At 43.5% G+C, this 244,377-nt stretch overlaps 5 protein-coding genes across 15 annotated transcripts; 3 read left to right on the forward strand and 2 right to left on the reverse strand.

Moving 5' to 3' along the window:
• Window positions 1-6,783: 6,783 nt before the first annotated feature.
• Window positions 6,784-17,081, forward strand: TDRD6 (tudor domain containing 6). The gene is made up of 3 exons (XM_066252562.1): window positions 6,784-12,832; window positions 15,182-15,300; window positions 16,962-17,081. The coding sequence occupies exons 1-3, from the start codon at window positions 6,784-6,786 to the stop codon at window positions 17,079-17,081; spliced, it is 6,288 nt and encodes a 2,095-aa protein (XP_066108659.1).
• A 5,197-nt stretch (window positions 17,082-22,278) lies between these two features.
• LOC136318919 (platelet-activating factor acetylhydrolase-like) lies at window positions 22,279-124,807 on the reverse strand. 7 transcript variants are annotated; one of them, XR_010728140.1, is made up of 13 exons: window positions 124,143-124,352; window positions 103,519-103,661; window positions 97,639-97,760; window positions 96,554-96,698; window positions 94,968-95,061; window positions 93,073-93,141; window positions 92,270-92,399; window positions 90,374-90,478; window positions 89,194-89,285; window positions 87,891-88,061; window positions 84,147-84,295; window positions 83,014-83,685; window positions 22,279-23,262 (listed from the first exon to the last, which is right to left on the reverse strand). XR_010728140.1 is itself a non-coding variant. In XM_066252058.1 (12 exons), the coding sequence occupies exons 2-12, from the start codon at window positions 103,625-103,627 to the stop codon at window positions 83,549-83,551; spliced, it is 1,323 nt and encodes a 440-aa protein (XP_066108155.1). In that variant the 5' UTR covers window positions 103,628-103,661; window positions 124,617-124,807; the 3' UTR covers window positions 81,616-83,548. The 7 variants fall into 7 exon arrangements, 6 of the variants coding, with proteins under 6 accessions (XP_066108155.1, XP_066108136.1, XP_066108120.1 ...); XM_066252058.1 differs by lacking the exons at window positions 22,279-23,262; window positions 124,143-124,352 and adding an exon at window positions 124,617-124,807 and having other exon boundaries at window positions 81,616-83,685; XM_066252039.1 differs by lacking the exon at window positions 22,279-23,262 and having other exon boundaries at window positions 81,616-83,685; window positions 103,519-103,658.
• LOC136318937 (platelet-activating factor acetylhydrolase-like) lies at window positions 23,780-56,931 on the reverse strand. Of its 5 annotated transcripts, none has more exons than XM_066252104.1 (12): window positions 56,792-56,931; window positions 44,382-44,524; window positions 41,904-42,025; window positions 40,956-41,103; window positions 38,971-39,064; window positions 37,099-37,167; window positions 36,299-36,425; window positions 35,047-35,151; window positions 33,900-33,991; window positions 28,784-28,954; window positions 24,389-24,537; window positions 23,780-23,941 (listed from the first exon to the last, which is right to left on the reverse strand). In XM_066252104.1, the coding sequence occupies exons 2-12, from the start codon at window positions 44,488-44,490 to the stop codon at window positions 23,850-23,852; spliced, it is 1,278 nt and encodes a 425-aa protein (XP_066108201.1). In that variant the 5' UTR covers window positions 44,491-44,524; window positions 56,792-56,931; the 3' UTR covers window positions 23,780-23,849. The 5 variants fall into 5 exon arrangements, with proteins under 5 accessions (XP_066108201.1, XP_066108192.1, XP_066108184.1 ...); XM_066252095.1 differs by lacking the exon at window positions 56,792-56,931 and adding an exon at window positions 56,333-56,483 and having other exon boundaries at window positions 44,382-44,521; XM_066252087.1 differs by lacking the exon at window positions 56,792-56,931 and adding an exon at window positions 56,333-56,481.
• Window positions 124,808-142,256: 17,449 nt separating the features above from the next.
• Window positions 142,257-155,493, forward strand: ANKRD66 (ankyrin repeat domain 66). The gene is made up of 4 exons (XM_066252960.1): window positions 142,257-142,329; window positions 149,025-149,199; window positions 151,392-151,620; window positions 154,454-155,493. Exons 2-4 carry the CDS (start codon window positions 149,037-149,039, stop codon window positions 154,656-154,658), a joined length of 597 nt encoding a protein of 198 aa, XP_066109057.1. The 5' UTR covers window positions 142,257-142,329; window positions 149,025-149,036; the 3' UTR covers window positions 154,659-155,493.
• Window positions 155,494-188,310: 32,817 nt separating this feature from the next.
• Window positions 188,311-223,488, forward strand: MEP1A (meprin A subunit alpha). Its single transcript, XM_066252134.1, has 14 exons — window positions 188,311-188,428; window positions 188,515-188,539; window positions 188,630-188,680; window positions 192,553-192,593; window positions 194,033-194,108; window positions 198,154-198,271; window positions 202,485-202,660; window positions 207,685-207,906; window positions 208,695-208,844; window positions 211,818-212,033; window positions 215,598-216,071; window positions 216,776-216,949; window positions 217,582-217,885; window positions 222,668-223,488. Exons 1-14 carry the CDS (start codon window positions 188,360-188,362, stop codon window positions 222,834-222,836), a joined length of 2,265 nt encoding a protein of 754 aa, XP_066108231.1. The 5' UTR covers window positions 188,311-188,359; the 3' UTR covers window positions 222,837-223,488.
• The last annotated feature ends 20,889 nt before the right edge of the window (window positions 223,489-244,377 follow it).

Here is a 244,377-nt window from a genome sequence, read left to right on the forward strand (position 1 = left end):
GAGAAACTGGCTTAATCTAGGATAAGCTAGTCAGACCTGAGCTAGTTATATTAGCAAAAAGGATGCTTCTACCTTATCACTCTACATTTATTAATTCATAATAAATCCAGTTCTGCTATTAATCCAGTTCTCCCTGTTAATCTAGTTCTGCTCTGATGGAAAAGGATGGATAACTATTAATTACAATGATGAACATGCTCACTGGCTGAGGACGGAAAAGGAAAATAAATGGGAATTACGTTAAACGTGGGAGATTTGGTTCCTTCTCTTTTGAGTTTTTTTTTTTTTTTCTGAAGCTGGAAACAGGGAGACAGTCAGACAGTCTCCTGCATGCGCCCGACCGGGATCCACCCGGCACGCCCACCAGGGGGCGATGCTCTGCCCCTCCGGGGGCGTCGCTCTGTTGTGACCAGAGCCACTCTAGCGCCTGGGGCAGAGGCCAAGGAGCCATCCCCAGTGCCCGGGCCATCTTTGCTCCAATGGAGCCTCGGCTGCGGGAGGGGAAGAGAGAGACAGAGAGGAAGGAGAGGGGGAGGGGTGGAGAAGCAGATGGGTGCTTCTCCTGTGTGCCCTGGCCGGGAATCGAACCTGGGACTTCTGCACGCCAGGCCGACGCTCTACCACTGAGCCAACCGGCCAGGGCCTTGGTTCCTTCTCTTTTGATACCACATTCTAGTTTGATTTCTGTTACATCCTAGGAGACAGGCCACAGCAGACACAAAGTGAATTTTATAAGTTTTATTGCAGACCTGCACAGGGACTGCAGGCAACCCATGCAAGGGAGCACTGCAGCCCCCCAAACCTGCGCAGGGATGCAGGTAACCCACACAAGGGAACACTGCAGCCCCCCAAACCTGCGCAGGGACTGCAGGCAACCCACGCCTCCGAAGAGACTGGAGCACTGCAGCCCCCCAAACCTGCGCAGGGACTGCAAGTAACCCACACAGGGGAACACTGCAGCCCCCCAAACCTGCGCAGGGACTGCAGGCAACCCACGCCTCCGAAGAGACTGGAGCACTGCAGCCCCCCAAACCTGCACAAGGACTGCAAGTAACCCACACAGGGGAACACTGCAGCCCCCCAAACCTGCGCAGGGACTGCAGGCAACCCACGCAAGGGAGCACTGCAGCCTCGAGCTTCTAAAATGGCTCCTTTTTATAGGGTGGCTATCTAGGATGAGCAAGCATCATACAGAAGCTGATGTGGCTGTTAGTCATTGGCTAGGGAGGTCGTGCGCAGTTACAGGGGGTGTATTACTCAGTGGAGAATTTCAAATATAAACTTCTGATAAGGGTCTCTGACTCAATGCAGGATGTTGCTGAACTCTTTGTTCTCAGCGTCACAGGGACCTTGTACACTCTTGGCAGCCCCAGCATGTCAGTACTCCCTGAATCTAACAATTTCCATGATACTATTCCCACCTGTCTCTTATATTTTTAATTACTATGATTTGGTCTCTATTGGCTATTTCTTTACTGCCAAGTCCTTCAATCTTGGTTCTCAAGGTTCTATTGTTGGTCTCTTCTCAATTTTAAACACTCTCCCTCGGCAGAGCCTTGCATTTCTGTGATCTCAGCCAGTACATGGAGGCTGGTAATACTTAAACATGTAAAAGGCACCCAATAAATAGCATGAGACCATCATCTCTGTTTCTGGCCCTTACTTACTTCTCAAGCTTTGGTCGTGTTTTCTCAATTGCCAGTTATCTATCTACACCAGGCTGGCCCGCAGTCCTTGTGAGCTCAAATTTCCCAGTATTAAATCATTGTGTTTTGTACTACCCCCTCCCTGCCCTTTAAAATCTGCTCTTCTTCCAGGATTCTCGGTTGCACTACAGCCAACACTGCAGCCAGGTAACGTTGGGACATCTTTCCATATCATCTCATTTGTTTTCTGTACTTCTTGTCCAAAATGCTTAAATCTGTTTATAAAAAAAAAAAAGAAAGCACCACTTCACTTCATTTCTCTGGGATAAATGCCCAAGATTGCAACTGCAGGGTCACATGGCAAGCACATACTCAGTTTTTAAAAAGTGGCTACCCTATTTTACATTCTCACCAGCAACCTGAGCGATCCAGTTTCTCTCCACATTGGCGTCAGTGTTGACGCTCTCACTATGTTCCCATCGTCCTCAGAGGTCTGTAACAATGTGATTGTGGTTCTCGTTTTCCCTAATGGCTAATATATCGAACATCATCTTATGGTCTTCTCTGCCCCTGTCTGTCCTCTTCAGTGAAGTGTCGCTTTGTATCTGGTGACCATTTCAAATTGGATATTTTCTTCCTGTTGAGTGTGGAAAGTATTTTACATGTTACAGATGCAAGTCCTTTGTCAGACATGTAATTTGCAGATAATTTATCTTAGATTGTCTTCTTCTTCTCCATAGAAGGTATTTTTCAATTGAATACTTTAAAAAAATATATTTATTGAGCAGTAATTTCCTAAGTAAGCATCTTTTAAACAGGGATAGCTAGTGGTGTGGAAACTCTAGATGGTAAAGTATATATACTAAGGTTCTGTTGTGAGTTCTCTCTTCAAGGAGAGGCCTAAGATAGCATGGAATAAAATGTCATCTGTTTCACCTAATTTTCCTTTATCTTGCTTTCATAAAAATCATTGAACTAACTCACAGTATATGATCCCAATACCTCACAGACACATTCTATCCCTCGCTTTATGTTTTTCTCTTAAATATTCATATTAAACATTTTCACCATTTCCGAAGCCAAGGGTCTCTGAAGCCTAATAGCAGGGAAGTTGTTGGTCTTTTCCTATGGGACTCAACACATTTTTCTTAATAAAGAATGGGAAATACATAGCCAAAGCTTACTTTTTGCTTAAACTGCAATGGTCTGATTTATTTATTTATTTATTTATTTAAGTTTCCTGCCCAGAAGCAGAGGAAGATAAAGCAAAGTTAAATACCCTACCCCAGACACAGAACAGGTGGGACATTGGAAATAAGCGGGAGGAAGGAGGAAAGGGCGCTGATCAACCTCACATGACCACATGATACACCCTGGCATCCAGGATGAAAGGCCTGGAGCCATGGAAGGAGTCAGGGGACAAGTTACTTAGAAAACAGAAGCCACTTACTGTATCGGCAACCCTGCGGTCTCTATAATAGTTTCGTTATACTCCTTAAATTGAAAAGGAAGATTAATTGAAATCTCCATTATTCTGTATGAGAATCAAAACAATCCCAAATGATAGTAAGACCATTTTATAATATATAATAAACTCCTTCTTTCCACCAAAGAGGACATAGTGCCAGACTATCTGATTATTCTTTTGTTAAACATTTATTGTCTGCTGATGATAAGTCCAGCTTGTGCTAGGCATTGAGAATCTAAAAATAGATGAAAAGACTTCCTGCTTTCAGGAAGGTCACATTCTGGGAGAAAGGAGAAACAGTAAACAATCGTAAGACATGCTGGGTAATATAATAGAGGTATGTAAAAGGAGGAGATAGTAGAGCCATGCGGAAGACATATTTTAGCTACATAGATATCTTTAAATCAAATGTTTTTCTTAGATCGTGATAGAAAGAGTAGGGTAAATTTGGAAAATGGAATTGAATTTTCAAGAATGAATTTATAGGTAAAAGTCTAGCTTTCAGAGGAATCAAATACATTCTTTCATTTCTTCATTCCGCGAGTATTTATTACCCCAGTCCCAGGCTAGATTGCAGAAAGGCAAGAAACAGTTCTTGCCAGAAGGAGCATTTCAGCTGGTGGGATGTGAATTGCCACACGGAATGCATAGTAAACCCAGGGGGCTGGGACGTGGCGGTCACAGTAAACCCAGGGGGCTGCGACATGGTGGTCATAGTAAACCCAGGGGGCCGCGACATGGTGGTCATAGTAAACCCAGGGGGCCGGGACGTGCTGGTCATAGCAAACCCAGGGGGCTGGGGCATGGTGGTCATAGCAAACCCAGGGGCTGGGACTTGGTGGTCATAGTAAACCCAAGGGGCCGGGACGTGGTGGTCATAGCAAACCCAGGGGGCCGGGACGTGCTGGTCATAGCAAACCCAGGGGGCCGGGACGTGCTGGTCATAGCAAACCCAGGGGGCCGGGACGTGGCGGTCATAGTAAACCCAGGGGGCCGGGACGTGCTGGTCATAGTAAACCCAGGGGGCCGGGACGTGCTGGTCATAGTAAACCCAGGGGGCCGGGACGTGCTGGTCATAGTAAACCCAGGGGGCCGGGACGTGATGGTCATAGCAAACCCAGGGGGCCGGGACGTGGTGGTCATAGCAAACCCAGGGGGCTGGGGCGTGGTGGTCATAGCAAACCCAGGGGCTGGGACTTGGTGGTCATAGTAAACCCAAGGGGCCGGGACGTGGTGGTCATAGCAAACCCAGGGGGCCGGGACGTGCTGGTCATAGCAAACCCAGGGGGCCGGGACGTGCTGGTCATAGTAAACCCAGGGGGCCGGGACGTGGCGGTCATAGTAAACCCAGGGGGCCGGGACGTGGCGGTCATAGTAAACCCAGGGGGCTGGGACGTGGCGGTCATAGTAAACCCAGGGGGCTGGGACGTGGCGGTCATAGTAAACCCGGGGGGCCGGGACGTGGCGGTCACAGTAAACCCGGGGGGCTGGGACGTGGTGGTCATAGTAAACCCAGCACGTGGTAGTCTCTAAGCAGGAGACTGAAGAAGACACAGGGTCAGGGTTGTATTAAACTTTTTGAAATCGGGGCACATTTAAAATCCTACAAATAATTGTAGGCACACTATATACAAATTTCTGAGAAATATGTTATAATAATTAAGTCAAATATTAAGGAAAAAATATAAAGTCCAAGCATGATTTTATGGTAATTAAACAAAATAAATATGACAAAATTAAATTTATTCTGACATTAAAAGATTTTTATGTTACTTTTTTGAGTTATGCTTTCTAGAATTTATAATAAAGAGGGGTTAAAAAATAAAAAAAAGACAAAAAATTATTTTTTTACATATATAGATACATTCTTAGTAAGATTTAGTAAATTCGGCAGATCCAGGCACGAATGTGTTAAGTTTTTTCATTCTTGTGTATGAGAAAGATGAGCCTGATGTGTCCTAGCGATTTCTTCAATGTTTGGGCATAGATTTGAAAGACAAACTTTCATTTCCTTGTCGATTTATTGAAGAATTCCTCTCTTTTTACTCTTAATTGTGTTGAAGGTAGGAAATCTTAATTCACATAAATAGGATGTTAAAAATTGTAGTAAAATGTTCAAAGCTTTTTTAGATATTGCCACATTTTTTTTCTTTTATAAAAATCCAAAAGGTTTCAAGAGACAATTCCTTATGTTTAATCATCAATCCAACCCCCCCCCCCCCATATGTATCATCTTAACTTTACACCAAAGGATAGAAGGAACTTGTCTCCAGTCTTTTCAGGGAACATGGGGGGTTGTAAACAATCCAGCACCACAGCTTAACAGCCGTTTGCAACCTAATCAGGCAAGTGAGGTGGGGGGTTGGGCAGATTGTCAGCTTACAGCCAATTCACCACACCTCTGTCCCCCAAAAATCTAAACTCAAAAAAACCTTGTTGGTTTTTTGGTCCCCAACTGGCACATATTTCTCTGGAATACCATAGGGCGCACCTGGACATCTTCTAGGGTGCACCAGTGCGCCCTGGCGCACACTTTGAGAACCGCTGTATAAAGCACTGCCTTCATTGTATCTGTACTGTATCTGATGGCTCTTCACAATGTGAAGGAGTAAAGTGAAAAAGTGTGAAAAACTCCGATGAATGTGTTTCACTTTGCAAATGACTAGTAATCTAACACAGCCATACATCTGGGACCTGGTCACAGTGCCTGCCCTCGCCCATTCCACCCCCTCCTCTTTGACAGCTGGAGTCTTCCAAGGGCTCCCTCGGGAAGATTTGGGTGGGGGACAAAGAACAAGAGTCCATTCATCAAGAATTTGAAATCACGTTTCTTTCATTCCTCTTGACCTCCTTTTAGGAGCCCAGTTGTGTTAGCTCTGGGAGTAAATGAAGAACAAATGCCTGAAAAGTTAGAACGTTATAGATAGTAAGTAAGGCCAAGAAAACAGCAGAGGAACGCCTACCGGCCATCACTGGGAAGGAAGCATTCAAGTCTCCCTGTAGCCTCACACTTGATTTTTAACCCTTCTAACAATTCAAGGGATCAACCGGGGTTCATAGAAGAGAGGCGTCAGCAACTGGCTCCAGGTTACAGCAAGTCCTGTCCCCCCGCGGGGCACCAGGCATTGGCACTTCTTAGACTGGGAGCACGTGGGGTCCTCTGAGAGTTCGGGCCCTAACGCCAGGAATGTGCCGTTGGCTGTCATTTCTCCGCCATTTCCCCACGGGCGGGCAAGCACCGAGTGGGACAGTCCGAGAGGAAGCCCCTTTCTGGCCTGGCCCTCCCCACAGACCTCGGCCCGACCTACAGTCTCCTCCAGAGTGGAAGGAGCTCTAAGGGGAGGCAGGTTGTGTCCCCTCCCGCCACCTCCTGGCCCACTGAATGGCCATCCAAGTTCCTTCGGCCATCACGCCACCCCCAGCCTTCTCTGGCGGGTGATATGTCACCGCCCGTCCAGAAGCGGCGCCACGCGCGCTGCGAATACCTGCGCAGCCGCGATACCCGGGGGCTCGGGCGTGGGCGGTTGGTCACGCAGCGGGGGCTGAGCAGTTGGCGTGAGTCCGGAGGCTCGGCCATTGGCGCGTCCCTTTGGGATTCTTCCCAGTCCTCTGTCCTGAGCCTGTGGAGTCCCCGCCCGGACAGCTCAGGGGCCGCGCCGCGCCATGGAGATGTGCTCGACGCCCGGGCTGCCGACTCCAGGGGCCTCGCTGGTCCTGCGGGTGTCCTTCGTGGACGTGCGTTCCGAGGCGATCCCTGTGCAGGTTTGGGGGCTGGTGGGCGAGCGGCAAGAAGAGTACCTGCGGCTGAGCAGGGAGATCCAGGAGGCGGGGGCCACGCACGGCCCGTGGGTGCCCGGCGGCACCGCGGCCTCGCCCGGCGAGCTGTGCCTGGTGCAGGTGGGACTCCTGTGGCACCGGGGCCGCGTGGTCAGCCGGCAGGGCCAGCAGAGCCGCGTCTTCCTGCTGGACGAGGGCCGCACCGTCACGGCCGGCGCCGGCTCGCTGGTGCCCGGGTGCCGCGAGTTCTTCCACCTGCCCTCGGAGGTGCTGGGCTGCGTGCTGGCCGGCCTGGTGCCCCTGGGCGGCGGCGGCACGGGCGGCGGGGGCGAGTCCCAGCACTGGCCGGCCAGCGCCTTGGCCTTCCTCAGCAACCTGCAGGGCAAGAAGTTGCACGGGCGGGTCCTGGACGTCCTTCTCCCGTACCGCCTGGTCTTCCTGGAGGTGCCGGCTCTGTTGCAGCAGATGGAGGAGCTCGGCCTGGCCCGGCAGGTACCCCACGTTCTCTTCCGCTCGCTGCTCAAACGCTATCTCCCCGCCACCCCTGCCTGCATGGGCCCCGGGGCTCTGGTCTTGCAACGAGTCCCGCTCAAGCAAGAACAGCCTGGCCTGGATTACTTCTACCCGCAGCTGCAGCTGGGCGTGACGGAGCCGGTGGTGGTGACTCAAGTGTGCCATCCCCACCGCATTCACTGTCAGCTGCGCAGCTTCTCGCAGGAGATCCACCGCCTCTCCGAGAGCATGGCCCACGTGTACCGGGGTTCCGCGGGGAAGAGGGACAAGAACTGCAGCAGTGCCACCTGGGAGGAGCGGGAGGAGAGCCCAGACAAGCCGGGCTCTCCATGTGCAGCCTGTGGGTTGGACGGACATTGGTACAGGGCACTCTTGCTTGAGACTTTTCGGCCGCAGCACTGTGCGCAGGTGCTTCACGTAGACTTGGGCAGGAAGGAGTTAGTGAGCTGCAGCAGCCTGCACTACTTGCTGCCTGAATATTTTCGAATGCCTGTGGTGACCTACCCCTGTGCTTTATATGGTCTCTGGGACGGTGGCAGGGGCTGGTCTCGGTCCCAAGTCGGTGACCTGAAGGCACTGATACTGGGCCAGGCAGTGAACGCAAAGATTGAATTTTACTGTCCCTTTGAGCATGTGTATTATGTCACCCTGTATGGAGAAGATGGGGTTAATCTTAACTCTGTATTCGGAGTGCAGGCCTGTTGCCTGGCTGACAGATTCCTTCAGAGCCAGGGAACAGAGGAAGAGGAGGAGGAGGAAAAGGAAGAGTGGGAAGAAGATGAGGACCAGGAGGAAGAGAAGAAGGAGGAGGAGGAAGAGGAAGCTCTTGGCCGTCAGTTTCCTGCTGAAGAAGCAGATGAAGAGTTTTCCCTCCCAGCCTTGAGATGTATCAACTTAAAGAGGAATGCCTTCTATGACGCCCAGGTAGAGTTTGTTAAAACTCCTTCTGAGTTTTGGATCCGGCTGAGGAAGCACATTGGGACCTTCAGCAGGTTGACGAAGAGAATGTGCAGTTTCTATTCCTCGGCCAGTAAGCTGGACGGGGTAGTTTTGGAACCGAAACCTGATGATCTCTGCTGTGTCAAATGGAAAGAAAACGGTTATTATCGGGCTGTGATCACCAGATTAGATGACAAGAGTGTGGATGTATCCTTGGTTGATCGAGGCAATTCAGAGAATGTGCACTGGTATGACGTGAGGATGCTGCTTCCCCAGTTTAGACGGCTGCCGGCGTTGGCTCTGAGATGCACTTTGGCGGATGTTTGGCCTTTGGCCGAAACTTGGAGCCAGGAGACAATTTCCTTTTTTAAAAAGACTGTGCTCCACAAAGAATTAGTTATCCATGTTCTTGGTAAGCAGGATAATCAATATGTTATTGAGATTCTTGATGAATCAAGAACCGAGGAAAAAAACATTAGTAAGGTGATTGCTCAGGCTGGATATGCCAAGTATCAGGAATTTGAAACAAAGGAAAATATTCCTGGATGTGCCCACTCCCCAGGGCATGTTTCAGGCCATCTTAGTGCTGAGAATAACAAAATATCTTCTGCCAAGGAGGAAGCAGTAGAACAGAAAGCCAAGAGAGATAACAAAACTACATCAGTTTCAGAAGCTCTGACTGACACAACCATTGTTACAGATATTTCAACTGAACTAGTTGTGCAGGAAAAAGAGAAAACAGAGTCTGTTTATTCTCCCTTGATACAGAATACCTTGGAAATTAAACCAGGCTCTTCTTGTAAGGGAGAGATAAAAGTTGGAAGTACAATAGAAGTCAAAGTGTCTCATATTATAAACCCTGGCTATTTCTGGTGCCAGCTGACCAGGAACATGGAAGGATTTAAAACTCTAATGTGTGATATTCAGGACTATTGTAACAATACCCCTACCCCTTACCGGGGAACCTCCCTTGCTTGTCTGGCAAAGCGAAGAATAAATGGGAAATGGTCCAGAGCTCTGATCAGGGGGCCACCGTCCTCTGAGAATGTCAAAGTAGTATTTGTAGATTATGGAGACAAAGCAATGGAATCTGTGAAGAATATTTGTTCAGTTAGTGAAGAGTTTCTCAAAGTTAAGGCTCAGGCTTTTAGGTGCAGTCTTTATAATTTAATTGAACCAACTGGTCAGAACCCTTTTAGATGGCATGAAGAGGCCATACAAGTTTTCAGTGAATTTGTGGCTAATGCGTGGGATGCCAACCGAGAATTAAAATGCACAATATTTGCTATTGCATCAATAGGTGATGAGGGACTGTTTTATATCGTGGATTTGTTAACGCCCTTTCAGAGCGCAAGCCATATGTTGGTAGAAAAGGGACTTGCAAGATCAACAAAACTTCCGAAGCCCCTGGGGTTCCCTGTTCAGCTACGTTCTTACTACTACTCGACACATGACGTGGAAGTTGGAAGTGAAGAATCAGTGTATATCACACATGTTGACAACCCTTGGACATTTTATTGCCAGTTGGGGAAAAATGCCCATGTTTTGGAACACTTGTCATATTGTATTGCACAATTAAACAAAACTTTGCTGAACGTAAAAAATCCTCCCTTGATCCCTGGAGCCATGTGCCTTGCCAAGTATACTGATAGAAATTGGTATAGGGGGATAGTGATCGAAAAAGACCCAAATAAAGTCTTCTTTGTTGATTTTGGGAACACTCACGTGGTAACAAATGATGATCTGCTTTCAATTCCTAGCGATGCCTGTGATGCCTTATTTCTGCCCATGCAAGCCGTTAGGTGTTCTTTATCTGATATCCCTGACCATATACCAGAAGAAGTTACAACATGGTTTCAGGAGACTGTTTTAGATAAGTCACTGAAGGCCATGGTCGTAACAAGGGATCCAGATGGAACGCTAATTATAGAACTCTATGATGACCATATTCAAATTAATGCTAATATTAATGAGAAGTTAGTGCTACTTGGTTATAAATGTGGGGAAAGGAAAAAAGAAGAGAGTGAAGTACTCTTCGCAACAGAAATTCTTGATATAAAAAAGGAAACTATGAACATGTCACCTACAGGACATACAAGTAAATCAGTAGAGAACAAATTATACAATATGGGGACTTTGGCCAAATCATATAAACCTAAGATCAGCTCAGTATGTAAGGAACTCAAACTTTCACCAAGTCCAACAAAGACAAACTTAGTGACTCCACGTCAGGACTCTGTGGGAAATAAAAACAGTGAAGTGTCTTTATTAACAACAGAAAAGAAAGAAGAAGGATTTGTTGAGGCATCCCCTTTGAAAGTCACAAAACTAGAAGCCACTCCTTTAGAGAGAAAAGCAGGAGATTCATATAATAAAGACTTGCCTCTAAAAATTGCCGAGCTTCCTCAGAAGACTATAATGCCTGGTTTTAAAACAACTGTCTATGTTTCTCATATAAATGACCCGTCAGACTTTTATGTTCAACTAACAGAAGATGAAGCTGAACTTAATCATCTCTCAGAGAGATTAAATGATGTTAAGACAAGGCCCCAAAGTTATGCAGGTCCACCTTTGCAAAGAGGCGATGTAATATGTGCCGCTTTTCCAGAAGACAACCTATGGTATCGTGCGGTGGTCAAGGAACAACAACCATGTGACTTTCTTTCCGTACAATTTATAGATTACGGCAATGTTTCTGTGATTCACGCTAACAAGGTAGGTAAACTTGACCTGGTGAATGCACTGTTACCAAGATTATGCATTCACTGCTCCTTAAGGGGACTTTGGGTTCCTGAGGTTTTAAACTCTAAAGAAATGATGCATTACTTTTCCCAAAGGACAGATGAGGCTCAAATAAGATGTGAATTTGTTAAATTTCAAGACAGGTGGGAAGTTACTCTTGCTGATGAACATGGGTGCATAGCAGAGGATATGATTAGCAGGTACAGTGTCAGTGAGAAATTCGAAATTGGACTTTCTACCCAAATGGTTAATGGTGCCTTTTCAAAGTCTGCCAACAAAGCAGACATTGACACGTCAATGTTTCTTAACTGGTATAATCCAACGATGAAAATGGTCAGAGCTTATGCCACTGTGATAGATGGACCTGAATATTTTTGGTGTCAGTTTGCCGATACTGAGCAACTTCAGTATTTAGAAGTAAAAGTACAAACTGCTGGAAAACAAGTAATGGAGCAGAGAAGGTGTATCTCCTGTCCTCGTATTGGCGATCCATGCATAACGCGATACAGAGAAGATGGGCATTATTATAGGGCCCTTATCACAAACATCTCTGAAGATTATTTTGTATCCGTCAGGCTTGTGGACTTTGGAAACACCGAAGACTGTGTGGACCCAGAAGCGCTCTGGACCATTCCTTCTGAACTTCTGCTGGTCCCTATGCAAGCCTTTCCCTGCTGCCTCTCGGGGTTTAACATTTCAGAGGGTGTGTGCCCTCCAGAGGGAAATGACTATTTTTATGAAATAGTAACAGAAGATGTGTTAGAGATGACAATTTTAGAAATCAAAAAGGACGTTTGTGATATTCCTTTAGCAATTGTTGACTTGAAAAGCAAAGGCAGAAGTATTAATGAGGAAATGAAAAAATATTCTAAGATGAGTATTAGTAACAGTGATCTGCCCTCTGGAAACAGTGGCCCATGGATGGACGGAGCTCTCGGCTTCCCCGGTCCTGATGTCAGACTGAAGACACCGAGCAGTAAAGCCGGACGGCGGGAAAGACTGTTCGCGGAGCTACAGGCAGATGAGCTCTCTGAAAGAATTGAAAAGCACTTCCTCATGATGGAAACCAAAGCAGCTAAATTCTATGACTCTGACACTGATGACATTCTCGAAGCCTTTGAAAAGACCTGCAAAGATAAAATTGGCACTGAGGTCCCGGAAGTCGAATGCCAGCTGGTTGACCACACAGGGCTGGATGATAAATACCTCATCAGGGGATTTAACAAGTTATTTCCATGTGCCGGTGGGACAGAAGAGCTATTAGAAGAACTGAATTCACTCGAGGTGCTGCGGTCTCCCGATGAGGAATCAAAAGAATTCGTGGAACTAGAATCCATGGAGTTGCAGCATTCTCTAGTCGGCGATGAAGAGAGAGAAGAGCCGCTGCCCCACCGCTGTGACACAGACAGCACGCCGGAGCCATGTCCGGGGCCGCCTCCCCTCACCTGTGAAGCCGGGCAAGGGCCCGAGCTGGAATTACCTACAGCCCGGCTGTGCCTAGAATACGTGGGTGCTGAGGACACGAGAAAGTCAGGTTGTGTGGACCATTTCAATGACCAGCACAGGCTGCCGCTGCCTCTAGATGGAGAGAGTTATGACCCCAAACCGCAGACTGAAACGGACCCTTCTCAAGAGGAATTGATGGGATACGGCAACAAGGATGCCGTTTTCTCGCCGGTGCCTTTGTTCCCTGAAGAAGAATCCAGAGATGGAAGGAAACACAGCACTTTACCAGATCACGTCTCAGGTGTGTGAATGTTTTTTCTTTCATTTAGGTTTAAGGTAGTGTCTTTCAAAATGACTTATTTGTCTTAAAGAAAGGAATAATTCTTACTTAAATTAGTTTGTTTTTTTGGGGGGGAGGGTGGTGGTGGTAAGATTAAGACCTGAAAGGAGCATCAGATTTGGAGGGTATTTTAAATATAGAGAAATTAAATTGTAAAATGATATTGTATGTGCTGGGTGAGATGCTGAATTACTTTGTATTTAAAGATACCTTAAAATGTGTCTCCAGGCCCTGGCCGGTTGGCTCAGCGGTAGAGCGTCGGTCTGGCGTGCAGAAATCCCGGGTTCGATTCCCGGCCAGGGCACACAGGAGAGGCGCCCATTTGCTTCTCCACCCCTCCCCCTCTCCTTCCTCTCTGTCTCTCTCTTCCCCTCTCGCAGTGAGGCTCCATTGGAGCAAGGATGGCCCGGGCGCTGGGGATGGCTCTGTGGCCTCTGCCTCAGGCGCTATAGTGGCTCTGGACACAACAGAGCAATGCCCCAGAGGGGCAGGGCATCGCCCCCTGGTGGGCGTGCTGGGTGGATCCTGGTCAGGCGCATGCGGGAGTCTGTCTGACTGCCTCCCCGTTTCCAGCTTCGGAAAAATGAAAAAAAAAAATGTGTCTCCAAAAATCACATTAAAGTGTAAACAAAACATCTTTAAAATAAAGCAATTGTTTTTTGGTAAGTTAAAAAAAAAAAAAAGCAATAAAAAAAACATAGTGTTCCTTTGCCAAGCACTGCTGTAAGCATGAATTTATGATAGTGATCATTTTAGCAAAATTTTCAAATTTAACTGTTTTGCTTCAGGCACGTCCCTTGCCATTCATTTAGAATCCCTTAAACAAAAACTACACTTAGGAAGCCTGTTTTAACTAAATAAGTTAACAGCCAGCAGTAAATATTGGAGAGCATTCATTGTCATCGACTTTTCTGTAAATTATTATTACTGCTATTTTCTAGGCCGCATAGTAAGACTTAAAAGACAAAATGGCTAACTTTTACCTTTTTCTTATAATCAAATGTTAGACTTTTTAATAATTTTATATTATTAAATTTGAGCCATTGCAAAAAATAGAGAACGCAGTAGTCAAAGGAGCATGAGTATCACTGTAAACGCACCACCAAAAACATGACCGCAGGTGATGCGGTGGGGCACTTCCTTCCTGTTGTCTTTCTCCCTGTGTGTGTGCTTATTTACAGCGAGTTTAAACTAGAGAGCCCACGCCTACCGTGTTCAGTGCTATGTGTTAAACTCTTAAATACGCTCTCAATATATTTTAACTTCCTAGTATATCATTCTGTGGATATATGATCATTTGTTTATCTCAGGGGTAGTCAACCTTTTTATACCTACTTCCCACTTTTGTATCTCTGTTAGTAGTAAAATTTTCTAACTGCCCACCGGTTCCACAGTAATGGTGATTTATAAAGCAGAGTTACAGCAAGTTAAAGCATATAATAATAGTTACTTACCAAGTACTTTATGTCAGATTTTCGCTAAGTTTGGCAGAATAAATCTTTATAAAACAACTTACTATAGTTAAATCGATCTTTTTATTTATACTTTGGTTGCTCCGCTACCGCCCACCATGAATGCTGGAACGCCCACTAGTGGGCAGTAGGGACCAGGTTGACTACCACTGGTTTAACTATTAGACTATATTTTTAGAGCTTATTGTTATGTTTTATAATAGTAAGTAATAGCTTTGTGATAAGGTTGTTCATTTGCAATAAGCTGGTTTGCTTATAGAAATGGCTGTTGTAACCAAAGACCATATCACACGTGGCTTTTGGTAGTAATTGTTTTTTGTTTGTTTGTTCACTGAATTTATTGGGATGACACTGGTTCACAAAACCCTACAGGTTTCAAGTGTACAACTCAACAGAACATCATCTACACAGTGCATCCCGCACCCTCTGCCCCGAGCAACGTCTCTTTCCGTCCCCATTTTCCCCTTTGCCCACCTCCACCTAGCCCACCCCCCTTCCCTCTGGTGAACACCACATTGTTGTCTGTGTTTATGTATTATGTGTGTCTGTTTTTGTAATTTTTAATGTTAGAATCAGACTCACATCCTTAAAAAACACAACCCGTGGCAGGCTTTTCTGTTTGTTTTTGAGGACAGTGGTAAGGAATTCTATGGGGAGGGGACCCTGGAAGAATTTAAAAAGGAAGTGAGGAAAGACGGCAGACTTAGACCACGTTGTACCGAACATGATACTGATTATACAGGAACAGCAAAGCAGGCTAGGAAAATGCTTTGCTTGTGCATCTAACATTCAGGAATTAAGAGGGTTGCACTGAGTCTTATTCTATTCAACCTGGCAGCTCAACCAGAGAGAACCTGCACTCTGAAAGGACTTACTGTTGGATCCAAATGTGTTGTGCGGTCAGGACACACGCGGTCTAAATGTGAGATTTTGGAAATAGCTGAAGAAGGCACAAGGGTGAGTCAAGATGAAGTCCTTTATCTCAAAAATGTACTCGCAGACTGTGAAGGAAATTTTATCAGATGCGAAAGTGCAATTGAACAGATGTTCACTGTTCATCCTCCTTCATATTTTGATGCAGTGCAAAATTCATTTTAAAAGTTTATGGATAAGTGTCCTAGCCAGAAATTGTCCTCAGCTCTTTGACCTCCCTTCCCCCTGAAATCCTGTCAGTCACCAAGTTCCGCACTTTCCACTTCTTAACCTGTTTCAGCTTTTTATGTCTAATGCCACTGCCTTGGATGAGTCCCTCATTTCACAACCAGATCACTCTAATAACCTTCTGTTTGGTTTACTTCTAGTCTTCCTTCAGCTGAGTCTCTACACTGTCAGGGTGAAGTTTGTCACATGCAAATCTGACTACATCAGTCCCGTGTGGAAACTTCTAAGGGGCTTGCAGTTGATTCTCCTGTGATTTGAAAACCACTTGTATGAGAATCAACTGCTGTGTTACTTCAGTTGTAGATTTCTGGGCTGTGCCCTGGCTGGCTGACTCAGAACTCCTCAGAGAAGGATCAGGACTGTGCTTTCTTCTTCTCCTTCTGCTTCTCCTTCTCCTTCTCCTTCTCCTTCCTTCCTTCTCCTCCTTCCTTCTTCCTCCCTGTTCCTCTTCCTTCTATTTTCTTCTTCTTCCTTCTTTTTCCTTTTCTTCTCCTCTCCTTCTCCTCCCTCCCTCCCCCTCCTCCCACTCTCCCTCCCCCTTCCTCTTTCTCCTCCCTCTTTTTTTTAATTAAAATAACTGTATTGATTAATTTAGAGAGAGAGGAAGGGGGGGAGAGAGAGAGAGCAAGAGAGAGACATCAATTTGTTGTTCACTTATTTATGCATTCATTGGTTGATTCTTGTATGTGCCCTGACTGGGAATCAAATCTGCAACCTTGGAGTACTGGGATGACGCTCTAACCAACTGAGCTACCCAGCCAGGGCAAGACTGTGCATTCTTATACCATTAAAATTTGAGACCCACTGGTCTAGAATAGAAAAGTCAAGCGTGACGTGGTCCTCCAGGGTTAAGGGTCACTGTACTTCTCTCCAGCCTTAGGTCTTTCTCCTTTGTGTTTTGTACCTTATATCAGGTGAACATCAAACGGCTTGGTTTCTTACACATATATTATTCTGCTTGGCTTCTTTTATGTTTTTAATAATGCAGTTCTATTTATTCTGTCCCCTTCCCAAACTGGTTAATTTCCACTTAATTTTAAAAGATTTGCTTTAGCCGTTGCCTCCTCCAGGAAGCATTCACTTGCATTAATTTCTAAATCTTTCCATCACTTCCCCCAGCCCCAGCACAACAGCTGTATACTCACTTTATATTTCTATAGCTCTGCTGAAGTCTGTGCTTCCTATACTGTATTGTAATGAGCTGCTTAGCGGTCTGTTTTGCCACCAAATTCTGAACTTCGTGAGATGTGGATTTTATCTATCTTTGATCTCTAGGCATGCTCAATGTATGTTTTTTGAACTGAAGTACCATTGAGTTGCAACATAAGGTTGAAATTTAATAAAATCATTTTCATTGCCTTTTCAGGTATGTCATTTTAAAAGGATTGATATGGTACAAAAATCAGTTACAGTTTTTGGAAACTACCAACTTTTATGAAAATTTTTTCCTTTGGTAGGTTTTGAATCTTTCAAATAGTGTGGAGGAGATGGTGAAGCCCGAGAATGTCTGGGATGGTAAACCCCAATTGGACACCAGTTCATCCGAGGTATGGAATTATACAAATAATAATCACTGAGAGCATTGTCCTTCATTTTGAAAGGTGACAAACTATTTCTAAAGACCTTGTCTTTAGGAATAATGGAGAGAAAAAAATTCTAATATTGTAATAATAATAATGAAAAACAGCAATAACAATCAATGTTTCTGGGTTTTATGATACATATCCCTTTGGATAAGCTAGTTATTAATGTTTCACTCCTTAATTTTCATTTTGGGACTAAAAATATGAAAATTGGCCCTGGCCAGTTGGCTCAGCTGTAGAGCGTCAGCCCGGCGGGTGAAAGTCCTGGATTCGATTCCTGGTCAAGGCACACAGGAGAAGCACCCATCTGCTTCTCCACCCTTCCCCTTCTCCACTCTCTGTGCCTCTCTCTTCCCCTCCCACAGCCAAGGCTCTATTGGAGCAAAGTTGGCCCAGGTGCTGAGGATGGCTCCATGGCCTCTGCCTCAGGTGCTAGAATGGCTCCCACCACAATGGAGCAACACCCCAGATGGGCAGAGCATTGCCTCCTGGTGGGCCTGCCGGGTGCGTCCCAGTTGGGCGCATGCAGGAGTCTGTCTGACTGCCTCCCTGCTTCTAACTTCAAAAAAATACCAAAAAAAAAAAGAAAGAAAATTGTTTGGTGCCCATGACCTTCATATTGTTGCAGAAACTCTGGGAAAATAGCAAAGTTAGAAAGGAGAGAGTATCACCTATCATACATCCACACAAAGATAAACAGGTTGGTCAATGTGGGTTTCTTTTATACTTTTTCTGATTTTATTAGAATATAAGTATATCACCTACATATTTTAAACACAGTTGATTTCATTCTACATACAGTTTTATATATTGTTTTTCATTTAAGATTATAAGGTAGTCAGTTTCCCATGTCATTATGATATGTCTGGGCATTTGAGTTTATCCTGTTGGGAGTTTGTTGAACTTCACGCTTCAAAATCTGTGTGTGTGATAGTTACAATGTCTGGTCATCTCGGAGTTTGCATCTACTGATTGTCCTGAGAAATGATTAGCCTTTCTCCATTTTTTGTGTGTTGAATAATTTTGTACTGTATCCTAAATGTTTTGAATATCATGCACCAAACACTAAAGTTGTGGGCATTTGGGAGCTAAAAATTAGAAAGGGTTACTTTATTCCCTGTGTCAAATGCTCCAGTGGACATGGTTCAGAGAAATGAGTCGTTGAAGAATAGAAAATGAACTTGAGGTGGTTCTTCACTGTAAAATCAGATTGTCATACTTTTTAGAGGATTACTTTCTGTCGTTTACCGTTTTCATTATTTTGTGCCTATAATGAAGATCTGGTTGTAATCCCACGGTTCCTTCTGTTAGGCTGCAGTCCAAACGGTGGGAGAAGATCGTTCCTCGATGTCATTGGATGACACCACCATTAAAGGTAACTTTTGTTTGTAAAACAGATTGCCAAATCTTAAAGGTGCCATTGCCCTGAATCCTCAAACAATAATGGTTTATCAATTTCCTTGGAGATTGGTAGTAGGAAAAAAACAAAACAAAACACCAGCTAAAAATGTTACTGTATTTCCCCATGTATAAGACGCACCTTAATTTTGGAGCCTGAAATTTGAAAGAAAATGTATGACATAGAGTTATTGAACTCGTTTTATTCATCATAAAATTCATACAACTCCTCATCACTGTCAAAACTCCCACCCATTATCTTGTCCTCATCTGTGTCTGATGACGAATCACTGTCTTCAGATATTGCCTCATCCTCAGTTCCATCTATGGCATTTGAAATGCTACACTTCTACAACCACTGTATAAGACGCACCAGGGGTCCCCAAACTACGGCCCGCGGGCCACATGTGGCCCCCTGAGGCCATTTATCCGGCCCCTGCCGCACTTCCAGAAGGGGCACCTCTTTCATTGGTGGTCAGTGAGAGGAGCATAGTTCCCATTGAAATACTGGTCAGTTTGTTGATTTAAATTTACTTGTTCTTTATTTTAAATATTGTATTTGTTCCTGTTTTCTTTTTTTACTTTAAAATAAGATATGTGCAGTGTGCATAGGGATTTGTTCATAGTTTTTTTTTTTATAGTCCAGCTCTCCAATGGTCTGAGGGACAGTGAACTGGCCCTCTGTGTAAAAAGTTTGGGGACTCCTGTTCTAGACCCCAAATTTTTCAAAAAAAGATGTGTCTTATATATGGGAAAATACAGTAAATGTGCTTAAAGGGATAAATAACCATGAGGAGGATTTCTTGAAATATCATGGGAAATTTGTTTCTTGATTGAATTAACCTTGAAAGTTAGATTTATGAATCATACACTAAAGGATTTTCTCAGTGTTAATTAGCTCCTATGTTCAAATGAGTGTTAATTAGCTCATATGTTCAAATGATGTATGTTAAATGATCTCTTGGAATTTCATTCAGGACTTTCAGCTTTACAAACATGATACCATAGTTTACATACACAATAGAGTTCCTGGTTATTGCATGATCATGTTCCTAAGTAGTGCACTGGTTCTCAGAATTGAACAAATTGGGAATGAAATCAGCTCTTGGTGACTTTATGTGAAAAATACACACTAATCAAAGAGAACAGTGGACTAACTGCTATCGGCCTTTTTAACATCATTCTAGCAAAATATAAAATATTGCCAATTTTGTAATATTTTAGAGAAACTTTGATAATAGGTAGTGTATAAGAACCAAAATACAAAAAAAAAAAAAAAAAAAGAAGATAACATTTTTGTAGGAATAATTCTCTGTAGTAATTAGAATACTCCCCTGTGTCCCTCACCCCGTTCTTAGAGAACATTAAATTTGTGAGCCCTGGCCCAGAGCTGTTGGTTAGACTCGGCCCGAAGCTCAGAGGCTGCCGGTTTGACCCCTGGTCAGGGCACATTCAGGAACGATCAGTGTTCCTCTCTCTTTCTCTTTCTATCTCACCCCCCCCCTTCTTCTTCTCTGGCTAAAATCAATAAATAAAAAAGTTTTTTGTTTTTTTTTTAAGAAATTTGTTGTGTAACACCCATGTCAATCATTTTCTTGTTTTTACGTATTTCTCAAATTGAGGTTTTTCTCTTGCTGTTTTAGAAACTGGGTCTGGAGAAGAGAGAGATATACTTGTGGATCCATAGATGTGGCCGTTCAGTCAGAGACTGCTCTGCAGCAAGTGGCCTGCGTCCGGACCACAGAGCACTGAGCACAGTGACAGCATGATCACAGGGCAGTGTCCGTTTCTGAAAACTTGGATATGTGTTGTAAACAAAAAAAAGCTCTCAGTTGATTGTACAGTGTATGTACTGTCGTATTGTTGAATGTTTATGGATTGGGGATCTTTATTTTGCTAAACAATTTGCTAACATATTAAGTTACATTTTTTAAAAAAATATTTTTGTTTCTTTTAAATATACTGTTTAATTTTTATATAGGTTTATGACAGGCATAGTATATGACCCACTTAGGACAATGGTTTTGTAACTCCTTTAGGATTTTTGTTTTATTGTTTTATTTCCGAAGTTTTGTCTTGTCTGTCTAGTTAACATTTGACTAAGAGCCTGTTTAAATTTGGAAGTATTCTTATATGACACAATATTTGAATAAAGTTTACCCTTAAAGGTGTAGCAGTCTCATTTAATTAAAAAGAAAACAGTCCCTGGCCAGTTAGCTCAGTCAGTTAGATCATCGTCCTAAAACACCAAGGTTGTGGGATTGATCCCTGATCAGGGCACATAGGGGAAGCAACCAATGACTGTTGCAACTAAGTTGCAACTAAGCACAACTAAGTCAGAAAACAAATAAGTGCTTCTCTCCCCTCACCCTCAAATCAATAAAAAGAAAGAAAAAAAATAGGCCTGACCGGGGGTGGCACAGGGGATAGTGTTGCCCTGGGATGCTGAGGTCCCAGGTTTGAAACCTCGAGGTTGCCAGCTTGAGCACGGTCCCATCTGGCTTGAGCATGGGATCATCAACATGATCCCATGGGTGCTGGCTTGAATCGAAAGCTCTCATAGTTGGACCCAAGGTCGCTGACTTGAACAAGGGGTCACTGGCTCACCTGGAGTCCCCTGGTCAAGGCACGTATGAGAAAGCAATCAATAAACAACTGAAGTGTTGCAACTTCGAGTTGATGTGTCTAATCTCTCTCCCTTCCTGTCTCTCTCATTAATAATAATAATAATAATAATAATAAATAGAATTCTGGAATATCTGTAGTAATGGAACCACAATTCTACAATAGGAAGAAACAGCAATATTAAATGTTAGCTCCATGTTTAGTCATTCAGCTGGTACTTTAAATGCATTTTCTTATTTAATCCTCAACTCTAAGATGCATCTTAATATTATCCAGATTCTATAGGTGACAAAATTGAAACTTTTTAGAGAGGTTAAGTAACTTGGCCAAGGTCAAAGAGCTAGAGATTTGATCAGACTGGACCTATCTAACATCAAAGTCCATGTTTTTAAAACATTGTTTTCCAATAGTTGGTGGTATGCAAAGTACAGCTCCTAGGCTAGGGACACAGATCTCATCTTAGTTATGTATTACTTACTATACATGTGACTTAGGCAGCTTACACACTAGAATGCCCTGGAGGCTTGATCTTCCTCATCTGTAAAATGTGGATAACAAAACCTTTCTTGCAGTGTTTTTGAGATTAGAAATAATCATGGTAAGTGCCTGAAAAGGAGTAGGCATTCAATAAACATTTCCTTCCTTTCCTTGAACAATGCTCAGAATGTGCACTAGGCTAGGTGCTTCTTCTTTCAACCACAGCTCATGGGATCCTGTCAGCATTACCTTCTTTCTGCAGAGGAGGTGCCGCCAAGACAAGGTGCTGAAGAGGTGCTATTGAACGGGGCACCCGCACGTGCAGGGACTATCCATTTCTAAAATGAGGTTCGGTACGTGAGAGCGGGGAAGAGGAGATGTATGTGTAGGAAAAGTGATCAGACCAGTGAGAACTGCGAACCTTAAACACTGGGTGCGATGCGATTTCAACAAGCAGAAAGGAGATGGTTTTGCATTAAACATAGCTGAGGTAGATACGCATATTGCTTGTTCCTGAGATAATAATTAGACGAGTTTGACTCCACATGTAGAAAACACAGTTAAGAATTACTGGGAGAAAAAGAGAAGGTACTTTAGGGCCAGATTATGGAAAGCCTTCCATTTCATGTTGCGGAGTTTAACTCTTTAAAAGTTTTTAATCTGAATGGCTATAGGATAGGAGAAAGTAAATTTCTCAACATGAGTGATTTTTGCATGTTAAACATTAAAATAGGCCTGAAGGGCCATTGCAAAACATTCAGTTACTTTATTAACTGGGCAGAAGAGACAGAAATGGAGCAGTTATAGTGCACTGAGCTTGCTTACCAAGTGCTGATTACCCTGTTCACACAGGCTTAATTCAACTTCATTACAGAGAAGAGCAACAAGGCCACACTTAGACCACAGTATACTTATCTAATCACTGGCATCAGTTTTCTGCCATTGTCCTTGACTCTTGGATATATAAGTGCATAACTTTTTAAGGTATCTTTTCTCCCCCTCCATTTACTGTGATATTGTACTTGCAGTACAACCTACAGAATTAAAAACATTCAGTAAATAAAACTAAATGGAAAATAAAGCAGTTAAAAGTAATTCTGAATGTTTCCTTGTTGTCCAAGCCTCTGGGTGAAGAGCTAATTTAAAGTGTTCCATAGCTGGAACTTCTGCCCTGTCTTATGCACCTTTCTTTAATAAGTAGAATCCACCAGAAATAAACCATTTAAGTAAATGCACACAAATTACCCACTTTCTCTCATCTGCTTTAATCTGCTGTCCTTGCCCTGTCTTCAATTGTCTTTCCCTTGTAAACACCCCATTTAGTCATCACATTCAAGTCATATAGTATCGGCCCTGGCCGGTTGGCTCAGTGGTAGAGTGTCAGCCTGGCGTGTGGATGTCTGGGTTCAATTCCTGGTCAGGGCACATGGGAGAAGCGCCCATCTGCTGCTCCACCCCTCTCCTCTCACTTCTCTCTCCCCCATCCTTACAGCCATGGCTCAATTGGAGTGAGTTGGCACCGGGCACTGAGGGTGGCTCCACGGCTTCCTCCTCAGATGCTAAGAAGAGGTCGATTGCTGAGCAATGGAGCAAGAACCCAGATGGGCAGAATATCTCCCCCTAGTGGGATTTCTGGGTAGATACCGGTCAGGAGCATGTGGGAGTCTGTTTCTGCCTCCCCTCTTTTCGCTGAACAAATTCTATAGTGTTGCTAAACCAGTGGTAAAGCCATGAATTTATTCTCTGCTTAGTGTGGTTTTTTTTTTTACATGACCAAAGAGCAAAAGGAAATGCTGCCAAAATCAACCTAACTACCATGTGGCCAAAACCCAATTCTGTTGCTCATGACAGAGAAATGAGGCAAGAAAATCTATTATATTTAAGGGAGTTTTATGTCCTAGCATGTTTTCATTAGTGTTGTGCCTGTTTTAATATCCTTGTTCATGAAAGTAAAGTAATGTAAAAAAAACAGTTATTAACCGGATACTAAAAAAGGGCCATTTTAGTAAAAGGTAAAATTATGGCTGGTATGATGTTTACATCCTGCAGTTTTTCTTTACATTTAAAAGAAAAAAAATTTTTAATCCAAGCTTCAGTCACTATGACGGTATAGCTTACAGTTTAAAATAAGACTTCATTGAGAAAATGCATTAAAACATACCATACACACACTTTCAGACACTTCTTTAAAATAAGACTTAAAAAATCACTTTTAATCTAATTCTGTTTCTCTATTCCTGTAGAGTTGTGTAGAGTCACATGTTAGGGGGTTGTGTCAATATTAGTCCCTGGGATAAGATGATCGTCTTCTCCTTCAACCAAATAATCCCACTTATCAAAATCCTTCTGAAGTCCTGTAAAATAGAAACGTGAATAAACATTCAACTTTCGAGAGCATCTAACAGTGGAGTGCCACTAGGTGGCACCATAGCATCATGAAATGAATTCCATCAGCTGTGTGATGATCAGGGAGGACAGGGTGCCCTGTGCCCAGGTGCCCTGTGGCTACTGCAGCGGCTGCCTCTGAGTGAGAAGGGACTGAGGCACACGCGCAGCATCCTTGGAGTGGACGTCCACCCCAGTCTTCTTCAGAAGACCGTTAGCTTTAACAAGTAGACCTACTGCCTAATATCTAGTATACAAAACTAAATTTCTCCCATTTTTGTTTCAAACTGACTTTCTGCTATGTTAAATTGTAAACCACTGGAAACAGTTCACATGAGGTTAGTGCAGTATTAAGACAGACAGTTTCATCCTAAGAATCAAACGGTTTATGTCTTGAAAAATTATTAGTCTCTTACCTAAATGCTTTTGTAAGAATGCTAATGAAGCTTTGTTGGTAAGACCAATAACCACAATTGAATCTATATCTCCTTTTAAGGTGAGCATGTACCGAGATATTTTATTAGTTGTAAAAGTGAAGTCAGCAAAATTCAGATGGACTGAACCCCTGAAAGATAAATGAGACATTGTTTGTTAAGATTATATTTGTAGTTAGGGTGCAGAAATGACACTGGCCTGGATTGACTTATTTACTGAAAACTGAGGTCACAAAACTTACTGATTTCATCTCTTTAGATAAGAATTTGAGGGTCACAGACTGTTCATTTAGGGATCTTAGAGTATATATTTATCTTTCCTTCTAGATAGACAATTCAAAGATTATTGTTTTGCATGGCATCTTGTCTTTAGAAGAAACGAGTCCAGCTTTGTAGGGGACTAGAATACTCCCAACTGGAGCAGATGGAATGTGTTATACGTTGAAACAGAGCCAGAAGCCTGCTCCCTTATCAACAGCATTTAACATGATAGTTATTTGATGTTAGTTGTTGGTCAAAGAAGTTTGTAAATATGATGTATATGTTTGCTCGCTTATAGTTTGCATTGGGTGTGGGGGACAGGCTGTAAGCAGGCAGGGTCCTTATAGCCTAAGACTTAGTTTTAAGACTAAGCTTTTCCCCACACCCTTGATTGTTGCATAATAAGGGGTGGTGCGCTCTTATCTTATGCCTCAGATAAGTAACTTTGTATTAGAAACTTTCTTGTTTGTATATTGGATTAAAGGTTTTGATTTCTACACTATAAAATGGGGCAGACTGGGAGCTTGCTCTCTCTCAGTTCCTGAGATTAGCATTAGAGAGGAGAACAGAGAAAGGCCACATGGAGGAGAGGAGAAGCAGCCAAGATAGCGGAGTGCTGAGGGAGAAGCTAGTTAATGCAGAGTTTGTGCAGAGAGAAAAAGGTGGGGAACAGAGGTGAATGAGGCTGGTGAGGTAGAACCTTTGATTCTAGGAAACTCAGATAAGTCAGTGGCTTTGGGAGCCCTGAATGGAAAGGGAAGTGTTTTCCCACTGTGTGTATTTCTTGCCTGCCGAGTACAAGCTAGGATTAAAGGTAATGGCCCACCAGTTCTTGGCTCCATTGTTTCATTAACATCTGTCCGAATCAAATGCGAACCTGCATGGGCCAGGCGGCTCTGATGGTGGCTGTGGCTACTGGCTTTACATTAATCAAAAACAATTTGGGTTTTGTAGATTAAGTAGATGAGAAAAACACTTTTTCTTGGATTATTTAAACTGTAAGCACCTTAGGAAAACCACTCTGCCTCAATTTAAATTCAGCAATAGCTGACCAACAAGTAGAATGACCTTTTTTCTATTTCTTATTCAATTTTTCTTTCATTTTCTATTTCTTCAAGGACATTCTGACATTTTATTGTCTTGCAAATTTTCTTCTTTGTTCCCTGACACTGCATCCATCCTGTTTCCCTATACTTTGTTTTTTACTGGATCTTCACCTAAAAGTCAAAACTTCTTTTATTATTTATTTATTTGTTTATTTATTGAGAGAGAAAGAAACAGGAAGGGAGAGAGTGAGAATCATCAACTCCTAGTTGTGGCACTGTACTTGTCCTTGATTGCTTCTTATACCTGCCTTGACTGAGGGGCTCCAGCTGAGCCACTGACCCTTTGTTTCAGCCAGCGACCCTGCATTCAAGCTAGTGAGCCCATGCTCAAGCTGGCAACCACGGGGTTTCAAACCTGGGACCCTAGCGACCTAGGTCGATGATTTATCCACTGTGCCATCTTCAGTCAGGCTAAATGTTAGCATTTATCAAGGTTCTAGCCTCAGACCAATTCTTTCCTCACTGTGTGTTCTCAACTACTCCAAAGGTTTCATGCATAACATACAAAGTCCACACATTTCCAATTTGCGGCCAGACATCTCTACCTAGATTTCCTAGTCTCAAGCTAAGCAATATCAAGGTCAAGATACATCATTATCAGCCTCACTTGGTGCAATTTTTTTTTTTTTTAACTTGGCTGCTGATTATAAGCAAAGCACCATCCTCTCAGTCACCTCTCCTCAAAACAGCCCCTTGGCCCCAGTGTACTCTTCCTCTCATTCCAATCAGAACCTGAGAGTCAGACTCACAAAGAAGGTAGATAAGGGTCAGGAGAGAGCCGAGAGCAGCCGCCTGGATGCTACTAACAGTAGAGGAACGGCCCAGGGGAAGGAGAGGGTGGGGGAGAAGGGAGCAGTCTGAATGGCAGGGGAAGCAGGAAAGAGTATGGCTGGGGTAGCCAGAGGAAGAGAAATAAAGGCCGTCACCAGTATCAAATGGCTGCACAGAGAGAAAGCATGACACTGCAAATTAGGCTGCCGGGCCTTCCACAGCCTCCAGAGGGCCAGCTTCAGCACACGGTGGGCGTTCAGGAAGCCAGACCACTGGGTTCAAGGGTCACTGGGAGTAAGGACATGAAATATTAAATACAAGCTATTCTTTCCAGGCTCCTAGCAGAGAAGAGAAGATAAAGGGAGAGAGACTAGTAAGGATGTAGGGTGGAGGAACGGTTAGGTGTTCTGTGGTATTTTTCTTTTAGAGTTAGACTTGCACATATCAATAGAAATAAGCTAGAAAATAAAATAAAATAAAATAAAATCAATAAGCTAAATTGAAATCTTCGCCTTATCTAGATCTTTCCTCACCCTCTCTCTATTGTCTCAATCCTTCAAAACCTAATTCAACTCTCATCTCTTTCAAGTAGTCTTTTCTGACCACCTCAGTTAGAAAAAAAAAAACAACCCTCAAATGATCTGCAGGTGTTTACTGCACATACTGTATGTCAGTCAAATAAGTTTGTAAATATGATATATATGTTTGCTTGCTTATAGTTTGCATTGGGTGTGGGGAACAGGCTGTAGGCAGGCAGGGTCATTATAGCCTAAGGCTTAGTTTTAAGACTAAGCCTTTCCCACCCTAAGTGTCTTTGTATCAGAGACTTCCTTGCTTGCATATTGGATTAAAGGTTTTGATTTCTACAATATAAAATGGGGCAGACCAGGAGCTTGCTCTCTCTCGGTTCCTGAGATTAGTATTAAATAGAAGAGCAGAGAAAGGTCACATGGAGGAGAGGAGAAGCAGCCAAGATGGTGGAGTGCTGAGAGAGAAGCCAGTTTGTGCAGAGAGAAGGAGATGGGGAAGAGAGGTGAATGAGACTGGTGAGGTAGAAACCTTTGATTCTAGGGAACTCAGATAAGTCAGTGGCTTTGGGAGCCCTGAATGGAAAGGGAAGTGTTTTCCCACTTGTGTATTTCTTACCCGCTGGGTGCAAGCTAGGATTAAAGCTAATGGCCAACCAATTCTTGGCTCCTTTGTTTCATTACCGTCTGTCTGAATCAAATGCGAACCTGCATGGGCCAGGTGGCTACTGGCTTTACACTGTATATTTCTTTCCTGAGTCTCTTTAAAGGTATGAGCACTGTCTTTGCTTTGTACCATCCCGTTGTGAGTTCAAAACCATATTGGGATTTTTTTTCACGTCCACTTATAATCATATTGCCAACAATCCACATGACCCCACTGTAGTTTTGGGAAGTTAATTAATTCATATTCTTTCTGAATAGGTAATCATGTTGCCCATATCAACAGATAACCTGACTTTTTTCTAAAGAGTTCTTACTCCTAGCCTGATGATGGAAAACTTCTCCCTACCCCAGCACCCGAAATGTGTGAGTCTGCTCTCATGTTTCCATGAAAGTGGCATGGATCCTCGTGCAAGTTTTAAGTATTGTCTAGTGCAAATGTAAGTTACCTGTATAGGAGCTACAGATAGTAACACTACTCAAACATTTGCATTTTTTTTTCTGAAGCTGGAAACGGGGAGAGACAGTCAGACAGACTCCCGCATGCGCCCGACCGAGATCCACCCGGCACGCCCACCAGGGGAGCTGCTCTGCCCACCAGGGGGCGATGCTCTGCCCCTCCAGGGCGTCGCTCTGCTGCAACCAGAGCCACTCTAGCGCCTGGGGCAGAGGCCAAGGAGCCATCCCCAGCGCCCGGGCCATCTTTGCTCCAATGGAGCCTTGGCTGCGGGAGGGGAAGAGAAAGACAGGGAGGAAGGAGGGGGGGTAGAGAAGCAAATGGGCGCTTCTCCTATGTGCCCTGGCCGGGAATCGAACCCGGGTCCCCCGCACGCCAGGCCGACGCTCTACCGCTGAGCCAACCGGCCAGGGCCTCAAACATTTGCATTTTAAAAAGAGTAAGCTTTAAAGCACTTGGAACCTGAGATTCTCTAATATTTTCGCTTATCGAACGTCTAAACAACAACTTTAGTGATACTTAAATGGCTGATCTCTGTTGCTGTTTACCCAAGTTTCAAATTTCTGTTTTAAATGATGACAGTTACTGTTACCTGATTGTAATCATTTTTCTTTCTTTCCCAGGTAGGTAGTATTTTTTCATTTTTATGATATTCTCAGGAAATTGGAAGTGTTCAGAGTTGATAAAAAAGAGGGGCTGAGAAAAGTTGGAATAGACGTCATCATCCAGTGGCAGCATCCACGGGTCCAGGGCAATGCCGCATCTGCAGGTGTTTGGTGACAATAAAAAACAGCTGGTTATGCTCTAACCAGCATACAGGACTTCTGGGCATTAGGATTAATAGACACATACCCCGCTGGTTTGTTATGGGTTATGTGACTGGTCTAATATTCATATCAGAAGGGTATATGATTAGCTTTATAAGGTAGCAGATGTGGAATTATACAATTCTTTTCTTTAGCTTTATAAGGTAGCAGATGTGGAATTATAAAATTCTTTTCTTTTGGAGGCATTTACAAACTGTGACTTTTAGAACAGTACGTAATCTTTTAATTTTTTATTCCTTTAAATATTATTTTCAAAAATAAATATTTGAAAAGTAATAATTTCTTAAAAATTGTGGATGTCTGAAGCAATTCAGTTCATGCAGTATTACTCCTATGTTTCCAGAGCAACTGGATACTCCACAGTCTATTTATTATTCCCTTTTCTAGAGTAACAGTTGGACTCATTGCTTTATATTTAGAGGTGCTTTATCTGAAAAAGTGGGCACTGGAGAGATATACATGGGGCACATCATCCAAAACTAAAACTAACCTTCTTTTTAAAAGTCAGTTGATTCTATGTTTGTTGGCCTTTTGGGGACCATTTTATGTGCCTAATGGACTAAAGAAGAGAATCTCCTTACAATCAAACAGATTTTAAGAAATGTGAGATGAAGTTTTACAAATGGTCCTCTTCTTTCTGTATGGTGGGCTCTACAAGAACTCATCCATCTGTGATGAGGTGATTCAAGAAAAAAAATATTTCTACAAGTTAACAGACTGACTCCCACCCAAGTAACTATGTAATTTCAGACCATGCTGCAAATGAAAGATTAAAAAAAATAATTAAAAACACCTAGCCTATGAGCACCTAAATATATAAAGCAGACTTTGATGCATATAAATGGCGAGATCAACAGCAATACTATAATAGTAGGGGATTTTAATACCCCACTAACATCACTAGATACATATTCAAGAAAGAAAAATAACAAAGAAACAGCAGACTTAAAGGACACACTAGATCAACTGGATTTAATAGACATCTTCATAACCTTCCACCCTAAAGCAGCAGAATATACATTCTTTTCAAGTGCTCATGGTACATTCTCTAGGATAGACCACATGTTAGGGCACAAAAATTTAAGAAGATCAAAATCATATCAAGCATTTTTTCTGATCACAATGGCATGAAACTAGAAATCAACCACAACAGAAAAACTGAAAAATACTCAAACACTTGGAAACTAAATTGCATGTTATTAAATAACGAATGGGTTAACAATGAGATCAAGTAAGAAATAAAAGAATTCCTAGAAACAAATGATAATGAGCATACAACAACTCAAAATTTATGGGACACAGCAAAAGCAGTCCTGAGAGAGAAGTTCATAGCATTACAGGCATTCCTTAAGAAGCTTGAAAAAGCTCCAATAAACAATTTAACCCTGCATCTAAAAGAATTAGAAAAAGAACAGCAAGTAAAGCCCAGAGGTAGTAGAAAGAAAGAAATAATAAAGATCAGAGTGGAAATAAATGACATAGAGGCTAAAGAAACAATACAGAGGATCAATGAAACCAGCAGCTGGTTCTTTGAACAGGTAAACAAGATCAATGAATCTTTAACTAGACTCACCAAGAAAAAAAGAGAGAGGACTCAAATAAATAAAATTAGAAATGAGAGGAGAGAAATAACAACTGGCACAACAGAAATACAAAGGATTGTATGAAAATACTATGAGAGACTATATGCCAAAAATTAGACTACCTAGATGAAATGGACAAATCCTTGAAACATAATCTGTTAAAAATCAATCTGGAAGACTCAGAAAACCTAAACTGACCGATTACAACAAATGAGATTGAAACAGTTATCAAAAACAACAACAACAACAACAAAAAAAACCCCAACAAACAAAAGCCCGGGACCCGATGGCTTCACAAGTGAATTCTACCAAATATTCAAAGAAGAACTAACTCCTATCCTTCTCAAGCTATTTCAAAAAATTCAAGAGGAAGGAAGACTTCCAAGCTCCTTTTATGAGGCGAGCATAATTCTGATTCCAAAACCAGGCTAAAACAACACAAAGAAAGAAAATTATAGGCCAATATTCGTAATGAATTTAGATGCTAAATCCTCAACAAAGTATTAGCAAACCAGATCCAGCAATATACGAAAAAAATCATACACTATAATCAAGTGGGATTATTCTGGGGAAGAAATGCTAATACAATATTTGCAAATCAATCAATGTGATTCATCACATAAACAAAAGTAAGGAGAAAAACCACATGATAATTTCAATAGATGTAGAAAAAGCATTTGATAAAATTCAGCACCCATTCATGATCAAAACTTTCAGCAAAGTAAGAATACAGGGAACATACCTCAACATGATAAAAGCCATCTATGACAAACCCACAGCCAACATCATACTCAATGGGCAAAAATTAAAAGCAATCCCCTTAAGATCAGGAACAAGGCAGGGGTGCCCCCTTTTACCATTCTTATTCAACATAGTTCTGGAAGTCTTAGCCACAGCAATCAGACAAGAAGAAGAAATAAAAGGCATCCAAATTAGAAAAGAAGTAAAACTATCATTATTTGCAGATGATATAATATTGCATATAGAAAAACCTAAAGTCTCAGTCAAAAAACTACTGTATCTGATAAATGAATTCAGCAAGGTGGCAGAATATAAAATTAATACTCAGAAATTAGAGGCATTTTTATACATTAACAATGAACTGTCAGAAAGAGAAATTAAGGAAACAATCCTCTTCACTAGTACAAAAAAAAAGTAAAGTACCTAGCAGTGAATTTAACCAAGGAGATTAAAGACTTGTACTCGGAAAATTATAAAACATTGATAAAAGAAATCAAGAAAGATACAAACAAGTGGAAGCATATACCGTGCTCATGGTTAAGAAGAATAAACATCATTAAATTGTCTATATTACCCAAAGCAATTTATAAATTCAATGCAATACCAATTAAAATTCTAATGACATACTTCAAAGATATAGAACACATGTTCCAAAAATTTATATGGAACCAGAAAAGAACACAAATAGCCTCAGCAATCTTGAAAAGGAAGAATAAAGAGGGAGGTATCACACTTTCTGATATCAAGTTAAGTTATATTACAAGTCCATTGTACACAAAACAGCTTGGTACTGGCATAAGAACAGGCATATAGATCAATGGAACAGAACAGAGAGCCCAGAAATAAACACACACCTTAATGGACAACTGATATTTGACAAAGGAGGTAAGAGCATACAATGGAGTAAAGACAGCCTCTTTAATAAATGGTGTAGGGAAAATTGGACAGCTACCTGCAAAAAAATAAAACTAGACCACCAACTTACACCATTCACAAAAATAAATTCGAAATGGATAAAAGACTTAAATGTAAGCCGTAAAACCATAAACATCTTAGAAGAAAACATAGGCAGTAAGCTCTCTGACATCTATTGCAGCAATATATTTGCTGATTTATCTCCACGGACAAGGTAAATAAAGACAAGATAAAGAAATGGGACTTTATCAAACTAAAAATCTTTTGCACAGGTAAAGACAATAAGAACAGAATAAAAAGATAAACTACACAATGGGAGAACATATTTGACAATACATCTGATAAGGGGTTAATAACCAATATTTAAAGACTTGTAAAACTCAACACTGGGAAGATAAAAATCTAATAAAAAATGGACAAAAGAATTAAATAGACACTTCTCCAAAGAAGACATACAGATGGCCAATAGGCATATGAAAAAATGCTCAACATCACTAATCATTAGAGAAATGCAAATTAAAACCACAATGAGATATCAACCCACACCAGTCAGAATGGCGCTCATCAACAAAACAACACAGAATAAGTGCTGGCGAGGATGTGGAGTAAAGGGAACCCTCCTGCACTGCTGGTGGGAATGCAGACTGGTGCAGCCACTGTGGAAAACAGTATGGGATTCCTCAAAAAATTAAAAATTGAACTGCCTTTTGACCCAGCTATCCCACTTTTAGGAATATATCCCAAGAACATCATAACATTGTTTCAAATGGAGAAATGCACCCCCATGTTTATGGCAGCTTTGTTTACAATCGTGATTATCTGGAAACAGCCCAAGTGTCATTCAGTGGACAAGTAGATTAAAAAGCAGTGGTACATATATACAATGGAATACTATGGGGCCATGAAAAAGAAGGAAATCTTACCTTTTGTGACAACATGGATGGACCTGGAAACTATTATGCTAACTGAAATAAGCCAAGCAGAGAAAGAAAAATACCATATGACCTCACTCATTTGAGGAATCCAATGAACAATGAACAATGAGGAACAGAATTGAGACAGAGGAGGGACAAAGGGACCAGAGGAAAAGGGGACAGAGGGGAGGGGGATGATAGGAGGGGATACACCTGAAGGGGAGAGGTAGGCACTATGGGGAGGGGGGCAAGGGAGATGTTGAGGGGAATACGAAGGAGGGGGGATGCATTCGGGCAACACTAGAATCTATGTAAACACAATAAATTAAAATCAATTAAAAAATAAAAAATAAATAAAATACATAAAATAAAATACCTTGCCTTATTAGGGAAGTCTAGACTACAAGATGGCAATATTATTATCACAATCTTTATGACACAGATCAAATGTGTCCATTAGGATACATTTCCAAATGAAAATGATAAGCCCTCAAACAAAAAAGAATGATGAGGGGAAATTTATAGGGGCGGGGAAAGTTTTTAATGGCAATAAAGGTCAGTGGTTTCTTCCTAGGAGAAGTCACATAGTACTCAATGGGGGCCAAAGAATAGACTTGTAAGCCTCAAAGGATCCCTTCCTTACTAAGAGTTTGATCGGGTTGTACTTCACATGGGTGTCACTCCCCTGCTTCCAATGACTGTGTTCTCTCTGTGCCTCATTTTCTTACCTGAATCGCCGGTCATCATTAAGAGCCTGAATAACTGTGGCTCCACCAAAAGAATGTCCCATGACTGCTATTTTATTCCTATCGATAGAGCCCTATGTGAAAAAGCAAATGAACTCATAACTATCTCACAGGTTGTTAGAAGAACAGACTAAGTGATTTTGTGAATCATACAATTATTACTCAATTCGTTATGTACCTTGATTTCTTATAAAAAGAAATATACTCATATATAATACACACAATAAACATTACATTCACACACAGATATATGTTAAACATTTGTAAAAGCTCAGAAGTGAACTTAATGGTCTTCATAGTCACCCACACTTGAAACATCAACATCGGTGCTGACTTGTCCCTCTCCTCAGTAAATATTTATTAGTTAGTTCACTCCATGAGTATTTATTGAGCACCTGCCCTGTACCAAGCACTGAATTCATTGTCAGAGAACTCAGAGTCTACTGGGGAAGAAAGAGATACAGGTGCATGATGCAAGTACAATGGAGTGGGACCAAAGAGTAGATATGATAGACAGCACAGCCCATCTAGGGCTGGGCCGTGGGGTCCAAGAAAGCTTCCCTTGGAGGAGGTGATGCCTGCCTTGAGTAGAAAACTAAGTACACTCAGTCAGGGTGAGGGGTGAGTCAGGCCAAGGGGACAACATACACAAAGGCATGGAGACAGGAGAGAGAGGGGCCCACTGAGGAACAACAAACACTCTTCTGTCTGGACACAGACCATCATCTACGCTTAACCTCCCTGCACTCCACCTTCCAGCCCACTTCGGAGTTTTTCTTTATGCTCTTTACTTGGTCCGATATTTTTCCCCTCCAAATTTTGTATCTAAAACGTTCAAACCAACTCTCCAGGATCAAGCTCAAAAACAGGCAGAAGCCACCCAAGTAATTACAATACCTCTCCTGGAGGTATGAGGTTGAACCCCGTGAAGCTGCTGTTTCTGTAGACTGACTGTTGGCAACTTTGTAGCACACAGAATTCAACCACATGCATCCCTCCTTGCCGTAATACCTGACCTGTAATTTCTTTTGCTGCCCTTGACCAGGTCGTGCCTTGTATTGCGGCAGGAAAGCAGACAGTGAAGAACAGTAAAGAGCTACGGGACAAGGGAAAGGCTTTGATAGCTCACCTTCACAGGCTGCACATCAAACTCTAAATCCAGTACGTTCTTCACTGGCTTTCCAGAGAGGATCACATCCAGAGCTTGGGAACACTCCTTTGCTCTTTGCCGCACCTAGCGTTTTTATTAGAAAAGGAAATGAGAAAGTGGAAGTTGTAATACTCATGTTAAAGTCTGTGTAGAGCCTGCATGTGCCTATAAACTGGAAATGTCTAAGCAGCGAGTCATTAGAAGACAACCTTGCCTAACGACATAGGCACCAGCTTTGCAGGGTTCCAATCCCAGCTCTACTGTCACCCACCATGTGACCTCAGATGATTTACTTAACCTCTCTGAGCTTTTATTATTGTGCACTGCCTACCTCAGTGAAATGTGGGTGAGATTAAGTGCAATAACTTGTTGCCAATTTTCAACCTTTTTCCTCTCATTGAACATAAAACAACTCAAATTCTGCGTTTCACTAATAAATATAGTTTTTGCTGATCTGACAGAAAAAAAAGTGTGATTTTGATTCATTAACTCTGATAACCATTGTGTTGGCTGTTGATATATATATATATATATATATATATATATATATTTTTTTTTTTTTTTTTTTTAATTTGACAATCTAAGTAAAAAGAGATCTGTGCCCCTGACTAGATGTTTAGATACTTCATGTTTTAAAATTTCTGGTGGCACCTGGCATGCAGTTTGAAAATTGCTGACTTATGTAAAGCACCCACTAGAAAGCTGTCACAGGGTAGAAGTCAGTGTGCCTTATTTCATTTAATGTCCCCAATGGTCCTGAGGGAAAGGTACAGTTATAATTCATTATTTTGTGACAGAGACAACATGGAAACTAAACAGAGACAGCAAGTAACTTTTCCAAAATCAATCCACTGCCAAGTTATAGAGCCAGATTTCACATGTAGAAAGTACGATTCTAAGGCCTAGACTCTTAATACTATCGCATACCCACTCTCAGAAAAGCAGTCTTTCTTATGGGACTAGGAATTTATGTTGAGAGTATTAAAATGTAAAGTTCTAATGCAAAAGAATTCTGAACCTTGGCTGTCATCACCCAGAGTTTTTGCTTGTCTTTGTTTTTGCTATAAACCCACGCATTTCATTAAGGGGACTTTATTACTCAGAATCTTCTGGCAGATCCTTCGGGAATGGAAAGTCGGAGCGCAGCTTGCCGTGGGTAAAGTTAAATTAGCAAATGCCACCATGGTGCCTACGCGCGTCAGTCACCACCCACCTCTCAGGTCTGAGGTACCTGCGCATTTCGTAGCGACTTCTCCTCCTCTCCTTGTTCTCGGGTTTTGAAGTAGAGCCAAGACTTATTCCCTTGCTCTGCGGCAGCCTGGTCGTTGAAGTAGTAAGTCGCAGCAGCGGATCCATCTCTACAACACACAGGGATCCAGTTACTCACACTTCCCCTCTCCCCCGAGCTCCTCATCCCCAGCCTGGACTCCGCGGCTCTCTGAGCTTCTGACTTCTCTTTCTTCCTCCACGCTGTGCTTTTCTGTTTTTGTTTTCTCTTTTTATCAAAGTGGGACTTCTAAGAAAAAGACCTCTTTGTGATAAACTCAGCCCATTCTATCGTCACAATTCCGAGGCCACATTGAAAACTCACTCCTGGAATCAAACGCAGCGATGTCACCCCCAAGCCGTGTGGCTTTGTTGGCCTCCTTCTCCTCCTTAAGACAGTGATCAAGGTAACCTTCTCCTGGGCATGTATGAAGATCACGTAATGATGTGTGAATATGGCACACAATAAACCCTCTAGAAGTGGAGCTGCTTTTAAAATTTTTATTGATTGAATGGAGTGACACTGGTTAATAAAATTATAAAGGTTTTAGGGGTACAATTTTACATTACATCATCTGTATATTGTATTGTGTGTTCACCTCCCCAAGTCTCCCTCCATCACCTTTGGCCTCCCCTCTATCTTCCTAAATTTTTGACAATCTAACTCAGTCTCCCTTTTTCGTCATCTTGTAATCATAGTCAGCAATCCAACATTTTTTATACCTTTCGGAAAGTTAGAGCTCAAGTCCATACCAGGTGACATACCTGTGTTCTACAGCAGCAACTATAAACCCGTGAGATGCCAGGTCCATGCCAATAGCAGAATACACAGTCCTTCAAAGAGAATAGCATTAGACTATACCAATGATTACAAGGTAGGGTTCACTAATATACTGGCTCATATGGAGGCCATTACACACCTGCAGTTGTGCCCTGGGGTAAAATAAAGAGCTGGGTTCTCAGAGGAGGCACTTTTGCCCCTCAGGAGATGTATTGACAATGTCTGTCACCATTTGCATCATCAGGAGTTAGGAGAGGGTGCTCTGACATCTGGTGGGTAGGGATGCTGCTAAACGTGCTACACGCACAGGGCTACCTACACTCCTCAAGAGTCACCCAGTGCAAAGCACCCCTGGGGCCAAGGCTAAGGAACGCTGGGCAATGACTATGAATATTGCCTTTGAGAGTTCTGAGTTTCAATCATGGCTCTGCCACTTACCACTTACATGACTTTAGGTAATTACATTGCTGAATTTTTGTCCTCACCTGTAAAGTGGAACTAATAAAGGCTTTGCTGTGGGAGAGTTATAAGGTTTTAATATGATAACATATGTAGGAAGGCAGAGCAGAGTGGTGCTTAAGAGAACATGACCTGCAGTCTGACCACTGTGTTAAAACCCTGGTTCCCCCTTGTTCTACTGTCTACCCTGGGTAAGTCACCTATCTTGCCTCTGCCTTGCTTTCTTTTCCTCTGTAGAAGGGTGATGCTATAATAGTATGCTACCTAGTAGGATTATTGTAAGGATTAGTAAGTTAATATATTTTCTGTGCTTATGATCATGTCTATAACAGGTTTACTACTAAAAATGTCAGCTGTTGTTTAAATGATCAGACAAGGTGCAATGTTTTAAAACCACAGGCAAAGCCATTGCATTTGTAACCCTCTTCCAGGTCTTCATTCTGCACGATCTTCTCATATCATGTATTTGGTATAAAATCTCCATAACAATAAAGAAGTAGGTAGGACCTATGTCTTCTACTCCTGAAGATGCAGGACCCACTCAGTAAGGGACAATAATCTTGTACAAGGATCAGCAAACCTTTCCTGTAAAAGGTCCGACACTATATGTGTTTAGTTCTGTTGGCCATACATATTGGTTACAACTATTCAACTCTTGTTTTAACACAAAATTAGCCACAATGTGAGAAACAAGTGAACAGGACCATGTTCCAATATAACTTTATTTACAGAAATGAGCAGTAGACAGGATTTGGCTCTTGTAATTCTAATTTGCCAAACACTGGTCTAGTGGGAATCAAATCACTCTCTAGACTACAATTAAAGATCCAAAAATAATTTCTTCTTGTAGTTGCTGCCCAACTCTTTTCTAGCTAAACGCCACCTTTTATCTTCTGCAAGTTGCATAACCCTCTGAGGTAGAGGAGGGAAAGATGGTAAGATGTGAGAAGACAGTGGAAAGGGGGTGGCGATCATGACAATATGTCCCCCAGATGCCTTGCTGTACGGACTGTACTTGACTGAAGAACCTCACGCAGCTCCCACTCCTCAGATTCATCGCCAAGTAAAAGCTAAGCTTCCCGGGGGCCGCTCCCCCTGACTGGCACAGTGTGGGTCTATGCAGGCCCTTCCTGTGCGATACAGGGCTCCTGTGAGGAACCCCTGAGGGTCAAGCACCCCCCATCAGCCTGGCCCAATCTTGCTGAGAACTGGGCTGCAGGCAGCGCCTCTTCATACCCAGTGTTCTTCGTTCCTCATCTTCTTCCCCAGTGTCCACCTGCATCATCTCCCCACCTCTTCCTGACCCTTCTCCTCTCTCCTTCACAGGCATTTCTCCTCAGAAATGGCTTTCTAGGTTATCCCTCAAGGCTAAAGTTGTTCAACCTCTCAAACATTACCGGAAGCCTCCAAGACCATGAGAAAAGATGATTAGTGGGTATTTTTCATCAGTCCTCACAGGGGAATTCCAGCTAGCCGGAATTGTCACGGAACCTGGACAATGATAGAAGATGATAATTAGTGTTTTTAGCTTGAACATTGCTGGTTAATTTTACCTACATCTCCAAAGTATAAAGTCCTGACCCATAGAATTTATGCATTAATAGTATTATAAATTCATTAAAACTTCTCCTATGAGACACTCTCCAACCAAGGACCTGAACCACATGTTCTGTCCTAAGACCACAGGATCATTACTTCTCACTTGTCTCTGCCAGCTCTGAGTTTTCGGTGAGATATTTTCCTTCTTACAGGTGGATTCAGAAAGGCTATTCCTTACTACCAACCCCATGGCAAAACTTCAAAGAGAATGGTTCTGAAAACAAACTAAACCTCAGGAACATTCCAGGGAAAGCCAGAATCTTCCAATAGGAGACTCCTCTTATTTTAACTAGGTCACAATCAAGAGAAAGGTGGAGGGACCATTGACTTCATAGTCAGATGTGGCTTGGGACACCCTGTGCCACTCTCTAGCTATTGACCTAGGGTCAGTTAAGAGAATGCTCCATTTTCCATAACAGGAAGGAAATGCTATCTACCTCATAGGATTTTTGTGAGAATTCTATTTAAGTAGGTATCATACATAAAGCACTTAATGCAGTCACTTAGTAAGGGGCACAGAAATGGAAGATGCTGTCTTCTCTCGTTTCACTTCTTAATTGTTACTGTCTTCATTTTCATCAATTATCTGTGTTTCATTTTCTTATGTATAAAATAGTGATGTGATGGTGAAGACTGAATGTGATGATTGCTATGGAAGTGGCTTATAAGTAAGTTAAGAACCGTAAAGATTTATAGTTAAAAAAAACCCACAACAAACTAAACTCTAAGATGTTTAAAATAAATGCCAAAAACTATAGGTAGTGTTGAGGGCAAAATCTGAAGATATGGTTAACACCAGCCTGAGGCAGTGTCTGGTCAAACAGATGAGGAAGGAAAAGTCTGTATTTGTGAAATGTAGACAAATTATGTGAGAATGCACATCGGTCTGTCTTAGGGGGAGAGGCTGGTCCCTTGGGGGTGAGTAATGGGAACGAGAACAGTCTCCTCAGGTATGGTAAGGACATTAGCTTTCACTCCTTTGTTTTGGTTTTGGAGAATCATCCTGGCTTGTGCTTCCTGTCTCATTTGCCTGACATTAGAAGCCATTTAGCACAGAGCACAGGGGACAGCATCCCATCAACGCCACTGCTGTTTTCACCAAGTCATCGCTCCAGTGAAGAAAAACTAAACGCCAGCCCCTGAGAGAGGTACGAGCCAGGGTGAGGTCTGATACTTCTGTTCCCTCCGCCATCTTGTCACATTCAGAACAGGCAAAACCGAAAGCCCTTGATTCGCTGCTAGTTACCTGGTCTCTGGCCTTTTAAAAGATACTCACTTTGTCTTATTACTAGAAGTTTAGACTGGTAAAAATCTACTTTGCTTCTTAACTACCTAAAACTCTTGCTGTCTTCAAAACTTTCTTATATTCTAGAGCAGGGGTAATTAACCTTTTTATACCTACCACCCAGTTTTGTATCTCTGTTAGGAGTAAAATTTTCTAACCGCCCACTGGTTCCACAAAAATGGTGATTTATAAAGTAGGGTAGTAACTTTACTTTAAAAAATTTATAAAGCAGAGTTACAGCAAGTGAAAGCATATAATAATAATTACTTACCAAGTACTTTATGTTTGATTTTAGCTAAGTTTGGCAGAATAAATCTTTATAAAGCTACTTACTATAGTTAAATCTATCCTTTTACAATATTTATATATATATATCAATACTTCGGTTGCTCCACTACCGCCCACCATGAAAGCTGGAACGCCCACTAGTGGGCGGTAGGGACCAGGTTGACTACCACTGGTCTAGAGCGTACTAAGAAGGATCAGCAGAAATCTTACCAAAGACCATGCTCAGAATTTGGCTCATAAGCCAGTATGTTGTTCCAAGTAATTTACTAAGACCAAAAAAATACTCTTTGTTTGGGATCCAAATAGTGTCAGGGTGGTCAGCGTCCTTGGATGGGTAGTACAAACGCAGGAAGGTGCTCTGTGGGAAAGAAAGGCACGTGCTTTCAGTCCAGCCGCCTCTCAGACATATTCCAACAGCTACTTTAGAGGCACCCAAACGCCTCTGCTGTGCATGAAGGGTCCAGAGAGCTCTCTACGCTTCTGTCATGGTTGAAAACAGTCAGAAGAGAAGTGGAGTAACACTAAGAATTCTGAGTGAAAAGTGAGCCTGGTTTCAGCCATTAAGGAAGGGAACCACAGCATGCAGTTAATTTAATCAGATGATAGCAATGAGCTGGGGAATGATTGAATAGAAAAAGGCTTCCCATGAAACAATACAAATGGCAAAATGAGTCATTCTTGGGTGAGGCCAAGATCTAGTTTTTTTGTTTTTTGTGATTTTTTAAAAAATTTCATTTATTAAGTGAGTGTGAGCTATGCAAGACAGAGAGACAGACTCAGGCATGTGCTCCAACCAGAATCTACCCGGCAAGCCCCTACCGGGTGAAGCTCCATTTCTCAGCAACCAAGCTATTTTAGCGCTTGAGGTGAGGAGCCATCCTCAGCCCCCAGGGCCAGTTTGCTTGAACCATATGAGCCATGGCTGTGGGAGGGGAAGAGAGAGAGAAATAGAGAGAAAAAAAGAAGGAGAAGTGGAGAAGAAGATGGTCAGTTTTCTTATGTGCCCTGACTGGTAATCGAACCCAGGACTTCCACACACTGGGCCAACACTCTACCACGGAGCCAAGCACTCAGGGCCAAGGTCAAGTTAAAAAACTCCTAAGGAGTCATTACAACAGTGAATATTATAATATGTGATAAGTGGTATTAAAGCCTCACCTTGTTCTCATATTGAGACATCAAGTCCGTACAGCCAACAGAATAAGGCCCACTTCCTCGGGGGATATTAGTTTGGCCAAAGACTGCAGCAAACATCAGGGCTTTTATTTTATTTAACTGTTCTGAAAAACAGGTAAACATTATCTTACCTGTCATTCCTTACTCCTCAGACTCTGTTATGTAAAGAAATTCCAGTATGTTCCTGCTTCACAGTGTCTGGCCTCCTTCGTGTCTTTACTTCCTAGTAATACACACAGCAATGACTGCGGGCCTGTGGGAGGTAAGGGCTGAGCAGGGAAAGGATGCAGACACAGCCCTCCCCCGGGACACGGAGGGCTCTCCCCTCCTCACAGCCCTCCCCCGGGACACCGAGGGCTCTCCCCTCCTCACAGCCCTCCCCCGGGACACCGAGGGCTCTCCCCTCCTCACAGCTCTCCCCCGGGACACGGAGGGCTCTCCCCTCCTCACAGCCCTCCCCTGGGACACAAGGGCTCTCCCCTCCTCACAGCTCTCCCCCGGGACACGAGGGCTCTCCCCTCCTCACAGCCCTCCCCCGGGACACGAGGGCTCTCCCCTCCTCACAGCTCTCCCCCGGGACACGGAGGGCTCTCCCCTCCTCACAGCCTCCCCCGGGACACGGAGGGCTCTCCCCTCCTCACAGCCTCCCCCGGGACACGGAGGGCTCTCCCCTCCTAACATGTTCAGCATGCTCTTACCTCCGGCGCCAATCCAGGGCGCATTGAAAACCACTTTCCAAATCTGCTTCGCTTAAACATGAACTTTATCTCGCATTTCTGATTCGTGCTTACACCTTCCCGCTGCGTATCTCCACCTGATGTCCTTCCCATGAGAACATCAAAGCCGGCGGTCCAAAGAGAAACTACATGACCATCTCCCAACTCCCCCTCCTCATCCTCCAACCAGAAACCTGGGGACCATCCTACACTCCTACCTCTTTCTCACCAGCTCCCAATATACCTGGAGCCTCTTGCTCACCTGCCTCACTTCTCCCTTCACAGTCCTTGACCAGCCTGTTGCCTTCTCTCCTCACTATTCTATTCATCTTGGAACCTGGCCTTTTTAAGTGCATAGTTCACCGGGCTCCTAGAGTGGTTTGTAACACAAAGCTCACCAGGGAATTCTTCTTCTTTTTTTTTGTATTTTTCTGAAGCTGGAAATGGGGAGGCAGTCAGACTCCCGCATGTGCCCAACTGGGATCCACCCAGCATGCCCACCAGGGGGCGATGCTCTGCCCATCTGGGGTGTCGCTCTGTCGCGACCAGAGCCACTCTAGCGCCTGGGGCAGAGGCCAAGGAGCCATCCCCAGCGCCCGGGCCATCTTTTGCTCCAATGGAGCCTTGGCTGCAAGAGGGGAAGAGAGAGACAGAGAGGAAGGAGAGGGGGAGGGGTGGAGAAGCAGATGGGCGCCTCTCCTGTGTGCCCTGGCTGGGAATCGAACCCGGGACTTCCACACGCCAGGCCGACACTCTACTGCTGAGCCAACTGGCCAGGGCCACCAGGCCAATTCTTTGTAGGATCCTTCAATGGCTTCCTATCACCATGTGGTTTGTCCTGGAGGGGAAATGTACTGAAATCTTTCTGGAAGGCAGTTTGTATGTGGTATTTAAATCTACATATACCTTCCTAAGTTATTTCCATTGCCCCTTGGGACACAGCTGTGGCCTATATCCTTCCAGCGTTCTGGGGTTAAAACATGCTCGTAGGCACACAGGTGAAACCCCCAGTTCCTGGCACTGTGAGAAGGACCTTCCATGGTCTGGAGTTCCACCCTTCTCCTGGGTCTAGGGGTCAGTGATCCTATTTTGGATTCCAACTGTCCCTCTTGTTAGCTGTGGTGCTCTGGACTAATTGATTTCTCCCCTCTCTTATCCTCACTTGTAAAATGGGGGGTAAAAGCATGTGACTAGCCTACAGGACAGTTGTGAGGATGCTCATTCTTACGTCCAGTACCTAGCACAGAGCACAACACATAACAGGAGACAACTGATACCATCTCTGCCTTCCCTAGCGGTGGTTAACTCTGGGCGCCCAAACTCAACCCCCTGCCGGAGTCTTAGTGGATCTCAGGGAAAGCATACCATTGTCCCCTTGGGCAGGTTCAAACCCCAAGGCATGTCCTTAGAGATGTCTTAAAAACACACATAACTTTATGTGTAAGGCTAACATTTTAGGGTCGATTTAGAATGACAAAGGGATCTTTCTCTTCCATTTAAGACTGTCCACTGGGCCATGCTTTGTGGTGTGATAGGAGCCATCAAGTCCAGAAGACAGCAGGTGAAGACACACCTGCTTGCGTTGTGCTGTGCCCCGCCCACTGGCCCGCTCCCCTGCCCGGGAGAACAGAGGGCCGCCATCAGCACCTCCTCCTGGAACTTGCGCAGAGGCCAACGTCTCTGATGTCTCTCTAAATCTGGCAACAGGTAATTTGCTCAAGCCTGAAATAAAGGAATTTCTTACCTGATGGTTTAATATGGGCAACAGGACTGAGGTCCTGCCAGGTCAAAGGTTGGGCCAGGGCGAGGCAGCTGCAGAAGCAGAAGAGCGCGTGCCATTTGGGCGACAGCATCTTGGGAGCTGATCAGTGGGTTCAGCTTAACCTACTTCAGGGCAGGTTGGTAAAAAGAAAATAAAAGCATGCAATAAATAGGATTTAAATAGGTTAACATATCAGTGTTATTAGATACTAGTAACATGATTTTAGCTTCTATAAGGACATTTGGAAAACATGGCATATGCATTTTCTGGGCTGGGATAGCTTCTAGCATGACAAAATCCTTGGTGATCTGTTTGTAGAGCATGAATAATGCTTGTAGACTCTTATGTTAGGTTTTTAGCCACCCATTCTCTAACTTTGTAGCAGTCTTGTTCAATTATAAAGAAGAGCATCAACATGCAATGATTATAATAATCACGTATCGTAATCATAATAATATCGACAGGCATGCTTAGCACCTAGTAAACATATGATAAGTTTTGGCTAATATTTCCATCTTAATCATAGAATGATTATATTGCTATAGTCGTGGTTGTTTTTGGTGTTGACAACGTTAAATTTTTGGTCATCTCTATAACCCTGCTCCAGTGAAGCCTTCCCAAGGCAGAGGTCAGGTCTTCCTTACTGTCCCAAATCCTAACAGAAGACCTGGCATGCTGGAGGTGTTGGTCCCTCCCCTCTCTCCACCTTCCCAGCACCTCAAAATGCTCTGCCTCCCCCCACTGCCTCTGGGGTGCTTTGTGGATGGAAAGAAATGCCAGGACTGTCCCCAGCTGATGGCAAGACAGCTGTGCCAAAGCAGTGGACAACCATCACCAAAGTGTCCCTGAGGTCAGGCAGGGAGGTCCACTATTGGCCGGCTCCTCGGGAGCACGGAAGGAGGGGACACCTCCCTCCTCACTGAGCAGAGGCCCCCCTGTCCGGGCAGTCAGGGGCCTGTCGCAGAGCAGAAGGCTGCCTCCTCTCTGCCAGCAGCCTGCTGTCCAGGCCTCCACTCAGCCGCTTCCTGCCTCTCCTGCAGTGAATGCTCTGTTGCTGGCATTGCTTCAGCCAGTAGCCTGTGAGCTCCTGCAGGGCAGGGAAGGGTCTCAGGTGCCTTTTCATTACTACTACTTAAGAAAGGGTTCAGCATATAACAAGCTAGCAAATGCTTCTTGAAGGAGGGTAAAGGATCCTGTCTTCTTTTTGGTGGGGGCTATCAGGTTGCCCAGAAACCCATTTCCAGATGATTCCACTCCAAGCTGTGACTTCTCAGTATGCCACCGGGGAGGGTGGTGGTCCAGTGCCTGCGCTTTAGTGCCTGGAGCCCAAAGCTTGGTTCTGAACGCCAGCCTTGCCACCAGCCCTGTGACCTTCTGAAACTACGGAAATGTTCTGTGCCTTATTTCCTGACCTGCAAAGTGAGGCAGAGTGAGAGTGATATCACCCAGGGCTAAATGATAAATATATGCAGAAGTGTGTTGCATGTAGTTAAATATAAACAGTAGCATATACTCGTCTTGCATTCTTAGCCTCACACATTGCTTATTGGTAAGTAGTTGCTCAATACATGTTAACAAATAAAAGTAAGGTGTCAATCAAGATGGTGAGATAGAAACAGAAAGGCTTTTTCTTTGCCCACTGAAGGCACTTGTTCATTGCCTGCTTTGTCCTTGGTGGCTCTCCTGAATAGATCTGATGGGTTTCACTTCAGGCTGTCACTTCCTTCAGCATTATTTAAGCACTACAATTAGCACTTTGCCTGCATTCCCTGGGGGACTTTGTGTTCACTGCCATTCTTCTCTTCAGGCTGTTAATGTCCTGGTAGTGCTGGGGGCATGCCTCACGGTTTACCCCCAGGGCCTGCTGCTCTGCAACTCACCCAAGCTCCTCTCTGACAGCTCCTTACCCTCTGCTGCCAGAGGTGCCCCTGTGCTCACAAGCCTTTCCTCAGTAACTCCCAGAATAGAGCCTGTTCTATTTATTTATTTATTTATTTGTTTGTTTGTTTGTTTTGTGAGAAGACAGGAGATAGTGAGACAGACGCCTACATACACCCCGACTGGGATTCACTTGGAAATACCCCATTCTTTTAACCAAGGTCTCCTGGAGGTATCAAGGCATTTATATCCAAATAGGGTTAAAAATATATAGATAAATATAAAACCAGAATGTTCTCAGTGGTTATTATTTGAGTCGTAGGATTATAGGTTATTTTATTTTATCTTATATTTCACTGTAGTAAACTCAGACTCCGCTATTAATTTTTTTTAATTTAGAAATTAAATTTAATGGGAGACATTGGTCCATAGGATACACAAGTTTCAGATCTCCATATTATTATTTTATTTTTTTTAATGGCTACTTTTTAAATTTGTCAATAATGAACATGGTCACTTGGGTAGGTAAAAGGGAAAAGAAACAAAACGCTAGCTCTTTTCCTGGACAACGAAATGTAAACAGATGGCTCCGTGTCAGAAAAAGCGAGATCCTGAGATATGGCAGGTCCACTTCAGGGCCAGTGCTGGACCTGAGGATGGGCGTGGGAGAGAGGGTGTCAGGCATCCCGCACTCACCCTGCGTCTCATTCTGCAACTAATCTTGTGGGGCTCTTCTGCTCTGACGCCCTTGCTAGTTTCAGAGCCAGAAGCATCTGCCCCTTCCCACAATGACCACAGCAATGTTTGTTCCTCTCTTAGGGCGCTTACTTTTTTGCACAATACATTCTCCCACAACAGCCTGTACGCCAGCCTATACATCTGATGACATATCCATCCAGTCCAGCATTTACAAAGCACCATCCATGTGCCACGTAGTGGGTGCTGAATGCATTGCTGGTTTCTACAATAAGCATACTCAACCCCACGTAGGGAAACAGGGAAGCCCGGGCTCCAAAGCTGTGGGGACAGTTCAGTCTCAATGAATTTACTTAGAAACATTTCAATCACAAAATCTGGAAATGAACTAGTCTAATCAATATATATGAGAGTTTTATGTTGGCCTAGTGTGGGCTTGATCTTGAATTATGCGTAGAGCATGGGCATACTGCACTATTTGTAGCAACTGTACCTTCTAAAGGTCTTAATTCTGGTCGGGCGAACTACCGAGGAGGCACGGACAGAGGCTCCGGTTTTATTTAATGGCATCTGGAGTTCGAGATGATTTGACAGTAGTGACTTTAATGCGAGCACAAAGAATGATCAATTCCGGGGTGGATGGCGCTAGCAGGCATGGAAAACCTTTCTAGAAGGTCACACTGGAGGTGACTCTCAAAGGAGGAGGAGCATTAGCTGACTGAGTTGCCCTGATGGGAAGAAGAAGGAAGACATGTCACACAAAGGAACGTGGTCTGGAGCCTCAGGCTGTTCGCTGAACCAGGGGTGCGCCCAGTCTGTATTTCCGCTAGACTTGTGCCCTGATGACTTCACTGCGGCCCCTTGCTCCAATCCATAGCACACCTCTGCCCATGACGTTCAAGTCCTCTGCCCTAAATCACCCACATCCACTCTCCTCCACCCTGTTCTCCTCTTTCTGGAGATCTGAAATCAGCTTCCTCAGAGGAGAACGGAGAATACCAGGATTACATTTCCCCAGAAGTCCCTCCCTTTGCCTTCAATTCAGTATGGATCACAGGTTACCCTGTGTCTTTATAACCAGGGCCTGGCTAAGGCTTCAACCTCACCCTTCCTCAGTCAAGAGGATCTTGGCTCAGTCAAGGGCAACAACAGCTTCCCTGGGTGTCTCCTCAGCGCCCATAAGCCCCGCTCACTCCACATTATCACTCTGCAATTAATACATGGGTCGCCTTTTAACATTTAATATATTTTCTTGTCTATTTTCTTTCCCCAAATATACTGCACACAAAAATTAGGGGACATTCTAAATATGAAGCTATAAAATATTCCCTAACTTTGTGAGCATAATTAGAGGATATTTCAAAATGAATATGAAGTGATAAAATATCCCCTTATTTCCGTGAGCAGTGTAAATTGACACTGCTCCTGAAAACAACCTGATACCTTAGATTTCTCACTGTTCTACTCTACCTGGCCGACCTTTGACAATCCATTCGTCTAGTTTCAGATTCATTTCTCCAGCTTTATACTCTGCTTTCTCGTCTTGTGTGATTTCATTATAAGTAACTACCAATCCTCTATGCAAATATTATGCAATTTAGGGGACTATGACCCAACATTTCCCATGTTACGAAAATGAACACAGTGCTTCTCGCTTTTCTGAACAAAGGACTACTACGTATGGCCACAAGTCTCTGTCTTCCCTCGACACTGGAGTCTTTCACCCTCAGATGGTCACTGAGATCTCTGTGAGAATGACCACAAAGGATATCGCATCTGAACACCGGCAATAATTCATATGAAGTGTTTTAACTCCCAACATCTTTTTCCATAGAAAAGTGCCTTTTATTCAACCTGGGGATATGAGTCAGCTAGAAATGTATTTATATTTGAGAACTAAGACCCTGAAAAGCCTAACACTTATTTTGGACACTTAAAACTGGAGAATCCAAGGTGACCACACAAAAACCCTTGATACAACAGTCTTCATCATCATAATGCATGAAAACACATTATCGCCACGACCAGCCAATACAACATTTTCTAACTGGTCACACAGAGCAGTAATTGTTAACCCAAAATCCAGAACACAGGACTCATCTATTCTCACTCTCTATCTTTTTTTTAATTTTTCTATTACAGTTTATATTCAGTATTATTTTGTATTAGTTTCAAGAATACAACAGGTTGGTGTGTTTATGTTTAATACTTAGTAAAATATTACACAGAGGTTTAAGAGAATTATCTGCAATCCCATGAAAGAAAAGGGAAGAGGAGGAGAAAAGAAGAGCAAGAAAACCAAAATAAAGAAATAACAAACATTTACAAAGTTTATCTTCTTTAGAGAGCTTTTTACAGTCAGAAACTAGTGGTATTTTTTATCCTCCCTTCTACTTTTCTCTTTTTCAAAATTTCAAAACAATGAAAATAACTACTTTTTAAAAATTGACGATTTTAAATACAAAAGACAGAAAATCATTTTCTTCGTCTTTGGCTCCTTGACCACTAGATAAAATATCATCCTGGCAGATGAAGACCTTTAAATGAGAGCTCAGAGAACACATCCTATTTCAATCCATTTAGAAGTAGGTATCTTTCTGCCTTCCTTCTGTGGTCTTCGTATCTACCAATAAACCAGTTTCCTATTTGTGCTCTTTAAATCTCAGCTGAGATCTCCATCCATACTACCACAACCTCTGCTCATCCTGTTGTCCCCATTAGTCTGTCACTGGGAAATCCTCATCAGGCCTCAGTTCCCTTTTGAAATAAACGATGAACCAAGACAGTTGCTAAAATGTCCATTCTCAAGTCCAGAATTTTGGTCAAGAGCTAATAATATAATGTCCAAGTACAACTCTGCCTTGCCAACACATCAGGGTAGGTGCCTTCACTCTTCTGTTCTTGGTAAAGAGAAGGAAAACGCTCTTTCACAAGGATCAGAGCTCTCTGTCAAAAATCTTCTTAATTAACTTCTGGAATGGGAGTATAGGGCAGGCAGAATAATTACACTACTCCCTACCCCCGCCCCCCCGCCAAAAGTCCACATTGTAAACCCCAGTACCTGTGAATATGTTAGGTTATATGGCAAGGGGAAACTAAACTTGCTAATTAGTTGAATTTAGGGAGATTATCCTGGAATAGCCTTGATCAGGCAGGAGTAGGTTTTCCCAAACCCCAGTACTGATACAGCTTGGTTGATGCAAACTCTACATATTGTTGCATTGTGCTGTCTTTGTGACTCAAGGTTGAGTCAAAAAGCCTGAGAACTGCAAATTTACCTACAATTGACTTGGTGCAAAAAGGTTCCTTTCTAACTGACAACATTCATTTGTGTCTCGTTTATTTTACCTTCAGTTCATTGTGGGTATAAAGCAAGGTCCATTTTAGTGCAGTTGAAAAGAATGCATATTTGGGTCTGCTATTTCTGTTTACTATATTTTGCTTATTTAATATCTAAATGCTATTGTTTTTAAAACCTTAGGGTGGCTTTGTTCCAGCATGTCAATTACAAAGAACTAAGGTTTCACTTACTAGTGTCTAGCCATTTCCTCTCCCACTAAGTGGGAGTTTTTCCCCCCTGAAATAAGTTTTAGAAATTCCTAGAAGACCCTGGCCGGTTGGCTCAGCGGTAGAGCGTCGGCCTAGCGTGCGGAGGACCCGGGTTCGATTCCCGGCCAGGGCACATAGGAGAAGCGCCCATTTGCTTCTCCACCCCTCCGCCGCGCCTTCCTCTCTGTCTCTCTCTTCCCCTCCCGCAGCCAAGGCTCCATTGGAGCAAAGATGGCCCGGGCGCTGGGGATGGCTCTGTGGCCTCTGCCCCAGGCGCTAGAGTGGCTCTGGTCGCAACATGGCGACACCCAGGAGGGTCGCAACATGGCGACGCCCAGGATGGGCAGAGCATCCCCCCTGGTGGACAGAGCGTCGCCCCATGGTGGGCGTGCCGGGTGGATCCCGGTCGGGCGCATGCGGGAGTCTGTCTGACTGTCTCTCCCTGTTTCCAGCTTCAGAAAAATGCAAAAAAAAAAAAAAAAAAAAAAAAAAAAAAAAAAAAAAAAAAAAAAAAAAAAGAAATTCCTAGAAGAGGGGTTGGTTCATATCTTAATACTGGTAAACAGCAACTTTGGGACTGGATTTACTTGATTGCATAAAAATTGCATTGTTACAGAGCTATTGATAGAAAAAAATTAAGTGTGAAAAATGACACTAGTTTCATGCTGAGTACAAATAACAGTTAAGAGCATGTGAAGATGTGATCATTTGTGATGTTACTTGTAAAACAAAGTATGTACAAATATCTTTTGAAGTGTTGAAAGGAAAATAATACTTCATATTCTTTAACATAATACTTTTTGTAAGTGTTGATTATATTCTTTTCTTTTTCTATGTTTTGTTTTGTAGTCTTAAGAAGTGTTTCAAATATATCAGAATATATAAGAATAAATGCCCTACATGTTGTGATGCTGAATTTTATATAAAACTGTGTACATGCATTAAATGCTGTCTGTTGAAAAAAAAATCACAAAGGTCCTTAAAAGTGGAAGAGTCAGTAGATGAGGAAGTCAGTGGTGAGATTTGAGAAATACTCAATCCACAAATCCTGGTTTTGAAGACAGAAGATTGAGACTATAAACCATAGAAGATAATATGGGTGGCTCTAGAAGCTGGAAAAGGTAGGGACACAGATTCTCCCTTAGAGTCTCCAGAAATGAAGGCAGCCCTGAGTCACCTGGATTTTAGCCCAGTGAGGCCATTTCAGACATGTGACCCACAGAACCCTAAGATTGTAAATCTGTGTTGCTTTAAACCAATAAAACTTGTGATAAATTGTTATAGCAGCAATAGAAAACTAACACAGAGCATAGAAAGTGACAGAATGAGACCAGAGACCAAATAAGAGACCAATTTACTTTCACCTAAAGTCAAAGAAGGTGACTTAAAAAATCTTACAATTGACTGAATACCAAACCAAATGATTAAGAAGATGAAATCTCTGCTTTGGATATTTTAATTCCGGGGTAGTCACCCTTTTATACCTATTGCCCACTTTTGTATCTCTGTTAGGAGTAAAATTTTCTAACCACCCACCGGTTCCACAGTAATGGTGATTTATAAAGTAGGGAAGTAACTTTACTTTATAAAATTTATAAAGCAGTTACAGCAAGTTAAAGCATATAATAATTACTTACCAAGTACTTTATATTGGATTTTTGGTAAGTTTGGCAGAATAAGTCTTTATAAAACTACTTAGTAGAGTTAAACCTATATTTTATTTATATATACTTTGGTTGCTCTGCTACCGCCCACCATGAAAGCTAGAACGCCTACTTGTGGGCGGTAGGGACCAGGTTGACTACCACTGTTTTAAATAATGGAAGGAGATTGTCAATCATCCAGCCTGATTTCTAAACAATTTATTACTACTACTTTATTATTGTAGCATATTTTGTTATTTTATGTGTTACATATTTGTTGTTTAAAAATTCAAAAAAGTACAAAAAGCTGTAACTCTGACAGCCCAAGTTTCTATAACTTGATACGCATTATCTCCCCTGATCAGAAGCAGTTTCGTATTATGGAAACTCCTGAACTCCTGCCCATATTACATGTAAATGACCACAGACAGTTTTCTATAACAATATTTTTAAAGCAACTATATTATCCTAGCTTGATAAGGAAACAGTTCTTCGTTCTGAAACAGGCAATCGGGAGGCAGATGTCAGTCAATACAAGGAAGAGCTTTAATCAGACCATTCACGATGGATACCTCACAATGGAGAGAGAGTTCTCTGGCATGACAAGGATTCAAACTGCTAACTGGTCCCCTGCCAGGGGTGCTGAAAAAGGGATGGGCGCCTGTGTTGGGCTGAAGTCTGAGGTTCGATCTTTACTGAAGAAATAGGATTCCTTTTAAAAGCATCAACAAAATGTCCTTATTTCATACTTGTTAACAATGAAACTAAGGAAGAGAAAAAATACCTACTCTATTATAATAATATTATTTTCTCTCTACCATATGAGCTAAGGGAATCAAAATTTAGTCTGGACATCATCTCAGATATAAAGCATTTAAGTGACTTCTGCAAAAGCATGTTGATGCCTCTGATCTTGGGAAGCAGACACAACTCTTATGAAATCCTTTCACAACCTAAGAACAGTGATGAAGATCAAGAAAAAAAAAAAGAAGTAGTTTCCTATTGAGGAAGTAGTTTAACAAAACAGCCATTTATAAGTACAAGGATTGAGCCATTCCGATTAAAATAAAATTGATGCATTCTACTCATCGGCATCCAGTTTGCAAATGTTCTGATGTCTGGTGCCCTGCCCAGCTTCAAGGCCATAGACGATAAGGAATTTCTAAGGTCACTGAGCAGTTTGATGCCATACTTGGAGGCACACTGGGACCTTCCACACCAGTTCAATGACATATTATGGAACTGTGGGGGCTTTAGGGGCTTTAATAAATGAAAGTGTAGTCAAGGAAACAATAACTCAACAATAACTAGACTGGTTGAGGGAACAAGGCAGCAAGTCACATGAGGAGCAATTGAAGGAACCAGGGATGTGACTGGGGGGTTGAAGAGGGGGATCCAGATAGTACATGACAGTTACAGATTCATAAAAAAGGGATCTGTTCTACTTGGATCCAGATTGCAGAATGTGGTCAGAAGGAGCTCTACAACAAGTACCATCTTCTCTTTATTAGGAAAACAGTTTAAGCACAGGTGTGGGGACTCGCAGAGAGGATCAGAGAAGGGATTCCTGAACCAAATGAGAGTGAAAGTGAAACAGACACGCCAGCTAACCCTAAGCTGAGCTTAAGGTCAGTATTCTGTAAGAGCCAGCCAGGCAATTTATATGAGTTAACCACGATCTGTGTAACAGAAAAACCAGTGGTGGGGACTGTGACAAATGGGAGCATCTAACAGGAGTCACACCACTCTTCAATGGATTGCTATCACGTAGTAATGACAGCTGCATGTTACCAAATCCTATAGTACATTTTTTTGCAGAAAAGCTAGGAAACTATATGTGTCTGTAAAATCTACTGATCTATACAGGGTAGCAGCTAATTCAACATTTCAAAACAAATAACTCAAACAGAATAGGTCAGCGGCCTCCAGGAAGAACTTGAACCTCTTCCTTCAAAATGCACCAATCACCCACAATCCTAAGAGCCTGGATGGGCAAGAAGGCAGAAAAGAAACCGTACAGATTGGAATTATTGTCACATTTTCTCTACAATTTGATTCACCAAACTGGCCACTCGATGCGGAAATTCTGATGCACTGACTGATAAATAATGAGTGAGGTCTGGCAAGTGATGACCCCGAGAGACCAGTGAGTGAGTCGCTCAGCGCCAACCTTCCCCGCACACTGTGGGATTGAGGAAGGGCCTCCATTCGCTTGTCAACAGAACATCTGGTGACTTGCATGTCAGAATGAGGCAGGAACAGAGAAAGAGGGTTGCTTCACTGTGGCAGTTAGTGGCCCTGTTGCTGACATCATCTCTCCCCTAGTTGGTAAACAACACTGAAACTCTTCTCTGGGCCTCTACAATCTAGTCAGTGATCAACTAGGGAACATTCCAGAGCTTCTTCTGAGAGCGAATGCTTCACTGAGGGAGGGAAACAGTCCAATTCAACCCTGGTTCACAGCCCTCTCCAGAAAGCCTGTTGTTCCACATACAGGTGTTCAATTATCAGAAGATCTTCTCCCAGCGGAGATCTGTGCACAGCCCTATCTGGAACAAAGGTGACGCTGCTAATGCTTTTCTGCATTTTTTCCAACTCCCAGCTTCAAATACTCTATTTGGATTTTACCTGATCACTTTGAACCTCAAACATTAGCCGGCTCTCAGTTTGGCATTAATATCACGGCATTCTATGATGCTGTGTTCTACAGGTAGCTCTCAGTTAACGGTTCCCAACACTCTGAACAGAGCAGAACATTATCTTTAATGTATAACAAGTTATATTTACTAAACAAATAAGATAAAAATACATTAAAATTTATTATTAAAATTGTAGGAATGATGAACCGGGAATTCAAAGTAACACAATATTAGCAAATCATGTCACTAGCTTATTTGTTTTTACAAGATGGAGCTGTGCCACCCGGTTAGGTAGATGGGAAAACGAGCGAGAAACATCAGCTTCCCACTCTACCTCCAAAAATAGCTTCTGTCCACCTGCTGCTTCCACCCTGCACCAGACTGCTTCCAGTAAACCAGAGCTGGTCTCCTCTCCTCTCCTCTTCCGCCCCTTCATCCATTCCTCACACAGCACCCAGTGCTGCCTCTGAAAACACGAAACTACCTTGTCCCGCCTCTGCTTCTGGTTTTTATTGCACTTGAGGCCCAGAAGGCTAATTTCAGCCTAGGAGGCTGTGCATGACCTCACCTCCAGGTGTGTCTGACCTTTACAAACAAGCCCCTCTAGCCCTGGCTGGTTGGCTCAGTGGTAGAGCGTCGGCCTGGCGTGCAGAAGTCCCGGGTTCGATTCCCGGCCAGGGCACACAGGAGAAGCGCCCATCTGCTTCTCCACCCCTCCCCCTCTCCTTCCTCTCTGTCTCTCTCTTCCCCTCCCGCAGCCAAGGCTCCATTGGAGCAAAGATGGCCCAGGCGCTGGGGATGGCTCCTTGGCCTCTGCACCAGCCACTAGTGTGGCTCTGGTCGCAACAGAGCGACGCCCCGGAGGGGCAGAGCATCGCCCCCTGGTGGGCAGAGCGTCGCCCCCTGGTGGGCATGCCGGGTGGATCCCGGTCGGGCGCATGCGGGAGTCTGACTAGCTCTCCCTGTTTCCAGCTTCAGAAAAATACAAAAAAAAAAAAAAAAAGCCCCTCCAGCGGGTAGCACAGCGGGGATCGCACGGGGCAGGCGGGCAGGAAGGGGCGGGGAGGCTCTGGGATGGGAGGAGTAAGGAGCAGAGCGGAGGCATTGCTTCGTTTCTGCAGTTCTGGTCCTAACACAGCCACCCAGAACTGGGCTGATGCAGGAGCGAGACTCTCAAAAGGGAGCGTTTTGTCTGGTTTGTTTTGTCCCAGCAAGAGATCTATAGATAAGAAAAGTCCCGGGGTTCCGAGTTCCCCTCGCCCGATTCTCCCTCTCGGCACCGAATTCTTGGGGAGAGGTTCTGGAGAACTGGGTTTCAATTTCGTCCCGCTGAGCGCAAACACCCTAGCGCTGTCCCCGAGGGCGGCGGGGACCGAGAGCCCAGCGCAGGCCAGGGGGCGGGTACCATCCCAGCCACGCCGCCACCCCCACCCGAGCGCGCGGTCGCTCCAGGTCCCCCGCTCCAGCGCGGCGCCGGTCCAGCCTGAGCCCCGCCGGCCCCGCACCTGTCCCCTGGGTCCCTCCTCACCCGGCGCTGCGCTGAGCAGCTCTCACGAACCAGGGACTCTGAGCGCGATTCGAGGCGCCCGGACGCGACCCGAGCGTGTCAAACCCGACCGTCTTCTCACTGCCGGCTCTTGGGGATCTGCCAGCAGCTGTTACCTTGGCCCCGGGGCAGCGGGACAGCTCAGAAGTGCCTATGGCTTTGGCCTCGATCCGCCCCGCGCGGTCTTATCGCCTTCCTGTCACTCTCTTCCCCCGAAGGCAGGAGGACTCCCACAAGCCGAATCAGCTTAGCACGCGAAGGTCCTCCTTCCCCAGGCCTGGGGTCCCACAATCTGTACCTGCGGGTTACCTTATCCCGCCCTAGGATGGACCCAGACAGCGCCTGGGCCGGTGCTGTGCCCACTACTCCCTTCCATTTCTCAGACTCCATCTGATTCCTATCAGATCCGTTCCCTCTTTAATTCGCCCACATCAAGCCAACCTTGCTTGTTTCGCTGGATTCCCTCTGTTTGCATCTGTAGTCTGCCATACCCGGCGCATTCCGCATTTCAGTGTATTGTAGGGTGGACACCAATTCAAAAACTGTGCAGACTATGCTGTAGATTGGAAGGCCTGTCACCCTGTGGTTTCATTTCTCCGTGGAAATACAATGCAAGGCAACCAGGAAGAGCGAGCATGACTTGGGGGGAAATGGTGTATGAAGGGCTTATCTCATAGCTTATTTTATTCCAATTATTTGAGGGTTAACTGAAATTTCCTCCTTCATTTCCCAATACTTTCTCTTCAGTCCAAGTTCTCTTTTATTTAATTTATTGATTTTTAAAGAGGGGTGGGGGGAAGGCGGGGAGGGAGAGCGGGAAGCATCAACTCATAGTTGCTTCTTCTATGTGCCTTGACCTGGCAATTCAGGGGTTTTGAACTGGTGACCTCAGCATTCCAGGTCCACACTTTATGCACTGTGCCACCACAGGTCAGGTGGTCCACTATTCGTTCAAAGTTTCAATTAGAGACTCAAGGAATGTAGTTTGAAATTTATATCTGGTGTTATTAACGTTGGTATTTTTTTATTTTTATTTTTATTTTTATTTATTTTTTGTCCTGATAGTGTGCCTATTATTTTATATTAATTTTAATTTGGTGACATTGATAAATCAGGGTACATATGTTCAGAGAAAACATCTCCAGGTTATTTTGACATTTGATTATGTTGCATACCCATCACCCAAAGTCAAATTGTCTTCCACCACCTTCTATTTTTCTTTGTGCCCCTCCCCCCTTAACTATCACACTCTTGTCCATGTCTCTGAGTCTCATTTTTTGTCCCACTTATGTATGGAATCATATAGTTCTTAGTTTTTTTCTGATTTACTTATTTCACTCAGTATAATGTTATCAAGGTCCATCCATGTTGTTGTAAATGATTCCATGTCATCATTTCTTATGGCTGAGTAGTATTCCATAGTGTATATGTGCCACATCTTCTTTGTCCAGTCCTCTATTGAAGGGCTTTTTTGTTGTTTCCGTGTCTTGGCCACGGTGAACAATGCTGCAATAAACATGGAGCTGCATGTGTCTTTACGTACCAATGTTTCTGAGTTTTGGGGGTATATACCCAGTAGCGGGATTGCTGGGTCATATGGTAGTTCTATTTTTAATTTTTTGAGGAACCACCATACTTTCTTCCATAATGGTTGTACTACTTTATATTCCCACCAACAGTGGATGAGGGTTCCTTTTTCTCCACAGCCTCTCCAACACTTGCTATTACCTGTCTTGTTGATAAGTTAATCTAACAGATGTGAGGTGGTATCTCATTGTAGTTTTGATTTGCATTTTTCTAATAGTTAATGAAGATAAGCATCTTTTCATATATCTGTTGGCCATTTGTATTTCTTCCTGGGAGAAGTGTCTGTTCATGTCCTCTTCCCATTTTTTTATTGGATTGTTTGTTTATTGTTGAGTTTTATAAGTTCTTTGTATATTTTGGATATTAGACCCTTATCTGAGCTGTTGTTTGAAAATATCATCTCCCATTTAGTTAGCTGTCTGTTTGTTTTGTTGTCTGTTTCTCTTTCTGTGCAAAAGCTTCTTAGTTTGATGCAGTCTCATTTTTTGCCTTCACTTCCCTTGCCTTTGGAGTCAAATTCATAAAGTGCTCTTTATAACCAAGGTCCATGAGTTTAGTACCTATGTTTTCTTCTATGTAATTTACTGTTTCAGGTCTTATATTTAGGTCTTTGCTCCATTTTGAATTAATTTTAGTACAAGGGGACAAACTGTAGTCAGGTTGCATTCTTTTGCATGTGGATTTCCAGTTTTCTCAGAACCATTTGTTTAAGAGGCTTTTTTTTTCTCCATTGTATGTTGTTGCCCCCTTTATCAAAAATTATTATGTGGTTTTATTTCTGGGTTTTCTATTCTGTTTCATTGGCTGAGTGTCTATTTTTCTGCCAATACCATGCTGTTTTGATTCTCGTGGTTCTATAATATAATTTGAAGTCAGATATTGTAATGCCCCCAGCTTTGTACTTTTTCCTTAGGATTTCTTTGGCTATTTGCTGTTTTTTATAGTTCCATATAAATCTGATGACTTTTTTGTTCCATTTCTTTAAAAAATGCCATTAGAATTTTGATAGGAATTACATTAAATTTGTATATCGCTTTGGGTAATATAGTCATTTTGACTATATTTATTCTTCCTCTCCAGGAACAAGGAATATTTTTCCATTTCATTGTATCTTTTTAGATTTCACTTAACAATGCTTTGTAGTTTTCATTATATAGGTCCTTTACATTCTTTGTTATGTTTATTCCTAGGTATTTTTTTGTTTTTGCAACCATAACGGGGATTGTTGTTTTGACTTGTTTTTTGATGTTTTATTGTTGGCATATGGGAAGGCAATGGATTTTTGTATATTAATTTTGTATCCTGCGACCTTACTGTATTGGTTTATTGTTTCTAGTAGTCTCTCTGTGGAGTCTTTGGGGTTTTCAATGTATAGGATCATATCATCTGCAAAAAGTGAAACCTTTACTTCTTCTTTTCCAATATGAATATCTTTTATTTCTTTTTCTTGTCTGAGTGTTCTGGCTAGAACTTCCAGCACTACATTAAATAAGAGTGGAGAGAGTGAACAACCTTGTCTTGTTACTGATTTTAGGGGAAAAGTCCTCAGTTTTATGCCATTATAATGATGTTAGTTGATGGTTTAGCATAAATGGCCTAAATTATGTTGAGATATTTTCCTTCTATACCCATTTTGTTGAGTATTTTAAACATAAAATTATGTTGTATTTTATCAAATGCCTTTTCTGTAGCTATTGATAGGATCATGTGGTTTTTGTTCTTTGTTTTGTTGATATGGTGTATTATGTTAACCGTTTTACATATATTGAACCATCCTTGTGATTCTGGAATGAATCCCACTTGATCATGATGTATTATTATTATTATTTTTTTACAGAGGCAGAGATAGACAGGGACAGACAGACAGGAATGGAGAGAGATAAGAAGCATCAATCATCAGTTTCTCGTTGCGCGTTGCGACTTCTTAGTTGTTCATTGATTGCTTTCTCACATGTGCCTTGACGGCGGGCCTTCAGCAGACTGAGTAACCCCCTGCTGGAGCCAGCGACCTTGGGTCCAAGCTGGTGAGCTCTTTGCTCAAGCCAGATGAGCCCGCGCTCAAGCTGGCGACCTCGGGGTCTCGAACCTGGGTCCTTCCGCATCCCAGTCCCATGCTCTATCCACTGCGCCACCACCTGGTCAGGCTGATGTATTATTTTTTTAATGTGTTGTTATATTCAATTTGTTAGTATTTTATTTATTATTTTAGCATCTGTATTCATTAGAAATATTGGTCTGTAGTTTTCTTTTTTTGTGTTGTCCTTGACAAGTTTTGGTATGAGGGTTATGTTGGCCTCATAAAATGTGTTTGGAAGTATTGCTTCTTCTTCAATTTTTTGAAAGACTTTGAGTAGAATAGGAACCAAGTCTTCTTTGAATATTTGATAGAATTCACTAGTATAGCTGTCTGGCCCTCGACTTTTATTTTTGGGGAGGTTTTTGATAGTTGTTTCTATTTCCTCCCTGCTTATGGGTCTGTTTAGGCTTTCTGCTTCATCATGATTCAGTCTAGGAAGATTGTATTGTTCTAGGAATTTATCCATTCCTTCTAGATTGTTATATTTGGTGGCATATAGTTTTTCATAGTATTCTACAATAATTCTTTGTATATCTATGATATCTGTGGTGATTTCTTCTCTTTCATTTTGGATTTTGTTTATTTGAGTCCTTTCTCTTTTTTCCTTAGAGAGTCTTGCCAAGGGTTTGTCAATTTTGTTGATTTTTTCAAAGAACCAGCTGTTTGTTTTATTTTTTCTATTTTTTTCTGTTCTCTATTTTGTTTATTCCTGCTCTGATTTTTATTATTTTCTTTCTTCTGCTGGTTTTGGGTTGTCTTTGTTCTTCTTTTTCTAGTTCCTTAGGTGTGAAATTAAGTGGTTTACTTGGGCTCTCTCTTGTTTGTTCATGTAGGCCTGTAGTGATATGAACTTCCCTCTTATTACTGCTTTTGCTGCATCCCAGAGATTCTGATATGTTCTATTGTTATTTTCGTTTCTCTGTATGTAACTTTTGATCTCTGCTTTTATTTCTTCCTTGACCCACTAATTTTTAATAATATATTGATTAGTTTCCACATTTTTGTAGGTTTGTTTACCTCTGTTTTGCAGTTGAATTCTAGTTTCAAGGCTTTATGATCAGAGAATATGCTTGGTATAATCTCAATCTTTCTGAATTTGTTGATGTTATTTTTGTGGCCCAACATATGGTTAATTCTTAAGAATGTTCTGTGTACACTAGAGAAAAATGTATACTCTGGCACTATGGAATGTAGATGTCTATCATATTCAATTGTTCTAGTGTTTTGTTTAAGGCCAATATTTCTTTATTGAGTTTCTGTTGGGATGAATGATCTAGAGCCATCAGCAGTGTATTGAGGTCTCCAAGTATAATTGTATTTTTGTTGGTTTTTGTTTTTAGGTCACTCAGTAGTTGTCTTATATATTTTGGTGCTCCTTGGTTTGGTGCATCTATATTAAGAAGTGTTATGTCTTCTTGATTCAATGTCCCATTTATCATTATAAAATGACTGTTTTTTATCTCTGATTACCTTTGCTGTCTTGTAGTCAGCATTGTTAGATATGAATATTGCTACACCTACTTTTTTTTGGATGTTATTTGCTTGGAGTATTGTTTTCTAGCCTTTCACTTTGAATTTGTTTTTATCCTTGTAGCTTAGATGTGTTTCATGTAGGCAGCATACAGTTGGATTTTCTTTTTAAATCCATTCTGCTACTCTGTGCCTTTTTATTGGTGAGTTTAATCCATTTACATTTAGTGTAATTATTGATACTTGAGGGTTTCCTATTGGCATTTTATATATTGCTTTCTGTTAGTTTTGTATCTTGTTTGATTCTTCTCTTTTGTTTTTTTATCATTTGTTTTTGTTTGGTTGTAATCCATACTTCTTTCCTCTGTTACTTCTTTTTTCAAGTCATGTGCTTCTGTAGTGGTTTTTTTCAGGGGTGGTTACCATTAAGTAATGGAAAGGATACCTATCATATTTGTTGTAGTACATTATCTCATGAGTGCTTCTGCACTCCATCCTTCTTTGCTACTGTTAATCTTCATCCTCTCCCCTTTTTTGTTTTTGTTGTCACAGATTAAATTTGATTTTATTATGTTCTTGATGGAGACTTTACTTGTGGTTTTGTTTTGTTTTGGTCTTTGTATCTGGTTGGAAAACCTCCTTTAGTATTTCCTGAAGTGGGAGTTTTCTGGTGATAAATTCCCTCATCTTTTCTGTATCTGTGAATGTTTTTATTTCTCCTTCATATTTGAAGGATAGCTTTGATGAGTATAGTATTCTTGGCTGGAAGTTCCTCTCTTTCAGAAGTTTAAATATTGGGGTCCACTCTCTTGTAGCTTGTAGAGTTTCTGCTGAGAAATCTGATGATAATCTAATTGTCCTTCCTTTATATGTTGTATTCTTCTTTTTCCTGGCTGCCTTGAGAAGTTTTTCTTTGTCATTGTTTTGTGCCAATTTCATTATGATGTGCCTTAGAGTAGGTTTGTTAGGGTTAAGATAACTTGGTGTTCTGTTTGCTTCTTGAATTTGAGGCTTTGGTTCTTTCCACAGGCTTGGGAAGTTCTCGTCTATTATTTGTTTGAATATGCTCTCCATTTCGTTTTCTCTCTCTTCTCCTTCTGATATACCTATTATTCTTATGTTGCTCTTCTTGATGGAGTCAGATAATTCCTGTAGGCTTTCTCATTCTTTTAAATTCATGAGTCTCTCTCCTCTTCTCTTTGTTGTGCCTCTAGTTGCCTGTCTTCTATGTCACTAATTCTCTCCTCTATCTGGCCTGTTTTATTAGCTAAGCTTGTTACCTTGTTTTTCAGTTCATGAATTGAAGTTGTTGTTGTTGTTTTTTTTTTATCTCTGTTGGATTCGTTTTCATAGTTTCAATTTCCTTGGTGATATATTCTTTCTGTTTGTTGAATTTTTTTTTGAGCTCCCTAAATTGCCTTTCTATGCTTTCTTGTATATCCCTGAGTATTTTTAGGATTTCTGTTTTAAATTCTCTGTAATTTAACTCCAAGGTTTCCAAGCTATTGAAATTTTTTTCTATAGATTTTTTTCTCACTTATCTGTGCTACATCTCTGTCTTTTGTATCCATAATATTTGATTTATCTTCCCTTAATGGCATTTAAGGTTGTTTTTGTTACTATCACTAATAAGAATTGATAAAGAGTAAAATAAAAAATTAAAAAATAATTTTTTGAGAAAATACAGTGAAAAACTGAATACTATATTATGCTAAATGGAACAAAAACTCCATAGAACAGAGAGCCTGAGTTGGGGAGAAGTGACAAAGAGGCAAAAAATGAGGTAAGGACACACAAAATGCTACTAGGATAAAATTTGAATCAAGAATAAAATAATTTGTTTGTAAATTATGGTCAAATGAGAGATATAGTGAAAGAGAAAAGAAGAAAAAATACTGTAAAAAATAAAAATTCTATTGTATTAAGTGGAACAAAAACTACATAGAATGGAGAGCTGAAGTTGGTTGGAATGCTAATGAGATTAAAAGCATAGTAAAAAGCACACAAAATGCCACAAAGAAAAAAAAAATTGAATCCAAAATAAAATAATTTGTTTGTGAGTGAGGATCAAATAGAGGAAAAGTGAAAGAGACTAGAAGAAACCAAAAGAGGGGAGAAGTAAAAAATAAAAGGAGAGAGTTAAGGTTTTCAGAATATAACTCTCATAGAAAAAAAAAAGAATGGAAAATGTAACACCTATGGGTAATGAAGTTCAAAATGCAAGGAAAAGAAAAACCCAGAAAGAGGATAAAAAGACCAAGGTGGAAGAAAAAGAAGATAAAAAATGAAAGAAAAAAAGATTGGAGAAATTTACAAAGACTGTGGATCTTTCCTGATTTTGAGAGGTTATCTTCTTCCCTTTTCTTTCTCTCTTTTTTTGGCCAGTGGTACTGTACCCCAGGTTCTGCCCCTGTGGCAATCTTAGGTAGAGATTTGCAGTTGATGTGTTGCTATGACGATAACATAAACTAGGCCTCAGTCCCGTTGGTAGTCAGGGCTTGTTAGCATTTGCAGGTTCCAACAATGAAAGAGTCCATTTTCCTGGAGCCTGTCCTCCAGTCTCTACTTGCTGAACCAGCAGCTTGGGGACCCAGCTGTGGAGTTGCCCCTGCCACTGCCTGGAGAGCAAGAGTCTCTAAGAACTGCCAAATCCTCCCTCCATCCCCACTCAGTGCAGGGTTCTGGGTAAGGCTTTACCAGCCAGAGTCGCCAGCGTAATCAGGCAAGCTGAAAGTCAGTTGCTCCTTAGGTGTCTTTCTATGAGCCTCCAGGCATGTCTAGTATGCCATAGCACTCCATGGGACCACTCTCTCCAGTTTTTTTGCACTTTGAAACCTGTAAAGGCTGGCAGGAGAATGCCCCAGTCACTGCCTGCAGAACAAGAGGTCTTAAAAGCTGCCAAATCCCTCCTCCAGGTCCTTTTAAAGCACAGCCCTGGGTATGAAAGCTCTGCTGACCAGAGCCACCAGCTTAAGCAGGCAGGGGGGTGAGCTGACTTCTGGTCAGGCTCCTTTCTAAGGTTCCATGGGTGTGTCTGATTAAATTTGCCTTAGCCCTCTGTGGGACAGCTCTCCACAGGCTTTTCCCTTGTTAGGAAGGGCTACAGCCTAGCCTGTCCAACCTCTGCAGTATTCTCTGAGGTTTGTTCCATAGAAATGTGTTTTTTACCCTGTACTGGCTGGCAGGAAGTTGCCCAAGCCACTGCCTACAGAGCAAGAGGCCCTAAAAACTATCAAGTCTCTCCTCCAGGTTCTCTTATATCACAGACTTGGGAAAGAAGACCTTGTCAGCCAGAGCCGCTGCCAGCATAAGCTAGCCGGGCAGTGAGCAGACTGCGGGTTAGGCTCCTTTCAACTATCCAAACTGCGGGTCTGCTCTCTAGAGGCTGTCTGCAACCTGCCTGCGAGCCCTTCCTCCCAGCACTTCTTATTTTTCTTCCCCAGGAATGTGCTTTGTTAGCTTCTATGGCTGGTGGAGGTGCCCTGCTGGCCTAGAGAGGTCCGGGCGCAGGGAAGCCATTTCGCGCACTCCCCACGCGCTGTTATTCCGGGAACAGGATTACACAGAGACTCTGGTCACAGCCCATGCAGAAGGCCACTGCTGACAGTCTCCGACCCAGCCCCTCCATCCAGAATCATGCAAACCCACACCCAATGCTCCAGGAGGAACCACTTATACACCGTCTGTGCTTGTGGAACGGGAAACCAGTAGTAAACAAAGCACAGGCAAGCCACTTGCCCACCTCGGCCGGGGTTTGCTGTGGTGTTAGCTCCTCATGGGCTGAGCCGTGGGATCACTGTCTCCTCAACTTGAACGTCTCTGCTCCAGCCAGCTTACTGTCTCCGCTCTAGCCCACCCTTCCTCTCAGTACCAAGTGAAAGCAGACCTTTCTCAGGTCAGTGCAGAAAGCGGAATACTCCATTCTCCATCCTATTTCCTTCAGATTGGTTTATACAGTGCGTCCATAAAGTCATGGTGCACTTTTGACCTGTCACAGGAAAGCAGCAAAAGACAATAGAAATGTGAAATTTGCACCAAATAAAAGGAAACTCTCCCAGTTTCATACCTATTCAGTGCAGTTCGATGTGGGCTCATGCACAGATTTTTTAGGGCTCCTTAGGTAGCTATCCCGTATAGCCTCTACAGACTCGTCATTGACTGATGGCTTACCAGAACAGGGTTTCTCCACCAAACTGCCGGTTTCTTTCAACTGCTTATCCCACCAAGTAATGTTATTCCTATGTGGTGGTGCTTCGTTATGAATGCGCCGATATTCACGTTGCACATTGGTCACGGATTTGAATTTAGCAAGCCACAGAACACACTGAACTTTCCTCTGTACCATACACATCGCGACTGGCATGGCCGTGGGCTGCTCTGCTGTATACACGGTGTTACATCATCATCTGCTCATGTGCACATGCTGCCACATCATCCTACAGAAACTGGGAGGGTTTTCCTTTTATTTGGTGCAGATTTCACATTTCTATCGTCTTCTGTTGCTTTCCTGTGACCGGTCAAAAGTGCACCACGACTGTACGGACACACTGTATATTCAGCCACCTTTTTGCCCAATCATACCTCTGTTTGGTGTATGCGTATTTCAGATGCTCTTGGGATTGCTTTTCTGTCTCTAGTTGTTGGATTTGTTAAAATATCAGGGAGAGGTATCGGGAGCCCCCCTCACAGCGCCACTTCTCTGAAGTCACTCATGTTTGTATTTTTTAAATTGTAATTTTTGAGGGATTTTTGTGGACAGGAAATGGAACTGTAAATAAAATTGATTTTATTTTTATTCTGAGGACTCAACAGGAAGAAGGCATGGGTAATAGCTCTTTTCACCCACTTATCAATTAATGCTTTTGAGGAGCCCTGAGGAGCCACTGAGCTACTTCACCCGCAGGTGTTGTAAGGTACCAAAAACTACAGAATTAATATTAATATTTTAAGAGGCTTGAAGAACATTTTATTAATTTGGGTTAAGGTGTGCAGAGAAATTGTGAGAGTAGTCTCTGTACTGTGTGATTGGCATAACCAGGATGGCCCCTGGCATAGTATTGTAAATGCAAAGGGGAGGAAAACATGGATCTCCAGACATTCCACCACCCCTGTGGGGAAAGGGGTGAATGGCTAGGCAGGTGCAGGGAGAGAAAAGCCAAAATAAACCTTTTCTTATAGCAATGAGCCATTTGCGAGTATTTGTCCCCATGGAAACTACCTCTCCTATGTAAATGCATGTGGTTAATACGTGTGACTCTGGACAGAGAGATAGCGGATGAACACTAGAAAATATAGGAATGCCTTTTAATATGTAGAGACATCTTTCTACCATTGTGTTGATTTGTAAATTTTGTTTTCTCCAAAATGATGTATGGCGTGCAAATTGAACATGGTCCTATCATGTTAAAGGACCTATGACTATAACCAATAGTGGTAAAGGGCTCCTAATTACAATTTTTGCTTCTGTACTTCCCACTTACAAAACTATAAAAACTAGGTAAAACAAAGGGCCAGCGTGCTCTCCCTCAGATTTCTGTCGGAGTTGCTGCCGTTTGGCCAAGCTAGACAATAAAGCTTTTGATGTGTAATCGATTGACCTTGTTCATGTCTTCAATGTTTTGGGTCCCCCCCCCCCGGATTGGGCTTAACATCTTGGGGGCTCATCCAGGATCGAGGGACTGCCGTCGGTCTGCACACCGGAGCTTTCTTGTTCAAACCCGGGTAAGTAGAACAAGGCCGCGACTGTTTGCCACGTGAACCCTGGCTGACAAGCCAGGAAGGGGCCGGTGGCCATCTCCCCTCGGATGCGAGGTTAGGAGATTTGGGAGGGCATCCCGCTTTTAGGGAACCCCGTTTGAGTTTAGATATTCCGAGCTCAAGGGAAGTGTGGCGCTTATTTGTCTATCTGTTTTTGCTGTTTTTCTATCTGTTTTTGTCACTGCATTCGTCTTGGTTCTATTATCCCCACAGCCAGACATGGGTGGCAGAAGCAGCAAAGGTCCACAGTGCCCCCTTGAATGTATGATTTCTCATTTTAAACTGGCTTATGTTTCACAGGAGGATGTGTACGGGGAGAAATTCTCCAAGGGTCGCCTTCGCACATTGTGTGAACACGAATGGCCCACATTTGGGGTAAGCTGGCCCACCGAGGGGTCGTTTGATTCAGTCCTGGCCCGGAGGGTATGGTCAGTAATAACAGGCAGGCCCGGGCATCCGGACCAATTCCCCTACATTGATGTTTGGGGCGCTCTCTGTGCGCAACCCCCTCCGTGGATGCAGAAATGCTCCCTGAAAGGAAGTAGTAGGCTGTTAGTAACTAGAGTGGCCAGGCCCAGAGAAGAACCCAGGCCGGCAGTCCTGCCGAGCGCACCAGAAGATGAGCTCCTTTTGCAGCCCCCTCCATATCGGGAGCCTCCACCACAGGAAGAAACCCCAAATCCCCCAAATGAGCCGGAGAGGGAACCTCCCCTGAGGAGAACAGGGAGCCTCGTCCCGAGCCCCTCCTTTCCCCTGCGCACACTAGGCAGGGCACCCCTTATCAAGGGGAGGACAGGGACAGTGAGGCAAGCCCTGCCAGGAGGCAGGAGTCCACCCTCCTGCCCCTCAGAGAGGCCCCCAGGGGTGCTTTCGTGTATGTGCCTTTCACCACTTCTGACCTGTACAACTGGAAGCACCAAAACCCTTCTTTTGACGAGAAACGCCAAGCATTAACTGCCCTTCTTGCGTCTATTTTTCACACACATAGACCAACATGGGACGATTGCCAGCAGTTGTTGCAGGTCCTGTTCACAGCGGAGCAGCGGGAGCGTATCCGTGCCGAAGCAAGACGCGCTTTCCTGGCGGGCCAGGAAGCCCCAGATACCCCGGCGGGGCGGGCAGCCCTAGAAGCGGCACTCCCCACTGAGAGACCTAACTGGGACCCTAACGACAGAGGAGGTAGGGATGCGCTCACAACTTACCGCCAGTATCTCCTGGTTCGGAGCCGGCGGCAGCTCGCAAACCCACAAACTACCAGAGTAAGTGAAGTAAGGCAGGGACCGCAGGAATCCCCTGCCGCATTCTTAGAGCGGCTGCTAGAGGCATACCGCACCTGAACTCCCATTGATCCCGATGCGGAACCCAATAGGCATGCGATTAACCTAGCATTTGTTACCCAGTCGGCCCCAGACATTAGAAAAAAGTTACAGAAATTAGAGGGATTTGATGGGGAAACTAGGGAAAAATTAGTAAGCATAGCCACTCGGGTGTATAACAATAGGGACACTGAAGCAATAAAAGCAGTGAAAGAGAGAAGCCGGTCCCTAGTGATGGCCCTACAAGAACAAGGGATTGTAACAAAGCAGGGCAGCAGAAAGCAGCGTAGCCGCTGGAAAATGCATAGCCACCGAGAGCCCCTAGGAAAGGATCAATGTGCCTACTGCCGCGAGCACGGCCACTTCAAGCGGGATTGCCCCAAGTTGAAAGGGCAGCCAGGGACAAAAACCCAAAGCCCTTCTGTTTGCGGAAGAGGACCGACGGGGCCGGGGCTCAATTCCGCTAAACCCCTTGAGCCCATGGTCACAGTCCAAGTAGGGGGAAAACCCGTATCCTTCCTTGTGGACACGGGGGCGGAACACTCTGTCCTGAAAGAACCCCTGGGGCCCCTCTCCAAGAACACAATCTCCGGGCAAGGGGCTACAGGGAAAGCCGAAAGATATCCCTGGACCACGGCCCGGACGGTGGACCTGGGACGAGGGTTAGTCACTCATTTATTCATAGTAATGCCCAACTGCCCCTACCCCCTGATGGGACGAGACCTACTGTGGAAAGTGAGTGCCTCCATCACGTTCCAAGGGGGTACAGGAGCCATCGCTTTCAACAAACTGGAGACAATTGCATTCACCCTGCTGCTGGTGGAGGAGCACCGCCTGAATGAACCGGTAACGGGACCTCAGGCAGACGGGCAGTGGAGGACTCAATTCCCCAAAGTGTGGGCGGACGATAACCTGCCTGGGCTAGCGAACCACCACCCGCCCGTCATCGTGGCTCTAAAAACCCAGGCGGTACCGGTGCGAGTACACCAATACCCGATTAGGCCTGAGGCCAGGCGGGGGATAGCCGTCCATATCCGCCGACTGAAAGGGGTGAGGATTTTAACTGAATGCCAATCCACCTGGAATGCTCCGCTGCTGCCGGTTCGTAAAGGGGACACAAATGACTACAGGCCAGTCCAGGATCTTAGGGAAGTAAATGCCCGGACAGAAACTATCCACCCGGTGGTGCCAAACCCGTACACCCTCCTGGGACAGTTGTCACCCGTTTTAGCGTGGTTCTTGGTCCTAGATTTAAAGGATGCTTTCTTCACCATAGCCCTGGCTCCGCAGAGCCGGGCCCTGTTCGCCTTTGACTGGGCAGATCCTGACACGGGTGACTCCGATCAATTAACATGGACCTGATTGCCCCAAGGGTTCAAGAATTCTTCGACTTTGTTTGGAGAGGCACTGGTGAGAGACTTGGTCCCGGTCCGGGTGGCACACCCTAAAGCAATTGTCCTCCAGTATGTGGATGGCCTGCTGATAGCACCAAGCCTAGAGGAATGCACGGTGGCTACAGAGGGGCTACCGCAGGCCCTACAGGACCGGGGATATAGGGTCTCTTGGAAAAAGCCCAGATTTGCCAGAAAACTGTCCGATATTTAGGATAGGTAATCAGCCAAGGGACGCGGGCGTTAGCTGAGTCAAGGACTCGAGTCATCCAGGCCCTCCAGGTCCCTGTGAGCAAGCGACAGCTTCGGGAATTCCTGGGCGCAGTGGGGTACTGCAGAATCTGGATTCTTGGTTTTGCTCACATAGCAAAACCTCTGTACGAAGCCACGAAAGGGGATGGGCCTCTCCGGTGGACCCCGGAGTGTGCCCAGGCTTTTAAGGATCTGAAAACGGCTCTGGTTAGTACCCCCCCCCCACTTTGTCTCTGCCTAACTTAGAAAAGCCTTGCAATCTTTATGTGACTGAAAAAGGAGGGCCCGCTGTTGGCATGCTTACCCCAAAGCTAGGACCCTGGAGGCATCCGTAGCCTACCTCTCAAAAATGCTCGACCCTGTCGCAAGAGGTTGGCCAACCTGCTTGCAGCATCTAGTGGCGGCGGCAGCCCTGGCGCGAGAGGCGGACAAGTTAACCTTAGGGAAGAGCCTTACAATCATCACTTCCCATTCGCTGGCACCAATTCTCACCCAGGCGTCAGGGAAATGGCTCTCGAATTCCCGTCTCATTCATTATCAGGGCTTGCTCCTAGAAATGCCCCGGATCACCTTCGAGACTGTAGGAGGACTGAATCCAGCTACGTTGCTGCCAGAAGGAACAGTGAACCAACCAGAACATGACTGCATAGAGGTATGAACGGGGCACAGGGAACCAGAGAGGACCTTAAAGATGAGGCTATCCCTGGGGGAAAGGACATTTATATGGATGGCAGCAGCTTTGTCTGGGAGGGCCATCGACTGGCAGGAGTGGCTGTGGTCTCAGGAGATGGGACAATCCTCTGGAGCTCAGCCCTACCTCAGGGTACCTCAGCCCAGAAGGCAGAATTAATTTCCCTGACCAAGGCCTTAGAACTATCATGAGGCAAGGTAGCCAACATCTACATGGACAGCCGATATGCCTTCGCCACAGCCCATGTCCATGGACAAATTTACCAGAACAGAGGGCTTCTCACCTCAGCAGGAAATCAAGAATAAAGAGGAAATCCTCAGCCTGTTAGAAGCCCTCTGGTTCCCAAAGTGAGTGGCAATCATCCATTGCCCTGGGCATCGCAAAGGGGACTACCCTCAAACTCGCGGAAACAGGTATGCAGACTCCGCCACCAGGGAGGTCACCGCTCAAATTCTCCCCCTCGCCGTAGAACCCACCATCCAGGAAAAGCCAGCTTACTCCAAAGAAGAACAAGAGACATACCAACGAGAGGGTTGGACTTTCTCAAGCGGATGGTGGAAGAACTCCCAAGGTAAGGTAGCCTTACCACAGCCCCTAGGTGCAAAGCTTCTCGAGGAAATCCACAGAGCAACGCACCTAAGTGGAAAGAAGCTGCAAACCCTGGTGTCACCCTGGTTCCAGATTCCACATGTACGCAGACTGGCCGAACAAGTTGCTCGCCAATGTCAGGCCTGCCTATAGGTCAATGCTGGCAGAGACCCTGGGACGTCTGGAATCAGGTATCGGGGAACAACCCCGGGGGAACACTGGGAAGTGGACTTTATTGAGATGAAGCCCAGCAAATACGGGTACCGCTACCTACTAGTGCTTGTAGACACTTTTACAGGATGGCCAGAAGCCTACCCAACTCGGAGAGAGAATGCATCCACAGTAGCAAAGGCAGTAGCAAAGGCACTGCTACAGGAAATAATCTCCAGATTTGGCCTTCCCTTTTTCCTGGGGTCCGACAATGGCCCAGCCTTCACGGCCAAAATATCAAAAGTCTTTGCTAAGGTGTTAGGAATAGATTGGAAATTACACTGTGCATATAGGCCTCAGAGTTCAGGACAGGTAGAGAGTTGTAATAGGACCATAAAGGAAATGGTCACAAAAATTCATCTGGAGACTGGCTTAGGTTGGGTGGAAGTGCTTCCCTACGCCCTCCTGAGGGCTCGGTGCACCCTGGGGACACATGGGTTTTCTCCTTACCAAATCCTCTTTGGCAGGGACCCCTCCAATTGTCCCTCATATAGGCCTAGAGCTAACTCCAGCACTCACTAAATCACAACTTATTTCTCACTTGAAGGCCTTTGAAGAAGCCCTACAGGAAATCCATGACAAGGTGAGGCGAGCCTGCCCCCTAGGGGCCGCCTCCCGGAGCCTTTGTAATCCCGGGGATCTTGTCCTCATCCGCAGGTATACAGCTTCGAGCCTTGAACCTCGGTGGAAGGGCCCATTCCCGGTGGTTCTCAGTGCCCCCACGGCTGTAAAGGTTGCTGGCCACGCAGCGTGGATTCATCGAGCTCACATCAAGTCAGTTCCTGATCAAACTGACACAGCTAAATGGAGGGCTCAATCAGACCCCCAAAATCCACTCAAGGTCAGATTTATTCGTGTCGCACCTACCACATCTGGGTCCTAGCCCTGCTGGTAGCAACAATGACAGGGAGCCCTCATCTCCCCGTCAGACGAGTATGGGAACTAGTAAATCCGGGTACTAACCAGGTTGTGAGCTCCATCACCAAGGTGGCTCCAACTGGCCCACTTTTGGTTTTGACTTTTGTTCTCTAGAAGGGGGCAGAATCAGCGAGAAGTTCCAATTTGTTGACTGTGTTGTTGGCTGGAGCTGTACACCTAACACTTGTGGGCAGGAGAGGCTACAGTGCCACTCCTTCTACATTTGCCCTGGGTATGGGTCCCCCTTCCGCAAGCTAGCCTGCGGAGGACCCGAGCAGTATTACTGTTATACTCCCAAATGCGCCACAATTGAGACTACCCCCTCCTCCACCATAATTCATCAACTCGCTGCATAATGATCTGTCGGGGAGCCACCAACTCTGACTGTAAGAACGGCTGCAATCCCTTACTCTTAGCATTTCTACAGAGGGGCAACAACTCTCATGGGCCACACCAAAAACATGGGGTCTCTGAGTATGGCCTGAGAACACGTGGAGAACCACGGGTAGGAAAGGGCATCATTACGGATTCACCTCTAGCATCCCTATGACAGAAACGCCTTATGCGCCCCCTATAGCAATTGGACCGAACTCTGGCTTGTACCCAGTGCAGCCAAAGTCCCACCCGAAAATAGGAACTCAACCTATTACAGGGCCATCAGCGGGGCCAAAAACAGCAATCCTTCCTTCCCCAGGACCCCTAGCTCCCCTGTCCATTACCCACCTGGCATATGAGGCTCTTAATAACTCCCTGCCGAATCTCACCAGTGACTGTTGGCTATGCCTGTCTAGCAGCCCCCATACTATGAAGGGGTAGGCCTCAATGCCTCCATCAGTACCAGCTCCGTTGCAGACGGCTGCCAAGGGAACCCTGCCCGCCTCACCCTGCCTTTAGTCCGGGGACAGGGTACTTGAATCGGCTCTGAAACTGCCAAATTCTTGGAGACTTTTTGCCCCAGCCGGCACCCCCTCCAGGAAGGTAACTCAACCTACTCTCTAGCCCCTACAGGGGCCTGGTGGGCCTGCCCGTAGGGTTTAATCTCCTGCTTGAACCCCCTCATCCTCAGAATCTTGAAGGAGGCTTGTGTTCTGGTCCATATCTTTCCCCGAGTAACCTACCTATCAGAGGAGGACCTAGAGGCTCTCTATGACCAGCCACACTCTGACTCCCCTCACCGAAGAAAAAGGGCTATAGGCCCCGCAGCGGTAGCTTTGGCCAGCCTGTTAGGGGCCGCCTTACCAGGAACAGGTATCTCCGCCCTAGTTGTCCAGGACTCCGGTTTCAAGGCTCTTCAGGAACTCATGGACCAGGACATCGCCGCCCTTGAGAGCTCAATCCGAGTTCTCGAGACATCCTTGGGCTCCCTGGCAGAAGTTGCACTGCAGAACCGAAGGGGACTCGACCTGCTGTTCCTGCCCAGGGAGGACTGTGTGCAGCTCTCCAGGAGCAACGCTGTTTCTTCGCCAACCATTCCGGAGTCATCGCCAATCTCTGGACCTCCTCAGAGACCGCCTGCAGAAACGCCATTCGGACAGAGAAGCACATGGACTCTGTGTCCCCAGGTTTACCTGGCCCTCATGGGCCACTACATTGCTCTCCTCCCTTGCAGGTCCCATTCTGGTGCTCCTTGCCGTGCTCCTGATCGGCCCCTGTGTTCTACGCACGGTGGCCACCCTGGTCAAACACCAGCTAGGAGCCACCAACCTCCTGGTCCTTCGACCCACGCTTCAGCCCACCTACCAGCCTCTCCCTTTGGTAGATACCGCGTCTTATCCTCCCATTCAGAGGGGGGAATGAGGAGCTCTGAGGAGCCGCTGCACCACTTCACCCACAGGTGTTGTAAGGTACCAAAAACTACAGAATTAATATTAATATTTTAAGAGGCTTGAAGGACATTTATTAATTTGGGTTAAGGTGTGCAGAGAAATTGTGAGAGTAGTCTCTGTACTGTGTGATTGGCATAACCAGGATGGCCCTTGGCATAGTATTGTAAATACAAAGGGAAGGAAAACATGGATTCCCAGACATTCCACCACACCTGTGGGGAAAGGGGTGAATGGCTAGCCAGGTACAGGAAGAGAAAAGCCAAAATAAACCTTTTCTTATAGCAATGAGCCATTTGCGGGCATTTGTCCCCACGGAAACTACCTCTCCTATGTAAATGCATGTGGTTAACATGTGTGATTCTGGACAGAGAGATGGCAGATAAACACTAGAAAATAGAGGAATGCCTTTTAATATGTAAAGAGACATCTTTCTACCATTGTGTTGATTTGTAAATTTTGTTTTCTCCAAAATGATGTATGGCGTGCAAATTGAAATGGTCCTATCATGTTAAAGGACATATGACTATAACCAATAGTGGTAAAGGGCTCCTAATTACAATTTTTGCTTCTGTACTTCCCATTTACAAAACTATAAAAACTAGGTAAAACAAAAGGACAGCGCACTCTCCCTCAGATTTCTGTCGGAATTGCTGCCGTTTGGCCAAGCTAGACAATAAAGCTTTGGTGTGTAATCAACGGACCTTGTTCGTGTCTTCTATGTTTCGGGTCCCCCCGGATTGGGCTTAACACTTTGACTTTGGGTAAATTCTGCTTCTCAGTTTCCTCATCGCTAACACGGAGAGAGTCAAAGTACATTAGTCGGAGGCACCTTGTGAGGATGAGATGGAGATGCATGTGAAACACTTAGGGTGATCTTGGCTCATGGAAAACATTCAACACTGTTATGGAATGTTAATACCTATAAAGAAGCAGTGACTTATATATACCTAAAGGATAAAAAATTTAATACAGTAAAACCATATTAGCCTAATGACATTTTCCTGTACTACCTTAGATGATCTCTTGTAAAACAAGTTGCCCAGACTATTAATTTAAAACGGTATGCATAATCTAAAAGACTACCCACTTTTGTAGAATAAGAACGTGTGAAAAGAAAGCCTTCACCAAGACAGTGGCTTTCAAGAATGAGTACGAGTTCCTCTGGGATGAAGAGAGGAAGAGACTGCCACAGAATGTGGAACTGCCTGAGCAAAGGCACAGGGACCTACAAGTGAGCCCCATACCTTGGGCATGTCAAGTTCTCCATGTGGCAGGAGCGTCGCATATAGAGATAAGATGGGGCAGAAGGTCAGGATATACAGGTGAGCTGTGACTACGGCAGTCTTCTGAGTAAGACAGTAGTTTGTCCCGTGAGCTTCTTGAGGACAAGAACTACAGCATTTTTATTAGCTGGCATCCAGGTAGGAACCTAGCACGCAGTAGTTGCCCAATAAAGATTTCCTGAATGAATGAAAAATATCTTCAGGGCAGTGAGGTGCCATCAAAAATTTTAAGCAGAGAAGTTGTGTTTCTTATTTTTGGAAGATAATTTTGTACTGAAAAAAGATGAATTGAGATTGGAGAAACCAAACGCAGGAATGGATCAGGAGGCTGTTAGGAGGAAGGTGATGATGTAACACAGGATAGTGACTAGGAATTGAGATCGGCACATCTACTCCAAAGATGTTAGCAAAGCAGACATGGGTGTCAGGATCAATAAAAGGAAGGAGTCCAAAATGGTCCTGAGATTTCTAGCTGGGGAAACCAAGTAGGAGATGGACCATTAATTGAGAAAGAGAAATAAGGACAAGAAACAGGTTGGAGAAGTGAGCTAATAAATGCAATTCTGTTTATATTGAGAGTGAAAGAGCTGAGGATAGCATTTTAAAAATTGTGAGTTTGAAATAATTAATGGCTATAAAATCTACTTGGTGAACTTAGACAAGTAGTTTTCAATGAAATGGATCATGATAAATTTTAAAGTGTTTCATACATGGTAAAGTTAAGTGTTGTTTCCTAGGTCTTTCATTTGCATATATATAGGTATGTATGTAACTGATGTAAAATATATTTTCACCATATGTCAAAAAAATATTTGAGCCTGACCAGGTGGACAGTGCAGTGGATAGAGCCTCAAACTGAGATGCTGAGGACCCAGGTTCAAATCCCTGAGGTCACCAGCTTGAGCATGTGGTCAGTGGCTTGAGTGTGGGACTATAGACATGACCCCATGGTTGCTGGCTTGAGCCCAAAGGTCGCTGGTTTGAGCAAGGGGTCACTGGCTTGGCTAGAGCCCCAGCTCAAGGAACATATGAGAAAGCAATCAATGAACAACTAAAGTGTCACAACAATGAGTTGAAGCGTCTCATCTTTCTCCCTTCCTGTCTGTCTGTCTGTTTGTCTCTCTTTGTTTCTGTCTCTCTCTCTCTCTCTCACAGTTAAAAAATATATATTTGAGGCCTTGGCCGGTTGGCTCAGCGGTAGAGTGTCAGCCTAGCGTGCGGGGGACCCAGTTCGATTCCCGGCCAGGGCACATAGGAGAAGCGCCCATTTGCTTCTCCACCCCCCCCCTCCTTCCTCTCTGTCTCTCTCTTCCCCTCCCACAGCCGAGGCTCCATTGGAGCAAAGATGGCCCGGGCGCTGGGGATGGCTCCTTGGCCTCTGCCCCAGGCGCTAGAGTGGCTCTGGTCGCGGCAGAGCGATGCCCCAGAGGGGTAGAGCATCGCCCCCCTGGTGGGCAGAGCATCGCCCCTGGTGGGCGTGCCGGGTGGATCCTGGTCAGGCGCATGCGGGAGTCTTTCTGTCTCTCCCCGTTTCCAGCTTCAGAAAAATACAAAAAAAAATATATATATATATATAATATATATATTTTTATATATATATTATAATATATATAATTATTTATATATATATTATAATATATATAAATATAATATATTATATATATAATATATCTCATATATATATATATGAGATCCTCTGCCCTTGGATACCAGGTGGAACAAGTGGTGTGTGGTGTAGCCTTATACCTGCTTGAGAGCCACCTGTGCACACTTCGTCCCAGCTCTATTCACACTGACAGCTAGAAATTGATCATTGTGAGTACTTTATGCCACAAAAATCAGCCCTTTTCGAAAATGGGACCTTTTCCCCTGCAGTGAGCTAGTACATCTCTGGGTGTGATTATCTCATGGGCAGTTAGTTATGAAGGTCTGAAGTTCAGTATAGAGACCTGGGCAGAAGTTATTTAAAAGTGAAAATGCCCAGAGTGCATGAAGTTGGCCATTCAGAGCTTCAGGGAGAGCAGAGTAGATGTCAGAATTCTAAAGAACATCACATCCGGGGAGAGAAGGAGGAAGAGGAGCAAGTGAATGATCGTGAAAGGTTGGTCAAAGTGATGATGGAGGATAGGAGAAGGAAGCTGTACAGAAGTCAAGGGGGAAGAGGAATTAAGTAGAATGCGTGAAGGACGAGAGAAAGGGCTATAGGATTTAGCATTTAAGAAAGCAAAAAACCAATTTTAATTTGTAATCCCCCTAATCAATTTCAGTATGATTGAAGGATAAAGGCAGGGAGTCCGTAAAGAGTAGAGATGAGGATAAAAACTCTAAGGATAGATTACTTTGAAGACATTTTATGGAGAAGGAAAGGAAAGAGACATGGCTGCCACTTGAGTGAGAAAAAGCAGGGAAGTGTGAAAATCTGGGGGGTGGTCATGAGATGTGCCTGAGGATGTCTGAAGCCCCTGAGCCCCATGGTGGCTGGAGTTCGCTCATTAGTAGTAGAGTCAGTCTCTCTGGTGATGTGATACCCGGGAGATGTTTGCCAGTCCGGACACAGGACCAGAGAGGAGGGTTACCTACGCTTGGGGATGAAGACAGTAGATTAGCTAAAGGCAAAACAGAGACAGGAACTGATAGTAATTTGAAAAGATAGATATATTTTTCTAGTTGAGATGTCACACATTTGTATTGTTACTGAACAAAAAAACAAAAAAGAAATAAAGATAAAAATGGAAAGTGGGTGTGTTGTATGACCCCGGCCTCATAAGGCAAATAACTATTCAATAGCATGGTACGTATCTTCCCGACACTTCTCCAGACGAAAGTATGATAATTAAAAGGGCTGAGTCAGGCAGACCTGGGCTTGCAGCCAGTATGAGTTTACTACCTCGAAGGCCTTGGGGAATTATATAGCATTTTAAAACCTAGTTTCCTTATCTGTAAAAGAGAAAAAATAATAGCATCTATGTCACAGGGTTGCAGTGAAGAGTAAAAGGATCATGCATGTAAACTGCTTAAAACAATATTTGGTAAGCAGAGTGAACACTTCAGACAGACACATACACACACAAACAGACATATATATGTATACACAATCACACCTATGGGAGAGAGAAGTCATAAAAATACACATACATACATAAGATGAATAACCTGAAGAATAAGATAAGAGGAAGACCTGAAAAATATTGGTGATCTGAGTGGGTTGGAAGACCCTACCCTGGGCAGAGTGACAGAATTGGGAGGGTAGAGGGTAAAATGTCATGATCAGAGAGTGGCATTTGAAGTACAGGACTTCAGAGGTGAAGTCTTCCAGAAGACAGTGGGTCCCACAGGGTCATGCCTCTACGTTTCTAAAGTGGAGAGAAGGTAAAGAATCTTCTAGTCAATATTATAGTCAATTCCAAAATTCATTATTCAGTGCCAGGCTTAGCCTTCATTCCTCTTTGGAATGAAGTCTTTGTGCCTTTTGGAAACTTGGTTTACAAGAAACTCTGCAGATGTCGCAATCTACTTGACTGTGTGCATTCAGTACGTTGGCTCTTAAGCTCTGGCCTGTCAAACCAGTCTCGAGGATGCTCCTTCTTGCTCAAGCATTGATAACATCTCTGCTAACCTCAGTCAAGAGGTAGGAGGTTTTGTGCTACGTCCAGGACTCCCAGGTTTGTCTCAGGGGCTCCATGATTCATAGTCACCTGGCTCCTTAATCCAGTCATTCAGTTGTTGATTTCACCTGCACAATGTCATCAATTCCCTCTTCCCCTTCCTACCATTACCATGCCAATCAAGGTCCTCAAAAACTCTACCCTTGACATCTACACAATGTGCTTCTGGTCAGACGAGTTATGCATGCTCATTATAGGAAAAATTCAGTTTAGCTAATACAAATTCCATGTGCAGCCTTTTAAACTCTTCTCCATATAAACAGGTGCATGCATATATGCTAAAATTTTGTTCAGTTTGATAAAATTCTATTCTAATTTAGCAATATAATACAAGTTTTTGCCAAGCCAATAAGCACACATGTGCAGTATCAGTTTAAATGGCTCTACATTTTTGCTTATTAGTAAAAACTTAGGTTTATTTATTAGAAGTTTGGTTATTTACTTTTTTTTAGGTTTTAAAAAATAGCACTTCAACGAATATCGTTGCTGTTAAATCTTTGTGGATATTTTAAATTACTTCTTTGTGATAAACCTCTAGAAATGGACTTTATCAGTACAAGTATATGCATTTTTATTGCCTTCTTAATCTTTTTCTCTCCACCTTTTTCTCTCACCTATCTTCTCTCACCTGCTTCCCACCCCAGGGACCAGCGGTGTCATCTCCTTTCTTTCTCACTTTACCCAGGCCGGTCCCCTCCCTCCGCCCGGACTGCCTTCCCTAGCTCCTCGGAGGCCTGGCTTCTCCTATGCCAGGTCTCAGCTCACATGTTCCCACTTCAGGGCATCCGTGTTCACCCTCCTCTCCCATTATTCTCCGACCTCGCATGTTGTCTGTTCACAGCACGTACAGACGCTGTAATTTCACGTGTATCCATTTATGTCTTTTCTTTTGTCTGTCTTTCTCTCTGAACTTTAAGCTCAAAGAAGAGAGGAACAATGAGTGCCTTGTTCTCCACAGAGCCTGGTGTCTGGCAGATATAAAGCATTCAATAAATACAGGTGGGGAGAAAAGTAGAAAGAAAATAAGAATATGTGTGGGAGAGCCTGACCAGGCAGTGGTACAGTGGATAGAGCGTCGAACTGGGACACGAAGGACCCAGGTTCGAAACTTCAACGTCACTGGCTTGAGCACAGATTCACCAGCTTAAGCATGGGGTCACTGGCTTGAGCGTGGGATCATAGACATGACCTCATGCTCACTGGCGTGAACCCAAGGTCGCTGGCTTGAGCAAGGACTCACTGGCTCAGTGGAGTCCCCTGGTCAAGGCACATATGAGAAAGCAATCAATGATCAACTAAAGTGCTGCAACTTAACTTGATGCTTCTCATCTCTATCCCTTTCTATCTCTTGCTGTCTAATAATAATAATAATAATAATAGAATTTTAGAATATCTGTAGTAATGGAACCACAATTCTACCATTGGGGGTAACAGCAATATTAAATGTTAGCTCCATGTTTAGGCATTCAGCTGGTACTTTAAATGCATTTTCTTAATCTTCAACTCTATGGTGCATAGTAATATTATCTATATTTTATAGGTGAAAAAACAAACTTTTCAGAGAGGTTAAGTAACTTGGCCAAGGTCAAAGAGCTAGAGATTTGATCAGACTGGACCCATCTAACATCAAAGTCCGTACTTTTAAAACATTGTTTTCCAATAGTTGGTGGTATGCAAAGTACAGCTCCTAGCCTAGGGACACAGATCTCATCTTAGTTATGTATTACTTACTATACATGTGACTTAGGCAGCTTACACACTAGAATGCCCTGGAGGCTTGATCTTCCTCATCTGTAAAATGTGGATAACAAAACCTTTCTTGCAGTGTTTTTGAGATTAGAAATAATCATGGTAAGTGCCTGAAAAGGAGTAGGCATTCAATAAACATTTCCTTCCTTTCCTTGAACAGTGCTCAGAGTGTGCACTAGGCTAGGTGCTTCTTCTTTCAACCTCAGCTCACGGGATCCTGTCAGCATTACCTTCTTTCTGCAGAGGAGGTGCCGCCAAGACAAGGTGCTGAAGAGGTGCTATTGAACGGGGCACCCACACGTGCAGGGACTATCCATTTCTAAAATGAGGTTCGGTACGTGAGAGCGGGGAAGAGGAGATGTATGTGTAGGAAAAGTGATCAGACCAGTGAGAACTGCGAACCTTAAACACTGGGTGCGATTTCAACAAGGAGAAAGGAGATTTTTTTTTTAAAAAAAATTATTTATTTATTTATTCATCTTACAGAGGAGAGGGAGAGACAGAGAGAGAGAGAAGCAGGGAGGAGCTGGAAGCATCAACTCCCATATGTGCCTTGACCAGGCAAGCCCAGGGTTTCGAACCGGCGACCTCAGCATTTCCAGGTCGATACTTTATCCACCGCGCCACCACAGGTCAGGCAGGAGATGGTTTTGCATTAAACGTAGTTGAGGTAGTAAATTTCTCATAATGAGTTATTTTTGCACGTTCAACATTAAAATAGGCCTGAAGGGCCATTTCAGAACAGTTACCTTATTAACTGGGCAGAAGAGACAGTAATGGAGCACTTATAGTGCATTGAGCTTGCTTACCAAGTGCTGATTACCCTGTTCACACAGGCTTAATTCACTTAATTACAGAGAAGAGCAACAAGGCCACACTTAGACCACAGTATACTTAACTAATCTGTGGCATCACTTTTCTGTCCCTTGGAAACTTAAAAAACATTTTCCTTGATTCCTGATATATAAGTGCATACTTTTTCAGAGTATCTTTTCCCGTTCCATTTACTGTGGTATTGTACTTGCAGTACAACCTACAGAATTAAAAACATTCAGTAAATAAAACTACAGTGGTACTTTGAGATATGAACAGACCAACATACAAACTTTTTAAGATATGAGCTGCTACTCGGTCTGTATTTTTGTTCGAGATCCAAGCAAAATTCTGAGATACGAGTCGTGATTCGGAGGCTGCCGCTAGTTGGCACGTTGGTGCATGGGTCCAGTATCGGCAGCTTGATATACGAGTTGACTGACTTACGACCTTGGTTACAGAACGAATTAAATTTGTATCTCAAGGTAACACTGTAATTAGAAAATAAAGCAGTTAAAAGTAACTCTGAATGTTTCCTTGTTGTCCAAGCCTCTGGGTGAATAGCTAATTTAAAATGTTAAATAACTGAAACTTCTGCCCTGTCTTATGCACTTTTCTTTAATAAGTAGAATCCACCAGAAATAAACCATTTAAGTAAATGCAAACAAATTACCCACTTTCTCTCATCTGCTTTAATCTGCTGTCCTTGCTCTGTCTTCAATTGTCTTTCCCTTGTAAACACTCCATTTAGTCATTCAAATCGTATAGTATTGGCCCTGGCCAGTTGGCTCAATGGTAGCGTGTCAGCCTGCCTTTGGATGTCTGGGTTCTATTCCTGGTCAGGGCACATAGGAGAAGTGCCCAACTGCTGCTCCACCCCTCTCCTCTCACTTCTCTCTCCCCCATCCTTACAGCCATGGCTCAATTGGAGTGAGTTAGCCCTGGGCTCTGAGGATGGCTCCATGACCTTGGCCTCAGGTGCTAAGAAGAGGTCGATTGCTGAGCAATGGAGCAACACCTCAGATAGGCAGCGTATCACCCCCTAGTGGGATGGCTGGGTCTGTTTCTGCCTTCCCTCCTCTGGCTGAACAAATTCTAGTGTCGTTAAACCAGTGGTAAAGCCATGAATTTATTATCTGCTTAATGTAGTTTTTTTTTACATGACCAAAGAGCAAAAGGAAATGCTGCCAAAATCAACTTAGACTACTATGTGGCCAAAACCCAACTCTGTTGCTCATGACAGAGAAATGAGGCAAGAAAATCTATTATATTTAAGGGAGTGTTATGTCATTGCATGTTTTCATTGGCATTGTGCCCATTTTAATATCATTGTTCATTAAAGTAATTTAGAAAACAGTTATTAAACGGACACTAAAAAAGGACCATTTTAGTAAAAAGTAGAATTATGGCTGGTATGAATTTTATATCCTGCAGTCTTTCTTTACGTTTAAAAGAAAAGAAGATTTTAAATCCAAACTTTAATCACTATTATGGTATAGTTTACAGTTTAAAATAAGACTTCATTTGAGAAAATGCATTAAAATCATACCATACACACACTTTCAGACACTTCTTTAAAATAAGACTTAAAAAACCACTTTTAATCTAATTCTGTTTCTCTATTCCTGTAGAGTTGTGTAGAGTCACGTGTTGGTGGGTTGTGTCAATATTAGTCCCTGGGATAAGATGATCGTCTTCTCCTTCAACCAAACAATCCCACTTATCAAAATCCTTCTGAAGTCCTGTAAAATAGAAACGTGAATAAACATTCAACTTTCGAGAGCATCTAACAGTGGAGTGCCACTAGGTGGCACCATAGCATCATGAAATGAATTCCATCAGCTGTGTGATGATCAGGGAGACAGGGTGCCCTGTGCCCGGGTGCCCTGTGCCCAGCCGCCCAGTGGCTACTGCAGCGGCTGCATCTGAGTGAGAAGGGACTGAGGCACACACGCAGCATCCTTGGAGTGGACGCCCACCCCAGTCTTCTTCAGAAGACCGTTAGCTTTAACAAGTAGACCTACGGCCTAATATCTAGTATACAAAATTAAATTTCTCCCATTTTTGTTTCAAACTGACTTTCTGCTATGTTAAGTTATAAACCACTGGAAACAGTTCACATGAGGTTAGTGCAGTAGTAAGACACACAGTTTCATCCTAAGAATCAAATGGTTTATGTCTTGAAAAACTATTAGTTTCTTACCTAAATGCTTTTGTAAGAATGCCAATGAAGCTTTGTTAGTAAGATCTATAGCCACATATGAATCTATTTCTCCTCTTAAGGTGAGTATGTATCCAGATATTTTACCAGTTGCAAAAGTGAAGTCAGCAAAATTCTGATGGACTGAACCCCTGAAAAATAAATGAGACATTGTTTGATAAGATTATATTTGTAGTTAGGGTGCAGAAATGACACTGGCCTGGATGACTTATTTACTGAAAACCGAGGTCACAAAACTTACTGATTTCATCTCTCTAGAGATGAATTTGAGGGTCACAGACTGTTCATTTAGGGATCCTAGAGTATATATTTATCTTCCCTTCTAGATAAACAATTCAAAGATTATTGTTTTGCATGGCATCTTGTCTTTAGAAGAAATGAGTCCAGCTTTGTAGGGGACTAGAATACTCCCAACTGGAGCAGATGGAATGTGTTATACGTTGAACCAGAGCCAGAAGCTTGCTCCGTTACCACCACCATGTACCTTGACAGCTATTTCATGTTAATCAAAACAATTTGGGTTTTGTAGATTAAGTCGATGAGAAAAACACTTTTTCTTATATTACTTATACTGTAAGCACCTTAGAAAAACCACTCTGCCTCACTTTAAATTTAGCAATAGCTGACCATCAAGTAGAATGACCTTGTTTGCTGTTCATTTTCTATTTCCTCCAGGATGCTTTGACATTTGATTGTCTTGCGAATTTTCCTCTTTCTTTCCCTGACATTGCATCAGTCTTATTTCCCTAAGGTCTGTTCTTTACTGGCTCTTCACCTAAATGTAGGCACTTCTTTTATTATTTGTTTATTTGTTTGTTTGTTTATTTATTTAGAAACCAGAAGGGAGAGGAGAAGCATCAACTCATAGTTGCAGCATTTTAGTTGTTCATTGATTGTTTTTGCATATGTACCTTGATCCAGAGGCTCCAGCTGAGCCACTGACCACTTGTTCAAGCTGGCAACCTTGGGCTTCAAGCCAGCGACCACGGGATCATGTTAATGGTCCCACAGTTAAGCCAGTGACACTGCACACAATCTAGTAAACCTGTGCTCAAGCTGGCCACCTCGGGGTTTTGAACCTGGGACCTCAGCTTCCCAGGTTGATGCTCTATCCATTGAGCCTAAATGTAAGTCAGGCTAAATGTAAGCAGTTACCAAAGTTTTATTCTCTGACCAATTTTTTTCTCACTGTATGGTCTCAACTACTCCAAAGGTTTCATGCATAACATACAAAGTCCACACATTTCCAATTTGCGGCCAGACATCTCTACCCAGATTTTCCAGTCTCAAGCTAAAAAATATCGAGGTCAAGATACATTTTTTTCAGCCCCACTTGGTGCAATTCCTTTTTTTTTTTTTTTTTTTTCACTTGGCTGCTGATTATAAAGCAAAGCACCATCCTCTCAGTCACCTCTCCTCAAAACAGCCCCTTGGCCCCAGCGTACTCTTCCTCTCATTCCAATCAGAACCTGAGAGTCAGACTCACAAAGAAGGTAGATAAGGGTCAGGAGAGAGCCGAGAGCAGCCGCCTGGATGCTACTAACAGTAGAGGAACGGCCCAGGGGAAGGAGAGGGTGGGGGAGAAGGGAGCAGTCTGAATGGCAGGGGAAGCAAGAAAGAGTACGGCTGGGGTAGCCAGAGGAGGAGAAATAAAGGCCATCACCAATATCAAATGGCTGCACAGAGAAAGCATGACACTGCAAATTAGGCTGCTGGGCCTTTCACAGCCTCCGGAGGGCCAGCTTCAGCACACGGTGGGCGTTCAGGAAGCCAGACCACTGGGTTCAAGGGTCAGTGGAAGTAAGGACATTGTAAAGCCCGTATCTAAGGCCAGGGCAACCATCACAGCAGCCTCCTGGCCCATGCAGGTTCGCATTGGATTCGGACAGTCGGTAAAGAAACAATGGAGCCACAAACTGGTGGGCCATAGTCTTTAATTCTAGCTTGTACCCAGCGTGCAAGTAAAAATACACACTGGGCTCCAAAACCCACTCACATTCAGTGCTCACAAAGCTACTGACTTATCCGAGTTTCCTAGAATCAAAGGTTTCTAGCTCACCAGCCTTATTCTCCTCAGTTCCCCATCTCCTTCCTTATCCCAGATACAAACTCTACACAAACTGGCATCTCACTCAGCAGTCCGCCATCTTGGCTGCTTCTCCTGGCCACATGGCCTCCTTCTGCTCTCTGCTCTGCTCCCTCTGCTCTCTCATGCTAATCATCCCAGGAACCAAGAGCGCAAGCTCCTGCTCCGTCCCCATTTTATATTGTAGCTTCACAACCTCTAATCCAATATACAAAATAGGGAAGTCTCTAATAAAAAGTCACTTCTCTGTGGCATGATTGGATTGTACCACCCCACATCAAAAAGGGTGGGAAAGGCTTAATCCCAAAACCAAGCCCCAGGCTACAAGGATTCTCAACACACATTAATATCACCTGGGTGACGGCCTCACATGGGCAGCGCCTATTTTTAACAAAGTGAGCATAATACATTTTATCTGCCCAACAGACATGAAATATTTAAATACAAGTTCTTCTTTCCAGGCTCCTAGCAGAGAAGAGAAGATAAAGGGAGAGAGACTAGTAAGGATGTAGGGTGGAGGAATGGTTAGGTGTTCTGTGGTATTTCTGCTTTAGAGTTAAATTTGTACAAATAAGCTAAACTGACATTCTTACCTTATCTAGATTTTTCCTTGCCATCGCTCTAAATGGTCTCAATCTTTCAAAACCCAATTCTACCCCCATCTCTTCCAAGCAGCCTTTTCTGACCACCTCAGCTGGAAGACCTCTCCCCGAATGATCCTAAAGTATTTATTACCCATACTGTATATCTCTCTCCTGTGTCTCTTCAAAGGGGCGAGCGCTCTGTTTGCTTTGTAACATCCTATTGTGAGTTCAAAACCTTATTGGGATTTCTTTTTCATGTCCACGTATAAACATATTGCCAACACGAACATGATCCCACTGTAGTTTTGGGAAGTAAATAAATTCATATTCTTTCCAAATAGGTAAACTCGTTGCCCATATCAGCAGATGATCTCTTTTTTTTTCTCTAAAGAGTGCTTAGTTCTAGCACTGCCTTTGGTAGCTCGCCTGACCAGGCGGTGGCACAGTGGCTAGAGTATCGAACTCTGATGCAGAGGACACAGGTTTGAAACCACTAGGTTGCCAGCTTGAGCCCAAGTTGATCTGGCTTGAGCACGGGATCCTGGCTTTAGCAAGGGTTCATTCGGTCTGCTGTCGCCCCTTGTCCAAGGAACATATGGGAAAGCAGTAAATGAACAACTCAGGTGCCACAACAAAGAATTGATACTTCTCCTCTCTCTCCCTGTCTCTCTGTTCCTATCTGTTCCTCTTTCTGTCACACACACAAAAAAGTTCTTACCACTAGCCTGATGATGGAATACTTCTCCCTACCCCAGCACCCAAAATGTGCGAGTCTGGTCTTGCGTTTTCATGAAAGTGGCATGGATCCTTGTGCACGTTTTAAGTATTCATCTAGAGCAAAATTTAATTATCTATATAGGAGCTACAGATAGTAACACTACTCAAACATTTGCATTTTAGAAGAGTAGGCCTAAAAAGCACTTGGAACCTGAGATTCTCTAATATTCTTGCTTATCAAAAGTCTAAACCACAAACTTAATGATCCTTTCATCGCTGACCTCTGTTGCTGTTTATCCAAGTTCCAAGTTTCTGTTTTAAATGATGACAGTCAGTTACCTGATTGTAATCATTTTTCTTTCTTTCCCAGGTAGGTAGCATTTTTTCATTTTTATGATATTCTCAGGAAATTGGAAGTGTTCAGAGTTGATAAAAAAGAGGGGCTGAGAAAACTTGGAATAGATGTCATCATCCAGTGGCAGCATCCACGCGTCCAGGGCAATGCCGCATCTGCAGGTGTTTGGTGACAATAAAAAACGGCTGGTTACGCGTGGTGAGCATATCATATAAGACTTCTGGGCACTAGGAATAATAGACACACACCATGCTGGCTGGTTATGGGTTATGTCACTGGTCTAATATTCATGTCAGAAGGGGATATGACTATAAGGTAGCAGATGTGGAATTATGTAATCCTTTCCTTTTAGAGGCATTTACAAACTGTGACCTTTAGAAGAGTATATAATTTCTTAAAATTTTTATTTCTTTTTATATTATTTTCAAAATAAATGTTTGAGAAGTAGTAATTTCTTAAAAATTGTGGATGTCTGAAACAATTCAGTCCATGCACTATTACTCCCATTTCCAGACCAGCCAGATACTCCATCGTCTATTTATTATTCCCTTTTCTAGAGTAACAGTTGGACTCATTGCTTTATATTCAGAGGTGCTTTACTTGCAGAAGTGGGCACTGGAGAAATATATATGTGGGGCACATCATCCGAAAATATAACTAATTTTCTTTTTAAAAGTCAGTTGATCTTATGTTTGTTGACCTTTGGGGCACCGTTTTATGTGCCTAATGGACTGAAGAAGAGAATCCCATAAAATGAAACAGATTTTAAGAAACGTAAGATGAAGTTTCAAATGGTCCTCCCCTTTCTATAGGGGTAAGCTCTACAAGAACTCATCACTCTGTAATGCGGTGATTCAAGAAAGAAAAAAGTAACTATGTAAATTCAGACATGGTTCCAAGTGAAAGATAAAAGAAAAAATTAATTAAAAATACCCTGCTTATTAGGGAAATCTAGACTACAAGATGGCAATATTATTATCACAATCTTTATAACACAGATCAAATGTGTACATAAGGATACATTTCCAAGTGAAAATGTTAAGCCCTCAAGCAAATAAGAATGGTGAGGGGAAATTTACAGGGGCAGGGAGAGTTTTTAATGGCAATAAAGGTCAATGGTTTCTTCCTACGAGAATTCACGTAGTACTCAATGGAGGCAAAAGAATAAACTTGTAAGCTTCAAAGGATCCCTTCCTTACTAAGAGTTTGATCGGGTTGTACTTCACATGAGTGTCACTCCCCTGGTTCCAATAATGACTGTGTTCTCTCTGTGCCTCATTCTCTTACCTGAATCGCCGGTCATCATTAAGAGCCTGAATAACTGTGGCTCCACCAAAAGAATGTCCCATGACTGCTATTTTATTCCTATCGATAGAGTCCTATGTGAAAAAGCAAATGAACTCATAACTATCTCACAGGTTGTTAGAAGAACAGACTAAGTGATTTTGTGAATCATACAATTATTACTCAATTCATGGGCATGGTTATGTACCTTGATTTCTTATAAAAAGAAATATATACATATGCAAATATACACATATATAATATACACAGTAAACATTATATACAAATAAATACACACAGAGATATGTTAAACATTTGTAAAAGCTCAGAAGTGACCTTAATGGTCTTCATAGTCACCCGCACTTGAAACATCAACATCGGTGCTGACTTGTCCCTCTCCTCAGTAAATATTTATTAGTTAGTTCACTCCATGAGTATTTATTGAGCACCTGCCCTGTACCAGGCACTGAATTCATTGTCAGAGAACTCAGAGTCCACTGGGGAAGAAAGAGATACAGGTGCATGATGCAAGTACAATGGAGTGGGACCAAAGAGTAGATATGATAGACAGCACAGCCCATCTAGGGCTGGGCCGTGGGGTCCAAGAAAGCTTCCCTTGGAGGAGGTGATGCCTGCCTTGAGTAGAAAACTAAGTACACTCAGTCAGGGTGAGGGGTGAGTCAGGCCAAGGGGACAACATACACAAAGGCATGGAGACAGGAGAGAGAGGGGCCCACTGAGGAACAACAAACACTCTTCTGTCTGGACACAGACCATCATCTACGCTTAACCTCCCTGCACTCCACCTTCCAGCCCACTTCGGAGTCTTTCTTTATGCTCTTTACTTGGTCCGATATTCTTCCTCTCCAAATTTTGTATCTAAAACGTTCAAACCAACTCTCCAGGATCAAGCTCAAAAACAGGCAGAAGCCACCCAAGTAATTACAATACCTCTCCTGGAGGTATGAGGTTGAACCCCGTGAAGCTGCTGTTTCTGTAGACTGACTGTTGGCAACTTTGAAGCACACAGAATTCAACCACATGCATCCCTCCTTGCCGTAATACCTGACCTGTAATTTCTTTTGCTGCCCTTGACCAGGTCGTGCCTTGTATTGCGGCAGGAAAGCAGACAGTGAAGAACAGTAAAGAGCTACGGGACAAGGGAAAGGCTTTGATAGCTCACCTTCACAGGCTGCACATCAAACTCTAAATCCAGTACGTTCTTCACTGGCTTTCCAGAGAGGATCACATCCAGAGCTTGGGAACACTCCTTTGCTCTTTGCCGCACCTAGCGTTTTTATTAGAAGGGGAAATGAGAAAGTGAAAGTTGTAATACTCATGTGAAAGTCTGTGTAGAGCCTGCATGTGCCTTTAAACGGGAAATGTCTAAGCAGCGAGTCATTAGAAGACAACCTTGCCTAACGACGAGGCACCAGCTTTGCAGGGTTCCAATCCCAGCTCTACTGTCACCCACCATGTGACCTCAGATGATTTACTTAACCTCTCTGAGCTTTTATTATTGTGCACTGCCTACCTCAGTGAAATGTGGGTGAGATTAAATGCAATAACTTGTTGCCAATTTTCAACCTTTCTCATCTCATCGCACATAAACTAATTACTCAAATTCTGCTGCTCACCAAAAGATATATTTTCTGCTGATCTGACAGATAAAAAATTAGGTTTAATTTTGATTCATTCATATTGGATGGCTCTTTTGTTGGCTGTTGTCATTTTTTTTTTTAATTTGACAATCTAAGTAAAAAGAGGACCATGCTCTTGACTAAATGTTTAGGTACTTCATGTATTAAAATTATTGTGGTCTGACCAGGCGGTGGCGCAGTGGATAGAATGTCGGACTGGGATGCGAAGGACCCAGGTTTGAGACCCTAAGGTTGCCAGCTTGAATGTGGGCTCATCTGGTTTGAGCAAAAAGCTCACCAGCGTGGAGCCAAGGTCGATGGCTCAAGCAAGGGGTTACTCGGTCTGCTGAAGGCCCATGGTCAAGGCACATGTGAGAAAGCAATCAATGAACAACTAAGGTGTTGCAACAAAAAAAACTAATGATTGATGCTTCTCATCTCTCTCTGTTCCTGTCTGTCTGTCCCTATCTATCCCTCTCTCTGACTCTCTCTCTCTGTCTCTGGAAAAAAAAAAAATTCTGGTGGCACATGGCATGCTGTTGAAAATTGCTGACTTGTGTAAAGAACCTACTAGAAAGCTGTCACAGGTGGAAGCCACTGTGTCTTATTTCATTTAATGTCCCCAACAGGCCTGTGGGATGGTACTGTCGTTATTTTATTTTATTTTTTACAGAGACAACATGGAAATTAAACAAAGACAGCAAGTAACTTGTCCAAAGTCACCCCCCTACAAAGTGATAGAGCCAGAATTCACATGTAGAAAGTACGATTCTAAGGCCTAGACTCTTAATACTATTTCATACCCACTGAAAAGCAGTCTTTCTTATGGGACTAGAAATTTATCTTGCTATTTTTTAAATAAGAAGTTCTTTTTTTTCCTTTTTTTTATTTATTTCATTTATTTATTTTTTATAGAGGCAGAGAGAGAGAACCAGACAGGAACAGAGAGAGATGAGAATCATCAATCATTAGTTTTTTGTTGTGACGCCTTAGTTGTTCATTGATTGCTTTCTCACATGTGCCTTGAACGTGGGGCTACAGCCCACCGAGTAACCCCTTGCTCAAGCCAGCGACCTTGGGTCCAAGCTGGTGAGCTTTGCTCAAACCAGAAAAGCCTGCGCTCAAGCTGGCAAACTCGGGGTCTCGAACCTGGGTCCTCCACATCCCAGTCTGACGCTCTATACACTGCATCAGGCTAAAATAAGTTCTAATGCAAAAGAGTTTTGAACCTTCACTGTTATCACCCAGAATTTTTCCTTGTCTTTGTTTTCGCTATGAACCCACGCATTTCATTAAGGGGACTTTATTACTCAGAATCTTCTGGCAGATCCTTCGGGAATGGGAATTTGGAGCTCAAGGAGCATAGCTTGACATGGGTAAAATTAAATTAGCAAATGCCACCATGGTCAGTCACCACCCACCTCTCAGGTCCGAGGTACCTGTGCATTTCGTAGCGACTTCTCCTCCTCCCCCCGTTGTTTCACGGTTTTCAGGTAGAGCCAAGATTTGTACCCTAGTTCTGCGGCAGCCTGGTCGTTGAAGTAGTAAGTCGCAGAGGCGGACCCATCTCTACAACACACACGGATCCAGTTACTCACAATCCCCCCCCCCCCCCAGCTCCTCATCCCCAGCCTGGACTCCGCTGCTCTCTGAGCTTCTGACTTCTCTTTCTTCCTCCACACTGTGTTTTTGTGTTTTTGTTTTCTCTTTTTATCGAAGTGAGACTTCTAAGAAAAAGACCGCTTTGTGATAAACTCAGCCCATTCTATCGTCACAATTTTGAGGCCACGTTGAAAACTCACTCCTGGAATCAAATGCAGTGATGTCACCCCCAAGCTGTGTGGCTTTGTCGGCCTCCTTCTCCTCCTTAAGACAGTGATTATGGTAACCTTCTCCTGGGCGTGTTATGAAGATCACGTAATGGTGTGTGAATATGGCACACAATAAACCCTCTAGAAGTGGAGCTGCTTTTAAAATTTTTATTAATTAAAGGGGTGACACTGGTTAGTAAAATTATAAAGGTTTTAGGGGTACAATTCTACATTACATCATATGTCTATTGTATTGTGTGTCCACCTCCCCAAGTCAAGTCTCCCTCCATCACCTTTGATCTCCTTTCTGCCCTCCAAAACTTTTGACAACCTAACTCAGTCTTCTTTGTCATGTCGTAATCATAGTCGACAATCCAACATTTTTCATAAACATTTCAGGAAGTTAGAGCCCAACTCTATGGGCGACATACCTGTGTTCTACGGTAGCAACTATAAACCCATGAGATGCAAACTCCATGCCAATAGCAGAATAAATAGTCCTTCAAACAAAGAGAATAGCATTAGACTATACCAGTCAATGATTACAAGGTAGGGTTCACTAATATACTGGCTCACACTGAGGCCGTTACACACCTGCACTCGTGCCCTGGGGTAAAACAAAGAGCTGGGTTCTCAGAGGAGGCACTTTTGCCCCTCAGGAGATGTATTGACAATGTCTGTCACCATTTGCATCATCAGGAGTTAGGAGAGGGTGCTCCGACATCTGATGGGTAGGGACGCTGCTAAATGTGCTACATGCACAGGGCTACCTACACTCCACAAGAGTCACCCAGTGCAAAGCACCCCTGGGGCCAAGGCTAAGGAACGCTGGGCAATGACTATGAATATTGCCTTTGAGAGTTCTGAGTTTCAATCATGGCTCTACCACTTACCACTTACATGACTTTAGGTAATTACATTGCTGAATTTTTGTCCTCACCTGTAAAGTGGAACTAATAAAGGCTTTGCTGTGGGAGAGTTATAAGGTTTTAATATGATAACATATGTAGGAAGGCAGAGCAGAGTGGTGCTTAAGAGAACAGGACCTGCAGTCTGACCACTGTGTTAAAACCCTGGTTCCCCCTTGTTCTACTGTCTACCTTGGGTAAGCCACCTATCTTGCCTCTGCCTTGCTTTCTTTTCCTCTGTAGAAGGGTGATGCTATAACAGTATGCTACCTAGTAGGATTATTGTAAGGATTAGTAAGGTAATACATTTTCAGTGCTTTTAATCATGTATAAACCAGGGTCAGTACTATACATGTCAGCTGTTGTTTAAATGATCAGACAGGGTGCAATGTTTAAAAACCACAGGCAAAGCCACTGCATTTGTAACCCTCTTCCAGGTCTTCATCCTGCACAATCTTCTTATATCATGTATTTGGTATAAAGTCTCCATAAGAATAAAGAGGTAGGTAGGACCTATCTTTTCTACTCCTGAAGATGCAGGATCCAGGATCCACTCAGTAAGGGACAGTAATCTAGTACAAGGATCAGCAAACCTTTCCTGTAAAAGGTCCGACACTATATGTGTCTAGTTCTGTCGGCCATACATATTGGTCACAACTACTCAACTCTTGTTATAACACAAAAGTAGCCACAATGTGAGAAACAAATGAACAGGACCATGTTCCCATATAACTTTATTTATAGGAATGGACAGCAGGCTGGATTTGGCTCTTGGAATTCTAATTTGCCAAACACTGGTCTAGTGGGAATCAAATCACTCGCTAGACTACAATTAAAGAACCGAAAATAGTTTTTTGTTATAGTTGCTACCCTACCCTTTTCTAGCTAAATGCCATCTTTTATACAATATTTTCTGTAAGCTGCATAAACCTCTGAGGTAGACTGAGGGAAAGATGGGAAGATGTGAGAAGACAGTGGAAAGGGGGTGGCGATCATGACAATATGTCCCCCAGATGCCTTGCTGTATGGACTGTACTTGACTGAAGAACCTCACGCAGCTCCCACTCCTCAGATCCACCAGCAAGTGAAAGCTAAGCTTCCCGGGGGCCGCTCCCCCTGACTGGCACAGTGTGGGTCTATGCAGGCCCTTCCTGTGCGATACAGGGCTCCTGTGAGGAACCCCTGAGGGTCAAGCACCCCCCATCAGCCTGGCCCAATCTTGCTGAGAACTGGGCTGCAGGCAGCGCCTCTTCATACCCAGTGTTCTTCGTTCCTCATCTTCTTCCCCAGTGTCCACCTGCATCATCTCCCCACCTCTTCCTGACCCTTCTCCTCTCTCCTTCACAGGCATTTCTCCTCAGAAATGGCTTTCTAGGTTATCCCTCAAGGCTAAAGTTGTTCAACCTCTCAAACTTTACCGGAATGCTCCAAGACCATGAGAAAAGATGATTAGTGGGTATTTTTCATCAGTCCTCACAGGGGAATTCCAGCTAGCCGGAATTGTCAAAGAACCTGGACAATGACGGAAGATGATAATTAGTGTTTTCAGCTTGAATATTGCTGGTTAATTTCACCTACATCTCCTTAGTATAAAGTCCTGACCCATAGAATTTATGCATTAATAGTATTATAAATTCATTAAAACTTCTCCTATGAGACACTCTCCAACCAAGGACCTGAACCACGTGTTCTGTCCTAAGACCACAGGATCATTACTTCTCACTTGTCTCTGCCAGCTCTGAGCTTTCGGTGAGACATTTTCCTTCTTACAGGTGGAGTCAGGAAGGCTGTTCCTTACTACCAACCCCAGGTTTTGGCAAAACTTCAGAGAATAGTTCTGAAAACAAACTAAACCTCAGGAACATTCCATGGAAAGCCAGAATCTTCCAATAGGAGACTCCTCTTATTTTAACTAGGTCACAATCAAGAGAAAGGTGGAGGGACCATTGACTTCATAGTCAGATGTGGCTTGGGACACCCTGTGCCACTCTCTAGCTATTGACCTTGGGTCAGTTAAGAGAATGCTCTAAGCTGCAGATTCATTTTCCATAACAGGAAGGAAATGCTATCTACCTCATAGGATTTTTGTGAGAATTCTATTTAAGTAGGTATCATACATAAAGCACTTAATGCAGTGACTTAGTAAGGGGCACAGAAATGGAAGATGCTGTCTTGTCTCATTTCACTTCTTAAATGTCACTGTCTTCATTTTCATCAATTATCAGTGTTTCATTTTCTCATCTATAAAATGGTGATGTGATCATGAAGACTGAATGTGATGATTGCTATGGAAGTGGCTTATAAGTTATTTAAGAACCGTAAAGATTTGTAGTTAAAAAACAAACAAACCAAACTCCAAGATGTTTAAAATATATGCCAAAAACTATAGGTAGTGTTGAGGGTGAAATCTGAAGATATGGTTATCACCAGCCCGAGGCAGTGTCTGGTCAAACAGATGAGGAAGGAAAAGTCTCTATTTGTGAAATGTAGACAAATTACGTGAGAATGCACATTGGACTGTCTTAGGGGGAGAGGCTGGTCCCTTGGGGGTGAGTAATGGGAATGAGAACAGTCTCCTCAAGTATGGTAAGGACATTCTGGATTTGGAGAATCACCGTGGCTTGTGCTTCCTGTCTCGTTCGCCTGACATTAGAAGCCATTTAGCACAGAGCACAGAGGACAGCATCCCATCAATGCTGCTGCTGTTCTCACCACATCATCACTCCCCACCATATGTAAGAAGAAAAATTAAATGCCAGCCCCTGAGAGAGGTACGAGCCAGGGTGAGGTCTGATACTTCTGTTCCCTCCGCCCATCTTATCACATTCGGAACCAGGCAAATCGAGAGCCCTTGATTTGCTGCTAGTTACCAGGTCTTTGGCCTTTTAAAAGATACTCACTTTGTCTTATTACTAGAAGTTTAGACTGGTAAAAATCTACTTTGCTGTCTTCAAAAGTTTCTTATACTCTAGAACGTACAAAGAAGGATCAGTGGAAATCTTACCAAAGAGTAAGTTCAGAATTTTGCCCATAAGCCAGTGTGTTCCAAGAAATTTACTAAGACCAAAAAAATACTCTTTGTTTGGGATCCAAATAGTGTCAGGGTGGTCAGCGTCCTTGGCTGGGTAGTACAAACGCAGGAAGGTGCTCTGTGGGAAAGAAAGGCACATGCTTTCAGTCCAGCCGCCTCTCAGACATATTCCAACAGCTACTTTAGAGGCACCCAAACGCCTCTGCTGTTCATGAAAGGTCCAGAGAGCTCTCTACGCTTCTGTCATGGTTGAACACAGTCAGAAGAGAAGTGGAGTAACACTAAGCTTTCTGATTGAAAAGTGAGCCTGGTTTCAGCCATTTAAGGAAGGGAAGAACATTGTGCAGTTATCGATAAGTTAATCAGATGACAGCAATAAGCTAGGGAATGACTCAATAGCAAAAGGCTTCCTATGAAATAATACAAATGGCAAAATGACTCATTTTTGGGGGAGGGCAAGGTCAAGTTTTAAAACCTCTAAGGATTCATCACAACAGTGAATATTACAATAAAAGCAGTGGTGAGATTCAGGTGTTTTGCACTGATTCAGTAGAACCGAGACCTAATTTTTTGTTGAGTTAGGCGACTGGTTAAAATGGCATTGTCATCAGGGTTCTCTCTAGGTGGGCCCCTGGGCAACCGCCCAATGTGGAAATCACAAATTTACATTCCTTACTCTTTTTTAACATTCATCTGTGCAACAGTGTATTCTAAGTGCCCGTAGTGATGCTCATTCCATCCATAGGTGAAAAAAATTGCAAGTGAGGACGCTAATCAAGAAGCAATATGGATACATCTTAAATAACAGTTTTATTGTGTTTTGTCAGTTATTATGTAATATTTTTTCATTAATATTTTAAAACTGTTTCGTACAACATAATCTAGTTTTGTGTACCTCTTTTATTGTTCTTATTTAAGTACTGAATGCATGAAATAATAAACTACCTTTCATAATATCGTTTCTTTACACTTAAAACAGTCATTAGGGCAGAGAATCAGTTGTTAAATTATTTAAATCCCACCACTGGAAATAAAGATAAGTGGTATTCTAGCCTCACCTTGTTAGTATATTGAGACATCAAGTCCGTACAGCCGACAGAATAAGGTCCACTTCCTCGGGGGATTTTAGTTTGGCCAAAGACTACAGCAGATAATATGGCTTGTAATTTATTGATCCGTTCTGAAAAACAGGTAAACGTCATCTCACCTGTCATTCCTTACTCCTCAGACTCTGTTATGTAAAGAAATTCCAGTATGTTCCTGCTTCACAATGTCCGGCCTCCTTCGTGTCTTTACTTCCTAGTAATACACACAGCAATGACTGCGGGCCTGCGGGAGGTAAGGGCTGAGCAGGGAAAGGATGCAGACACAGCCTCCCCCGGGACACCGAGGGCTCTCCCCTCCTCACAGCCTCCCCCGGGACACGGAGGGCTCTCCCCTCCTCACAGCCCTCCCCCGGGACACGGAGGGCTCTCCCCTCCTCACAGCCTCCCCCGGGACACGGAGGGCTCTCCCCTCCTCACAGCCTCCCCCGGGACACCGAGGGCTCTCCCCTCCTCACAGCCTCCCCCGGGACACGGAGGGCTCTCCCCTCCTAACATGTTCAGCATGCTCTTACCTCCGGCGCCAATCCAGGGCGCATTGAAAACCACTTTCCAAATCTGCTTCGCCTAAACATGAACTTTATCTCACATTTCTGATTCGTGCTTACACCTTCCCGCTGCGTATCTCCACCTGATGTCCTTCCCATGAGAACATCAAAGCCGGCGGTCCAAAGAGAAACTACATGACCATCTCCCAACTCCCCCTCCTCATCCTCCAACCAGAAACCTGGGGACCATCTTACTCTCCTACCTCTTTCTCACCAGCTCCCAATATACCTGGAGCCTCTTGCTCACCTGCCTCACTTCTCCCTTCACAGTCCTTGACCAGCCAGTTGCCTTCTCTCCTCACTATTCTATTCACCTTGGAACCTGGCCTTTTTAAGTGCATAGTTCACCGGGCTCTTGGAGCGATTTGTAACACAAAGCTCACCAGGCAATTCTTTGTAGAATCCTTCAATGGCTTCCTATTACCACGTGGTTTGTCCTGGAGGGAAATGTACTGGAATCTTTCTGGAAGGCAGTTTGTATATGGTATTTAAATCTACATATACCTTCCGGAGTTATTCCCATTGCCCCTTGGGGCACAGCTGTGGCCTATCCTTCCAGCGTTCTGGGGTTAAAACATGCTCGTAGGCACACAGGTGAATCCCCCAGTTCCTGGCACTGGGAGAAGGACCCTCCTGGAGCTCCACCCTTCTGCTTTCTTTCTCTCCCTCCTTTCCCTGTGCCCCAGGGCTCCTGAACTACACACTGGGCAGTCTGCTGCCTCTGCCCCCAGGTAAATAAACGTTAGTTCCTGGGTTTGCAATCCCCATAGGAAAATCCTATCAGCCTTTACCATCTGGATCAGATGTCAGATCTCAGAAGTCTTCCCCGATTCCCAGGACTTAACCATTTTATCCTCAGTATTAAATCAAATTTCCTGGGTATATTTTTATCATTCTTCCTGTCATATTATATTAAAGTGGGAGTTCGCACACTCAGTCTCCCATGGTACGCCAGCTCTTAAGAGCGGTTTGTGTGTCCTCAGATCTGCATGGTCAGCGCTCAGTAAATATCTGTGGAAATGAGGTGAAGTGAGCTTTCAATTGCCGCTGCTCAGTCACTTCCATTGGATGCCTCATGGCATGCATTCTTTTTTTTTTTTTTTTTTTTTTTTGTATTTTTCTGAAGCTGGAAAGGGGGAGAAACAGTCAGACAGACTCCCGCATGCACCTGACCGGGATCCACCCGGCACGCCCACCAGGGGCGATGCTCTGCCCACCAGGGGGCGATGCTCTGCCCCTCCGGGGCGTCGCTCTGCCGCAACCAGAGTCACTCTAGCGCCTGGGGCAGAGGCCAAGGAGCCATCCCCAGCGCCCGGGCCATCTCTGCTCCAATGGAGCCTTGGCTGCGAGAGGGGAAGAGAGAGACAGAGAGGAAGGAGGGGGTGTGGAGAAGCAAATGGGCGCTTCTCCCATGTGCCCTGGCCGGGAATCGAACCCGGGTCCCCCGCACGCCAGGCCGATGCTCTACCGCTGAGCCAACCGGCCAGGGTCATCATGGCATGCATTCTTGTCTGCACCCACTACTGAAACTTTATCTCTCATTTCAAGACCCTTAAACACCTGCAGTTTCATCTCATCTGTTCTCCTTCTTTCTAAATCCCAATCACGACCACATTTAATTTCAAGATGGCAGTCTGGCTTTAGCTCAGCGATTCCTTCAAGTCAAGTACCCTCATTATTTTTAAGATGGTGAGTCCGAATATCAGTATATCCAGGCTTTTACCTTTCTGGATCCAGCTTGCCCACTCCTTTCCTTCTGCTGGACTGTGAGTTGATTACTCGGCTAGACAGACACCTCAGGCTTTCCCTCACACTCGGCCTCTGCCACAAAGACACCTAGAACGATGTCAGGAATGGCACCTGCATTGCTATTATAGGGAATCACCCAGAAACACTTTGAGTCCTAAGAAGAAGCCCATTTATACGCTGCACCTTGGTGACTAATGTGGGAAGCACCTGGCAGAGATGAGCCTTTCGGCACACAAGGCCTTACTACTCAGAATTGGTCCCTGGACCAGCATCGCTGGCATCACCTGGGAGCTTGGAAATGCAGGGCCTCGGGCCTCATCCCAGCTCTACTGAGCCAGAAAAGCTGTGCCTATTAAAGTTTAAAGGAGCACTGGGCTAAGGTCCCAGGCCACCGCCCCAGGGAAGGTAGGGCTGAGAGGAATGGAGCCTGGGTCTAGGAGTCAGTGATCCTATTTTGGATTCCAACTGTCCCTCTTTTTTTTTTTTTTTTTTTTGTATTTTTTCGAAGCTGGAAATGGGGAGGCAGTCAGACAGACTCCCACATGCACCCGACCGGGATCCACCCGGCATGCCCACCAAGGGGCGATGCTCTGCCCATCTTGGGGCGTCGCTCTGCCGCAATCAGAGCCATTCTAGCACCTGAGGCAGAGGCCACAGAGCCATCCTCAGCGCCTGGGCAAACTTTGCTCCAGTGGAGCCTTGGCTGCCAGAGGGGAAAAGAGAGACAGAGAGGAAGGAGAGGGGGAGGGGTGGAGAAGCAGATGGGTGCTTCTCCTGTGTGTGCTGGCCGGGAATCAAACCTGGGACTCCTGCACGCCAGCCGACACTCTACCACTGAGCCAACCAGCCAGGGCCCCAACTGTCCCTCTTGTTAGCTGTGGTGCTCTGGACTAATTGATTTCCTCCCCTCTCTCATCCTCACTTGTAAAGTGAGGGGTAAAAGCCTGTGACTAGCCTACAGGACAGTTGTGAGGATGCTGATTCTTACGTCCAGTACCTAGCACAGAACACAACACATAACAGGAGACAACTGATACCATCTCTGCCTTCCCTAGTGGTGATTAACTGGGCGCCCAAACTCAACCCCCTGCCGGAGTCTTAGTGGATCTCAGGGAAAGCATACCATTGTCCCCTTGGGCAGGTTCAAACCCCAAGGCATGTCCTTAGAGATGTCTTAAGAACACACATAACTTTACCTGTCAGGCTAACATTTTAGGGTCGATTTAGAATGACAAAGGGATCTTTCTCTTCCATTTGAGACAGTCCACTAAGACTGTGTGATGTAATAGGGAGCCATCAGGTCCAGAGGACAGCAGGAGAAGTCGCACCAGCCTGTGCTGTTCTGGGCCCCTGCCCACAGGCAGCCATGGTGTGACTCTGCCTGGGCTGAGGGAAGGACTCCGGCTCACAGAGATGGTGAGGAGCCCCAGAGAACCACAGCTGGCTCGGAGCACCACCTCTGGAATTGGGAGTTCAGTCTAGAGCCATGGGAGGTTTTCAGGTTACACAAGATTCCCTGTGAGATCTCAGTTCTACCTGTACCCGGGAATCGTTTCCAATCTTCTAGGAGTGCCCTGGCTCTCTGTAACCTGTTCTGTCCCCAGACGTCCTCACGCAGCATTCAGGAGCCACAGGTCAAGGGGCAGCTACAGGCTCGCTTATCCCAGGACACTGGGTCTCCGGGAAGGTTTTAGGAAACTTCGAACTGGCCCCAGATTTGGCTACAGGTCTAAGGGCCCTGCGGCTAGCCAATGCCAGCAGCCTAATCTGGTCACAATCCTGGATTTCTTGTTTCCTAACCATCTATGCGGACTCATCATGAAGAAATAGGCAGGGAAGGGGATTTTCAGGTTGAATGGACACTCTGTAGATGACATCATTTTGGCAGTTCAGAATTTATGTGACTTCTTATTTTTTTAACTTTACTGTATAAAAGCATTGAAACTCTTGGTATGTTATTCATTCTATTTTTCATATCTGGTGAAATTCACTTGTCAAGTACTCCTGATTTTCATTCCTGGGTTTGGAGATGGACAATATACATGCTAGGAACACTGCATTCTCTTATGTGGCTTTATGTCCTCTGTTAGCAAATAGGATATCTCTAGCCCATACTTCTAAACCTTTTGCCTACATAACTGTATCTCCTATGTATTTGTTTAGCAAGAAGAATATAAATAATCATCTTTTATTTAATAAGCCATTTCTAATAAATTGAAAAATATATGTGCATTCATTTTTGGAGCATTGAGAATGTGTGGAGCATTGGGTTCAAAGCTGGAACACAGAAATGAATAAGCACTGTTTCCAGGTTCTGCTGGTCCAACGACAGCTTTCCGATGGTTTTCAAACATGAGGGGATAGAACGCATGTTTTGAATTTGCCACCCTGTACCAATAAAAGGTACACGATGTTAATGTCTCCGAGGCGATAATCTGGTCATCATGCAAGATGTTACTTGTTTTCAATCCATGGTAATGGGAAAGGTAATGGGAAAGCTAATTAGGCTGTAAACTCCTTGAACTTGACGACAAACTCTTAAACTTAGTCACCAGTGTATCACTGATGCTTCTGCTCCCTGGTGTGCTGTCGAATAGATGGACCTGTGAGATATTGTGCCATTTCCTATGCAAATGTAGATATAAGATGGAGTCCTACTCCTACTGACGCATTCATTTCCCCAACTATGAAGTAGGGAAAAATTGATCTACAAGGTGCTGGGTTATGAAAGGTCTTTTGTACACGCTCCAGCAATGAGTCACCCATCAAGCCTGAAAGACTAGATCCAGAGGCACCGTATCTATCCAGGTGCACAGGTCTGTGGGTACGGACATTATGACACCATTCAAAAGCCACCTACCTACACGGCTCACCTGAGGACACTAGCTAATGAACTTCACGCATCACAACCCCCTGGGATTAACAGGAACTCACAGAGCTCCAGAGGCGTTCTCTTTGCAACGAAGGTCCTTCTTAGGAATGGTAGATGTATCTGCCTGGAGATGGCTGTCCCCCTCTGTCCGCCCCTCCTGGGTTTGTCTGTGCCTTCCTCTCCTCTCCTTCCCTCCACCATTCCATCGAACATGCAGTCCCTTCTCTTCTGGGCTCCTTAGCACCTACACCTCCCTATCATTGGGTGGGAAAGATTGTTGCCCTCTGGATCTCCACACCCGAAACTGCCATCTTCATGCATCACTGGGACCAGGACTACACCTGTTGAGCACAATGCCATCAGCAGGTTTCGAGGCTCCTTCTGGGGGAGTGGGAGGAGGGAGAGGGTGGTGAGGGAATGAACTTCTCCATGGAGGCTGCAAGCCGAGCCTCCAGTCTGTCCAGTTCTGTCCTGCAGTCATCATATTTGAAGCAGATGGGAGCTTGGAACGAGGAGAAAGTGAGGCCCTCTCCCCTGCCCCAGGAGAACAGAAGGCCTCCATCAGCATCTGCCTCATGAAACTTGCTCAAAGGCCAATGTCTCCGACGTCTCTTTGAGTCTGGCAACAAGTCAGTTGCTCAAGCCTGGAATGAAGGTAACTCTTACCTGAAGGTTTAATATGGGCAACAGGACTGAGGTCTTGACAGTTCAAAGGTCGGGCCAGGGCGAGGCAGCTGCAGAGGCAGAAGAGCGCGTGCCATTTGGGCGACAGCATCTTGGGAGCTGATCAGTGGGTTCAGCTTAACCTACTTCAGGGCAGGTTGGTAAAAAGAAAATAAAAACATGCAATAAATAGGATTTAAATAGGTTGACATATCAGTGTTATTAGATACTAGTAACATGATTTTAGCTTCTATAAGGACATTTGGAAACATGGCATATGCATTTTCTGGGCTGGGATAGCTTCTAGCATGACAAAATCCTTGGTGATCTGTTTGTAGAGCATGAATAATGCTTGTAGACTGTTGTGTTAGGTTTTTAGCCACCCTTTCACTAACTTTGTAGCAGTCTTGTTCAATTATAAAGAAGAGCATCAACATGCAATGATTATAATCATCTATCATAATCATAATACTATCCACAGGCATGCCTAGCACATAGTAAACATTCAATAAGTTTTGGTGAATATTTCCATCATAACTATAGAATGGTTATATTGCTACAGTCATGGTTGTTTTTGGTGTTGACAATGTTATATTTTTGGTTATCTCTCTATTCCTACCACACTGAAACCTTCCCAAAGGCAGAGGTCAGGTCTTCCTTACTGTCCCCAGTGCCTGATAGAAGGCCTGTCATGCCATTGGTGTTGAATAAATGTTTGTGGAATCCATGAGTAAATGTCTGTGGTCCAACCGATAGGTCCAGGTTCATGGTACTTACAAAGGGTGTTACGACTGGGTTCATGTTAACATCTTATTAGCAAAAACTATCCCGTATCGTGCAGCACCTCTCCCCTTTAAAAGATTCCCTCAACGTGTTGGGGTGATAGAAACGATCCAAGCCATCGCCGTATCACACTTGACCTTTAGCAATAACCTCTGACAGCTCTCTCTGCTTTTACCCTCATCCCTATGAACACGTCACTCCTCTGCTCAAAACCCCCAGACGAGTTTACCACACGGAGCAGAAGCCACAGACCTAAAGTCACCGAGCAGGTCCCACAGTCTGTACTCACTGGACCCCAGCCCCGCTCGCATTCCCACTGCAACCACTGCTCTGCAGCAAATACATCAGGCACTCCCTGCCCACCACAGGGTCGTCACATGTCCCTTCTTCCGGGAAGGCCCTGTGGCCTGATCCTCCAGTGACTGGCTCCCTTGCCCCTAGGTTTTTGCTTCCACGTTTCTTTTTTTTTTTTTTTGTATTTTTCTGAAGCTGGAAACGGGGAGAGACAGTCAGACAGACTCCCGCATGCACCCGACCGGGATCCACCCGGCACGCCCACCAGGGGGGACGCTCTGCCCACCAGGGGGCGATGCTCTGCCCATCCTGGGCGTCACCATATTGCGACCAGAGCCACTCTAGCGCCTGGGGCAGAGGCCAAGGAGCCATCCCCAGCGCCCGGGCCATCTTTGCTCCAATGGAGCCTTGGCTGCGGGAGGGGAAGAGAGAGACAGAGAGGAAGGGGGGGGGGGTGGAGAAGCAAATGGGCGCTTCTCCTATGTGCCCTGGCGGGAATCGAACCCGGGTCCCCCGCAAGCCAGGCCGATGCTCTACCGCTGAGCCAACCAGCCAGGGCCGCTTCCACGTTTCTTTCTCCGTGAGACTTTCTTGATCAATTTACAATTACAATCCAACCTCCTTCTCCACAGCACTAGTTCCTGCCCTCCCCCCAGCCCCAGGCTTTCTTTATTTGTCTTTATAATGTTTATCACCAAGTGCTATGCTACTCTATACATTATTGTGAACTGGTTATCTGTCTCTATTGGAAAGTCAGATCTGTGACTGTAGGGAATTCTGACTGGTTCTCCCCCTGCTGTGTTAGCAGGACCTAGAAGAGCACTCGGCGCAGGGTAGGCACTGATACACTGCATGGTGAGTGAACACATTCTGAACCCTAGTAGTTTCTAACACACCTGGTTACTAGCACAAACTGAGCCAAGTTGAAGGATGCGTGTGAGTGTTGGTCCCACCCCACTGTTGACACCAATGGGGTACTAACTAGTTGGCATAGTTATTCTGCAGGAAGACAGAAACAGAGAGTGGTGGCACACATGATTAGTGCTCCTGAGTATCAACGTGCTCCCTGACACTTCCTGGCTTTCCTGCGGCTGGACACAGTCTTGGGGCTGATTTCTGACAGACGGGAGTTTGAATGGAAGTGGTCTAGGACAGTGGTCCCAAACCCCCAGGCTGCGGACTGGTACCGGTCCACGGGCCATTTGGTGCTGGTCCACAGAGAAAGAATAAATAACTTACGTTATTTCCGTTTTATTTATATTTAAGTCTGAACAATGTTTTATTTTTTTTTAAATGACCAGATTCCCTCTGTTACATCCGTCTAAGACTCACTCTTGACGCTTGTCTCAGTCACGTGATACATTTATCCATCCCACCTTAAAGGCCGGTCCGTGAAAATATTTTCTGACATTAATCCAGTCCGTGGCCCAAAAACGGTTGGGGACCACTGGTCTAGGACATGTACGAGTCTTCTTCATCCCTTCTTGTCCCTGATACAGCAAACTTAGAAGCCACATGTGGTTCTCAAGAGGGAGGAAGCCTGGCTTCCTGTCACTGAACAGGGAAGAGCCCCTGCTAATTCACAGGGTCTTTCAGGAGCAGGAAATAAATCTCTGTCGAGTGAAGCCACTGAAATCTCCATGTTACACTGTTACCGCATTATCGCAGCCCAGCCTGGCTTATTCTGACTGAGAGCTGGTCTGCCGCCATTCAGTCACCAGGTATTAATTAGCCGAGACTGCATACCCTCTGCTAAGTCAACAACGGTGGACATACTTGAGAATGTGACACAATCCCTGCTCTGTAAGAGCTGATACCAGGTTTTCTGAGATAAGACTAGTCCATTCAAAATGATATGGTGCAAATTCTCAGGGCAACAGGAGTCCAGAGGAAAGCCTTCAGAGGAGATAGGGCTGTAGCAAGGTCCGCTCTTATCACACGGGTTACAAAAATCTAGAGAGGAGGCTGGGAAAACTGTCACTGGAACTGTAAGCTCCTTGGGCTACTTGTAGAATGACTGTCCTTATTTTAGATATTATATATACGATCAGAAAAAGATTGCATAGTATGACTCTAAATTATAATTTTGGTTGTTATGTTTTATCTTGTTTAAGTATTACTTTTAATTTTATATATGATTATATATTATTTCAAATCATGGTAATGCTTGTTAATACATGATGACTTCAAAAATCCAAACATGGCAGAATAATGTAAATAAAAAATTGAATTGTCTCTTCAGTTAGATTATTTCTGTATGTATTTCTATTCTTGAATACTGCACTTACATGTAATATGCACACACACATACATACACATATATAAATGTACAGTTTAAAAATGTATTTATAAAATTTCATACTATATATTCCATATACATTTTTAATTTGATATTACATTGTAGATAACTTTTCATATGAATACATAGTGCTGGAATATGTCTTTTTATTTTAAAATGGCATGAATTGCTCCAGTAAAGTCTGTTTACTATTTGAATAATAAAACTGTTGACATCCGAAGGCTTCTTATGCCCCAAGCATTTTGCATAGTTTCTGGCACATTATCTTATTCAATCGTGACTAAAACAATCTGTGAGGGGATTTAATTATCCCCATTCTATTGAGGATATTCAGGCAAGGACAGTTTAATTAATTTGTCCTAATCAGATAACTAGCAGGTGCTGGAGGCAAAGCTTGAACCCAGAATGTCTCAGTCTCTGCTTTAACCACAACATACCAACTTTGTGTAGAATCAGTTCCTATTCAGTCAAAAACTATAACATTCCAAGTTAGTAAATAGAACAATACTTCCATGATGCTAAGGTGTTTGGGAACTTCTTGGATTGAGAAGATGACTCAACAAATAGTTAGAAATTGCCCTCCAAAGAGATGAGACTCTGTCTCATTGTTTTTGCTCTGATATGTGTTTGGAGCAACACGCTACAGAGCTGCACAGTACTGTGTATGATGAACCCAAGGAAATAGCTACTGATGTCTCAAGCACAGAGAAGTTGAACTAAAGTCAGGCTGTGTGCAGCCTGGCTTCCACCACCACCCTTCATTCCTGTTGTCACCACTTGGTTCTTCATCATAGTTAACATCATCCACAGAAAGTATTTATAGGGTCATGAGCAGAGAGCTTTAGAAAAGTCATCCCTGATGCTTACGGTCTATAATGGAATAGGGGAGTGTCTTTATCCCATTTGGAAAATTACTGGGGATGAAAACGAGAACAAAGGAAGGCAAAGTGCAATACATAAGGAGATGAACAGTGACTTTTTAGGGACAATTTCACTGACCCAAAGAAGGTTAGGTTGCCCACAGCCCCTTGCTAGTGATCACATCTCCCCTGACAATAACCCCAGGAAGAATTAAAGACAGCCAGTTGCTGGCAGGCCTTCCCAAGTCCTCCAAGCAGGACGGGGGTGCTCTGCTCTCCCCATGTTTCCCTGTGGCATTCATGACCATCATCTTTGGTCCTCCGAATGGAGCAGGACACAACGAAGGCCAGATGAAACAGCAGGCGAGAGCTCCCGTCCTGACCACACCCACGCTGCAAAGTGCTCTTGGGGGACCTTTGAATGTACTGATCCCTGAGCCCCACCTCAGGCCTACTGTTTCCGAACCTCCAGGAGGCAGGTCTGGCCATCTGCTTTTCAGCTTCCTAACAGTTTTGACAGGGCCAGTCCCAGGGTGTAGTGTTTAGAAACTACTGCAATGGAACAACATACACTAATTGTTGAGAGTTTTTCATCATCCTATCACACGTGCTATCTTTGCTCATCCTCTCAATCACTTAATGACTGGCTGACTCATTCATTCATTCAGTTGTTTCCCTTTACTGGATTTTAAGAGGGCCTATGTGTCAGTCACTATGTTTGGACTAGAAATATACAGTGTGTCCGTAAAGTCATGGTGCACTCTTGACCGGTCATAGGAAAGCAACAAAAGACGATAGAAATGTGAAATCTGCACCAAATAAAAGGAAAACCCTCCCAGTTTCTGTAGGATGATGTGGCAGCATGTGCGCATGCGCAGATGATGACGTAACACTGCGTATACAGCGGAGCAGCCCCCGGCCGTGCCAGTCGAGATGTGGACAGTACAGAGGAAAGTTCAGTGTGTTCTGTGGCTCACTAAATTCGAATCCATGACCAAAGTGCAACGTGAATATCGGTGCGTTTATAACGAAGCGCCATCACATAGGAATAACATTACTTGGTGGGATAAGCAGTTGAAGGAAACTGGCAGTTTGGTGGAGAAACCCCGTTCTGGTAGGCCATCAGTCAGTGACGAGTCTGTCGAGGCTATACGGGATAGCTACCTAAGGAGCCCTAAAAAATCTGTGTGTGAGCCCACATCGAACTGCACTGAATAGGTATGAAACTGGGAGAGTTTTCCTTTTATTTGGTGCAGATTTCACATTTCTATCGTCTTTTGTTGCTTTCCTGTGACTGGTCAAAAGTGCACCATGACTTTACGGACACACTGTATATATATTTGGCATGCTTAGAGTATTTTATTTAATTAAAAAAATTTAGCCTGACCTGTGGTGGCACAGTGGATAAAGCGTTGACCTGGAATGCTGAGGTCACCAGTTCAAAATCCTGGGCTTGCCTGGTCAAGGCACATAAGGGAGTTGATGCTTCCTGCTCCTTCTCTCTCTCTCTCTCTCTCTCTCTCTCTCTCTCTCTCACACACACACACACACACTCTAACTCTCCTAAAATGAATAAATAAATTTAAAAAAATTTTTTTCAGTTACAGTTGACATACAATATTATATTAGTTTCAGGTATATAACACAATGGTTACACATTTACATAAAGGACGCGATCACCCCGAAAAGTCTAGTACACGCCGACACCGTACACAGTTGTTACCACGTCATTGGCTGTGTTCCCTGTGCTGTACTTTACCTCCCCGGGACTGTTCTGTAACTACCACTCTGTATTTCTCTATCCTTTCACCATCCACCCATCTGGCAAACATCAGTTTGTTCTCTGTATCTACAAGTTTCTTTCTCTTCTGTTTGTTCACTTAATTTGTTTTTGGGATTTCACATATAAATGAAATCACGGTATTTGTCTTTCCTTGTCTGAGTTATTCAAAATAGAGGTGATTATTGTCTTCAGAATCCCTCAGGAAAGAGACTTTTGAATAACCATAATGAAAACCATAACAGATCATTTATAAGCCTTAGTAAACATGAAGGTCTAGTGGGCATAAAAGAACGGAAGCAAACCTGAGCACCCCCATTTTTCAGTTTGGGGACTGAAGATCAATGAAGCACAGGAAGGCCTACTGACTTGCCAGGGTCACACACTGGGCCTCTGTGTGGGCAGGACCATGGCGGGTCTTCCTCCTTCCATCCCAGTGTACTGAGCGAGAGAAGCACCCAGACTGGGTCCCTCCCCTCTCTCCACCTTCCCAGCACCTCAAAATGCTTTGCCTCCCCCCACTGCCTCTGGGGTGCTTTGTGGATGGAAAGGAATGCCAGGACTGTCCCCAGCTGATAGCAAGACAGCTGTGCCAAAGCAGTGGACAACCATCACCAAAGTGTCCCTGAGGTCAGGCAGGGAGGTCCACTATTGGCCGGCTCCTCGGGAGCACGGAAGGAGGGGACACCTCCCTCCTCACTGAGCAGAGGCCCCCCTGTCCGGGCAGTCAGGGGCCTGTCGCAGAGCAGAAGGCTGCCTCCTCTCTGCCAGCAGCCTGCTGTCCAGGCCTCCACTCAGCCGCTTCCTGCCTCTCCTGCAATGAATGCTCTGTTGCTGGCATTGCTTCAGCCAGTAGCCTGTGAGCTCCTGCAGGGCAGGGATGGGTCTCAGGTGCCTTCTCATTACTACTGCTTAAGAAAGGGCTCAGCATATAACAAGCTAGTAAATGCTTCTTGAAGGAGGGTAAAGGATCCTGTCTTCTTTTTGGTGAGGGCTATCAGGTTTCCCAGAAACCCATTTCCAGATGATTCCACTCCAAGCTGTGACTTCTCAGTATGCCACCGGGGAGGGTGGTGGTCCAGTGCCTGCGCTTTAGTGCCTGGAGCCCAAAGCTTGGTTCTGAATGCCAGCCTTGCCACCAGCCCTGTGACCTTCTGAAACTACGGAAATGTTCTGTGCCTTATTTCCTGACCTGCAAAGTGAGGCAGAGTGAGAGTGATATCACCCAGGGCTAAATGATAAATATATGCAGAAGTGTGTTGCATGTAGTTAAATATAAACAGTAGCATATACTCGTCTTGCATTCCTAGCCTCACACATTGCTTATTGGTAAGTAGTTGCTCAATACATGTTAACAAATAAAAGTAAGGTGTCAATCAAGATGGTGAGATAGAAACAGAAAGACTTTTTCTTTGCCCACTGAAGGCACTTGTTCATTGCCTGCTTTGTCCTTGGTGGCTCTCCTGAATAGATCTGATGGGTTTCACTTCAGGCCTTCTCTTCCTTAACCATTAAGCACTAAATTAGCACTTTGCCTGCATTCCCTGGGGGACTTGGTGTTCACTGCCCTTCCCTCTTCAGGCTGTTAGTGTCCTGGTAGTGCTGGGGGCATGCCTCCTGGTTTACCCCCAGGGCCTGCTGCTCTGCAACTCACCCAAGCTCCTTGCCCCAGTCTACCCTAGGCTGCCAAGCTCCTTCCTCTGAGCTCACAAGCCTTTCCTCAGTGACTCTCAGACAAGAGCCTGCTCTTTTTCTAAGTGAGAGGAGGGGAGACAGTGAGACAGACCCCAGCATGCACCCCGACTGGAATTCATCCATTCTTTTAATCAAGGTCTCTTGTAGGTATCAAGGCCCAGAAAATTCACTCTAAAGCAAAGAATCACATGCTATCGGGGAGAAATGTTGTGAAGAAAAGAGGGCTTTGAATGTCCTCCAAGTCAGATTCCAGGAGCAGGAACGTGTGACAAGCTTCAGGCCCAGTGAGGGTGTGCTCTGTCATCAATGCAGAGTGTAAATGACTCAGAGTGCGGCTTGAGGAGTAGCTGCTGTGTCTGAGGGGGGAGGGGGCAGGTAACAGACAACACAGGGTGGCTGGAGAGGGAGGGAGGGCTTCAGAGTAGATAGCTCTGTTCTCGGAATGCTGCCTGTCCTCATAATCTCAAACCAAAACGTGGCGACAGTTCTGAAAGAAATTTCTAACTTTGGGAACCACTGGCCTAGTGCCAAGGACAGTTCTGAACGAGAAGTCCTTCTGAAACTAAATTACTGATGCTATGGCAAAGGCTAGAGAAGTTATCAGACTTAGATGTCAGCCTTTTGAGTACATTTTGAGCATTTTTTTCTATCAGTTTGACATTTTCTAAAAACTCAAGTGAGAACTCCTTGGACCAGGAAGGGGACTTGATGAAGCATGCTTCTGGAAGAATCAATAAAATCTCCTGATTTACATATCGCAGGCATCTGAGGAGAGACCCAGGGACTGCTTCCAGTGCCTTGACTTGTTGATTTTGGTTTGGCTTTGCCTTAATACCATCAGAAACTTTTAAAGATAAGCAAAGAAGCATTTTGACAGCAACTCAGACCTTCTGAATCCAAACCTTGGTTGCTGGTTTAGTTCAGTTGTTGGAGAAGACAGACCTTGTTGTCTCCGAGGGGACAGACCTCCTTCTTGTCGACCCTCAGGCTGGACCCGGTCCCCTGTCTGCCTCCCCTCACATTTCTGCCCAAAGGCACGTGCGTTCTGCTCGCCTTCCTCACGGCAGAAGCTGCCAACAGACGGGACCTTGAGAGAGCTCCGTGTTGTTGGGACCATCTGGACAGTCTGTGGGAGGGAACCCAGTGAAGGCCGCTTCGGAAACTTTTAGATTCTTGTGGGCGGGGGCTGAAACCTAATCATTTTGTGGCTGTCCAAGACAAACCTCGTATGTCAGCGCCCTGCTTATCAAACTGCCACCTGCCACCTGCCACCCGGAGTGGGCGGCCTCGCTCTTGGGTCTCCTCCCGCCCTCTGCCAGTGTGGGGCCCAGGTTCAGATTCTACCTGGGAAGCTGCTGACGATGCAAACTAACAGAAAATTTAAGAGGGGATAGGAGGGTATGAGATGGGTACTAAACCTACCAGGGCAGTCACTTTGTAAGTTATATAAATATCTAGGAAAATATATAAGTGTACACCTGAAATGAATACAGGATTGGGCAAAAGTACATTTACAGTTGTTAACATGGAAAATAATATAAGTAAATAATAATACAATAAACTTGTTTTACAAACTCACAATGGTAAACCTACATACTTTTGCTCTACCTCGTGTAAGATTGTATTTCAACTGTAGTTGAAAAATAAAATATTCAATCAATAAATAAATACAAACAAATATAAAGGTGATCAGGGATAAATAACTTTTTTATTGACCACCTACTATGTGCAGGCACGGTCTAGCTACGTGCTTTATGTAATGTCTAGATGTCACAGTAAGGAATAGAGTGGAGCAGGTATTATTACCTTCATTTACAGTTAGAAACACTGAAGTTTTGAAAGATAGGCTGACTCCTGGCAACTGACAGGTGTCAAAGGCCTGATCCACAATCCCAGCCCTCTGGGGTAAATGAGAAAACCCAGCAGTTGGTATGCTCTTATTTTTATTTAAATATATACATTTATACACAAATAGGATTAAAAAATATATAGATGAATGTAAAACCAGAATGTTCTCAGTGGTTATTATTTAAATGGTAAGATTATAGGTTATTTTATTTTTTACTGTACTACATTCAGACTCTGCTATTATTTTCTTTTATTTAGAAATTAAATTTAATGGTGTGACAATGGCCCATAAGAACACACAGGTTTCAGATCAACATTATATTTTTTATATTTTAACAGCTACTTTTAAAATTTGTCAATAAAGAACATGAGTCACTTCAGTTGGTAAAAAGGAAAAGAAACAAAACGCTAGCTCTTTTCCTGGACAACGAAATGTAAACAGATGGCTCCGTGTCAGAAAAAGCGAGATCCTGAGATATGGCAGGTCCACTTCTGGACCAATGCTGGACCTGAGGATGGGCGTGGGAGAGAGGGTGTCAGGCATCCCGCACTCACCCTGCGTCTCATTCTGCAACTAATCTCGTGGGGCTCTTCTGCTCTGACGCCCTTGCTAGTTTCAGAGCCAGAAGCATCTGCCCCTTCCCACAATGACCACAGCAATGTTTGTTCCTCTCTTAGGGCGCTTACTTTTTTGCACAATACATTCTCCCACAACAGCCTGTACGCCAGCCTATACATCTGATGACATATCCATCCAGTCCAGCATTTACGAAGCACCATCCATGTGCCACGTAGCGGGTGCTGAATGTATTGCTGGATTCTACAATAAGCACACTCAGCCCCACGTAGGGAAACAGGGAAGCCCGGCTCCAAAGCGGTGGGAACAGTTCAGTCTCAATGAATTTACTTAGAAATACTTCAACCACAAACTCTGGAAATGAACTAGTCTAATCAATATATATGAGCGTTTTATGTTGGCCTAGTGTGGACTTGATCTTGAATTACACATAGAGCATGGGCATACTGCAGTATTTGTAGCACCTGTACCTTCTAAAGGTCTTAATTCTGGTTGGGCGAACTACCGAGGAGGCACGGACAGAGGCTCCGGTTTTATTTAATGGCATCTGGAGTTCGAGATGATTTGACAGATGTGACTTTAATGCGAGCACAAAGAATGATCAATTCCAGGGTGGATGGTGCTGGCAGGCATGGAAAACCTTTCTAGACGGTCACACTGGAGGTGACTCTCAAAGGAGGAGGAGCATTAGCTGACTGAGTTGCCCTAATGGGAAGAAGAAGGAAGACATTTCACACAAAGGAACGTGGTCTGGAGCCTCAGGCTGTTCGCTGAACCAGGGATGCGCCCAGTCTGTATTTCCGCTAGACTTGTGCCCTGGTGACTTCACTGCGGCCCCTTGCTCCACTCCTTAGTGCACCTCTGCCCATGACGTTCAAGTCCTCTGCCCTAAATCACCCACACCCACTCTCCTCCACCCTGTTCTCCTCTTTCTGGGGATCTGAAATCAACCTCCTCAGAGGAGAACAGAGAATACCCGAACTACATTCCCTCCGGAAGTCCCTCTCTTTGCCTTCAATTCAGTTTTGGATCACAGGTTACCCTGTGTCTTTATAACCATCTCCAGTCCCCAGGTCTTCAGCTTCACTCACCCTTCCTCAGTCCAGGGGAACATTAGCTTCCCCGGGTGCCTCCTCAGCGCCCATAAACCCCGTTCACTCCACATTATTACTCTGCAATTAATACATGGGTTGCATTTTAAGATTTAAAATATTTTTCTATTTTCTTTCCCCAAATAGATTGAAGCTGCTCCTGAAAAAGATCCAATATTTTAGATTTCTCACCATTCTACGCTGTACCTGCCGGCCCTTGACAATCCATTCGTCTGGTTTCAGATTCATTTCTCCAGCTCTATTTCTTACATACTCTGCTTTCTTGTCTTGTGTGATTTCATTATAAGTAACTACCAATCCTCTATGCAAGTATTATACACTTTAGGGGACTATGACCCAACATTTCCCATGTCACGAAAATGAACACAGTGCTTTTCACTTTTCTGAACAAAGGACTACTAAGTATGGCCACAAGTCTCTGTCTTCCCTCGACACTGGAGTCTTTCACCCTCAGATGGTCACTGAGATCTCTGTGAGAATGACCACAAAGGATACTGCATCTGATCACCAGCAATAATTCATAAGAAGTCTTTTAACTCTCAATGTTCCTTTTCCATAGAAAAGTGCCTTTTATTTAACTGAGGGATATGAGTCAGCTAGAAATGTATTTATATTTGAGAACTAAGACCCTGAAATGCCTAACATTTATTTTGGACATTTAATACTGGAGAATCCAAGGTGACCACAAGAAAACCATTAATATAGCAATCTTCATTAACATAATGGATGAAAACCCATTATCGCCATAACCAGCCTATAAAAAATTCTCTAACTGGCCTGACCTGTGGTGGCGCAGTGGGATAAAGCGTCAATCTGGAACACTGAGGTCGCCAGTTCAAAACCCTGGACTTGCCTGGTTAAGGCATATATGGGAAGTTGATGCTTCCTGTTCCTCCTCCTTCTCTCTCTCTCTCTCCTCTTTGAAAATTGAATAAATAAAGTCTTTAAAAAAAAAAATTCTCTAACTGGCCACACAGAGCAGTAATTGGTAACCCAAAGTCCAGAACACAGGACTCACCTATTCTCTTTCTGTCATTTAAAAAAAAAATTTTAATTCCAGTTTATATTCAATATTATTTTGTATTAGTTTCAGGAATACAGCAAGTTGGTAGTGTTTATGTTTAATATTTAGTAAAATGTTACACAGAGTTTTAAGAGAATTATCCACAATCCCAGATACATGAAAGAAAAGGAAGAGAAAGAGACAAGAAAAGCAAGAACCAAAATAAAGAAATAACAAATATTTACAAAGTTTATCTTCTTTAGAGAGTTTTGTATAGTTAAAAACTAAAGGAATTGTTTATCCTCCTTTCTACGTTTCTCTTCCAAAACTTTAAATCAGTGAGAATATCTACTCTTTAAAAAATGACAATTTTTAAATCATAAAGCCTGAAAATCATTTTCTTCGTCTTTGGCTCCTTGACCACTAGATAAAAAATCATCATGGCAGATCAACAAGACCTTTAAATGAGAGCTCAGAGAACACATTCTATTTCAATCCATTTAAAAGTAGGTACCTTTTGCCTTCCTTCTGTGGACTTCGTATCTACCAATAAACCAGTTTCCTATTTGTGCTCTTTAAATCTCAGCTGAGATCTCCATCCATACTACCACGACCTCTGCTCATCCTGTTGTCCCCATTAGTCTGTCACTGGGAAATCCTCATCAGGCCTCCGTTCCCTTTTGAAATAAATGATGAACCAAGACAGTTGCTAAAATGTCCATTCTCAAGTCCAGAATTTCTGTCAAGAGCTAATAATACAATGTCCTGAACTCCGTCCAGGCAACTCATTAGGGTGTGTGCCTCCACTCCTCTGTTCTTGGTAAAGGGAAGGAAAACGCTCTTGCTCAAGGATCAGTGCTTTCTGTCAAATTCTTCTTGATTAACTTCTGGAATGGGAGTATATGGTAGAATAATGACACTACTCCTCATCCCCACCCCCCACGAAAAGGTCAACATCCTAAACCCCAGTACCTGTGAATATGTTAGGTTACATGGCAAGGGGAAACTAAACTTGCTAATTAGTTGAATTTAGGGAGATTATCCTGGAATAGCCTTGATCAGGCAGGAGTAGGTTTTCCCAAACCCCAGTACTGATACAGCTTGGTTGATGCAAACTCTACATATTGTTGTTTTGTGCTGTCTTTGTGACTCAAGGTTGAATCAAAAGCCTGCAAACTGCAAATTTGCTTTCAGTTGACTTGGAGCAAAAAGGTTCCTTTGTATCTAACAACATTCATCTGTGTCTCGTTTATTTTACCTTCAGTTTTAGACCAGGGAACATTAGTCTTTCATTGTGGGTATAAAGCAAGGTCCATTTTAGTGTAGTTGAAGAGAATGCGTATTTAGTTCTACCATTTCTGTTTACTATATTTTGCTTTTTATTCAACATCTAAATGCAATTGTTTTTAAAACCTTAGGGTGGCTTTGTTCCAGCATGTCAATTACAAAGAACTAAGGTTTCACTACTGGTGTCTAGCCATTTCCTCTCCCACTAAGTGAGAGTTCTTTCCCCTCTGAAATAAGTTTTAGAAAATCCTAAAAGAGGTGTTGGTTTATGTCTTAATACTGGTAAACAGCAACTTTGGCACTGGATTTACTTGATTGCATTAAAATTGCATTGCTACAGAGATAGAAAAAAATTGTGAAAAATGACACTAGTCTCATGCTGAGTACAAATAACAGTTAAGAGCATGTGAAGATAGGATCATTTGTGATGTTACTTGTAAAAAAAAGTATGTATAAATATCTTTTGAAGTGTTGAAAAGAAAATAGTACTTCATATTTTTTTTTTTTGTATTTTTCTGAAGCTGGAAACGGGGAGGCAGTCAGACAGACTCCCGCATGCGCCCAACCTGGATCTACCCGGCACGCCCACCAGGAGGCGATGCTTTGCCCACCAGGGGGCGATGCTCTGTTGTGACCAGAGCCATTCTAGCACCTGAGGCAGAGGCCATGGAGCCATCCCCAGTGCCCGGGCCATCTTTGCTCCAATGGAGCCTTGGCTGCGGGAGGGGAAGAGAGAGACAGAGAGGAAGGAGAGGGGGAGGAGTGGAGAAGCAGATGGGCGCTTCTTCTGTGTGCCCTGGCCAGGAATCGAACCTGGGACTCCTGCACACCAGGCCGACGCTCTACCACTGAGCCAACCGGCCAGGGCACTTCATATTCTTATATCACTTTTCATAAGTGTTGATTATATTCTTGTTTCTTTTTCTATGTTCTGTTTTGTAGCCTTTAGAAGTGTTTCAAATATATCTGAATATATAAGAATAAATGCCCTACATGTTGTGATGTTGAATAATATATAAAACTGTGTGCATATATTAAATACTGTCTGTTGAAAAAGAAATCACAAAGGTCCTTAAAATGGAAGAGTCAATAGAAGAGGAAGTCAGTGATGAGATTTGAGAAATACTCAATCTACAAGTCTTGGTTTTGAAGATAAAAAAAATGGGACTGTAAACCAAAGAACATAATATGGGTGGTCTCTGGAATCTAGAAAAGGTAAGGAGACAAAAATCTCCCTTAGAGCCTCCAGAGAGAAATACAGCCCTGAGTCACCTGGGTTTGAGCCCAGTGAGGCCATTTCAGACATGTGACCCACAGAACCCTGGAACTGTAAATCTGTGTTGCTTTCAGCCAATAAACTTGTGTTAAGTTATTAGAGCAACAGAAAACTAACAGAGAGCCTGGAAAGTGACAGAAGGAGATGGAGACCAAATAAGAGACCAATTTACTTTCATCTAAAGTCAAAGAACGTGATTTTAAGCATCTTACAATTGACTGAATACCAACCCGAATGACTACGAACAGAGCATCTCTGCTTTGGATATTTGAAAATGGGATGACGGAAGGAGATTGTCAATCTTTCAGCCCTGATTTCTAAACAATGTATCATTACTCCTTTTCTTATTGTAGCATCTTTTGTTATTTTATGTGTTCCATATTCACTGTGTAAAAATTAAAAAATTACAGAAAGCTGTAACTCTGAGAGTCCAAGTTTTTATAACTTCATACTCATTCTCTCTCCTAATCAGAAGCAGTTTCGTATTGTGGAAACTCCTGCTCATAATTAGATGTAAATGACCTCAGACATTTTTCTATAACAATATTTTTTTAAAGCAACTATCTTATCCTTGCTTGATAAGGAAACACTACTTGATTCTGAAACAGGCAATAGGGAGGCAGATGCCAGGTCAATACAAGGAAGAGCCTTTTGATAATCAGATCATTCGCGAGGGATACCTCCCCATGGAGAGAGAGTGCTCTGGTCCCCTGCCAGGCGTGCTGAAAAAGGGATGGGCGCATGCGTTGGGCTGGATTCTGAGGTTCGATCTTTACTGAAGAAATAGGATTCCTTTTAAAAGCATCAACAAAAATGTCCCTTATTTGATACTTTTAACATTGAAGCTAAGGAAGAGAAACAACACCTACTCTCTTATAATAATATTATTTTCTCTCTACCGTATGAGCTAACAAAATCAAAATTTAGTCTGGACATTGTCTCAGAGGCAAAGCCTTTCAGTGACTTCTGCAAAAGTGTCTTAATGCCTCTAATCTTGGGAAGCAGACATAATTCTTGTGAAATCCTTTCACAACCTAGAAAAGTGATGAAGATTGAGAAAAAAAAATAGGAAGTAGCTCCCTATTGAGGAAGTATCAATAGTTTAACAAAAAAGCCATTTACAAGTACAAGCACTTAACCATTGCAATTAAAATAAAATTGATGCATTCTACTCATCAGCATCCAGTCTGCAAATGTCCCGATGTCTGGTGCCCTGCCCAGCTTCAAGGCCATAGACGATAAGGAATTTCTAAGATCACTGAGTGGTTTGATGCCATACTTGGAGGCACACTGGGACCTTCCACACCAGTTCGATGACATCTTATGGAACTGTGGGGGCTTTAGGGGCTTTAATAAGTGAAAGTGTAGTCAAGGAAACAATAACTCAACAATAACTAGACTGGTTGAGGGAACAAGGCAGCAAATCACCTGAGGAGCGATTGAAGGAACCAGGGATGTGACTGGGGGCTTGAAGAGGGGGGGTCCAGATAGTACATGACAGTTACAGATTCATAAAAAAGGGACCTGTTCTACTTGGATCCAGATTGCAGAACGTGGTCAGAAGGAGCTCTACAACAAGTACCATCTTCTGTAACAGTCAGCCAGGCAACTTCTATGAGTTAACCACCATCTGCGTAACAGAAAAACCAGTGGTGGGGACTGTGACAAATGGGAGCATCTAACAGGAGTCACAACACTCTTCAACTGATTGTTATCATGTAGTAATGACAGCTGCATGTTACAAAATCCTATAGTACATTTTTTTGCAGAAAAGCTAGGAAACTATATGTGTATGTAAAATCTACTGATCTATAAAGGGTAGCAGCTAATTCAACATTTCAAAACAAATAACTCAAACAGAATAGGTCAGCGGCCTCCAGGAAGAACTTGAACCTCTTCCTTCAAAATGCCCCAACCACCCACAATCCTAAGAACCTGGATGGTCAAGAAAGCAGAAAAGAAACCGTACAGATCTTGGAATTACTGTTACATTTTCTCTATAATTTGATTCACCAGACTGGCCACTCGACATGGAAATTCAGACGCACCGACTGATAAATAATGAATGAGGTCTGGCAAGTGATGACCCCGAGAGACCAGTGAGTGAGTCGCTCAGCGCCAACCTTCCCCGCACACTGTGGGATTGAGGAAGGGCCTCCATTCGCTTGTCAACAGAACATCTGGTGACTTGCATGTCAGAATGAGGCAGGAACAGAGAAAGAGGGTTGCTTCACTGTGGCAGTTAGTGGCCCTGTTGCTGACATCATCTCTCCCCTAGTTGGTAAACAACACTGAAGCTCTTCTCTGGGCCTCTACAATCTAGTCAGTGATCAACTAGGGAACATTCCAGAGCTTCTTCTGAGAGCGAATGCTTCACTGAGGGAGGGAAACAGTCCAATTCAACTCTGGTTCACAGCCCTCTCCAGAAAGCCTGTTGTTCCACATACAGGTGTTCAATTATCGGAAGATCTTCTCCCAGCGGAGATCTGTGCACAGCCCTATCCGGAACAAAGGTGACGCTGCTAATGCTTTTCTGCATTTTTTCCAACTCCCAGCTTCAAATACTCTATTTGGATTTTACCTGATCACTTTGAACCTCAAACATTAGCCGGCTCTCAGTTTGGCATTTATATCACGGCATTCTATGATGCTGTGTTCTACAGGTAGCTCTCAGTTAACGGTTCCCAACACTCTGAACAGAGCAGAACATTATCTTTAATGTATAACAAGTTATATTTATTAAACAAATAAGATAAAAATACATTAAAATGTATTATTAAAATTGTAGGAATGATGAACCAGGAATTCAAAGTAACACAATATTAGCAAATCATGTCACTAGCTTATTTGTTTTTATTAGATGGAGCTGTGCCACCACATTAGGTAGATGGGAAAACGAGAGAGAAACATCAGCTTCCCACTCTACCTCCAAAAATAGCTTCTGTCCACCTGCTGCTTCCACCCTGCACCAGACTGCTTCCAATAAACCAGAGCTGGTCTCCTCTCCTCTCCTCTTCCGCCCCTTCATCCATTCCTCACACAGCACCCAGTGCTGCCTCTGAAAACACAAAACTACCTTGTCCCGCCTCTGCTTCTGGTTTTTATTGCACTTGAGGCCCAGAAGGCTAATCTCAGCCTAGGGGGCTGTGCATGACCTGGTCCCGGGACCTCAATTTCACCTGTTTCTCCCCCTGCCCACACCTACTGCCAGCCACACTGCCTTCCACTGTGCATGTAACTCTCTGAGCTTGTTCCCAGGATTGTACACTTGTGGATCCATCCACCGGAACTGTCTGCTCATCTTCTGGGGGCTAATTTGGAGCCATCTCTCAGAAATCCCATCTCTTCAAAACCCAACCCAAAAAGCAGGGCCCTCTTCCACCTGTCTCTCTCTCTCTCTCTCTCTCTCTCTCTCTCTCTCTCACACACACACACACACACACACACACACACACACGACACAATACTCTACCACAGCACTCTTGTTTTCTTCAAAACATATAGTACTCTCTGAATTTGTTATTCATCCCTCAATTCTAGAATGTGAACTTCACGAGAACGGAGCCCTGTCTTAATCACTCTGCTCTACACTCAGTTCCTGGCCCATAGTAGGTGCTTAAAAATTTTTCTTAAAATCAGTGAAGAACTGAACAAAGCTTGTACTAGGAATCAACCAGCCACTTAATCCAATCAGTATCTATTCGTATACAAGATTTTTCTTTTCAGATTTTTCTTTCTCCTGAACTGCTAAGTTTGGTTCTTACAAGAAACAATAAGCTTATATATAACTGCTTCTATTAGTGCGTTCTATCTGTAAAATGGAGGCAGGTGGCAGTGAGGGTACCTGACAGGTGCTGGCTTCACAGACAAGGGCAGCCAGAATCCACTGCCCTCCCTTTCTAACCAAAAAGCTGCCACAGGATTCCAGAACAAGATGGCTTGAGCTCCATGTTTCCCCTTCAGTTTCTCATCACTCGATACCTTCTCTTCAATGCTTCCCTTTTATGGAAACTTCATAATGTCTCAAGAGGTCAGTGAGGCCAATTATCATGGGTGTTAAAAAGAAATCAGGCTTAGGATGAAACCAATGCATAAATAACCTGATGACCACCTTCCTTTGCAGGAAACATCCATGCTGGGGGTATCAGGGAAAGGGATTCAGACAGATGCCGAAGCTCCAGCTCACTCTCCCAGGTCCCAGTCCAGGAGCAAGGTACCCAGTCAGCACTTTCCTTGTGCTCTGTGCCCAGAGCCTCCAAGAGGATGGGACACTGTGTGAGTTCCCAAGTCTGACTGGGAGAGGGATTGTGTATTCCTCGCCACCAGTAGGCACAGGGCACAGACATTAGACGGAGAGGAACCACCTGCCCGAACTTGTTTGCAGGGAAACCATCAGGGTGCTGGGCAAACCCTTTCACACTCAGAAGGGATTTCTCAGCTGTGAGAGCCAGATTTACATCCCTCAGCACTCCGCTGCTCCCTCACTCCCAGTAGCTCTAGGACACTGACAGCCTGGGTGACAGTCTGTGGTGACAGACTAGTATCAGCCTTGAGGACAAAGGGCCCGTTTCAGTGAAGAGCATGGCCACACTGTGCACAGCAGCATGCTTCACAAACTCCCGGGGAAGGGAGAGAGCCCTCTACGCCCAGGGGCAGTGAGTGGAAGCCTGAGGCATGCCTCACAAACTCTTGGGGAAGGGAGGGAGCCCTCTACGCCCAGGGGCAGTGAGTGGAAGCCTGAGGACTGGGAAAGGCCAAGCCCAAGGTCTCCCCCCCCCCCCAGAGCCACCAGCAAGCCCTCCGTGAGGAAACCTGTCAGGTGCAGGCAGCTCTCCAGTACCCGGTGGTGCCCAGAAGGCCACCTCCTTCTTATAGATCAGGACAATGCTTAAGGCCCTGACTTCAATGTGAACCCAAGATTCGGTCCTGAGTCCTTTGGGATTGTCAGCACTTTAAAGGACACACTTTCCAGCCCTTACTCCCAGACCAGTCTCCCAGCTCAGCATTCTCATTTGGGCCAAAGGCAATTGGTGCAAGACTGATATGTTAACCCAAGTCCCTCCGGAACCTGAACTTATGTGCCCTTCAGGCTCCCCCTAAAAGCACCCCCACCTCTCCCTCCTCCTGGCACCTCCTCTGCGGCAACCCCGAGAACCACAGGCCTTATAGGAAACATCACCTTTCCGTGTGTGGAGATAGAAATTTCCAGTAGAAGCTCCAGGGGATGATGGGGAAGAGATATTCTCTGCCTCCAGGTGTGTCTGACCTTTTACAAACAAGCCCCTCCAGGGGGTAGCACAGCGGGGATCGCGCGGGGCTGGCGGGCAGGAGGGGGCGGGGAGGCCCTGGGATGGGAGGAGTAGGGAGCGGCACGGAGGCATTGCTTCGTTTCTGCAATTCTGGCCCTAACACAGCCACCCAGAACTGGGTTGATGCAGAAGCGAGAGTCTCAAAAGGGAGCGTTTTGTTTGGTTTGTTTTGTTCCAGCGAGAGATCTATAGATAAGAAAAGTCCCCGGGTTCCGACTTCCCCTCGCCCGATTCTCCCTCTCGGCACCGAATTCTCGGGGAAAGGTTCCGAAGAACTGGGTTTCAATTCCGTCCCGCTGACCGCAAACACCCCAGAGCTGTCCCCGAGGGCGGCGGGGACCGAGAGCCCAGCGCAGGCCAGGGGGCGGGTACCATCCCAGCCACGCCGCCACCCCCACCCGAGCTCCAGGTCCCCCCGCTCCGGCGCGGCGCCGGTCCAGCCTGAGCCCCGCCGGCCCCGCACCTGTCCCGGGCCCCGCACCTCTCCCCTGGGTCCCTCCTCACCCGGCGCTGCGCGGAGCTGCTTTCAGGAACCAGGCACTCTGAGCGCGATTCGAGGCGCCCGGACGCGACCCGAGCGTGCCAAGCCCGACCGTGTTCTCACTGCCGGCAGCTGTCACCGAAGCCGCGGGGCTGCAGGACAACTCATTGGTACTCAAGTATTCGGCCTTGGTCTGCGGCCGCGCGGTCTTACCGCCCGCCTGCCCCGACCCTCCCCCGGAGGCAGGCGGAGGAGAGATGGGGAGGAGCGTGTGGCCACCTGCCTCCCACAAGCAGAATCAGCTTAGCACGCGAGGGTGCTCCTTCCCCAGGCCTGGGGTCCCACAATCTGTATCTGCGGGTTACCTTATCCCGCCCTAGGATGGACCCAGACTGCGCCTGGGGCGGTGCTGTGCCCACTACTCCCTTCCATTTCTCAGACTCCATCTGATTCCTATCAGATCTGTTCCCTCTTTAATTCGCCCACATCAAGCCAACCTTGCTTGTTTCGCTGGATTCCCTCTGTTTGCATCTGTAGTCTGCCATACCCAGCGCATTCCGCATTTCAGTGTATTGTAGGGTGGACACCAATTCAAAAACTGTGCAGACTATGCTGTAGATTGGAAGGCCTGTCACCCTGTGGTTTCTTTTCTCCGTGGAAATACAATGCAAGGCAGCCAGGAAGAGCGAGCATGACTTGGGGGGAAATGGTGTATGAAGGGCTTATCTCATAGCTTATTTTATTCCAATTATTTGGAGGTTAGTTGAAATTCTCTCCTCTATTTCACAATGCTTTCTCTTCAGTCCACTTTCCCTTTTATTTAATTTATTTATTTTTATAGGGGTGGGGGAGAGGAGGGAGGGCCAGGAAGCATCAACTCGTAGTTGCTTCTTCTATGTGCCTTGACCTGGCAATTCAGGGGTTTTGAACGGGTGACCTCAGCATTCCAGGTCCACACTTTATGCACTGTGCTACCATGGGTCAGGTGGTCCACTATTCATTGAAAGTTTCAGTTAGAGACTCAGGGAATGTAGTTTGAAATTTATATCTGGTGTTATTAACATTTGTATTTTTTTAAGTAGTGATTTTTGTGGGTTTTTTGTGGGCAGGTAATGGAACTGTAAATAAAATTGATTTTATTTTTATTCTGAAGACCCAGCAGGAAGAAGTCATGGATTATAGCTCATTTCTCCCATTTACCAATTAATGCTTTGACTTTGGGTAAATTCTGCTTCTCAGTTTCCTCATTACTAATAAGGAGATAGTCAAAGTACATTAGTCGGAGGCACCTTGTTAAGATGAAATGGAGATGTATGTGGAACACTTAGGGTGATCTTGTCTCATGGGAAACATTCAACACTGTTATGGAATATTAATACTTATAAAGGAGCAGTGACTTATATAAACCTAAAGGATAAAAAATTAAATACACTACAACCATATTAGCCTAATGACATTTTCCTGTACTACCTGATATGAGCTCATGTAAAACAAGTTGCCCAGACTATTAATTTAAAAGGGTACGCATAATCTAAAAGAGTACCCACTTTTGAAGAATAAGAACGTGTGAAAAGAAAGCCTTCACCAAGACAGTGGCTTTCAAGAATGAGTACGAGTTCCTCTGGGATGAAGAGAGGAAGAGACTGCCACAGAATGTGGAACTGCGTGAGCAAAGGCACAGGGACCTACAAGTGAGCCCCATACCTTGGGCATATCAAGTTCTCCATGTGGCAGGAGCGTCGCATATAGAGATAAGATGGGGCAGAAGGTCAGGATATACAGGTGAGCTGTGACTACGGCAGTCTTCTGAGTAAGACAGTAGTTTGTTTCGTGAGCTTCTTGAGGACAAGAACTACATCATTTTTATTAGCCAGCATCCAGGTAGGAACCTAGCACACAGTAGTTGCCCAATAAAGATTTTCTGAATGAATGGAAAATATCTTTGGGTCAGTGAGGAGCCACCAAATTTTTAAGTAGAAGAGTCATGTTTCTTATTTTTGGAAGATAATTTTGTACTGAAAAAAGATGAATTGAGATTGGAGAAACCAAACGCAGGAATGGATCAGGAGGCTGTTAGGAGGAAGGTGATGATGTAACACAGGATAGTGACTGGGAATTGAGATCGGCACATCTACTCCAAAGATGTTAGCAAAGCAGACATGGGTGTCAGGATCAATAAAAGGAAGGAGTCCAAAATGGCCCTGAGATTTCTAGCTGGGGAAACCAAGTAGGAGATGGACCATTAATTGAGAAAGAGAAATAGGACAAGAAACAGGTTGGAGAAGTGAGCTAATAAATGCAATTCTGTGTATACTGAGAGTGAAAGAGCTGAGGATAGTGTTTTAAAAATTGTGAGTCTGGAATAATTAATGGCTTATGAAATCTACTTGGTGAACTTAGACAAGTAGTTTTTTAATGAAATGGAACATGATAAGTTTTAAAGTGTTTCATACATGGTAAAGTTAAGTGTTTTTTCCTAGGATTTTCATTTGCATATATATAGGTATGTATGTGACTGATGTAAAATAAATTTTCACCATATGTCAAAAATATTTGAGCCTGATCAGGTGGACAATTCGGTGGATAGAGCATCAACCTGAGATACTGAAGACCCATGTTCAAAACCCTGAGGTCACCAGCTTGAGCATGAGGTCAGTGCCTTGAATGTGGGACTATAGACATGACCTCATGGTTGCTGGCTTAAGTTCAAAAGTTGCTGGTTTGAGCAAGGAGTCACTCTGTCCTCTGTAGATGCTTGGTCAAGTCACATATGAGAAAGCAATCAATGAACAACTAAGGTGCTGCAACAAATAATTGATGCTTCTCATCTCTCTCCCTTCTTGTCTGTCTGTCCCTATCTGTCCTTCTCTCTGTCTCTCTCTGTCCATGTCACAAAACAAACAAACAAAAATAAAACCCTAAATGTAGATTTCTTTGAAGACATTTTATGGAGAAGGAAAGGAAAAAGACATGGCTGCCACTTGAGTGAGAAAAAACAGAGAAGAGTGACAATCTGGGGGTGTGGTCATGAGATGTGCCTGAGGATGTCTGAAGCCCCTGAGCCCCATGGTGGCTGGAATTCGCTCATCAGTGATGGAGTCAATCTGTTTGGTGATGTGATTTCCCGGGGGATGTTTGCCAGTCCGGACACAGGACCAGAGAGGAGCATTACCTATGCTTGGGGATGAAGACAGTAGATTGGCGAAAGGCAAAACAAATACAGGAACTGATAGTAATCTGAAAAGATAGACATATATTTTCTAGTTAAGATGTAATACATTTGTATTGTTAGTGATCAAAACAACAACAAAGAAATAAAAATAAAAATTGAAAAGTGGGGGTGCTGCTATCACCCTGGCATCATAAGGTAATTATTCAACAGTGTGGTACATGTCTTCCAGACACTGCTCCAGACTAAAGTATGATAATTAAAAAGAGCTGAGTCAGGCAGACCTGGGCTTGTAGCCAGTACAACTTTACTACCTCGAAGGCCTTGGGAAGTTACATCGCATTTTAACGCCTAGTTTCCTAATCTGTAAAATAGAAATAATAATAGCATCTATATCACAGGGTTGCAGTGAAGAGTAAATGGATCATGCATGTAAATTGCTTAAAACAATATTTGGTAAGCAGCCTGACCAGGCGGTGGCGCAGTGGATAGAGCATCGGACTAGGATGCGAAGAACCCAGGTTTGAGACCCCGAGGTCACTAGCTTGAGTGTGGGCTCATCTGGTTTGAGCAAAGCTCACCAGCTTGGACCCAAGGTCGCTGGCTCAAGCAAGGGGTTACTCGGTCTGCTGAAGGCCCACGGTCAAGGCACATATGAGAAAGCAATCAATGAACAACTAAGGTGTCGCAATGAAAAACTGATGATTGATGCTTCTCATCTCTCTTCGTTCCTGTCTGTCTGTCCCTACTTATCCCTCTCTCTGACTCTGTCTCTGTAAAAAAAAAAAATTTGGTAAGCAGAGTGAACACTTGATATACCTCGGTTTTCGTTAACTTTGGTTATTGTCTGTTTCGATTTTCGTTGATTTCTTCTGTGAAAAATTTGTCTCCCTTTTTGTTGGTTACCCACATGACCTCGCTGCTATTTTTGCAAAAACAAAGGGCCACCCATGCATTCTCCTTCTCAGTGTGGAGTTGTTTCTCGTTGTGTGGACATCATCCCACGCATCTAGCCAAACAATCCCATTGCTTTCCAGTCTTTTTGTGATTTTTGTATTGATTGCCAGTGCAAATACTAAAATTACATGTAAGTAATTACTGCGTATACAGTATTTAGTGTAATGTGTTTTATGTATGTATTTTAGAGTGTCTAGAACAAATTAATAGGATTTACATTTATTCATATAGTTTCAGATTTTGCCAATTGTTTTCAGATTATTGATGAAAACCAATGTGTCACTGTGTGTTTATATATATACATAATACACACACACACATATATATATATATACACACACACTTATGGGAAAGAGAATTCATAGAAATACACACATACATAACATAAATAAACAGGAAGAACTGAAAAATATTGGTGATCTGAGTGTGTTGGAAGAAACCACCTTGGGCAGTGACAGAATTAGGAGGTTCGAGTGTACAGTGTCATGGTTGGAGAGTGGCATTTGAAGTACAGGGCTTCAGAGGTAAAGTCCTCCCAGAAGACAGCAGGTCCCACAGGGTCATGCCTCTACGTTTCTAAAGTGGAGAGAAAATAAAGAATCTTCTAGTCAATATTTTAGCCAATTCCAAAATTCATTATTCAGTGCCAGGCTTAGCCTTCATTCCTCTTTGGAATGAAGTCTTTGTGCCTTTTGGAAACTTGGTTTACAAGAAACTCTGCGGATGACACAATCTACTTAACTGTGTGCATTCAGTACGTTGGCTCTTAAGTTCTGGCCTGTCAAACCAGTCTCGAAGATGCTCCTTCTTGCTCAAGCATTGATAACATCTCTGCTAACCTCAGTCAAGAGGTAGGAGGTTTTGTGCTACGTCCAGGACTCCCAGGTTTCTCTCAGGGGCTCCATGATTCATAGTCACCTGGCTCCTTAATCCAGTCATTCAGTTGTTGATTTCACCTGCACAATGTCATCAATTCCCTCTTCCCCTTCCTACCATTACCATGCCAATCAAGGTCCTCAAAAACTCTGCCCTTGACATCTACACAATGTGTTTCTGGTCAGACGAGTTATGCATGCTCATTATAGGAAAAATTCAGTTTAGCTAATACAAATTCCATGTGCAGCCTTTTAAACTTTTCTCTATATAAACAGGTGCATGCATATATGCTAAAATTTTGGTCAGTTTGATTAAATTCTATTCTAACTTAGCAATATAACACTAAGCTTTTGCTAAGCCAATAAGCACACATGTGCAGTATCAGTTTAAATGGCTCTACATTTTTGCTTATTAGTAGAAATTTAGGTTTATTTATTAGAAATTTTGATATTTACAATTTACAATTTTTAGGTTTTTTTTTTTTTTTCAGAGACAGAGAGAGTCAGAGAGAGGGATAGATAGGGACAGATAGACAGGAACGGAGAGAGATGAGAAGCATCAATCATCAGTTTTTCATTGCAACACCCTAGTTGTTCATTGATTGCTTTCTCATATGTGCCTTGACCGCGGGCATTCAGCAGACCGAGTGACCTTTTGCTCGAGCCAGTGACCTTGGATCCTAACTGGTGAGCTTTGCTTAAACCAGATGAGCCCAGGCTCAAGCTGGCGACCTCAGGGTCTCGAACCTGGGTCCTCCGCATCCCAGTTCGACGCTCTATCCACTGCACCACCGCCTGGTCAGGCTAAAATTTTTAGGTTTTAAAATAGCACTTCGGTGAATAACATTGCAGTTAAATCTTGGTGTATGTTTTTTTTTGTTGTTGTTTGTTTGTTTTGTTTTTTTGTTTTTGTATTTTTCTGAAGTTGGAAACGGGAAGGCAGTCTGACAGACTCCTGCATGTACCTGACCGGGATCCACCGGCATGCCCACCAGGGGGCGATGCTCTGCCCATCTGGGGCGTTGCTCTGTTGCAACCAGAGGCATTCTAGTGCCTGAAGCAGAGGCCGTAGAGCCATCCTCAGTGCCTGGGCCAACTTTGCTCCAATGGAGCCCTGGCTGCAGGAGGGGAAGAGAGAGACAGAGAGGAAGGAGAGGGGGAGGGGTGGAGAAGCAGATGGGCGCTTCTCCTGTGTGCCCTGGCCGGGAATCAAACCCAGGACTCCTGCACACCAGGCCGACGCTCTACCACTGAGCCAACTGGCCAGGGCAGACTTGGTGCATGTTTTAAATTACTTCTTTGTGATAAACCTCTAGAAATGAATTTTCTGAGTCTAAGTTTATGCATTTTTATTGCCTTCTTAGTCTTTTTCTCTCCAACATCAGTGTCCCTCACCCTAGTATGTTATAACTTCTTGTGGCAAATTACTCCTCTGAACATGGTGGACTTGTAACCATTTCACTTCCTCATTCAGAAACTGTCACAGGGAAAAATAAAGTTAGATATCTTGCAATGGCATCTGAGGCCTTAAGGATCTGGCCTCAACCTTTTCTAATTTAGATTTTCCCTGTTCAACTCACTCCACACTCATTCAGTTCGGACTCCATGCTGGGGTAGCCCCTTTACTTATAAAGTTCCTACTTTGTCGTTCGATCCTGAGAAGGAGCATGTGGCATCCTCAAACTGGATGATTGAATGAGTGTTGGATTAGTTGATAACTGTTTACGAAGATGAGAGTAGAATTTAGTGAATCCCTCAAGGCATAGTGCAGTACCTCTGGGCAATGACACTAGGGACCCTTACCAGCCAGGGGGCCTGATGGAGCAAGGGGAGAGAGAGAGACAGCAGTGACTGGGCCCTGGCTAGGATAATTTCACAGAGTGGGCTACCTGACAGGAGTTGTGACTTCTGCAGCAAGCCCCTGACAACCAGGCAGAAAATTGCAGGACTTAATACCCTAGCCCTACCTTCCATCCACCCACAGATGTCCTGCTGGGGACTGGCCAGGCCTCGCTGGAAGCCAGAGAGCACTGGAGCCCCTGGACACTGTCCCTGCAGGTAACCTTCCCTGATTAATAGTAGAGAACGGAGATGACGTCAGAGTAATGGCGGGGTAGGAAGCGATACCGATAAATCTCCCCCAAAACTCAACAAGATCTTCAACCAGAAACAGAAAAACCTATACTTAGAGCCTCCAGATGCTTCGCAATACACCCAAAGGTATGGTTGAGTGAAAAATTGGCTAAATATATAACCAAACCCCGAAGGAAATAGGGAGTAAGAAATGCTCCGCCTTCCTCACTAACCTAAACAGGGCGGCTTTCTCTGGTAACTGTGAATATAGAAATTGAGGCGGGCAAAGGGGGTGAATAGATCCAGGCCGTGGCACAAACGGCCAAACCAGGCTGTGGCACAGAGATCCAAGCCGAGGAAAAAACTGATCCTGTGGCAACCCGGGCAATACAAGCTAACACTCGCGCCAAACCCAAACAAAGAAAGACAAGTGGAGCAGCCATTTTACCCGGTCTCCTGGTCAGCGTGCGCGCAGTTAGTGGGCAAGAGATTTCTTCCTAGGCCCCGGGAGTGGGTGCCCGTGTTGCCCCACGGAGAGGCAGGGTCAGAGGCCTTTCTGTGGGCCGAGGGCAGAGTCTCTGGGCAGCCCCAGCGACCTGGGAAAGCCACGCATGGGAGGGAGTGAGAACTAATTCCAACGGTGGAGATTTTCCGTGCTGGAGGGTGTTTCACTCAGAGGGAAACGCGGCCGGCCTCATATCCTGGTTTGCACACGCAGATAGTGAATGAGAGATTCCTCCGAGTGCCTCGGCAGTGCGCGCCCATGTTATCGCACAGAGGGGCAGAGTCAGGGGCCTTTGTGTGGGCCAAAGCGGAATCTCGGGCCGCCCCAGCGCCTTGCAAAAGCCGTGCACGGGGACGGAGCGAGACTCAATTCCAATGCTACAACTTTTCCCTGCGGTTGGGGGTTTCACTCAGAGCGTGAGACTGCTGGCCGGATATCCTGGTCGCAGACAGTGAGTGAGAGTTTCCTCCAAGCGCCCTGGAAGTGGGCGCCTGCCTGTGTTACCGGACAGAGTGGCAGAACCAGAGGTCTTTGAGTGGGCGGAAAGCCCGCCTGATTATGCTAGCAGCTCTGACTGACTGAGCCTTACACAGAGCCCTGTGCTGAGTGGAAATAGAGTGGGGAGTTGCCAGCTCGTTGAGCCTCTTACTATCCAGGCAAAGGCAGCAGCAACCCCATAGCTGGATTATCAGGCTACTAATTGAGGAAGGAAAGACTAGGAGAAAGGCTCCAGGAACATGGACTCTCTCACTGTCGGAGCCTATAAATGCTAATGAGCCTCGACTGCCAATGAGACTAAAGCACAATACATGACATTGCCATAGAGACTTATCAACTGCAAACCTCTACCTGAGAGTGCCAAAGGGGCAGAACCCGGGGTACAGAGTCACCGACCAGGAAGAGGGAGAGAAAAGAAAAAGCAAGAAGATAACCTCTCAAAATCAAGAATAATCTGCAGACTTTATAACCTATCCCATTTTATTATATTTGTTCGTTTGTTTCTCTTATCTTCATTCTTGATACTTTTTTTCCTCCTTCAATTTGGCCGATTAACTCTCTGCCGGTCTTACTCTCTCCTCTCCTTGAACTACACTACCCATAAGTGTTACATCTCCCATTATCTTTTCTCTTCTCTTCCTTTCTCTCTATGAGGGTTGCACTCCAAAACCCTTAACTCTCTCTCTCCTTTCTTTTTTCTTCTTTTAGTGGTTCCCTCTTTTTTTCTCTCTCTCTCTCTTTCTTTTCTCCCTCTATATTAGTTTCTTCCTTTCTCCTTTACATCTCCTCTCATTCAAACCTCAATAACAAACAAATTATCTTATCTGGGACCCAAACTTATGTTTGTGGCATTTTGGGGGGTTTTTACTTCACCTTTTTAACTCACTAGCAGTGCTCCCATCCCTGGCTCTCCATATTATCTAGTTCTTGTTCCACTAACTACAATAGTAATTTTTTAATTTGTCCCCCCATTTTTCCGTTTTCCTCTTATTCCTCTCATCATAACTCTTAGACAACCAACACCTAAAAGCAAATCATTTTATTCTTGACCCAAATTTTTTCCTTATTTGCTTTTTGTGGGTCCATACGCTCTTTTTTTTTCTTTTTTCATTTTTTTTTTTTTCTTTTTTTTTTTGCCCCTTCATTACTTTTCCCCAATTCAGGCCCTCCATCACAGGCATTGTTTGTTATAATTCACAGTTCACCACAAGATTTTCTTGAGAAAGAGGGGAGAGGAGAGGAGAGGAAAAAAGGAAGGGGGGAATAATTTCCTTTTTTAAAAATTTTTATTTTATTTTATTTTTCTTTATTTCATTATTAATTTTTTTAAAAAAACAACTCTTTTCGAATTTTTATTATTTTATTATTTTTTTAACTTTTTATTCTTTATTAAATCTCATTAATACTATCAACAAAAGCACCCTCAGATGCCATTAAGGAAGAGAAAATCGAATATCATGGATACAAAAGAAAGAGAGGTAACACAGATAGATGAGGAAAAATCTATGGAGAAAAAATTTAATATATTGGAAACCTTGGAGCTAAATGACAGAGAATTCAAGATAGAAATCCTAAAAATCCTCTGAGATATACAAGAAAACACAGAAAGGCAATTTAGGGAGCTCAGAAAACAACTCAATGAACACAAAGAATATATGTCCAAGGAAATTGAAACTATAAAAACAAATCAAGCAGAGATGAAAAACTCAATTCACGAGCTGAAAAACGAAGTAACAAGCTTAGCTAATAGAACAGGTCAGATAGAAGAGAGGATTAGTGAAATAGAAGACAAGCAACTTGAGGCACAACAGAGAGAAGAAGAAAGAGACTCAAAAATTAAAAAAAATGAGATAGCCCTACAAGAATTATCTGACTCCATCAAAAAGAATAACATAAGAATAATAGGTATATCAGAGGGAGAAGAGAGAGAAAATGGAATGGAGAACATACTCAAACAAATAATAGATGAGAACTTTCCAAGCCTGTGGAAAGAACTAAAGCCTCAAGTTCAAGAAGCAAACAGAACTCCGAGTTTTCTTAACCCCAAAAAACCTACTCCAAGGCATATCATAATGAAATTGACACAAACCAACAGCAAAGAAAAACTTCTCAAGGCAGCCAGGGAAAAGAAGAATACAACATATAAAGGAAGGCCCATTAGATTATCATCAGATTTCTCAGCAGAAACTCTACAAGCTAGAAGAGAGTGGACCCCAATATTTAAAGTCCTGAAAGAGAGGAACTTTCAGCCACGAATACTATACCCATCAAAGCTATCCTTCAAATATGAAGGAGAAATAAAAACATTCATAGATACAGAAAAGATGAGGGAATTTATCATCAGAAAACCCCCACTCCAGGAATTACTAAAGGGGGTTCTCCAATCAGATAGAAAGAACAAAAAAAAACCAGCCACAAGTAAAAGCTCCAAGAAGAACACAATAAAACCAAATTTAAACTATGACAACAACAAAAAGAAAGAGGGGGAGAAGATGGAGATTAACAGTAGCAAAGGACGATGGGGTGCAAAAGTACTCACAAAATAGTTCGCTACAATGAACAGGGTAGGGACCCTTTTCATTACTCAAAGGTAACCACCTTGAAAAAACCACCACAGAAGCACATGAGATAAAAAAGATAGCAACAGAGGAAAGATGTATGGAATACAACCAAATAAAAACAAAAGATAGAAAAACGAAAGAGAAGGATCAAACAAGACACAAAACTAACAGAAAGCAAGATATAAAATGGCAATAGGGAACTCACAAGTATCAATAATTACACTAAATGTAAACGGATTAAACTCACCAATAAAAAGGCACAGAGTAGCAGAATGGATTAAAAAAGAAAATCCAACTGTATGCTGCCTACAGGAAACTCATCTAAGTAACAAGGATAAAAACAAATTCAAAGTGAAAGGCTGGAAAACAATACTCTAAGCAAATAACATCCAAAAAAAAGCAGGTGTAGCAATACTCATATCGGATAATGCTGACTACAAGACAGGAAAAGTACTCAGAGACAAAAATGGCCATTTCATAATGGCTAAGGGGACACTGAATCAAGAAGACATAACAATTCTTAATATATATGCACCAAACCAAGGAGCACCAAAATATATAAGACAGCTACTTATTGATCTTAAAACAAAAACTGACAAAAACACAATCATACTTGGAGACCTCAATACACTGCTGACGGCTCTAGATCGGTCATCCAAACAGAGAATCAATAAAGACATAGTGGCCTTAAACAAAACACTAGAGCACCTGGATATGATAGACATCTACAGGACATTTCATCCCAAAGTGACTGAGTATACAACAACATATTAAAAAAATAATACATCATGATCAAGTGGGATTCATCCCAGAATCTCAAGGATGGTTCAACATACGTAAAAACGGTTAACGTAATACACCATTTCAACAAAACTAAGAACAAAAACCACATGATCTTATCAATAGACGCAGAAAAGGCTTTTGATAAAATACAACACAATTTTATGTTTAAGACTCTCAACAAAATGGGTATAGAAGGAAAATATCTCAACATGATAAAGGCCATATATGATAAACCATCAGCTAACATCATATTAAATGGCACTAAATTAAAGGCTTTCCCCCTTAAATCAGGAACAAGACAGGGTTGTCCACTCTCTCCACTCTTATTTAATGTGGTACTAGAGGTTCTAGCCAGAGCAATCAGACAAGACAAAGAAATAAAAGGCATCCATATCGGAAAAGAAGAAGTAAAGGTATCACTTTTTGCAGATGATATGATCCTATACATCGAAAACCCCAAAGAATCCACAAAAAGACTACTAGAAACAATAAGCCAATACAGTAAGGTCGCAGGATACAAAATTAACATACAGAAGTCAATAGCCTTTCTATATGCCAACAATGAAACAACTGAGAAGGAACTCAAAAGAATAATCCCCTTCACGATTGCAACAAAAAAAATAAAATACTTAGGAATAAACATAACAAAGAATGTAAAGGACTTATATAATGAAAACTATAAACCATTGTTAAGGGAAATCGAAAAAGATATAATGAGATGGAAGAATATACCTTGTTCTTGGCTAGGAAGAATAAATATAATCAAGATGGCTATATTACCCAAAGCAATATACAAATTTAATGCAATTCCCATCAAACTTCCAATGACTTTTTTTAAAGAAATAGAGCAAAAAATCATCAGATTTATATGGAACTATAAAAAACCCCGAATAGCCAAAGCAATCCTAAAGAAAAAGAATGAAGCTGGGGGCATTACAATACCTGACTTCAAACTCTATTATAGGGCCACGACAATCAAAACAGCATGGTATTGGCAGAAAATAGACACTCAGACCAATGGAACAGAATAGAAAGTCCAGAAATAAAACCACATATATATAGTCAAATAATTTTTGATAAAGGGGCCAACAACACACAATGGAGAAAAGAAAGCCTCTTCAATAAATGGTGCTGGGAAAACTGGAAAGCCACATGCAAAAGAATGAAACTGGACTACAGTCTCTCCCCCTGTACAAAAATTAACTCAAAATGGATCAAAGATCTAAACATAAGACCTGAAACAATTAAGTACATAGAAGAAGACATAGGTACTCAAGTCATGGACCTGGGTTTTAAAGAGCATTTTATGAATTTGACTCCACAGGCAAGAGAAGTGAAGGCAAAAATTAATGAATGGGACTACATCAGACTAAGAAGATTTTTGCTCAGCAAGAGAAACTGATAACAAAATAAACAGAAAGCCAACTAAATGGGAAATGATATTTTCAAACAACAGCTCAGATAAGGGCCTAATATCCAAAATATACAAAGAACTCATAAAACTCAACGACAAACAAACAAACAAACAATCCAATAAAAAAATGGGAAGAGGATATGAATAGACACTTCTCCCAGGAAGAAATACAAATGGCCAACAGATATATGAAAAGATGCTCATCTTCTTTAGCTATTAGAGAAATGCAAATCAAAACGGCAATGAGATACCACCTCACACCTGTTCGATTAGCTGTTATTAGCAAGACAGGTAATAGCAAATGTTGGAGAGGCTGTGGAGAAAAAGGAACCCTCATACACTGTTGGTGGGAATGTAAAGTAGTACAACCATTATGGAAGAAAGTATGGTGGTTCCTCAAAAAACTGAAAATAGAACTACCTTATGACCCAGCAATCCCTCTACTGGGTATATATCCCCAAAACTCAGAAACATTGATACGTAAAGACACATGCAGCCCCATGTTTATTGCAGCATTGTTCACAGTGGCCAGGACATGGAAACAACTAAAAAACCCATCAATAGATGACTGGATAAAGAAGATGTGGCACATATACACTATGGAATACTACTCAGCCATAAGAAATGATGACATCAGAACATTTACAGCAAAATGGTGGGATCTTGATAACATGATACGAAGCGAAATAAGTAAATCAGAAAAAACCAGGAACTCTATTATTCCATACGTAGGTGGGACATAATAGTGAAACTAAGAGACATTGATAAGAGTGTTGTGGTTATGGGGGGGAGGGGGGAATGGGAGAGGGATAGGGGGTGGGGAGGGGCACAAAGAAAACAAGATAGAAGGTGACAGAGGACAATCTGACTTTGGGTGGTGGGTATGCAACATAATTGAACGACAAGATAACCTGGACTTGTTATCTTTGAATATATGTATCCTGATTTATTGATGTCACCCCATTAAAAAAAATAAAATTATTAAAAAAAAATAGTAGAGAACGGATCTGCTGGGACAAACAGCAGATTTCCAGCATTTTCTAAAGATTCCTACATGTTATGTCTGCAAGTAACAAGAAGCTTTAGTGCTCATTGCTGGACTTTTAGCACAGCCTCCGTTATATTTTATTTGTGCAAGACCTTATCTCTAAATGAGAACAATAACCCTTTAAGGATAGATATGGCCTTTTCACATGTGTGATCAGAAACTCAGGGAAATTTTGTTGTGAATTTATCCCCTACAGAGGGACTTCCTTAAGGCAGTTGAGGCACAGGCAACACTCCATGGAAGAAAATAGAAAAGGTGAAATGTTTGGACATGGCTTCTACGTACAAGGGGTATTAGACACAAAGACAGTAACACAGAGCCCATACCAAATCCTAAAGTCAGCATGTGAGGGAGCTATGTAGACCTACCTTCAGGTTGTGCAGCACCCAGGGGCAGCTAACAGAAGAACTGCAGCTGTGTGTCTGAAGGGTACAAGATGACAAAGTAACACCTTAGGGAAAATGTGGCCACCTGGAAATCCCGACTCCCCAGAACAAGATTCCACAAGCCTCCGGCTGGACAGGCACACATCTCCCACTCGTGCTGCTCATCAGTGATGCTGGAATCCCAGCCCACCCTCCCTTTTCTCCTGTCTGATCCCAGGGATGGTCCAAGATGTCAACCAAAGTCCTCCTTCCTGAGTAGGAGGCCCAGTGAAAGCTCCCACAGATGTGTATGAGGAAGAAAGGAGCAGAAGACTCGGAAGTCACAAATGGAAGCCGACTCTCACCTTCCCAGTCCCAGATGCGGGGACCGAGTGTGATCAGTTCTCCCACTCTCCACGGGAAGTAAACATCCCTGGTCTAAGCAAGCTTAAGCCCTCAGCCTCCATTTCTTTGCTCATAAACTATCTATATCTGCAACTTAGGACTGATGAGTTAACACCCATAGAACACCTAGAACAATGCCCGGTGCACAAAGCATTCAACAAATATGTCATTCCCTTTTCACCACTCCCAGTTCCTATGTCACCATTCTGTCCACCTCACTGCCTTGCCTCTTTCACAAGTATTGGTTTGAAGTTGAAACTATATTCTTTCCCAGGTGCAGAAGCCTTACTTTAATTACTCTTGCATGATGAATGGCTTTCATTTATCTCTGAAGAGGCAAAGTAGCAGAATAGATAAGATCATAGTAGTTATCGAACGACCTGGGTTGTCTGGTGATTAGCTTTGCTACCTAAGCCATACTCGATTCCTCTGTGCCTTACTTCACCCTTCTGTAAAGTAGGGATAATACTTGTACCTGCCCACATGATTAAACTTGTTAAAAATATGTTAAAGCATTGAGAACAGAGCCTATATGGGCTTGTTATTATCACCTTCTTTAGAACTGGAGGGAGGTAGAAGAGAATCATTCAGTGTCCTGAGCAGGGCTCAACAGTAAGCAATAAATATTCAAAGGAAGAGCAAAGCTGCCCAGCTCAACTTGAACTTGTGATCACTGTTCAGCTACTCTGCGTGCAGCTTACCGAGGGTGGGGGAAGTTGTACGAGATGAATTAAAACCCAGTAGCAGTGTGACTCATTAAGTAAGTTCACGACAGTAGGTCTTAATATTCTCATCTAGTAAACAAATTTTGACTCATGATTTCTAGAGTTCTTTCCTGGTTTAAAAATGGCTTTGATTCTGTGGGGCAAAAGACTTTACCGATGTCACCTTAGTCAAGAGTGTTAGTCTCAGTGCTTGAGTCAATATGACAGAAGGTCACTGACCCCAGATGAAATGATTCACCAGCCACAAAGTTACACTGACAACATTGAAAAGCATTTACCACACAAATTCAGTATCGCATTATCTGCTCCTACTACTTGTAGTGTACAAAGAATTACCGGTTTTGTAAGATCAGAATTTACCTTTATCTTATGTTTATATAGCCTTGTTCAGGCCAAAAATTTAAATATTTTAGATAAAAATACTCCTTTTTAGTTATTTCTCCATCACTTTTCTCTTTACTCATCAGGAGTCCTGGGGCTTCTCCCTGTGACCTCTTCACTTCCTGGCCAGCTAATCACTTGTCAAGATCTGGGAGTCAGAAACCTATTATAGATTCCCCCACTATGCAAAACTAGTCCTTCCTATGAAACTTTTAATAAGCTGAAATGGCATAAAGCAAAGGCATAATTACCATTAATCTGTATAGAAAAAAATTTGAGCGTTCTCCGACCCCAAAATAACCTACTAAGTCATAACAAATATACTTAATTACATCTGGTTGTACACTAAACAACACTCTCACAGCTCTCTTAGGTTTTTCTGGTACCTTACAATTTATTTTGCTTCAGATGCCCACAATACATTGCGATAACACAGAAGCTCACAGACACAGCTCAGAGAGGCTTGATGCTGAGATGTGGGTGTGGTTGGCAGGGGCAGAGCTCGGTGGGGCTGCTCTCACTGTTTGGGACCTGCACTGCCACTATAAAGGTTGCTGCAAAACCAATGCTGAATTATTTTCGCCTTTTGCCATAAAACTGAGAAGCGCCTTTGGATTTCTTTTGATTAGCACAAGATAGGTTCTAACAAACGTAAGTTTTCATAAGAGCGAAATGATAGAATGCGAACTTGCAAGAAGTGAGGGACACACGTATTAGTAAAGGAACTACGTAGGAGGTGTGGACCCAGACGCATGCAGTTTGCACGTGACAACAGCCCCACTTGTTACCGGGATCCTTATTAGACCGCAGATTTCTTGAGAGTAGGGCTCTGTCCTTGTATCCCTGCATCATTCCACTTATTAGTTGCTTATCAAATATATACTTGTTGAATAAAACCAAGCTGACCAGGAATTGTCCTGAAGTTTAGGATAGGTAATAAGACACTGAGCTCTCTGAGGGTGGGCGTGGGGTCCCTATTAAACTCACGTATATTCTCCCACCTGCCCCCCACACCAGAGACCAGCGGTGTCCTCTCCTTTCTTTCTCACTTTACCCAGGCCGGTCTCCTCCCTCTGCCCGGACTGCCTTCCCTAGCTCCTCGGAGGCCTGGCTTCTCCTATGCCGGGTCTCAGCTCACATGTTCCCACTTCAGGGCATCTGCGTTCACCCTCCTCTCCCATTGTTCTCCGACCTTGCATGTTGTTTGTCCACAGCACGTACAGACGCTGTAATTTCACGTGTATCCATTTATGTCTTTTTTTTTTTTGTCTGTATTTTTCTCTGAACTTTAAGCTCAAAGAAGAGAGGATCAATGAATGCCTTGTTCTCCACAGAGCCCGGTGTCTGGCAGATATAAAGCACTCAATAAATACAGGTGGGGAGAAAGTTAGAAAGAAAATAAGAATATGTGTGGGAGAGCCTGACCAGGCAGTGGTACAGTGGATAGAGCATTGGACTGGGACGTGGAGGACCCAGGTTCGAAACTCTAAGGTCACAGGCTTGAGCACGGGGTTGCTGGCTTGAGCGTGGGATCATAGACATGATCCCATGGTCACTGGCTGAAGCTCAAGGTCTCTGGCTTGAGCAAGGGGTCACTTGCTCTGCTGTAGCCCCCATCTCCCATCAAGGCACATATGAGAAAGCAATCAATGAACAACTAAGATGCCTCAATGAAGAACTGATTCTTTTCATCTCTTTCCCTTTCTGTCTGTCGATCCCTATATGTTCCTCTCTCTGACTCTGTCTCTTTTAAAAAGAAAACATGTGGGGAGAAAGAAAACAGATACAGAAATACATGTAAGAAGGAAGAGGCAATAAGAAAGAAAGAGAGAGAGGAGGAGGAGGAAGAGGAGGAGGAGGAGAGAAGGGAGGAATAAAGTATGGGATAGAGGGATTAAAGGAAAGAGAGGAGGGAGGGAGGAAGGAGGAAAGAAGAAAGTCTTTCAGATCAGCATCGTAATAAAGATGGTAGATGCTTGGAGTAAGGGAGCAGAAAAAGGAGGCAAGGAGAAAGCACCTCATTTTTCCTCCCTCCTTCCCTCCTTTCTTCCCTTCTGATGAGAAGAAAAAGAGGCTCGGCAGAGAGAAGAGCCTTGCCCACAATCTCCCAGCTGAACGTGAGGGGAGCACCTTGTCCCCACTACTCCGTGGGGTCTTGTGGACTGTCATTGGCTTATTCCATTTTCATGTACGTTTTTCCTTGAATGCTATTGGAAAGAAATCTGTTAGGGACCATACTTGGACTACAGAAGCAGACTGGAGCTGCTGGCCAGTCTCACTGTGAATAGAGGGGCAGTCTCCGTCCACTAGCTAGTCACTGCCTAGTGAAGCTGAGGTTGGTTGACCAGCTTTGATCAGGAAGGAGGGGTTGGTTTCCATGGTGTGAAACAACAAGACTTTGGCAGCTCAGACTCCCTGTGGGCACCAGGCACCTCAGTTTCAAACAAGACAGTAAGTATTTTTATATTACCCTTGTTTCTAGATGTTTACTACAGTTATTTCCAAGCATCCATGTTTGTGAGAGCTTATATTTACTGGCGACACTTTTAAAAAAATATTTTATTGATTGATTTTACAAAGAGAGGGGAGAGGGAAGGAGAAGTATCAACTCATAGTTGCTTCACTTTAGTTGTTCATTGATTGCTTGTCCTATGTGCCTTGACCGGGCAAACCCAAGGCTTTGAACTGGCCACTTTATCATTCCAGGTCGACGCTTTATCCACTGTGGCATCGCAGGCCAGACTACTGGTGACATTTTTACATTGAGACACCTGTGCCAGGAAGGGAAATTCAAGTGCACTTAAATACACAGGGATTCATGGGAAGGAAAAGTTGCTAAATTTTAGTAGTCAGTGGTAGGCTAGTAAACTCTGTATGTTTTGTACAATAAATATTTGGGGTTATTTTTTAAAAGTAAGCATCTAATTTATAGTATTGTTTATTTTTCAAACAGCTTTGTTGATATATAGTTTACATGCCATAAAATACACGTATTTAAAGTACACGATTCAGTGTGTTTTTAATATAGTCAAAGTTGTGAAAGCATCACCCTCCACTATTTAACTTTAGAATATTTCCTCACCACGAAGGAAGACTGTCTCCTTAGCAGTCACTTCCCATCCCCCCACCTCATTCCAGCCCCTGGCAACCAATAATCTACATTCTATCTCTATAGATTTGCCTATTCCGGACATTTCACGTAAATGGAATGGCACAATATGTAGTCTTTTGTGACTGGCTTCTTTCGCTTAGCCTGTTTTCAGGGCTCATCCGCATTGTAGCATGTATCAGTCAGCACCTCGTTCCTTTTTTATTGTCAAATAATGTTTCATTGTGTGAATGTCTCAGATTTTATTTATGCATGCATCCATTAATAGACATTTGGATTGTTTCCACTCTGAGACTATTATGAGCAATACAGCTGTGAACATTTGTGTACTAGCTTTCATGTGGACATGTGTTTTCATTTTTTTAGGTATATACCTAGGATTGGAGTGACTGGTCATATAATAACAACTCTGTTTAACTTTTTGGAGAACAACCAAACTGCTTTCCAAAGTGTCTGCATCATTTTTATATTCCCACCACAGGGAATGTGGGTTCCAATTTCTCCGCACCTTATTAACATATGTTATTATTTATCTTTTTAATTGTAGTTATTCTAGTGGGTATGACGTGGTATCTCATTGATTTTGATAGTCATTTCCCTAATGACTAATAAGGTTGAGCACCTGCTCAGGTGCTTATTGGCTGTGTGCATATTTGTTTTGGAGAAACTTCTGTTTATATTCTTTGACCTTTTTTTTTTTTTTTTGTATTTTTCTGAAGCTAGAAACGGGGAGAGACAGTCAGACAGACTCCCGCATGCACCCGACCGGGATCCACCCGGCACGCCCACCAGGGGGCGATGCTCTGCCCACCAGGGGGCGATGCTCTGCCTCTCCGGGCGTGGCTCTGCCGCGACCAGAGCCACTCTAGCGCCTGAGGCAGAGGCCAAGGAGCCATCCCCAGAGCCCGGGCCATCTTTGCTCCAATGGAGCCTCGGCTGCAGGAGGGGAAGAAAGAGACAGAGAGGAAGGAGAGGGGGAGGGGTGGAGAAGCAAATGGGCCCTTCTCCTGTGTGCCCTGGCCGGGAATCGAACCCGGGACTTCCACACGCCAGGCCGACGCTCTACCACTGAGCCAACCGGCCAGGGCCTATATTCTTTGACCACTTTTGATTGAGTTATTATTTTTGCAAGACAGAGAGAGAGAAAACAGGAAGGGAGAGAAATGAGGAGTATCAACTTGTAGTTGTGGCACTGTTTTAGTTGTTCATTGACTGCTTCTCATACGTGCCTTGATGGGGGTGGGGGGCTCAAGCCAAGCCAGTGACCCCTTGCTCAAGACAACGACCTTGGGCTTCAAGCTGGCACACTAGCTGGTGAGCCTACGCTCAAGCCGGATGAGCCTGTGCTCAAGCTGGCGACCTTGGGGTCTCAAACCTGAGTTGTCAGCATCCTAGGTCAATGCTCTGTCCACTGTGCCACCACCAGTCAGGCTGTTTTTTGTGTTTTTTTTTTAAATTAAGTTATAACAGTACTTTATATAATTTGGATACAAATTTCTTATCACATATTTGATTTACAATTATTTTCTCTCATTCTGTAGTTGCTTTAAACTTTCTCAAAGGTATCATTTATAGAACAAAAGTTTTTAATTTTAGTGAAATATAATTTATTTAATGTTTTCTTTTGTTGCTTGTTTTTTTGTTGCCTAACCTAATGTGATAAAGATTTACCTTTATATTTTCTCCTAACAGTTTTAGTTTTAGGACATATATTTAGGCGCGTGAAGTTAAGTTTTATATATGGCTGGGTAGAGCAGTGTTTCTCAACTACCAATTTGCAGACTGCTGGTGAGCCACCAGAAATATCGTGCTGGTCAGCGAAAGGGTTAATCGCCCTGATGTTGAATGAAGACTCTAGGGACTGGCAGGTGAAAAACCCTGAGGTAGAGGACCAGCTTCATTCTTTTGTATGTGGATATCCAATGTAGAGACTATTTATTCCCCATTGAATTTTCCTGGTATCTTTGAAGAAAATCAATTGACCAATGTGCTGGCTGGATGGTTCAGTTGGTTAGAGGATTGTCCCAATACACCGAGGTTGTGGGTTCGACCCTCAGACAGGTCACATAGAGTCAATCAATAAATACATAAATAAATGGAACAACAAATCGATCTCTCTCCCTCTCTTTTTCTCCCTTCTTCTCTTTCTAAAATCAGTCAATAAATTAAAAAATAATTTAAGAAAAAAATTAATTGACCACAAATGTAAAGGTTTATTTCAGGACTCAGTTCTATTCTATTGCTCTGTATGTGTATCTGTATGCCACACAGGGTACCTTGTACCACACTGTCATGATTACTGTATCTCTGCAGTGAATTCAGACATCAGGAAGTGTGTATCCCACTTTGTTCTTCCTTCTCAATACTGCTGTGGTGATTCTGAGTCCCTTACATTTCCGTATGAATTTTTAGGATCGGTTCATCAATTTCTTTGCAAATATATGTATTTATACAGTGAGAAGATCTACTTAAACTACAATGTATCCATGGGAAGTTATGGAACTTCCTTGGTATGAACTCAAATGTGGATCGTATAGGGTTAATTTAAGTGTAAACCTGCTTGAAGTTCTGTGTGAATGGCAAAGAGGCTTCCATGCCCTGATTCTATAAATTTTGTAATACCTGCAGGTGAGAAATCATCTAGGACCTTTTTTTTTTTTTTTACCACTTTATCATTGATTGAATGCTCCAGTATAAGGATTTTCTACTAAAACAAACAAGCCACAAAGATAACGTCCTGTGCCATGTTCTGTTACCTGCAAGTACACTGAGCACCCACGTCGTGCACAAAGGCAGGTCCCCGTCCCACACACTCAGAGCTGCTCAACCACTTCGGGGTGAGACCCAGGCATCTGTTGTGTATGCTGCCCCTACCTTACTTCAGGGCTCTCCTCCACCTTGCTGCTAGTGACCTCGCTGTTCAAAGTGTGGTCTGTAAACTAGTGGTTGCTGTGGGAACTTGTTACAGATGCAGGATCTCGGTGCTACCGAATCAGAATCTGCATTTTAATGAGATCCCAGATGCTTTATGTACACCAGAGGTTGCTAACTGTGACCTACAGGCCAAATCTGGCTCCCTTCCTGGTTTGTTTGTTTTTTTTTTGGTTCATGGTCAGCACTTGTGGAGGCAAGTACTGTGATGTTGTAGAGCCAGCTGTCGTCACTCTCTGTGTCCCCAGCCCCCCACCTGTTCCCAGCACTGGCCTCCTGAGCTCACTGCTGTGTCTGGCCCCTGCCCAGGGTCCTGCTGGTCACCACCGACGCCTTGAGGACTCCGCGGTTAGCAACCACAGGGCGCTGAGCAGTGGAATCATAGTCCAGTCACGTCACCTTGCCTCCTGCCAGCTGTCAACGTGTGAGAGCTGGGCTCTTAGAGAGGAGACAGAGCATGCTGGGACCTAGGTGTCACTGGGGCAGAGTGAAAGTGACCCCCCCACGGGCCAGGCCCCTCCCACTCAGGCAGGTTGCTCTTTGTTCCGGGGCTGAGGGCTACTGGTCAAAAGCAAACTCACCCACTCACCCACCATGGTGTAACATCCACCGGGTACAAGAACAAACATCGGAGACTTTCAGGAGTATAGATGTAACTTTATTGGCCAGTTTTACCTGCGCAGGGGCAAATTCCTGAGGTGTCCAGAGACACTGTGCTCACAGGAGCTGCAGATGGGAATCGCACCTAGCGCTCACAGCTAAATCTTTTTATAAGCTAAGCAAGCAAGCCTAATACAGAAGCAGATGTGGCGGTAACCTATTTGCTAAGGGGGCTGCACATAGCATAGCAACAGGGGCTGGGGTCTAGCTCATTGGCGAATTCCAAACCTAAACTTCTGATAAGGGTCTTTTAACCAATAGAATGCAAACATTTGTCTCTTTTTCTTTTTTTTTTTTCTCTCTTAGCCTCCCAGAGTCCCTATCTGTCTCTGCTTCTTGAACGACCTTGGGCATGTTATTCCTAACAGAACAGGAGCAGGACCTGCCCGTAACCCTTAAGTTCCCTGTTCCATTAGTGCCCTGCTTATTTTCTGATCTTCTCTTGGTCCTTACACATGGCAAGGCCTTTCTCCCCCAGCATGGTCCACCCCCACTAAGCAGGTGGGAGTTCTTGTCACAGAACGGCGATCATGTTGCCTCTTGACCCACAAAACCTAAAACATGTCCTATCCAGCCTTTGCGCCTTATGTTACCTCCTTCCCTTCTCTCCCAGTCTGGACAGCCATCGGACTCACCTCACGTGGAGGACTGACTGTAACATAGATTGCCCCTCCCACCTTAGCGTCTGATTCAACAGGTCTGATTCAGAGCCCGCTAGTTCGCATTTCTAACCTGTCCCGGGTGCTGCCGCTGTAGCTGGAGCTCAGTGTGCACGGTCGACCTCACTTCCTGAGATCTGAACCTCAGTGCTGAGGTCAGAGCCATTTCCAATGGCCCCTCCCAATGCAGCTCTCTTCTTTTTTTTCTGTATTTCAGCCCCTTTTCTGTTATATCAGGAATTCTCAAACTTTTCCATCTCAGGGATCCTTTACTCTTCAAAATTACTGAGAATCCCAGAGAGAGAGATTTTTAAATCTGAATTATAGCTATTAATATTCACCCTATTAGAAATTAAAACTGAGAAAATAGAAAAGTCTATATTAACTCATTTATAAAAATCACAATAAACTTAATAAACAATAATATGAATATTTTTTATAAACAATAACTATTTTTCTAAAACAAAACAAATGGAGAAGAAGGGCGTTGTTTTAGTTTGTTGTCAAGTCTCTTTAATCTGTGGCTTAACAGAAGACAGCTGAAGTCTCATACCTGCTTTTGCGTTCAATTTGTTTTTCTGGTTGAGGTATATAAAGAAAATCTGGCTCTATATGTATATGAAGTTGGAAAAGGGAGTATTTTATACCTTTTTTCATATATTGTTAATAGTTTTCTTTGATGCAACACCAACACTGGTCAATGTTAGGGCTTTAAACGTTAGTCAGAATCGGAAATGATGGCAGTGTGCTTTTTCATACTCTAAATTAAAATTCATTAAACTGAAATCCATCGGCCTGTTCTGAACGGATCCCTTTCCCTATGCCTGATTTTGTAGCATCATACACTTGTCATACAGAAAGTACTGGCTCACGGAGTTAACCAGGCATTTCGAATGTTGATATATTTCATTATTTTAAAATCCCTTTTACTAAGTCATGTAATCAAGGATAAAAATTTGATAAAAAGTAATCATTCTTACTGCTTTAGTTTTCTTATTAAAACTAGCTTTTTTTTTTCTTTTCATTGAGCATATGTGGTGGTTAAAGCTACCATGCCTGCTAGTCCAGTTTGGGGTCACTGCCCACACTGCTGCCTTTCTTCATATCAAATCACCAGCAGCTTTTCAACACCTCTGCTTGCGAACCATGCGGACATTATCAGCACAGTGTACAAGGCCAATGACATGTTAATATTATCAGGAATGCAGTTTGACCTCACGAATCTCCTGAAAGACTCTCGGGAATTCCTAAGCATCTATAGACTATGGTTTGGAAAATGGTTGGTTTCTGTCTTAATGATGTACATAATTTTAAAGCCATTTCATCTGTGTGTTTATATTTTGTCCATCTCTTGTACTGATGTAGCAATAGTATTTCATTTCCATGACGTATATGTTCTCTATCCAGTATAAACTTTTCACGTGGATTGCCACTGTAGCCTCACAACACCCTGACAAATTATACCCATTCTACAGAAGGGAAACATAAGGCACAGCATCGCACAGCTGTCTCAGAGTCACACTGCTAGCACTGGAAAGTGGTTTGAGGCCAAATAACCAATGCTGGCCCATGACTATAGCCTGTCGTCCTGAAGGCAGAGGGGAGCCATTGAAAGACTCGGGTCGGCAACTGGCACGCACGAACCACAGTAGCTAAGATCCAAATATACGCTGAGCAGAGCGCACACCTGAAGCAACCCGGATGCAGATTTCCGATGAAGAATCCTCACTAGGAATAAAGGGTGGTAGAGAATATCCTAAGTGACATGTTTTTTTTTTTCCCCACAGCTGGTTTTTGCCATGGAATTGGCCAAAATGTCAGACATGACAAAGCTCCATCAAGCTGTGGCCATAGGGAACCACCATTTAGTGAAAAAGATTTTAAAGAAAGGTCTCTGTGACCCAAACTACAAGGACGTGGACTGGAATGACCGGACCCCACTTCACTGGGCTGCAATCAAAGGTGAGGGGCAATGCCTAGGTAGACTCCGTCCCCTCGAATCCATCATTCGTCAAGATAGCAGTCAGTAGTCTGTGAGGGGTGGAAAGAACATTTCTTGGGAGCCAGATGGATCATTACAATGCCAGCACCATCACTTACTGTTTATAGCACCTTAATAAGTTATTTAATGTCTCCAGGCCTTAGTTTATTCACCTACATACATAATGGGAATAATAATGCTACCTCGGAGTCTTGTAGTGAGGACTCTGAAATATAATGGGAATACAATGCCTAGCATATAGTCAGCTCTCAATTAATATTAGTCTTCTGCCCTCTTGATCTTGAACGTGACTGGAGCATTATCACTGTAGTAGGAAGGGACTTTGTCTTGTTCACTGCTGTACCCCCCCCCCCATGCCTAACATGGCTTAGTTATGGAATTGGAGGAAGATAGTGGCAAAAATTCAGCCAATGGATTTGCCAAGGCCTTTTGCAATAAAAGACCATTAAAGAATGTTAAGTAAGGAAGTGGAATAGTCCTTTGTTTTCTAAAACTTTGTTTTGGCTCCTGTATGGAGAATGGATTAGCAGGAAGCAAGATCGGCTGGGAAGAGTTTGCAGAAATTTAAGTACAGTGTCATGGACGCTATTCTAGAGCACCTTTTAGTAAACATTTGCTATATGCTGGGTGCTATAACATGTGTTTTATTTCTCTGACTTATTTGGACTTCACAAGAACTCAGTGAGGTAAGTGGTGACATCCTTAATTTACAAATGAGAAAACTGAGCCTTAGACATTTGTTGCTTGTCCGGGGTGCCATTAATTAGCAAGTGGTATTTATTGTCAGGGATGAACCCCCATCTATCTGGCAAAAAGCCTGTGCAATTCTTTGCTAGCTATCATGTAAATGGGACTTCACATATATATTTTTTCAATTGAGGTATAATTGACTTATATTAGTTTTAGATGTATAAGATAACAATTTGATTTTTATATATGTTGTGAAATGATCACCACAAAAAGTCTAGTTAATATTCATCACCATACATAGTTAAAAATACTTCCATACATAGTTAAAAATACTTTTTTTTTTTTTTTCATTTTTCTGAAGCTGGAAACAGGGGAGAGACAGTCAGACAGACTCCCGCATGCGCCCGACCGGGATCCACCCGGCCCGCCCACCATGGGGCGACGCTCTGCCCACCAGGGGGCGATGCTCTGCCCCTCCGGGGCGTCGCCATGTTGCGACCAGAGCCACTCTAGCGCCTGGGGCAGAGGCCACAGAGCCATCCCCAGCGCCCGGGCCATCTTTGCTCCAATGGAGCCTTAGCTGCGGGAGGGGAAGAGAGAGACAGAGAGGAAAGCGCGGCGGAGGGGTGGAGAAGCAAATGGGCGCTTCTCCTGTGTGCCCTGGCCAGGAATCGAACCCGGGTCCTCCGCACGCTAGGCCGACGCTCTACCGCTGAGCCAACCAGCCAGGGCCATAGTTAAAAATACTTTATTTATTTATTTATTTTATATTTTTTATTTTTAGATTTTATTTATTAATTTTAGAGAAAGGAGACAGAGAGGGAGAGAGAGAGAGAGAGAGAGAGAGAGAGAGAGAGAGAGAGAGAGAGAAAGAAGGGAGGGAGGAGCAGAAAGCATCAACTCCCATATGTGCCTTGACCAAGAAAGTCCAGGGTTTTGAACTGGCGACCTCAGTGTTCCAGGTCGATGCTTTTATCCACTGCGCCACTGCAGGTCAGGCTCTTATCATAACTTTTAAGATCCATTCTCGTAGCAACTTTCAAATATGCAACACAGTATTAGTAACTATAACCTCCATGCTGTACATTACATCCTCATGACTTATTTATTTTATGCCTGAAAGTTTGTGCCTTTTGACCAACCTCACGCATTTCACTCCCCCCACACCCCACCTCTAGAACCCACCAATGTAATCCGTTCTCTGTAGCTATGACCTTGGTTTTCATATTTTGCATTCCACATGAAAGTGAGGTCATCCAGTGTCTGTCTTTCTCTGTCTGACTTGGCTTCATGCCCTCAAGGTCCATCCATGCTGGAGCGAAATACTGTTTTTGAAATCAGCCTTGAGACTTAGGGAAGAGAGTCAGGTGTCCAGGCAGGGCTGAGGGAATGGACCTGGCCTCAGACCGCCAGAGACATTTTATTTTTAGCCTTCTCCTGTGTTGTCTTTGATGCCTCTAAGGGCATATGCAGGTGCTGCAGCTCCTTATACAGCACGGAGCCAGACCCTGCCTGGTAACCGATGTGGGCTGGACCCCAGCTCATTTTGCAGCTGAGTCAGGCCATCTGAACGTGCTCAAGACTCTCCACGCGCTGCACGCCGCCATCGACGCCCCCGACTTCTTTGGAGACACCCCGAAGAGAATCGCACAGATCTACGGGCAGAAAGCCTGTGTGGCGTTCCTGGAGAAGTGAGTTCCATCTATGTCTACCTATAGAGTGGGCAGAGAAACAGAGAAACCAAGGTCTTTGCTGACTCAGGGATCTCAGGTTGATGAAAATAAAGTGAGGAAATCCAGGCAATGATCGTCAGAGTTTTTATTAGTTTTTCACTGAAATGACTAATTTGGTGTGGAAACTCTAGTGCATTAGGTTATGTACATTCTATTATTTTTAAATTATACAAAATTATAACTTTTATAATTATATATTATTACAATTGTAATACCATAGCACATAATTATTATAATTATTGTTTTAGATTATACAAAAATGTTCTCAGATAAGAGACTAGGACGCCAGGTCTGAAAATGGGACACGGTGTAAGATTTATCACTGTGTGGCATCAGCTCCCATCCAAGCTACCAGGGAGTCCTGTTGCAGAATCAATGGCCTTTTCTCAATTCACATCTCACCTCCACTTAATCTGATAGCTGACATTCTTGAAACTTCTCTCTTGCTTTATCTGATACTACTCTCTTCTAATTCTCCTTCTAACCTGACTATTCCTTCTCATCATTTTGTCTAAGCTCCTATTTTTACATGCTTTGCAGATGTCGAAATTCCTCAGGGTCCTGTCCGTGGCTCTCGTCCACTGACTTTGAGTAATCTCAGCCCCTCCCCAATGATCAGTGGGTGGCTAGGCATGAGAGGCACCCCAGAATAACTGACGTGGGGGAGGAGTGCTTCCCCCAAATAGTCTGGAGTGCTGTGACCAGGAGCAGTGGGCAGATCGTGCTGAGCAGGCAAAAAACGCATCATGTGTAAGTCAGCTCTACTTCCCACATCTCCCGTGAGGAACTTCCCTCTGATGGTCACGGGGATCAGAGAGAAAGAATCTGTTAAAGGGAAATTAATCTGGACCTTGAAGATGGGTAAGACCTGCCTAATGAAGGAAGAAGAAAGATAAAAAGATTATTTTTTCTCTTTTTATTTTTTTTTTGAGAGAGAAACAGAAAGGAAGAGAGATGAGAAACATCAACTCGTAGTTGTGCCACTGTAGTTGTTCCTTGATTGCTTCTCATATGTGCCTTGAGTGGGGAGGGGGAGGCTCAAGCTGAGCCAGTGACCCCTTGCTCAAGCCAGAGACCATGGGATCATGTCAGTAATTCCGTGTTCAAGCCGGCCACCCTGTGTTCAAGCTGGTGAGCCTGCACTCTAGCCAGAGACCTTGGGGTTTCGAACCTGGGACCTCAGCATCCCAGGTCCATGCTCTATCCACTGTACTATCACCGGTCAGGCTGGAGGAAGAGAGATTCTTCATTGGGAGGAAAGACACCAAATTGAAAATGTGCATAAGATGAGTGTATATGTGAGGAGGTGGAGGGATAGAGGAAAAATAAGTGGCCTGGCTACATAGAGCATTACACTGGAGAGAAGTGGAGAATAAGGTCAGGTGGGCAGGTGGAGGACCTTAGTGAGTTGGGAAAACCTGTAAGTGTGAGCTCATTAGGGAACTGACAGGCTGAAACAGATGCTGCAGCAACGTTGATCCTGTCTGTAGTGGAAGAGGCAGGGCGCGGTGCAGATAGGATTGGAGGCACTTTGTCCATAGGCACAAAGATCACATAAAGAATTTCTGAAAAATTCATGTTGCAGGTAGGTGAGCTCCAAGCGAAGATGATGAAGAGGAAGGTAAGAGTTTTGAAAGAAGCCTAGGCAGTAGTTGATAATTTTCTCAGTATCCTAGGGATCCTAGTAGAACAATTCAACATTTAATCCAGCTTCACTAAATAGTGCATCTGTCATTCAGCAAACACATTGGAGCCCTACTATGTGCATCACATTGAACTGGATATGAAAAAGAAAGATAAATCAGATACAGTGCTGGAACATCAAGCAGTTCCCTGTCCGGGAGAAGCAATAACTTGTTTACATAAATGACAGATAGGAAGTGACAAAGGTCATAAAAGCAGAGCAACAAGAGGGACACTGAATGTTGAGAGGGACACAGTGTGTGTGGTCAGCTTGTTGGGAGAATAGGGACTGAGGAACATGCAGATCCGCTGTCCTCTGAACGAACTGTACTCTGTATAATGCTTAGCATTTAAAATCCTGTTTGCCTGGCCTCTACCATTTATTTCCTCTCAGCTTTCAGTGGTCCTAAGAGTGGCTCAAATTTCATCTTTGTGAAGTGGCTTTCCCCAATGTCTTTAAGCAAGTCACACACTTACCTTTGGCCTCATGTACAAAATAGCATACATGTAGGCTTCTCATTGTCCGTGTGTATGTGTATGTGACTATCACTTATCTATTTGTCTATCTGTCTATCTATCTATCTATCTATCTATCTATCTATCTATCTATCTATCTATCATCTATCTGCCGACCTATCATCTATAACTATTCTTTACATGAATCCATCTATACATACAGTACATAAGCAATTCTGTCATTTTTATTTTCTTTCTTATGTGTTTCTATACTTTTCAACTTTTTGCCACGAACAGATATAGCTTTCCTAATTAGGAAACAATAAATCAAGGGAAACAGCGGCCTAATAATATGCTGGCTGCCGTATGCATGTGAGCCCTTTGAGGACCAGCAGCTTTCCTTCCAGCTCAGTGCCTAATCGTCTGATGCTGTTAACCCCTCACTCCAGCTCACCGATTTTCTCCACCTCCAAGGGGTCTCTTAGTGCCTGAGACCCTCAGTGTGTGCTTGGAAATTCTTGAACTGGGCCTCCTTCCTTTGGACTGGGGCTCAGAGGGGCCCAGGCTGAGTGCAGAGGGCGGGAGAAGGGGCGATCTGGAAGCCTGGCTAGGGCTCTCCGCGCTCTCTGACGCCTGGTGCCCCCCCACCCAGGGCCGAGCCTGAGTGCCGGAACAACCGCCGCACCGCCAGGCAGACGGGGCTGCCGCTGGACGAGCGGGACCCAGACTGGGACGCCAAGAAAAGGGAGATGGAGCTGTCTCTTCCTTCCTGGAATGAAAACACGAATAAGAAAAAGCATAATAAGAAAAGTCAAGGCCCCGCCAGGCTTAGCAATGCCAAGGAGACGACAGAGTAAGGAGGCCCGGCCAAAGGGACTGGGACCTCTAGGGCACTTTCCCTGACACCAGACTAGAGCTTCTTAGGCGTGTGTTGTCTTTACCTGATTTCACTGAGAGACTGTGATCCAGATGGCTTCTACCAAGACCTGTCATTCAGCCTGGAAGTCTCGCCTCGGTGCACTCCACACGGACGATGGTCTCCGTGCTGATACCTGCTGTCCACAAGAATTACCAGCAGGAGACAATGGCAGCTCCACGCGTTTTGTCATCAGTGATTTGCATTTGTCAGTGTGTCTTCACCCCACAGGCAATTATAGAATTTCAGAAGAGCCCCTCCCATAGAAACTGGACTGTTTATATGCAAAAAAACAAAAACAAACAAACAGAAAACCCTCAAAAATCACCAAAATACTGTCTAGTCAGCTATGAAAAAAATTACTTGTTGTCACATAGACGAAGCAAAAAGGTGAACAAATGTATCTTTTAGTTTTCAGCTGTTTTTTTTTGTTGGTGGTGGGGCAGAGGCCCACAGTCTCAGCCTGGACACTTTAGTAATGATCACTTTGGGAGGAACAGTCAGAGCAATAGACCAGTTCAGTGGGAAAAGCCCGGCACAAATGAATTTTGTCCTATGTAATTAGTGAGAGAGAGTATAAAATAATGGAACGTGATTACAACTCGCACTTATTTAACTGTGTGTTTTAGGAAGTCTATAAAGATCAGGTATTTCCAATGAAATTGTATCCAAATTGAGATGTGCTATAAATATAAAATCCACATCAGATTTTTGAAGACTTAATACAAAAATGTAGAATAGCTCATTAATATTATTAAATATTGATTACATGTTGAAAGGATAATATATTGGATATTGGATTAAATAAAAGATATTACTAACATGAATTTACCTCATTTATTTCACTTTTTAAAAAAGGTGGCTACTAGGCCCTGGCTGGTAGCTCAATGGATAGTGCATTGGCCCAGCGTATGGACATCCTGGGTTCGATTCCTGGTCAGGGCATACAAGAAAAGTGACAATTGGTCCTGGCCGGTTGGCTCAGTGGTAGAGCGTCGGCCTGGCGTGTGGAAGTCCCGGGTTCAATTCCCGGCCAGGGCACACAGGGAAGGCGCCCATCTGCTTCTCCACCCCTCCCCCTCTCCTTCCTCTCTGTCTCTCTCTTCCCCTCCCACAGCCGAGGCTCCATTGGAGCAGGGTTGGCCTGGGCGCTGGGGATGGCTCCTTGGCTTCTGCCTCAGGTGCTAGAGTGGCTCTGGTCGCAACAGAGCGACGCCCCGGAGGGGCAGAGCATCGCCCCCTGGTGGGCGTGCCAGGTGGATCCCGGTCGGGCGTATGCGGGAGTCTGTCTGACTGCCTCCCCATTTCCAGCTTCAGAAAAGAAAGAAAGAAAGAAAGAAAAGTGACAATCTGCTTCCCCCTACCCCCTTTCTCTCCCTCTTCCACTCCTCAAGTCACTGCCTCAATTGGTTAGAGCATGGCCCCAGGCGCTGAGGATGGCTCAATTGATTCAAGCATTGGCCTCAGATGGGGTTGCTGGGTGGTTCCTGGTCTGGGCAAATGCAGGAGTCTGCCTCACTATCTCTCCTCCTCTCACCTGAAGAAAATAAAAATAAAAAAGACATGTGTTGGAAAAAAAAAGGTGCCTACTAAAATGTTTAAAATATGGATGTGGCTCACTTTTCCCCACATCATACAGCACTGCCATAGAAGCCAGAAAATATTTAAATCTGGCAACTGGCCTGGTGGACGTTAATCGGCTAACCCACATTCTATGTTTGCTAATTTCTCTGCATAAAGCAATTGTCTTTGGGTACCTAACAGTTTTATTATGTATTCCTCAATTAATGCTTGTAATAATACAGGACATGTTAGGTTTGAATTTTCTTACATGAATAAATGCTTGACTATCTTATTAGAAAGCTGTATAGCTAGGAGGATACCTTCTCAGTGTTCACCCACCCTGGGCATCAATCTGCTTTCTCTCTGCCCTGCATTTCCCAGGGGTGGTTCCGGCTTGCCATGTCTGTACTGGTCCCCAACCAGCACACACATTAGAAGACACCCGGCTCAGGCTGGACCAGTATGATTCTCCTGGGAACTTGAAAAAGGTCCTCGTAAGAAAATGGGTCAAAAGTATGGAGTGGCTGATTCCACAATAGGACCAAAGAAGTAGAAACACGTTCTGCAAAGAGAAAGAGAAGACTGAGGGCAGAGATGAAGAGAGAGAGAGAGAGAGAACAACTTTCTGGTTTCCACTTATGTTTCCCTACTCAGGAAATCTGAAATATACTTTTGCTTTTTTTCTCCCTTGCAATCAGTCGTTTCTAATAAGTACAGTTTTAAGATCATGGGGTTAGGGGTCAAGCAGACTTAGGTTTGTATCCTCGTCTATAGAATAAGCAAAATAATCCTTCCCCCGGCATTGTTGGGAGGGTGAGACGAGAGGGTGTGTGGGAGGCCGGCGTTGGCACCCTGTAACTGGCGCGTGGCATGGCTATTGTCTTACTACAGAAGTGAGCTTGCTTTCTCACTGGGAATCCCAGAGGGGCCCAGGAATAATTCCTTTTACTAATCAAGTAAGGCTTGCCATTGTTCAGTTCAGAAATATCCCGTCTCATTTTATGACATGGATAATAGCTTGTCTTCCATTGACCCTCAGGCTTGGGCTAAACTGTAATAATATTCTTAGGGTCCTCTACTGTGTCCATAACCCCACGGCCTCCCAGGATTGTTCTCACTGAGTCCTTTCATTCCTATTCTCATCGAAACATTAAGAGAAGGAATATGCTTATTCTCCCATGAGTTTTTGTATAATAAACAAGAACAACAGGAAGAGGGCACTAAAATCCTTTCTTTCTTTTTATTTTACAGAGACAGAGAGAGAGAGTCAGAGAGAGGGATAGATAGGGACAGACAGACAGGAACGGAGAGAGATGAGAAGCATCAATCATTAGTTTTTCGTTGCGACACCTTAGTTGTTCAATGATTGCTTTCTCATATGTGCCTTGACCGTGGGCCTTCAGCAGACCGAGTGACCCCTTGCTCAAGCCAGTGACCCCGGGTCCAAGCTAGTGAGCTTTGCTCAAACCGATGAGCCCGCACTCAAGCTGGCGACCTCGGGGTCTCAAACCTGGGTCCTTCGCATCCCAGTCTGACGCTCTATCCACTGCACCACCACCTGCTCAGGCAAATCCTTTCTTGTTTGAAGAATTGTTATACCTAATCTGCATGACATACCTGTGAGGCAGGTATCAGATCCCCTGCTGACATCCCAAACTGAAGTCCTGAGAGGTGAGTGACTTGCCCTAGGCCACCAGGCTGATGCTCCTATGACCTTAGAAGCCTGCCTGGATGAGATGGAGCTCTGGTTCCTTTGACTGTGGGACCTTGGGTGGGGTGCTTTATTTGTCTAGTTTTCCCATCTGTAAGTTGGGGAGACTGCCAGAGCCTCTGCCACAGAGTCATGGTGAGAACTAACTAAATGAGGTAATGCATGTCAAGCATTTAGGACAATACCCTTCACATGGTAATGTCAGTTATTGGGACGGTTATTGTTTCCAGGGTCTTAGATAGGTAACAAAGAAGAAGGGATTGCTAGCAAGCATTAGCAACAGCAGTCCAGAGGAGGAATTTGAGGAAAGTGTTCTCTCTAAGCCCTGAATGAAGATACCTATTTCCTGGACCCTAAGGTTAAGATCTCAACCAAGTAGCCTCATGACTGAGGTTACTTCACGCTCACCATAGGCTCATCCCTTGCGAGGTATGTGGATCACAATAAATGAACTTCACTTGTCCCGTCACCCGAGGTGACACTCAGTCTATTTCAGTGAGACCTATGTCAGGATTTGCAATATTGGGAGGGTCTGGTATTTGGAGTATTCATCTGCTTTCTCCTACCTTTATAGGTAGGGAAGAGCTAGCAATTTATGTTATTGTGTAAAAAGCAGGGGCAGCATCATGATACAATGAGGACAGGGGAAGAGGGAGAAGCTTGATTTATCAGGGAACCGGCTGTGTGACTGTGGGCGGGGCCTCTCATCTGTAAACCGACAGGGTAGAGCCAGATCTCCAAGGTCACATCTAATGCTTGTAAACTAAAGTTCCACGGGGCTCTTCTAAGAAATTAAGCAGTGTTTTATTCTGATATGATTTGCAAATCAAAGAATGTAGCCTTCAGCATGAATTGAAAACAGACTCTGAGGTGGACGGAATCAGGAGAGGCTTTTAAAAGCAGGAATCAAAGGGATGGGTTGCTGGGGAAACTAGAACACAAACTTACATCATTCATTTTCTGATTGGTGGGGACAACTGGACTCTTAGGAGTCCGCTGACCCAGTGGTCAGCAAGTGGAGTTGTGAGATAAGAACCTTGGCTCTGGTAGAGCGTTGGCCTGGCGTGCAGGAGTCCCGGGTTCAATTCCCGGCCAGGGCACACAGGAGAAGTGCCCATCTGCTTCTCCACCCCTCCCCCTCTCCTTCCTCTCTGTCTCTCTCTTCCCCTCCCACAGCCAAGGCTCCATTGGAGCAAAGTTGGCCTGGGTGCTGAGGATGGCTCTGTGGCCTCTGCCTTCAGGCGCTAGAATGGCTCTGTGGCCTCTGCATTCAGGCGCTAGAATGGCTCTGATTGCAACAGAGTGACGCCCCAGATGGGCAGAGCATCGCCCCGTGGTGGGCGTGCCGGGTGGTGCGGGAGTCTGTCTGACTGCCTCCCCGTTTCCAACTTCAGAAAAATACAAAAACAAAAAACAAAAAAAAAACACACCCAAAAACAAACAAAAAAAAGAACCATGGGTAGTTCTGGTTGACTCATGGGCAGCGGGTAGAGTCATGGGATTCGGCCAACAGTTGGAGCCATCATACGTGGTCAGCAGTGCAGGAGGGATCACAAGGAATGAGCCAACACATCAGTTCCCCTTGGAGTCTGCAAAATAAACTAGTAACACTGAGACAGAATAGTGAAATGCTAGGAAAATTTCATGGCCAGTAGAAAGAGGAAACTGAGACAAATGGCTCAATGAACTGGCTGAGCTATTTACAGCCAGATCCAGAAGGTCACCTCCTTAGATATAACATCTAGGCCTCAGTTATATTTAAGCTCCAGGCCCAGGTAGACTACAGCAGGATCCGCTACAAGACTAATGACCCCTGTCCTGGGGCTGACAAGTCAACCCTGAAAGAGCACACCTGGAAAGGCTAATGAATATTCTCTTGAAATCCTCCTCTAAACTCCCAGTCTTTAAAACACTCGAAACAAAGGACCCAGAGTGCTCTGCCTCCTGGAAACACCCCCTTCCCCTCCCATTTCCCCTCTTCTTCCCCCACATGTGTACATCACCTAACCTAAGGCTCCTCACCAGACTTGCAACCAGGGGAGCAGTGGGCAGAGGCAGCTCATCGCAGGCTGACGCCTGAACCCGTCTCCAGGGCCCCCTGTCCTCTGACTGCCCAGTACAGGCTCATTTCTTCCCCACGAGGTTGCTAGGGAGCCATGGCAGCCCTGCCCAGGCTCCCCTGTTGCTTTTTCTTTTCTAGTCGAGGCCCTTCCTTGTTTCACTGTCCCCAGCTTTACTAAACTTACTTTTAAAATCACCTGACACCCACACACTACCAGCATGTCCTAGGCTGATAGGAAGGGCCAGGACCCTGTCCGTTACCAAAATAAGTTTTGTGGTGAAACGGACAATGCAGGTAGACAGAGAATTTAGACAGCAAAATGACTGTGTCCAGCAAGGTCGGAGACCAAAGTAAAAAAGGGCCTGGATGTTTAGTCACAAAATTATGATATTAGAATCCTCATGCTGGCCTGATCAGGCAGTGGTGCAATGGATAGAGCATCGGACTGGGATGCAGAGGACCCAGGTTCAAAACCCTGAGGTCTCCAGCTTGAGTGCAGGCTCATCCAATTTGAGAATGCGCCCACCAGCTTGAGTATGGGGTCACTGGCTTGAGCATGGGATCATAGACATGACCCCATGGTCTCTGGCTTGAGCTCAAAGGTCACTGGCTTGAAGCCCAAATTCTCTGGCTTGAACAAGGGGTCACTCGCTCTGCTGTAGCCCCCCAGTCAAGGCACTTATGAGAAAGTGATCAATGAACAACTAAGGTGCTGCAGTGAAGAATTGATACTTCTCATCTCTCTCCCTTCCTGTCTGTGTGTCCCTATCAGTCCCTCTCTCTGTCTCTGTCACACACAAAAAAAAACCTAATACAAAAATCCAAGTTATGAAGAATAATAGAGTGTTTATTATCTGACTCCTTCTCCTGGTACAGCCCTGGTGCCGGCCAAGCTGGGCTGCTTGCTGCCTGGTGGTCCCGACACTATGTACTAACCAATGGTCCAGACCTGGTGCTACGTCCACTCAATAATTCTTTGAAGTAGATATTATTACAAGTGAGGACACAGAGGCTGACAGAGGTTAGGTAATCTGCCCAGGTCAAATAGCTAGCAGGGGCTGAAACTGGGATTTAAGCAAGGTAGCTTCCAGCCTGGCTTCATGCCCACTGCTCTAACCTCCTTCTGTGCATGGGGCCCTGGTTCTTGTCTCTGCTAGATACCATCCATGTTCCCTCCTGTCTCTCCAGATCTTGTTCCTCCCTCAGTGTCTATCTCCACCAAGAAACCGTCTCAGGTGATAAGGGCCATACCATCCAGCCCTTTGAGTTTCAATTGAATTGATAATAGTATAGTTTTCTTTTTGTCTTAATTGGTTCATGGATACCACTTTCCTCTACTTTAAGCTTGTTTCTACTTTAAACTCTAAAAAGCAAGGGCTCAGCATATGCTTATTTGGTTCCCCCTACAGGCCTAAACACGGTGCTAGTTACATGCACTGCTCAGGCTATATCGGAGTCACTGGTATTTCCTAGATGAGAGTACAGAATTCCCCACAAACACTGAAAATGACTTCCAAGAAGCTAGGCTGGAGTATGTAAGAAATTAAGGATGGTTTTCCCCGTGACATAGAGGAACTTGCCCTGTCTTCTACACCTAATCTTTAGAAACTGGCGCAAATTTAATGTTAATTCACATTATGGAGCTGGTTGCCATGGCAACCAATAGACGCTTCTGTTTAGTGGGCCTTGACCGTGAGCCAGATGTTTCGTGTCAGTCTCTTCAAAACGTCACACTGACCCAATGAGTTAAGTATTTTTAGAGCTAAAGAAAGGAAAATTTAGGAAAGTTATTTGTCTAAACTCCAACAATCAATAAATGACTAGCGGAGAGTCGCAAACCGTAGCTGCTACACGAACCTTTCAGCCTGCTCTATTAGAGTTCTCCCAGCTGCCATTCATGGATTTAGCTTTCTTGGTTTTTAACCTTCATCCAAACTGCTAACCTTCATGCAAAATGCTAATGAGGACGCTGAAAGAGCAATATTTCAAAATGGCTAACAGAAATCAATTTTCCTTACAAATAAGACGGACCTACCTAGTTCAAACATCCAATTTTGCTTTGGTTTGGAATTATGTCAATTAAGTGAGATAACCCTAATTTCTTTACGCTGGACCAATCATGTAACTAAAAATTTGATAGTTTTTAATTAATGAAAAGGGGATAACCCTACAGAATTTAAAAATTTTATGCAATGCTTTATATTTCTATACAAAAGTGAATGTGGCTTTGGGTTGAACAAATACACATTACATGTGACAGTGAAAACATGATTTATGATAGAAAATATAGCATATTAGAAATTCTGCTATTCAAAAAATACTAGTTTATTCAAACTTGGAGAAGGCCCTTGCAAAATATATATGTGATCAAAGATTTGAAGCTAGAATATATTTTTTTAAAGTCTCAAATTCAGCAATATAAAAACAACCCAATATACAAAATAGGCAAAGGATGTGAATAGGTAACTCACCAAAGGAAACACACAGATGAAAAACAAACACATGAAAAGGTGCCTGGCCTCATTAGCTATAAGAAAAACGCCAATTAAAACCACAATCAGATACATTACACAACTATTAGAAAAGAAGAAAAAATGTAAAGAGATAATACCAAGTGATGACAAAGAACACAGAACAACTAGAATTCTCATTCACTGCTCACGGGAGTGCAAAATGGTCCAGACTCTTTGGAAAGCCATTGGGCAGTTTCTTATATACATAAGTATACACTTACTGTATGACCTCCACTCCTAGATATATACCAAATGAAATGAATCTTTCATAAAAATTCCTGTTTATGAATATTCACAGCAGTTTTATTCACAATTGCCAAACACCATGAAAACAATCCAAATGTCCTCGACTGGTGAATGAATAAACAAACAACACATCAATACCGTGAAATAAATATTTCTTAGAAATAAAAGGAATGAACTACTGATATGCCCAACAGTATGCACAAATCTCAAACACATTTCGCTAAAAACTACAAAGTTTATTATATGTAAATTATACCTTAAGTACCTTTTATAAGAGGAAAAAATGAGTAATTACTTAACTCATACACTGAGACCAAGTCTTTCAAATGACCAGGTTCATGAGAGTTAAGGGTGAGAAAGGAACTATATATACCCCAGAATTTCTTGGAGCAATTTTTTGGAAATCCTAGGAGTTAGTGAATTCCCTAATTGGCTGTGCATCAAAATCACATTTGGAATTTGTCAAGTTACACAGATTTTATCTCAGAGATTCTAGTTCATTAAGTCATGGCTACCTCCCAGGAATTTCTATTTTTCCAATATTCACTATATTATTGTGAAGCCCATTCAGGTTTAGAACCCATAGACACATATTGGCTGAATTTCTTTCCAAACTAAACATTCATGTGCCTGTCAACTTCTCTGGGAGAAAAAAAAAATCTACTTTTATTAACCCAAACTGAAATTTAGCATTTCCTTTAACTATAAATTTGAGTAACAAAACTCAGAAATATTAGCAGTTCCTGTGACTCTGGGACACACAGAAATATTTTGATCATAAATTTTAGATATCTTGAGAAATATTAATATTAATCATTAGCTGGAAATTATGGTAACTATTGGAATTATTCTTGTGTCTAGTTATATAATACATTAATAAACATAAATATATCATAAATTGTTATTTTTAACATTTTGATTATCTCTTTTTAATAAAATTGGTTTCCTGTGTAATCTTTTGCATTTTATTTTGTTAATTTAAAAACATTTTCTCTAGAAGAGGTCCAGTGCTTCACTAGACGGCCAGAGAGGCCAATGGGACAAAAACATTTAAGCTCGTTCATGGTAAGTCTCCTTGGTTTGAAATACAGGGGCTCCCCATACTGCAGACATGTGCATATTTAAGAGAATACGGAGTGGAGAAAACTAGTCTAAAGTACAAATGGTGACTGGGTTTTGGATCATCTGTAGTTCTGGTGAACAGTATCCCTCTACTCAATCAGGTTTGAGCTGGGCTGACAGGTAGAGGGTAATAAGCTTGGGTCTAGAGAGAAAGGTCGATTAATAATGTGTGTGTGTGTGTGTGTGTGTGTATGTGTGTGTGTAATGAGCAATACCATATCACACACACACATTGCACCCTGGTATAACTTCCTCCTATTATTTCAAGAGCATGACAAACAAAATAAAACAAAACAAACAATAAAAAGAAAAAAGAAACAGCCAACGTTGTGAACTGAGTTCAAAGGCATTGGTTTGTAAAAAGAACAGATATTATGAAATACACACGAGTACACACACACACACACACACACGCACGCAAAAACACATGCTCAAAACCAAACCATAAATGTTAAGCCCTACAGCAGAAGGGCCACATAATTTAGGTATTCTCTTCTAATATAACTGTATTTGATGTTCTGGTCATAGCAGAGTGAATAAACCCTGAGCTGTCTTTGTTTTGTTTCATTTGGCTGTGAAAGATGTCAGTTGCCTGTGGAAAAAGTGCCCAGTAGAAATAAAGGAAGATTGGTCAAAGTGAAGGCATAATGCCTCTGCTTTGGAAAAGGGACAAGTCAGAGGGCATGGGAGCACAGGGGTGAGAGTCTAGGCTGTAGCCCAAGAGGAATGCAGTGGGATCTCATGCTTCCCAGCAATGGACATGAGCCAACTGCTGGCCTTTGTGAGCCTGTTTCTTCATCCATAAGGCAAGATCCCACCTATGGCAATGACATGGGATGACTACCTGACATGTGGCCAGGGGGAAGGATTGAGAAAGCTTGATGGGAGAAACCTTTCCCAAAATTAATCAAAACCAAGTGATTCTACCAAAATAAGGTAGATTGTTGGAGGAACATAGGCATGGCTAAATGACTTGATACGTGACAAAGCAAGTAGTAAGATCTGGTAGAATAGGTGTAATGGTGTTCGCTGCAAAATTCTCTGTTTTTCCGTGTGTTTGAAAGTTTTCTAAATACAATGTTGGGGGGAAATCTAAAGGCTGTTCGATAGCAGTGGGTGGCCTTGTGGGTTTAAATATAATTGTTCTCATAAAAATGTTAAGCTACTACCTAAGATTTTAAGATTTTTTTCTACTGTCATAGAAACTTCCGAAACTGGATGGCAAGAAGACAGCAGACATTAGATGGGCTCTGCCTTTCTAACCAGTTTTATTGATTGATTTTAGAGAGAGGATGAGGAGAGAGAGAGAGAAAGAGAGAAACAACAATTTAGTGTTCCACTTATTTATGCATTCATTGGTTGATTCTTTTTTGCGTTCTGTCCAGAGATTCCACCTGCAACCGTGGCGTATCAGGACAACGCCCTAGCCCACTGAGCTACCCAGCCAGGGAGGTTCTTTTTCATTTTTAAACAAATTCACTAAGGTACAATTTACATGCAATACAATGCTCTCATTAAGTGTATAACTTAATGTTTTTTAGTAAACTTACAGAGTTGTACAATTACCACCATGATCTAATTTCAGAACATTTTTTATCATGCCAAAGAGATCCCTCCTACCCATTTGACCCAGAAAAATGCTTGGCCAAATATATATATATGTACACCTTGTGGTCCAGTTCACTTGACACATGAAATTAGCCATCACCGGAGTTAACAGGAAAGGTAACTCCTGGGGTGCCACTTTATAAAAGGGGGAGGTCAGAAAAGGCTTCTCCAGGGAGAGGCCATGTGAACAGTGATGTAAATGAAGTAAAAGTGAGAAGCTGTGGAGGAAGATCATCCCAGGCAGAGGGGACAGCAAGTGCAAAGCCCTGTACCCAGGACAAGGTTAGGATATTGGAGCTGCAGTAAGAAGCCGCCATGATGAAAGCAGGATACAGGGGAGAGGAGGTGGGCTATGGGCAGGGGGTGAGGTTGGGGAGATGGGCAGCAGGAGGCTCGTGGAGGCCTTGTGGCCCAGGGCGAGAAGTGGGCACTTGGTTTTAAGGGTTGTGGGAAACTACTGGAGTTCTAACCACATCTCTCTGGCCACTGTGCTGTGAATAGGCTGTAGAGGGGCCAGGTGGAAGCAGGGACACCATGACTGATGTCACTGATGTAACTAGGCTGGAGACGATGCTGGCTTGGGCTGTGGTCGCTACAATGAAGGGTGTGAGTGGTGGCCAGCTTGTGAACATACTCTGGAGAAAGAGCAGATGTCCGCTTGTCGGGTGAATGGACAAATTAATAGACACAGTAATAGAAAATTGACAAACACTCTAGATGTGCCCCATCAACCCTTTCCATAGACCTTGATCGTGTCTGATGACAGCCCCGCTTTCACAGAGGGAGCCCTTCTGCCGGGTGGCCTCCGTCCGCTGGCTTTTTCTGAGAAGTATGGATGCATCTGCTCTTCTGGAAGGCTGCTCTTGCTTTATGCCTCACTCCACGCATCTGTCTGTTTGCCAGGACGCTGCCTGTGCGCACGCTGCCTTCATTAGATCCAGGAAGCTCCGCTTTGCTTTGTGAGCTCTTCGTGGCTAGTTAACTAGCATAGATGTGTCTGTTTGGTTTTGTCTTATTTTTCTCAAAGAACTGAAATGTTATTGGGGCACAATTTACATAAGTCAAATATGCAAAACTTAAGTGAAAAGTTTCATACATGTACCTGTGAAATCTATACCCCCGAATAGAATGAAAACGTTGCTATAGTTCATGACTGTTCCCGCACACCGCCTTCCAGTCAGTCTCTACCGTCCCTGTCCCGCCTGACCTCTGCTCTGTTTTCTGTCACCATAATTTTGTTTGGTTTCTTCTTGAACATCAAGTAAGAAAATCATTAGCGTGCATTCTTTAGTGTCTGGCCTCTTTCAGTGAACATAACGTATTTGAGATTCAACGCTATGTGATTGACTGTGTCACTAGTTTGTTTCCTGGATGAATATAGCACAATTTGTTTATTAATGCGCCATTTGACGGACATTTGTGTTGCTTCCGGTTTGAGGCCATTATGATTAAAATTGCATTATTTACGAAATTCAAGATGTGGAAACAACCTAAATGTCCATCAATAGATGAATAGGTAAACAAAATATGGTATATCCACACAATGGAATAGTATCCAGTCTTAAAAAAGAAGAAAATCGTGCCACATGTGACAATATGCATGAACTTGGAGGATATTATGTTAAGGGGAATAAGCTAGTCACAGAAAGATAAATACTGCATAATTCTCACTTACATGAGATATTCAAGACAGTCAAACTCATAAAAGCAAAGAATGGAATGGCAGCTGTCCAGGAAGGTGGAGAGGGGGGAATGGGAATTTGCTATTCAAAAGGAATAGAGTTTCTTTTATGCAAAATGAGTGAATTCTAGAGATCTGTAGTGCATCGTACCTGTAGTTAGCAATACTGTATTTTATATTCAAACTTGTTAAAAGGTTAATGTTAAATGTTACTATTACAATAAAATACCTGCAATAAACATTGAGTATATGACTTCTTATTTACACATATTTTCATTTCTCTTTGGTAAATACTTACGAGTATAATTGCTTGGTTACAGGGTAGGTGCATGATACACTTTTCAAGAGTTTTGTTTTTATTTAGTTCTCATGCATGGGAAGCTACAAAAACCTTTAGCTAAGAATGTCTGCTTCAGGACTTTCATCATTAGGCCATAGAAAGACAAGCAGCGTTTGGTGATAATGATGACAATACAGATGACGAAGAGAAGGAGGACAGCAAGATCATGATGGTCATGGTATGGTAGTAATTGCCAGGGTCAACTTTATATGAATTAATTTATTAGTCCTTAATACAATACACAGAAGTGGGCATTACTACCTTTATTTCACAGTTGAAGACACCGAGGCTCAGAGAGGTTAGTGTTCTCAAGGTCACTCACACCCATACTGAAGAAGCCCATGCATTCTTTCTATGAACTCCACAACCTCACATAAGAAGTCCTTCTCTTGGACATTATCTCGCATCCCATGGTTGCCTGGCCAGTCTTCTGGGTGGCTGTTTCGTCTTTCTTGAGACTTTTGGAGTCCTCCTGGCATCCAATTTGTTTGACAGATGCTCTCTGGTGTCTGAAGTGCTGCCCTTATCTTTGCCTGCTTACAAGGTCCCTTCAGCTATCAATTTGCTCATCCTTCCCCTAGACCCTCCCAACCCCTTTATCTACCTTTCGTTTATTCCTACTAACTTTGTTCCACCCCCTTCTTTTCTACCATCCCCATCACCAAACCCCATTAGAGTTTACCGAGCTTATGAATGGGCATCCTTGAATCAGCTTTCCTCAGTCAGTAGTTAGAAGAATCTCTCAGTGTTGCTTATTTGTTCTCCAAAGTATTTTTGTTGTTGTTTTTGCAAAAAAAAATTGTATACAGAGTCATTTTTTTTCTTAAGCGAGAAGTGGGGAGGCAGAAAGACAGACTCCCACATGCACCCTGACTGGGATTCACCTCGCAAGCCCCCTATGGGACAATGGTCTCCCCATCTGGGGCCATTGCTCTATTGCTCAGCAACGAAGCTATTTTAGTGCCTGAGGCGAGGTCATAGAGCCATCCTCAGTGCTTGGGGCCAACTTGCTATAATCAAGCCGTTGTTGTGGGAAGGAAAGAGAGAGAAAGAAAGGGAGGGAGAGAGAGAGAAGGGAGAGGGGGACGGTTGGAGAAACAGATAGTCCTGTGTGCCCTGACTAGGAATCGAACCTGGGACATCCACAAACTGGGTGACACTTTCTGCTCAGCCAACTGGCCAGGGCCAGAGTAATTTTTATAATGCAAATGTTTGACCAGTGGCCTTATCTTTATAAAGCTACCATATATCATAAAAGGAATAAGGCAGTTGAGTGCAGACATGCTATTTATGTGGGTATCTTTCTTCTATTGGATGGAGATTTCAAGTAAATACATTTCAAGCAAAAAAGTGTACTTTTATGATTCATTTTACCTTTTCCTAAAAGGTAAAATAACACATATAATTAACACATATCCTGACTCCTGACTTTTCAGAAATAAAGTTCTAATAACAATAGCTTATATTCAGATAGTGTTTCAAATCATTTCCATATACTTTTAATTTCTTTCCATAAAGCCCTCTGAGGTAAAGCAAGCAGAAGGAATTGAGAAGTACAGCCATGAAGTAGGAATTTGATCAGTTAAGTAATTGAGGATTCTTCATAGTGTTGAATAGAACCTTAAGTCTAGCGCCATACAAATTTCATACATTTCATTACTGTAATGTAATATCATGAGTAAACTCATAAACTTACCTCTTGTGGAGATACTCCTTTTTAAAAAATTAAAACAAATTTGTACTAACAATTAGTTTTTGAAACATCTAAAGAAGTTACAGGGGGAATTTTAAATTGCTTATAGTCTGTGCTGGCTGGAATTTCCCTGAGATTTAAGAGCATCTTTTCTGTGACACCAGGCTATGTATCAATGTCTAACTTGCTAGACATTGCTAGTGGGCGCCCTCTTGTGGACCATATAATACCAAAGAAAGACAGATTTGACTCAGGAAGTAGTAACAGGAAGTCTAAATACAATATCCTTCCCCAGTGTACACACTGAATCCCTAGCTTTGAATTGTGAGAGCAAATAAAACCTAAAAAGTGGGTGGTAATTTTATTCAAGACATCAGAGAACCTTAGAATTTGAGATGTGATAACATCAAGGTGTGACATTTTACAGATAAAGAAACCAACGCTCAAAGAAGTTAAGTGAGTTAGTTGTTCTCAAGTCATAAAACATCACCAATCTGAGGTCCTGCTAAAAATGTAAGACTTTTGGTTAAAACAGCATTAACATGCTGACTATACATAAAAGGCCATTTAGAGATACATGTCAAGAGAAACACATACATATAGTATGGTAAATATAAAACATCCCTTACTGTTGTGCATTCCTTAAAAATTCTTAAAGTTTCTTACCCAACACAGAGTGTATATCTGGGGAGATTAGTTAGGAGGTTGGTGCAGTCCTAGAAGGGAGTGTTAATACTGACCAGTGATGGGATGGAGGCTACTGGGAAGTGAACTGTTTTGTTTTTTGTTGCTTTTTGTTTTGACAGAGACAGAGACAGAGAGAGAGTCAGAGAGTCAGAGAGTCAGAGGGACAGATAGGGACAGACAGACAGGAAGGGAGAGAGATGAGAAGCATCAATTCTTAGTTGCAGCACCTTAGTTGTTCATTGATTGCTTTCTTATATGTGCCTTGCCCAGGGGGTTACAGCAGAGTGAGTGACACCTTGCTCAAGCTAGAGACCTTGGGCTTCAAGCCAGTAACCTTTGGGTTCAAACCAGGGTCCATGGGGTAATGTTTATGACCTCATGCTCAAGCCAATGACCCCGCACTCAAGCTGGTGAGCCTGTCCTCAGGGTTTCCAACCTGGTTTCTCCACATCCCAGTCTGATGCTCTATCCACTGTGATACCACCTGGTCAGGCAGGAAGTAAACTGTTTTGAGAGATGTTTATGAGGGTGAATCCAGGTTGAGATTGATTGTTATGAGAGGAAGAAGCAAGAACGATTCCTAATTTTTCAGTTTGGGGCAGTTAGGTGAATGGTAACTGGAGTAGGGAATGTTAGTACAAGGGCAGTCTCGAGTGAATACATGATGGCCTAAAAACTTAATAACTGGGTTCTCTACATGCTTGTTTCTTTGTTTGTTTTAGGTTTGGGACACATACCTGTAGTTGAAATAACACATGTGTTTCCACATGGGTATTTATTTAATAGCAAGGGGATTAGAGAGAGTCCATGCCTGGCTCACAAGTGTTGGAGAGACTTAAACATGAAAAATTCAAAGAGGGCACTGGCTGGTTAGCTCAGTTGGTTGGAATATTATTCCCATTCACCAAGGGTTTGATCCCTGGCAAGGCACATACAAGAATCAACCATAAATGTATAAAAAAGTGGGGGAAAAAATCAATGTTTTTCTATCTCTCCCTCTTTAAAATCAATTAAAAATTTTTAAAATTCAAAGTCATATGGAGGCTTTGTTCTACTCTACCTTATTTTGCCACTAAATGTTCATAATGCCCCAGTTTTAAGATATAATTACAATAGAGTTCAGTATTTAATATATATAATAAGTACATTTAGTTTTAATTACAATCATTTATTGTTCCTTGTTTGATCTTTGTAACATAGCTAACTGCATTGCTGGACAAGTGATTAGATCTGCTTTGTCTCTTTATTCAAAGTCTAGGTAATTAGACTTGTGTTCTTAAATTTTCAAGTGGGCTATATTTTTTGGGTGGGGGCTATCTGTCAGATCCCTTGGCTTAAAATATAATTCTTTCTAGGACTTTCAGAATTTTATAAGGGGTTCCAAAAATATAGAAGACTTTAGAACATTGGGCAAAGATTATATAATGTTGGATTTTCCAGATCTGAGACAGATGCTAAAGGCCATGCCGTAGAGCCTGGAAGGGCTGAATAGAGCATCTCAAGCCACACTTAAGAGACAGCCTCTAATTTTCTCTTCTGTAGAGTCAGGGGGGATAAAACTGCCATGAAATAGGTTGTGACAGAAGGCTGAAGTAAATTGAAATGTTAATTACCACATACAGTGTGACCTTGTACAACTTATTAACTTTTCTCAGTGAAAGTTTTCTCATCTATATAACATAGATAATGGTGATGCTACCCATGTGGTACGAGCCTGCTCTAGTGGCTGTAACAAAATACCACAAACCAGATGGTGTAAATAACACCACAGTTCTGGAGCCTGGGAAGTCTAAGATCAAGATGTTGGCAAATTCAGTGTATAGTAAGAGCCCTTTTCTCGTCTCATAGATAGCTGCCTCTTGTTGTGGCCTCACATGGCTTTTCCTGCATTCATGCCTGTGGAGGGAGAGAGTGAGCTCCCTGATGCCTCTTCTCATAAGGATCTGGGCCCCCCTTATAACCTCATTTAACCTTAATTATTTATTTAGCGGCCCAGTCCTCAAATGTAGTCACTCTGATGGTTAGGGCTTCAACATATGAATTTGGTGGCGGGGCAAGTGGGGTGTGGAACAGAATTATTCAGACCGTAACCTGCAACAAAGGGCTTGAGCAAAGACTGAGCAATATAATGATGCTAAAAACAGGCTCTGTTATGGTTGTGACATACAGATAACAAAAGTCAACTTCCTTTGTCCTTTAAGAGACCTGTCAGGTCTGCTGTGTTGTAACCATGACTCCATTTCAAGAGTCTACTATAGGAAATTTATATTTTGTCACTCTTGCTAAGTGTATTATTATTTGTATCACAGCATCTAACCATGAATGAAAGAATGGACATTGCTTTCCATATGTTATTATTCTAAATATTCCTCATTGTTGTATTATTTTGTCTTTTGTAAGCCACCAAAACCTTAGTGCCATATTTTATTTTTCTCTTAAAGAGTTTATTCCTGCATAATTACTGTCTTTGGCTAAAGGAACTCAAACTGCCTTTACATTTCTGTAACATGCTTTTGGAAGGCAGGAGAATTGAAGATCTTTTATAATTGCATTTCTTCAGTATATTTTGACTGAGCAGTTCTACTTACTGGCATTTATTCTAAGGCAATAACCTGAGATACATATAATTGCATACACAATATATTTACTGTAGCATTGCCTATGCTGAGCAACATCAACTGAAATCAACCCTACGTCCACAACACAGGCGTGGTTAGTTAAACTCAGCATATTCATTGAATGGAATTATATGTTGTCTCTGATAAGCACATTGTTGAGGAATATTTATCAACATGGAGAAAACATTTGCAAGCCAGGCTATAAACCTAATGTAACTAACATTTTTAGGAAGAAAAATAAGCATAGGGGGAAAATCTAGGACATATATCAAGAGGCAAGCTGTGGTTATCTTGCGTAGTGGGAATTAAAACTGGCATTTTTCTGCTGTATTTTCCAATGGGTTTCTTTCTTTCTTTCTTTCTTTCTTTCTTTCTTTCTTTCTTTCTTTCCTTCTTTTTCTTTCTTTTTTTCTTTCTCTCTTCCTTGTATTGAATAATTATTCATTGTGAATATAGAAACACTTAATAAACACTATTTAAAAAAAAAGATGAGGCATCTAAGGACCCACCGTGTTTTGGGTGGGATTCTGCATTGGTGAAAGCCTACTGGGGGAGAGCTGAGCACTGATGAGCATTCCCAAGAGGAATAATAAATGATATTTATTATTATGTGAAATATAGGAATTTATTATTATAGGAAATGTAGGAAAAAGTAAATGACATTCCATGTTAATGGCTCTATGAAAGCTCCAGTAGTTAAAATTTCAGTGGATAAAAATGTTCACTACTATAAACGATCATACACATAAATAAAAAAAGGAAGGACACTGTGTATGTCAGGAATGGAATTCATGGTAATTCTTCTTTTATGTTTTTAAATTCTAAGAATATTTCATAGTGGAAATGTTATAATGTTATAAACATTGTTTTTCCCCTGACCCTGTAATTGAAGAGACTGAACTCACAGGAAAATTTAAGTGTTAAGGCCTTGAGGACAAATAGCGAGTCCCCTCCTTGGCTCCTCCTTCAGCATCCAGCATGGGCTCAAGGGTGTGTTGGTGATTGGCTAGAATGCTGGCTGGACAGCTAACATGTCAAGGTAGATTATCGGTGTTACTCATATTTCTTCTTAGTGTGACCAGTCTCAAAATTGGTAACATATTGAACTGTAAAATAAATAAAACGAAATGAAAATGGCTGGCATAGGAATTGCTTTCAGAATTAGGATGAGAACGTTTCTGCTTCCTCAGGAAAACAGCCAAGCACCACAGAGATCAGTCCTGGATGGGAACCAAGGGGCTTTTCTAAACACAAGCCAGCCATCAGCTGCTTCTTTTGTTCTGTGACCAGGCTGCCTGGATCCGCCCTCGGCATTTGTCTCTCATCCGGCCCCACAGAGGACATGGCCTTCTTAATTATGTAGAAATGTGAGGTCATTGGCAAAAAGCTTCAGAGAGGATGTTTCCATCTGCCCAACCACTTGATGCTATAAATCCAAAGCAGATGGTCGAGTCTTCTCTGAAACATGCTGACCAGGGCTCTGGTGCCCTGTCTTAGCCTCCAAGGCTGCCCTTCTTCCACGAAGATCAAAACCCAAAATGTTATGAAACCTATCAAACTGAATTCACTCTAGGCCTCTAAGAATTGAGATGGAATGGTTCTCAGCGAGGGAACAATAACAATGAAATTACATATTTACATAACATTTAATACAGGGTCAAGTTTTTCTCCCGCACTTCTGAAATTCTCTGAACCTAGTAATAAAAGAGGCAAGGAGTTCTCATTAACCTCATATTATAAAAGAAGAAACCTAAACATCCATTCAGTGTTAGGCCAATGTCACCTGACTTGTCAATGGAAATGGTGGGATGTGGACCCCAGGGTTACTGATTTTTAAAGTCAGCTTTATTGAGGTGTAACTTACATAGGATAAAATTTACCAATTTTGAATATACAATTCCTTGAGTGTTGACAAATTTATACAGTTACATAACCACCAACTCAATCGAGATATAGAATATTTCCATTACCCCCCTGGAAGTTTCCTCTTGTTCTTTGTAGTCAGTCTCTTTCCACTCCCCACTCTGGGCCTTGGCAACTGTTGACCTGGATTCTACTATTACAGTTTTGCCTTTCTCTAGTATTCTATGTAAGTGGAATCACATAGCATATAGTTTTGTATCTGGCTTCTCTCACTTAGCGTAATGCTTTTGAGATTTGTCCATGTTGTTGTGTGTATTAATAGCTAAATTCTTTTTTTATTTCTCAGCAGTATTCCATGGTGATAGTATTTTAAGGTGTATTCTAGTCTAATAGGAGTCTGTTGTGATCTGTGACTATATCACAATTTATCGCTCTACTTACCTGTTGATCCATCTTTCGAGATTAGACGAGATCAGGCGCGTTCAGGGTGGTATGGCCGTAGACTGTTGATCCATCTTTACTTTGAAATCTACTAAAATGCTGACGGGTGCTTGCCTTTCCATGATGTTCTCCTCTGTCCAAGATCCACGAGGGCAAGAGCAGTATTTGTCCAGTTCCCAGCTGTTTCCCCATTGCCTACCCCCAATGCTTGGCCCAAAGAGTGGACTCAATAAAAATGTTACAGATTGATTCATAGATGAACAAGTGAGTGAATGAACATGCTATGTCAGTCTAACTAAACAACTAAGAATACAGCCTGTTCTTAGAACATCATCATCAGGCTAATTTCTCCATTTCAGTATTTAAGTTCAGGACACTATACTATATAACCTTGCTAAGCTGAATTTTTTATAAAATGAGGGCAACAATTTTTACATTATGGGATTGTTATAGAAATGAAAGGAAATAGCTTTCATAGAGCATGTTATACAGTGTCTTCCAGGTAATAAGTGCCTAAGAAATCATCTGGTTGTTACCATATAATTGCTATTATTTGAATAAGAAGAAATTCCATTCAAGGTAGGGAGCTTTTTAAGGGGTTAGCAAAGAGCTCTTCTCAGAAATTCAACTGAAAAATCAAGATGTGGCTAGTTTCCTTTCTTTCCTATTATGTAGGGTCATTTAGCCCTTCTAGTCACAGGTCATCAGAGACTGACTTTCTCGCTTGCATGTTTATACAAAGCCATCATATGTGGTGCTGTTTCGGAGGGTGGCTGCCATGGTTTTCTACCCACTCTCACATTGATATTACCAAATGAACTTAAATTTAAAAATTTAATCCACCATGTGAATGACTATAAACAGACCTGTTACTAATTCAGGAAGCCTTAGCTAGTCTACTTCCTTTGACCAATTATCCTTGAAATTTCCAACAGTGGCCCCATCCTGGCTGTTCTGTTATTTTGCCCTGTGCTAACTCAGAGTCCTGTTGGAGTGTCAGCTAATGCACTTGGCCCTGAATGAAGCTGCTGGCCACATACAGAGAAGAATCCGCTGTACCAAAAACAATCTTGCAGTTTTCAAATGGAAATGAGCTTCAATCCGTATTTGTTTCCTAAGAGGGCTGAGCCTCTTGTTCTCTGGATCAAGTTATCTGTGTGACTTACCATCATCTTGCTTCCATTAAATGACCTCCAAACTGAATGACTTCTCCCAGGAAAAAGAACATTTCCCAAACCAAGCAACACTCATGCTTTCTCCAACACCACCTCTTTCTGAAGAATTTCATCTGCCCATGCTTGCCTCACTAGCTCTCACAACTGTAGCTTTGGCATTATTACCTATGACTAACACTGTCACCATCCTTAAAACACTTTTAGGATCAAAGAATCCTTAGATGATCAAAAAGGTCTTTGTATCTAAATTTAAGTGTCCCTTTAGCAAATTAAACCTGTTACCTTCTACCCTTATTTCAGGGGCAGTTAGTGTTGAAATACATTTCTAGGCCCAAGATAGAGCCACTCCTACCCAGAGTGCCACATCAGCAAAATGAAGCTTTATGATCCTGTAAATGCCCTGCTTGACCAGAAAGGAAATCTATCCAGTCAGCCAATTCCCAAATGCTGAGACAACTCCGGGATTGATACAGTGCTAATTTCCTTGTTCTGTCATCTTTTTAAGAAAGATTAAACACACAACCCCAGCCAGTTGTGCCCTGTGCCATGTTGCTGCTTCTAACATTCTATATAAAACTCACTCTTATCCAAAATTCCTCAGAAAGAGTTCTCCACTGTGGTGAGGCATGTCCTTCCCCAATCCGTGGGTGGTTTTCCCATGGGTGGTTTTCCCGTGGATACAAAACATCAGTCTCGTTACTCAATTGTGTTAGTTTTGTTATCTGATAGTAGAAAACACCTTGACCGCTTCCAATTGTGTCTTCCTCCTGCTCAACAACCCCCAGATGCTGTGGTCCAACTTGGCTTCTTAGATATTGATGACCTCTGTAATTAGCAGAGGTTAGAGACTTTTCCTGAAATCAGAGTGTAATCTCATAGCTCTGAGATGAGTCAGCTTCAGTTTCAGTACTTTATGAGGGTCCAAGAAGTAGGAAAAGGATTGGTAAAAAAAAAAAAACCCACAAAACACACACACACACAAAACACAACAACAACAGTGTAAGCCTCTTGTCTGATTCCTCCCCCATACCACGAAAGATGGGCAGACTGAGGCACATACGGAAAACAAAGCGTGGACCTTGCCCAGCGAAATGCATAATCTACCTTTTATCTGAAAAGCTATAAACCCTTCAAACCTAGGACTTAAGGTTCCAGTCTCATTCACTTGATATCCTGGGACATAAAGTACAAATAACTTGTAACTAATTAACACCTACAATCAAGATCATGAAAGGAAATCACCAGGGGCAAGCTGTGTCTGCTGAGGACCTGTGGTCCGGGCAGCAGAGGTTCCGCCAAGCAAGGGGGCGCTGTGGGGCTCTGAGCCCTTGCTGCCATTCTGCTGAAGACCTGTAGCCCGAGCAGCAGATGTTTCGCCGAGCAAGGGGGCGCTACAGCCTCTGAACTCTTGCTGCCTTTGCCAGGAGGCAGTGTGCATGCACCTAAAGAGCCTGAGTTTACTGAGCTCTTCCTTTGTTTCCAGCACCTGTGCTGTACATACTTGATCCCATTGAATCCTCACATTAGTAAGGTGACCAACTTTTTGACAATAATGAAATGGAGGACAAAAAATAAATTGAAGAAAACAATAGCGTAAATAAAAGAAACATTTTATTCATTGCAACAAAAATATACTACAATATAAATGCATAATAAAAATATTTATAATATTTTATATTGTAATTATGCTTACATGCCTATTAATTTTTAATAATCAGTGTAAGAAAAAAGTACTCATTTAGATACTGGTCCTTGACAAATCATCATGTAAAATACAAATACGTCACATCCCATGCAATGGACCAACTCTACATCAATCGAATATGGATATTTACAGATTAGTCTTCCAATATCAAAAAGGAGGACATGTAGGAGGACATTTTTTGAGGAAGAATGGAACTTACAAAAGAAGGACTGTTCTCCCTAAAGAAGGACAATTGGTCACTTTAACATTAGTCCTATGACATAAGCAACACTATCCATTGTCCACATGGAAAGGAGATGCTCAAAATGCCACCGCTAGCCAATTGTAGAGGTGGGATTCAAATCTCTGTCATCCGACTCCAAAGGCATCATTACAGTATATTGTTCAGATGTGTTTTAGAAGAAAAGGGGAGATAAAAGTACACCTGGAGGCAGGGGAAATGGAGAGAATTAAGCAGCCCCACTACTGCCTATTTGAAATACTAATACCTGAGATCTAGCAGGGAGCAGCACCAAAACAAGTGTGGGGGAGGAAGAAATGTTCCTTCGCCCTCCTACGTTCCTTGGGCTGGTTTAATAATTAAATCTACACAAAACAGATTAACAAGAGAACCAAATTTAATGACATATGCACACACGGGAACCCTGCATACATGGACAAGTCAGAGACTCTACACACACAGGAGAGGTTCCAAGACTGAAAGGGAAGTGAGGTACACATCTATCCTGCACAAGGGATGAGGTGAGGCACTTCAGGGGCTCAGAGGGTCATTGTAGGACAGGAAGAAGAGCAGACATCCAGTAAATAGTGTTTGTCCTGCCATATAGATAAGCCAAAAATGTTTCTCAGATCCTCTCTTATGATATAATGGGCACAGCCCCTAATTGAAATTCTTTAAGGAGGAGCTAAAAGTTTGTGAGCCTGCAAGTTCTTGATTGCCTTCAGCTCAAAATAATTGACATGCCGAAGTGGTGCATTTGGGGGAGGATTCTTTCAAATCTCCACACAAGAATAATGCATTTTTTCTTTAGAAAAGAACATAGAGCAGCAAGATGGCGATGGAGTAGGTGGACGTACCAACTTCCACCTCCCAGAACCAAAGTGGATTACAACTTAATTTTAAGAACCATCATCTGGAAAAACCAACTTTGGACTAAACTAAGAGAACTTTTCAACCAAGGAACACTGAAGAAGCCACACTGTGACTGGTAAGAAAAGCGAAAAAACAGAGGGCTTCCCAGCTCCCCAGAGCAAACGACAGCCTGGAGAGACTCATGTGGTGGAAAGTGAGTTTAGCTGAGAGAGGAGGGTCCTGAGCCCCAGGAACAAAGCCCCAGCCTGCAGCCCCAGAGCCTAGAAGAGGCATATGAATAGTATTTAGCTGCGAAACAAGTCAGAATACTGTTTTTGAGAAAGAGACAGATTTTCAGACCCAGGATTCTTCTTAAAGGGTCTGTGCAGAAAACCTCTCTCAAAACCATTCACCTGGGGCTCCAGGGGACAGGGAAAGAGGAGAGGACTGGAGCAGTGGGAAGAGAGTGTAATCTAGGAGGCACAGGGAGAAACACTTTGAGGGACAGCCACCCTAACCACTGGGCTGAGTCACTCCCCAAATCTGAAGCAAATATTTCCCTTGGAAACAGTAATATGAGCAAAGGGAAGCAGGACACCAGCCAAACAAGCTCTCCCAGGGCACTCAGAGCAGAGTTGTTTAGAAGGAGGGAGCTTTCGGGACTACAGTAGTGAGTCTTAGGGTCTGAGCTGTAGTGCCCCCACCCACATGGCTGAGGGCTCACCGGAGGGCGGGTGGTGGCAGGACATGGAAGCACAGTTCCGTCAGCAAGTGCGGAAGCCAGCAGGCCATGAAAGAGTCCCATGTGTGAGCTCAGTCTTGCCCGGCAGGGGTGGAGGGGAATTGCAAATGTGGTCAGGCCCAGCTGTGGGCCAGCCTGCAATCCCGCCTATGGGGGGAAGGGCGGGAGCTCCAGAAGGGTCAGAGACCCGCCGCTGAGCAAAGGCACACGGGTGTATAACCTCCCCTAGCCTGCAGAACTGAGGCTTGCAGCCAACCTATGAGCAGGCTCCTTCTGCAGGGGTGGGGTGAAAGCCTGGAATCATGCGGAGACCCACAGATGAGCAAAGGTGCTCACCCCTGCCTGTGGTGCTAAGGCTTGCAGCCTGGGCTTGGCACATAACCCCACCTGTGGGGGAGGGGCGAAGGCTGAGGCCACTGAGACTTGTAGACCCGGGCATGTGATCACAGCCCCTCTGCGGAGAAGAGGCAAAAACTGCAGCGACAGCCCCAGTGGGCTGGCACTGGCAATGCCCATACCCAAACACCTTAGGCAGCAGCGGCAGAGGGGGTGGCAGGCTTTCAGACAGACCACACCTAGGGAAGACAGAGGCCACACCCATTGAACTCTAGTGACCAAAACCGTCTTATACACAGACAAAATGAGAAGGCAGAGAAATGTAACACAAATGAATCAAGAGAAATCCCCAGAAAAGGACCTAAATGAGTCAAATATAACCAAATTACCAGATGCAGAGTTTAAAATAACAATTGTTAGGATGCTCAAAGATCTTACAACAACAATAGATGGTCATTACAAACACCTAAATAAAGAGATAGCAAATATAAAAAAGGACATTGAAATAATAAAAAAGAATCAGTCAGAAATGACAAATACAATATCAGAAATGAAGACCACAATGGAAGGAATTAAAAGCAGAATGAATAAAGCTGAGGATCAAATCAATGAGTTAGAGGACAAGATAAATGAAGGCATGGAAGCAGAGTAGAAAAAAGAGAGACTCAAAAAGTCTCAGGAAACTCTAAGAGAGCTCTGTGACAACATGAAGAGAAATAACATCTGCATCATAGGGGTTTCTGAAGAAGAAGAGAAAGAACAAGGGATAGAGATTTTGTTCAATCATATCATAGCTGAAAAATTCCCCAAATTCATGCAGAAAAAACTCTCACAAGTTCAAGAAGCACAGAGAAATCCATGAAAGAGAAACCCAAAGAAATCTACACCAAGACACATCATAATTAAAATACCAAAGCTAAGTGATAAAGAGAAAATATTAAAAGCTGCTAGAGAAAAAAAGGCTTTCACCTACAAAGGAACCCCCATAAAGATAATATTCAAATTCTCAACAGAAACACTTGAGGCCAGAAGGGAATGGCAAGAAATATTCAAAGTAATGCAGAACAAGAACCTGCAACCAAGACTACTTTATCCAGCAAGGCTATTTTTAAAATTGAATGAGAAATAAAAAGCTTCCCAGACAAAAAAAAAAACAAAACTCAAGGAATTCACTACATCCAAACCAATGCTGCAAGAAATGCTAAAGGGACTGTTGTAAAAAAATCAAAAGGGAAAAATTGTCAGCTTTAAGAATAAACTGACAATAAACAACTACATATCAATAAATGTAAATGGATTAAATGATCCAATCAAAAGACAGAGTAGCTGCATGGATAAGAAAACAGAACCCAAACATATGCTGTCTAAAAGAGACATCAAAAACAAAAGATGCACATAGACTGAAGGTAAAAGGATGGAAAAATATTTCATGCAAATAGAAATGAAAAAAAAAGCTGGGGTAGCAATACTTGTATCAGACAAAATGAACTTTAAAACAAAGGCTATAGTAAGAGATAAAGAAAGTCACTACATAATGATAAAGGGAGCAATCCGACAAGAAGATATAACCATTATAAATATCTACGCACCTAATATAGGAGCACCTAAATATATAAAGCAAACTTTGATGTATATAAAGGGTGAGATCAACAGCAATACTATAATAGTAGGGAATTTCAATATGCCACTAACATCACTAGATAAATCCTCAAGAAAGAAAATTAACCAAGAAACAGCAGACTTAAAGGACACACTAGATCAATTGGATTTAATAGATATCTTCAGAACCTTTCACCCTAAAGCAGCATAATATACATTCTTTTCAAGTGCTCATCATGCATTCTCTAGGATAGACCACATGTTAGGGCGCAAAAGTAGTCTCAACAAATTTAAGAAGATTGAAATCATATCAAACATTTTCTCTGATCACAATGGCATGAAACTAGAAATCAACCACAACAGAAAAACTGAAAAATACTCAAACACTTGGAAACTAAATAGCATGTTATTAAATAACAAATGGGTTAACAATGAGATCAAAGAAGAAATAAAAATATTCCTAGAAACGAATGATAATGAACATACATCAACTCAAAATTTATGGGACACAGCAAAAGCAGTCCTGAGAGGGAAGTTCATAGCATTACAGAAATACCGTTAGAAGTTAGAAAAAGCTCAAATAAAAAACTTGACCCTGCACTTAAAAGAACTAGAAAAAGAACAGCAAGTAAAGCCCAGAGATAGTAGAAGGAAGGAAATAATAAAGATCAGAGCAGAAATAAATGACATAGAGGCTAAAGAAACAATACAGAGGATCAATACAACCAGGAGCTGGTTCTTTGAAAAGGTAAACAAGATCGATGAACCTTTAACCAGACTCACCAAGAAAAAAAGAGAGAGGACTCAAATAAATAAAATTAGAAATGAGAGTAGAGAAATAACAACTGACACAACAGAAATACAAAATATTTTAAGAAAATACTATGAAGAACTGTATACCAAAAAACTAGACAACCTAGATGAAATGGACAAATTCCTTGAAACATATAATCTTCCAAAATCAATCTGGAAGAATCAGAAAACCTAAACTGACCGATTAAAACAAATGAGATCAAGACGGTTATAAAAAAAACTCCCAACAAAGAAAATTCCTGGGCCTGATGGCTTCACAAGTGAATTCTACCAAATATTCAAAAAAGAACTAATTCCTATCCTTCTCAAGCTATTTCAAAAAATTCAAGAGGAAGGAAGACTTCCAAGCTCCTTTTATGAGGTGAGCATAATTCTGATTCCAAAACCAGGCAAAGACAACACAAAGAAAGAAAATTATAGGCCAATATCCGTAATGAATTCAGATGCTAAAATCCTCAACAAAAAATTAGCAAACCAGATCCAGCAATAGATGAAAAAAATCATACATCATGATCAAGTGGGATTTATTCTCAGGAGGCAAGGCTGGTACAATATTCTCAAATCAATCAATGTGATTCATAAACAAAAGGAAGGAGAAAACCACATGATAATTTCAATAGATGCAGAAAAAGCATTTGATAAAATCCAGCACCCATTCATGATCAAAACTCTCAGCAAAGTGGGAATTCCGGGAACATACCTCAACATGATAAAGGCCATCTATGACAAACTCACAACCAACATCATACTCTATGGGCAAAAATTAAAAGCAATCCCCTTAAGATCAGAAACAAGGCAGGGATGCCCCCTTTCACCACTCTTATTCAACATAGTTCTGGAAGTCCTAGCCACAGCAATCAGACAAGAAGAAGAAATAAAAGGCATCCAAATTGGAAAAGAAGAAGTAAAACTATCATTATTTGCAGATTATATGATATTGTATATAGAAAACCCTAAAGTATCAGTAAAAAAACTACTGGACCTGATAAATCAATTCATCAAGGTGGCAGGATATAAAATTAATACTCAGAAATCAGAGACATTTTTATACACTAACAATGAACTGTCAGAAAAAGAAATTAAGGAAACAATCCCCTTCACTATTGCAACCAAAATATAAAGTACCTAGGAGTAAATTTAACCAAGGAGATTAAAGACTTGTACTCAGAAAATTATAAAACATTGATAAAAGAAATCAAGGAAGATACAAACAAGTGGAAGCATATACCATGCTCATGGTTAGAAAGAATAAACATCATTAAAATGTCTATATTACCCAAAGTAATTTATAAATTCAATGCAATACCAATTAAAATACCAATGACATACTTTAAAGATATAGAACACATATTCCAAAATTTGTGTTCCAAGAACACGAATAGCCTCAGCAATCTTGAAAAGGAAGAATAAAGTGGGAGGTATCACACTTCCTGATATCTAGTTATACTACAAGGCCATTGTACTCAAAACAGCCTGGTACTGGCATAAGAACAGGCATATAGATCAATGGAACAGAACAGAGAACCCAGAAATAAACACACACCTTTATGCACAACTGATACTTGAGAAAGGAAGTAAGAGCATACAATGGAGTAAAGACAGTCTCTAACAAATGGTGTTGGGAAAATTGGACATCTACCTGCAGAAAAATGAAACTAGAGCACCAACTTACACCATTCACAAAAATAAACTCAAAATGGATAAAAGACTTAAATGTAAGCCATGAAACCATAAACATCTTAGAAGAAAACATAGCAGTAAGCTCTCCGACTTCTCTTGCAGCAATATTTGCCGATTTATCTCCATGGGCAAGTGAAATAAAAGACAGGATAAACAAATGGGACTATATCAAACTAAAAAGCTTTTGCACAGCTAAAGACAATAAGAACAGAATAAAAAGACAAACTACACAATGGTAGAACATATTCGACAATACATCTGATAAGGTGTTATTAACCAAAATTTATAAAGAACTTGTAAAACTCAACACCAGGAAGACAAACAATCCCATCCAAAAATGGGCAAAAGAAATGAATAGACACTTCTCCAAAGAGGACATACAGATGGCCAATAGGCATATGAAACAATGCTCAATATCACTAATCATTAGAGAAATGCAAATTAAAACCACAATGAGATATCACCTCACACCAGTCAGAATGGCGCTCATCAACAAAACAACACAGAATAAGTGCTGGCGAGGATATGGAGAAAAGGGAACCCTCCTGCACTGCTGGTGGGAATGCAGACTGGTGCAGCCACTGTGGAAAACAGTATGGAGATTTCTCAAAAAATTAAAAATCGAACTGCCTTTTGACCCAGCTATCCCACTTTTAGGAATATACCCCAAGAACACCATAGTACTGTTTCAAAAGGAGAAATGCACCTCATGTTTATGGCAGCATTGTTCACAATAGCGAAGATCTGGAAACAGCCCAAGTGTCCGTCAGTGGACGAGTGGATTAAAAAAACCTGGTACATATATACTATGGAATACTACTCAGTCATAAGAAATGATGACATCGGATCATTTACAATAACATGGATGGACCTTGATAACATTATACTGAGTGAAATAAGTAAATCAGAAAAAACTAAGAACTATATGATTCCATACATAGGTGGGACATAAAAATGAGACTCAGAGACATGGACAAGAGGGTGGTGGTTGCCGGGGGTAGGGATGGGGGGAGTAAAGGGAGAGAAGAGAGGGGCACAAAGAAAACCAGTTAGAAGGTGACGGAAGATCATTTGACTTTGGGTGATGGGTATGCAACGTAATCAAATGTCAAAATAACTTGGAGATGTTTTCTCTGAACATATGTACCCTGATTTATCAATGTCACCCCATTAAAATTAATTTTAGAAAAAGAACATAAACAGTGTTAAATCCTCCTCTCTGATCTCCAGAATGAACATATATTCATTTTTGTCAGTTATTTCAGAATTTGAAAAAAATTAAATGATACAGTTAAGAAATAAAACTCCTGTGTTTTACTGTTTTTAGAGCCAGTTATTCTCATTCAGGTTGATGTTTATCAAGTCCCTCCCCACCCATATTTTTTATCGTAAAGATCGTATTTGGGAAATTAAGCCTAAACCACATTAGCTGCCCAGCAAGTTTTTCTTTTGGAAAACCCTGGGGGCCTTCAGAGAGTGGGGAGGCTGGGCTGTGATTCCCCGCCCCCTCTTCCACAACCTCACCAACAATAGCTGGGATGGAACGCAGTCAGTAGTAGCCCTCCTACGCCCATCAGGACAGCCCAGCTGTCCTGCCTCCTGTTTCAGCCCCACTCTCATTTCCAGAAATGCTTTTCTGACAGGAAATGCTCTTTGACAACAGAATGGGCTCACCTGCCCTGGTAATAGGTGTGGAGGTGCAGAACGTAGGGATTGCTCTGGCAGCGAAGATTCTTATACCTCATGCAGGTAAGAGCAGGAGTGTGTGTAGATAGATGGATGCAGTCCTGTGCTGGGGCAGGTGGAGCCATGGTGCACATCTCTTCCCAATACTGAGTTCAGTGGCATAGTGTGGGTAGCTTGAAATCGACCATGGTGGGAGTATTTACACCCTGGGAATCAGCAAACACTAATAACTGTTGTCTCATAGAGCTGGTGGTTAAACATTTATCTGCACATGACTGAATATACCCTATATTATTTTTTCTAGAATAAATACATTTTTCCAGTAATTTACTATTACAGAAAAACAAAAAACAACAACAAAACCTCAATAAATATATCCTCTTTTGTGTACCTATGCGTGAATCTCTTTAGGAATACACCTGAAAGTGGAATTTCTAGCTTATAAACTATGCACATTTCAATTTATTAGATAGCTTCTCATTTCATCCCACTAGCAGTAGAAGATTTCCTGTTTCCTCACAGTCTTGTCACTACTTGGCATTGTCAGCCTTCTTCCTTTATGCCAATCTGAGGTTAAGCTTGTGTTATTGTTATTTCAATTGACGTATTTCTGATTATTTGTGAGGTCGAACATCTTTTCGTATGTTTATTGGCCATTGAGTTTTCACTTTTGTGAATTTTGTGTTCAAATTTCCCCATTATTCTTTTAGATAATCTCTCTCTCTCTTTTTAAATTGATATGTAGGGCCTGACCAGGCGGTGGCACAGTGGATGGAGCATTGGACTGGGGTGCAGAGGACATAGGTTCGAGACCCCGGGGTCACCAGCTTGAGTGCGGGCTCATCTGGTTTGAGCAAAAAGCTCACCGGCTTGGACCCATGGTCGTTAGCTCGAGCGAGGGGTTACTCGGTCTGCTGTGACCCCACGGTCAAGGCACATGTGAGGGATTGGTAGACGAGCAACTAAGGTGTTGCAGCAAAAAACTAATGATTAATGCTTCTCATCTCTCTCCATTCCTGTCTGTCTGTCCCTATCTGTCCCTCTCTCTGACTCTCTCTATCGCTGAAAAAAAAAATTGATATGTAGGAATTTTTTTCCATACCCTGAATAGCTAACTCTTGTTCAATTATATGCAACATCAGTATATCTCTTCTCACCTGTGGCTTGTCTTTTACCTATGTTGTTGTTTTCTTCATAAAGGAATTTACATTATGAGATAGTCAAATTTATTATAATTTCTATGTTTTTTTTCATGTTTAAACAATCTTATTTGTCCTTAAGGTTAAAGGTATTTTTTAATATATTTTTTATAGTTCAGACTTTGATATATACATCTTTAATCCATTCAGAATATTTTTTTTTGTTTTTTTTTTTTCTGAAGCTGGAAATGGGGAAAGACAGTCAGACAGACTCCCACATGCGCCCGACCCGGATCCATCCGGCACGCCCACCAGGGGGCGACGCTCTGCCCACCAGGGGGCGATGCTCTGCCCCTCCTGGGCGTCGCTCTGTTGCGACTAGAGCCACTCTAGCGCCTGGGGCAGAGGCCGAGGAGCCATTCCCAGCGCCCCAGCCATCTTTGCTCCAATGGAGCCTTGGCTACGGGAGGGGAAGAGAGACAGAGAGGAAGGAGAGGGGGAGGGGTGGAGAAGCAGATGGGTGCTTGTCCTGTGTGCCCTGGCCAGGAATCGAACCTGGGACTTCTGCATGCCAGGCCGACGCTCTACCACTGAGCCAACCGGCCAGGGCCCATTCAGAATTAATTTTTGTGAATAATATGAGAATTTAATTTTTTCTTATAGGGAAATGTCTGGTGGTTTCTTCCACTGTCTTTATCAGGAAAACCCCCCACAAATTTTCCCTATTGACTTTTTTGGTTTCTCTCATATAAGAAATCTTCATACATAGTCTTGCATCCATTTTGATATTCTCTATTCCATTCTATAGACACATATTTTTAACAATATCACACTCTCTACCATAACTTTATAAAAGTATTTTCTATACCGTTAGGGCAATTCTTTTCTCTTTATTCTTCCTTTTTACAGTTTTCTTATATATATTTGGAGGTTTACTCTTTCATGTGAATTTTAGAAACTTTCTCAGTTTGTCAAATTCCAAAAAGACCCTGTTAATATTTCGTTGGAATAACATTGAATTTAGACTAATATCAAAACAATGATCACCTTTATTATACTGAATCTTCTCATCCATAAATGTTTATATATATAAGTATACATGTATATGTTGTATATAGATAGATCAATTGATCATTTTTATGTCCTTTGATAATTGCTTTATGACACTTTCATAAAAATTGAATTCCTTTTTTATTATACTTAAGTACTTTAAAATCATTTTATATGTTATTTTTTACTTCTACTATGAAATTGATCTTTTATCTGTCATATTTTACAGTTATTGGTGGTGTATAGGAACATTATTGATTTTTCCATGTTCATCTCACTATTAACTTTTTCAAATTTTTTTCAGTCTCTGGAGCTTGAGCTTTTATATTAAACTTAGTCCCTATCCTCAAAAGGGTCAATGACATTTTCATTGACTACTTTTTTTTTAGCACTATAGTGCATATGGAAAGGTCAAAGTTTCTAATATGACAACCAGGGCAAAGTCCAAGAGGCATTTATCACAAGGTATCTTTGCTAAGATCTGTTCACTTGCAACAATGGTTTGGATAAGATCCACTTGTGTTCTCTCTTGCATCTTGGTTTCTGCTCACATAGCAGCTATATCGGTAAGTCAAATTCTGCTCTTTTGGGTGCTTAGATATATTCATTCTAGTATATGTCACCCATTTTCTGTATATTTATTTGCTTTCAGATTAAGCATCATTCTAAAGGAACGGGTAAGGCTCAACTGAAATGCATAGTGTTTCTGAACTTTCTCTCTTTTGTTCAGCAAGACTAGTAACAATTTTCCCCTTACTTTTTAACAGTGCATGATGGAGATTTTGATGAACAGAAGGATATCTCAGAAATCAATTTAGGTGGGTTCAATATCTGCATTATTAATTTCCTGAAATAGTTTTGAATCCTGTGATAGAGTTACTGAAATCTATTACCTTCATAATTTGGTATTCGGTAATTTGGGGGGAGAATTATTTCTTGGTGCTTCCTTAGAATTTGCAGAGTTTTTATAAAATGGAAATGTGAAAAGGGAGTGATGATCAGAGTAAATTTTCTGGGAGAAATAATTGCTTAACAGATCTAGAAATATGTAACAAGATTGTTATTTATAAATATTTTATTTTGCTAGTTATCATTTTGCAAAAAAAGAAAAGAAAATGGCTGATTATTTTGCTTGCTATAGAAAAATATAAGGAGTATGCCTAAGGTTTATATTCAGTGTGTATGTGGAGGCGGGGAACCAGCCCTTCTACTGGGCCACCGTATTCACTAACAACTGTTTACTCAGGACTTAGAGAAGAGTGCAAAGGTGTTTCCGTTTCAACATCTTGTCTACAAACACGTTTCTTAAAGAAATCCCTCAGTCTCATTGATTACTGAGAGGAGGGGGAAGCTAGCTGAGTTATAATCTCTTTCTTCCCCTTTTTGTCCTGCTTCTAAAATAAGAGAGAAGCCTCTACATCCTGGGTGTTTCTGTTTAGGATTGGTGAGAAACAGAGGTGTTGTATTTATGGTCATAGACACCTATAGTTTACAACAGCTTTCATATCTAATAGCACATTTATTTGTCAAATCCTCTAGTGGAGTACAGTGCTATGTTCATTTTGCAGGACAGCCGGCTCCTTGGGGTTGAGGTGACTCACCCAAGATCACAGATGGAAGTGATCTGTGATCACTCCAGGTCTTCTGACTCATAGCTCAGTGCTATTTGAAGACTATAAAACTAGAATATCCCATACCCAGAGGTTAAATTTCTCTGACCTTATCCCATTTACAAGGAAGGCAGGCCAGTCAATATTTATTTAGAAAAATCTGAGAATGGCTGCATGGGCAAGATAGAAATCGTCCAGTAAGGTAATGGGTGTACGGGGTCCAGGGCTGCAGAGTCAGGTGACAAATGATCTCTCTTTGAGTCTGGTAGTCAGTATCCAGTGACTGAGAAGGTCTGCTCTGCTCTGCAACAGGCTGGGATTAGAGGCAGTTTCCTGATCTTAGCCTTATTTACCCAGTAAAAAATAGTTCTTTTATCTTAGAGCTATTTCTTCCTCCTCATCTCCACCACCACCTCTGAACTATGACCCCAAAGGAGAAATTTTCCCGTGTGTGTCCTTTCTCTTTCGAGGTCATTCCAACCATGTCATCAGGAATGATTGGGTTAGCCGCATAGCCAGAAATCACAAATTGTTTGAGAGAATCATACAGAGAAAAATGGTTACCTCTTTACTGTCTTCTCTCTATGTCCCTGATGCTGATGTAACCTTTTTTTTTTTTTTTTTACCCCAAAACCTGCTCCTGTCAGTCTTTTTCATTTCAATAAATCCATTTCCCTCCTTCTAGGTCAGGGGTCGGGAATCTATGGCTCGCAAGCCAGATGTGGCTCTTTTGATGACTGCATCTGGCTCACAGACAAGTCTTTAATAAAAAAAATAATAACGTTAAAAATATAAAACATTCTCGTGTATTCCAATCCATTCATTTCCTACCGCTCATGTTCATGGTTGAGGGTGGCTGGAGCCAATCATAGCTGTCCTCTGGGACAACACCAAATTTTTATTGGATAATGCGTAACGTACACGGGTCGTTGTATGGCTCTCACGGAATTACATTTTAAAACATGTGGCGTTCATGGCTCTCTCAGCCAAAAAGGTTCCCGACCCCTGCTCTAGGTCATTAGGTGCAGAGCTTCAGTGTTTCCCTAGTCTTGTCTTTCTCTCACACCTTACACACCACCTGTGTGCAAATGCTATTAGGTCTACCATCAAATTATGTCATAACTTGTGACTTTTCCATACTTTCTCTTTCCCTGTCCTGCATCACGCCGTCCCATCTCTGGCCCTTGCAGTGGCCTGAGAACTGCTCTTCCCTTTCTGCCCTCATTCCTTCCAGGCTATTCCTCCCAAAGTGACAGGGATCTCCTCCTGTCAATCAGGCCCATTGTTTCTCCCCTCCAGCCTCCAGCGGGAAGATTCCAGTCTCTCAGTCTTCCAACACTGACTCGTGTTGGCCGGCTTCTCATCCAGCACCCACTAAGGGTCCTGAAGTCTTGATTCTCAGTGTGACAGGCGAATGTCACCCATATCACCTGAGAGCTTTCTTAGAAATGCAGCACCTTGGGCCCCACCAGACCTGCAGAATGAGCGTCTGCCCTTTGACAGACCCCAGACGACTCCTCAGCATACTAATGCTTGAGGTGACTGCACGGTGCCAGCTTTCTCAGTCCATTTGCTACTACTGCCCCCTGCCCATGCCCCCAGTTACCTCCTTGTGCCCCCCACCGCCCAGACCTGTAGCTAATCCTCTATAAAATGTTTGTGGTCCCCCAACCAGCAGCATCGGCACCACCAGGGAACTTGTTAGAAATGAACATTCTCAAGCCCCACCCCAGATTTACTGACTCAGAAAGCCCGGGGAGTGGCCTCAGCAAGCTGTGTCCCCATACATAGCCCTCCAGGGGAGTCTGACGCTAACACTTGGGTCGCTCTGCTCTAAGACAGCAAGGATTCCTATTTGCTGTTGCCTTTGCCTTCATTACTCTTCCTTCGCTCCCCACTCCGTCAGATTTCTGCCAAAATGCCACCTCCTCAGGGAGGTCTTCCCTGACCACTCTTTATAAAATACCAGCTCTCCCCAACTTCAGCACTCTTTTCCTCCTTCCTCCGTTTCTTGTTTGTTTGGGTTTTTTTTGCTATTGCCATACTCTACATTTTTATTTATTCATTCACCGCCCCCCAGACAAGAATGTTGTATCCCTGAAGGTTTCCTTTGTCCTCTGCTGTATCTCCAGCACCTAGAACAATGCCTAGGCTGCGACAGGCACTTAGGAAGTGTGTGCTACGGTGAACAAAGTGGGTAGTGAGTAGACTGAGGCTCGCTTTCAGTGGGTGTGTATGTCTTGGGGAACAGGTCCTCTTGACAGACACACTCTCTCACCCCTCTGCGACCCATCTATGTTGACCAGCCATTGAGGCCAAGATCTCAGCGGGCTTGTTCATATGATGCTGGGAAAGGCCTCTCCCCCCACTCCTGATCCAGCCCAGGTGTCAGGAAATGCACTCTGTGGCTCATGACAAGCCAAGGGGCGAGTGTGGCTACATCAGCACACAGTACCCCTCCTGGAAGGGAACCCAGGCCCTGGGTCCTTCTGCAGGTGGGGCGATGGTGCCAGTGCGCCCTGTCACTGGGGGGGCTGTTATCACGTATGGAGGTTAAGAAAATCTAGGAAATGAGAAAAGGGGTGATGCTGGGGGCAGCCCTGTTTGCTTGGCTTTGGTGGGTACCACTGTTTGGGAAACAGCAGAACCAGCCCACTTACCTGGGGTCGGGAAGAAGTGTGGTGTGATAACAGAAGGGCCCCAGCTGGGAAGGTAGGGTTTCACAGCTCACGCAGTGCTGGCCACTGAGGACATCACTTTCCGTCTCAGGAATCCCTTTCGTCCGCTGAAGTCGGAGAGGTTTGGAGTCAGCCGTCCAAAAGATCTCTTCTTACTTGCTCATCTTTTACTTTTAAAGTTCTTGGATGAAGTTTCTCGTTCTACAAATGAAAACAGAGGATATATGAGATTTATTGGCTATATACATCTGCTCCATTTTGCATTGTTTCAAAAAGAGTTTCACCACATAAAGATGAATAATTAAAGATGTACAATGAAAAAGATGCATGATGTGATGAGAGATGCCTTTTAGTAGTACTCATTCAAATATTTCTTTCTTTCTTTTTCAAATCTACATCTAGCGTCAGGGTTGGACCTGTTCCAAGGGGACATCCTACTGCGGGTGAGCACCTGCCCATGACACACAAGGTGCCCCAGGACTGACCGTGATGTGCTGGGAGCCTCCTCTCTGTGACCCTGTGATGACGGTGCAGTGGGCGGGATGAAAGTATTTTATCTCCAATCTGTACCCACAAGGGCTTCTGCTGTGGTTGTCGGTGACAGAAACAGACAAAAAAGTCAGCAAACATCCCAAAAAGAGTCTATACTTTATTATTGTTTACAATTAAATTAGGCCCTGGCCGGTTGGCTCAGCGGTAGAGCGTCGGCCTGGCGTGCGGGGGACCGGGTTCGATTCCGGGCCAGGGCACATAGGAGAAGCGCCCATCTGCTTCTCCACCCCCCCCCTCCTTCCTCTCTGTCTCTCTCTTCCCCTCCCGCAGCCGAGGCTCCATTGGAGCAAAGATGGCCCGGGCGCTGGGGATGGCTCCTTGGCCTCCGCCCCAGGCACTAGAGTGGCTCTGGTCGCGGCAGCGCGACACCCCGGAGGGGCAGAGCATCGCCCCCTGGTGGGCAGAGCGTCGCCCCCTGGTGGGCGTGCCGGGTGGATCCTGGTCGGGCGCATGCGGGAGTCTGTCTGACTGTCTCTCCCTGTTTCCAGCTTCAGAAAAATACAAAAAAAAGAGTTTACAATTAAATTAAAGTTTTAAATTAAAATTTTAATTTAATTTAAAACTTAAACTTAATTTTAATTTAATTTACAATTAAAAATTTTAAAATTAAGATTTAATTCTAAAGTTGCTTTGTGCAACTTTTCTAATAAGTGAAAAACAAGAGAGAAGAAACTGCACCCATTTGTTTTTGGGTTTTTTTTTTTTTTGTATTTTTCTGAAGCTAGAAACGGGGAGAGACAGTCAGACAGACTCCCGCATGCGCCCGACTGGGATCCACCCGGCATGCCCACCAGGGGGCGACGCTCTGCCCACCAGGGGGCGACACTCTGCCCCTCCGGGGCGTCCCTCTGTCGCGACCAGAGCCACTTTAGTGCCTGGGGCAGAGGCCAAGGAGCCATCCCCAGCGCCCAGGCCATCTTTGCTCCAATGAAGCCTCGGCTGCTGGAGGGGAAGAGAGAGACAGAGAGGAAGGAGAGGGGGAGGGGTGGAGAAGCAGATGGGCGCTTCTCCTGTGTGCCCTGGCCGGGAATCGAACCCGGGACTTCTGCACGGCAGGCCAACTCTCTACCACTGAGCCAACCGGCCAGGGCTGCACCCATATGTTTAAAGGGGCTATTTTGGTCTGGGGGGGAAATTGCAGGTCTCCTTTATTTTGTTCTTGCTAATTTCTCTGAATTTTCTAAATTGTCCGTAATGAACTTTCATCTTTGTAGCCAGGAGACACCTGCTACTGAATCGCTGACTGTGTGACAGATTATTTGTGAGTTTCGTGAAGGCGGAGCTGGAGGACATGCCCTCCCAGTGATCCTTGCCTTTGTGTTTTTCACAGAACTCCAGAAATGGCCTGAGAGACCCCAACGCCAGGTGGACGTTCCCTATTCCTTACATTCTGGCGGACAATCTGGGTAATGCTAATTGTCCTTAATTTAAGAGCTTTGTTTCTAACTCTTCTCCCACCCCCTTCTCCCATTCATCAGCTTCAGATGGGGAGTAGCTGGCAGTGCTCAAGGGGGTTGCGAAGCCCGAGGATTCTTCATCTCCCGGTTGAAAGGCAGACATTACATCAGCATTGCTTCACCAGTCTGAGACACAGAGTATCAGATAATTATTTTGAAAAAGGTGGAAGACATGACCATGTTTTGTTTTGTTTTCTTTTCCTTTTTTGTGACAGAGAGAGAGAGAGAGAGAGAGAGACAGACAGGAACAGATAAGGACAGACAGGAAGAGAGAGAGATGAGAAGCATCAATTATTTGTTGTGGCATCTTAGTTGTTCATTGATTGCTTTTCATATGTACCTTGACCAGGGGCTACAGCAGACTGAGTGACCCCTTGATCAAGCCAGTAACCTTGGGCTTCAAGCCATGACCTTTGGGCTCAAGCCAGTGACCATGGGGTTATGTCTATGATCCCATGCTCAAGGCAGTGACCCTGCACTCAAGCTGGTGAGCCCATGCTCAAGCCGGCATCTTTGGGGTTTTAAACCTGGGTCCTCTGTGTCCTAGTCTGTCGCTCTATCCACTGTGCCACTGCCTGGTCAGGCAACATGAACATGTTAATAATGCCAGAAGCGCCATTGAGGACGAAAACACAATGAAATACAATTTGGCATCGCAGCCATGAAAAATTTGCACTTTAAATAATAATTAGCTTAGGTGAATCTAACTATGGTATCAAGATACAATTTTCAGCATACCGATCCTCCCTTTTTGTTACAAGACAAAACATGCCATGTTTTTGAGAAACAGAGTCTAGAATTCCACACTTCATCACCCCCACTCCTCAACGTTAATATGATAAATTCTATTATTTTTTCTGTCTTAAGATAAAGGACTGAGTGATATTTCATTCACTGTTGGAAATAATACTTGGTGGAAGTATTAGAAGCCACGTGTGGACATGGGCTGACCTCTAGCCGCTGACTGCTCTCTGAGCAGCCAACGGGAGCTGATACCTATGAGGCTCACCAGGGAGACAGTGGAAGATCAGAGAGACACGGGGAAGCCAGGAAAACCTTGCTCAATCCCAATGGGCTGCTGGGCTGCTCCTGCTCTCAAGTGTTACTGTGTTTCAGAGTATTCGTCACTATTATCAGGGCTGCCTCCCATCCCATTCCCGGGGGAAGAGCGATATATAAACAAAGGCTGTTGTTCTCATTTTATAGAGAAGTGAGCTGAGTGGTGTTCCCCAGTGTTTGCCGACACACTTGCAGATTCACAGAGCACTTGTACTTATTGGAACGTGATCTAAGAAACAGCAACTTTAAAGGGTATTTTCCCATGACAGTTTTTCTTCCTGTTTGTCACACCTGAGCTACCCCCTTCTCATTAAAACATAGACGTAGTGCCTGACCAGGCGGTGGCGCAGTGGATAGAGCGTCAGACTTGAATGCGGAAAACCCAGATTCAGGACCCCAAGGTCGTCAGCTTGAGCACGGGCTCATCTGGTTTAAGCATGGCTCACCAGCTTAGACCCAAGTTCTCTGGCCTGAGTAAGGGGTCACTTGGTCTGCTGTACCCCCATGGTCAAGGCACATATGAGGAAGCAATCAATGAACAACTAAGGAGCAGCAACAAAGAATTGATGTTTCTCCCTTCCTGTCTGCCCCTATCTGTCTCTCTCTGTGACTCTCTCTGTCTCTCTAACAAAAACAAAACAAAACAAAACAAAAAAAGAACACACATAGACATAGTTATTGAACCTCTATTACGTGCCCCAAACCACTGCCTTCACCTGGTATTTTATTTACCCATCCCCACGCCTCTGTGGGGTGTTGGTGTTTCTCAGGCTTTAAAGTTAGGGTCCCCTGAGGTGCTTGTTAAAATGCAGAGGAGGTCCAGGTGGGGCCCAAGACTCTGCAGGTCTAATGCTCCTCCTGTGATGCTGATGCCCTGGGATCCACCCGGCACGCCCACCAGGGGGCGATGCTCTGCCCATCTGAGGCATCGCTCTGTTGCAACCAGAGCCATTCTAGCGCCTGGGGCAGAGGCCACAGAGCCATCCTCAGCACCCGGGCCAACTTTGCTCCAATCGAGCCTTGGCTGTGGAAAGGGAAGAGAGAGACAGAGAGGAAGGAGAGGGGGAGGGGTGAAGAAGCAGATGGGTGCCTCTCCTGTGTGCCCTGGCCGGGAATTGAACCCGGGACTCATGCACGCCAGGCCGACGCTCTACCACTGATCCAACCGGCCAGGGCCAAGTCCGTGGCTTTTGATGAATGCATAAACTAAGGTAACACCCACTTCCATCACTTCAGAAAGTTCTGTGTGGTCATCTCCACCCAATCCCCATCTCCAGTCTCCAATCCCCAATCCCCAATCTCCAGGGACAACTACCATTCTAAGTTCTTTCCTATAGATTAGTTTACCTGTTTTACAACTGATTTATAGGTAAATGGAATCACATAGTATTTCCTCTATTGTGTCTGGCTTCTTTTGCTCAACATGTTTTTTAAAGTTATTGGAAAATGTCCAACTCTTTCATGATTTTTTTTCATTGTATTAGTTGTTTTTTCATTATTTGTAGAAAAAAAGAAAAACTTTATATATTACAAAGTCCTTTGTCAGATTTAATGAATATTTTCTCTCAGTCTGTGATTTGACCTTTTTAAAACAATGTATTGATTTTATCACTATTTTATTTTTTTAATTTAGAAATTAAATTTAATGGGGTAACATTGATCAATAAGAATACATAGGTTTCAGGTGAACATCTCTATAGCGTTTGAAATGTTGACTGTGTTGTGTGCCCACCATTCAGAGTCAACTCATTTTCTGTCACCATATATTTGTCCCTCTTCACTCCCCTTCTTCCACCTTCTCCCTCAGGCATCGCTTCACTTTTGTCTATGTCCATGAGTCTCAGTTTTATATCCCGCTAGTGTGTGAAATCATAATAGCTTTTAGCTTTTTCTGATTTACTTATTTCACTTAATATAATGTTCTCAAGGTCCATCCATGTCATCATAAATGGCAATATATGATCGTTTCTTATGGCTAATGATAAGCTATATCACATCTTCTTTATCCAACCCTCTATTGAGGGACACTTTGGTTGTTTCTGTTCTAGCCAATGTAAATAATGCTGCAATGAACATGGGGGTGCATGTGTCCTTGTATACCAATGTTTTTGAGTTTTTCGGGGAGATACCTGGCAGAGGCATTGCTGGGTCATATGGTAGCTCTATTCTAATTTTTGAGGAACTGTCATACTATCTTCCGTCATGGCTGTACCAGTTTACATTCCCACCAGTAGTGCATGAGGATTCCTAAATGCAAACTTTTGACTTGTTCATTTTCTCTTGTTCCTCTGCTTGCTGTTTTATTGCTTTTTTCTCTTCTCTTTATTATTTTATTCCCTTTGTTCTACTTACATTAGGTATAATTTGTGCTCCCTTTTTATCTTTAAGGTGGCAATTTATATCACTAACTTTAAATCTTCATTTAAAAAATATAGTACTTTATGATATGGCATCTAAAGCTATAAATTTTATTTGAATCCCTGCTTTCTACATATTTTGAATTACTGCTTTCTACATATTTTGATATGCTGTATCTTTATTAAAGTTTACTTTAATATTTTCTAATTTCTGTTGTAATTTTTAAAGAGTCCATGGGTCAATTAGCAGTGTGTTTTTAAATTTCAAAATATTCAGTCCTGGCCAGATAGCTCAATAGATTAGAGCTTCATCCCAAAGTGCAGAGGTTGCCAGTTCAATCCCCAGTCAGAGCACATACATATGCATATATGTATTTTTATTATGTATTTAAAATACGATTTTTAGGTTCATTCCTAATTTTTCAGTTTTAGTTTTCAAGAAATTGATTTACTACCAAAATATATCTATAATAGGCTTCTGTGGATTTCATGTGGCGGCATGATTTTCTCAAAACTATGTTATGAACATTGTCCAAGATATCAATAATGCTCATTGATATTTCTTCCGACTTCTGTAGAGCTAAATGCCAAAGGAGCCATTCTCTATGCCTTTGAAATGTTCCGGCTCAAGTCTTGCGTGGACTTCAAGCCCTATGAAGGGGAGAGCTCATACATCATCTTTCAGCAGTTTGATGGGTCAGTATAAATTTTATTTCCTTTCCAAATGAGAGAAGGGGAGATAGAGAGACAGACTCCTGCATGTGCTGCAACCGGGGATCCATTCAGCAATCCCTGTCTGGGGCCAATGTGACCATCTGGGCCCATGCTCATATCCGAGGTATTTTTAGTGCCTGAGGTGGAGGCTCCATGGAGCCATCCTCAGTGCCTGGGGTGATGCACTCGACCCAATTGAACCATGACTGCAGGAGAGGAAGAAAGAAAGATTGAAAAAAGGGGAGGGGGCAGGGTGGGAGGGGTGGAGAAGCAGATGTGTGCCCTGACTGGGAATCAAACCTGTACTATCCACAGGCCGGGCCGATGCTCTACCACTGAACCAAATGGCAAGGCCATGAAATTTTATAGAGTGTGAAAATCATGCATGTGTCAGTTTACAAAAGGTGACATATCTTTTTCAAAGGGTAAAAAGAAAAAATTGGAAAGAAACTAAAAGCAAATTCTAATCTTTCACTGTGAATTTTTAAATTAAACATCATTTTTAACATATTATGAAGAGAATGAGCTGTTTAGATACCTCTGGGCCGAGTAAGATTTATCTCAATTCTTTTCTTAGGTTTAGGTCATGTATTAAGTTCCATTACTCTTTTAAAATCAAGTTTATTAAAGTATAAATTACACCTTTGTTATAGTACTGTTTTAAATGGTGGTACTATGTTTGCTAGACCTCTTTGAAAAATTCTGATGTAAATTTGCCCTTCATATTTATTTCTAAGAAGAAGTAAATGGCACAGCAAATAAAATATTCCATATACTTTGGTGGTGTGTATGTCAACCAACATGGGCTAGAGGAGGTTGGGAAACAGAGCTGCCACCTGCTGTGGCTGTGTCTTTAAGCCCAGCGAGGTATTAGCTCATGCTGCAGTTTCCATAACTGCCTCTAGGTGTCGCCTGGATTTGGTTGTCTAGTTCTGCTGGTGGGGTTTCTGTTAATCATGAGTGGGTGACATAGATGAAGAAGCGAGTTAGCACATGATACAGCCTCTTTAAAAAAAAAAAGTATGCAGGCTCTGGCCCGGTAGCTCAGTTGATTGGATCGTCATCTCAACATGCTGAGGTTGTGCGTAGCATTCATGGTCGGGGCACATACAAAGGTCAACTAATGATGTCATGAATAAGTGGAACAATGAATCTCTGTTTCTCTCTCTCTCTCTCTCTCTCTCTCTCTCATTTATCTCTCTCCCTCCTTTCTTTTCTCTCTAAAACTCAATTTTAAAAAAGAACCAATCAATGGATGCATACATTAGTGGAATAACAAATCAGTGTTTTTCTCTCTCCCCCTTTCTCTCTCTCTAAACCCCCCCAAAAAACCCCACAAAATTAATAAATTTAAAAAAAAATTTAAAAAAGGAAAAAAGTATATGAAAAATAATAGTAAAAAGAATGTAAAATTCTGATCACTGCTTAGATTCAAGTTAAGTACCTTACTGAGTAGTTCTTTCTTAGTTCATTCTTTTATTAAAAAATGAAATACATATAAACAAAACCCGTATTATGTACCAGGAAGTATGTTAGTCTGTAGGTACAAAGAAGTGTGAGACACAGCCTTAGACCTCACAAGGTTTACAGTCGGCAGGTGGTGGTGGTGGTGGTGGAGACGCAACAGGTAAGTATTATAGTTCTGGTACGCTGTGCCGAGTGCCACGGGCGATAGGAGGGCGGATGTCGCGGGAGTTGACCTATCAGGGAGAGCCAGGCTGAGCGCTGGAGGAAGAAGAAAGGACATAGAAACAGGAGAGAGGGGAGGACCAGTGGGGCATGGGAAGAGAGCACGAGTGAGAGAGAAGGGGGAAAGAGGAGGACAGGATGACGGAGAAGGAGGGGAAGAGAGAAAGAGAAGAGAGCAAACGTGAGCAGAAATACGGCTCACTTGGAGAACTCAGTAAGCTCAGAATGTCTGAAGCTTTGCACGTAAAGGGCAGAGGGAGGCGCGATGAGCCCGGAAGACAAGCAGGAGACTGGTAAGAGAGCTACGTGCAAGGGAATCGGCCCTTATATAGAAATACTTTTGATTTCTCATTTTAGAAAGATTACTGTAGCAACAGTGGGTAAAGAATGGAAGTGGGGCAAGACCGGGGGCAGGAGATAAAGAAGTTGTTTCCCTTAAAATAAAGCAAAGTCAAAATCTTCTAAAAGATTTTCTTTTCTCACTAGATTCTCTTGGCTTCTTCTCAGTCTGTAAGTCCGTCCCCAGGTACCTGATGAAAGGGTGGGTCAATTTTGAGGGACATTCTCAGTAAAACTTGAATCTGGGGGACATTTTGTGTGTGACCAGAAGATATCTGTTACAGTTAGATTAGAGGAAGGGCAAAGGGTGGAAAAGGTCTGGACAAGGGGCTGGCCAGACGTGTTCCAATTCCTTCAGGGTCCTGATCCCTTGACACTAGAGGTTAACTGGGTTCCGTCAAAATGACAAGGGAAAAGATCCAGAGTGGTGGAGTTACATATTTTTGCAATTTACACTTTTCTGTGGGGGAATGGATATTTAAAAAAAGAGATAAAAAATAAATGGTTCCTCTGGTTTGTAGATATTTTGCAGAGTAGGCTGATTTGGTAATGGAATTCTGTTGTCAGAAAAACAAGATGCTTGTACAATTCGGTAAATTTACTAAAGACCATTGAAATGTGCACTTAAAATTGGTGAATTTTAGGATATGTAAAGTATGCCTTAATAAAGTCATCATAACATAGTTAAGATTCATCTCTGAGAGAGAACAAATCCGTTAACATTTGAAGGTAAATGATATTAGCAATCTCAAAGAAAACAATGGCAGGTAAGACAATGTGACTGTCACCAAGGAACTTGCAATCTGTTGGCAGTATTTATTTTTTTAAAGATTTTATTTATTCATTTTAGAAAGGAGAGAGAGAGAAGGAGGTAGGAGCAGAAAGCATCAACTCCCATATGTGCCTTGCACACAAGCCCAGGGTTTCAAACTGGCGACCTCAAGTGTTGCAAGTCGAACCTTTATCCGCTAAACCACCATAGGCCAGACCTGTAGGCAGCATTTAAAACTATTGGCAGATTTTTTTTTTTCTATTGAGGATTGAATGAAGTATAGATTCTTGCTCCTCAGCTTAAAGCAGGTAGAAAGACAATTTGTGGAAAGCTTCGAGTTTGCTAAAAAAGATAGAAAATCAGGATAATGAGAAAAGACTAAAATAATTGGGAAAAAATGGGCCAAAGGCTATAGCATGAGGGATTTAGAGTATCTGCCAGCAGTTGCTGAGTTCATTGTTCTCTGAGCAAAGTTTTGGGTCCCACTTGTCTAGAGTTCTTCAGCAATAATTAGGCAGCCTGTTCTGTGCTGTCAATAATGAAGCTCTTTTTCATGATTATAAAATTTACACCTGCTCATTATAGGAAATTTGGAAATTCATTAGAATATTAAGGAGAATATTAAAATCAACAATAGCCATCACTCAGAGACAGTGTTTTGGTAAAAAAGTTATAGTATTATGCTTTGGAATACTGTGTGGGTTTGTGGGGGTGAGGGAGAATGCTCATTTTTACTTCTTGCTCCCTGATGCCTTATTAGGATTAATTTGACACTTTTATAGTTGACCATCATTTTTTTTTTTTTGTATTTTTCTGAAGCTGGAAACGGGGAGAGACAGTCAGACAGACTCCCGCATGCGCCCAACCGGGATCCACCCAGCACGCCCACCAGGGGCCACGCTCTGCCCACCAGGGGGCGATGCTCTGCCCCTCTGGGGCTTCGCTCTGCCGCGACCAGAACCACCTGGGGCAGAGGCCAAGGAGCCATCCCCAGCACCCGGGCCATCCTTGCTCCAAAGGAGCCTTGGCTGCGGGAGGGGAAGAGAGAGACAGAGAGGAAGGAGGGGGTGGGGGTGGAGAAGCAAATGGGTGCTTCTCCTATGTGCCCTGGCCGGGAATCGAACCCGGGTCCCCCGCACGCCAGGCCAACGCTCCACTGCTGAGCCAACCAGCCAGGGCCTGACCATCATTTTTTAAACCTGCATAACATATCTCCAGGAAATGTTTCTGATTCAACCAATCTCTTATTATTGAACTATTAGAATATATGAGACTACTATTGATCATTTCTTTTAAAACCTCAAACCTAACTTCCTTCTAATTTGTATTCTGAAATCCTAAGAATTACAGCCACTGAAGAATTATCTAGGAGAAAATTTTCCTCTTCTTTTTAAGGTGCTGGTCTGAGGTTGGCAACCAACACGTGGGACAGAACCTTTCCATTGGTCCAGGGTGTGACTATAAGGCCATCATCGAACATGAGATCCTTCATGCTCTGGGATTTTACCATGAACAGTCAAGGACTGACCGGGATGACTATGTGAAAATCTGGTGGGATGAAATTCGCCCAGGTATGTACGAGCCCAAGGTAGATGGGTGGGATGTGCTATTATTATCTTTATCATTTGCTGAGACCAAACATTTGGGATGAGCAGGTCAAATCGGGGTGTGGGAAGGTGCTTCAGATTCTCTAGTGGTAGCACAGAATATGATTTGTTGACCTGTCCCATGGTCAGAGGAGGATTTGACGGCGGGTGCACCAGGCGCATGCCCTGGGCCCTGACTTCTGAAGGGCCCCGCAAAACCCCAACTTTACACATTTTTTCTAATGTAAGAAGCCCAATATTTTTTTCTGTGCCTGGGGCCTCAACCAGCCTTAATCTACCTCTGCCTGTGGTCTGTGCTGACCTGACTGTAACTCATCCCATACAAGGATCTCAGGGAATGGTGTATGTTAAATAACTTTAAATAGGGGTCGATTGAAACTTAATCAGACGCCTTTGCTTAGTTTCAGTGTTTTTGTTGAAAATCCATCTAAAACACTGTCTATTCTCCTGTCTCAGTGAGTAAAGTGAATTGGATCTCCCAGGATGTCAGGGTCATTTTTATGGACACGAAATCTTATATGTAGCTCTAGGAGCCCTGATAAGGTTTAGTCAAATATGTTGACCATACGAAATACTCAAGAATTTTTTTTTGGTGACTTACAAGTCAATGATAGATGTTTATTTTTTTTTTTAATTTTTATTAATTTTACTGGGGTGACATCAATAAATCAGGGTACATATGTTCAAATAAAACATGTCCAGGTTATCTTGTCATTCAATTATGTTGCATATCCATCACCCAAACTCAAATTGTCCTCCATCACCTTCTATCTAGTTTTCTTTGTGCCCCTCCCCCTCCCCTTCCCCTCTCCCTCCCTCTCCTCCCCCCCTCCAACCACCACACTCTTATCAATGTCTCTTAGTCTCGTTTTTATGTCCCACCTACATATGGAATAATGCAGTTCTTGGTTTTTTTCTGATTTACTTATTTCACTCCGTATAATGTTATCAAGATCCCACCATTTTGTTGTAAATGATCCGATGTCATCATTTCTTATGGCTGAGTAGTATTTCATAGTGTATATGTGCCACATCTTCTTTATCCAGAATGATAGGTGTTTAAAAACAAAGCAAAATAACAAAAATGAATCTTTTTCTCTGAAATTGCACCCTCAATCCTGTTCATTGTGGCCAGCAGTCGGGGTTCTGGTTCATCAAACTGTGCTGGTCTTCTTTTCTCTTTTCTAAGCACCTCCCTTCTGCTGCCTCCAGCTCAGACTATACACAGGATAACGCTGTTTTATTTCAAGAATATCATCCAGTTATGTTGTTCTAACAGTTTCAGTGTTCTTTCATTTTGTTAGCCTTCCTTGGACACTACCTTCCTTAATTGATTGAGATAACTAAGTAGAGAGCTTTTAGTAAACGAAAACATAATTTATCGAACAGTTTCCCCATGTGCTGGGGAAAGGAGTCAATGCTGTGTTTCTGGAAACACCCAGTTTTTCATAAGGACCTAGGAGAGGGAGTGAGAAAGCATAATTTTTGCCAGTCACAGATCAATTAAACTTTAATACATTAGAAACGTCCACTATTATTACCACACGTGGTTTTTATGAAACAAGATAACTGCCTTGTAATTAGTTATTTTTCTTATATCCCAGTTTCATATATGAGTTAATATATTGAAATGACTCTCTAATAATTTTACTTTTCTTTACTTAGAAGAATTTTAAAATTAAATAGGACTCCCCAGAAGACTTCTGCAAGAACTAGCTCATTTTGGAGTAAGGCAGATTGGTGGTTCTTACGTGAGGTTGGGAGAAGATGGATAGTCAACTCAGAGTTACCTATGGGGTTTTTTAATCTCTGTGACTCCTGGTACCCCTATTCTGGTGTTTCTTTGCATGTGGAGTGCTGGTGGAAGGAGGGAAGTGGGCGTGGTTTGTAAACACCAGATAGGCTCTCAGCTTTGCCCAGCACACAGTCAGCCATCTTACTACCCAACTGCTGAGTGAGAGACTGGGGGGAATTCTCCCCTGCCTCCCATTCAATCTAGGGAAGTGTTAGTGAGTGTTCACCCAGATAGGAAGTAACAGATGAGGTTGAATATATTTGTCTCTCAGGGTAATTGGATTACCACAGTGTAGAGGGGGAAAGGAAAGTGAGGTTTATAGGGCAAAGGACCGACTCTCTGCTTGCGAGACTCAAGGCACTGTTAGATTTTGTCTGTGTTTGCCTAGAGGTCTGAATTTCTTACCTTCTTATGCATATACTTGACTCAGCTGAGGAATGCTGAAGTATACAGGGAAGAAGCAGAAAACACATTTTCAAGTCTTGAAGAAAATAATGTTTAGTGCTTTTTAAGATGGCTTTAGGCCAAAAGAAGTCCCATTTGTCAGAAGGAGTCGACACAATGCCAGGGTGATTTGCAGACTTGCTCCATTCTAGTTTGAGCACAGGTTACTCAACCTGTTTACTCATCTCCTATCTCTGTTTCCTTCAGGTATAATTCTATATGTCGAAATCGCCCGCAAGAACTGCTCTCAAATGAGATATCAAATCCAATAGGATCATAAACAAGGGCAGTATTATCACTCAGGGTAATTTATGAATTTTATTGAATCTCATCTTCAGTTGATGACAATCTAATTTAATCTAAGAAGACACTGTACTGGTGATGGAGTTCTTGCCCCAGATCTAACTCCATTTCTTAGGTCAGAATAGTGTTTTCTGGGTCTGTTTCCATTCATTATGGAAAGCCTTTTGAGATCTACGTCTACTAGGAATTCGCCAACCACCTACCTAGTTACAGCCCCCAGTAGACAGGGGCATGACAGAAAGTGTTAAATAAAATTTTAAATTATTCAAAAACATTTATCTTGTAAAGCATTCCAATAAGAATCCTTGAATAATAAAGAAGAAAAAAGATCTAGTCTATCCTGACAATTTTATTAAAAGTTTAGGAAAACCTACCCAGTGAATCAAGAGTGCCTTGCTTAAGAGTTTCCAGGAGAGCCTGACCCGGCTGTGGCACAGTGGATAGAGCGTTGGACTGGGATGCGGAGGACCCAAGTTCGAGATCCCAAGGTCACCAGCTTGAGCACAGGCTCATCTGGTTTGAGCAAAAAACTCACCAGCTTGGACCCAAGGTTGCTGACTTGAGCAAGAGGTTACTCAGTCTGCTGTAGCCCCACGGTCAAGGCACATATGAGGAAGCAATCAATGAACAACTAAGGTGCCACAATGAAAAACTGATGATTGATGCTTCTCGTCTCTCTCAGTCCCTGTCTGTCTGTCCCTACCTATCCCTCTCTCTGACTCTCTGTCTCTGTCTCTGTAAAAAACAACAACAACAACAAAACAGTTTCCAGGAGATCCAAGACCCAATCACACCACCTTGATGTTCTTTACAATTCTACCGACTCAACCGATATCTAGGACCAAGTGCTCTGAAAGAAGTTAATTGCCTTTTTCCTTGGGTCATTTATTTCTTACAGTCTTATCTCACCATTGAGGATGCTTTGATCCCTTTTAAATTAAGTTCCCATAAAATCCCTGTGAGTTGAAAGGATGAAACATCAGTATTCTCATTCTGTATGGTCTTGATCAAAGGGGTTCATTGGTTTCTCCAAAAGCTTTTGGAGACTCCCTCCAGCCCCTGCTGGACCAGCCACCAGCTTGTGCCACACTTCTGCAATCCTAAATGCGCCTGTGTGGATGTCTTTGAATGACGGCTACCAGCACCTGCTGGACCAGCCACCAGCTTGTGCCACACTTCTGCAATCCTAAAGGCGCCTGTGTGGATGTCTTTGAACGATGGTTACATTCTTCTCTGTTAAAGCCCCTGGAGGGGAAGCTAGAAAAGGAGAACATGAAGGTGGGAAGTTATGAGCATTTTCATTCAGTTTTTCATTTCTTTCTTTTTTTTTCCCTTTTCCAAGTGAGAGGAGGGGAGATAGTGAGATAGACTCGCTCATGTGTCCTGACCAGGATCCACTCAGCAACCCCATCTGGGGCTGACACTTGAACCAATTGTGCCACTGGCTGCAGGAAGGGAAGAGGGAGAGAAGGGAGAGAAGGGAGTATGGAATGGGGAGAGAAGCAGATGGTCGCCTTTCTCGTATGTTCTGACCGGGAATCACACCCAGGACATCCACACGCTGGGCCGATGCTCTATTCACTGAGCCACTGGCCAGGGTCTCATTCAGTTTTTCTATCATTCCCAAAGAAGGAAATTAAAAATCTGCAGTTGAAACAGCAAATTTCTGGTGGCTAGCGGATTAAAAGAAGGTTTCTCATTTCAGCATTTCACACTGAAGTACATTTCATCTTGCTTGGGCTAATCTCATAAGAAGGTTTTCCTTTTTCATTCTGAAAGGAAAGTCAAATTTTTTTCTTCATATTTTATTTTTCTTTCTGTAACAGAAGGCTATGAGCTTTGATGAAAAGGATGTCCTTTTCCAGAAAGCTGCTTACCTTTCCCTTGGCCCTTGAATTTTCTTGCGCTAACCTGCAGGGGAGCTGGCCAGGCACAGCTCCTGGCAGATGAGGCACTTAGCTGTGAGCAAGATGCATTCTGCTCACTGTGTAAATTCTGAATACTTTCCTGAATTCAGAAATGCTGTTTCCTGCCATTCGGAATACCTTCTCCTCTTTGACAGTTTATCTTCTCTTTCTTAAACCCTTATACATATGCATATATACACACACACACACACACACATTTATTTATTTATTTATGAAAAGAATCTTTGATTTAAATATATACATGTATTTAATAACATGCATATATTGATTATAATTATAATATGCACATATTAATTGCGTGTCTGATATTCATTATAATTTTGCATACTATTATATAATATGTGGTTATCAATTGATGTTAATCAATACTGTATATTAATTTTATATTGCTATTCTAATTGTAAAATACGTATATATAGATGCATTATTTCCCTTTTTTTCCTTGAGTATTTAGTCAAAGAGGGTAGGACAGGAAAATGATATGACCAAACAGGACCTGTGAATTTTCTCACTGACAGGTTTCCAGCACAACTTTAACACCTACAGTGACGACTTCATCACAGACCTCAACACGCCCTATGATTATGAGTCTCTGATGCACTATGCACCTTTCTCATTTAACAAGAATGAGAGTGTCCCTACCATCACGGCTAAGATCCCCGAGTTTAACTCCATCATTGGGCAGCGCCTGGATTTCAGCACCATCGATTTGGAGAGGCTGAACCGAATGTACAATTGCAGTGAGTACCTCTGGGGCTGAGGACTAGGTCAACGAGCCCCAACAGAGATTCTCGGGCCTACAGATTTCTTATGCATTTTCTTTTATTCTTCTTTCATGTTTTAGCTAAAGAAAATGGACAACTACGTAACCTTACATCTCTAGAGTAGAAAAAATTAGAACACCTATATTACAAGATGGTTATGAAAATTATGTGGTTGTGTTTTGTAAAGTGCAAGTACTGGAGAGATTTAAGAAGCTATAATTGTCTACCTTCTATAGCTTCCTTTTGAAGGGTCCATCATTATATAAAGCTCAAGATACGTAGTAAGTAAGCTTGAAAGTACTTTGTATCCTGAAAAACTCTTTACCAGGGTAGTTGTGCCTAGAGTACTCTAATGCTCAGAGATGAGATATTTTCTAAAACTAACCCTACTGGTCTTCTGAGAAACAATCTTTCATTCTCTTCTATATAAACGTAGAGAGGCTCTACTAAGTACAAAGTCCAGTGATGTAAGTACCTCATTCTTGACCTCAAGGAGTTTGAGTTGGACTTTATAGAAAAGCACAATGAGAGGCCTTTTTATTATTTAACTATGACTCTGTGTGGTGGGTAACACTGCATGTATGTTGACAAGTTCTAAGATTAAAGGGGTGACAGAAGGGTTTGCATTTGAGAAAAAGTCAAGACAATGAACGGCTCATGATCCTGCTGTAACTGAACAATGAGGTCTCCGTAGCCTAAGACATCAGGTATTTGGAATGAGATGCCTTTAATTTTTAACCAGCTGACAAAAATGTCATTTGCAGCCACAACTCACACCCTTTTGGACCACTGTGCTTTTGAAAAGGCAAACATCTGTGGGATGATTCAGGGTACCAGAAATGACGTTGACTGGGTCCGGGAGGACAGCACTCAGCCTGGACAAGTGGACCACACCTTGGTGGGACAGTGCAGAGGTGGGTGAAGGGGAAAGGTGATCACCTGAGGTCTTCATCGGGTTCCTTTGGTAACGGCGGCCGGCGCGCTCTGCCTCAACTGGAATGTTACTCATCAAACCTGGAATTCTAAATGCGGCCAAAGAACATTTCTCTTATCTTTATTATTGGCTCAATAAAAAGCATAGAGGGTTTGGTCATGCCAAAGAAAGGTGCATTTAAGTGATGACAAAACTCATATGGTTGTTAAGACATGACCTTGTAAATACGGGCAATGTCTCCAGAGCTGTGCCCTCCACCCGAACTGTAATGGGAGCTACATATCTAATGTAAAGATTTCTAATAGTCAGATAAGAAAGAAACAAGGGAAAGTCTTTCTAATATTATCTTTTCTTTAATCCCACATAGCTGAGATATTAACATTTCAATGTGTAATCAATATAAATGACTGTCCTCCCACTTCTCTCTCCTGGGCATTGGAAGGCTGCTGTGTGTTTTACCCTCCCAGCCACAGTTCAAGTGCTGAATAGCCACGTGTCTTTGGGCGCCACCATATTGGATAGCACAGCTGCAGAGAGTTTCTGTATTTGGTTTGTGTGTGAAAAAGCCAACAGTCAGGCAGACCTGGGCATGAAATCTGGCTCCACCACTTGTTAACTGTCACCACAAGAAGTTTGTTTTTTTTTGTAAGTCTTTAATTTTTTTTTAACTTTATGTTTTTCCCTTTATTTTATTTTACATTAAATTTAATTAGGGTGATATTGGGTAATAAGATATAACACAGGGTTCAGGTGCGGTGCACTATTCCATAATCCATCATCTGTGCCCTGCACCACGCGTTCCCCACCCCAGTCAGTCTCCTTCTGGCCCCATTCATCCCCCCCACCCTCTCTCCCTCCCCCACCCCCTTTCCCTCCCGTAACCACCACACTGTGTCTGTGCCCAGAAACAACATCTAGAAGAGCTTTATCAGGTTAAGGGGAGCCATTGTACTTCTTCCACAGGATGCACTTCATGGGGTCACATCCCCTCTGCTAGCGAGCCCTGGCATTGCTCAGGTCGAGGCATAGGCTCAACGAGCTTACAAGGTAGAAGCCATCTCCCATTCAAAACTCAGCAAAATGAATGAACACCCAGTCAATGGCAGAGCCAAGACAAGAATTCAGGCCTCCTGACTCCCCGGCCGGTGTTAGTGAATTTTCACCTCACACTTCTGAGCACACCTGGGTGGAATTCCTAAGCAAGGGCCACCTGGAGACCTTCTTAGCCACGTGAATTCTTGTGTTCCTCAAGGCAAGCACTCAGTAATCCGTAATGCGGAGGACTTAGGCTAGTAAGTTCAAGTATCGAGAAGAATATATGAGAAAGCACAGTTTTTCCTGGTGGAATAGTAAAGCCATTACCACATTTTTAAACAACGTGGAAAGCTTATTTAAACATAGATGCTCACTGCCGCCTGAAAGACACATGCCCCGTGTGGGAGGCAGGAAACCCTATCGCCACAGTTCCTACAACAGTTCTGGATGCTGGCTTTGTCTTTACTTTGTGGGCTGTCTTTACTTGAGTGGAGCCTTTGGTAAAAGGGTGAATTCTGGAGTACAATGCAAATGACTTCCTTATATGCCAAAATTGTTCATTGCACCTGACTTTGAAAAATGTGCTGGTTTTTAAGTGACACTTTTTTTTTTTTTAGCTGTGTGCTTATTTGGAGGAGAGAGTTTTACAGTATCTGACTTGGGCAAACCCCAGTTTTGACACAAATGTGACATCTTCACCCCTCTGCTCTGGCGCTCTTTCAAAGTTTTCTTTACACACAAGAAAAATCTTCATTTAGTCCCTAATATACTTTGAATGCTTCTTTTTATAACACAGTGAAGATGATTCCTTATGACTGCTGACACACCCAGGTATTAGGCTAGACACAGGTGAGACAACTGAATCCTTAACGATGTGAATATTTAAAATCCAATCCCTAAACCTTTGAATCCCAGTTTCTTATCCAACTAGGAGGCCAATGTTTTTCCTTGGAATGAATCTGTAATTTAAACAATGAAGTCAACGAGGAAAATAGAATTCCTCTCACAGACACTAAATTGCATCCAACTCTGCTTAAAGCCCATATTTCCTTATGTCGAAGGAGTACATCTCACCAGCTTGGGGACAAAGTCAATCAGAAGAAGCAGTGGAGGGCTGCAACTTTGGCCAGCGAGTCTGTCCGTGGAGACAGATGGAATATACAGTGTGTCCGTAAAGTCATGGTGCACTTTTGACCGGTCACAGGAAAGCAACAAAAGACGATAGAAATGTGAAATCTGCACCAAATAAAAGGAAAACTCTCCCAGTTTCATACCTATTCAGTGCAGTTCGATGTGGGCTCACGCACAGATTTTTTAGGGCTCCTTAGGTAGCTATCCCGTATAGCCTCTACAGACTCGTCACTGACTGATGGCCTACCAGAACGGGGTTTCTCCACCAAACTGCCGGTTTCCTTCAACTGCTTATCCCACCAAGTAATGTTATTCCTATGTGGTGGCGCTTCGTTATAAACACGCTGATATTCACGTTGCACTTTGATCATGGATTTGAATTTAGCGAGCCACAGAACACACTGAACTTTCCTCTGTACCGTCCACATCTCGACTGGCATGGCCGTGGGCTGCTCCGCTGTATACACGGTGTTACGTCATCATCTGCGCATGCGCACATGCTGCCACATCATCCTACAGAAACTGGGAGGGTTTTCCTTTTATTTGGTGCAGATTTCACATTTCTATTGTCTTTTGTTGCTTTCCTGTGACCGGTCAAAAGTGCACCATGACTTTACGGACACACTGTATACTAACAAACAAACAACCTTCTTTTGATTTTCCCCAGAAGAGTTCTAGCTTCTGTTGCCGGGATAATGGCTATTGTTCTTTATTTCACTTGGCGGGGGTAGCGGGTGCTCTGGGGTATGCACAGTCAGAGATGGGACGATGGGTGTTCCTTTCGCAGGTGCCGGCTACTTCATGCTCCTCAACACCAGCTCGGGGTTGGCGGAAGAGGCAGCCTTGCTAGAGTCCCGGATTCTTTACCCAAAGAGGAAGCAGCAGTGTCTGCAGTTCTTCTATAAGATGACAGGAAGCCCTTTGGACAGACTGGTCATCTGGGTCAGGAGGGATGACAGCACAGGCAACGTTCGCAAGCTGGTCAAGGTGAAGACCTTCCAAGGTACCTGGAGGCATTCACGCAAGGACTGATGTGGCTTAAAATGGGGGTCCTGGTTTTTATGTTATTTTATTTTTTGCTTTCCCTTCCTTTTCACCTTCTCTCCCTTCTCTTTCTTTCTTTTCTGCCTTCTCTTTCTCTTCTTCCTGTTTCCTCCACCCTGCTTCTAAATGTCTACCACAATGCCTGGCATGTTTCAACCATGCGGTGAATGTTTCAACCACTCAGAAATTGGAAGCAGTAACAAGGGGTTGGCTGAGGCTGAGATATACACTTTTATAAGAGGCCAATCAGAATATATAAATCCAGTTTTTTGCTAGGACTTTGGAGAAAGCCAAGGCAGAGGAGACTGGGGATTCCAGGGTGAAAACTGGAAGGGGGAGCAGGAATTGAGGCTGCTGGAGAGAAAGTGGTTCAATAGTTGAGCGTTCATGTTTTCCCATGTTTCAGAAACTGAGTGATACCACTATTTAATATGCTGAAGTAACTTGAGCCTACTTGTAATGTTGAGAAATAAACCATCTGTATATATTAACTTCATTATAATTATCCATGTATTACTAAGGGATGCTCTATGTTTTTCCACAAGAGGGTCAGCATGGAAGTCTTAAAAGGCCAAGGCAGTCAGTTGGCTGTCAGGATTGTCTGGCCATAAATCACACCCAGGCTTACAAAGCTAAGTGTTTATATCGTTTTATTGTGGTGGTTGGGGTCCATTCATAACTAGGGAAAAAGAGACACTCTTCCCTATTTTTTCATTCAACAAAAAGTTTCTCACTTAGAGTGAGTCCAAATAGAGGAGGAATTCTTTGTGTACTTCTAGGAGTTTCTGGAAGGTCACTCCTGAGAACAGGTGCCCACGTCACCTCTACCCAGGCCACTCTGGGCTACCTGGGAATTCTACAGATAACGCTTTTGAAAGGTTTACTTTTCTGGCTGAATTTACAAAGCATCTTTGTCAAATGGAGGGATGACAGCTAGGTGCCCTTTAAGAGCTGAGAACTATTACCAAGGATTGTAAGTTCTCAATAAGAAGATAAATTAGAGCCTTATTAACGTTGGTGGGACCTATTATCCCTCACTTGCGGGTGAAGCTGAAAGTGTTATCCTCATAAGCATGAAATCAACCAAGCAACTTTTTCACGTTTAATTTAGTTCCTTACACTTTATGCATCAAATTGCACTGAATTCAAAGAGTGTCTCTGTAAGTTCCCTGGAAGTGTCATCCGAATTGATTTTTAAAGTAGTTCATTCATTCTGATACTGACTTGTCAATGAAACTTTTCTAAAATATTGGCTGAATATCATTTAGTATGTATGTGGTAATAACTTAAGGTAGCTACACCATTTTGAATAGTTTTTAACTTTGTGCAAATTGTGTTTTTTAACCAAAGTACTTGTGTACAAAATATGTCTCTGTCTCTGCCTTTCTCTCTCTCTTACCTATGTGTCTATATGTAATGTTTTTATACGAACATACATGCAAAATACTGAGGTTTTTACGAAGGCCAGGGTCCCCTTGTAGACAACAATTGTAAACTGACCAGGATGACGGTGTCTGTCTCAAACAATCTTAGTCCTGTCTGTTGACTGCCTGATTCAGGGCAGCTCAATGGACGCATTTCGGTAAAACAGTCTTAAAGGTTTCATAGATGAGCCACTGCCCACTTGGTTGTGGCTCCTCCGGTCTCCTCCTGGAACCGTGTCCTACATTTCAATCTCATGGTAACCACCTATATGAAGAGAATAAAAAATACCGTCATTAGCAAGAAAGGGATCCTTTTTTTTTTTTGTATTTTTCTGAAGCTTGAAACGGGGAGAGATAGTCAGACAGACTCCCGCATGCGCCCGACCGGGATCCACCCGGCACGCCCACCAGGGGCGATGCTCTGCCCACCAGGGAGCGATGCTCTGCCCCTCCGGGGCGTTGCTCTGCCGTGACCAGAGCCACTCTAGCGCCTGGGGCAGAGGCCAAGGAGCCATCCCCAGCGCCCGGGCCATCTTTGCTCCAATGGAGCCTTGGCTGTGGGAGGGGAAGAGAGAGACAGAGAGGAAGGAGGGGGGTGGGGTGGGGAAGCAAATGGGCGCTTCTCCTGTGTGCCCTGGCCGTGAATTGAACCCGGGTCCCCTGCACGCCAGGTCGACGCTCTACCGCTGAGCCAACCGGCCAGGTCCAAGAAAGGGATCCTTATTATCCCCCCCCCCCCACCACCAAATTCTGATAATCCAATCCTCCTGGATAAATAGTTCAAATCTTATATCTCTTTCCCTTTTTTGGACTTTCTGAGCCTATTACATTCCACAGCCAAGTGTCCTACACTTGCCCACAGCCCTGTTACAGGTGTGGTCTTTGTGCCCTCTTCCCCTTCTCCTATGTACACAGCTCCACTTCAGAAAACAGAGCGTGGTTAGACCTGTTTCTGGAAGTTATCCTTAGCAAGAACGAGTGAGAGCAAAGGTAGATAAAAGAGCTCTTAATTTGGGGGAAAGTAGAGCTCTAAGGAAGATCTCTGGTTACAACACACAGAAGGAGAAAAAGACACCTGCAAAGCCTTCCAGCCAGTTGTACTTCAGGTTAAACTGCTGTAACACTCATCTGTATAAATTCATTTTAGCTGAGGTGATTCCTGCTCGTGATATCGCATTCTACACCTCCTTTCTCCGCCCAATGCTAGGGGACACCCCAGGGCACAGAATCCAAGAAGGTGCAGAGCTGTGGTTATTCTGAATCTCTCCAGCCTGGCCGCTTCCTCTCCCTAGAGCCTCAGACTCTTTTTCTGGCTTCTGATGCTGCCTGGCCCAGGACCCCATGCTCCAGAACAGCCTTCTCACTTCTTACCTCAGCTCTTTATTCAAAATTCCCACTTCCCGTTCAAGCTCAGGAAAAAAAAAAAAAAAAAAAAAAAAGACCCAGTCTGCACTAGAATGTGGGAATCTGGATCGTGGTTACTCTTTTTAGATTAATTGTTTTTTAAAAGAGGATAGATTCCCTACTTGGGGGAACTTCAGCTATTACGAGGAGGATGGGAAGAAATGGATGTTCGGGAGCGAGCCAGTTTTACACAGGGGAGCTGCAGCTTACCCCGGAAGTTACCGTCTACTCCAGTGCCTTCCATTTATCTCGCTGGCATGGAGTCACAGGCTGGACCACAGGAAATAGCCATTGTTTGAATTTTGGATGATAAAATGACTCTTTTTTATAAGATGTAGGCTAACACTTGGGTATTCAGTGCTAACATTAGGAGGTGGGCGTGTATATATACCATCAAACCCACGGGAAACCAGAACCTGTGAGACGGAATGATAATGAAAAAGAATATCGTGATCAAGATTTTAATATAAATTTAAAAATAAATCATCATATGTCTTTTATAAGCTACATTCCCTTCCTAGATATGTGGCTTTGGAAAGGTTCTGAACCAGTTTAGAACAGTACCAATCTTGTAAGGCTGTTGTGAGGTTTCAGTAAGATAATTCAAGTAAAGTAATTGGCAAAGCATCAGGGTCATAGTTGGTGCTCAATTAATGTTGGCCACAGTGGTCACCAGTCTTATTCTCTGTCCCTAGGAGATATTGACCACAACTGGAAAATTGCCCATGTGACACTCAGAGAGGAGAAGAAGTTTCGCTACCTTTTCCAGGGTACAAAAGGTGACCCCCAGAACTCGAATGGGGGAATTTACCTGGATGACATCACGCTAACAGAAACCCCATGCCCCACAGGGGTTTGGACAGTACGGAATTTCTCCCAGGTCCTTGAGAACACAGTCAAAGGGGACAAAATCTTTAGCCCTCGATTCTACAACTCAGAGGGATATGGTTTGGGGTTGACCTTGTACCCACATGGTAGAATGAACTCCGGGAGCACTGGCTACTTAGGACTAGCTTTTCACCTGTGCAGTGGCGAGAATGATGCCATGCTGGACTGGCCAGCAGAGAACAGACAGGTGATAATGACCATACTCGACCAGGAACCGGACGTCAGGGATAGAATGTCCTCAAGCATGGTGTTCACTACCTCTGAGTTCCAGACGTCTGCAGGTATGTGGCTCCCCTCAACCCGGAAGGGCCAACCGATGTGATTGTCATCTGTGCAAGAGAGCTTATCATTCCTCTCATACTTCCTTCTTGGGCATATTAATAACATATTTGCATTGGAGTATTAAGTTAAAAATGTCAATGTCATCTCATCTTCCTTCTCCTTTCTGAATTCACTCATCAAGTATCTGTTACGGGCTTGCAATGCGCCACACTCTGTGGTAGGTCCTTAGAAGGCAAGCTGATCAGGCAGTTCCTGCTACATGGAGCTCAGGCTAAGTGAGAAGGCAGACACAGCTAGTCACTTATCAGATACTCAGAATTTGCTAGGCTCTGTGCAGAACTAATGCACTGACCCCTAAAATATTTCTGAGCATCAGTATATTCATAAAACAAACTGTCCCAATACACAGATGAGAAAACTATTTTTTTTGTTGTTCAAATGAAGAGCCTTAAGCCTTAAAAGGAAGAAGCTATAGCTGTTCCTCCCTCTTCGTTAAGGAAGTCGCTCTCAATAGTGGACAACTGACCATTCAGAGCTGCGGTTCTCTGCCCTTCTTTCCCTTATTTATTCTGAAAAGAATAAATAACCTGATTTTTTGACTTATTATTTTTTCTGATGAACAAAGCTCCATATACTCAGTAAACACAGGTTGGAAAGTGCAGCACAAGGAGGTAATGTGATTTTGTGTTACCTCTAACTGCAGCGATCAATGACTCGGTCATCTGGGACAGACCTTCCATTGTGGGGTCTTACAATCAGGACTGTAATTGTTATAGAAGCATCGACTGGGGCTGGAGCGCCTTCATCTCCCACCAAATGCTGAAGAGGAGGAGTTTCCTTAAAAATGATGATCTCATCATTTTTGTGGACTTCGAAGGTATTTTTACTGATCTTTGGGACCCTCTGGGTGTTCTACTGATTTTTATGCAACTCATGGAGGGTGGGAATTTCTTTTCCTTCTTTCCTTCTTTCCTTCTTTCCTTCCTTCCTTCCTTCCTTCCTTCCTTCCTTCCTTCCTTCCTTCCTTCCTTCCTCCTTTCTTCCTTCCTTCTTCCTCCCTCCTTCCTTCCTTCCTTCCTTCCTTCCTTCCTTCCTTCCTTCCTTCCTTCCTTCCTTCCTTCCTTTCTCTTTTTTAGGACTAGGAAAGAGTGTTCTGAGAGAACCACACTTTATTGCAAAAGGGCTCCCATCTTTAACTGTCCTTGGGAGAAACTAACATTTTAGTGTCACCTTTTCTTGATAACATTAAACATGATAGTTCACTGATTTCATTTTAGTTTCAATCAGTCTATTCGTGCTAACTTCATTTTTTTTTTTTTTTCAAGTCAAATAAAATTGTGATTGGACTACTTTAAAAATAGAACTAGCATTGTGAATGTCAGCTGGGGTCAAAGCCACTTTTCATGTCACTAAAACGGATGTCCATGAGAGACAGAGGCCACCCAGGGGACTTTCTCCAGGAGTGGAAGTCAGTTGTAGTCACACACTCATTGTAGGCTTCCTCCTTAGATATCACCCACCTTAACCAGACTGAAGTCCCCATTCAAGACACAAGGCAGACCCCCCGAGGCCTCGTTCTCCACGGTCAAGAGCAGCAAGACTCAGAAGTTTCAAGACAGGCCTTGTTAGAGAAAGCCCCAGTCGGCAGCCCGGGCAAAGGGCAGCCCAGCCGGCAGAAGCGGTCAGCAGAGAGTGAGAACACGGGGCCCATGGAAGACCACAACTGGCCGCAGTACTTCCGAGACCCGTGTGAGCCGAATCCTTGCCAAAACGAAGGCATCTGTGTGAACGTGAAGGGGATGGCGAGCTGCAGGTAGGCTTTGTGGCTGGGGAGGCAGGTGGCGGGTCAGCCGAGGTGAGCCGGGTGCCTACCCTGTAAAACACACTGTTCTGAGGTCAGGGCGGGAACCCCAGCAGCTGGGCAGGTGGACACAGCTGTCCTTGACGCCACAAGGCTGTGAATCGGTGGGCTTGTGCTGTCAGTGTAGGGCAGAGCAGGGGACTGGCCAGGGCAGAGGAGTCCCAAATCTCCTATCTCCTCACTTCACTCACTTTCCCGCCTCTGGGGCATTGTCAACAGCATCTTGAATGTTGTTGGGATTTTAAAACCTCACCACAGTCTCACAGACAACCCAGAACTCTTAGCCCCCGGGCTTCCTGCTCCATGACCTGCCACATTGGGACTCAGGACCAAGCTGACATCTTCCATGACTGCCAATGTTTCTATTGGCCATGACTATTATTTCCATTGTCTATTATTTATATTGTACTATTATTACAGCTGTGTTTTTTAATAATAGGAGTAAGGCCAGCTTGCTGCAAACCAGCACGGCTAGTAATTGTCCAGGTCCTGAGTGAGAAGTGTGGAATGAAAAAATAAACTCAAAGAGAAAAAGGATGAAATCAGGAGGTCTCTTTGCAATCTTTAGCTTGCAAGAGCGAGTCTCCACCCCAAAATTGCTTTATTTATAGGACAGGGTAAAGTCATTAGCAAATCAAAGAGATCTCTGATACAAGGTCACATTTCCAAGGCAACTCAAGAATTCTCCCAAGTGCAGAAAACCCTCCACCCTGCATAACACCTTAACTTCACAAAACAGAGGGTAAAAAGAAAACTGCCCCCAGTCTCTCCGAGGGACAGGGGGATAGGACGAGCAGAAACAATCCCGCCTCACAGCTAACATGGAGGTGGGGGAAGAACTTAACTTTTAGCAACTTAATCAAACAAGTGAGGTGGGGGTTGGGCAGACTGTCAGCTTACTGCCAGTCCTCCACACCTCTGTCCTCCAAAAGTCTAAACCGCAAGGACCCTGTTGGCTTGCGGTCCCAACACGAGCTGATATTTACAGACTGCTTGCTATGTGTCACACGCTTTCCTAAGCAGTATACAGGCCTCACCTAAATTGTTCCTCACAGTCACCCAGTGACATGCTGGCCCTTGTTGTCTCCATTTAGTGCATAAAGAACTGGAGGCTTAGAGAGGTTAAGTCCAAAACTATCCAGATGGGAAATCTAGAGCTGGGACTTGCACCCACATCTGTGTTTGCAAAGTTCGCTATATTTCATAGTTCTTTTTTTTTGCAATGGTTGTTATTTGCATTAAAATATTTCATAAAAGGGTTCATGTGATGACAGAAGTATCAGTTTTATTTGACAGGTAGCAGCAGGTGTAGGAACTGTTCTATGTGGCTCAGAGTACCTGCATTTCTTCTGAGTCCTCTTCCATTTCCAGTTGTTGCTTCTATTTCTGGCTTTTATTTTGAAATAATTTTTAGACTTACAAATACATTGCAGAAATACTACAGAGTTCCTCGAAGGTTGCCATCTTATCTCACAGGACAATTTGCAAAGCCAAGAAATAAATGAACATTAATGAAACTATAGGCTATTAACAATAGTATTAATTAAACTATAGGTCACATTAAGATTTTCTAGTTTTTCCTCCAGTGTCATTGTTTTTCTTTCAGGATCCAATTCAGGATCCCACCTTACATTTAGTTTTCATGTCTATTTAGCCTCCTTAGGGCAACACTTCAATCTTTGTTTTTCATGACCTTGATACTTTTAAGGGGTACCTGTCAGTTATTTTGTAAGCTGTTCCTCAATTCGGGTTTATCTGATGCTTTCTCGTGGTTTTATGGAGGTTGTACCTTTTAGGCAAGAACAACTTGCCCAAAGAATAGCTTGCTATTCACTGATTTAAAAACAATTTTATCCCCATTGATTTGAGAGAGAAAAAGAGAGGAAGGAAGGAGGTAAGGGAGAAAGAGGAGAAAGAAGGAGAGGAAAAGGAAGGAGGAGAGAGATGCAGGGGGGAGAGAGGGAGAGAGAGAAAGAGAGAGATAAGGCCTTCTCAGTGCCTCAGGTGGGCGGTACTCGATGTTCATATAGGTTACTGCTGGTGATGCCGACCTTGATCACCTGGCCAGTGGGATGTCCACTTGGCTACTCTGCTGAACACTGACCATCCCTCACTCTGTAATTAACATCTATCTTGGGAGAGACATTCCGAGACCATGCAGACAACCTACTTTGTTTCAAATTTGCAGCCATTCATTTCAGCATTGATTTCTGGAGCCAGTGGGAATAATCACTACTCTATTTTTTTTTCTTTTTCTTTCTCTTCTTTTCCAAGTGAGAGGAGGGGAGATGGAGAGACAGACTCCTGCATGCGCCCCAACAGGGATCCACACTGCAGTGCCCTTCTAGAGCTAATGCTCTGCCCATCTGGGGCCATGCTCACAACCAAGCTTTTTTTTTTTTTTAGTGCCTGAAGTGGAGGTTCCATGGAGCCATCCTCAACACCCGGGCAGCTGCGCTCGAAACAATTGAGCCATGGCTACGGGAGGGGAAGAGAGAGAGAGAGAGAGAGAGAGAGAGAGAGAGAGAGAGTGAGTGTGTGTGAGAGAGAGAGAGAGAGAGAAGTGGGTGGGGAAGGGTGGGGAAGCATGTGGTCGCTTCTCCTGTGTGCCCTGACCGGAATCGAACTCGGGACCACTGTAATATTTTCATGGTGATTTTCTGTTGTTTCCATCCTCTCTGCATTAATTAAGTGAAATTTTTCTGTAAAGAACTGTCTCCTTGTCCCCATTTATTTATCTATACGATTGTTTATTTCCATCCCTAAGGATTCATAACTATTTATTTTATTCTACGGGCTCTGCTTCAGCCTTTATTTTGTGGCCTTTGGATGCTCTCCCAGATGGGCTTCTGTGTCCTTCAACAGACCCCTTTCATGAGCACGAGGTGACTCTCTGGCCCCATGGGGTGTCCAGGCTCATTTTTAATTGCCCTGCCCCTGCCCTGAATCGGTCCCTTTTCCAAAGAGCCAAGCTCCGTTTACTGGGGAAAGCCCACCTTGTTTCCCGAGGGCTCCACAGCTGTGGGGCGGTTCCTCTTTGCTGATAGGTCTTCGGTGGCCAGACTTCAATATGCGGCCGACTGGCTTCACCCCTCTGGGCAAGGAGGGTCAGGGGTTCCCTCTTATGTGGCAGCCTCTCATCAGTCAAACAGTCCTTCTCCCACAAGTCCGCCGCTTGGAGCTTGTGGAATAAGCTCTGAGTCCATACTAGACAGTAGCATTCAACTGTATTTAGAGGGAACTGGGCTGGAGAAAACTTGTGCAAACTTGCTATTCACTGATTTTAAAAAAATGTTTCCCATTGATTTGAGAGAGAAAAAGAGAGAAAGGGGGGCAGTGGGGGGGAGGAGAGAGAGAGAGAGTAAAAGAAAGGGGGAAAGAAAGGAGGGAAGAAGAGAGGGAGAGAGAGAAAGAGAAAGAGAAAGAGAGAGAAGTACCAACTCATTGTTCCACTTAGTTTTCCATTTAGTTGTGCACTCACAGATGGCTTCTTGTATGTGCCCTGACCAGCGATAGAACCCATGACCTCAGGGCATGGGGATAACACTCTATCCACTGAGCAACCCATCTAGGGCCATATTCACTGATTTTTTTTTTAAAGCCAATTTCTAGGCTAGAGATGAGGCCTTTAAAGGTAAAATAGTTCTAGGAATAATAAAGGCCTTAACTTTTGATCCCTCATTCTGCTCTGGTAGTAGGCTTTGTTTGTTTGTTTTGGGGTTTTTTTTTGTATTTTTCTGAAGTAAGAAGCAGGGGGAGACAGACAGACAGACTCCCGCATGTACGTGTTTGGGATCCACCTGGCATGCCCACTAGGGAGCAATGCTCTGCCCATCCAGGGCATTGCTCTGCTGCAACCGGAGCCATTCTAGCACCTGAGGCAGAGGCCATGGAGCCATACTCAGCCTCTGGGCCAACTTTGCTCCAAGTCCAATGGAACCTTGGCTGCAGGAGGGGAAGAGAGAGACAGAGAGGAAGTAGGGGGGAGGGGTGGAGAGCAGATGGGCGTTTCTCCTGTGTGCCCTGGCCAGGAATCGAACCCAGGACATCCACACGCTCGGCCGATGCTCTACTGCTGAGCCAACCGGCCAGGACCTTCTGATAGTAGGTTTTGAGATAGGAATGTTCTTTAACACAAAGGCTAAAACTGTTCTAATGGAAGAGATGAACTACCTTTAACACTTTGGTTTTGAGATGAGTTCATCTTTATAACAAATAACAACAACAAGAACACCAAGAAAGGCATGACCATTCTGTGCTTACTGTGTACCAACCACTTCACCTTACACTTACCCTTTAATGTGCATCATCTACAAATTTCCAGGGCCCAGTTAACGCACTGAGACTCCACCTGGGGAATTTCCCTGGTAGCTTCTGGCCTGAGCCAGGGTCAGGTTTTATTATCACCCCTAACCTTCCCCCGAACTTTGCACGTGCAGGCCGAGAGCACTGGGTCTGGAGACAGACCTTCAGGACTAGACTCTCGTGTGCCCTTGAGCAAGTTATTTAACTTTTCTGTAAAGTGAGGATGGTGAAAGGCCTGCTAATAACGGTCATCTCAAAGGATTGTTACAGGAGTCAGTGCACTGACTCATCTGAAGCACTTTGAGTGGGGCTGGGCACGTGGAATGGTGCAGGAAACATTCACTGCCGTTTTCGATGTGTTGGTGCTTGTCGCTGGGAGGTGCTGGAGGCTCCAGGGGCTCCCACATGAACCTGTGTCCTGTTCCCCAGGTGCGTCTCCAGTCACGCCTTCTTCTACACGGGAGAGCGCTGTCAGGCCTTGCAGGTGCACGGCGGCGTCCTGGGCCTGGTCATCGGAGGAACGGCCAGTGTGATCTTCTTGACCTTCACCGTCATCTCCCTCCTTTCCCAAAGAGCGAGGCAGTCACCCACCCGCTGACTCAGCCAGACCAAAGAAGCTCCTTCTCACGCCATCTGTTCCTGTGCTGGGAGCAGTTTGGGGTGGTTTCCATCAGCCTTGTTTTGAATAGGCCTCCGAGGACCAAGGCCTCCAGCCTCCTGTGTGACCAGCATGGTTTTTCTGTCCCCAGCTTTCCCATTGTTCTGTTACCCAGCTCTGTGCCCTGCATGTATCTAGTGTGTCCTGTGACAGCACTCGCCACACCTCTTCGTAACTTACTTGTTTCATTGACTGTCTGTCCTGTAGACTGTAAGCTCCATGCGGGCAGGCCCTCATTTACCGTGCTAGCTCCCAGGACTGCAAGCGTGGGGGCTGGCCCACGGTGGGCAGGCAGGAAAATGAATGAATGAACCAGTAACTGCATGGATAATGAAGATGCTTATGCTCTCTCATTCCTTCGGCAGCTGAGCTACAGACAATAAAACTCACATGTCATTTGTATGAGAACCAAATACTTTAACACGTACTTTTCATCAGACACAATAGCCTTATTACTCTTTTAAGGTTTCCTGTGTTAAACGATATCAAACAAAGATTCCTCCTGGCTGCAGGGCTCCTCGGCATTGGCTTTCCTCCCGATTCTGAGGAAAGGTTTGAACAAATTCAATAAACATTTGGTCAGTTCCTTCTATGTGTTCAGTGTTACGTGTGTGTTTGTGTGTGGGTGTGTGTGGGGGGGAAGAATTGACCCAAAGCTCTTTCTCAGATCCTTTTAAATGTTCAAGTATATTTTATATGCTACTCATATATAAAATTATTGCACGAACCAACTGAAAGTATCAGGTAGAAGAGACATGAAAAGAAGTATTTTTAGATACACTTCCTTTCCACTGCTACTAAGGAGATAAAAGTCTAGCCAGGGCAGGGAAGATCCGAGACGGATCAAGTCCACAGAAAGCTGAAGCTCCCTGTCCCGCCGGCGCAGGACAGAGCTGGCTCCGGGACTTTACTCAAAGGGAATGTTTTAAGGAGCCTGAACAGTCCAGCCGTTCGGCTGCCAGGTTCCCTAAGTCTACACAGAGTTTATGGACAGTCTGGAAAGAAACACGAGGATTTAAGGAGAGTCCCTTTAATGCAGAGATGAGAAGAGTTTGCAGCAGGTGCTAAAGACACCCCTCAGGTGCTGACTTCCAGGCTGGGGTGCATCAGGGTCCCCTGGTTAGGACACAGAGGGACGGCCCCACCCCCAGAGGTTCTGACTCAGTGGGCCTGGGGTGGGGTCTGAGAATGTGCATTTCTAACAAGTTCCCAGGCAATGCTGCTGCTGCTGGTCTGGGGCCACACTCAGAACCGCTGCTTCGGTGATAGTGGTGGAAGATGGCTGTGGCCCCGACTGCAGGTTTGGGTTGACTGTCTAACTAGCTGGGCCATTTTAGTGAAATCACTGCAGCCCTTGGACTCACTCATCTGTCGAATGGACATAATAATAGCGGACTACTTTCTCGCACCTCAATGTAACACCTACAGGGCTTCAGAGGTAGGGTGATAGGTAAGAACATATTTTAGAGTTAAAACTGCATGCAAATTATGCTGTTCAGTTTTCAGACTAGATAGGAAGCTCTCCAGCCACCTGCCCAGGCTTCTGTCTCCAAAGATCACATTGGAACCAAACTCCCACTTTGCTCTGCTTGGGCCGCATGGCCTGCAGACACACACTGACGTCACCGCGAGGCCCGGAGAAGGCCGTTCCCCCCACACTCTGTCAGCGTCCTCCCCAGAAAGGGGGCTCTGGGCAGGGTTGTCCCTGCTGTCGTTTCTCTTATTTCATTAGAAGGCCACGTGCTCTGGGCCACACCTGGTGTGGACCTGGTCCAGCTCAGAGGGACAGACCTCATTCCAGAGCAAGGATGACATTTCTTTGCACGGGAGTTCTCTCCGGAGGAAGCCGAAGCCTGAACTTCAAGGGTTACCTGGCATTTTGATCTAAAACCACCAATTCAAATGGCGAGGTCAAAATAGTGATCGGGAGGGAGCAGGCTGAGGTACAACGTTTTGATGTTCTCTGTAGGTTCTCAGCTCCAGCGCTACGACCCAGCCCCTAGGTGTCTCTGTGTTGACGATGATGATCATCTCCGTTGGTGGATTAAGAATCTGGCTCCTCATAGATCTGACATTGTATCCAGCTTTTCTTTGAGCCCGAAGCCCTGGATCATTCCAGGAGGGTTAGCAGATATTTTATTCCTCTGAGGTGTTGGGGTACCGACAGGAGAGTGGAGTGTGTGCGGGGAGGGAATAGAGAAATGGCATTTTGTTCTCTCGAGGCAGTGTGGAATTTGGGGTTAGATGAGCAAAGTGAAAACGTGAGAAATTCTCTCTGCAGCCGGTGTGTGGGTTCCTTGGTTTTACACAGCGGAGTGGAGCCAGAATAGTGTGAAAGCCTGAAAATGACTTGCCCTCCCCCACTCTGTCCTTTCCCCGCTGGTTCATTTCCATCTGTGAACTGACCTGAGCCAACCTGGCCATACACAGACGTCAGTGCTTTAAGTAACACTTGGAGCCTCTCTGGTTAGAAGTGGGTGGGAAATATAACCCCTCCCCCACAATGTTAAAGTGAATCAACGTTCTAAATTCTGCCACACGTTCACCTGTCTATCAGCTACCAAGCCCCTCCAAGGCTTCCAATCTGTTTTGCAAATGGACAAAAGCCCCTATTTGTGATTTTAAGCTCTCCAGCCAACATCTTAGGTGAAAGGCTTATTCTGGGCATGTGCAACCAAATAGTCTGAAGGCCAGGATGAGACAACTGTCCACTCCAGGGTCTCTCAACACCGTTGATTTTGAATACGCTACTTTTGGTTGTAGGGGCTTTTTGCGCATTGTAGGATGTCAGCAGCATCGTGACCTCTGCTCACCAGGTGCCAGTAGCACCGCCTCCCCACTGTGACAGCCAAAAGTGTCTCTGGATGTCGCCGATGTCCCTGGGAGGCAAAGTCGTCCCTGCTTGAGAAGCACTGGTCTAATTGGACAGCTAATGGAATATTCTGTGAGGTGAGGGAGGTCAAGATCAAATAGAGTTTGGTTTAAGATCCTACCCCCACTGGGCCTGCCAGAGTGTCGCACCTGTAGCTGTTTGAGCATCCCATTGTCCTAATGCAAAGATGATTTCTAGCATCGTTCATACAATAACAAACATGCGGGCGTGGCTCGAGATAGCAATGTTTAGAAGTGTTTGTCATAGGTATTTCTTCAGTAACTCTTGATAAAGATCCTTCAGTGCTAATTAACTACCTTTGTTGTGTTTTGGTGTACTTAGACCGTTATCTAACCTCCTCCAGGTGTGAAGTATCATCAACCCGCCCACAGTATCCAAAGTCACATTGACAGTTGCAAACAATCTAACACCTCCCCCACCTTCCCCAGCTCCTTCTTCCTGATGGACTGTCATCCACTCTGTGACTTGAAGGAAATCTAGGGATCCTGAGCTTCAACTCTGGTATTTGAGTAAACTGAAGAGATTCTAGAGCAGTGGTTCTCAACCTTTCTAATGTCGTGACCCCGCAATACAGTTCCTCATGTTGCGGTGACCCCAAACCAAAAAATAATTTTGGTGGCTACTTCATAACTGTAATTTTGCTATAGTTATGATTCGGAATGTAAATACCTGATATGCATTATGTATTTTCCGATGGCTTTAGGCGACCCCGCTGGGGTCGCGACCCACAGGTTGAGAACCTCTGTTCTAGACAGAACATGTGCCATGGTCAGGTCAAAAGTCACTAAACAGCAAAATTTTTTATCCTCTTTTTGGCTGCCAGGGAAGCTTAATAAAATCAGTGGTTTGGTGGGTGGAGGGAAGAGCTATGTAGGTTAATCTACACCTAACACTTTGTAAGGACAGTTTGTGCTTGGTTCTCTTTATTTTTGGATATTATTTTATATCTAATTAGTCACCTACTCAAGCCTTAATGGATGGGGAATGGAAGGTAGTAGGAGGTGCTGGTGGTACCCTGTATTGTGTACTGACATGGAAAAAATGACAGAACGAGTTGACATGGGTGGGGAGGCCAACAGAGTTTGTGTGTGTGTGTGTGTGTGTGTGTGTGTACATGTGAATGTGTGTAAGAGATGGGGTTAAAAGTGAGATGGGACAAGACACATCTCTCTCCATCTTTCACGTTTTGCCAAGTGCTGGTTCTGGAATCCCAGAATAGATTGAGACATGGCCTCATCTGGGTCACAGCTTCCCTTAGGACCTAGACAAATTTAGGACAAGTTGACCCATGTGTGACTCAACAGCTCAATGGAAATCATCAGTAATACTTAAAGAATTCTGTCTGGTCAAACTATTAAAAAGAGGGCAGAAAGTGGGGTCATGAAAATGATCTGAGGAAAGAGTGGGAGGCAAGAGAGACAGTCAGCTGACCAGCCCTGGGAAAAACAATCACCAACATCCATTTCCTCTCGAGCCGCTCTTTGACTAGAATCTCTAAATCCCTGCTGGTCAAATGGCTACTCAGAGTATACAGTAGTTGACATTCTTCCTTCCACTTGCAGGTAGGTGGTGCTGTGTGATCAAGTTCTGGCCAATGGGATAGAAGCAGAAATGTTGAATGACAGTTTCTAAGAACTTTCTTTAGGAAGCTTTGGTGCACATACCTTTAGTTTCTTCTCTGGTTCTCATGACCGAGGGCAGAGTGGGAACTGCCACGTGGGGCTATGATGTGACCTTGGGAAGAATGGAACAACAAAAACAACAACATCAAATATACTGGATCCCTGACATGTGGAGCCAAGTCTACCTACCATACCAGTCTCGGAATGCTGTTTCCACATTTTTATGTGCTAAAGAATTACACTATAGTTTAAATCCCTGTGATTTTGAACCTTTGTAGCTCACAGAAAACACACTCCTCCCTGATCTGCTGGCTCCTCCAGGGTCAGCACGTGAACTCAGGCCAAACCCATCGTGACGCCTCGCACTGCCGTGATGCATGGACAGATGGGGAAGAAAAGAGTGGGCTTTCCCCTTCTGATCTCAGCCTATGGTCCACAGCCTCATAGATGTCTTCCCTCAAAGATCCGTCTCAGGCTGAGTAAACACAGGGCGGGAGGCAGAGCCTCCAAAGGGAGCAGGCACACTGGAGAGCGTGGTTGGAGCTCCCGAATCCAGCTATATCTGAAGGTGTGCTGGTCTGGTATCTTTCCCAGTCACATGAGCTGATAGATGTCCATTCTTGCTGAAACTAGTTTGAGCTGTGATTCTGCTTCCCTTAGTAGAAGAGCCTCAATGGAGTCTACTGCTGTAGCACATAATTGGCTCAACAGCAGGGGAGATAATGAGATTCATTTAAGGATGAAATAAAAATTTGTGTTAGGTAAGATGACCAAAGCAGAACTGAGATGCAGACACTGGGAAGTGAACCAGACGCCCTCGTGTGCTAAGTGACGCATCTCCTTCTGGCATCGTCATGGGTATGAGCCTAGGTAAGGTGATGACTTAAGGTGTTATATATCTTCAGGGCTCCTTTCAAAGACTCTTGCCCATGAATTAAATGCAAAAATATGGAGGGGATATGCATTATGATTCTGAGTAGAGGCTGTGTTTAAATCTGGGTTCTGTGATAGAGTATAATAATAATGGATAACTTCGTTCAATTACTACTGTGGGCTTTTATAAGGACAACTTTTCACAGCAACCCGTATCATGTTTATCCCCTTTGATGTTGTGGATATCGAGTCACAAGACAGTTACTTCATTCAAGAGCCCAAACCAAGGAATGGTGGACCGACAGTCGGAGAGCTCAGGGTCCAGGCTCTGAACCTCCTCTGTCTACTGGCTTCCTGTCTGTCAATCAGCCCTAAAGACAGCCCACCGGGCCCCACCATGCAAAAGTGAAGCAGAGACTCCCAAATAATTCAAGTAGTGAATCGGCAGCTGCTTCCGTCCATGTATCACAAGGGAAATCACGAAGTAGCCAAGTTTATTAGGACAAACATCTCAATTCCCCACTTGTATTTAAACTGCCTTGGGGACACTTCATTTCTGGGAAATCATATTTTCCTCCTTTGTGTCTACACGACATCCAGCAGCCTGAGAATGCTTGCTAGGTCTCTGGCAAGAACAAAAAATACCACCGGGGATTGGAACCTCATGGAAGCTCATTTGGATGAAGACTAAAGATGAAAATGGCATGCAGGGTCAAGATGCTCCATTTGGGGAGTCAACTAGGTGGCCGATGAGAGGCGTGCTTTCAATAAAGACATGCAATGGGAGTCCTTTCATGCACACTCCATCAGAGACAAAAATGGAAGTGGGCCGACTCCACAGTTTGCCCAGAGTGCTAGACGCTATGTTCTGGGCTGCCCTTAGGAGAAATTATAAAGTGAGATTAAGGTTGGAGATGCCTTAACTTCTCCACCCTGTCTCTCACCATTGTTCTTCCTCTGTGATTCTGTGTACTCGGAACCCACCCCACTATGGGAGTCTACATGCATCAGGCTGCATTGAGGAGCAAGAGACTGTGGTGATGACGTGCAGGTGTTCAAGGTCAGACACTCTGCATTCAACACCTGGCTCTACCATTCGTGACCCTGGGCAAATGATTCACCTCTCTGGGCTTAGTTTATTCAGCTCTAAAATAAAGAAAAAAAGGAAATTTTCTCAATCCAGGGTTGTTGTGAGGCTTAAATGAGATTATATGCCTAAAGAGCTGAGGATGGTATCAAACACATGGTCAGAATGTTATAAATATATAGTTAAATAATCATCAGCAATTTGCGTTTGCATTTCACTTGCCATGTACCTATCCCAGACGTCTTTGCGTGGGAAGTCCCGTCTCACCCTGAGATTTTGTTTTCTGTCAAAGGCATGTCCACCATAAGGGGACAGGTGTGAGAGATATTCTGAGGGTTTTGGGCAATATCCTGAGGCACACGACATTCCCCTGCAGACAGACGCTGCCCGCTTCATTACTCAAGGCCATCTTGTCCCTCTGTCCACAGGGCCTGCCCTCTCAGCAGTTGGTACTGTTTAGTCCTCCCGGGGCTCCTTGGATCTCACTTTGGCTGGTATGCCTGTGGTGAGGCCGGACCTACCAGCTGGCCTCAGCTGCAGCTGGCTGGCGTGTCAGATATCCCCAGGACAGCTGCAGATCCAGCCTCCATTGCAACAGTCACCCCAGCCTACGCCTGAACCAGAGGAGTCAGACCACCCTCCTTCCATTCCTCCTTTGGAAGGTGCGCTGATGGGAAAAGCGTTGAAGTCCCGTGAAACACGGGAGGGCCGGACTACATGCCTAACTCCTTGCCTGGCCAGGGGACCAGCGGGTTCCTGCAGCTGCTTTTTTTTTTTTTAATAAATTTTTATTAATGGTAATGGGATGACATTAATAAATCAGGGTACATATATTCAAAGAAAACATGTCTAGGTTATTTTGTCATTAAATTATGTTGCAAACCCCTCGCCCAAAGTCAGATTGTCCTCCGTCACCCTCTATCTAGTTCTCTGTGCCCCTCCCCCTCCCCCTAAATCTCTCCCTCCCTCCCTCGCATGTCCTCCCTCCCCCCCACCCTTGGTAACCACCACACTCTTGTCCATGTCTCTTAGTCTCATTTTTATGTTCCACCAATATATGGAATCATGTAGTTCTTGTTTTTTTCTGATTTACTTATTTCACTCCTTATAATGTTATCAAGATCCCACCATTTTGCTGTAAATGATCTGATGTCATCATTTCTTATGGCTGAGTAGTATTCCATAGTGTATATGTGCCACATCTTCTTTATCCAGTCTTCTATTGAAGGGCTTTTTGGTTGTTTCCATGTCTTGGCCACTGTGAACAGTGCTGCAATGAACATGGGGCTACATGTGTCTTCACGTATCAATGTTTCTGATGTTTTGGGGTATATACCCAGTAGAGGGATTGCTGGGTCATAAGGTAGTTCTATTGTCAGTTTTTTGAGGAACCACCATACCTTCCTCCATAATGGTTGTACTACTTTACAGTCCCACCAACAGTGAATGAGGGTTCCTTTTTCTCCACAGCCTCTCCAACATTTGCTATTACCCGTCTTGTTGATAATAGCTAATCTAACAGGAGTGAGGTGGTATCTCATTGTAGTTTTGATTTGCATTTCTCTAATAACTAATGAAGCTGAGCATCTTTTCATATATCTGTTGGCCATTTGTATCTCTTCCTGGGAGAAGTGTCTGTTCATGTCCTCTTCCCATTTTTTTATTGGATTGTTTGTTTGTTTGTTGTTGAGTTTTATGAGTTCTTTGTAAATTTTGGATATTAGGCCCTTATCTGAGCTGTCGTTTGAAAATATCAGTTCCCATATAGTTGGCTGTCTGTTTATTTTGATATCAGTTTCTCTTGCTGAGCAAAAACTTTTAATTCTGATGTAGTCCCATTCATTTATCTTTGCCTTCACTTCTCTTGCCATTGGAGTCAAGTTCATAAAATGTTCTTTAAAATCCAGGTCCATGATTTTAGTACCTATGTCTTCTTCTATGTACTTTATTGTTTCAGGTCTTATATTTAGGTCTTTGATCCATTTTGAATTAATTTTAGTACACGGGGACAGGCTGTAGTCGAGTTTCATTCTTTTGCATGTGGCTTTCCAGTTTTCCCAACACCATTTGTTGAAGAGGCTTTCTTTTCTCCACTGTGTGTTGTTGGCCCCTTTATCAAAGATTATTTGACTATATATATGTGGTTTTATTTCTGGGCTTTCTATTCTGTTCCATTGGTCTGAGTGTCTATTTTTCTGCCAATACCATGCTGTTTTGATTATCGTTGCCCTATAATATAGTTTGAAGTCAGGTATTGTAATGCCCCCAGCTTCATTCTTTTTCCTTAGGATTGTTTTGGCTATTCGGGGTTTTTTATAGTTCCATATAAAACTGATGATTTTTTGTTCCATTTCTTTAAAAAATCTCATAGGGATTTTGATGGGAATTGCATTAAATTTGTATATTGCTTTGGGTAATATGGCCATTTTGATTATATTTATTCTTCCTATCCAAGAACAAGGAATATTTTTCCATCTCATTGTATCTTTTTCGATTTCCCTTAACAATGCTTTGTAATTTTCATTATATAGGTCCTTTACATTCTTTGTTATGTTTATTCCTAGGTATTTTATTTTTTTTGTTGCAATCGTGAAGGGGATTATTTTTTTGAGTTCGTTTTCTAATATTTCATTGTTGGCATATAGAAAGGCTATGGACTTTTGTATGTTAATTTTGTATCCTGCGACCTTACTGTATTGGTTTATTGTTTCTAATAATCTTTTTGTGGAGTCCTTCGGGTTTTCGATGTATAGGATCATATCATCAGCAAAAAGTGATACCTTTACTTCTTCTTTTCCGATATGGATGCCTTTTATTTCTTTGTCTTGTCTGATTGCTCTGGCCAGAACTTCTAGCACCACGTTAAATAAAAGTGGAGAGAGTGGACAACCCTGTCTTGTTCCTGATTTAAGGTAGAAAGTCCTCAGTTTTATGCCGTTTAATAGGATGTTGGCTGATGGTTTATCATATATGGCCTTTATCATGTTGAGATATTTTCCTTCTATACCCATTTTGTTGAGAGTCTTAAACATAAAATTGTGTTGTATTTTATCAAAAGCCTTTTCTGCATCTATTGATAAGATCATGTGGTTTTTGTTCTTTGTTTTGTTGATATGGTGTATTACGTTAACCGTTTTGCGTATGTTGAACCATCCTTGAGATTCTGGGATGAATCCCACTTGATCATGATGTATTATTTTTTTAATATGTTGTTGTATTCGGTTTGCCAGTATTTTGTTTAGTATTTTAGCATCTGTATTCATTAGAGATATTGGTCTGTAGTTTTCTTTCTTTGTGCCATCCTTGCCAGGTTTTGGTATGAGGGTTATGTTGGCCTCATAAAATGTGTTTGGAAGTATTGCTTCTTCTTCAATTTTTTGGAAGACTTTGAGTAGAATAGGAATCAAGTCTTCTTTGAATGTTTGATAGAATTCACTAGTATAACCGTCTGGGCCTGGACTTTTATTTTTGGGGAGGTTTTTAATAGTTTTTTCTATTTCCTCCCTGCTGATTGGTCTGTTTAGGCTTTCTGCTTCTTCATGACTCAGTCTAGGAAGGTTGTATTGTTCTAGGAATTTATCCATTTCTTCTAGGTTGTTGTATTTGGTGGCATATAATTTTTCATAGTATTCTACAATAATTCTTTGTATATCTATGATGTCTGTGGTGATCTCTCCTCTTTCATTTTGGATTTTATTTATTTGAGTCCTGTGTCTTTTTTCCTTGGTGAGTCTTGCCAAGGGTTTGTCAATTTTGTTGATCTTTTCAAAGAACCAGCTCCTTGTTTTATTGATTTTTTCTATAGTTTTTCTGTTCTCTATTTCATTTATTTCTGCTCTGATTTTTATTATCTCCTTTCTTCGGCTGGTTTTGGGTTGTCTTTGTTCTTCTTTTTCTAGTTCCTTAAGGTGTGAAGTTAAGTGGTTTACTTCGGCTCTCTCTTGTTTGTTCATATAGGCCTGAAGTGATATGAACTTTCCTCTTATTACTGCTTTTGCTGCATCCCAGAGATTCTGATATGTCGTATTTTCATTTTCATTTGTCTGTATATATCTTTTGATTTCTGCGCTTATTTCTTCTTTGACCCATTCATTTTTTAGAAGTGTGTTGTTTAGTTTCCACATTTTTGTGGGGTTTTCCCCCTCTTTTTTGCAGTTGAATTCTAGTTTCAAGGCTTTATGATCAGAAAATATGCTTGGTACAATTTCAATTTTTCTAAATTTGCTGATATTGTCTTTGTGGCCCAACATATGGTCAATTCTTGAGAATGTTCCATGTACACTAGAGAAAAATGTATACTCTGTCGCTTTGGGATGAAGTGTCCTGTAGATGTCTATCATATCCAGGTGTTCTAGTATTTCGTTTAAGGCCACTATATCTTTATTGATTCTCTGTTTGGATGACCGATCTAGAGCCGTCAGCGGTGTATTGAGGTCTCCAAGTATGATTGTATTTTTGTCAGTTTTTGTTTTAAGGTCAATAAGTAGCTGTCTTATATATTTTGGTGCTCCTTGGTTTGGTGCATATATATTAAGGATTGTTATGTCTTCTTGATTCAACTTCCCCTTAATCATTATGAAATGACCATTTTTGTCTCTGAGTACTTTTTCTGTCTTGTTGTCAGCATTATTAGATATGAGTATTACTACACCTGCTTTTTTTTGGGTGTTGTTTGCTTGGAGTATTGTTTTCCAGCCTTTCACTTTGAATTTGTTTTTATCCTTGTTGCTTAGATGTGTTTCTTGTAGGCAGCATATAGTTGGATTTTCTTTTTTAATCCATTCTGCTACTCTGTGTCTTTTTATTGGTAAGTTTAATCCATTTACATTTAGTGTAATTATTGACACTTGTGGGTTCCCTACTGCCATTTTATAAATTGCTTTCTGTTAGTTTTGTATCTAGTTTGATTCTTCTCTTTTGTTTTTCTATCATTTGTTTTTGTTTGTTTGTGTTCTATACTTCTTTCCTCTGTTGCTACCTTTTTTAAGTCGAGTGTTTTTGTGGTGGTTTTTTTAAGGGTGGTTACCATTAAGTAATGAAAAGGGTACCTACCATATTCATTGTAGTACCCTATCTTATAAGTATTTCTGCACTTCATCATCCTTTGCTACTGTTAATCTCCATCCTCTCCCCCCTTTTTTTCCTTTGTTGTCACAGTTTAAGTTTGGTTTTATTGTGCTCTTGGTGGAGCTGTTACTTGTGGTGTTGTTTTCTTTTGTTCTTTGAATCCGGTTGGAAAACCCCCTTTAGTATTTCCTGGAGTGGGGGCTTTCTGTTGATAAATTCTCTCATCTTTTCTGTATTTGTGAATGTTTTTATATCTCCTTCATACTTGAAGGATAGCTTTGATGGGTATAGTATTCTTGGCTGAAAGTTTCTCTCTTTCAGGGCTTTAAATATTGGGGTCCACTCTCTTCTAGCTTGTAGAGTTTCTGCTGAGAAATCTGATGATAATCTAATAGGCCTTCCTTTATATGTTGTACTCTTCTTTTCCCTGGCTGCCTTGAGAATTTTTTCTTTGTCATTGGTTTGTGTCATCTTTATTATGATGTGCCTTGGAGTGGGTTTGTTGGGGTTAAGAAAACTTGGTGTTCTGTTTGCTTCTTGAATTTGAGGCTTTAGTTCCTTCCACAGGCTTGGGAAGTTCTCGTCTATTATTTGTTTGAGTATATTCTCCATTCCATTTTCTTTCTCTTCTCCCTCTGATATACCTATTATTCTTATGTTATTCTTTCTGATGGAGTCAGACAATTCCTGTAGGGCTTTCTCGTTTTTTATTATTTTTGAGTCTCTTTCTTCTTCTCTCTGTTGTGCCTCAAGTTGTTTGTCTTCTATTTCACTAATCCTATCTTCAATCTGGGCTGTTCTGTTAGCTAAGCTTGTTACCTCGTTTTTCAGCTCGTGAATTGAGTTTTTCATTTCTGTTTGATTTGTTTTTATAGTTTCAATTTCCTTGGTAATATATTCTTTGTGTTCATTGAGTTGTTTTCTGATCTCCCTATATTGCCTTTCTGTGTTTTCTTGTATATCTCTGAGTATTTTTAAGATTTCTATTTTAAATTCTCTGTCATTTAGCTCCAAGGCTTCCAATATGTTAAGTCTTTTCTCCATAGATTTTTCCACATCTATTTGTGTTACCTTTCTTTCTTTTGTATCCATAATATTCGATTTCCTCTTTCTTATCGGCATCTGAGGGTGGTCTTGTTGATAGCACTAATTAGAATTAATAAAGAGTAAAAAGTAAAAAAAAAAACAAAAAAAAACAAAAACAAAAAAAGGTAAAACACCCCACAAAAAAAAAAACAGTAATAATTTATTATTTCCCCCTTTTTTCTCTCTTCTCTTTCCCTCCTCTCCCCTCCTCAGGGAAATATCGTGCCTATAATGGAGGGCCTGATTTGGGGTGAAGAGTTCAAGGGGCAAAAAAAAGGGAGTAGGGACCTACTAAATGCAAAAAAAAAAAAAAAAAAAAAATCTTAGACAAGCATAAGATGATTAATAAAGAAGAAAAAATAAAAATAATAAGTAAAAATCTGTTGTATTAAGTGAAGCGAAGACTAAATACAATGGAGACCTTGGGTTGGGAGGACCCAAAATGCCACAAAAATAAACAAACAAGAAAAAAAAAAAAAAACAAAAGCAAAAAAGAGAAATAAAGCCAAAAAAAAGCCTTGAGTCCCAAATTAACTAATTTGTTCGTGATTGAGGGTTATATGGGAGGAAAGTAAAATGAGAAAAGAAAAAACGAATAGAAAGGAAAAAATAAGAAAAAGAGAAAAACGAAGGAAGAAATAAAATAGGAAGAGAAAAAAACAAAATAAAGCAAGACAAAAAAAAACAAAAGAGGAGAGAGTGAGAGTTAAGTGTTTTGGAGTATAACCTTAAAGGAGGGTGAGGATGAAGAAGAGAAATAAAATGCAACACTCATGGGTAGTGTAGTTCAAGAAAGGGGAAGCATAAGATGGGCAGAGAATAGAAGGACCGAGGTGGAGGAAATAAAGGCAATAAGATAGAAGAAACAAACAACAACAACAAAAAAATTAGTGGATCAAGTTGTAAAGTCTGTGGATTTTTCTTGATTTTGAGAGGTTAACTTCTTCCTTTTTCTTTTCTCTCCCTCTTCCTGGTCGGTGACTCTGTACCCCAGGCTCTGCCCCTGTGTCACACTTAGGTAGGGATTTTCAGTTGATGGGATTCTATGGCAATGTCATATAATTGGCTTTAGTCTTGCTGGAAGTCAAGGCTTGTTGGCGTTTGCAGGGTCCAACGATGAGAAAGTTTGCTTTCCTGGATTCTCTCTCCTAGTCCCCCCTTTCTGAATTAGCAGCCTGGTGATCCAGCTATAAGGCTGCAACTGCTTCTGCCTGGGGAGTAAGAGGCTCAAAGAGCTGGGAAATCCCCACTCTATCCCCACTCAGTGCAAGGCTTTGGGAAAGGCTCTGACAGTCAGGGCCTCCAGTGTAATCAGGCGGGGGTGGGAGTCAATTGTTGTCAAGGTGACTGTTCAGCGCCTATCATTTAGTTGGACCTCTCAACCCAGGCTTTCCACACTTTGTAGCCTGTTTTCTTGCAGCTGCTTTTAGCCTTGCCTTTGGTTCCAATAATAAGATTCGGTCAGCGAGGAAGGGAAGAAACAGGCGGAGGGAACCACCTCGGCTGGAATATCTCAGAAATGCCTGGGGATCCATCTTGTTCGCGGGAACTAGGGGACCGGAAGGCTCTCCGTCTCATACCTCTAACCTCCCTTCTTGACTTCTTTTTCTCTTGGAAAGGCCGTAATGTAAAAGGGTTAAGAGGCGTGGAGTGACAGCGATTCTTTGATGCCTGGGTTCGGCCGCCTAGCAGGCCTCGACCCCACCTTGACTGTTCACACGCCAGAAATTTCCCTGCACGTTTCTCATTGAGCCTGTTGGCCACAGGACCAACGCCGCACGCCTTTGCGGTTCTACCCAGGGGGACCCAGAGGACGCACCTGCTCTTAACAACCACCAGGTGGCGCTCAAGTCCCAAGACAAACCCGCGGGAGTAGCGACGCGGCGCTGGAGGCCAGCTGTCGCTCATTAGCACAGGGGACATTCCTGTTCAGGACCACTCTGGCTAGAATGGCTGTGAGAGAGCCTCGGGGACATGGGAAACTCAGGGGTCCAGAAGAGCAACAAATGGATGCACGTTTCTCCTCGGTGAACCAAGTATCAAACACCTCTTTTCACCTGTACTGGGGGTAGGGGGCGTCTTTGGGCAGAGAGGACGACAGAGGAAGATGGTACCAGTCAACACTGGTAATTCCCAAAGCCCCTCTTGGTTGTGCTGTTGACCGTGGGAAGTGAGCTGTAACTGCAGACTTCCCGTGACTTCCCAATCAGTTCCTGTTGCTTTTCATGCCGAGAAGAAGCCTTTTTTCTTTCTTCACTTTTCTGGAATCCTGGGTTTGTCTGTTTAGGTTTGAATAGTCACCAGCCTAATTCATTGGGGACTTGGCTCTGTATTAAAGAATAAAGAGTTCAGGGTGTAAAAGGGCCCACGACATTCTTACCTGTGGCCATTTCTGCAGAGTGAACACTGATGCCCTTTAACCCTTCATCTCAAAGTTTATGGGTAAAAGGGAAAAGACAGACTCTAGAAAATCATTTTTAAAATACACAAGAGGACTGTGTCTAACTGTCGGCAACGTGCCCACCCCACGCAGGAGAGGGTATCTGGAGATGAAGACCAGGGCTCCGTGGCACGGAGAGGGCTCCAGCGCTGTGTCCATTCCTCCTTCTTCCTTTCTCTGCTCTGCATTCGCCAAGACTTACTGTAACTGTTTCCTCTCTAGAATGTGCTTGAGGAAAAACTCAGGTATCCATCCAGACAGGACAGAAGGAAAGGTTGCGGGCAGAGGGGAACCCTAGCCTTCTGAGGTTGGTGACTGGGCAGTCTCCGGTGCTTCGTGGCCGCCCCCACCTTCAGTGCCACTGATGGGAACAGAGAGAGGGTGGATCACCCCAGGCCCCGTCCCAGAGGCCAGTTTTGCTCTCTTATTTGGACCCACTGCCCGGCATCTGCAGGGGTGAGGAAAGATTTGATATGAGTCTCTGAGGACCACAGTGGTATTTGAATGCAACTGCTGCTGGTTGCCACTGGGAGTCGGCCTTCTGGACCTGTTTGGTGCTGGGGAGGCGTCACCCAGAGCAGGCCTCCCCTGGGAACCCACGAAACACAACTGTGAGGCTTCCCCACTTCCCACACTTCCATCCTCTGGGTCCACCAGGTCTCTGGCCTGAGCTCAAAGAGCAGTGAAAAGTCACAGCCCAAAGTTGGTCCTCAGGAGCTCCCCGCCCTCAGAGGGGTTCTGAAGGCATCTGGGGTGTGGGACAGGCCCTGGCCTCTGACCGCCTTCCCTATCGCCTTCCCTATCGGGTTGGGCAACAGGGATCCGATCTGTGTCCTCAGGGCAGTGCAGCTAGAAGCTGAGTCAAGCCCCATGACTCAGCATTCCGCGGCAAGGGAGAGGTGCTGGACGGACTCTTCTGGGAAGCACAAAAGGTCAGTGTGAAGGCAACCCTTTGGGTAATGTTACTAAAACACTGCCAATTTACGTACGTGCTCTGGGACCTTGTAAGAAAAGTCTGCCACATACAGAATTAACTTGAAGTAAATCTTCAGTCAGTCATTTTTCCAGCACTCCCTCACCCCTCATGGAGGGGACCTACACTTCCTGATCCAGTGCCCTCCTCCAGAGGCAGGGTCTTATGATGCCCCAGGAATCTCATTAGAGTCACGGGGGAGGGGGGGGGTTAATGTCCCTTCCCCATAGCTCCCCTGGGGTCAGCTTCTCTCTGTTTGCAACCAGATTTGGCAATAATCTTCAGTTTGCACAACACTTGATTATTTGCACAACAAAACATGTCTGTATAAACTCTGCTTTTTGAGCCTGACCGCAGCCCTGAGCGGTAATTAGAAAGATCCTTACTTTTCAGAGGAGCAAACCAAGGGCTGGAGAGCTTGAGCGAAGGGCCCACCTGAGGGAGGAAAGGCGTGGTCTTCCTTTTGCCCATGGCCTGCAGCCACATGAATGACACAGCCAGCTGGTCCCACAGGACAGAGAGCCGGTGGGATACCCGGCACTCCCTGCCTCCCGGGGGAAGACCTGAGGCTGTGATCTTCAGGGGGGGGGGGGGCAATGCTCTGTGTGTGTCAGCGGTCTCCCGGGAGCCTTGCTCTCAGCGTGGCTCTCCGGCCAGCTTGGCGGGACAGGGGTTCCGCGGGCAGAGCCTGTGCATGTCCCAGCCCAGATGGTGTGGTGAGGGCCTGTTTTCATTGCATTTTTCTACTCGGCTGTCAGTGTCCAGAGGCAGCAGGAGCAGCGGAAAGGCTTTGTCTCTGGCTGGTACTCTGGAGCTGTCCTGTCCGGTGCGGCCGCCTTGGATAGGGGACTGTTGAGCAACAAGCGAGGCTGTGACACCCGAGCTGTGCTTTAAGTGTAACTTAGTGCATTCTGGGTGTAGCTTAAAAAAAATGTAAAAATCCCATCAATGAAGGTGCGTTAATCACACCTTGGAATCATGACTTGGATAGAGTGGGTTAAATAAGATGCATTATGGAAATTAATTTTCCCTACTTTTTAAAATGTGGCTACTAAAAAATGACAATACGTGTGGCTCACTTTCTAGTTCCATTAGATAGTGCAGCTCTCCAGGCCTCAGCGACCGGTTCGAAGGAAGCTGCATTCGCGCTCATATAAAGTGTTCGTAAGGGCCTGACCTGTGGTGGCACAGTGGATAAAGCGTCAACCTGGAAACACTGAGGTTGCCAGTTCAAAACCCTGGGCTTGCCTGGTCAAGGCATATATGGGAGTTGATGCTTCCTGCTCCTCCCCCTTCTCTCTCTCTCTCTCTCTCCTCTCTATAATGAATAAATAAAAATGTTTTTTAAAAAAAGTGTTCGTAAGAAGCACCCTTTTCTCCCTATTTCTGTGAGTCAAGTAGAAGCTTCGTCAAGCCAGGGGAAAAGTCTTCCAAATACATAAATACACAGCTTCCTTCTAAATGATGTCACATGAGTAATAAAGAAGTGAGCTCAAACGAGCAGAAAACTCTAGACAAGCTGCTGGGAGCCAGGCCAGCACAGGGCTGCGGAGGTCCAGCCCCAGGAGAGATCCACGCGCGGCCCATCGAGGTGAGAACACTTCCCCAGTGGCGGGCATGAAATGCAGGCGGCAGGGGGCAGCACTTCCAGGGAGGTCTGCAGGCTGAGAGGTCCCCAGCAGGGGAGGGGCATTTTTACTTTATTTTGAAAGACTGGGATGTCAGATGCATAAAAGTTCAAAGGCCTGGTTGGCACTGTGTTCTTAATAGAAGTCTCTGATCTGTTGGCCTAAAAGTCACGAGCACGTGAGCTCCTGGGCTCACCCTGCCCAGCACACCAGACACTCACCCCTCTGGGGACGGAGGTCGCGCCTGCCTGAGCCGCTGTGCCTCTGTTCCTGGGGTCACTGGAGCTTCCCCGACTTTCCACACAGCTGGATGCCATCCCTGTAGGGAAGGGGACTGCCTGCACATTTGCATATTCAGCAGATAGACTATTTGCAGCCCGAGAGCATCATTACTGATACTTGCAGAGAGACCTTTCTAAGTGTGGTTACCATGATGGAGAAAGAAGCCTTTACAGGCCACGTGCTCACTCACAGCTGATGCCTCCCACCGGCTCTGCAGAGCAGTTTGTTTAAACAATCTGATGAAATATCCTGTATAGATGACCTCCCCTTGATTGTGGACAGGACCTGTGACGATGATATCACTCCCACGAGCAGATTATATTCATTGAATGGCAAAGGTGAAGGGATTTTTGCCGATGTAATTAGGGTCCCTAATCATCTGACTTTGAGCTGATCACAGGGGAGGTTATCCTGGACGGACCCAACCTGCTCGGGTGAGTCCGGAGACCAGAGTCTGAAGAAGTCAGAGACATTCCCACTAACCCAGAAACTCTCCTTCTGACTTTGAAGAAGCACACCGCCATGCTGTGGAGAGGGACCCGTGGCAGGAGACACCAGTGCACCTCTAGGAGCTGAGAGCCTCAGTCCTACTACCATAAGGAATGGAATTCTGCCAAAACGCAGTGAGCTTGGAGGAGGACCCCCTGGCGAGACCCTGAGCAAAGAGCCCAGTGCAGCCACGCCCCGACCTCTGACCCACGGACACAGGGCCATAACAGACGAGTGTCTGTATTAAGCCTGTAAGTTCGTGGCAATGTGCCACACAGCAATAGAAAACTAATAATACAGGAGCTATGGGGCCGTGCTGCAGACATATCTTTGGCTAACAACTCCCCGGCTTTCATTTTCAGCTGTCCATGAGAATTCCAACCAAGCCACACACAAATGTTAGAACAAGCATTGTTTGTCTCCCAGGAAGGCAGGTCCTAAAGCGCTTTACTTCAAGGAGCCCTGTTCAAACCCTCTGTGAGCGGCTGCACTCTGCATGCTGAGTGGGGCTGTGCAGGGGGTGTGCATGGTGTGAGGAAGGCATCCGGCTGTCCATCAACTGAGCTCAGCTGTGAGTTCTGGCACCGCCCACCCCCCACCCCCCAGCCCAGAAAATGGAAGAGTCCATTCACTGTTTGGATAATGGAATTAAGTTGTGGTTGATGTGGGAGAAACCTGAAACAGCAACTGAAAGAGATCGCAAGAGAACAGACAACATATATTTTACCAGATCTTGTAAAATATTTTATTGTTATAAGTGTGGAAACAGTTGCATGGTGGCTACTGAGACATGATTTTTAAATGCCAAATTCTAATTCTGGAAACCTATAACATCTCAGACACTGTTTTTGTTGACTTTTCAAAATGCATCAGAAAGAAATATCTGCCTTAAGCCCTTCCTTTACTTTGCTCCCTCAGGGACTCCCGCTCCTGTCACCCTGGGTTACAGACTCTCTCTTTAGGGTGCAGAATCCCCATCTGACGTTCCCATCACATGCCACAAATAAAGCGCAACCCACCTACATGACATTTCTACACCACAGTTCCTCTTGTCCTCTCACATGGTTGGGACTTCCGGTTCCGCTCCCCTCGGAATGACTCCGCCCAGGCTCCTGCACTTATTGGTCACTATAATCTTTCTCATTTCTAGGTAGCTTTTTCTTTCACTTTCCAACCCAGCCCCTCTACACAAACCACAAACCGTGGTGACTTCCCATGGTGTTTCTTCATTTCTGGTTTGAATAACTGACATCCTGAAAAATCCGTGAATCTTGATGAACCTCTTTTCTCCACACAAGCAGGAAGAAATAGGGAACACTCATCACTCATTCAAGAGATGATGGGTTCGACTGGACTTACAGTCTCCCAGAGGATGTTTCTGTGGTTTACACGAATTGTTCAATGGTGGACACTTCAACCTCACCAACCTCGGAAGCATGAACACAGACCCCTTTGCAAGACACTGACTTAATGGGTGGTCCCTTCATCCAGGAACGTTTTGGCGGAGGGAACTAACTGACTCTATGCCCTGAGAGACGTGAGGAGCTTGGGGACGCTTGGGGCACTTTGTAAGTAGAGTAGACCACACATCTCAGTTTGCACCCAACACCAGAGTAGAGGTCCGTCCTTCTTCCTCCTTCCCTCGGAAATCTGCCACGAAAGCCGTGTAACCATGGCTGATTGAGAATTGGAGACCTCAGGGCCAAGAGGGGCTCCTGGTTTTATGAAATTCACAGCATCCTGGATGCTCTTCTTTACAGTTTGAATTCTACTGCCGAGTTTAGGCTATTCTTGGCAAAGAGCAAGGGCTGACCTAAGTATCTTGTAGGTGGGCAACCCCCCCCCCCCACACACAAATATCTCTCTGATTTTCTGTTTTCATAGCTTTTTTGGAATTTGCACCCAGAGCTGTGGTTTGTAAAGTGGGAGGCACACGCATTCCTCTGTGTGTGTGTGTGTGTGTGTGTGTGTGTGTGTAGCAAGGGAACGTGCCTCAGTTAATGAATGTGGGCAGAGAGCCAGATCCACATTCTGTGAAACTCTGCCGAAGGTCCCTGCCATGACAGAAGTTCCTGCTACAACATCAAACACAGTGATTCCCAAGGGACCCCTACTGAAGTGGGTGGAAGTTCAGTGCGTCTTGCCCCATTGTGTTTTTGAACATGAAAACCACGGCCTCCCCCTGAGCCCTGTGCTTTCCTTGGCTGCTCCTGTCAGGGCGGCCCTGCTGACATTGTGCCACTACCCTGCCTCTCTCCTCCCTGATATAAGCCCAGGAACCAGATGGGCCAAAGCCAATCTTTCCCGAATGTGTAATTCTACCTCATGGAGCCTCCAATTTTTCCGGATTGCGCTCTACACAGATCACGCCCTGGAGAGTTTTTATAGCCTCATTTCCTTTAGGCACATTCCACAATGAACTATTCAGTTAGAAGAGTGAAGTGACAATTTGCAGGCAAACATGGGAGTCTGCATGTCTATGTCATCTGTAAATCTGTAAAAATAGAGTTCATTTACTTTAAACATTATTAATATTTTTATCTGTTCCACATGTACCCAACCCCCACGAAGAAAAGAGAACCAGGGTAGAATTAAAGAAAATCAAAGGGAGAGATTTTTTTAAAGATGAAAGTATTAAAAGAAAACTCTTTCAAGCCTCAATAAATCAGTGGTTGCTGAATCTCAGCCTCCTTTGCCCTACCTTCCTGAGGGGTGGTGGGTCCTCAGTCCCTGTGGGTGGGTCCTCAGTCCCTGAGGGGTGGGTCCTCAGTCCCTGTGGGTGGGTCCTCAGTCCCTGTGGGGTGGGTCCTCAGTCCCTGTGGGTGGGTCCTCAGTCCCTGAGGGGTGGGTCCTCAGTCCCTGTGGGTGGGTCCTCAGTCCCTGAGGGGTGGGTCCTCAGTCCCTGTGGGTGGGTCCTCAGTCCCTGAGGGGTGGGTCCTCAGTCCCTGTGGGTGGGTCCTCAGTCCCTGAGGGGTGGGTCCTCAGTCCCTGTGGGTGGGTCCTCAGTCCCTGAGGGGTGGGTCCTCAGTCCCTGTGGGTGG

This window comes from Saccopteryx bilineata, chromosome 1, assembly GCF_036850765.1.
Source record: "Saccopteryx bilineata isolate mSacBil1 chromosome 1, mSacBil1_pri_phased_curated, whole genome shotgun sequence".
Classification (NCBI taxonomy): Eukaryota; Metazoa; Chordata; class Mammalia; order Chiroptera; family Emballonuridae; genus Saccopteryx; species Saccopteryx bilineata.

Excerpts from the sequence above, each read along its gene's own strand:
- LOC136318937 (XM_066252104.1), bottom strand. The coding sequence starts at position 44,490 with ATGCTGTCGCCCAAATGGCACGCGCTCTTCTGCTTCTGCAGCTGCCTC. Across the intron at positions 39,065-40,955 it reads AATTCTGAGCATGGTCTTTG|GTTCCGTGACAATTCCGGCT; the intron begins GTAAGATTTCTG and ends ATCATTGTCCAG. Across the intron at positions 35,152-36,298 it reads AGTCGCTACGAAATGCGCAG|GTGCGGCAAAGAGCAAAGGA; the intron begins GTACCTCAGACC and ends TAAAAACGCTAG.
- MEP1A (XM_066252134.1), top strand. The coding sequence starts at position 188,360 with ATGGTTTGGATAAGATCCACTTGTGTTCTCTCTTGCATCTTGGTTTCT. Across the intron at positions 207,907-208,694 it reads GAACCGAATGTACAATTGCA|CCACAACTCACACCCTTTTG; the intron begins GTGAGTACCTCT and ends TGTCATTTGCAG. Across the intron at positions 216,072-216,775 it reads TGAGTTCCAGACGTCTGCAG|CGATCAATGACTCGGTCATC; the intron begins GTATGTGGCTCC and ends CTCTAACTGCAG.
- TDRD6 (XM_066252562.1), top strand. The coding sequence starts at position 6,784 with ATGTGCTCGACGCCCGGGCTGCCGACTCCAGGGGCCTCGCTGGTCCTG. Across the intron at positions 12,833-15,181 it reads TTTACCAGATCACGTCTCAG|CTCAACCAGAGAGAACCTGC; the intron begins GTGTGTGAATGT and ends TCAACCTGGCAG. Across the intron at positions 15,301-16,961 it reads TAGCTGAAGAAGGCACAAGG|GTTTTGAATCTTTCAAATAG; the intron begins GTGAGTCAAGAT and ends TTCCTTTGGTAG.
- ANKRD66 (XM_066252960.1), top strand. The coding sequence starts at position 149,037 with ATGGAATTGGCCAAAATGTCAGACATGACAAAGCTCCATCAAGCTGTG. Across the intron at positions 149,200-151,391 it reads TCACTGGGCTGCAATCAAAG|GGCATATGCAGGTGCTGCAG; the intron begins GTGAGGGGCAAT and ends GATGCCTCTAAG. Across the intron at positions 151,621-154,453 it reads TGTGTGGCGTTCCTGGAGAA|GGCCGAGCCTGAGTGCCGGA; the intron begins GTGAGTTCCATC and ends CCCCCCACCCAG.
- LOC136318919 (XM_066252058.1), bottom strand. The coding sequence starts at position 103,627 with ATGCTGTCGCCCAAATGGCACGCGCTCTTCTGCCTCTGCAGCTGCCTC. Across the intron at positions 93,142-94,967 it reads CATGGTCTTGGAGCATTCCG|GACTATTTATTCTGCTATTG; the intron begins GTAAAGTTTGAG and ends CTTTGTTTGAAG. Across the intron at positions 92,400-93,072 it reads GTTGCTACCGTAGAACACAG|AGATGGGTCCGCCTCTGCGA; the intron begins GTATGTCGCCCA and ends TGTGTGTTGTAG.